Source organism: Panthera leo, chromosome E3, assembly GCF_018350215.1.
Source record: "Panthera leo isolate Ple1 chromosome E3, P.leo_Ple1_pat1.1, whole genome shotgun sequence".
Lineage (NCBI taxonomy): Eukaryota > Metazoa > Chordata > Mammalia > Carnivora > Felidae > Panthera > Panthera leo.
Window position 1 is genome coordinate 26,571,911 of NC_056694.1, and position 288,358 is coordinate 26,860,268.

The window sequence follows — 288,358 nt, forward strand, 5'->3', positions numbered from 1 at the left end:
GATTTATGGAAATTATCAAAATACTGACTTTTTGCTCAGTCATACAAAACAGTACCTCAAATCTGCCTGTGAACTTCCCCCTTTATTTTATTTGTACCTTTTATGTGTGTGCTGAGACTATAATACAAGGCAACTTCTGTATAATGGGCTCTTGCTGCTTGTATATGCCCAGGCCACACCACAGACATTGCATAGCAGGAGACATTGATCTCATGACACTGCCCAATTACAGTGACTGTGTGTATTATACTGACTGACCGAAGGAGCTAAAGTTCCCTGGACTTCAGGATTCTGTTCTTGGGCAGCTACCCTTTCAGGAGCTCAGAGGGTAAGGCTGTTGTGTTAGCGTAAGCTGATTTGCTAAATCAAGAGGGAGCTACAGCCTAGATTTGCCACTTAGTACGGACCAAGACCAGTGGTGTTGGCATGACCCAAGAACAGATTAGAAATGCAGAGTCTCAGGCCTAGCCCCAGACCTAATGACTCAGAATCTAAATGTTAACAAGATCTCTAGGTGAGTCTTTTTTTCCTCGGTTTTGAAAATTGAGATCTAATTTGCATACTGTAAGTTTTCCTTTTTGAAATGTAAAATTCTGTGGTTTTTAGTATATTCAGAAAGATGTGCATCCATGACTAACTATCTAGTTCCAGAATATTTTCATTAGCCCAAAACAAACATCATTCTCATTAACAGTCATACCCCTTTGCTCCCTCCCCCAATTCCTGGCAACCACTAACCTACTTCCTGTCTCGATAGATTTGCCTATTCTGGACATGTCACATACATGGACTCAAATATTCTATGGGGCACTGGGTGTCAGTTGGTTGAGCATCTGACTCTTGATTTCAGTTTAGGTCATGATCCCAAGGTCGTGGATCGAGCCCCATATCAGGCTCTGGGCTGACAGTGTGGAGCCTGCTTGGGATTCTCTCTTTCCCTCTCTCTCCACTCCCCACCCCACATCTTGGTGCAGCCACTCTGGAAAACAGTATGGAGGTTCCTCAAAACTCTAAAAAGAGAACTACCCTACAACCCAGCAATTGCACTACTAGGCATTTATCCACGGGATACAGGTGTGCTGTTTCGAAGGGACACATGCACCCCCATGTTTATAGTAGCACTATCAACAATAGCCAAAGTATGGAAAGAGCCCAAGTGTCCATCGATGGATGAATGGATAAAGAAGATGTGGCATACACACACACACACACACACACACACACACACACACACACACACAATGGAGTATTACTCAGCAACCAAAAAGAATGAAATCTTGCCATTTGCAACTATGTGGATGGAGCTAGAGGGTATTATGCTAAGTGAAAACAGTCAGAGAAAGACAAATATCATATGACTTCACTCATATGAGGAATTTAAGATATAAAACAGATGAACATAAGGGAAGGGAAGCAAAAATAGTATAAAAACAGGGAGAGGGACAAAACAGAAGAGACTCATAAATATGGAAAACAAACAGGGTTGCTGGAGGGGTTGTGGGAGGGGGGGATGGGCTAAATGGATAAGGGGCACTAAGGAATCTACTCCTGAAATCATTGTTGCACTATATGCTAACTAATTTGGATGTAAATTTTTAAAAATGAAAAATAAAAAAAACATCCTATGGCTTTTTGTGTCTTGTTTCTATCACTTAGCCTAATCTTTTCAAAGTTCATCCATATAGTAGCATGTATTAATACTTCATTCTTTTTTATGGATGAGTGTTATTTCATTGTATGGAAGTACCACATTTTGTTTATCCATTCATCACTTGAGAAACATTTGGGTTGTTTTCATATTTTGCCTATTAACTGCAATGAACATGTAAGTACAACTTTTTATGTGGACATATGTTTCCATTTCTCTTGGGTATATACCTAGGCGTTTGCTAAGTCAAATGGTAACTTTATGTTTACTCTCTGTGAAACTGCCAGACTGTTCCTAAACTGGCTACACCATTTTGCACTCCCACCAGCAGTATTTGAGGGTTTCAATTTCTCCACATCCTCATCAACACCTGTTATTGTACTTTTTTGTTGTTGTTAACTGTGGGAAAATACATATCACTATAGAAGTTACCATTTTAATCATCAAAAAGAATTTTTTTTTTTGAACGTTTATTTATTTTTGAGACAGAGAGAGACAGAGCATGAACAGGGGAGGGGCAGAGAGAGAGGGAGTCACAGAATCTGAAACAGGCTCCAGGCTCTGAGCTGTCAGCACAGAGCCCGACGCTGGGCTCGAACTCACGGACCGTGAGATCATGACCTGAGCCAAAGTCGGACGCTTAACCGACCAAGCCACCCAGGCGCCCCCAAAAAGAATTTTTTAATGTTTATTTATTTTTGGGAGAGAGAGAGAGAGAACTCGAGCAGGGGAGGGGCACAGAGAGAGGGAGACAGAGAATCCAAAGCAGGCTTCAGGCTCTGAGCTGTCAGCACAGAGCCCCTGGCAGGGCTTGAATTCATGACCCTTGAGATCATGACCTGAGCTGAAGTCAGACACTTAACTGACTGAGCCACCCAGGTGCCCCTCTTTGTTTCATTTAGCACACTGAATTCCAATTTCACCCATGTTGCAGAATGTGTCAGAATTTCCTTCCTTATTAAGGCTGAATAGCCTGCATACACCACATTGTGTTCATGCATTCGTCTGTGGATGGACGCCTGGGCTGCATCCCTGGTTTAGCTATTGTGAATAATACTGCTTAGAACATGGGTGTAAAACTACCTTTTAGAGACCCTGCTCTCAATTCTTTGAAAGCATTGAAATTCAGAATTTCAGAAGTAGAATTTCTGGATCGTATGATAAATTTATGTTTAATTTTTTTTTTTTTTTTTTTGAGAAACCTCCATACTGTGTTCCATAGTGACAAAACCAATTTACGTTCCCGCCATCAATATGTGGTGTAATAATGTCCCTACATCCTTGCCAACACTTGTTATTTTCCGTTTCCTTTGAGAATAGCCATTCTAATGTGTGGAAGGTGATATCTCATTGTGGTTTTAATTTGCATTTCCCTAACGATAAGTGATATTGAGCATCTTTTTGTGTGCTTAATGGCCATTTGAACATCTTCTTTGAAGAAATGTCTATCCAAGTCCTATGTTCTTTTTTTTTTTTTAAGTTTATTTATTTTTGAGAGAGACAGAGGCAGTGTGAGTGGGGAAAGCGCAGAGAGAGAGAGAGACAGAGAATCCCAAGCAGGTTCCATGCTAACAGCGTGGGGCTGGAACTCACAAACTGTGAGATCATGACCTGACCCAAAACTAGGAGTTGGATGCTTAACCAACTGAGCAACCCAGGCATCCCCAGTTTGTTCAGTTTTTAATTAGGTTGTTTGTTTTGTTGCTGTTGAGTTTCAGGAGTTCTCTGTATATTCTGGATATTAATCCCTTGTCAGATATACGGTTTGCAGGGGCGCCTAGATGGCTCAGTCGGTTCAGCGTCTGACTCTTGATTTCGGCTCGGGTCATGATCTCACGGTTTGTGACATGTAGCCCCGCATCGGATCTGCACTGACAGTGCAGAGCCTGCTTGGGATTCTTCCTCTCCCTCTCTCTCTGCCCTTCCCTGGCGCTTTCTCTGTCTCTCTCAAAATAAATAAACTTAAAAAAAAAAAAAAAGATCTACGGTTTGCACATATTGTGAATTGCCTTCTCGTTCTGTTGACAGTGCCTTTTGATGCACAAATATTTTTAATTTTTATGAAAACAATCCATTTATGTTTTCTTTTGTTGCCTGCACCTTTGGTGTCCTAGCAAAAAAAACATAGCCAGATTCAATGTGGTGAAGGTTTTCCCTATCTTTTCTTCTAAGAGTTTTATTGTGTTAGCTCTTACATTTAAATCTTTCATTCTTTTGTGCTAATTTTGCACATAGTGGTAAATAAGGATCTAGCTCCATTCTTTTACATGTGAATATTCCGTGTTCAGAGCCAGTGTAAAGTGCTCTGTTCTTATCCTTACCCCTTCAGTGGTCTTCCATGTACTACCACTTTTTTTATACTTTATTCATCATAGTTTTGTTTTTTTTTTTTAAGTAAGCTCTAGGCCCAATGTGGGGCTTAAACTCATGACCCCAAGATCAAGAGTCACATGCTCTACCCAGTGGACTAGCCAGGCACCCTTCTTCTTCATACTCTTAAAAACCAAAAGTCAACCAAGCAAGTTGAAAGAGCAAACTGGCTTCATTCAATGAATCATGAATCAGGACACCCCTCAAACAAAGAGAAAGAAGCTCCAATGAGCTGTACAAATGGAAGTCCTTCCTAGGCAGAAAAGGGAAATTTTCCAACCAAGAGTAGATGGTTTCAGGAAGGTCACCTTCTTTAGAGGGAAGGAGGCTTCTATCCTGCAGGTTACCTCACTAACACTGACCCAGGTCATTCCATGTTGACTGGTTCAAGGTTACATTCCTGGGAGAGGCTGAAGCTGCAGTTAAGTTAGATATTAAGTCTTGCTTTGCTGACATGGGATTTAGCACAAGTGGCTCCATTTTGGGTCTGATGTCTCTTTTTTTTCTTTAACAATACTGATGGGATTTTAGAGTGATGGGGGTCTGGAGCCAATGGTCAAGAAAGAATTCTTGAAGACATCTTTGGTGCAAAAAGTGATTTTATTAAAGCACGGGGTCAGGACCCGTGGGCAGAAAGAGCTTCACTGGGGTCGTGAAGAGTGACTGGTTATATATTATGGAGTCGGGGGAGATAAAGTCAAGAGGAAGTTTCTTAAAGGGATTTTCATATACTAAACAAGATTCACAGATTACTGGAGGCCTAGCTCTTGTCGAGCCAAGGCTACCCTTCCCTACAGCAAAGCAGCAACATTAAGACAGTAGGGAGTTCCTGGATCTACCTTTCCCTCTTGTCTTTTCCCCTCACATCACTGTGGAGCGGAGGGTAATGTTGGGGCTATAGGTTTTTGGAGCTTAGTTTATTGATAATATTGTCTTTTTCTTGTAATTTACCAAGATATTTGTAAACTGGTGGAGACTCATTTCTTGTGAGTTCTAGCAGTTCAACCATTTAGTTTCTGTCCTTTCCTTTGTTCTTGGACAGCCAGGAGTGCCTGAGCGATGTCAACACACATCCTACCTGGGAGGTGGAGGGGGCTTTGTTGTTACCTTGTGCTTGGCCTTCAGCTTGAGTTATGTTCCCTCATCAATACCACTAATTACATTGAATTGTAATTGCCTATTTACTTTTCTGTCCCCCCCACTAAACTACAAGCTCAATGAAAGCAGGAACCATGCATTTCTTGTCCCCCCCCTCCCCCCCACTGTATCTCCAGCACTTGACCCAGTCTCTGGAATAGAGTAGATAATCAGAAAATATGTATTAGTGTGATAGAATAAGAAATGTATTTGGGGGGTGCCTGGATGGCTCAATCGGTTAATCATCCAATTTCAGGCTCAGGTCATGATCTTGCAGTTCATGGGTTCAAGCCCTGTGTCAGGCTCTGTGCTGGCAGCTCAGAGCCTGGAGCCTGCTTCAGATTCTGTGTCTCCTTCTCTCTCTGGCCCTCCCCTGCTCACACTCTGTCTCTCGAAAGAAAGAGAAAAAAAAGGAGGAAAGGAAAGGAGGAAAGGAGAGGAAAGGAAAGAAAGGAAAGGAAGAAAGGAAAGGAGAAATGTATCTGATCTTTGTTCCAGGTTCCTTGCACAGAGCTCCAAATACTCTGGAATCTCCAGAGTGATAGGAGCATCCTTTGTTATTCATAACAAGCCCCTTTCATCAAATGTGAGTTTCTACTAATGAGGTGACAATGGATGGGGCCCTTTAATAACCTCAGGATGGCGCTGGTCATTCCAAAGACCAAGCATGTGATTAGAGGGTGGGAACCTCCCCTCCAGGGAGGGGAGAGGAGGGGGAGCTGGAGATCCAGCTGTATAAAAACTCTGGAACACAGAGTTCCAGAATTGGGTGAATTGCCAAGTTGGTGAACACATCAAGCTGCAGGGAGGGCGGTGCACCCAAGGAGGGCATGGACGCTGGCTCCATGCACCCTTCCTTCCATACGTTGCCTGTGCATCTCTTCACTGGTGTGTTCCTGATTTTTATCCTTTGTAATAAATTAATAAAAATAAGTGAAGTATATTCCTGAATTCTGTGAAACATTCTAGCAAATTATTAAACTTCAGGAGGAAGTTGTGAGAACCCCCAAATTTGTAGCCAGCTGGTCACAAGTTGTGGGTGACTCAGAGTTTGTGCCTCACATCTAAGTTGGGGGCAGTCCTCATGAGGGGGCATAAGGCAAGCTAAGAGCAAAGCACGAGCTAACAACACCCTGCCCCGCCCCCCTCTGCCAAATGGGATATGTGTGATATTCCTCAGGCCTGGCTACCCCAGGACTAAGGAAAGAAAAATAAAACCAACAGTTAACTGATAAAGGGTCTCCATCAGTTTACAAATAGCCCAGTAAATTAAAGAAAAAGGCAATCTTATCAACAGCCTGGTCTCCAGGAACTCCCTACTTACTGTCTTAATGATAAAGCTTTGCTAGAGGGGAAAATAACCTTAGCTTGACAAGAGCTAGGCCTCCAGTATCCTGGGAGTCTTTAGCGTCTGAAAATCTCTTTAAGAAACTTCCTCTTGACTTTGCCTCCCCCCACTCCACCGTATATAACCAGTCCCTCTTCACAACCCCAGTGCAGCTCTTTCTGCCCTCGGGTCCTGTCCCTGTGTGCTAATTAAATCACCTTTTTGCACCAAAGACACCTCAAGAATTCTTTCTTGGCCATCAGCTCCTTGACCCCTATCACTCCAACCCCCCACCCCCATCAGTCCTGGGGCACCTGGCTGGCTCAGTCAGTAGAGCGTGCACCTCTTTTTTTAAAATTTATTTTATTTTATTTTTTTTATTTTTGAGAGAAAGTGTGTGAGTGGGGGAGGTGCAGAGAGACAGAGGGACAGAGAATCTGAAGTGGGTGGGCTCTTTGCTGTCACCAGGGAGCCTGACTTGGGGGCTTGAACTCAGGAACTGCGAGATCATGACCTGAACTGAAATCAAGAGTCAGACCAACTGAGCCACCCAGGCACCCTTAGAGCATGCAACTCTTGATCTTAGGGTTGTGGGTTCAAGCCCCACATTGGGTATAAAGATTATTTAAAAATAAAATTTTAGGAGCATCTAGGTAGCTCAGTCTGTTTAGCATCTGAGTTTGCCTCAGGGTGTGATCTCCCAGTTTGTGAGTTTGAGCCCCGCATCGGGCTCTCTACTGTCAGCACAGAGCCTGCTTCAGATCCTCTGTCCCCCTCTCTGCCTGCCCCTCCCCCGCTCACTCTCTCAAAAATAAACATTAAAAAAAAAATAAATCTTAAAAAACAAGTGGGGACAGTCTTGTGGGATACAGCCCTTTAATTTGTGGGATCAGACACTAACTCCAGGTAGCATTAGAATTGAATTGTTGGACAGCCAGTTAGTATTGGAGAATCAGAGACCTGGTGTTGGGAAAAAAAACTCCATGCAGCCAGCTATGTAGGGGGTAACCAGTAAATACTAAGTATTTTTATAATCATTATTGCCAGCCCCTTACTCCAACCAACCTTTGCAAACTGGCACAGAGATATGTGAGTATTTTCCATGTGTGTTTCCTTGTGCACAGATTTTAAGCCAATTTAGACATCCATGTTTCTGATTGATGAGCTAGAGATAATGATTGAACCTGAGGCCAGATCTTAAGATGGCTCTTTGAACTTTTCTGAAATTGTCTACTTTAACACCTTCGGAAGGAAAATGCACCAGGTTGAGAACATCAAGGCAAAGAACTTCCTACCCATTTAGTGATCAAAATGTAAAGGATAAAAACTCATCTTAAGATTAAAGCAGTCTTCTGAATATGGGAGAAGGAAACAGGAGATGGTTGGGGGGGGTGGCATTTGCAGCTGATTTAATTGAATATCTCCTTTTCATCCTTGGCTGCTAAGATTAATGTTGATTTTGAAGGCAGGATACAGTGGCTGGGAGAAAATTCAGCATGAAGTTTGCTGGAAACAACTATAGAAACTGTAGAGAGATCAACTTAGATATCTTGGGACAGGACTAGAGGAGCAGAGATTTCACTCAATTCAAGGCCAGACTAAGTCCTTCAGCCCCTTTAATCCCTTGAAAATATTGCTGCTATAATGTCGTGTATCTTCCTGATGGGATGCACTCTGAGGCACAGGTCACCTATGAAGTGCTCTTGCCCCAAAACAGCCTGAATCGAGTCAAGGCTCTAGAAGTAACTTTCCAGTTTGCCAGAAAGACAGGGGAGAGAGTCAACACCAGGAAGGGGCCAGACACATTTGGAAGGTGGGACATCTTTCATGACAACTGACCTGATTCTCTTAAAGGTAAATGTCATTCATTTCAGCAAGTTCATTGTTAAAGAAACACTACTGATTTTTGTATGTTGATTTTCTATCCTGCAACTTTACTGAATTTGTCTGTTAATTCTAATCACTGTGTGTGTGTGTGTGTGTGTGTGTGTGTGTGTGTGTGTCTGTGGCGTGTTTAGGGCTTTCTTCCCATAGGATCATGTCATCTGGAAACAGATAGTTTTGTTTCTTCCTTTCCAGTTTAGATGCCTTTTATTTCTTTTTTCATGTCTAATTTCTGTGGCCAGGACTTGCAGTACTGTGTTGAACAGAAATAGTAAGAGTAGGGGCACCTGGGTTGCTCAGTCAGTTAAGTGTCTGCCTTCAGCTCAGGCCATGATCTCACCGTTCATGAGTTCGAGCCCCGCGTCAGGCTCTGTGCTGACAGCTTGGATCCTGGAGCCTGCTTTGGATTCTGTGCCTCCCTCTCTCTCTGCCCTTCCCCTGCTCATGCTCTGTCTCTCTGTCTCTCAAAAACAAATACACATTGAAAAAAGAAAGAAATAGTAAGAGTGGGCATCGTCGTCTTGTTCTCAATCTTAGAAGAAAAGCTTCCAGTTTTCTAACATTAAGTACGATGTTACCTTTTCATACATGGTCTTTGTGGTGAGGTAAATTCCTTAAATACCTAATTTTTAAAAATTTTTTCCAATGTTTATTTATTTTTGAGAGACAGAGACAGAGTATGGGCAGGGGAGGGTCAGAGAGAGAGGGAGACACAGAATCGAAGCAGGCTCCAGGCCCTGAGCTGTCAGCACAGAGCCTGACCCGGCGCTTGAACCCACGAACCGTGAAATCATGACCTGTGCTGAAGTCGGACACTTAACCAGCTGAGCCACCCAGGCGCCCCATTAAATACCTACTTTGTTCATAGGAGTTTTATCACGAAAAGGTATATTGTATTTTATCAGATGCTTTTTCTGCATCAGTTGAGATACTCATGAGATTTTTATCTTCATTCTGTGGACATGGTGTAGCTCATCGATTGATTTGGGTATGTTGAACTATCCTTGTATCCCAGGGATAAATCTGTCTTGTCAGGGTGTATGATTCTTATAATGTGTTGTTGAATTTGGTTTGCTAATACCAGATGAGGATTTTTGAATCTATACTCATCAGGGATATTGGCCTGTAGTTTTCTTGTAATGTCTTTGTCCAGCTTTGGTATCAGTGATGCCAGCCTCATAAAATGAGTTTGGGAGTGTTCCTTTTTATTCTATTTTTGGGGAAAGTTTAAAAAGGATTGGTATTAATCGTATCACCTAGATGAACTTGGAGGACATTATGCTAAGTGAAATAAGCAGACACAGAAGAACAACTACTAGGTGTTTTCACTTCTATCAGAAATCCCAAACACTCAAACTCAGAAGCAGAGAGTAGAATGGTGGTTTCCAGGGGCTGGAAAAAAGGGGAATCCAGGAGGGTGTTGGTCTGAGGGAAGAGTTTCAGGTATGCAAGACAGAAAGTCCCAGAGATCTATAATACAGCCTGTATGTGTAGTACAGTTAATGATACTGTATGATATTCTTTTTTTTTTTTAAGGGGATAGCCCTAGTTTTTGAATGTTTTAAAAATTTTTTAATGTTTATTTTTGGGAGAGAGAGACAGAGCATAAGTGGGGGAGGGGCAGAGAGAGAGGGAGACACAGAATCCAAAGCAGGCTGCAGGCTGTTAGCAGAGTCTGACATGGGGCTCAAATCCATGGACAGCGAGATCATGACCTGAACCAAAGTCATGTGCTTAACTGACTGAACCACCCAGGCACCCCTATTTATTTACTTTTGAGAGAGAGAGTGGAGGAGGGGCAGAGAGAGAGGGAAAGAGAGAACCCCAAGGCAGGCTCCACGCTGTCAGCACAGAGCCCAGTGTAGAGCTTGATCTCTGGAACCATGAGATCGTGACCCCAGCCGAAATCTAGAGTCGGAGGCTTAGCTGACTGAGCCACCCAGTTGCCCCTGTATTATATCATTAAAAATTTGTTAAGAGGGTAGATCTTATGTTAAATATTCTTATCACTAAATGAAGGAAGGAGAGAGGAAGCTTCTGGAGGTGATGGTTATGTTTATGGCTCTAGTTATTTACGGGGACAGTTTCACAGATGTAAACTTACCTTCAAACTCGTCGAAATATATACGTTAAATATGTACAGCCTGTTTTGTGTCAAAAAATAAAAGTCCATGTCATTGAGAAAGTAGATCAATGGTTGCCCGAGGCCAGGAGGAGAGAAACAGGAAGTTAATGTGTAACAGGTGCACGGTTTCAGTTCTGCAACATGAAAAAGTTCTGGAGACAGAAGGTTGTGTTAGCTGCACAGTAAAGTAAATGGACTTGCTGCCGTTGAACTGCACAGTTTAAAATGATTAAGGTGGCAAAACTTGTGTGTGTTATACAATTTTTTTACATCAGTGTGAAAGAGGAGATGATGGAAAGAGATGAGAGGAGTTTTCTGGATAAAAAGAGAGTAAAGAGACAACAATACCTGCCACAGGTGAATTTCTCTCTCTCTCTCTCTCTCTCTCTTTCTCTCTCTCTCTCTCTCTCTCTTTTTGTGTTTATTTATTTATTTTTTGAAAGAGAGAAAGTGCAAGCAGTGGAGAGCCAGAGAGGAGAGACAGAATCCCAAGCAGGTTCCACGCTGTCAGCGCAGCCCGATGTGGGGCTCGAACTCACAAGCTATGAGATCATGACCTGAGCTGAGATCAAGAGTCAGACGCTTAACTGACTGAGCCACCCAGATGCCCCTACCACAGATGAATATTTTAAAAAAATTTTTTTAATGTTTATTTATTTTTGAGACAGAGAGAGACAGAGCATGAGCAGAGGAGAGAGAGAGAGGGAGACACAGAATCCGAAGCAGGCTCTAGGCTCTGAGCTGTCAGCACAGAGCCCGACAGGGGGCCTGAACTCACAAGCTGTGAGATCATGACCTGAGCCGAAGTAGGACACCCAACTGACTGAGCCACCCAGGCGCCCCCCACAGGTGACTTTTAATGGCATCCTGGTTTGAGGAAAGGAAACAGTCTTAAAGGCATTTTGAAGACACCCGGGGAGATTTGGAAGTGGATGGATACTGGAGACAGTAGAGAATTGTCGTTAATTCCCTTAGGTGGAATAATGCCCAGAGATAATGTAGGAGAATGTCTCTATTCCTACAACGTGAATGCTGAAGTATTTAGGGATCAAGTGTCCATGATGCCTGCAACTTCCTTTCAAATGGTTCTGGAAAAAAAAAAAAAAAACAAACAAGTTCAGTAAAAACAAAAATAAATAAATGACAGCAAAAATGACAAAACATTAACAATTCAATCACTGCTACTCATTGTATCCTTTTTTGGAACTTCAGGGGTATCTGAAACTTTTCATAGGAGGATGATAGGATAAGATGATAGGATAGGATGATTATAATTCCTCTTCCTCCTTTTTCTCACGTGGTTCAAGATACCAATAAAACCAACAGCAAGGTGGTGGGAGGAGGGACGAATAGCTGAAGCACAGGGGATTTTTTCAGGCAATGAAACTATTCTGCGCGTACGATACCGAAAGGGTGTATGCGTGCTGTTTTGCATTTGTTAAAACCCATAGGGCTGCACACTACAAGGAGTGAACCCTAATGTAAGTTTTGAACTTTTGTTAACAATAACACACTCACGTTGGGTTATCAGTTATAACAAAGGTCCCACACCAATGCAAATTGCTAATAAGAGGAAATGTAAGGGAAGAGAGAATATATGGGAACTCTCTGTACTTTCTGCTCATTTTTTTCTGTAAACCTGCTGTTTGTGTAAAGCTGCTCTAAAAAATAAAGCCTAGGGGGGCGCCTGCGTGGCTCAATTGGTTGAGTGTCCAACTTCAGCTCAGGTCATGATCTCACAGGGTTCATGAGTTCGAGCCCTGTGTCAGGCTCTGTGCTGACAGTTCAGAGCCTGGAGCCTGCCTTGGATTCTGTGTCTCCCTCTCTCTCTCTGCCCCTCCTCTCCTTGCCCTCTGCTTCTGTCTCAAAAATAATAAACATGAAAAAAAATTTTTTTTTTTAAATAGAATCTAGGGGCACCTGGTTGGCTCAGTTGGAAGAGCATGAGACTCTTGATCTTGGTGTTGTGGGTACAAGCCCCATGATGGGTACTTAAATAAATAAGTACTTAAATTACTTATTTAAGTAAATTACTTATTAAATTACTTATTACTTATTGAGATTACTTAAATAAATAAACTTTTAAAAATTTTTTAAAAAATTAAAAGTAAATGGGGCGCCTGGGTGGCTCAGTCTGTTAAGCGTCCGAATTTGGCTCGGGTCATGATCTCGCGGTTTGTGGGTTTGAGCCCCGCGTCGGGCTCTGTGCTGACAGCTGGGAGCCTGGAGCCTACTTCAGATCCTGTGTCTCCTCCTCTCTCTGCCCCTCCCCAGCTTGTGCTCTGTCTCTCTATGTCTCTCAAAAAATAAATAAATGCAAAAAAAATTTAAAAAAATTAAAAGTAAAGTCTTAATTGAAACAAGAAGAAAAATAAAGTTTTTAAATAAATTTTTTTTAATGTTTATTTATTTTTGAGACAGAGAGAGACAGAGCATGAATGGGGGAGGGTCAGAGAGAGAGGGAGACACAATCTGAAGCAGGCTCCAGGCTCCGAGCTGTCAGCACAGAGCCCGACGTGGGGCTCAAACTCATGAACCGTGAGATCATGACCGGAGCCGAAGTTGGCCACTTAACCGACTGAGCCACCCAGGCGCCCCAAAAATAAAGTTTTAATAATAATCCAAGAAGTTAGCAGTCAGAAATGCATGCACTTGGGTACTGTATAATTATAAAATATGGGCCACAAATTTGGCTCTGAGCTTCACAGAAGCTAGGCAAAGAGGGAAACACATGACAAAAACATATTTACTTAATAGAAGGTAAGATGTTTTTTGGAAGGAGGGGAAGAAATAGGAAAGAAATCTCTCCCATGGGTCCTTAAAAAAAAAAAAAAACAAATAAAAGGTTATGTACCTGCTCATCCTTGATATTTTGCTAAAATTGACTCAAAAGCAAGTTTCAGGGCACTGGTTGTTTCAGTCAGTAGAGCATGTGATTCTTGGTCTTGGGGTCATGAGTTTGAGCCCCATTTTGGGTGTAGAGATTACTTAAAATCTTTATGTATTTTTTTAATTTTTAAAAAATGTTTATTTGTTTTTGATACACACACACACACACACACACACACACACACACACACACACACGCACACACACAGAAACTGAAGCAGGCTCCAGGCTCTGAGCTGTCGGCACAGAGCCCGACGCGAGGCTCGAACTCAGAAACCGTGAGATCACCACCTGAGCAGAAGTGGGATGCTCAACCAACTGAGCCACCCAGGTGCCCCAAAAATAAAATCTTAAAAAAAAAAAAAAGTCAGGGGCACTTGGCTGGCTCAGTTTGTAGAGCATGAGATTCTTGATCTCAGGGTTGTAGTTCAAGCCCCGTGTTGGATGGTGGGGATCACTTAAAAAGAAAATCTTTAAAACTGGGAACATAATAATGGGGGGGGGACCCCAGACAGCAAAAGGAATGTAAGAATGTATACAAAGTTCTCCTTTTTTCTGTTTTCTCAGAATGACACCATCGTTGCTTTTATCCACGTATCAAATATCAAATTCTTGTGGGGTGGGGGGGGGAGGGTATTCCCCTCTTTGGCTATTGGCCCTAAACTCTGTTGAGTAATCCAACCCTGATACAGCTTTTTTTTTTTTTTTTTTTTTTTGCAAATATTCATTTGCTCAACAAATATTGACATTTTGGTATCTGTCAAGTACCAGGCATCACGTTTGGTTCTGAGACCACAAAGGTCAAAAGCAAAAATTCCAGCCTTCAAGGAATTTACACACTTGAAGGGAAGGAAGGAGACCGACCGGCACGTCTCATCCTAGTGTAATGAGCCCAGAGTGACCGGGTGTCCGGAGGGGATCGTGGCAACAGCACGGCGGCGGCTTCACGACTGAGGCAGTGAGTCAGTGAAGTTGAAAAAGAGGAGCCACCTGCCAAGGCAAGGGGAGGGGGAGAGAATGCCCAGCAGAGGCAAAAGCGGGGACGGCAGGGAGGGCAGAGTGTATACTCTGAGAACAGAAGCTGCCCTGGAGTTGAAGCCGGAAAGGTGGACCGGGACCGGGTCTGGGGGCTCCAGAAAGCCTCTTTCTAGAGTTTAGACGCTAACGTGATGGTGACGGGAGGCTGCTGGGCAGGGAAGCCTCCCGGTCAGAAATGGGTTGTTTGGGAAAATGTCCCCTGGCTGTTTCCGAGGAGGCCAAGCTGAAGGCAGCTAGACCAGTTCTGAGCTATTGCTGCAACGAAGGAATGAGCCAGGAACGGAGCCAGAGGAAGGGGCGGCTTCGCTGGGCATTCTGGAGTAGAACCAGCAGGACTTACAGAGGGATTATAGGCTGGGGAGAATGAGAGGGAGGAGGTAGGTTGACTCTACGTGCCACACAGGGCCCTGGGGTGATCCTGGGTGTGGAAAGCAGGTGAAGGGCTTCCAGAGGAGGGAGGCGGTAACCAGTAGGTCTGGGAACGTTGAGGCCCAGGGCTTGTGGATGTCCGGGTAGAGGTGGTGGGCTGGCCACTGTGGGGGCAGGGCCGGAGTTCTAGAGAGAGCCTGTGGCGCACAGAGTATGCTGTGGGCCTGGGTGTCCGGCAGGGCGCTGTGAAAGGGACACACTGGCCCTTCCTCAGCACTGTGCATTCACACCATGGTCTGTGTGTCAGGCCCTGCCCGGGGCATGGAGGTTGTGCAAATGGACAAAGACTATCCAAAGGAGAACAAACAGATGCTCCTTACTCAGAGCTGTCTATATAGGCTATAGCAAGCGAGTCAGCCCCCATTATTTGTGTTTTGGCACAGACTCAAAGACAGACAGAAGAGAGGGAAAGCTTTATTGTTAAAAAAAAAAAAAAAAGGTGGGGGCAGGGAGCGCTTTGCTGGCTCAGTGCATAGAGCATGTGACTCTTGATCTCAGGGTTGTCAGTCCAAGCCCCATATTGGGTGTCAAGCTTACTTAAAAAATAATAATTAAAAAAATAAAAATTTCATAAGTAAATGAAGGAAGGAAGGATCCAGCTGTGCCCCCAGTGGAGGCTGTTGGCATGGGGAAGTCAGAAGTGGGCTAACTAGAAGAAGGGCATGCCATGTGATTGGTTAGGGGTACCCATTTGGCTTTCTCTAGCTGGTCCTAAGCTAGAAGCAGAGATAGGAATTAGGGAAGCTGTCAGTTACTAATCAAGCCCTGGCCTTTGGGGGACGGTTGTTCCAGGGGCTGTTGTTTGGCTCCCAGGCTGGTTACTGTAGACAATGGGTTGGTTTCCTGGGCTGCAGATTGAGGGTCATAATTCTGTTTTTATATAAGGTCTGGCCAGCGTCTGTCTATTCAGTCTCTCAAGGTGCCGCAGTGAACCTACCAGCTATAGTCCTGGCCCTCACGGCACTTGCGTTCCCGGAGGTGAGACCTGCATGAAGCAAAAACAAGCAAATCCGTTATCAAGACCCTTCTACCCAGGGCTCAGTCCTTTTACTGTCCTTATCAACTGGTTCGTTTTTTTTTTGAAGACACTCAGCAAGGTCTCAAAGGGTCTTGATACTAGAACTCTGACAGGTTTTCAAACCTGAAACACATTTCAAAACATGTATGTAAATGTTCATCCCAGAGCTATATACAACAGTCCCAAAGGGAAACAGCCCAGATGTCTATCAATAGATGAAGGGATAAACAAAATGTGGGATATCAATACAATGAAATATTATTCAGGGGCGTCTGGTGGCTCAGGCGGTTGGGTGTGTTAGACTTTTGGTTTTGGCCCAGGTCATGATCTCATGGTTCGTGGGGTCGAGCCCCATGTCGGGTTCTGTGCTGACAGCACAGGAGCCTGCTTGGGATTCTCTCTCCCCCTTTCTTGCTCTGCCCCTCCCCTGCTCACATACACACTCTCTCTCAAGATAAATAAACGTTGAAAAAAAAAAGAACTATTATTCAGTCACAAAAAGGAACGAAATGCTGGTCCATGCTACAATACAACCATGGATGAACCTTGAAAACATTCTGCTGAGTGAAAGAAGGCAGACACAAAAAACTACACAATGTATGATTCCACTTAAATGAAATGTCCAGAATTGGCAAATTGATAGGTATAGAAAGTAGATTAGCTGTTGCCAGGGGCTGGGCTGAGGGGAAACATGGGAAGTGACTGCTTAGTGGGTACCAGGTTTCTTTAGGGTGATGAAAAGCTCTGGGACTAGGTAGTAGTTAGGGCTGCACAGCACTGTGAATGTCCTTCATGCCACACAATAGTACACTTTAAGGGTTTTTTTTTTTTTAATGTTTATTTATTCTTTGAGAGAGAGAGAGAGAGAGAGAGAGAGAGAGAGAGGCAGAGAGAGAGGGAGACACAGAATCGGAAGCAGGCTCCAGGCTCTAAGCTGTCAACACAGAGCCTGATGCAGGGCTCGAACTCACGGACCATAATATCATAACCTGAGCCGAAGTTGGTCACTCAAGGAACTGAGACACCCAGGCGCCCCTGTTTTTTTGTTTTTTTGTTTTTTTAAGTTTACTTATATTTGAGAGAGAGCGTGAGCAGGGAAGCAGCAGAGAGAGAGGGAGACAGACAGGTTCTGTGCTGTCAGTGCAGAGCCCTATGCAGGGCTCAAACCCACAAACCATGAGATCATGACCTGAGCCAAACTTGAATGCTCAACCGAGCCAACCAGGCGCCCCTAAAATGGCTAAAATGGTAAATGTAATGTTACGTATATTTTATATGCATGGTCAGTTCTGGAGATTTAATTAGATTAAAAATACTTATAGGCAAGGATTTTATTTGGTCAACTTTGCTCAAACAGAAGAAAATTCATTAAAAATTTTTAAAAATGTTTATTTTTGAGACAGAGAGAGAGTATGTGTGTGGCGGTGGGGGAGGGACAGAGAGAGAGGGAGACACAGAATCTGAAGCAGGCTCCAGGCCTGAGCTGTCAGCATAGAGCCCCACGCAGCTTGAACCCACAAACGATGAGACCATGACCTGAGCCAAAGTCAGATGTTTAACTGACTGACTGAGCCCCCCAGGTGCCCAAAATGCATTTTTTTTAAAGTGAAAATATCAGGGGCGCCTGGGTGACTCAGTTGGTTAAGCGTCCGACTTCAGCTCAGGTCACAATCTCACAGTTAGTGGGTTGAAGCCCCTCATCTGGCTCTGTGCTGACAGCTCAGAGCCTGGAGCCTGCTTCTCATTCTGTGTCTCCCACTCTCTCTGCCCCTCCCCTGTTCATGCTCTGTCTCTCTCTGTCTCAAAAATAAATAAATGTTAAAAAAAATTAAAAAAAAAAATTAAGTGAAAATATCAGCTCCTGGATATGGAATGAATTTCAAAAATGTAAAATATACAATATAGAAAAGACAGCTTTCACTCAGTATGGACAGCTCATTTTCTCAAGAAATCCTATTGTTATTTATGCTAACATAAATATTATTTCTAAGGTTATCTAGGGTTATTATTTCTAAGGCTTTTACATGATGACAAAGCCAATAAGTTAGTAATTATGAGTATAAAGGTGATTTTGTATTTGGTCAATATCACAGTGTTCACATTTAAAAGATATCTAATGCAGAACAATGGCTCAGTTTGAATGATTGCAAAATGACTTTAATGACATAATAATGTAACCGCTTTAAGGTAATAACAATGAACTATTTTTGTTGTTGTTGTTGTTGTTTAGGCCAATGACTCTGGTTCTTTTTCTGTTACTCATTGAAAAACACTATCAATCTCACAAGGTGATGCCCAGTCTCACTTTCCTATGGGCTACAATTTATTCTCCACTTTCTAGGCACTGGGCTGTGGGCTATGCGTAGTGATCTAATCTACATCCTCACAATCCCCTGCTGGGTAGGATTTCTTTTCTGCATTTTACAGAGAGGTGGTATCATTTGCCCAAATTCTCTCACATAGTTAACACTGGATCCTAGCTTTCTTTCATTCTAAATCCTATTCTCTTAATTAACAGTCTTATTCTGTAAAGGGACAGATCGCACATATTTTAAAGCTTTTCAGACCATGCAATCTCTGCTGCAACTATGTACTTACTCTTCATGGTAACACAAAAGCAGCCACAGACACATAAACAAATGAGCACAGCCTTATTCTGTGCTACAATATGGGCGCCGAAATTGTATTGATTTCCTATGTGTCATGCAACATTATTCTTTCGCTTTTTTCCCCAGCAATTTAAAAATGTAAAAGCCCTTCTTGGCTTGCAGGCCATACAAAAATAGACAGCAAGCCAGATCTAGCCTTATGGCTCTAGTTGGCTGACCTCCGCGTCTGATCTCTGCGGGGTCCCCAAATGCAGTGTGTACAGCAGAGGGCTAGATAATAAGGTGAATGGAACAGGCCAGGCAGTACGTTCGCAGTTAGTAGGGACTGTGACTAACAGAAGAGGCTCAGGCTTCCTAAAGGAAGCTCTCAGTCTGTTCTTAACTCTCATTGCCATGTGTGAATGCGGCCCAGTATTGCCAATCCTTGCATGTTTTCAGAGGAAGGAAGCTGGAAATTCATGTTTGTCTTTGCAGTCTCTCTGTTTCAATATTAGCGGTGAATTTAAATTTCTGAAAGAAGATAGTGTCTATCAAAGCACATCTTGGATCAGACATGGCCCACAGGGTCCCTTGTTTGTGACCTCTTCACTCCGGTTGTGTGGGTTCTCAACCCTGGCTATTCTTGGAATCACTTTGGACTAAAAAAAGCTTCAGAGAAATCACTTTGGACTAAAAACAAAAACAAAAACAAAAACTTACCCCCAGAGATCGGATTTACATGGTCTACAGTGGAGCATCTGCATATCTTTAAAGCACACCCAACCCCCTACCTCCCCTCCCCCCACATTGATATTGAAGTGTAGCCACTACTTTCTCCTTCAGCCAATCACACATACAGATCCCTGGAGCCCTGTACATACACACCAAAGGAGGGCAGATTTCCAGCTGCTTTGAGTCCAAAAGCCGGTTCATTTATGGGGTTCCTCGGTGGCTCAGTCGGTCGAGCGTTCGACTTTGGCTTAGATCATGGTCTTGCAGTTCGTGGGTTCAAGCCCCTCATTGAGTTTGCTGCTATCAGCACAGAGCCCACTTTGGATCCTCAGTCTCCTGCTTTCTCTGCCCTTCCTCTGCTTTCTTTCTCTCTCTCAAAAATAAATAAAACATTAAAAAAAAAAAAAAGTCAAATCATTTAACATATTCCTGTGCCTGCCCCAAAGCTATTGCTTATAAACACTGGCCATAAGGGACTGGAGTCTTTCCCTGCTCATTAATCCTTCTACTTGTTAGAGAAAAATACCTCTTCTCGTCAGGGCTGAGGAGCAAAATCATAATGACCACTTGCCAGAATGCAGAGGGAACCGGTCAGGGGGCAGATTTGGGGATAGTCTGATGGCAACTTTTTCTGCACACTGCCCTGCTCTGCTTAGAATCCTGGGGTACTTGAATCCTGGCTGTGGTCAAGGGAGCCCCACGCACAGATGTAGGCCAGCTGCCTGACCCACTGGTCTCTGATAGCTTCTCCTGCTCTTTACGGCGGCCTACATGGTCTGGTCCATTGTATCAGTGAGGGTTCAACCCAGAATCACTATAGGTTATGGGATAAGAGATTCATTCTAGGAAATAGACCTCACAGAGCTGAAGGAGGAGTAAGGGAAGGAATGATTCAGGAGGGAAAGTAGAAGATCAAAGGAAGCACTAGCCAGTCGGTCTGAGCAGCCAAGCACATTTGGCCACCAAAATAGAACAGCCAAGGAAGGCTCTATGGCAGGCTGTGCCTCTGTGTCGCTGTTGCCACCAAGCATCTGGTGGTGGGACAGGGGCTGCTGTTGGTCAGGACAAGAGCTGGATGTAGAGCGGAGGAGAGCAAAGGCCAGTGGAACCTGCAGGCATCTCTGTATCTTACCATCTACCACTGCATCCGACCACGGTGACTTTCAGGGACGGTGCTGCTGCACCTGCTCTTGCCTCTTTCGGCCAAATCGAACAGGGAAGAGGATTCTAGGAGACCTCTTTCCAACGTAACCAAGTTGACCCAGTACAAACCACTCATCCCTGCATTCCTCTCTTGCCTCTTCTGGCCATCACCCTCTGTGATGGTTAATTTTGACCTGGGCCATGAGCTCTCCAGGTGGACATCTAGTTAAACGTTACTCGGCGAATCTGTGAGGGTGTTTTTGGAAGAGATTAGCATTTGAATCGGTAGACTGAGTGAGACAGATTGCCCTCCTCCAGGTTGGCGTTAGCCCAATGGGTTGAAGTCCAGAGTGGAAAAAGCCTTAGGAAGAGAGCATTCTCTACCTCTACCTGAGTGTAGAGCTGGGACGTCTGTCTCCTCTTGAGATGGGGACTTATACCATGAGCATTCCTGATTCACGGGGCTTGCCACTGGCCCCATTTCACACCACTGGTTCCTTTGGTTCTAAGGCCTTCACGTTTGGACTCGAACTACACCACCAGCTCTTCTGGGCTTCCAACAGATTGTGGGATTTAGCCTTCATTATCGTGTGAGCCAATGTCTTTCTCTCTGTCTCTCCTGTTGGTTTTCTTTCCCTGGAGAACCCTAAAAACTCTGTCTCCTACACAGCCCTTCTTTAAGTCCCCAGAAGTTGCCAAGTTCCTTCCTACCTCAAGGACCTTTCATTTCCAGCTGTAATGTTCTTCCCCCACCAGAACTCCTCACCTAGCTCCTTTTTTCTCATCCCCTAGGGCCCAGCTAAAGTCACTTCCCCTGGACTTCCCACGCAAGTTATCTTCCTGTTATTCTCTCATATGTACAACTTGGGGTTGTATCCATACAACAAAGAGACAAGGCTCAACACTCAGCTTGGGGTTATATATTTACTTGTAGTATTTCTTTCTTTTGCCAGCTCTGAAGCTCTTTGAGGGCAAAGGTTGTGTCTACTTTGTTCACCATTATAAACCCAGTGCCTGGTATGGAGTAGTTCCCAAACAAACCTGTGAAATGGACACAGTGGTTTTTTTTTTTTTTAAGTACTCTCTACACCAAACATGGGGCTCAAACTCACCACCCCAAGATCAATAGTCGCATGCTCCACCTACTGAGCCATCCTGGTGCCCCTAAACGTAGTCATTTTCAAAGCCAGTGTTTGATAGTATTTTGGTGGAAAAAAATAAAAAATAAAAAAGATGGTCCCTTGCCTAATATGTGGCTTCATTCTGCTATATAATTTATGGTCTATATATGTCAAAACAAACCAAAACAAAAATTCTTAAAGTCTCTGCCAGAAGGCAAAAATTAACCTTACTGCCCATTAACCCTGTCGGGATCCCCCATTGGTCTGGTAAAAACCATTAGAGGTGATAGCTAAAACTTTGTGATGGAATTAACCAACTAGCTCTCAGCAGGAGTTTTAATGGCCACCAGGCGAGGTCTAGAAAATTTCTATGGCTTAATGGCCCACATACATTCACAGCTCTACATGTTTCTTCAGCGGCTACATTATTTTCTCTGTGAGAATGCTTTATCTGAACAGACTATTTTTCTTGAAAAAATATTTTTCCAAAAAAAATTCCAGATAGTTATAATTCCAGTGCAGAGTTTTCTACCGCAATCCATGAGCTAATGAAGGCAAATAAATTTGTGGAATCCCTGAGACATATAGGCACTTAATAAATGGTAGTTTCTTTCTCCAGGGTTATTTTTCTATAAGGATTAAACAGACTTGCAACAGGTACTAAATAAGTCCTAAAAATCTAATGTATAGTATAGTGAATACAGACCACAATACTGTATCATAATCATCAAACTTGCGAAGAGACTAGATCTTAGTTATTCCCACCACTAAAAGGAAATAATTATAGGTCCTAATTGTCAGTATACAGTGGCAATCATATGACAATACAGGAATGTGTCAAATCAACATATTATACACCTGAAATTTACACAATGTTATGTATAAAATTTATTTCAGTTTAAAAAAATGCTATTTAACTCAAACTACTGGTTATGAAAATGTCCCTGAAAGAAAAGAAAAAGGTAGGGGCGCCTGGGTGGCTCAGTCGGTTAAGTGTCAGACTCTTGATTTTGGCTCAAGTCATGATCTCATGGTTTGTGAGTTCAAGTCCTAAGTCAGGCTTGGTGCTGAAAGAGCAGAGCCTCCTTTGGATTCTCTCTCTGTCCCTCCCCTGCTTGCCTGTGCACTAGTGCTCTCTCTCTCTCTCTCTCAATAAATAAATAAAATAATAAAGTAATTTTAAAAAATAAAAAACACTTTTTTGTTTTAGAAAATGAATAGGTAAGTAAAGGAATGTATTTGGAGAAGATAAAAATGAATGTTTATTTTAAAGTTTATTTATTTATTTTGAGAGCACACGGAGGGAGAGGGAGAGAGAGAAACCCAAGCAGGCTCAGTACCATCAGCACTGAGCGAGACTCAAACTGACAACTGAGAGATCATGACCTGTGTGGAAATCAAGAGTCAGTTGCTCAACCGACTGAGCCACCCAGGTGCCCCCAAAATGAGTATTTTTTAAAAAGCTGCTAGGCCTTACCTGTGCTTTGTCTTGAAGCTTAGTTGTAAATCTCTAGCATGTAATTTAATGTAAAAAAAAAGAATTAAAAACTGGAAAAAAAATTAAAAGCTAGCAAAAACATTACATGGATTTGGAAAAAACTCTGGGGTAAGGAGCTCAACATTTTTAGGAACGGCCCTGGATGTGGAGCTGCCACCGCCTTCCTCCTCCTCCTCCCCCTCCTTCTCCTCCTCCCTCTCCTCCTCCTTCTTCTCTCCTTCCTCCTTCTCCTCCTCCTTCTTCTTCCCCTCCTCCTTCTCTTCCTCTTCCTCCTCCTTCTCCTTCCCCTCCTCCTCCTCTTCCTCCTCCTCATCCTTTTCCTCCTTCTCATCCTTCTCCTCCTCCTCATCCTTCTCCTCCTCCTTCTTCTCCTCCTCCTTCTTCTTCCCCTCCTCCTTCTCTTCCTCCTCCTTCTTCTTCTCCTCCTCCTCCTCCTTCTCCTCCTCCTCCTCCTCCTTCTCTTCCTTCTCCTCCCCTCCTCCTTCTCCTCCTCTTCCTCCCCCTCCTTCTCCTCCTCTTCCTTCTTCTTTTTTAGTTTTTTTATGTATTTTGAAGGGGGTGGGGGAGGACAGAGAGAGAATCCCACCCAGACTCCACGCTGGCAGCAAGGAGCCTGAGCCACCCAGGTGCCCTGGGCACACTTCCATCTTGTTCCCATGAGAGAATTCTTACTGCTTCCACCCCTTCTCAATGTCCCTATGGTCATAGCTGAGCTCTTCCACCCTTTGCCCAAGAAACAGAGCCACAGAGCACCTCTGGAATGGAATCATGGGCTTTTACCAAAACAAGTGAGAATGTTCCACCACCATCCAGACTTGGTGGGAAATCTCCAGTTTGCCCAGGGCCAGGCATTCACCCTCACCATCAGCACCACCTCTCGGGGGATGAGGCCACCAGCGTCTATTCTACAGTGGCTACAACTGGCCTGAACTCTCGTAAAAGGAGCTGTCCACACAGAGTGAACCAGCTGGGGAACTGACGAGCCTTGGGGCATAAAGATGGATCCTAGGCTGGGTGTAACTGGTTGACAGTCCTCTCTGGGTGACAAGAGAAGGACAACCAACATAGCTTCCAAGCACTGGTAATTCTTGCTTATTTAAGTACTTAAGTGAAGATCAGTTCCTCCCCACAGCACCCCTGTGTGTTCTCTCTTTCCCAGCCCACCAGCAGAATCAGCAGCACTTTGTTAGACGTGCAAATTCTCAGGCCCCACCCACCACAACTGAAACCCTGCAGGGTGGAGTCCTGCAATCTGTGTGTCTTAACAAACCCTGGGGGTGACCCTGAGATATACTAAAGCTTGCTCTAGTCTGGGGCAGTGCTTCTCCAACTGGGCATTGTACTAGAATCTCCTGAAGTTTTGAAAACTCCGAATGGCCAGGCTCCACCCATACATTTTAAATCAGAATCTGCCGAGGAGACCGAGATATCAGTAGTTCTCCCGGGGTGACTTGAATGGGCAGGCAGGTTTGAGAACCAGTGGTCAACTCTAGGGCCTGGAGGCCCAAGAGCGTGGTCTCTGTACCTGCAGCTTCAGCACCACCTGGGAGCTTATTAGAAATGCAGAGTCTCAGGCCCCAACCCAGGGCTGCTAAAGCTGTTTGCACTTTCACAAGATCCCGGGTGACTGGGAACCACATAGAAATGTGACAAGCACTGACCTGGAGAACAAAAAACACATCTGAAGTGTTTCTGACTTATAGATCAATGATTTACCCAATTGGGTCCAAAGGTTGTTGCTTTTGTTTTTCTGGTTCTCTGGTGACCCTCCCTCTCCCCCATCAGTGGATGCCCTGGTTGGGGGAGGGGAGAACAACCCAGAGAGAGGAATTAAATTCAATAAGCACCTCATGGGGGCCCTGCAGAATGAGTAAGGAAGGAAGAAACGTTTTAATTAACATTTGGATGTGTTCTGGAGGTATACAGTTCACTAGATTATTAAGCACCACATTATGTAATAACTGCTCCCAGGAGGCCTCCCCATGAGCCAGCTGGTTCTTACTCTCCCACCCTCCAGTTTCTTATTTCATTCATTTCTCACCATCGCACCAGATCACTACACTGAATGATGTAGAAAGTGAAACCATGGCTGGCTCAGAACTGGAATAAATATTAACCCAGATTTATTATTTCTCTTTTTTTTAAGTTTATTCATTTTGAGAGAGAGGAAAAGAATCCTGAGCAGGCTCTGAACTGCCAGTGCAGAGCCTGATATGAAGCTTGAATCCACAAACCGTGAGATCATGACCTGAGCCAAAACCAAGAATTGGACGCTCAACCGACTGAGCCATCCAGGCGCCCCTATTATTTCTTTAAACAATGTGAAAAGAGAGTTTCAGATCGGAATGGGCCAGCTTTGGGGTGCCTGGCTGGCTCAGTCAGAAGAGCATGTGACTCTTGATCTTGGAGTCCTGAATTCGAACCCCACAGTGGGTATAGAGATTACTTAAAAAACATTGTTTTTTTCAGGAGCAAACTTTAAAAACATTTTCTTAAAAAAGGTTGACTTTGTGACCAAGTGCAATAGAAAGTTTACTGCAATTTTTTTAACTGATAAGATTTTTGAAATTAACCCGATTTACATTTTTAGTCTTTTTCCTCGTCTTGAGAATTAGCCTTGGCTGTACACTCATCTCTGTGTGTATGTGTTTATGCACAGTCAGGACAAACACAGATTTTTAGGCTGCCTGTGCTTCCTGGGCAGCAGGGTGTGGAAAGAGGCTGGGAGTGAGGATGCTTGGACCCCCTTCTAGCAAGTCACTTTGCTGTGCAGGACCTGGCTTTCTCACTTCCATAAAGGAGTGTGACAGTTGAGGTTACAAATTCAAATGGCTTCAGAAGCCTAGGTGGAAATCTAAACAGAGTTTAGGGCATCACCTCCTCAGCCCTTTTCTCCTTGTTGACCTGTGGGAACGTGAGTTCAGTATTGTCAATTTCAAGAGAAGCAAAAAAAAAAAAAAATCTGGATTTTTGTCTTCAATTTCCCAATTTTTGAATGTTGGAAGCTCATATAACTTGATTTTGTTTTGTTTCGTGTTTTGCAGAAATTGGAAACCACTCAAAACATTTCTGAGGCCATCGACCACCTGGGGCCAGCCAGGTAATGACCTGTAGACTAAGTGATATCCCAGGACTCTTAGGATTCCATGTTACCCCTTTAATGAATCTGTTGTTTTTGTGTAGTCATAGCCGTGTCTCTAGTTCATTCTGTCAATAAATATTTGAGCACCCATTATAAGCCTGAAACCATAGTTGATTAAAAAAAAAAGAAGAATGACATAGGGTTTCTACCTTTAGGTAAGGAAATGGGAGAGCTCAGTGAGATGCACCGTATAGAGTAAGGCTTCCTGAATAATTACGCTTGTTGAAAAGTCTAAGGAAAGGCAGACCCAGTTCTCCAGCGAGACACGCAATCTCTCTGAGGCTTGATATTTTCATTCTTTCTTTTATGTTTATTTATTTCTGAGACAGAGAGAGACAGAGCATGAGTGGGGGAGGGGCAGAGAGAGTGGGAGACACAGAATGAGAAGCAGGCTCCAGGCTCTGAGCTGTCAGCACAGAGCCAGATGAGGGGCTTCAACCCACGAACTGTGAGATCGTGACCTGAGCTGAAGTCGGACGCTTACCTGACTGAACCACCCAGGTGCCCCCACAATTGCAATTTTTTTTTTTTTAAAAAAGCAGAAAACAGCACTGATGCGATGCAAATGCATCAGAGAAGCTCTTTCAAGTCTTTTCCACCAATGATGACACAAAGCCTTTTGCTCCTTGTGAGTGGTGCTTGAATTCTCAGGCAGGTTTAATTAGAATACCAAGAGCCAGAGTTGCGTACTTGATGATTTTGAAGGGGGCTTATACGGATGTTTAAGGGTCTTTAACAGAGATGATTCTTGGTTTTTTAAATTTGTCTAATTGCACTTGAACATGTACAACTTTCCTTTTTTCCTGAGACAATTATTTCTAGCACTGATTTCACACTTACCCTTAAAGCATCATCTTTAGGCTGATGACTCTCAAAATCGCATTTCAGGCCACATTCTTACATATCCAGCTCCCAGCTTGGCATTTCTCCCCGGAGATCTCATACACATCTTGGATTTAACAGGCTCAAAACAGAACTTTTGACCCAAATTTGCCTCCTCCCAAGCCTTTCCTATACCAATAAATCACACACTGGTTGCTCAGGTCAAACGTTGGGAAATATCTTAATTTTTTTATATCACCCCCCACATCCTATCCCTCATGGAGGCCTATGTGCTTTGGCTCCAATATCCCATAGCATCATATATATTTTAAAGTTTATTTATTTATTTTGTGAGAGAGAGAGAGAGAGAGAGAGAGCGCACGTGCACATGGGTGCAAACAGCGGAGGGGCAGAAGCAGAGAATCCCACGCAGCATGCAGGCTTTGTGCAGCAAGCACAGAGCCCCATGAGGGGCTCCATCCTTCAAACCATGAGATCAGGACCTGAGCCACAATCAAGAGTGGGATGCTTAACCGACTGAGCCATTCAGGCCCCCCAGTATCTCACAGCATTGTAGGCAAAGTGTAATCACTTACCACGTGCACACGATCGGTCAGTTCAAGTCACTATTACCTCTACTCCAACAGCCTGCGAACTGATCTTCCTACTTCTCCCACTTCTATCCTTCCTTACACAGCAGCCAGAGTGATCTGAAAGCACAAATAACCTTTCTCCCTTCCTCACAACCCTCCAAAGGCTTTCCGTCGCAGGTGAATAGAACCCAGACGTATTACAATGCCCCACAAAGCTCTGTGGGATCTTGCGTCTGCCTGTTTTCCCCCAGACTGGCCTTACTTTCATCTGTCAAATATGCCAGGCTTGTAGCAACTGAGGGCCCTAGCCAGAAAGTTCTTCTCATGGCCTCTCTCCTCTCATCACTGTCTCTTCCTCAGAAAGGCCTTCCTTGACCATCTCTGGCGGACACTTCTCCACCCTTGTCCACAGAAATGGAACCACTTATTTTTAGCTGTACCCGTAATGGCCCGGCTTCCCTTGATGATTTATGACCATATGACTAAGTTCTGGCCAATGCAATCCAAGCAGAAATACAATGTGGCAGTTTCCAGGAGCCATCCTTAAAAAAAATCATTGGCACATAGCCTTCCCCCCCCCCCCCCCCCCTTTTATTCATTCTACTGGCTGGAATGTGACATGATGGCTAGAGCTGGAGCAGCTGATGAGCTAACCCTAGAAATGGAGGCTGTATGCAGATCAATAAAATAGAAGAAGTCTGGATCCCTGAGGACTTGTTGGAGCAGGACTGCCTTCACAGAACTGGATAACTTGCTTCTGGACTCCTCCTTGAGAGAGATACAAACTTTTATCTTGTTTAATCCATTGTTATCTCCTTGAGAGAGAAACAGACTTTTATCTTGTTGAATCCGTTGTTATTTTTGGATCCTGTTACCAACTTACTTCCAATTGATGTTGGAGTCTCTGGCCAAGGCAGGCTTCTTTCATATTTATCCATATTCTTTTCTTTAAAGCACTTGACATCTGAAATTGCCCTATATATTTACTTATGCCTCTATTTATGTTTTTATTATCTATCTTCCCCCTTCTGTATTGTAAACTTCTTGAAACCTGCTATATCCCTTCCCCCTTGGAAGAGTGTCACATAGGTTCTTAGTAAATACTTGTGGAATAAAATCAGTGAATGAACACCTACTATGTGCCAGGGAGGAAAGATACAAAGATGATTAACACATGTTTCCTGTGTCCCTTATCTGAGAAACTTCACCATCTAACAGGAAAATAACTCTCTAGTCAGTCATTCTCATTAGATTAATCTAAAACAGTGGTTCTTGGGGCGCCTGGGTGGCTCAGTTGGTTGAGTGTCTGACTTCGGCTCAGGTTATGATCTCACAGTTCATGAGTTCGTGCCCCGTGTCAGGCTCTGTGCTGACAGCTTAGAGCCTGGAGCCCGCTTCCGATTCTGTGTCTCCCTCACTTTGCCCCTCCCCTGCTTACGTTCTGTCTCTCTCTCTCTCAAAAATAAATAAACATTAAAAAAGATTGATATAAAATGAAACGGTGGTTCTCAGCCAGAGGCAATTTTGTCCCCCAAAGGACATTTATCAATATCCGGAAATATTTTTATTACAAAATATTTTATTTATTTATTTACTTATTTTTGTAATCAAAATATTTTGATTACAAGCTGGGGGCTGCTCTGGCATCCAGTAAGTGGACGCACAGGACACTGCTAACCACCCTGTGAGGCACACGACAGCCCTCGCCTAGATAATTAGCTGGCCTCAAATGCCAATAGTGCTGACGTTGATGGACCATGACCTAGCAAAGGTCAATGCCAATTAGATTTTTCAGAAAACAAGTTGTTTGGGCTGCATGAGAGTAGAAGCCATGGGGTGTGGGAAACACATGCCATGTGGCCTCTTTGGTGTTATTAGTGACAGTGTGGAATTAAGCCCCAAGTAGAGGTTGGCTGAGTTGTCACATTCTGCAAATCTCTCCATGGAGAGGCCAACCCCAGCTGTCAACTTTTTTTTTTACTTGTCACAGGGCCCACATTGTGAGGACACTGTAAACTCAGAGCAGGTAAAATTATGTCCAGAATTCTAGAGTTCCACACCAGTGAAGCTCTTTGAACAGTATCATCATTAACATAAAGAACTCCGGCATGGATTTTCACTTCACCTGATTTTCTCTGGAAGGCTGAGAGACCTCTGGGGATCTAGTGCTCTTTGTTGTAATACATCTCTTCTCTCTAATGAGTGAAACAAGTGTATCCACATTCATGGTCTTTCTGCAAAATGTTATTTTCTGATCCAAGTAAACAAATGATAGATGAGAGTAGACTAAAGGGCCGGAGATAATGGAAGTCATAGTTCTGGGCCACTTCATATCTTAACCATATATATCTTTTTTAAGCTTTCCAATTTGTTAGACATCGATACATTCGGTGACCTTGCACAGTGGACTGAATCTCCCTGAGCCCCAGGTTCCTCGTCAGCAGACTCAGGGGTTGGATCAGACCATGACTTAGTTGTCTTCCACTCTAAGTAACCACAACGATATGTCACCTGTTACCGCCAGATAACTGATGGCTACCAATGCCTGGGTTTGAAGAAGTAAATTTTAAAATAAAGGAAAGACTATGGTGATTACTAGCATCAATGTTTACCACCACCCTCACTGCCTCCCCTCACCCTGTTTTCAAAAATAAAACATCACTGAGGCACCTGGGTGGCTCAGTCAGGTAAGCATCTGACTTTGGCTCAGGTCATGATCTCATGGTTCTTGGGTTCACGCTCTACATCGGGCTCCACACTCTTTCCCTCTGTCTCTCTCTCTGCCCCTACCCCACTCACACTTTCTTTCTTTCAAAAATAAATAAACTTTAAATTTTTTTTTTTCAACATTTTTTATTTATTTTTGGGACAGAGAGAGACAGAGCATGAACGGGGGAGGGGCAGAGAGAGAGGGAGACACAGAATCGGAAACAGGCTCCAGGCTCTGAGCCATCAGCCCAGAGCCTGACGCGGGGCTCGAACTCACGGACCGCGAGATGGTGACCTGGCTGAAGTCGGACGCTTAACCGACTGCGCCACCCAGGCGCCCCAAAAATAAATAAACTTTAAAAAAAAAAAAAAGATCAGCATGAGTCCTTAGAACAGTATTTCCTAAAATAAATTTATCAGAACATAGGTCCTGAAAACAGGACCTCTATGTCAAAAAAACTGGGAAGCATACTAGAAGAGTAACAGTGACTCACTTTAATTTTTTTTTTTTAATGTTTACTTACTTTTTGAGAGAGTGAGAGACAGAGCGTGAGCAGGGGAGGGACAGAGAGAGAGGGAGACACAGAACCCGAAGCAGGCTCCAGGCTCTGAGCTGTCAGCACAGAGCCCGACACAGGGCTCGAACTCATGAACTGTGAGATCATGACCTGAGCCGAAGTCGGCCGCTTAACCTAAGACTGAGCCACCAGGCACCCCTCACTTTAATTTTTTTTTAAGTTTATTTATTTATTTTGAGAGAGAGAGAGAGACCGCACAAGCAACAAGCAGGGGAGGGGTAGAGAGAAGAAGAGACAGAATCCCAAGCAGGCTCCTCACCATCATCTCAGAGTCGGATGTGGGCCTCAAACTCATGAACTGTGAGATCATGACCTGATCCGAGATCAAGAGTCATAAGCTTGGGAATCCTAGGTGGCTCTGTCGGTTAGGAGTCTGACTCTTTGTGTCCACTCAGGTCGCGATCGCTTGGTTTGTGCATTGGAGTCCCACGCTGTCAGTGTGGAGCCTGCTTAAGATTCTGTCTCCCCCTCTCTCTCTGCCCCTCCCCCCTCACTCTTTCTGTCTCTTTCTCAAAAATAAATAAACTTAAAAAAAATTATAAAAAGAGTCAGAAGCTTAACTGACCGAGCTACCCAGGCACCCTTTAATTTTTTATAAACCCAGTGTTTTCACTTATTAGACTGGAGAATTCACTTTTTCTTGAATATTTCTTAGCATCCTACAGCACTGGTGTTCCTTGAAACACTTTGGAGACCCTGCCTTTGTATATGATGATCTTACCCTTTGCTCTGTACCCACTTCAGGAGAGAATGATGGTAACCACTAGGAAAAAAATGTCAAGGAAGACAGACAACATGCTTCCCAACATCCCTGGCCTTGAATAAAAACATGAGAATTCCCATATACTTGATATCAGGCAACAATAACATACTCAGACACACTATTAATGAAATTCATGTATTGACCTCATTTTGTTGTTATATAGCCTGTGATACAGAGAGAGAGAAATTTAAACTTGTGCCTCTCTGCTTTATTTACTCAGTCAACCCTATTTCCTAAATGATTCTATTACAGAGGTGACAAATAGTTTTCTCATGACAACTTTGATCAGTGGGAAGTAGCTGCCTAGAGCTCTGTATTGAAAATGATAATAAGACCTTCAGTGGGTTTGGAGGGAGCATATGCTGTGATTGATTCTTAATGTCTGTCTTGGATATAGTCTTGTGATTGATTATTGATGTCTGTTGTTGTTTAGACTAGCAGAATGCATTGGTTTCTTGTGTGTGTTTCCCCACCCCAAATCAGAAACTTCTATTTTTTTTTTAATTTTTAACTTATGTTATTATTTTTTTAAATTAAAGATTTTATTTTAAGTAATCTCTACACCCAGTGTGGGTCTCCAACTCACAACCTTGAGATCAAGAGTCTCATGCCCTGCCAACTGAGCCAGCTAGATACCCACAAAGTCAAAACTTTTACAAACTGCTCATGTTGGTTTGATTGGGAAATTAAGACTTGATGCACTTACGTGACAAAATGAGTGGTATAATTCCATAGGGTCAGAAAACTGAGAAGTTCCTTAAGTTCTTAGGTAAAAATAAATTATATGTAAGAGTTAATATGGGCCTTGAAGGGTAGAAAGGTTAGGTCTTATGAGGATACCTTGGGAGATAATTCTTAGCAGAAACTATAATGAACTAACCAATGACCATGGGATAGCTTGTATCTCTAGAGCTGCCCAGATACCGTATCATCCCTTAGACAGTGCTCAATAAAGGATACATTCTTATCCTTTATCTAGCACAGCAGTGTCCAACAGAAACATGATTTGATCTACATATATAATTTTAAGCTTTCTAGTAGCCACCTTTAAAAAAGGAAAGAGAAATGAAATTAATTTTAATAGTATATTTGATTTAACCCAATATATGTAAAATAGTATCACTTCATATAATCAATATAAAAATTATTAAAAAGATATTTTACACTCTAGTTTTGGCAATAAGTCTTTGAAAGCTGGTAAATATTTTACTTACAGTATATCTCAGTGGGAACCAGCCATATTTCAAGTGCTCAATAGCCACAAGTGGCCAGTGGCTACCATATTGGAAACTATCAATCTAAACTACCACCACCACCACCCCTTTTTTTAAGTAAGCTCTAGGCCCAACATGGGCCTTGAACTCACAACTCAGAGATCAAGAGTCACATGCTCTATAAACTGAGCCAGGCAGGTACCTCTAAGCTACCACTCTTATTTACATGTTCTTTCTTCCAAAGAGTTTGAATATAGTTAATTAGGTTTCAAAAGTTTTCCCAAACTCTCTTCTGATGGATACAACTGGTGCCAGCAATATTTTTTAATCTAAAAATTATTTCTGAAAATAAAGCATAAGAAAAATCTATAGAGGCACCTGGCTGGTTAAGTCAGAAGAACATGCAACTCTTGATCTTGGGGTCATGAATTTGAGACCCACGTTGGGTGTAGAGGTTACTTAAAAATAAATAAATACATACATACATAGGAGAAATGGGCAGGGGGATGCGTTAAATGGGTGATGGAGATTGAGGATGGCACATGTTTTGTTTGTTTTTTTAAATTTTTTTTTCTTAACGTTTTATTTATTTTTGAGACAGGGAGAGACAGAGCATGAACAGTGGAGGGTCAGAGAGAGGGAGACACAGAATCTGAAACAGGCTCCAGGCTCTGAGCTGTCAGCACAGAGCCCAATGCGGGGCTCGAACTCACGGACCACGAGATCATGACCTGAGCCAAAGTCGGCCGCCCAACCGACTGAGCCACCCAGGTGCCCTGAGGAGGGCACATGCTGTGATGAGCATTGGGTGTTGTGTCAAAGTGTTGAATCACTAAATCCTTCACCTGAAACTAATATTACATTGTATGTTAACTAACTGGAATTTAAATAAAAACTTGGAAGAAAAAAATATATAGATAAAATCTGTTAATTCATTACTTTAAAAAATAATTTAAATTACAAATTGATTTTAAAAAATAAAAGAGGGGGTGCCTGGGTAGCTCAGTCAGGTAAGTGTCTGACTTTGACTCAGGTCATGATCTTAAGGTTAATGAGAACAAGCCCCACATCCAGCTCTCTACTGTCAGCATGGAGTCCACTTTGGATCCTGTCTCCCCCTCTCTACTGCCCCTCCCCTGCTGGCTGACTTACTTCCTGTGGCATTATACTCTCTAGATCCGTCCATGTTGTTGCAAATGGCAAGATCTCATTCTTTTTTCTGGCTAGTATTCCATTGTATATATACAGCACATCCTTTTTTAAAAATTATTTATTTTATTTTTTAATGTTTATTTTTGAGAGACAGGGACAGAGCACAAGTGGGGGAGGAGCACAGAGAGAGGGAGACAGAATTCAAAACAGGCTCCAGGCTCTGAGCTGTCAGCACAGAGCCTGATGCGGGGCTTGAACCCAAGGACTGCGAGATCATGACCTGAGTCGAAGTCGGATGCTCAACCGACTGAGCCACCCAGGCGCCCCTGTGGACAATGTCTTTTGATGCACAGAAGTTCTTAATTTTGTAGTAGGTAGTCCAACTTAATCTACTTTTCCTTTCATTGCCTCTACTTTTGGTATTAGATTAAATTGGGAACTTTTGATAAAGAGATCAGGGTCTTCCTAGTCAATGAACTCTGCCACATATTTGAAAAGTTAAACCAACAGAGGGATTCTTAATGTTTTAATCTACTGACCCCTTTCATAAAGTCTAAGTGTTTTTTTCTGGAAAAGACTGTGAAATCTTTCTTTCTTTTCAATTTTTAATGTTTGTTTATTTTTGAGAGAGAGACAGAAAGAGAGAGACAGAGCATGAGCAGGGGAGGGGCAGAGAGAGAGGGAGACAGAATCCGAAGCAGGCTCTAGGCTCTGAGCTGTCAGCACAGAGCCTGCTGCAGGGCTCAAACTCACGAAATGTGAGATCATGACCTGAGCTGAAGTCGGACTCTTAACTGACTGAGCCACCCAGGCGCCCCTCTTTCTCTTTTTCAAGTAGATTTCATGCCCAGCATGGAGCCCAATGTGAGGCGAACTCGAACCCTGAGATCAAGACCTGAGCTGAGATCGAGAGTCTGATGCTTAACTGACTGAGCCACCCAGGCGCCCTTATAAAATCTTTCTAACGCATGTTCTCAATACTGTTTCCAAATAGCTTTCTGAAAGTTTGCTTATTTATGAGGACAACCTCTCCTTCCTGTGCTGAGCCTGGGACTTTGTCCTTGGCCATTCCCCACTCCTCCCCTACTCTGCTCTGCCATGCAAGACACTGATCCCTGAAGGCTGCATTTCCCAGGCTCTCGAGTGAGCTGACTCCTGGCGGGTTCAACCAACGACAGTCACTGGCCCGAGACTGGAGGGCAGGAGGAGGAAAGAGGCCAGGGCGTTTCTCCCCTTCTCTGCCTCTGCCCCTGAATCACCTTTGTGACTCCAGTGCCCAGCAGAAAGACCTGGCCCACATCTTCCATCAGGTGTGACCAGGGCTGTGGGCTCTGGCAGCACCTTTTGTTTTTTCAGCTCCAAGAGTGGTAGTGGCTTGTGCTGAAGTGATTGCCTCACTGTATCAGTCAGGTGCTTTTGGGAAACATATGGTAAAATCAGTCAAGGAAATAGGAAGAAAATTTAATAAAGGAACTATCTACAGAGGGGTGGGAAGAGTTCTGTTGAACTAACAAAGGAGACGCAGTAACCCAGGGCTAGTAACAGCCAGGAGCCTCTCTCACCATTAGGCCCTGGAAAAGACAGGTGGACGAAGACAGCGATGTGTAAGGAACTGTGGCCTTCAGTAGAGGGATGCAGTCACCTCTAGGTGAACTGCAGGGACAAACCTGGAGGAATAAACACACACACGTCACTCTCCTCCCGCTCTCCCATCTGGTGGTGGCTCCTATTGGCAGAAGACAAGGACAAGGATTCTGCCATTGCAGTCCATACAGGTCAACCTCTGGGGCCCAGAGCAGGGTGGAGAAGGATGGAGAGCAGATCTACACAGACAAATGGAAAGAGCAGGTACACCACCCTCACACGTTGTCCCCTATTTAGGCTTCCCAGCAGCCAAGGAACACATTCCTATCATCTGTGTGTGGAAAATGGACTGTGCATGGGGCACCAGTGTGGCTCAGTCAGTTAAGTGTCTGACTTTGGCTCAGGGCATGATCTCACAGTCTGTGAGTTTGAACCCCATGTTGGATGGGCTCTGTGGGGACAGCTCAGAGCCTGGAGCCTGCTTTGGATTCCGTGGCCTCCCTCTCTCTCTGCCCCTGCCCCACTCATACTCTGTCTCTCACTCTCAAAAATAAACATTAAAATTTTTTTAAATAATAAAAGAAGATGGACTATGCTGTGATTATTATTGTTATTACTTTGCCATAATATGTCTTTAAGAAAGAGGGTGCTATACCAGGGATAGGCATGCTGTAGCCTGTGTACCAAATATAGCTAGCTGCCTGTCATTGTAATTAGATTTTTATTGAAGCACGGCTCACTCATTCGTTGACATTATTTGTGGCTGCTTTTCCACTACTATGGCAATGTTGAGTAGTTTCAACAGAGATCACATGGCCTGCCCAGCCTGAAATATTTACTCTCTGGCCTTTTATACAAAAAGTTTGCTGACCCCTGTGCCATGCCCATTGTACCAGGAAGAACTGGTTACATAATTTTTAGGTCTTACTGCAAAATGAAAACGCAGAGCCCCTTCTTCAAAATCCTTGATGTATTTCAAGATGGCGGCAAACTTAAGGCTTCTCTAAGTGTGGGGTCATGTGGTACTGCACAGATGACACGCTTACATGTGTATACATACAGAATGGTTTCTAGCTGAATACGATGGCTATAGTAATCCATTTATCTCATTATTCATGGAGGTTTGAGGAGCAGGAGACATGGAATTTGGACTTTAACTACAGTAGGCACAGGAAGGCATCCTGTGTTCCAGGGATGCAGAGATCTACCAGAAGAAGAGAATTGTTTGAGAAAGAGTTTTTACAATGTAACAGTTTTTCAAATAGAGAAAAGTTAAGAAACTAGAGAATATAACAAAGAGACATTACTTTAACATATAACTGAGGCATCTGGGTGGCTCAGTCGGTTGGGCATCTGACTTTAGCTTAGGTCATGATCTCACGGTTTGTGGGTTCAAGACCTGCATTGGGCTTCGTGCTGACAGCTCAGAGCCTGGAGCCTGCTTTGGAGTCTGTGTCTCCTTCTCAATCTGTCCCTCCCCCACTCATGCTGTGTCTCTCTTCCTCTCAAAAAAGAATAAACATTAAAAAAAATTTTTTTTAACTGCTACTATCCTTCTGGGGTACCTGCCACTAGTTTTTCCAGATGAACATATATCAAGAAAAAAAAAAATTAAAGCCTGGTTCTCCAAAACATACCTCACTGGTAAGAGTGACTAGGTGTTTAGAATTTTATGCATCATGAAATCATCATTTCACGATACATTATAATGTAGTCAGAAAAATGGTCCTCCTTATATGCCCCTTAGGTGGTTTTCAGGTAGGGGTGTTTTTGGCATCAGGTACCCCAGTTTCTGCCACTTATCAAACTGTGTGGCCTGAGGCAGGTAACTCACTGCATTTTTTGAGTGCAGTTTCTTCCTATGAAAAAAAGGATTTGATAATATTTACCTCCTAGCAGGGCACCTGGGTGGCTCAGTTGGTTGGGCACCCTTGATTTCAGCACCAGGGTCGTGGGATCGAGCCCTGTGTCAGGCTTTATGTCGAGTGTGGAACCTGCTTAAGATTCTCTTTCTCTCCCTCTGCCCCTCTCCCACACTCACGTTTTCTCTCTCTAAAATAAAATAAAATAAAATAACCTCAAAGAGCTTGAGAAATAGTGGTGGTTAGAAATAAATATAGGGGCAGCTGGTGGCTCAGTCAGTTAAGTGTCCCACTTTGGCTCAGGTCATGATCTCACCGTTTGTGGGTTCATGCCCCGCATCAGACTCTCTGCTGTCAGCACAGAGCCCACTTCAGATCTTCTGTCCCCCTCTTTCTCTGCCCCTCCCCTGCTTGTTCTCTCTCTCAAAAATAAATATAAGGGGGGGCCTGGGTGGCTCATTCCGTTAAGCACCCGACTCTTGGTTTCAGCTTAGGTCATGGTCTCACAGTTTTGTGGGTTGGAGCCCCATATTGGGCTCTGTGCTTGCAGTATGGAGCCTGTTTGGGATTCTCTCTCTCTCCCTCTCTCTCTGTCCTTCCCTCACTCACCCTGGCTCTGTTTCTCTCAAAATAAATAAAAATTAAAAATATATATACATATAAAAAGAAATAAATATAATTAGGGTGAGTGTTCATTATTATTTTAACAAAATGGCGGAAAAGGTGGGTTCTGTTTTAAAATGGTAGCACAGGGCCAGGCTTTTTCTTTCGCTAGCTCTCTTCTCTCCCTGGTATTTGCTGAGAATAAACACTTCCCAAACACTCAATGATGATTTGGAGATTAAGCTATTATTTTTCTACATCCTATTATTTTCGAATTTGCTTCCTTTACCAAAGGTGATGTAATACTCGGCCATCTGCTTCCCCTTCATCCAAAAGCCACCTGAAATCATGCTTTTTCTGAGAAGCTTCTTCCAGGGCTCAGCAGGAAGGGTCCCCTAAGAGGTGGTATGCTTGGGGGACAGTCCAAACGCCATGCCAGCAGTGTGACCTTCAAATCATCCGAATCATTTTGTGGAAGCACAAAAGACCTTCCAGAACAAGCCTTCATTTGCTTCCTTGGCATAGGACGAAGGGATTGTTTCTGTTATGACACATACAGCTGTCCACTAATGAGGATGAAAAATTCTATTTCAGAGGTACTCTGGAAGGAAATATTTATACCTGTCTTACTTGGTAGGCAATTTAACTCTTACATTTTTTTTTTTTTTAATTAGAGAGAGAGAATGAAAGCTGGGAAGAGGGTCAAAGGGAGAGCGAGCGAGAGCGAGAGAAGAGAGAGAGAATCCCAAGCAGGCTCCACATCCAGTATGGAGCCTGACTAGGGGTTCCATCTCACAATCCCAGGATCATGACTTGAGTCAAAGTGAAGAATTGGATGCCTAACCAGTTGAGCACCCAGGCGCCCCTGCAATTTAACTCTTTAACTTAAATGAATTAAACTTATGAGACCTGGGGCACCTGGCTGGCACAGTCAGTGGAGAACGTGACTCTTGATGTCAAGGTTGTAAGTTCGAGCCCCAGGTTGGGTGTAGAGATTACTTAAAAATAAAATCTCAAAAAAAAAAAAAAAAAAAAGCAAAATGGGGTGCCTGGGTGGCTCGGTCGGTTGAGCATCTGACTTCAGCTCAGGTCATGATCTCACAATTGATGAATTCAAGCTTCGCGTCCAGTTCTGTGCTGAGAGCTCGGAACCTGGAGCCTGCTTTGGATTCTGTGTCTCCCTCGCTCTCTGCCCCTCCCCCACTCGTGCTCTGGCTCTGTCTCTGTCTCAAAAAATAAATAAGTAAACATTAGAAAAAAAATTAAAAAAAAAAAAACGACTGTGATACCTGATTGTTTTTAAGAAAATGGACTCTTCGTACAAGTTGACAGAATGGGTTGATTGTTGGCTGAAGTCAGTCAGAGGGGCAGCATGGAGACAGGCAACCACATGTGGGTTTAAATTTCAACCCTATTCACCAGTGATGTCACCTTTGGCAACTCATGTCCTTTATAGGCCTCTGCTTATAACCAGAGCACCGAGCTAGTTATGTAAAGCCCTCAGCACTGTGACTGGCAAGTAGTTAGAGCCCAACAAATGTTAGTTACTGTTATTATGAATGGTATATCATGACCATCATCATCAGATTTGGGTAACTTCCAAGCAGTGACAAGAAAAACTGCAGGAGCCACTCTCCTTTACCCTGACTTTAACCTCCATCTGCCCACCTCCTCTTCCTGTCCCCAGCCCACATTAATATCCTTTCTCTTTAACTCGATCTCGGTGGGCCCTGACTTTAGGCAAGATATTTAAGAAGGCTTTTGCCGGTGAGGAACTCAGGGAAAGACTCAGGGGTCAAAACACAAGGAAGAAACCCAGGGCTAGACTGCTAGGAACGCCTACTAAAGGCCAGAGAGAGGGCCACCTGGGTGGCTCAGTCGCTTGGACGCTTGGGTGTCCAGTGTTTGATTTCTGCTCAGGTCGTGATCTCATGGGGATTCTCCGTCTCCCGTTCTCGCTGCCCTGCCCTTGCTTTCTCATTCTCATTCTCTCTCTCTCTTTCTAAAATAAACATTTGAAAAAATGCCAGAGAGAAAGGAAGATGCGGTATCTCTGGCCCAACTGCACTTGTCAACGAACATTCAAAATAAAAAGTTTTGCCCCCGTTCAACCCAATTCTTCAGAAAGAAAGACATTGACATACACAGGATAGCCTTTCAAAATGTTAAAGAAAGAAACATACACAGGATAGCCTTTTAAAATGTTAAATGATAACCGTACCGACAATAGATGGCAATGACTTAGAGTTGGAAATTTTTTTACATAATCTGCATTTTATTGACATATATCCCTGATATTGCTGTAATCTTCAGAAGCAAAGGAGCCGGTTCCTTAGTAGTGGCCATGCAAATCCTTGGGCACCTGCAGGGCCACACTGGAGGATCTCACCCTGTGTTTTCTCCACTTTATAAGTCACAAATAGCTTTGGCTGGGCATCATCGTCCTCCCATTTAATTGTTCGGAGAATGCATGAGCCACTGGGCAGCACGGCTTGTGCCCTGATTCATAGAAGCTTGGCCCTTGCCTCAAGCTGAGGCAGCCTGAGTGAAGATTTCAAATGTGTCATGAGTTTCCCAGCCAAATTCCTCCAAGCACCAACTTGAAAACTCAAAAATAGCCCTTAGTGAGGGAGCCTGACCTGTGACAAAGATTTCCTAGCTGGGAGCACGTATAAAAGGGCTGAGGGTTTTCTTTTTTTAAAATCTGCTTTAATGTCTCTATGCTGGGAATTTGCTTTTAAGAGTGTGTTTGAAAAATCACTCTTGTACTTGAGTCTACTGTTTGAGAATGGGGTTCCTCAATTCTTGTGCCTGATTGGGGTTAATCCTCTGCCAGATCTAAGGATCAAAGGAAACAAAAGAGAGAGAGCCTTGTCTTTTATTTACTCAGGATATAAATTGAAGTATCTATCTAGGAAATGTGGAAGATCTATCTAGAAAAATCCCAGTGGTTGAGGACTCTGGGTTTGGCCTATGTTTAAATTCTGATGCCAGGGTCTTTTAGAAGTTAAAGGCTCAGGTCAACTCAGTTTTTGAGGTTCTGATTTAAGAAATATAAGAATGTATAAGAAATAGCAAATAGGGCACAAAACTTATGGTCTATTTTAAGAGTTCTGTTTTTACAACTGAACACTTTTAACACAAGGGGAAAAACAACAATGCAATATAATTACTTATTCACCAGGTAATAATTATCATTTATTAGGAAGGATTCATGCATAAGCCCTACAGGGGTGTGGACTAGCAAGGTGCACTATTTTATTTTATGTATTTATTTTTTCTAAAGGTGCACAATTTTTTTTAAATTAAAAAATTTTTTAATGTTTATTTATTTTTGAGAGAGAGAGAAAGAGAGAGAGAGAGAGAGACAGAGCACGAGTGGGGGAGGGGCAGAGCTCGAGGGAGACACAGACTCCCAAGCAGGCTCTAGGCTCTGAGCTGTCAGTACAGAGCCTGTCGCAGGGCTCAAACCCACAAGCTGTGAGATCATGACCTGAGCCAAAGTCAGACCTGAGCCTCAGCTGACTGAGCCACCCAGGTGCCCCATGGGTGCACAATTTTAAAATCCGGACTTCTTTCCCATCAGTGTTTCTCCAGGACTCTGTGTATAACCTCATTAGGCAATAACATTCAAGATCTAAATCTGAGGCCTATGATGAATGTGAGGTCAGGACCATATGTCTCTTCTGTCCCTGCCTGTCATAGTCCTTGCCTGTTACCAGCTGTGTGACCTTAGGCAGGCTGCTCAGTTCCTGCTGGCATCAGAGATACTGACATCCTAGGGTGGTTCTGGAGAATTCCATGAAGTAACCTACACAGAGCATTCAGCTCAGTGACTGGCATTAGTAAATGCTCAATAAACGTTAACCAGAGTTGGTCACTATTATTAGTGCTAAGACCCTATACCTCGGCCAGAGTTTATTTAATTGGTTTGTGTGGGTCACTGCCACACCCTGAGAGTATCCATTCTTTGTCCATTTGTTCAACACATATTTACTGAATCCCTACTTTTAACCTTGTAAAGAATTTTGTTTTACAACTACCATGTCTGTATTCTAATTAGGAAGCTAGCAATAAGAAAAAAAATCACCCATGATCCCATGATCACAGGACATCGATATTAAGTACATTTGATACATTTTCTTCTTAGGTCTTTTCTCCTTCCTTTTTTCTCTGCATTGGGATCCTTGCTGACAGAGTGGAGCCTGCTTGGATTCTCTCTCTCTCTCTTTCTCTCTCTCTGCCCCTCCCTCATGTGTGTGCTCTCTCTCTCAAAATAAATAACATAAGTAAAAAAAAAAAAAAAAATTCTTGGGGTGCCTGGGTGGCTCAGTTGGTTGGGCGTCCGACTTCGGCTCAGGTCATGACCTCACGGTTTGTGAGTTTGAGCCCCGCGTCGGGCTCTGTGCTGTCAGTTTGGAGCCTGGAGCCTGCTTCAGATTCTGTGTCTCCCTGTCTCTCTGCCCCTCCCCCACTCACGCTCTCTATCAAAAAACGAATAAACGTTTAAAAAAATTAAAAAGAAAGAATTCTTCATATCTAGGGGCTCCTGGGTGACTCAGTCAGTGCAGTGTCTAACTCTTAATTTGGAGGTCATGATCACAGGGTCATGGGATCGAGCCCTGTGTCCAGATCTGCGCTGAGTATGGAGCCTGCTTGGGTTTCTCTCTCTCCTCTCTCTCTGCCCCTCCTCTGCTCCTTTTAACTCTCTCTTTCTCTCTCTCTCTCTCTCAAATAAATAAAACATATAAAAAAAGACAAACGACAACAACCACAACTATTTTTTGAGTGTTTACTGGGCCAGGTGCTGTGCTATGTGCTGAGGATCGAGGGGGAAGAGACGGACAGGTGTGGACTCTGCTTTCACAGACAGAGGTCCTATTCTAAAAGTGAGACAGATAATAAATTGTACAAAGAAACCCAATACTGGCAGATGGTGATGGGTGCTACCAAGAAAAGAAATAGGGTGTGTGACAGAATGTTCCTAAATAGGACATTGGCTAGGTTTTTGGGCAGGGAGGTCAGGGAAAACCTCTCAAGAGAATGGAGATGGACCATGGAAAACAGTGCCAGGACTAAGATGAGGCAAATGAAGTGCCTAGACCCCCCAAATTTAGGGAGGCATTCACTTGCTGGTCTATGCCTGTGCAACGTTAGCGTTTGCATGATCTTAAGAGTGAATGCCTCCTGAAATTTGGTACCCCAGGTGCTTCCCTCACCTTACCCACATCTCAACTCTGATGGGAACAAGTGTAGGAATGGCATTATAGGCAGAGGGAACAGCAAGCACAAAAGCCCAGAGTCTGGAGAGGCTCAGTGTGCTTTGCGAACAGAGAATCAGTCCCGATGACCTGAGTGGAAGGGGAGAAGTGCTAATGGAACCATGAAGCTTAGCCACCGAAAGAAACAAGATGACATTTTTTGAAAGTTTGAGAGTTGATCACATTTGATCTATTTTTTTTTGAAATATCCAAGTAGTTGCCATGAGAAAAACTGGGCTTTCATTTCTTTTTCTCCAGTGGTTTAGAATTGTTTTTATAGCAGCACCTGGCTGGCTCAGGTGGTTAAGTGTCTGACTCTTGATCTCAGCTCAGGTCATGATCTCTCAGTTCATGGGATCGAGCCCAACATAAGGCTCTGTGCTGACAGTAGGGAGCCTGCTTGAAATTCTCCCTCCCCCCCTCAAAATAAATAAATAAACTTAAAAAAAAACCTTGAAATGCTTAAAATTTCCCATAAAAAAAATTGTTTTTTATAGCTCACATATGCTGGGAGGCAAGGTTGGGTGTAGGGGGACACCAATAACTTTGTCAGGGCTCAAAAGTGGTGTTTCTTAGTCTTGGTTGCACATTAGAATCCCCTGCGGAAGCCTCAAAAAAAGAAAAAATACTGATTCCTGGGGACCCTCGGGTGGCTCAGTTGGTAGAGCATACAACTCTTGATCTGAAGGTTGTGAATTTGAGCCCCACATCGGGCACAGAGATTACTTTAAAAAAATACTGATGCCTGGGCTGACACTGAGAGATTCTAATTTAATTGGTCCAGGGTGCAGCCTAGGTGTGGGGAGTTTACTATGAAGACAAAATTGATACCCACCATTAGGATCTTGTTCCAGGTATGAGCTGCCGTAGGGTGTTTGCAATGTAGGAGAAATCAGCTTTTACAGACTCTTGTAGGCTCATAGTTTTTGTCTTAAGAAGTATAGGAAGCCATTAATGGATTTTAAGTAGGATGGTGAAATGATCTGATTTTTATTTAAAAAGAAAATCACTGGAGGGGGCACCTGGATGGCTCAGGTGGTTAAGCATCTGACCCTTGATTTCGGCTCAGGTTGGGATCTCATAGTTTGTGAGATTGAGCCCAGAGTCCAAGCCTGCTTGGGATTCTCTCTTCCTCTGTCTTTGCCCCTCCCTTGCTCTCTCTCGCAAGAGTGTGTTCTCTCTCTCTCTCAAAATAAGTAAACCAAAAAAAAGAAATCACTGGAACACCTGGCTGGCTCAGTTGGTAGAGCATGCGACTCCTGATCTTGGGGTTGTGAGTTCAGGCTCCATGTCGTGTGTAGGGATTACTTAAAAATGAAATCTTAAAAAAAGAAAGAAAGAAAGAAAGAAAAAACCACTTTAGCTGCAGCATGGGAAATTTCCTGAAGATAGATTCCCAGAAGAGGAATTACTAGGGGAAAGGTATTAACAATTTTAAATCTTTGGATACATACTCTTAAATTGCTTTCCAGGAAGTTGCTGCCAAATGACACTTACCCCGACCGTCTGTGTCCTCACACCACCCCTTTGCCAACACTGAGTGCTTTTGAGGGTTAATTATTTCTATAGGAGAAGTACAAAAAAAATGACAAACAAGAAGCAGTTGATGGAGCGACTGGGGACAACCTAGGACAGCTACTTCCTTTTTTCTCCTTCTTCATTGATCAAATATTATCCACACAGCCATGTGCCTCAGAGAAGTTGTAGAAATCAGTAGATCTGATTTCTAGCTAACATTTATTGATTGTTAACTGTGCGGCAGGCACCGTGCCAAGCCCTTTACATGTGAGATCTCAATTAATTTTCTCAATAGTCTTAGGAAGTCAGTACTATTATCTCTATTTTAGAGATGAGACACTGGGGCACTGTGACAGTCAGGACCTTGTTGATACTCCCTCAGTTTCAAGCAGAGGAGTTGGAATCTGAACCCAGAGCCCATCCTCGAATTACTCTGCTGTTGTTCTGTAATTTGAAAAGTTTAAAGGGCCCTGACATTTTTCCTAGGGGTCTAAGGTTCTAGTTATTGTGCTGCAAATCATTTTGGAATCTAACATAATTTGGTTACTGTACCGTTGTTACAATAAACTATTTAAGGAAGTAAAAATGATTAATTGGCCCCATCAGCCATTTGCTCATGGATCGGAGGGGAGGAGAGCACTGACTCACCTGGAGCATAAAAAGTACAAGAACTGGGGGCACGTGGGTGGCTCAATCGGTAAGCGTCCAACTTCAGCTCAGGTCAGGATCTCACGGTTCATGAGTTCGAGCCCCGCATCCGGCTCTGTACTGACAGCTCAGAGCCTGCAGCCTGCTTCAGATTCTGTGTCTCCCTCTCTCTCTGCTCCTCCCCCACTCACACTTTGTCTCTCTCTCAAAAATAAATAAACATTTAAAAAAAATTTTAAAAAAGTACAAGAACTGAGGAAAGCAGGTCCAAGGAATCTCAGAACTTACAATTAAGAAAAGGCTTTGGGAGAGGGGCCTTTCTGGTCAGATTGATAGGTCTGGAGAGAGAGGAAAGTGAGCAAAAATAACTATTTCAGTCATTTCTAAGAACAGATGTATCTTTCTGACTCCTACTCCTGGAGTTCCTTTAGGACAGAGATGGAGTCTTGATTACTGTCCTGACCCCAAATACCTAGTTAGTAGATGCTCAATAAATTTTGCTGAATGTTGAACGAAAGAATAAATCAGAATTAGGCTGTATAATATTCAAAAGTCATATGAGGACAATGTATTCATTATTGCTTATGTAATTAAACAGTAATTACAAACAAATAGAACCCAGATACCTTGTGGCAAGAATAATAGTCTCCCAGAGACGACCATACTGAGTGAGGGGACCCTAATCTTGGGACCTTATTGAAGAGGGACTTTTTCTCTCAGGAGAATAGGAAAGAGGGAAGGATAAACAGGGAAGAAAGGACACCTCTCATTGGGCCTCTTATTCCAAACAGGTAGAACACTGCCTCATATCCTCTTGTCAGCAAGAGGGAGGTAGGCTGGTATGGGCAAATTTTGGGATGGAGTGTGTACCTGAGCTATATCCCTCTTGATGTAGATCTTGTTCATTTTTTTTTTTAACACACTTCATGACCTTGGCTTGGGTCTGACCTAGTGGGAATTTCTGTGTTGAGTCAAATATCAGCCCCAGTTCCGAGGTTCAGAGGTTTCTCCCTCCCTTCCTCCCTTCCTCCCCTCCTTCCTTCCTTCTTCCTCTCTCTCTCTCTCTCTCTCTCTCTTGTCTTTCAAATTTAGTTATTTTGAGAGAGAGAGAGAGAGAGAGAGAGAGAGCACACATGCACGGGGTGGAGGGGGGAGTGGGGGGGCAGAGGCAGAAGGTAAGAGAGAATCCCAATGAATTTTCCATCTTTTAGAGCTGGCAGGATCATACCTTAGTGAGGGGTTGGTGGGCATAAGCAAGGAGCCCAAGGTTGAGGAGGTGTGGGTGTAGAAATACCTAAGTCTTATGATCTTCAAGAACTTTAGGTAACCATTTTTAATTACACAGGTAGTATGTAAAAACTGACTTCTTGCAACATAAAATAGGCTAAGACCCTCTGTGTAAATGTGAAGACCCTTTTGACTATCGTCCCCAAAGGTAATTCCCCTGTAACCTGTTTGATGTGCATCTTGTTCGGCTTTTCTCTATGCATCTGCACCCACAGCATGTATCAGATGCTTTCGTGAAATCTTTCCAGGGGGACTGTGGGCAGGGGAAAGTGCTCGGGTGTGTAACCCTCTCCCTACCAGCCAGGTTTTTCTGGTGGGGAAGGTGGGCAAGTGTTACACAGTGAGAGGATTTGAAAGCACAGTTCACATTGCAGGGGACAGGCATTGCGGGGGGGAAAGGGGATTCCCTTTTCTCCCTCTACTTAGTTTAGTTTTTTACACCGGGAAGAGATGGTCAAGGTGAAAGGACTCCATGGGCACATTTCCGGAGGGGGCTGGGTAGGGGACTATCCACCCGCTCTTTATTTTTACTTTTTACCGAATAGGGTGGGGAAAGTGCGCCCACGTGAGCCTAAGGGCACGCCCGCCAGTGTGTGCGTGTGAGCGCGCGGAGACACCCCGGGTCCTTGATTGGATGCCTGTTTACACCTGACTGCGCAGCCCTCGGGGGGTCTAATGCTTTCTGGAGAGTGTTTGGGAGGGTGTGTGTTTGAGGGTGGTGGCGGAGATTCCCCTCTCCCATGATCCCCCGCGGCGGGGCTGGGACCTTGGCACGGTCCGCAGGGAGTGGAAGCTAGTCCGGAGCGCGGGAGGGCGATCCGCTCGCCGCGCCCGCCCGGCTCCGCCCCCTGTAGCCGGCCCCTCCCCTCTCCCCTGACCCGGCGGGCGCCGACACCGCCCCTCGCTCCCAGCATGCCGTGCGGCAGCGGCGGCGCGGCGGGCGGAGCCGGGAGGCGGGGAAGCAGTGGCTGTGTGAGCGTGAGCAGCCGCCGCCACCGCCTCCTCCTCGTCGTCCTCTTCCTCCTGGGTCCCGGCGTCGCGGGCCGCGCTCGGCCCTGGAAGAAACGTCGCCTCCCCTTCCTCCGCCTCCCCCTCGCGGCGTTGCTCCCGCCTCCTCGTCCTGCGCTGCGGGCTCAGGCGGAACCCGGAACGGCCGTCCGCCTCCCCCGCCCTCCGCCGCCTCCTCCTCCTCCTCCTCCTCCTTCTCTTCGGCTTCCTCCTCAACCCCAGGCGGGAGCGGAGTGTCGGCGGCGGTCGGTTCGGGCGGCGACTCGCGCTTCTTTGGGCGGCGGCGCTTGGCCATGTCGTGTCGGGGAAGGTAATGAGCCGCAGAGCCCCGGGGTCTCGGCTGAGCAGCGGCGGCGGCGGCGGCACCAAGTACCCACGGAGCTGGAATGACTGGCAACCCAGGTGGGTGAGCCGGCGCCTAGCCCGCCGCCCCGACCCCGGGCCCCGCCTCGGGCGGGCCGAGGCCTAGGGCCATCCGGCTGGGAGGCGCGGCCTAGGCCCTCCACCCCCCCAGGAACCGAGCGCGGCTTCCTGGGTCCCCTCCCGCCCCTGCTCGGGGAGGAAGGCCGCTGGGAGGCGAGGCCTAAATGTCTCCCTGCCACTGCATTTCAGCCCCAGGGCTGGAGCTGAGACCAGGGCGCCCAACGAAGGCACTGGCCTAGGAGTTGGGTCAAGGAGGGTGAAGAAAGGGGCATGGTGGTGGTGGGGGACTCTGGTTACCACCTACCAAGTTGGAATTGGAGTTGGGGAATCCTGGGAGTCCAGGACCCTCTGTGTTACCCACTCACTCCCTTGGTCCCTTACACTTTGAGCACCCACGTAAAAGAGCTTCTTAACTGTGATTCTCTTCAATGAGCCCCCCACGTGTTAATATTTCAAAAAACAAAACCCCCAAACACTCCAAGGCTTTATTGTGACTTTAGGCAGGGCAGTTGTGGGGCATGAAATGAGATTGTGACTGTGTTAATGAGGCTGACCCACCCCGGTCCTGGGAAATGAAGTTTTCCCCAAGTGCAGGGGCAGTTACCCTGGTGGAGAGCAATTCATACTTGGACTGTTGAGCAGGCACTAAGAGGAGTAGAGAATTTCCTCTTGCATGGAGGGCATTTGATCTCAGACTGCTTTGGGGCCTTTTTGGAATTGAACATATTAGGAGCATCACCTTTTTACATATATATACAGTTTTTGTGTCTTTCTGGTTAATCATGAGGCACTTGTGCCTAATTTAGGTGTGAGTGCCTAAAAGAACTCCCTAAATGTATATAAGGTTTTAGGGTTAGTTGATTCATGGAGTTTTCATACTTTGAAGCGCACTTGAATTATGATTGTCCCGAAACTGGCGAAATAAGTGTTAAGACACTTGGGATGACTTCCTTCCTCGTGGTTATATGTAACTTCAGTAGTGCTGGAAATAATAATTTGTTCAGATGTTAGAATGTAACATTTTAAGAGGATGGCAAAGTCTTTTGGATGAGGGGTGGTACACCTCTTACTCTGTTTAATATATCTTCCCAAACCCTGTGTCTGTTGAGAACATTTGTGTGTAAGAGTTAATGCCTGACTCTTGAATCGAGATGTTAAATAGTTGTAAAAAATTGAAAAGTACAGCTTTACTTGTCCTTTACCACTTAGGGTTTGTGAGTGCTTTAAGTACTATCAACTGACTAGTTTAAGTAAATTGATAGTAATTAAATTATCTGTAATTGACATTCTTAGTTTTGTACTTTCATTGAAATGTGTGAAGTAGTTTTTTTTTTTCGAATCTAGTAAATTAGATGATTAAATGAGCTTGAATTTGACATTTGACAGCCTTAGATGGTAGATTTTTCAGTATTTTTTTCAGTATTGTGGTCATTATTTTTCAGTATTGTGGCCATTATTTTTCAGTATTGTGGTCAGCATATGTAAAATATAAAAAAGCATCCCTTTAGAGGACTAAATAAAGTGCTCACAAATAGTCCTAGAGCTTTTGGAAAAGAATAACTTGTAACTTTTAATTCTAAATAAATGGAGAAGCAGAGTTGCAGCCACCTGCTGGGGTCACTTGACTGCATTTGACAGATATGAGGCAGAATGGGTTATATATTTATGGACTATGTATGTGGATTATTAATATTGTCCATATCTTCTTTTATGTGTTCTGTTTCATGGCTGTGGTGTGCTTGTTGGGGGGACGGTGTTAGCTTTCTGTGAAGCTGGGCTCTGTAACCAAGTCTCAGAACTTTATGCTTAGATAGAGGATACTGTGAGATGTAGTTGGTGACACAGAGTAACAGTTGGTTAGGATGTTGTAAATACCTAACTTTTTTTGTAGAAGAGGGAACAGAGAAGGACGGACAGTACCCCATAGCAGAACTTGATTTATCTGTGGGGTTGCCATAGTTGTTTTGTTAAAAAGTAAAGAACCTTGTTTGCCAATCATAAATTTTCATAAGTTTGTGGTGGGTTATTCTGTCTCCTCTTCAGAAAGGTGACAGATTCCAGTTAACTGACAAATGGAACCTCATCTTCCTCTTTGTTTAAATGGAGATTTATTTTTCTAAACATCTTCAAATGTAGGCAGATTCCTTATGGTTCATGTGAATTATTTTGTTTTTTTAAAAAATTATTTGTCTTTCTATACCATTACTTGCCTGATTTTGTTTTTCTTAGATTTAGACTTTTGAACAAGTGGGATTTAAAAAAGCAATTCTTGGGGTGCCTGGGTGGCTCAGTTGGTTGAGCGTCTGACTTCGGTTCAGGTCAGGTTCAGGTCGTGATCTCGTGGTCGTGAGTTGGAGCCCCGCGTGGGGCTCTGTGCTGACAGCTCAGAGCCTGGAGCCTGCTTCAGATTCTGTGTCTCCCTCTCTTTCTCCCCTTCCCTGTTCACGCTCTTGTCTGTCTGTCTGTCTGTCTCTGTCTCTCTCAAAAATAAATAAAGGGTAAAAAAAAAAAAAAGCAATTCTTGTTGGTTTCTTTTCGTGTTAGTTTGTCAGTCTGGAAACCGACTGTTGAGTCAGTCATGGCCACACGTGATACTTCACACATACTGACAGGAAGTGTTCCAGGTGGCTGAATAGACTAGTGTCATATGGCAACAGAACAAGCCCATCTTTGCTAGAAGCATACCTTTAGCAGAAAGCATTCATATAGCGCTGGTTGATAGTCTTCCTCTTCATTCACTCTAGTGTCAGTTAAGATTTATGAATGATTAGGCAAATGAGTAGTTTTATCATTGCCACTAGCCAAAGTATGTCCTTTTCTTGACTTTGTTTTGGAATATGATCTTCCAGTTGTACCAATCAAGATAGAGATCAGGATGACTTGTTTTAAAAATTAAATGTATAATTATTATATACTTTAATACTCCAAAATGGCATGACTAATTTGACATTGGAGTCAAAGATCAGTTCAAACAAGAGGAAGCATTCAGGTAAAGAGAAAACAAGATTTTGCTTCTGTACTTTGGAATCTTAGGACTTTATTTAACAGATTTACAATGGGTATCTTACAGTGCCCAAACTTGTCATCTTTCTACAATTCTCTAACGATGAAACTGTATCTTAAAAATAGCTTCCATTTTTGGTATAATGTAGACAGATTAAAGTTCTCAAAAGTACAAATACCTTTATCCTCCATTGTCACAGACCAAAAAATAGGAAGAGTGCTGTGAAGATAGAAAAGTCAGAAACTGGTATGTCTGGCATTGTGAGAAGCTGGATTTTTGAAACCAGAGTTGTCTGTTTGTTGTTGTTGTTTTTAATGTTTATTTGTTAAGAGGTGGCACAAGCAAGGGTCAGAGAGAGAGGGAAACAAGATCCAAAGCAGGTTCTGTGCTGATAGCACAGAGCCCCGTGTGGGGCTTGAGCTCATCAACCAGGAGATCATGAGTTGAAGTCTGATGCTTAACTGACTGAGCCACCCAGGTGGTTCTGTAAACCCAGGTGGTTTAGCTTTTTATGAGCCTGTATACTATTTGATGTCCATAGGTACGTGATATAGTGAAATACATAAAGGAAAAATTAAGTGGAGTTACGTATTTTATAACTAAAAATAGAGCTTTAGTTTAATAGAATGTAACGATTACCAATTCTGTACTGCAGATTTTCGAGTACGCTATGGAGGTTTATCAGATAACCGTGTATGGGTGTTTAATTTGTGGGGAGAGTTTGTTTTTTCCATTATAAAATAAACCATATGCTTTATGAAACATTGGCAGTTATGTCTTTAAATTGAACCTCTTTTACCTCTTCTGTTTTGGTTCCTTTCTAGTTGGGAGTATAACTGGAGCGCACGTTAGTAGCAGGAGATTATGTAATATTCTAATTCAATGAAAATATTTGCTTTTAGGAAATATTGATCCTTTAGGGATTTTTATGACTGATAGAGCCACTATCTTTAAGGAGGTTATAGGTTAATATGGGAGAAAAGACTTTGAAATGGTGAAGTATTATATGATTATGAAATGGTATATAATTTTTGATTTAATTATTTTTATGTGTAATTAATAGGGTTTAAAACCTGGAGAGTCAGGATGTAAAGCTATACAGATGAATAGGGGGCAGTGGGGCCATGAAATTGATTTGTACTGTTTTGACAGTAATTGGGGAGGGGTCTCAAAAAAGAAAGTAAGATAAGCAAGTGGTCCTTGGTAAACTATTTCCAGTTTGATGAGAAGGATGGGGTACTTTTGAGTGATACAGATGAGAGAGCTCAAGAGCTATATTGGAGCTGTATGGTGGGCCTTGAATCAGTACCTTACAGAGACTGCTAAGGACCTGAATATTTTGTTTATAAATCATTATTTAAATTCATACAGAAGTATTCAGCCCAGTATGTGGGAATTTCCATAAGCAAAAGCCCCTCATGTGTTTTCTGGTGTTGATTGAGTATGATCACTACAGTGATACTTTTTATCTACTCACACTTTAGGTTAGGACACTTACATGGAATGTTCATACACAGAAAATGGAGTGTGGTCTGTGGTGTCTTCTGTGAACAGTTAATTCTCACAATCTTTTTTTTTCTCCCCTGTATTCCTTACACTGTTCCTTTTATTCTGGTGACTTACTCATTCTAGAACTACAAACCTGTATCTCCTACTCTCCTTCACCCATTTTGCCTATTTCCCCCACCCTGCTCCCCTTTGGCAACCATCAATTTGTTACCTGTATTTATGGGTCTGTTTCTGCTTTTTGTTTGTTGGTTTATCTGAATTCTCGCAACTTTTAGATTTGAGATTTCTTACCTTCACTGCCTGGCATATAGTAGACACTTGCTTACTTGCCTTTCTTATTCTAATCACCTAAAATAAATCCCTGGGGTTCTTTTCAGTGCCCCTCGCTTTATGGATTCACACAAGTAGTCATTTGTTTGGTGTCTCTTCTTATTTTGGTTACCTGTCTTTGGCTTTTGAAAGTTTTTTCAGAACCCATTTTATTTTGGGGACTACAAAATAAAACATCCCCTTTTGTGTAGAGGCGGAACAGTAAAGATTACAGACATTTTTTGGTTTAATTTCCATGTGAAATACTCAAGCTTATTACATTTTATTTTTTTAATGTAGAGTGTAACCTATTCTTATTGAGACGTTTGTATTTTTGTAGTGTTAGTTTTCCTCCACTTGTATTAGTTGATTGTACTTTTTTTGAATACTTTTTTATACTGGACTGTGTTACTTTTTTTTAGACGAAATTTACTTATGTATAGATCTTAAGTTCAGTGAATTTTGACAAAATGTGTATACCTGGGTAACCATGACCCCACTTAGGATGCAGATAAGCATTGACTTTTCAGATGGATTACACTCCTCCCCGCCCCTCAAAACAAAACAAAACACATACACACAAACAAAAACACCACACTGGCAGAGTGTATGGGTAGATCTTGCCTTAAAATTTGCTGTAGAAAGGAAATCTTTGAATATTCTTAGGACTTATTACCAATTTATAGTTTCTGTGGATTGGTAATCTTGTCATGTTCTTTTCTGTCCTTTTTCTTTTGCTATAAACATATTTTCTTGGGATATCTAAAGATCCTGTGTAAAAACAGGTGGAGGCTCCCTTGTTAACTTTTTTAGGCATTTTAGGACACATGAGAGCTCTTCTTGGTTGAGTTTAGTCCTATCAGCTACAGGTTCATGGACTTTTCTCTACCATCTTGATACCTATTGTTGCTTTCTTTTTCATGCTTTTCCCCAGTCTAAACCTTGTACTTCCTTTAACCCCCCTACCTGGCTACCTCTGCCCTCTGTGATCCCTCTTCTGTTGCAACAGGTCTGCAGTGAAAGCTAACTGCTTATCACTTCAGTGATTGATCTCTTAAGTCCTTGAGGGCTGAGCCTGTCTTTTTCTCCCCTTTCTGTGTCTTACTTGCCCTAAAGCACTCCTGAAGTTCATTTCTGCCTTAGGGCCTTTGCATGTACTGTTCTTGCTGTGTAGCTACTGCATAGATTGCTCTTCTCAGAGTACGGTGACCTGGATGCCCTTCTGTTGTCCCAGCCTAAATGTCACCCCCTCACTGAGAAGAAGCAACTTCTCTTGACATTTCATCTGGGGTTTTCTTCATAGCACTTAACAACTATCTGAAAGTTTCATGTGTGTCTTCCTCCAAAAAACAGCCTTCATATGTGCATGTGTTTTGTATAATGGTTCGACCTCTGCGTCCCTTCTTACCTGCTAGTGCATCAGTTAATAGTATACACTCTAGAGGCGCCTGGCTGGCTCAGTTGGTAGAGCATGCAACTCTTGATCTCAGCATCGTGAGTTCAAGCCCTACGTTGAGTGTAGAGCTTATTTAAAAAAAAAAAAAAGTATACACTCTATATTTGAGTGTTCTTCCTGAAGTAAATACATGAAAATGAAATTCTGCAAGTTTGTTTTTGTGTTTAGAGTTAACTCTAGCTTACAACACAGAAGCTATGAGAGGCATTTTGAAGGGAACTGTTCCTGGTATAGCAGCCTGGTTAGCCTGAGGCAGCAGTAAATTAAGCTGATTGAACGGGTTTAAAGAGACAGTGTTCTAGTAGACTGAGATGGCCAGATCTTTTACAGAAGGAAGAATATGTTCATTTAAGAAAGAATATGAATATCCATCTTGAAAAAATACCTTGCTCACATATTTGAAGTTCTTTTACAGGGCCATCAGGGTGGCTCAGTCAGCTAAGTGTCTGACTTCGACTCAAGGTTTGTGGGTTCGAGCCCGGTGTCTGGCTCTGTGCTGATGACTTCAGATTCTGTGTTTCCCTTTCTTTCTCTGCCCCCCCCCCCCCCCATAGTGGTCGTGTGTGTGTGCGTCTCTCTCTCTCTCTCTCTCTCTCAAAAATAAACATTAAAAAATATTTTTAAAAAAAAGTTCTTTTACACCTTGACATTTTATCCCGTATCTATTGTATCTATTTGGACATTATTTAAACAATCTGATCACTGAAAAGTTAAGCACTGGGTTGTGCCTTCTGGCATTCCAGTAGAATACCTGAGTCCTTGTATGCCTGCTGATTGGGGAATGACTGAAATCAAAATTTTCCAGAATCAGGGGTACCTGGCTGGCTCAGTCAGTAGAGCATATGACTCTTGATCTTGGGGTCCTGAGTTCGACCCCCCACTTTGGTATAGAGCTTACGTAAAAAAATTTTTTTTTCCCCCAGAATCAACAGATTTCCCAACATGGTAAATTACTTCTTTCATATTAATTTTCACACCCTTTCAAAGAAGGGAATTGTATTCTTGCTGGAAATCATTTTTTTGGAGCTTAATTTGCTATTCATATTACATAGTATGTTTAGGATCTCATGTTTATTATTTAAAAACCTCTTAAAGGCTTTTTGTGTTCATTTAAAAGACGTTTCTTCAGAGAGGTTTCTGGTGTCAGAATTAATTATTTTTTTCTTTTTTGGTATGGAACTACCTCAGTTATGTTATTTTTTGTTTACAAGAAGCACTACTTTAAACACATTTTTTTAAATGTTTATTTTGAGAGAGGGAGAGAGCGTTTGGGAACGCAAGCAGGGGAGGGGCAGAGAGAGGGAAAGAGAGAATATCAAGCAGGCTCTGTGCTGTCGGTCAGCACAGTTTGACTGGTCAGATGGAGCTTAACTGATGGAGCCACTCAGCGCCCCCCCCCCCCCCACTACATTTTTCCCTTATACGTTATTTTAGCATCTTAAGGAACCTCAGGAGTGCTCTTATGGTTCACAAGAAAATTGTTAATGGCTCTGCAGTGGCCTGCGATAATTATGTACTCATGTATTTGTCTGCAAGTTTTCAACAAATATTCTTTTGGGGCACCTGGGTGGCTCTGGTAAGTGTCCAACTCTTGATTGCGGCTTAGGTCGTAATCTCGAAGTTTGTGAGTTCGAGGCCCTCTGTTGGGCTCTGTGCTGACAGTGCAGAACCTGCTTGGCATTCTCTCTCTCCTTTTCTGCCCCTCCCCTGTGCAAGCACGTGCTTTCTCACTCTCTCTCAAAATAAATAAACTTAAAAAAAATTTTTTTTAATTAAAAAATGTTGTTTAACTTAGTATTTATTAGATCTTTATTTTTGGTAGCATCCAAAATACTTAATACCTTTCCTGTTGAATAGGGAGAAGCCTCCACTAATATATATACTGACAAATATTCATTTTTTCCTCCATGTATAACAGCATTGGCACCTTTTTTTTTTTTTTTTTTTACTGAAGCTCTTTGAATTTAATTTTTCCTTTTTATTTGACTTTGTTCATTGAAAATTTGTTTTTACTACATTCTCTTTAGCATTTTAATCTTCTATTTATTTATTTATTGAGAGTGAGAGACCATGTGTGCCTGTGGGGGAGGGGCAAATGGAGAGGGAGAGAGAATCCAGTGGGCTCAATGACCAGCTTGGAGCCCAAGCTCGATTTGGGAAACCTTGAGATCATGATCTGAACCCACATCAAGAGTCGGATACTTAACTGACTGAGCCACCCAGTTGTCCCTAATCCTGATTTGAAAAGATGGGTGTGTTTGTGTGTGTGTGTGTGTGTGTGTGTGTGTGTGTGTGTGTGTGTGTTTGAACAAATTTTAAATGCGATCTTGGCATATTTAGTTCTTTGAAGCAACCCATGAACAACTCTTGGTGTTCAGCCTGTTGAAGGTTTCCCTAGTTTATATTCCTGATAATACGACCGCTGGAATTCCTCGTCTGAAGTGTAATGCTTTATTTTCAGACTCTTTGTTTTGATTCTAGCATTGGACATTCAGATTCATTGCCCTAATGACAAGATTCTATGCTGGCTTTCTGAGATTTGCCAGAATTCAGACGGAAAAACCTATTAATTTTAGGAAAGATGTCAAAATTTTCTCCTCTATAGAATGGGACTCTGATTAGGTTAGATTCTGATTAAAAAATCCCAAAGAGGATAACCAGTATCACATTTAGTGCAGTTAAATTAATACATATATTCAGTTGAAAACATCCTGGGTTTTCTGTCCTCAAAAGATTGCTTTTCTTGCCTGTCCTATTCTTTGGGTACACATGAAGAAAAATGAAAATGTAGCAGGTTTCCCAACAACAGGATTATGAAACTTGAGATCCAGTGTTTCTTCTTCAGTCAGGTTTAAAGGACCCTACCTGGGCATCCAGCTGCCTCAATCGGTAGAGCATGAGCCTCTTGATCTCAGGGTTGAGTTTGTGCCACACGTTAAGGGTAGAGTTTACTTTAAAAAAAAAAAAAAAAAAAAGAAAAAAGGAATCTACCGTAAGATACACTTTGTATTGGGGTGCCTGGGTGGCTCAGTGGGTTGAGCATCCGACTTTGGCTCAGGTCATGATCTCACAGTTTGTGTGTTCAAGCAGGCTCTGCGTGGGGCTTGAACTCATGAACTGTGAGATCATGACCTGAGCTGAAATCAAGAGTCAGGAGGCTTTAACCTACTGAGCCACCCAGGTGTCCCAGGAAGCTTTTGTTTAAGTGGCCTGTCTTGTGGAGTTACTGTAATACTAGTATTCCGTTTTTACTGTTCTTATTAGGATATAAAAATTACACCAGTAGTGCTGTTTTCCCCACTTTGAGTTCATTTAAAAATCTGGTTACTGTCTTAGTGTAATTGCATTGGAGAAGTTAGAAATAGAACTAGGGTGTTTTATGTTCCTCTCTCAGGTGTATTTATTTTTAAGAATATGTGCATTTTTAGTATTGATCCTTCACAAATATTTATCTTCTGAGAGGCTGGTGTCATGAAAATAACAGCGGACTAAAAATGGGTAGACAAAAGTCCTTTGTACTGACACTACCCAGCTGTTGCCTGAAGAGGTAATTCTTGCCTTCCCTAAGATGTAGGGTTGTGAAGGTTAAAGTTTGGAAAATTACTTTCAAAATTTTTGAAGTGCTACACAAATGCTGTTTATGTTGCCATGTCTGATTCAAATCTGGAATTTTAAAGATCCTCCTTTTTTACCTCTTCCTCAGAAAGTTTCAGGATTTACTACACACTTGGACACACGCACTAGTTCAGTTTTCTCTTCTAGTACTTTGTATGCATGTGTGTAGTCATTCTAAGAATTTCATAAGGAGTATTTTATGAAATAAAACTTTATTTCATAAAATAAATATGGGATTTATTTTCTATTTACGTGGGAATGGGATGTATGAATGGGAGCACGTCATTGTTAAATATCTATTAGGTGTGGCATATATGATGTTTGATATTATTTATATGAAATATTGTGATATATAACTGATATCTATTAAATTGGTTGTTATGCAGTTAATTGCTCTTCAGTATAATAGTGGTTCTCTTGCTGCATTTTTTAGTATGCTGCCATAATCTAAGCCTATGTCAAGTTGGCTAATGAGGAATTTGACTATGAATCTGCATAATTGTCTGTTTTTTCTCTGTGTCTTACTATTCACACTTTAAGAACTTGATACCTGTTAAAATTATGAGCCAGGGGAAAAAAATCTCCTCTTTGTAACTATTTGCATAAATTAGAGGGCAGGTGCCAATGGAATTAAATAGAGAAAGGTAGATTAAAAGGTAGTTTGTACCTTGCCTAACTTTTATTATACAGCTGGAATTTGAAGAACTAATTCTTTAAGAACACCAGTTGAATGCTGCGTTGTTCTCCCTTTCTCCCACCATCTAGTATTAATTTTTTTTTTTACGTTTTTTTATTTATTTTGGGTGAGCGGTGGGCGGGGTCGGGGATAACAGAGAAAGAGGGAGAATCCCAAGCAGGGATTGAACTCATGAAAATGTGAGATCGTGACCTGAGCCGAAATCAAGAGATGCTTAACTGACTGAGCCATCCAGGCACTGCAGGTATTAATGCTTTATTTATTTATTTATTAAAAACTTTTTTTTATTATTTTTTGAGAGAGAAAGAGACATAGTACGAGCAGGGGAGGGGCAGAGAGAGAGAGAGAGAGAGACAGACAGACGGCATCTGAAACAGGCTCCAGGCTCTGAGCTGTCAGCACAGAGCCAATGCGAAGCTTGAACCCACTAACTGTGAGATAATGACATAATGACCTGAGCCAAAGTCAGAAGCTTACCAAGTGAGCCACCCAGGCGCCCTGGTTAATGTTTTAAAGGGGGTAGGGAGGATGGATCGTGGAATCATGGCAAGGATATATTCTGCCAGTGTAACAGTTTGGAGTACATTAAAAAAATAAATAAACCACATGTATCTTCTAAACAAAGATAGGAATAAATTTTATATCATTGTGAGACATATACATTATTATGCTATCCTGAGTTTTTACTATTTTAAATTATGGTGCGATAAATTTACTTAAAATGAGTAAATGCATCTTCTACAGAACTTCATATTTAGAAACATTGATTTTTCTCCTTTGTTGTAAAAGGGAATTGTGAAAGTTTCTTATTTTAAAAACACTTAAACTGATTAATGTGTGTCTAGTGTAAAATCTAATGAGAAAAAGTCGCTTAATTAAGTGATCATTTTGAACTGTTTCATAGTTTTCTTAAACTTAAGACTAAATAGTTTTCTTTTTTAAGATCTTATATTTTTTTGAGTAATCTCTACACCCTGTGTGGGGCTCAAACCCACAACCCAGAGATCAAGTGGCACATTCCACCAGCTGAGCCATCAGGTGCCCCAAGGCTAAATACTTTTAAATACCTCAATATATTTCTTGCTACTACTGAGCACAGTGGGAGCATTGTTTCCTAGCACTTGATTGCTGCTTCTACTATGTTTCCGTAACTACCACAACTGTCTTCCTTTAATAAGTTTTCCTATAGTTAGAAGAATAGTGTGATTATTCTGAAAAGTATCTTTATTTCCCAGCTACTTGATTTAGGGGACTATATTTTTTGAGATTTGTCTATCGAATCTTTTTATTTATATTCAAGGATAGGAAGTAGTTATTTCAAGATCGCCTCTAAAGCAGAAGTCCCAGTACTTAAGTAGAGAGTTTATCGTACATATTTACCCCTGATTACACGTAGTATGTTTCTTTACTGTTGCACCCCAGGATATCTCAGGAGATCGGTCTTGTAGGTGTTATTGGAGATGTTGAGAGGAATCAGAGTCCATTTAAAATTTGCTACTTGTATTGGGGTGCCTGACTGGCCCAGTCTGTAGAGCTTCCTACTCCTCATCTCAGGGGCATGGGTTCAAGCCCCCACACTGGGCATGGAGCCCTACTAAAAAAATCTACTTGTTGTCTTCGTATAATGTTGGTAAAGCTAGACGTAGAACCAAGGTGTTTTAAATTCTCTTCTAAGGTTTTTTTTTTTTTTTTTTTTTTTTTAATGTACATTTACTTTTTAAGAGGGTTGGGGCAGGGGTCGTGTGTATAATTTGAGAATGCTCTAAAAGTATTTCTGTTAATAACTTCCTCTTTGTTACGAATCACGGGTGTGGAATATGAAACTCAGTAAGTCCCTTTTCCATATTTACCATCATATTTAAGATATGTTACTTACTAAGGGGTACATGGAATATTGCTCTTCTGATACTCTAAAACCTTGACTGTGCCCAAGAATTGTAGGGTGTATCATACCATTAGGCAGTATTGCCTAACTTGGTAATAGTTTTCTTAACTATGTCTAAATTGCATAACATTTTCTTAATGTGTTACAAGTAATTTTTGGCAACCACATAATTTTTCTTGACCAGTGTCACCTGTAAAAAAAAAAAAAAAAAGGTGGTAATGATGTTTATCTTTTACACAGTACATTTATTTTTAAAAGACACCACAGTGCTTTTTAGAATTATCTTTAAAGGGAAAATTTTAAATATGTAGTTGTTGGAGAATCTCACAAGCATGTCAATCCCTTGGTGGGATGTGCTTGAATCTTTTAGCTAGAGGAATTTTATCTGAATAACTCTATAGTCAGTATTTGCCTATTTTCAGGACTTTTTAAAGATGGTCGCACACATTTTTATATTAATAAAACACTGCCTTTTTCTTGATTGTAGAGTCCCATTCTGGTTTCCAGACTCTTCCTTTTAGGATTTCTATAGTATTTAACACTTAGTGATTCTTCTCTAACCTTCTCTGTCTTAATGGGCTATATGTTTGGCATTTAACTGGAGAGCCCTGGGGGTGTGGGTGAAGAGGTGGACATGTTTCTTTGTAGACTTTCAGTTTTTTTGTCCTTCCTCTGCTAGGGAGGTCATGGAGTGAGAGATTTCCTTTCAATGTTGGCAATTTCCCAGGCTGAATGGGATGTTTCTAAAGTACTTCCAGGACTTGCTGACAAAAGGGGAAGATAAGCGATACAAATGGGAGCTGAGGCAGGGTTTCTTTTTAAGGCAGTCAGCCAGCGTTGGTTAAAAATAAAGGCCAAAAGAAAGTGAGTTAAATTACCTTGGTGCGTTAGATTCATGAGCCTTTAGGTGAGCTATTATTTAGCATAAACAAAGTTATTTCTGTTAAATACTGAACCCTAAATTCACATTTGTGTTGGAGGTTAAAAGCATACCGGATTTTATAACTGCCACTATTCTTTAATACCTGGTTAGGTATGAATTTATGCCAGATGAGGTAAAGAACCTTAGAATACTTAAATTAGCAGTGGATTTCTCATGTTTTTGTCTCAGCCGATGATTTTCTGATTTTATCAGCCTTAATGGTTTGACTCTTTAATTTTTTCCTGCTTTCTCAGTGGTCAGTTAATAAGAATTTAGCCACAATTCTGAATGGTATCAAAATGGGTAGACACTAAAATATTAAGAATTTATGGTGCATTTCCTTCCTTCCTTCCTTCCTTCCTTCCTTCCTTCCTTCCTTGTGCATTTCATTCTTAAAAAACTAGAGTGCTATAGGGACTATCTCAGGTATTTCTCAGGCATTGATAAAGAATGAAATTGCTCTTTTGTTAGAAATTTAGAAACTTTTTTTTTTAACTAATGTAGGTAACATGTCTTTTACTGATATAAATGCTGTTGTTTCTTTCTGTACCTTGGCTAGGTTAATCCTTTCTGAGCTCTAAGTTCCTGTTCTTAGACCTGATTAATTAATTCAGACACTAACAGTCTTTGGTTTCTTTGGAAAGCACAGTGACTTAAAGCTGGTGCCATATTTTGCTTTTCCATTTAGATTGGCTAAATATGGGTAGGCAATATAAGACCTGAAATACTAAAGTATTAAGAATAAATCAACAGTCTTTTCCTTATCTTTTGTATCTTCACTGTAAAGAACTGTTGCCTTTAAAGTCAGATTTATTGGGGTGATTGGGTGGCTCAGTCGGTTAAGCATCTGATTCTTGGTTTTCGGCTCAGGTCTTGATCTCATGGGTCATGGGTTGGAGCCTCACATCTGGCTCTGGGCTGACAGCGTGGGTCCTGCTTGGGATTTATCTCTTTCTCTTCCGTGCCCTTCCCCCACTTGTGCACTCGCTCTCTCTCAAACAACAACAAAAAATAATAATAAATCAATGTTAAAATAAAGTCAGATTTGGGGCACCTGGGTGGCTCAGTTGGTTAAGCATCCGACTTTGGCTCAGGTCCTGGTCTCACTGTTCGTGGGTTGGAGCCCTGTGTTGGGCTCTATGCTGACAGAGCCTGGAGACTGCTTTGGATTCTGTGTCTCCCTCTTTCTCTGTCCCTCCTTCCACTTGTGCTCTCTCTCTCTCCCTCTCAAAAATAGAATAACACATTAAAAAAATTTTTTTTAAATAAAAAAATAAAGTCAGATTTATTGAGGTGCCTGGGTGGCTCAGTCGGTTGAACGTCCGAGTCTTGATTTCAGCTCAAGTCATGATCATAGGGTCGTGATATTGAGCCCCACATTAGGCTCTGCGCTGAGTATGGAGCCTGCATAAGATTTTCTCTCTCCCTCTGCCCCATCCCCTGCTTGTGTACTTTCTTTGTTTCAAAAAAAAAAAAAAAAAAAAAAAGATTTATTGAGGTACAATTTACAAGCTGAATAGTTCTTTGAGTTTTGATAAATACATGTAATATTGTAAACGTGTCCACCATAGTTAAGCTATAGAATCGTTCCATCATCCTGCAACATTTCCTTGTGCCCTTGTCAGGCCTGCTTTCTGTCCTTGCTAACTAACCTCTGGTCTGTTTCTTCTTTTAATTTTATCTTTTCAGGAATGCCATATATTTTTTTTTTTAAGATTTTAAAATTATTTTTATTATTCTTAAGTCATCTCTACACACAACGTGGTGCTCAAATTCACAACCCTAAGATCAAGAGTTGCATGGTTCAGTGACTGAGCCAGCCAGGTACCCCAAGAATGTCATAAATTTAAAAAAAAATTGTGGTAAAATGGACATAAAGTTTACCATTTTACAGTCCAGTGTGCTGAGTACAGTTGACCTAACACCCCTACACACACGCACACACACACACACACACACACACACACACACACACACACACGAAAATCTGCATATAACTTCCCTGAAACTTAACTACTAATAGGCAGCTGTTGACTGAAAGCCTCATAATAACATAGTCAATTAACACATACCTTGTGTGTTTTGTGTATTACTGTATTCTTACAATAAAATAAGCTAGGGAAAAGAAAATATTAAGATCATATGGAAGGCATTTATAGTACTGTACTGTATGTATTGAAGAAAAATCCACATGTAAGTGTAAGTGGACTGGTGCAGTTCAAACCCGTGTTGTTCAAGAGCCAACTGTACATTCATGATACTGTGCAACGATCACTACTGTCTAGTTCCAGAACTTTTCATCACCCCAAACAGAACCCCGGTACCCTTTAAGCAGTCACTTCCCATTCTGCCCTCCTCTTAGCTCCTCGCAACCACACATCTACTTTGTGGATTTGCCTAGTCTGGATATTTTATATAAATGTAATCATACAATATGTAGCCTTTTGTTCTGGCCTCTTAGCATAATGTTTCAGGGTTCATCAGTGTTGTGGTAGGTGTCAGTACTTCATTCCTTTTTATGGAATCTTTTCTTTTTTTGTAAGTTTATTTATTTTGAGAGAGAGTGAGCAGGGAAAGGGCAGAGAGAGAGGGAGATAGAGAATCCCAAGCAGGTCAGCATGGAGCTGGATGAAGGCCTCAGTCCTGTGACCCGTGAGATCGTGACCTGAGCTGAAATCAAGAGTCGGATGCTTAACCCTCTGAGCCACCCAGGCACTCCCTTTTTATGGAATCTTATGTGGAATTTATAATCTTCCACTGTCTGCATATACTGTGGGTTGGTTTTTTTTTTTTTTTAATGTTTATTTTTGAAAGAGAGGCAGAGCGCTACTGGGAGAGGGGCGCTTAACCGCTGAGCCACCCAGACACCCCTATACCATGTTTTTTAAATCCATTCGTCCTTTGAAGGACTTTTGGGTTTCCACCTTCCTTTAGGTTATTGTGAATAGTGTTGTGGTGAACATTCATGTACAAGTTTTTGTGAGAAAATCTGTTTTCAGCTCTTAGGGTATATGTCTAAGAGTGGATTTGTTGGGTCAAAAGGTAATTTTTTGTTTAACTTCTTGAGGAATTGCCAAATTGTTTTCTAAAGTGGTTTTTACCATTTTACATTCCCATCATTTATGTATGAGGGTTCCATTTTTTCAATATGTTTGCAACACGACTTATTTATTTTTTTAAATTATGGTTAGCCTAGTGGGTGTGATTTCTTAATTGTGGTTTTGACTTACATTTTCTTAATCACTAATGATGTTGAGCAATTTTTCATGTGCTTTTTGGCTATCTTTATCTTTGGAAAAATGCAGTTACTCAAAATTTTAGCCCATTTAAAAATTGGATTGTTTATGTTTTTGTTTAGTTATAAGAATTTTTTATATATTTTGTTATAGTATATATTTTTTAATGTTTATTCTTAAGAGAGAGACCACGAGCAGGGAAAGGCAGAGAGAGAGAGGGAGACACAGAATCTGAAGCAGGCTTCAGGCTTTGAGCTGTCAGCACAGAGCCCAACACAGGGCTCAAACCCACGAACTGTGATATCGTGACCTGATCTGAAGTTGGATGCTCAACCAACTGAGCCACCGAACCACCCCAAGAATTTTTTATGTATTTTGGATATTAGACTTTGATGAGATACATGATTGCAAACAATTTTGCTAATTTTGTGAGTTGTCTTTTCACTCTCTTGATAGTGTCCTTTGATGTGACAAAAATAAATAAGGTGTTAAAAGTGCATATTAAGTAGGTAAAAAAATTCAGAATTCATTTACATATATGGCTGAAGCAAGCCTGAATCTATTTTTGGTGGCTTTTTGTGTTTATAAGTTTCTCTTAAGATCATATGCATAGATCAGGTTTTAGTTATGGAAGTTTAACTTAAGATATAAATTTTTACTTAATTTAAATAATTGTAATGGAGTTTGAACCAAGGTATTCATCTAGTCTGTACTCCTGTGCCGCAACCACTATATTTTTCTCTTTTCCCTATGAAAGCGTGTGGTATAAGATAGTAGTACCCTCTGCTCACATCTCAAACAAGCGAGCAAATTGAAGCTAGTATATAACTAAAGTGCAAACTAAGGTGGTGCACACTTTGAGAGTTTGAAGAAGGAGTTGAATATTGGGATTGTTTCTGAAATCACAGAGCATTTTATACTCCTAATTGGAACTTCTACTGACTTTACAGTTCTTTTGTTTCTAGATTATAAATTCTTATAGGGTTGGAACCATCTTAGTTTGCCTTTTAGAGTCATTAGCTCTTAGTTAATGCTCTTGTACTAAATGATCAAGAAAAGACTGATTTTAATAGAATGCTCTGGAGAGGAAGTATGGGTTGAAGAAAAGTTAGTGTTGGTTTAGGTTAGGGAACTGTATTCCACGGTTGAGAGAAAGGCCTTAGTTATGACAGTAAGCAATCGTTTAGTCAACAGGTAATTTATATGCCATCTAGGCAGTGGGAATATATGATAAGCAACACGGACAGTCCCCTGCCCTTCTGGTATTTTCAGACTCTGGCAGAATACATTTAAATACACTTCTCAAAAGGAATTATTAGGTTCCCTGGTAGCACTTATATAGCAGGGACTATTAGCCAGACTTAGGGGAGTCAGAAACTTTTCAAAGTAAAGCTGAAGCTTGGAGGATAAAGATAAATTGGCTAGGGTCACCAAGGGGTGAGCACAAAGCTGTTCCAGGCAGACTGGCTGAGCAAGGTGATTTTTTTTTCCTCTGGGTGTGAAAGATTAGGATGGATGGACATGGAGTACAAAAGGGGTGGTTGGTAGAGATATAGCTAAAAAGGGAAGTAAGGTACATAGGATAAGGGCAGTGAGAAGATATCAGATTTGTGTTTTATAACAATAATGTTGGAATGTGGAGGTGGGATGGAGATGAGCATTGGAAGTGGGAGACATACTGTCTGGCTGATCAAATAGTGCCATTTATTAGAAAATAGTTGTTAGATGATGGTACCATTTATTAAAATGGGGATTCCAGGAGGAAAGGAGACAGTTGCATTTGAGGCATTAGAACATTGAGATTGTTTTTTTTTTTAATATATTTTTTAAAATGTTTATTTTATTTTTTGATAGCTCAAGAAAGGGAGGGGGAGAGAGAGAGACAGAGACAGAGGATATGAAGCAGGCTGTCTGCTGACAACAGTGAGCCTGATGCGAGGCATGAACTCACAAACCACAAGATCACAACCTGAGCCTAAGTGACCCTGAGTGCTTAACCGACTGAGCCACCTAGGTGCCCCAAGATTGTTTTTTAAACAGTTGGGTACATGGGGCGCCTGGATGGCTCAGTCACTTGAGCATCCGACTTCGGCTCAGGTCATGATCTCGAGGTCTGTGAGCTCGAGCCCCATGTCCGGTTCTGTGCTGACGGCTCAGAGCCTGGAGCCTGCTTCGGATTCTCTGTCTCCCTCTCTCTCTGCCCCTCCCCTGTTCATGCTCTGTCTCTCTCTCTCTGTCAAAAATAAATATACATTAAAAAAAAATTTTAAACAGTTGGGTACATAGATCTAGATCTCAGTGTGGACATCAGTGATGGAGGCCTAGATTTAAGAGTTCTTGTCAAACACTGGTAAATATTGCCATCGGTATGGATTGAGTGAGAGAACACAAAGTGAGATGAATAGAGGGCCTAAGGTCAGGCTTTGAGAAACCTTAAGATTTAGTGGCTTGGTAGAGAAGGCTGAACAAGCCCTCAGAGGTTCCTAAGAAAGTAGAACCAGGTAGGAAGAAATAGAGAGTATAATGTCCCATAAGCCAAAGGAAGAGAAGAATCTGGTTACTTTGAATTCTCGGGATCTGAGTGCCCAGGGTTATTGTAGGAATTTTAAAAAGAAGTTTTCATTCAGCCCACCTCTTCTCTGCAAGACACCTTTCTGGGGGCCACAACCTGCTTAACTCCACTTAGCAGCCCTGTGAAAGCCTCTGAGGAGTAAGATAAAGCCTGAGCTATCTTGGGTTTAGCATCCTGGAAGTCATAGTTGGTTTGGCCAAAAGTGATGGGGCAGAAATTGAATCATTGTGGGTTGAGGTGCCAGTAGAGGTGAAGAAACAGGGCGGGAAATAGAGACAACTCTTAGTTTGCAGAAAGTGAAGGCAGATTGTTTGGTGGTGTCAGGTGGGATGGATGGAGCTTTTCTGTTTGTTTTGTATTATTTGTTAAACATATTTTTGTATTTTTAAGTGAGAGACATTAGAAAACTTTACATGTGTAGAGAGAAGATTCCATTGTTCAGTGGGAAAGGTAGATTCCACAGGATAAAGGGTATTTGCAAAGTTACGAGAAGGTGGAAGTAGATGGATCCTAATCAAGGCCTAGAATTGGGTGTCGATGTGTTATGGTATCTTTTTTTTCTTGGTGAAGTAAAGTGTGCACGTGGGCGCACGCGCGCGCGCGTGTGTGTGTGTGTGTGTAGGAGGTTTAGGAGAGCAATTTGGAATCCAAAGGGAATGGGGAGGTCTGGAAAGTGCACATAGAGAATGGGAGATGAACATCAGAGGACCTGGGAGTGTGCTGATGACTTAGGGATGATGGGTAATTGATAATTGGGTTATTCAGGGTTGGGGTTTTAACAGATCGGTGTGAGGAAAATATTAAGGGAGGTTAAGGTGACTGGCAAGAGTGTTGTTGAAATGATAGACCGTGTTTGTCCAGTGCCCTTGGAACGTTCTCCAGAATAGACCATATACTGGGACACAAATCAGCCCTAAGTAAGTACAAAAAGATCGAGATCATACCGTGCATATTTTCAGACCACAGCACTATGAAACTTGAAATCACAAGAAAAAATTTGGAAAGGTAACCAATACTTGGAGACTGAAGAACATCCTACTAAAGAATGAATGGACCAACCAAGAAGTGAAAGAGGAAATTAAAAAGTATATAGAAGTCAATGAAAATGGTAACGCCACAACCCAAAACCTCTGGGACACAGCAAAGGTGGTCATAAGAGGAAAGTATATATATAGCAATCCAGACCTTCCTAAAGAAGGAAGAAAGATCTCAGATATACAACCTAACCTTACGCCTTAAGGAGCTGGAAAAAGAACAGCAAATAAAACTCAAAACCAGCAGAAGACAGGAGATAATAAAGATTAGAGCAGAAATTAATGCTATTAAAACCAAAAAAACCAGAACAGATTAATGAAACCAGAAGCTGGTTCTTTGAAAGAATTAACAAAATTGATGAACCACTAGCCAGTTTGATCAAAAAGAAAAAGGAAAGGACCCAAATAAATAAAATCAAGAATGAAAGAAGAGAGATCACAACCAACACAGCAGAAGTAAAAACAATAATAAGTGAAATGATAGACCATGAAATCTAAGGTGAAAGAAGGAAGTGAAGGAGGAAGAAAGTACTTGGACTAGGAGAAAGTAGAAAGTCAGTGGAATTAAAGTTGCGTAAAAAAACTTGAGAGTGGTATTGAGAAAGAGTGTGAATAGACAATTGTCCAAAGTAAGTCATCAGGGGATGTTGAGCAAGATGATCTGAAAAGAGATTATGGCATTTTAGAGACAAATAGGCCACAGGTGGCAGCTCCTACTTTGGTAGGAACGGTTTCATTGGAGTGCTCAGGGGGGAACCCAGGTTACAGTGAATTGAAAGGTGAGTGAAGATAAGGAAGATAAATTTTTCTCAAGAGTTTTAGCTGTGAAGAGTCCAGACAATTAGAAGGAGAAAGGAAATTAAGATTTTTTTTTTTTAATGTAGGCTCCCCGCCCCGATGTGGGATTTGAACATCCCACAAGATCTAGAGTTTAACATCCCTAAGATCTAGAGTTGCATGCTCTACTGAGGGAGCTAGCCAGATGCCCCAAGATTTTGATTTTTGTTGTTGTTAAAAGAAAGACTTGAGGATGCTCATGTGTTGGTGATATGATGAGCAGTAGGGAAGTGGGAGTCCACAGCATACCTCAGAAAATAGGGGGAATGTGTGGATCCAGAAGGTTACTGTAGATATAGGATGTTTACTTGTTCATTATGTGAGGGTGATGGGAAGAAAGGCTGTGTGTGAAGATATGGGTGAATTTGTGGATTTACTGGAAGGAAGTTGGCAAGCACTGATGGAGTGCTGAAGAACTTGAAAGTTTGTACAGAGTTTGAGGTCTTGCTCTGTCTTTTACCAGATGTGCAACTTTCGGTCAGTTATGGAACCTTAGTTACCTCATCTGTAAGAGGGGAACTTACTATCTTTAGTAATGAGTTAATCATAACAATGGTAATAAGATTATGTTAAAGATTAAATGAAATACTAGATACATGCAAACTGCTGATCTAAGTTGCCTACCAGATGTGGTAGGAGCTCAAAACTGTTAGCCCTTACTATTGAGAGTGCTGTAGAATGGCTTGTATTTTGCATGAAGCAGGAATCTGCAAGGTTGTGTATTGGAAGAGCTCTGGGGAAAGGAGGAAGGTGCAGGAAGCTTGAAAACTGTTTGGGGAAGGAGAGAACCCTGATTAGGGAAACATGGGCAGTGTTGAAGACCTAGTTGTAGTCTGGGAACTACCTGGGGGTGCTCTGTTGATCAGTCTTTACACTGAGGACAATTGTGCCCATGAAGCAAAGGATAAAATCTGATGTGGTGCCCTTTTAGAGTTGCTTTGTCCCTTCTGGTTAATTTGGTTAGAGGTCTGTCAATAGAGGGTGTTTGAGATGCCTTGGAAGGGAAATTATGCTGAAGTCAAATCTTTACTATGTTTTCTTAAGATGGTATTAAAAAATAAAATTCACAATCTAGGATTTTGGGTTACAGTATATTCAGTGATTTTAAATACAGATGCAGAATGAGAAGGAGCAATGGCCATAAGACCACTCTTACTTCTGATACCATTTCCAAGTTCATGGGTCCCAAAGGCTACTCTTAGGTTGGTTAAGTCACCAGAAGGACTACTGAACTCGCTGAAAGCTGTTATACTCATGGTTACAGTTTTATTACAGGTGAAAGACTCAGATTAAAATCAGCTACTGGTAAAGGCCTATATACATCAGTCCAGGAAAGTTACGAATGTGGACCTTCCAATTGTCCTTTCCTTGTGGAGTTGTGAGCACAGTATTACTTTCTTGGTGTTGATGTGTGACAGATAGTATGCAGAGTATTACCAACCGTGGAAGCTCACGCCAGCATTGGTGTCTAGAGTTTTTTATTTGGACTCCATACATAATCAGTTGCCCACATGCAGAAACTTAGTTTCCAGACCTTCTGGAGGTTGAGTGATCCATGTGACTCAAAGCCCCCTCACCCTCATAAGTCACATTGTTATACTTTCTCGTGTGTCCCAAAGCCTCCAGGTGAACAAGGACACTTTTACTAGGCACGACATTCCAAGACTTTAGAGATTACCTTCTAGAGGTTGAGGGGAAAGGCCAGACCTATATTGGGCAAAGTGAAATTATTTATAATTTTACAAAAATAAATATATTTTTATATTTTGAGTCTTCAGTGGCTATTTAGTTGAGAGTTTGGTGATTAAAAATGAGTAACAAAGAATTCATTAATAGATAATTAAGATTTGGTGTTATAGATAATATAAGAAATTCTATTAACTGTTAATATTTCAGTGTTGCCAAACTTAAGTCAACTCAGAATTTCGGCATGCTGGTTCAGTTCTGTTTTTACTAAGTTTGAATTATTTTATCTTGTGGGAAGAGTTTCAAAGAATGAAGTCGTGAGCCTCCCAAATGAATTTTGTAGCCATCGACATATTTTAGAGCATAGTTTCACCTTGTCTTGTATCCCTCATGAAAGCATGTCTGAATCCAGGTGAGTAACAGGCATCATAGGGATAACCTTGAATTTATTTGTAAAAGATAAATCATTTTCAAGTGTATTAACTTTCACTAACAATGAACTCCCAGCATATTCTACAGCTACTTTATGACAGTGACACTATCTTTGCGCACCATTGCTTTAGGGAATAAATGCATTCCCACCTCATTGGCTTAAGTGCAAATCTCATTTCCTGGTTGATATCCATTACAAATTAGATCTCACTGTGAGAGCAAAATCCTTCCATAAGCCTACTTAAAAACAACTTGAAGCAATATGATGCTTATTCCAGTGGCACCACTAGGTGTGGTGTTTGCATCAAGTCATTTTGGGGTGCTTTTGGGAAATGCTTCATGATAGGGAATTCCCTGACTTCATACTTTGAGAGTGGTGCTTTTTCCCCCCCTCCCTTTGGTTGCTTTTTAGTGCTTACAAGAACTGGATAAGACCACATGTAGCCAGGAGATACTATCCCCTAGCACATGCTGGATTGTTGATGTGAGGTCTGAGGATGTGCGTCATTCAAAATGAATGACCTCTCAGATTTATTACTTTTTCTGTATGTTGAGAATAGTTGACGAAATGAGCGGTAACGAGATTTGCATGTGATTTGTATGTTATAGTTAACATTTAAATTCTCTTATGTAACTAAAAAGTTTTTGGTATCCACCTTAAGCTTCTCTGTCTTCTAAGGCATAGAGTGGCTTTCCATCTCAGTTTTTGCTTCAGCATATGAACCCTAGAGGGCCATAGTACAACTAAAAGCACCTAACCCATGAGTGATATTTGCTTCATGTTTGAACAACAAATGTTTTAACCCACTGTCTTCACTAATATTGTAACTACTGTCTTACAGATTGACTTGATGCAAAACATCACAAAGGCTCCATATTATACAGTATGCGATTTTTGAGGTATGAGCTTTAGAAACTTACCTCTCATGTGGCATGTACATCAGGCTTTAACTTCAGTTTAATGATTTGGGGGAAATTTATGCATTTCTTTTTTTTTTTTTTTTCTCTCTCTCTCTCTCTCCATAATATTTTTAGAGTATTAAAGGGGCTGTGGAGGTATTTTTGGATCCTTGCTTGTATGATTCTTAGTTTTAACAGATATATTTTCTCTTATCACTAAACTGAGACACTAATGCTGGCAGATGATAGCTTTTTCAGCTCTTATAACTGGCTTAACATTTATGCCTGCCTCTTTGAATTCAAATCTGTATTTTATGCCTTTGATTCCTTCATTTTAAGTGCTCATTTCCGTTCGTTAACAGTTTTCTATTTATTGGACTGGGTGGTCTTGTTGGTGCTAACAGCTGGATACTGACTTTTTTTTTTGAGACCTAAGCAGTCTAGATATTAAAAAATAGACATTTCATATAAATGCTGAGCCATTTTGTGCTTTGGGGTTCAAACTACCTATAACTTGAATTCTGGTTGGAAATGTTTTGATCAGTTTGTATTAAAAGAACTTGGCAACTAGTGAGTTTTTAGACAGTTCTGAGACAGTAGTTCCACCCCAGTGAATTTTTTTGTTCTATTCTGAAAACCCAGACTCCCAGTGGGGGATGGGGGTGGGATACTTGGTGTTCATAACTCATGGGATTTTAAAACTTGTATTTCTAATAAATTGGGAAGTTGTTCCTTTTTTCTTTTTTCTTTTTTCTTTTTCAGTTTAGTTTGAAATAAAATGCTTTGTGGGTAGAAATGGATTTGTTGGTAGCAGATTGCTTAATTTGTTCCATGAAGAATTTAAAATCGGCTGCTATATATTGGATGTGAAAGCTTGTTTAATTGTATTCCTGTGCTCTTGAACTAATGTATGATTTGTTTGTTAGACTGGAAATCTTGAGTTTATTTAGTGTTATGGTCTTAATAACTTTGAGCATTCCCTGCAAGCTAAGCATGTCTTACGAATCCATTATCTTATTTAAGCCTCGCAACAACTTTACACATTAGATAGGTATTATCTCCATTTTATGCAAGAAACAGTTGAGGCTTAGAGACTAAGTACCTTATGCACAGTCCCACTTACCTTTTCAGTGTGGAGCCGGGATTTGAGCCCAGATCTTTTTTTTAATTCATGTTCTCTGCTGCCTTATGTTTACTGCTGTCACCAGAAAAGTGATACACATACTTAACTCTTAATGGTAAAAGTAGTATATGTAATATATAAACATAATTTAAGCAGGAAATTCAGATATTTAAATATTGGTAGATTTTTGTTATCTTGCTAACATCTTACTTTTCCAGATTGTGCTAGGTGCCATGTGTATAGTACGAGTTCAAAATCTGTCCGAAAAGCTCTTAAGCTCTCTTTTATTTTTCAATTCCCTTTCAGAAATTTATGGTATGTAATGGTTTATTATAGGTACGCACTCAGTGTGCTATTTTTAGAAACATGGGGGATGCCATTACATTCGTTTTAAAAAGCTCTCATGCTCCATTTTGTGTTAATGGTATTTGAATGCTTACAGATTTAGTATGCTTAGAAAAAAAATCCTCATACATTTTTTTTCTTGAAATTCCATAGATTTTATTTTTCCACATCTTGGAAGTACTGAGCCTTGTCGACAAGTGAACCCTGAATGTTTGAAGAAGATACTCCATTATGGAGCCTTAGTTATTGTAGTAGGCTAAGGTTACGAAATTTTATCACGTTTCAGATTAACAGACCTTAGGAATAATTTAGATTTGTGTCACTTATCCAAGTTTCATTGGACCTATTGTTTGCATTCTGTATTAACAGTGGTTTAAATATAGATCAGGGTGTTTAAGCTTATTCAGAGTTGCATGATTAGTATTTTTATGGGTGGGGGGTGGAGAAAAGATGATAAATTGAAATATATACACAAACACTGAAGTCACTTTTATATACGAGGGAAGAGCCATGGGGGTTGGGAAATAGGTTAGTTACTGCTCTTGGCCAGTATCCTTAAGTTTCCCAAATAATTGTGGGTTCAGAAGGTGTTTTTAGTACATATCATAAAAGTGATTATTTGTAAGAAGGTTATTCCTTTCAGAAGTAGTATCAATAGGACAGGAGCTTCTTTCTTAGTATTTTCATATGCTGTTGTAGAGTAGTGTGGTCTTATTTCTTGATGCTTTAGGATTGATGGCTGGAGGAATAAGGCTCATGAGAAATCATGAAACACAGCTCCCTACTTTACAGATGAGGACACTGAGGCATAGAGCTGATCCTTACGTAAGGATAAGGACTACTCTTACCCTGGCCTGCACTACTTGTTTATTAATGTCTAAGTATCAGCGATTATTCTAGACAGTACTTGACTTTTAAGTAGATTATGGACTGCAGCCTTCTAATTCAGCTTCATTGGATTACTGATACCTTATTTTTATTTTTCTCACTCTTTATAATTTTAATAGGTAGTCTCTAGAGTTCAGGAGTCTTCAGTGAAGTCTCCAGTATGTTAAAATAATCTTATTTTCTGGGTAATGTTTTCTTATATCCTATCGAGCTTGCTTTCAAATATCATTCTATAATTACTTTCCCACCAAATAATCAAGTTAGGAATTCAGGGGAGAGAGAGAGGGAATGTCACATTGCCCTTGCCTGATATATTGCCTGTGCTTTTTATTTTTACGACTGGGAAGATGGTAATTTTTCCACTGATTAACCATTCCTAGGAGGAGAGCTTAGGAAGAATTCCTTTTATCACATCATGTGAAGAGAATCGTAGACCAGGGTAACCAACTGTCTTAGTTTGCCTTGAACTGAGGGGATTCCTCAGACACGAGATTTCACTGCTAAAATCGTTAACTCTCAAGCACAGCAGGATGAGTTGGTCACTCTAATCCTGGTAGTTATGCGTGTGTCTGAATGGGTCTATAAAATAGAAGGGGCTGAAAGCTAGCATTTCATTCATTGATAATCCTTTCCCCGTTGAAAGATTCATTTGAAATTGGAGTGCTTATTTATAATAGTAATGAAAAAAATTAGAATGGTAGGAGAGGCTTGAATGAAAAGATGTATGATTTGGGCTATTAAAATATTTGTTTAAAGTTTAATCTCATGCTCTTCTCTCTTTACAGAACTGACAGTGCATCAGCCGACCCAGATACATTAAAATATTCTTCATCCAGAGATAGGGGTGGGCCTTCTTCTTATGGACTGCAACCTTCCAATTCAGCTGTGGTGTCTCGGCAAAGGCACGATGATACCAGAGTTCACACTGACATTCAGAATGACGAAAAGGGTATATATGCTTTCTTACTGTTAGAGGCATGTTTTTTTTTGTTTGTTTGGTTTTTAACCTACCAGCCTTCCTCTTGCTCCCTCTTTCCCTCTTTCTTTCTCCCCTACTTTTTTCTTTTAATATGTTTAAAATAAAAATATTGGGGCACCTGAGTGGCTCAGTCAGTTTGGCATGCAACTTCAGCTCAGGTCATGATCTCACAGCTCGTGGGTTCAAGCCCCGTGTCAGGTTCTGTGCTGACAGCTCAGAGCCTGGAGCCTGCTTCTTGGATTCTGTGTCTCCCTCTCTATGCCCCTCCCCCACTCACCGTCAGTCTCTCTCAAAAATGAAACATCAAAAAAAATTTTTTTAAATATAGATATTTTTACAGTGCTCTTTTTGAAACTTCATAATAAATTTACCCCCTTCATTTAGAAAAATTTAAATGTGGGGCACCTGGGTGGCTCAGTCCGTTAAGCGTCTGACTTTGGCTCAGGGCATGATCTCGTGGTTCATGGGTTTGAGCCCTGCATCAGGCTCTGTGCTGACAGCTCAGAGCCTTGAGCCTGCTTCAGATTCTGTGTCTCCTTCTCTCTCTGCCCCTCCTCCACTTGTGCTCTGTCTCTCTCTCTCAAAAATAAACATTTAAAACAAAAAAAAAATTTTAAATGTTCTTTTCGTACATTAAAACAATTTTTTTAAATGGTTTATTTATTTTTGAGAGAGAGAGAGAACAAAGAGAGGAAGGGCAGAAGGAGAGGGAGACACAGAATCCAAGAAGCAGGCTCCAGGCTCTGAGCTGTCAGCACAGAGCCTGACATGAGGCTTGAACTTGTGAACCAAAAGATCATGACCTGAGCTGAAGTCAGATGCTTCACTGACTGAGCCACCAGGGCCACCCCCCCCCCCCTTTTTTAAATTTTTAAAATTCTTTTCATACATTAGAATACACATAATGTGGTTTCCTTGCTGCCCAAAATACAGTATTATCATAAAGGCTGAGGTTTCCTGACTAGTCTGTCCTCTAAACTTCTAAAAGGTTTTTTTGGTAATTTTATAGAGAAAGCACATGCCCATGAGTCAGGAGGGGCGAAGGGAGCGTGAGAGAGAATTTTAAGTAGACTCCATGCCCATTGCTGAGTCTGACACTGGGCTTGATCTCACAACCATGAGATCACGACCTGAGCCAATACCAAGAATCAGACGCTCAGCTGACTAACTCACCCAGGCGCCCCTGAAAAGTTTTTTTTTTTTTTTTAATTTTTAATGTTTATTTTTGAGAAAGAGAATGTGAGCGGGGGAGGGGCAGAGAGAAAGGGAGACACAGAATCTGAAGCAGGCTCCAGGCTCTGAGCTGTCAGTACAGAGCCTGATGTGGGGCTCAAACTCACGAACTGTGAGATCATGACCTCAGCTGAAGTCGGACGCTTAACCAACTGAGCCACCCGGGTGCCCCTAAAAAGTTTTAAAGTGCAAAATCTGACTTTGGTTTTCATTTCTCTTCTTCCTTGGGTGCACAAAATGAAACCAAAAGGACTTCAGGGCAGGCAGCACAGGGGGAGAGTAGGAGAAACAGAGGCTGGTTGAGCTGCTTGCAGAGGGGTTGTAAGATCCTGGACTATCGGAAATTGATTGAGTAAAACAAAGAGCCCTATTAAAATAATGTAAATATTGCTGGTTGTAGGTGGCTACAGTGTCAATGGAGGATCTGGGGAAAATACTTATGGTCGGAAGTCGTTGGGGCAAGAGCTGAGAGTTAACAATGTGACCAGCCCTGAGTTCACCAGTATTCAGCATGGCAGTCGTGCGTTAGCCATCAAAGACATGAGGAAATCACAGGGTAAGATTGGGCAAACTGGGGACCAGTCACAAATGCCTCCACAAATCTCTTTTTCCTGGCCACCTTATTTCTTACTAATGTTTTGCACATACATGAGTTGGTTAGTTTACTTCAAGTTGAAAAACATGTATAGGTGATAATTGTTGGCATTCTTTTGTGAACTGTTTCTTAGACTAAATTCTCATAGGAAAGGTTTTAATACTTTTTAGACTACACTTTCCAGAGAATTCTCTTAAGATTAGAATACTAGCTAAGATCTAAAGAAGGGATTTTCCTGATTATAGTAGATGAGGAATGTATGGTGTGTGATGGGCTCTTACAAGTCCTTGAACTCTAGGGTCTGTAGGCAATATGGTTATAAAAGGAGTGGGCACTTTTCTAAAGTTAAATAAATGGATCCCACCTTCTGCCTTGTAACACAGCCCCGCTGAATAGGTAAAGTGCCTTGAATGATGATTACAGGTAATGATGATCATTATTTTTCTAGAAGAAATTTATTTTGTTGGTAAAGCTAAGCATGAAATTTTTGAAGTTTCTGACGTAAAAACTTTGTTGGATATAGTCACTCTTAGGTCCTTTAGTTATGACCATTTGTTTCCATGGGGTGTGTGTATGTGTGTGTGTTGTGTGTATCTTGGCAAGTATCTTTGTGCATACAGCTTGTGTGTGTGTGTGTATGGCTTTTAAAAAATGATTTATTTTGGATAAACTTTCAGATGTGGACCCACTAGTCAAAGGGTGTGCTGATTTTTAAAAAGTGTTTGATGTCCTTGACCTTGGTATGCTAGAAGCTAGAAGGTGACCCCAAAGCTAATTTAATTTAGTCCAGTTCTTTCTCCTCGCAGGCTCAGAGTTAAGTAACCCGGCCAGTGGCAGAGTTGTAAATAGAGCTTAGTTTTCTTGGCTTTTAACCTAATGACATTTTCAGTGTCCCATTTTTACTGAACTACTCACTGGGCCAGCGGTCTTAAAAAAAATCCTATCCTTCTCTCAAATAATTAGTTTTATTATCGAAAATTTTTCATGCCTTAGAAATGAAACTATCAGAGCCTTTAATTTAGTTTGTTTTGACTGTACATTGGTTAATCAATAACCAATGCACAGCTGAAAATTTAAAAAGAAAAATTTAGTACTTAAATGTATTTTATTGGCAGTAACCAGCATTGTTTGAGCTTTCTTATTTGTTCTGGTCATTAAAAAAGGGAAGAGAAGTTCTGGTTTGCCACTTCCCTAGTAGCAGCATGCCTTGCACATGGTAGCTGGTGATTAGACATTTGTTGAACTGAATGTGTGATTGCAGTTCACAAAAACTTTGTCTTAGGAAAATGATGATAATGTGACCAAGAGAATTCCCTCCACTGGTTACCAAGTGAGAAATGGAAGCATATATCCTCCTTCTGCCCGGTCGAGACTTTATCCGTAATCTGTAGAAGTCTCTTACCTGTACTCATGCTGGATGTTGAAGAGTTTGGAATAGATCTGAAGAAAGTAATTTCTAATCCTCTTTTCTCTCTCAGCTGGTCCTCTGGAATGAGGTGTTTGCTTAGGTTTATCTTTTTTGAGGGTCTGCTTTGTGCCCAGCACTCCGATGGAATTTGGTTTATAGTGACAAAAGTGTGATGGGACCTGCATTCAGTTGAACTTTTATTGTTCAGTGTACTGTGATTTTTGACGTACTTTGAAATATTTGGGCTGGAGGGTTTCTGTTTGTCTCTTGTTCACGTTATCGTTTTTGTGAACCTCAATCACACGTTCAGTTCAAATGTCTGATCACCAGCTACCGTACAAGGCATGCCGCTGCTAGGGAAGTGGCAAACCAGAACTTCTCTTCCCTTTTTTAATGACAAGGGATGCTCACTGAGAAACAAATGCTTATTTTCACAGAGCGATCGATGTCTTATTCCGATGAGTCTCGACTGTCGAATCTTCTTCGGAGGATCACCCGGGAAGACGACAGAGACCGAAGACTGGCTACTGTAAAGCAGTTGAAAGAATTTATTCAGCAACCAGAAAATAAGTTGGTGAGTACAGTATAGAAATGTTGATAACTTTGTGTTTCCATAATAAAGTAGATAATGCTACCTGGAGTGGGTTAAGAAGGGAAAAGATTTGCTTCTAAGGAGAAAATGGCAGGGATTCCTTATTCCTGGTTGACTTGGCCTGTATTGTGATCGAGAACTTAATGAGCCTGCTGTGTAATTTACCTGCCATTGTTGGATCTACATTGGTATCTTCTGCAATAAAGTGCTTTTACGTTTAGTCCATTTATTTTGTTGCCCTCAGAATTGTTTTTCTGTATGCTAGGACAGACTGTCTCTTTGTTTTTCATATGTGAAGTTGGGGTGGAGGTTACATATTATATTCATGGGTAGGTATGCCCTAGTGGCCAGGGCTAAATAAATGGAAAAACTCTTGAAAGAAAAAAGTTCAGGAGCAGTTACAAATACACTCTGAGTAATTCTCCTGATGTGAAATTAAGAACTTGATGTGGAGCAGGACAAAATTAATGAGAATGGCATGGTGAGTCAAATAATATTTGGTTCAAATAAGTTTTCTGCCTCCCCCCCCCATTTTATTATGAGACATTTCAAATATATGGCAATTTGAAATTGAATATCATTATGTCTACCATCTAAATTCTGTCATTATGTGTGTCATATGTGACATGTTGCTTTGTCATTTAACTTTTCACCTCTCCATCCGTCACTTTTTTTTTTTGAGCATAAGTAAAAAAAGCTTTTTGAGTTTATTTTTTTCATTGATGATCACGGTGGTACATAGGAACAGATACATTTCAGAATCTGAAAGGAAATTTGTAACACTCCTGATAATTGGGGACTGGGAATAATAAAAGGAAGGTGTGCTGTTTGATTAGAATTTGGAGGGGAACATGAGTAAAAAGTATACAGTGTTATTGAAAGTATAGGAATTCGAATTTTTTATAAATTTTTTTTTTTTTTAAAGGTACTAGTTAAACAATTGGATAATATCTTGGCTGCTGTACATGATGTGCTTAATGAAAGGTAAGTAACTATGGGTAATTTTAAGTTTTTAAAATGCATTTTTAGAAATTATTTAAAAATATACAAGAAGATAAACTCATTGGCTTCATTTATGAATACCTACTTAATGTTTCATTGTGTTGCCATCTTTATCGGTGTTAAAGCATTTATATGTTAATTGCCATTGAGTATGAATGGAATCCACTTGAAAAGAAATGCCATTCTTTTTTTTTTTTTTCTAATTTGTCAACTTGACTGAGTAATTGAGCGTTGACTTGTGGAATGACGTAGACTCTTAATGCTGGCATGAATGAATGCAATTACCTTTTGTAAACTAGAGAATTTTGAAACTGCTTAGAGAATAGAGGTGAAAGGGAGCTTCCTTCTTTGGGCAACAGTGCATTCACACCATCTGTTCTACGAGGCTACTGGGGTTCTCCACAAAGGTGTGCAGTCTATTCTTCGTATGGTGATTCCCAAAGAATTGCAGTGTTGGAAAGCACCAAAAACTCATCTCAGCAGGTCACGAACCTTACTGCTTTTTGATGGTTTCATTTTATATAGTTATTAATATACTTAAATCAGTGCTGTTATCCTTTTAAGTTTGTTGCGTTTTTTAACTGTTACCATTTCCTATCTTATAGTCCTTACCTACTGAACACTACATTGTATATAGTTATTTGTAGTATGTTTTATCTGATCCTTTGTTGCTGCCCTTTTCTGTGAATCATTTAATGTAGTTTGAGATGGAATTTGAAGGCTGAATTTTAGTATCTCTGGCCCTTTCCTTACTGTTTGTAAATAATTGATCCTGCAAAAGAAAATCTAATGTCTAACAAAGATGCTTTTGGGCACTGGGATAGAATAGAGAACACATTTAAAGATAAAATTTCAACCTTTTATGTAGTTTGAATAGAAAAATTTGAAAAATCATTGAAGACATTCTTTTGTAAAATGTGTCATTCTTGTCATCTTTGAAATGTTAAGCCTTTTGTGTGTTTTGTTTTGTTTGCATTGAAATAAACAGTAGCAAATTGCTTCAGGAGTTGAGACAGGAGGGAGCTTGCTGTCTTGGCCTTCTTTGTGCTTCTCTGAGCTATGAGGCTGAGAAGATCTTCAAATGGATTTTTAGCAAATTTAGCTCATCTACAAAAGATGAAGTTAAACTCCTCTACTTATGTGCCACCTACAAAGCATTAGAGACTGTAGGAGAAAAGAAAGCCTTTTCATCTGTAATGCAGGTAAGAATGAAGGGGAAAACCGATGTACTGGGGAAGAAAATTTTTTAACAACTTCCCAACAATGTTTTTGGAGGGAAGCTTGGAGAAGGGAAACTTAGAAAAGGGGTTATTTACTGGTAGTAAATATGATATGAGTAACATTTCTCTTTCTGAGTTTGAGTGAAGGATACACATTAAAGGTAGATTTAAAATCAGTTAGGGGCACCTGGCTGGCTTGTCGGAAGAGCATATGACTCTTGATCTCGGGGTTGTGAGTTCGAGCCCCATGTTGGGGGTAGAGATTACTGAAATAAAAAACTTAAAAAATAAAATCTTTAAAAAAAAAAAAGTTTTTTTGTTTTTTTTTTTTTTTTTATCTTTTAGCATGTTTGAAGCTTTCCTTTGAATTTGCTTAGTAACAATTATTTGCTGATATGAAAATAGAGACTTGGTGAGGAAGCTGGGTAGGAGGACACTCATTGGTTTTGAGGGAGACAAACTGAACAGCACCACTCATTCTAGGACTTTTTAGGTTTGATAATGGGCCAAAAATTCTTACTCCAGGTGATATATACAATAAATTTGTATAAATGAAAACCAAAACTACTTAGTTTTGTTTCACTTTTGTATATCTGAATATATTAAAAGATCACTCAATTTAATTTTGAGCAAACTTACAAGCAATTAAATTTTTGTTGACTAATCATGTTTTTAAAAATTAGAGTTTGGTATGGTTTTAGAATATCAGTTATCTTTTATTTATATGCGCTCTTTACAATTCATGATATGCTTTATTTTACTAAAGTCACTTTCAAAAATACTTATATTCTGGGGCACCTGGGTGGCTCACTCGGTTAAGTGTCTGACTCTTGATTTTAGCTCAGGTCATGATCTCACAGCACAGAGCTTGATAGCATGGAGCCTGCTTGGGAGTCTCTCGCTCTCTGCCCCTCCCCTATTAATGTGCTGTCTGTCTCTGTCTCTTTCAAAAATAAACTTAAAAAAAAAAAAGATTATAACTATTTTTTAAAATTTATTTATTTATTTTGAGAGAGAGTGTGAGGGTGCACGTATTTTGAGAGAGAGTGTGAAGGTGCGTGGACGAGCGGGAGTGGGATGGACTGAGAGGGAGAGAGAGAATCAATCCCAAGCAGGCTCCAGGCTGTCAGCAAGGAGCCCAACTCAGGGCTTGATCCCACAAACATGAGATTGACCTGAGCCAAAACCAAGAGTTGGACACTCAACCAGCTGAGCGACCCAGGTGCCCCTGTTTTGAAAATTTTCAAATCCATGGGAAAACGTGGACCAGTATAATACCCATATGTCCTTTATCTAGATTTGTTACTTACTATCATTTTGCTACATTTGTTTTATTTCTGCACACACAGGAGCGCATCCTTTTTTGTTGAACCATTTGAAAATAAATTACACGCTTCACGATAGTTCACCCTCAACATGCATCTTATAAGAATAAGGCTTTTCTCTTATGTAACAACAAAATTATTATTATACCTAAGAAAATTTTATTACATAATGCAGTCCAAATTTAAACTTCTGCCATTAAGAAGCTTTTACAGCTTTTGTCTTACCTGACCCAGGATTCCATCAGGACCCCGTGTATTGTTTGGTAGCGTGCCTCTGTACTCTCTCTCAATTAGAATGGTTTACATCTTTCTGTTCTTATTTTTGGAATGTTCTACTTTGTGCGTTTGATTGCTCTTTCCTGACTTTAAACATTTTGGTCATGAGTCCTTCATGGGTTCATCCTTACTCTTGCAACCCACCACCAGCAGGCACATAACTGCAGATTGTCTTACTGTCAGAGGGAAAGAGTGCTCATCTGGTTGAGGTGATGACCACCAGAATCTTCCCATTGTGGAGGCTTGTTTTTCTCCCTTTGTAATTGGTCAGTAATCTGGGCATGATACCTTGAGACCTTCTGAATATCCTTTCTTTTAGTATATTTCACTCCGTGATTTTGGCACCCATTCATATTCTTTACCCATATAGATTCTAACTGCAAAATGTTAGGTGCTTTTCCAATTCTAGCATTTTTTCTATAGTTGCAACCTCATTTTTTTTTTTTTTTTTTGTAAAGAGCTTTTCTTTTTAGGAAAAAAATGGTTTCTGACAGCTGCAAGATAATTGTATCAGTGGTCTGCCTTACATTTGTTTAAAAAATAGAACGGTATATAGTGGTGACATGAGCCCGCATGTCTGTCATTCATGTGTTGGGGCCATGTTAATCTCTGTGTCTTTCAAATTTGAAGCAAGTGCTAATATCTTAAAGCATAAATTACATAAAATTTGCTATGGATTTTGAATTGGAGAGTAATTGTAGTACTTTAAGGAAAAGTTTTCCAAGCACATCTTAGTTTTATACTTGAAATTTAATCAAGTCCATGGTATTAAACAGAGCACTTAGGAATAATGTGAACGGACGTTACTTAGGAAATATTTTAAGAGACATTAAATACGATGAAACAGTACTTATTTTCAGCCTAATCTTAGTGGAATGAAATGCTTTCAACTTTATTTGGAGCTAAAACTGTGCACTTTGTTTTCTTTGGTACTATAGTCAATTTTAGATAAAGTTACTAATAAATAGTGAACCCAGTATGCTTGTTTTCTCTCTGTTTTGAATATTCATGATTTAAAACTTTTATTTTTTAGCTTGTAATGACCAGCCTACAGTCCATTCTTGAAAACGTGGATACACCAGAATTACTTTGCAAATGTGTCAAGTGCATTCTTTTGGTGGCTCGATGTTACCCTCATATTTTCAGCACTAATTTTAGGGTGAGTTCCCTGACCCTCTCTGTTTAGGTGATGATGTGAAGGGTTGGTTGTATGTATAGGGACCTTGGGAATCAGAGAAAACAAAGCTTCTGATTGTTAAAGTGTAATCAGTGATAGTAGAGGGTCTAGGATAGAATGGTCCAGTAATACTATTTTTGTAAATACCATCTGTACTTTCTGACTTTAATGCCTTAAAATATTTAAAGAAAAAAAATACTTCCTCAGGGTCATAAACAAAGTTCCATTATTCTCTTGCCCTGCCCCCCCCCCCCAGTTTATATAATGTCAAATAGGTCGAACACAGACACTTTTGCTAGGATTGCTTACTCTGAAATGGTCCACAGGAGGGATAGCAGTTAGACCTTAAAATGATTAGCCCTTTTCTCTGTGTCTCCACACAGGATACAGTTGATATATTAGTTGGATGGCATATAGATCATACTCAGAAACCTTCGCTTACACAGCAGGTGTCTGGTAAGTTATTCAGCATATACCAATCATTTAAGTATTGTGGGAAGGAGCTCTGGTTCCTCAGAGTCCAGCTGTTAATAGTATTTCTTTCCTAATGTAAGAAGAAGAATTGCTTCCCAGAAATATTTTGGTTATTATAAATGAACATTGCTTGTTAGCAAAATCTATCCTTTCAAAGCAAGATTGTGTACTTAGTAGTTTGTAGGGGAGGGTAGAGACAGGTTGTAATTGCACCTGTGAGAAATTGAAAGGACTTCGCCCTAGTCACTTGGGGTGGGTGCTGGTAGGAGGTGGTGTTGCAGGGGCAGTACTCCTAAGTGTAGAATGAAATCCTGGATATTTGTGACCTGTTTTTCTGGATCCGTTTGGAGAACTCTAAATGATAAAGACAAATTTTTTCATTTGTTTTGAGTTAAATGAATGACTAGCACAATTCATTTGGACATTTTGGCTTGATTCAGGTGCTAATGGTTTCTTTCTCTTAGCTTAATTGGTGCAATAACCTGCTGAACATAGGATATGACACTGAGAGTGGGTCTGACCCATTTCCACTGGGGAGATGAGTGGACACCTTTGGTGGGTGGTTGTGGCTCTGGAGTTGAAAGCCAGGCTGGTGGTAGATTGTGGCATTTTACTCTAAGCCACGTGTATAGTGACAATATGAAAAATAAGGACGCAGATACACATTTTAATTTCTGGAGACTGTTCATTTTTGCAGCATTAAAAGACATTGGTAATCATGATCAGCTTATTTAACAGTTAACATTCCTAATTTTATGAAATAAGGTATGTTTTAAGGATATGCAACGTGAAAATCATAACTTTTAAAACAAGGCTTTTAGATACTAATTTTAACTTGGATTTTTTGTTTTTCTTTACTCTTTTAAAATTTTTGTATGTTTCTTAGGATGGTTGCAGAGTTTAGAGCCGTTTTGGGTGGCTGATCTTGCATTTTCTACCACCCTTCTTGGTCAGTTTCTAGAGGATATGGAGGCATATGCTGAGGTGAGTATATAGAAACCTGAGTTATTTCCTAAGATTTCAGTTAAGAACAAGACAGAAATCTTAAACAGTGCTAGATTGATTGATTTATTGATTGATTTTGAAGTTTTTTTATTTATTTTGAGAGAGAGAGAGAGAGAGAGAGGGAGACAATCCCAAGCACGCTCCACACTGTCAGTACAAAGACTGAGGGGCTCGAATCCACAAGCGGTGAGATCGTGACCTGAGCCAAAATCAGATGTCAGATGCTCAACCGACTGACCCATTCAGACACACGTAGATTTATTTTTAAAATAATTCAGACCACTTGACATTTGAATAGAAATTACAAGACAGTTAAAATATTTTAATTTTTTTTTTTTTTTAGATGTGTGTTTTTTGTTTTTTAATCTTTAAAGAGTGTGAGCCAGGGAGAAGGGCAGAGGGGGAGAGAGAGAGATAGGATCTCAAGCAGGCTTCATACTCAGTGTGGAGCCCAAAGTGGGGCTTGATCCCATAACTCTGGGATCATGACCTGAACCAAAATCAAGAGTCAGATGCTCAACCAACAGAGCCACCCACGTGTCCCTTACATGTTGTTTTTAAGTTACCAGCTGCATCACCGGAAAGACTGAAAGAAAAATAGCAGGACTTATTTTGCAAAACTTGAAATAATTCTGGTTGCTAGTAGTTTTCTGAAGACATTTTCTGTTGTGCTCGCTTCGGCAGCACATATACTAAAATTGAAGACATTTTCTGTAGTTCATTTTTATTTTCTGTTACTAAAAGTATTAAAAGTAAAGTGAATTGATATTGTATACAAGCCTCTAAAGACTTTTCTTTCACATACACTGAGGATCTTGGGTCATGCTTTGGAGGATACGCCTTGGCTTCAGCAGACTCTGCAGTTGTATAAGTGCAGTGCGTCCACTTTAAGGGTCCTGCTCAAGTCTCTGTTATTGGGTCTTGGGTTTCCTGGCCTACTGCTCATGACTTAAATCGGCCATGTCCTGTGTGAACCTCTGTGTTTCTTCTCTACTCAGAACTGCCATGATTCTTGTGTGGTGTTTGAGGCTCCCATAATGATTCAGCTTTGTCTTTGCTATTTTGAGCCTTTCAGAGAAGAATGAAGGGAGTATTTTGCTTGTATGTGTTTCTTTGCCTCCACACTTAGAATATCTTTGTTCCTGGCCTGCCTTTAAAGCTGTATCTGTATCAGTGAACCATTTTTGTTTGTAACAGTTCTCTCCCCCCCAACCCCCCTCTGGTATTTATAAGATCTCATTCCCTTTAATTATTTCGGTGCCTAATTATATGTAGGTGTATGTGGGTTCTAGTATCCTATTTTTTGCCAATCTTTTTCTTTGAGTATATCTTATCTCCTTAACTAGATTTGTAAACCAGATTTTATAATTTTTTAACACTTCCCTTCGCTCTTTGTGTGCATGGTGTTCATGTAGGGATACTTACTGTTGAGTTGAGTGGCTCAAAGAATACCTGGAGTAAGATTTTGGCAGAAACCAATTCCGGCATGGCAAGTTTCTGGCTTCATTTATACCTGTATGTAACAGAGTATATGTACTAGAATTAATTTTTCCTCAATACCTATCTGAGTTGGTATGAGAAGTTATTTCCTCAATCTGTTGAGGTTATTTTGGCTTATTTAAATATTGGCTTGTTAATTCGAGAAGTCAAATTCATTTTTACATTTAGATTCATGTTTCTTTTTCTGATTTCTGATAGGCTAAAATTACTTTATTTGTAAAAATCTATTACAAAATTAATTGACTTAAAAATTGGGAGTTTTTTGGGGCACCTGGGCGGCTCAGTCAGTTGGGTGTCTGACTCTTGATTTTGGCTCACGTCATGATCTCATGGTTTGTGGGATTGAGCCCTACGTCAGGTTCTGAGCTGACATTGCAGAGCCTGCTTGGAATTCTCTCTCTTTCTGTCTCAATGAATAAACCTTTAAAATAAACTTTTAAAAATGGGAGTTTTTTGGGTTTTTTTGAACAATGTCCTACTTTAAACATTTAAAAAAAAATTTTTTTTAATGTTTATTTTTGAGAGAGAGAGAGCCAGAGCATGAACAGGAGAGGGGCCAAGAGAGAGAGAGAGAGAGAGAGAGAGAGACAGAATCCAAAGCAGGCTCCAGGCTCTGAGCTGTCAACACAGAGCCCAACTCAGGGCTCAAACCCACGAACCGTGAGATCACGACCTGAGCCAAAGGTGGATGCTCAACTGACTGAGCCACCAAGGCGCCCTGAACAATGTCCTACTTAAATAAGAGTGCTGTGATTTCACATCTAGGACCTCAGCCATGTGGCCTCTGGGGAGTCGGTGGATGAAGATGTTCCTCCTCCGTCTGTGTCCTTACCAAAGCTGGCAGCTCTTCTCCGGGTGTTCAGTACTGTAGTGAGGAGCATTGGGGAACGCTTCAGCCCAATTAGAGGTCCTCCAATTACTGAGGCATATGTAACAGATGTAAGTGTCTTTAGGACTTTTAAGTATCATTCAAAAATAAAATGGTTGTGTATTGTAAATGTTTCTCTTTACCTTGTGAACTATGTTATTAACTCTTCATTTGTTTAGTATGTAGGTACATATGTGGCTGCTTTCTTAAATCACCAGGAAAGTAGGGAATCCTGTTGTATCCCTCTTCTTTCCCCACCCCCATATGAGACGAAGGCTACACTGCATTTTAAAATGTGCAAAGTTTTATCTCATGAGATCCTTCATAAATGCATTATTCTTGTTCTTTTAATATTCTTTTAAAATCTTTCATGAAATTAATAATTTTGCTTTTCAACTACTGAGTTTAGTTTTTCAGCATAATAAGAATAGTACATTACAGAGAAATCCTCAAAAAGTAATTTTTTCTGAGCATGGCAGGATGAAACAACTTGATAGCCTGACATCAAAGGTTATAAAGTTATAAGAACTTAAATACATAGTAGTGTGAGATCAGTTATAAGAGGCAGTGTGATTGCCCCTCTTCAGCAGCCCCAAACATGAGCTGCACTGTATTAGTCTAGGGAGTGGCTCTGTCTGATAGAAATGAGAAGGGAACCTGTCATTGGCTGTGCTTGAATAAGAAGGGAGAAACATGCATGATGTAGTCATAAAAGGTTAAATGATTAAAATTTTACTGTTAGGATAAAACTCTCATGTTTATTTACTTCTGTTGAATACGTTGCTAGATAAAATAGGATATTAATTGTATATGTAATTTTTGGTAAGTTAATTGTGTATTTGAGCAGAAATGTCAGATCTTGAAGATAATTAAAACCAGCATTTTGATAGTTTAAACCTGAACAAGATGATTTAATATCTTCAGGCTTGATGATTGTTAGTGTTGAAATAAGGGCAATAAACTCAGATACAAAACAAAAGGAAAGAACAGTCCTTTCCCCGGGTAGTTATATATTTAATATATTCTTTTATGAAGGTCTTCTAGGCCTTTTTAACCTATAGGTTGAAGCCTGGATGTAGTGATTGTTGAATATTACAGAAAAACATACTGTGTCAATTTGTTGGCTTTTTCTTAACTAATTTTTTTAGAAATTTAGTACATTAATAGTGATGCTTATTGTTTAGTGGGGTTTTTGGTTGGAAGTTACATGATTTTCATAATCCTCAAATAGGTATTGTATGTTATGAATGAGAGTTATGTTTCCAAAGAGGCCATCAGTACATGAACTTTCATAAGCTAAGGTGACTAGGATATTTAGTTTTAAAAGATTGATTACCAAAAGCCCAAGTGCTTTAATGGAGAAAGATTATTTTCATGGCTGGTTTATTCCCATGTTAATACTGTTACTGTTCTCAGTACTGGTGTATTTCATGAATATAAAAATTCTGAGCTTCAGCCATTTGGTCACTTTAGGTGGGGGAGGGAGGGTGATAGAAATTGGGTATGAAAGAAATAGAGGATGGCAAATTCCATTTTCTGTCACAGTAGTACTTTAGAATTTTTTAGGCAAGATCATTGTGTGTATTTTACTAAAGATACCCTTGTTATTCAGCCACTGAGAGCTAGAATATTAAGAGACTACTGACAAGGCAGGCAGTTAATTTTCAGTTGAAACTGCATTAAATAGAAACTATTTTTTTTACTCTGTGGAAGCATGTGAATTTTTTTAAAAAGCTGCTTGTTCTCCCCATTTGCAGGTTCTGTACAGAGTAATGAGATGTGTGACGGCTGCAAACCAAGTGTTTTTTTCTGAGGCTGTGTTGACAGCTGCTAATGAGTGTGTTGGTGTTTTGCTCGGCAGCTTGGATCCTAGCATGACTATACATTGTGACATGGTCATTACATATGGATTAGATCAACTGGAGAATTGCCAGACATGCGGTACAGATTATATCATCTCAGTCTTGAATTTACTCACATTGGTATGTGAATTCTTGTTTGTTGCTTTTTAATATGTTTGTTCATTCAGGCCCTTAAATCAGTGTAGAAGAAGTGAAGGCCTTGGTTGTTGTTCTTTTAAGAGTGCGTTAATTAGTCGTATTTACATAATCTAGTTTGCTTTTGCTGTTATCTGTTTACTTTTAGTGTTTGATCTTAATATAGCTTTTTTCCTTGTCTCTCTTTTTTTGGATGAAACACTGTCCTTCACATAAGACTATCGAGTACACATGATAAATACTGTATCGGTACTTGATAGCTATTTTGAAAGACCTTTTTCTGTTTTGTTTCCCAAATCAAACTTGTTTTATAGTGTTTATTTTTTCCTTAACCATAAATATTTCCCCTCCTCTCCGTCTTTTATTATGGGCATTTTGAAGGGTATTAAAAAAATAGAATAGCATAATGAATCTTTGTATTATTTCTATAATTAGAAACACATGGTCCATCTGGTTTCCTCTAGGCCTCTGACTCTCTGTCTTCCTTGCTGTGCTTCCATCCCCAACTGAATTGTTTTAAAGCAAATTGTAGCTGATATTCTGCTGAACATTTCTGCCAATTGCCAATGTAAAAAAATGCCCATATTTAAGTGTAGATACAGGTATCCTATTTAAGTGTCTCAACATTTAAATGTTACAATGTTAAGGATTTAAAATATAGTTTAGATATATTACTTTTTTAATTAATATTTTTCAGAACAGTTTTTAAGGTTTTAGAGAAAAATTGAGCTTAAGTACAGAGTTCCCATACTCTCTACCACAATAGTTCCCCTCATTATTAACTAATCTTGTTTAGTGATACATTTATTACAATTGATGAACCAAATTGACAGGTTATTAAGTGAGGTCCATAGTTTACCTTAGGGTTCACTCTCTGGATTGTACATTCTAAGGTTTTGACAAATGAATAATGCCACCATTATAGTATCATACTAAATGGTTTTCCTGCCTATAGATCCCTTGTACTCTACCAATTCATCCCTCCTGAATCCTGGTAACCACTGATATTTTTACTGTATACATAGTTTAGCCTTTTCCACGAGGTCTTATCATTGGAATCAGTGTGTAGCTGTTTCAGATTGGCTTCTTTCTGTTATCATTTTGCATTTAAAAACGGTTTCTTGTCCTTTTGTGTCTTGATAGCTCACTTCTTTTTGTTTTATTCTTTTAGATTGTTGAACAGATAAATACAAAACTGCCATCGTCATTTGTAGAAAAACTGTTTATACCATCATCTAAACTACTATTTTTGCGTTATCATAAAGAAAAGGAGGTAAGTGATGCCCTGATAAGAACTTCTGGTAACTTAGGTCATTGAAGAGTTGACCTAAGTTGCCTATTAGGCTACATAAATGAAACTGAGTGAAATGCTAAATACTGGATTTAAAATACAATGATTACAGTGATGCCTTTAACTTAGTATTTGTTGATTGTCAGACTGATGGGCCGCTATTCTTTTCATATTTCCGTAATTTGTTTTTATCAAGTTTTATTAAAATTTCATAAAACAAGCAGCTATCTTTTTAAAGTTATAAGTTCAGAAGTACTGTGTATGTCATAAATTTAACTATTAGCTTTTCAACTGACTCCCAGTCAGAACCGCGACAGATTTTCCAAGTAGTTGTTGAAAAACCAATTTTAACAAATTGCTCTTTTTGTGTGTGTTTTGATACTTTTATGAACTCTTAATTTAGAGGACCCTTTCTCTCTAATAAGGTTTTGAAAATGTTTAAAATTTATTTACTTTGAGAGAGCATGCATGAGCGCATGCCATGCACGTACGTTTGGGGAAGGGGGGAGAGAGAGAGAGAGAGAGAGAGAGAGAGAGAGAGAGAGAGAGAGAGAGAGAATGAATCAATCCCAAGCTGGCTCTGCACCATCAGCGCAGAGCCCGACACAGGGCGGGAGCCCACCCTCTGAGCCGAAGTCAAGAGTTGGACGCTTAACTGACTAAACCTCCCAGGCGCCTCTGAAAATTTTTATAAACTTTCTGATGTATATAGGTTCCTTAAGGTTGGATTTTTAAAGAAATTAAGGTCTCTGATGTTCTGGACAGTGAATTTCTCGGTCTTCAAATTGATTTGTATCATCACATTAGGCAGCTAGTAATTTTATTTTCCATTTAGTTATCACTCTCCTGCATTCTCTTTTTGAAGGTTGTTGCAGTAGCCCATGCTGTTTATCAAGCAGTGCTCAGCCTGAAGAACATTCCTGTTTTGGAGACTGCCTATAAATTAATTCTGGGGGAAATGACTTGTGCCCTAAACAATCTGCTACATAGTCTACAACTTCCTGATGCCTGTTCTGAAATAAAACACGAGGCTTTTAAAAATCATGTATTCAGTGTAGACAATGCCAAATTTGTAGTTATATTTGACCTCAGTGCCCTGACTACAATTGGAAATGCCAAAAACTCGCTAATTGGGGTGAGTCTTTACTTGTAGTGTCTTTGTTTTAATCTCATTTAAGCCTCTTGTCATTGCATGTTTATTTCATTTACTGTTATCATGTTGGTGTGTCTCTGGAGTCACTGTAGAACAAAGTGCCATATTTAGGACATGCCTGGATAATTAAAATTGACAGGAATATTTTCTTGTCGTTAGATTTTGTTTTCTTCTTCCTTTCCTTGACAGCCTTTGAAAAGATTTTTTTCACATTTGTTTTATTTTTAGGAAAATGTCTTTTATGAATTTCTGTTGACTCTAGCATACCTATAAAAAATTTGTCAACATTTTCTACAGCTCAAATTTGTGTAGTTTTTTTAATACACAGCTCCTTCTTCCCTGCTTTTCTCCTTCTGTTCACTAAAGTTAGTGCTTACAGATGGTTTTACTTTTTGACTGCCTACTTTTCTCTAGGAATACTCATATATTCTTTCTTTTGGGGAAAAGAAGAAAGATAACTTTCCTTTAAGAAATTTGAAGTGACCTTGCTTTTTTGATTTATAATTATTGCTGATATGTATATTTTCCCCTTCTGTTAGACCTTGAAGGATTGAAAAACATTGCTTCTAATAAAAAATAATAGGATATAATTAAGAGATAAAGTTTTCTAAGAGGGAAGGGAGGGAAAAGCCAATATTTGATGTTTATACTTGCATACTCTCGTGATCAGATTGCCTTGTGTCACTCCACGTGTAGCTCCTTTTTTCACTGCTCCTTACGGCAGATGTTGGAAGGAGAGAGTAAACTCTACTCGGACCCTAACCTTTCATTGTTGAGCACTTCTTACTGTATATAGATTTGAGGAGGTTTTTGTCTTGCATTCTGGAAACAGTATTGGGAAGGGACAGTCAGGTGGAATGGAGTATGTTGGCCGTGGAAGGAAAAGGGAAAGATGGAAAAGGCTTAGAGTGGCAGGAGGTACCTTTTTTCTCATTGGACAGGGCACCTTGCCATTTGCAGCAGATGGAAAATTGAGGAGAGGCAGTCTAGTCTAGTACACTAAGGGTACCAAGTGCTTTGTTTAGATCAGGAATTAGTAGACTTTGGCCCGTGAGCCAAGTACAGCTCAATACCTATTTTTGTTTTTCTTTTTAAAAAACAATGTTTATTGTCATTTAATTCACATACCACATAATTCCCATTAAAATCAAGGATTTATAGTATGTATAAAAATAGTATAGTGTTGTATGTATATATATATATATATACTATATTTACTGTAGTAAATATGGTATGTAGTAAATATGGTATGTATAAAAAGTTTCTGTAAGGAAACTTTTCTGGAAACAGCCACTCTGATTTATGTTTTTGTCCATGGCTGTTTTCTCACCACCCTGGCAGAGTTGAAGAGGCGACCATTGCAACAGAGGTATCACCTGACCTGCAAAGTCTAAAATACTTATTTCTTCACAAAAAGTGAATGCTGACCCCAGGTTTAATGCACTAGATTGTTTCTGGATTTAAATCTGTGATTTTAGACTTTAAACATGTGTGCACGTACTTTGAAGGACAAGCGTGTCTTGGAGAAACCAAACATTTACTCTCTTTTTACGTCATCAGATGTGGGCACTGTCTCCAACTGTCTTTGCCCTCCTGAGTAAGAATCTGATGATTGTGCACGGTGACTTGGCTGTTCACTTCCCTGCCATTCAGTATGCAGTGCTCTACACGTTGTATTCTCATTGTACCAGGTACTGTGCTGTACGGATACTTAAAATAATTTCTTTTTAATTTTTATGAGGGAAGATGGGCACTTGAAAGTGTTGACTTTGGAACTGCTTTTTTAAAAAAAATTAGAGATGAAAGATGATTTTTCTTTTCTCTTCCAGGCACGATCACTTTATATCTAGTAGTCTTAGTTCTTCGTCCCCGTCTTTGTTTGATGGAGCTGTGATTAGTACTGTAACTACAGCTACAAAAAAACATTTCTCAATTATATTAAATCTCCTGGGAATATTGCTTAAGAAAGATAATCTTAACCAGGACACAAGGTAACTAAGTGCTAATTTCATAATATGAGGTGTTCTTAACTTTCATTAACTTAGCTACATAATTTGAGGGTAAGAAATCCAGCCTTAAGGCAGTGGGGTAGAGCAGCCTCTTCGTTATGACACACTTGAAAATACAGCTTTATTATTTAATCCAGGATTTCTTGTTCTTTCCCGAAAGAATTGAATGAAACTTCCCTGCCTGCAGTTGTGTAGAAGAATGTACCTATACAGATTTTTTATATTCTGTGCTACACCTTCTGGTTTGGGGAGATTTTCTTAAAAGGCATTCAACTTTTTGACAAAGGAATTTCTATAGTTTGAATTTTTGTTTTCTGTTGCTTGAGATAGTTAAAAAGCCAAAAGCAAACCAATGTAAGAAGAATAGATTATTTTAAAGCTTTTCTTTCTTTCCCTTTCTTTCTTTCTTTCTTTCTTTCTTTCTTTCTTTCTTTCTTTCTCTTTAATGTAAAATCAGTTGTATATTTTGTGTTTCAGGAAACTGTTAATGACGTGGGCTTTGGAAGTGGCTGTTTTAATGAAGAAGTCTGAAACATATGCACCTTTATTCTCTCTTCCATCTTTCCATAAATTTTGTAAAGGCCTTTTAGCCAACAGTAAGATTCTGTGATTTTTAAAGATTTTGTTAATCTACACTTGAAAGGGGTCTTTAGTAAAATAAGAGAAAGATAGTCACTTGAACATTTTCATAACATGAAATGTATAATTCCCATCTCGGGGCAGATGCATAATCTGTCTTAGCTTTTGTTATTTTTTTTAATGTTTGTTTATTTTTGAGAGAGAGGCAGTGTGTGCATGCGCGCATGTGGGCAGGGAGGGACAGAGAGCGAGAGAGACATAGAATTGAAAGGAGACTCTCGGCCCCGAGCTGTCAGCACAGAGCCTGACGCAGGGCTTGAACCCACAAACTGTGAGATCGTGACCTGAGCCAAAGTCAGAACCTTAGCCGACTGAGCCACCCAGGTGCCCCAAATTTTGGTATTCTTAATACATGAAAAATAAATTGTTTTTAAGTGATTGTCACATTTTTATTTTTATTTATTTATTTTTTTTTTTAATTTTTTTTTCAACGTTTTTTATTTATTTTTGGGACAGAGAGAGACAGAGCATGAACGGGGGAGGGGCAGAGAGAGAGGGAGACACAGAATCAGAAACAGGCTCCAGGCTCCGAGCCATCAGCCCAGAGCCTGACGCGGGGCTCGAACTCACAGACCGCGAGATCGTGACCTGGCTGAAGTCGGACGCTTAACCGACTGCGCCACCCAGGCGCCCCAAGTCACATTTTTAATCTTACAAAAATATATATACATTCCATATACTTTTGAAATTTCTTTCAGAAAAAGGTTTGGGTGAAGACTAGTAACTTTAAGTGGGTTTTATTGAACATATCGTTTTCCCAGCTGTTACTGCCAGTGATGGTTCTAGGCAGGAGCAATGCTTAGTCCATAGTGTGGGCGCTCACTATTTGTTGAACGAGTGAGTGTGTTCAGGAAGTTATGTACTGGCATGTGATTTCTTGTGCCAAACTGAAAGTATCTTTTAATTCCTGTTAATAGCTCTTGTTGAAGACGTGAATATCTGTCTGCAAGCCTGCAGCAGTCTACATGCTTTGTCGTCTTCCTTGCCAGATGATCTTCTACAGCGGTATGGACTAAAGCTTCTATCTTCTGACCCTGGGCCTAGTACCTTGGAACTGTTGCTGCACTTCTTTCTGTTACCTGTTTCGTTTTTTTGTAGGTGTGTTGATGTTTGCCGTGTTCAGCTTGTCCACAGTGGAACTCGCATTCGACAAGCATTTGGAAAGCTGTTGAAGTCAATTCCTTTAGATGTTGTCTTGAGGTATAACAGTTGTGTTAGAACAAACACATCCCTCCCACTATGTTTTAACTGCCTAGTAGTCCTTCAGTTTAAGAAAAGACAAATTGCCTATTAGTGAATCAGTGTCACATCTTGTGTGGCACTTCTCAGTGACTGAAGACATGTCAAAGGATCAAATTGTCCAGGTCTAGAAGAAAGTAACAAAGTTTAATATTTTTTATAAACTTAGAAGCTCATGGTAATAAGTACCGAATAATTTATATAATAGGGTGCCAAAATGTGTTTCTTAGTAGTTCAGTTATTTGAAAAACTCAACTGTAATCTTTATTTTTTACTAGGTTGATTTTGAAGCTGTAATAATATTTCAGTGTCTGTTTTGAAGTCTGTTTTATTTTTTTACTTCTGCATTTAGTTGGCAAGGAAATAGCCCATTTACAGTATGAACTAGCCTGTTCACTAAAACATTTTGTGTAACAGTGACTTTATTTTCTGTCTACAGCAATAACAATCACACAGAAATTCAAGAAATTTCTTTAGCATTAAGAAGTCACATGAGTAAAGCACCGAGTAACACATTTCACCCACAAGATTTCTCTGATGTTATTAGTTTTATTTTATATGGGAATTCTCATAGAACAGGGTAAGATTTTCTTTGACTCTTTCATCTGGGAAAAGCAACTTAAATGTACTTGAATGTCTTGACCCTACACCCATTTTTGGAGAGAATATGTCAGGAGTGGCAGAATAGAAAGTGATATCTTCTCAAATGGGTTATTTTAGTTTCCAGCAGTAGGAAGAATTGCTTCGAAGATAGCATCTGAAGAAACAAAAATGGGCTTTAAAATTGAGTGATGAAATATGTTTGACAGTTAACTATTCTGACTTAGTCATTAATGCTTCGAGGAGAGGCCTGGGGACATAGACATTCTGCAGGTGCTGAGTTGCAGTGAATGTTTTATCCTGATAGCCAAATTCTCATGGGCCATTTACCGTAATAATCCTTCCACATCGTACCCCATCCTGTTTTAACTGTAAAAGACCTCCTCAGCATGAAAGGTAGGGATATAATGCTTCTCAGCGTTAAGGGTTTTGCCTTTTGAACTAGGAAAAATTGTAGTCCCCTACGCCTGTTCCCCTTGCAAATTTTTTTATTTTTTATTTTTTTTTTATTTAATGAAGTTGTCATTGTCTGTTAAATATGAAACTACTTTTCCCAGGAAGGACAATTGGTTAGAAAGATTGTTCTATAGCTGCCAGAGACTGGATAAGCGTGACCAATCAACAATTCCCCGAAATCTTCTAAAGACAGATGCCGTCCTTTGGCAGTGGGCTATTTGGGAAGCAGCACAGTTCACTGTGCTTTCTAAGTTGAGAACCCCACTGGGCAGAGCTCAGGATACGTTCCAGACAATTGAAGGTAAGTGGCTTTGTGCTTTTTCAAACTTGGTGATAGAAGTACCTTTAAACCCTATATTAAGAAATGATGGGGGCTCCTGGGTGGCTCAGTCAGTTAAGTGTCATAGGCTTGATAGCGGATCCGGTCATGATCTTATGGTTTGTGGGACCAGGCCCCTCTTTGCGCTCTGTACTTGTAGTGTGGAGCCTACTTTGGATTCTTTCTCTCCCTCTCTTTTTGCCCTTCCCACTTGCATGTGCTGTCTCTCTCTCTTTCTCTCTCTCTCTCAAAATAAATAGGCTTTAAAAACAAATGGGTTTCTTATCTTTGTTCAGAGATTTGAGGTTATATGCTTTTTTTATTCCTCAATAATTGATCAGTCTTTCAGATAATATTTGCTAAAATAACCTTTCATTGAATAATTGTGTTGACAACAGCATGGATGTCTTTTTTTGTTAAAAAAAACTAGGGGATTTGTGTTAAGAAAACATTTTTCCCCCTAAAATAAAAGACCTTTCATGTTGTGAATTTTGTTTTTAAATGGTAGGTTAGAGAGGATGCTTGACAAATAGGAATTTGTGAAATTATCTCTGACTTCTAGAATCTTTAGAGATGTCTTTTAAATATGGAATTCTGTCTTTGCTTTAAGGTATCATTAGAAGTCTTGCGGCTCACACGTTAAACCCCGATCAAGATGTTAGTCAATGGACAACTGCAGACAATGATGAAGGCCACAGTAGCAACCAGCTTAGACTTGTTCTTCTTCTGCAGTATCTGGAAAATCTGGAGAAGTTAATGTATAATGCATATGAGGGGTGCGCTAATGCATTAACGTCACCTCCCAAGGTTGGTTCCAGTGGGTTGAGTGTTGCTTTGTAGCAGTTTCATGGTCAAGCCTGGCAGTGTGTGCAGAGCTGAAATCCCAGTAGTCTTGTGTATTTGAGACGTCTGTACCTAAAATTTTAACCAACCGTGAGCTCTTCTTTTTCTTTATTCTAAAGGTCATTAGGACTTTTTTCTATACCAATCGCCAAACTTGTCAAGACTGGCTGACGCGGATCCGACTCTCCATTATGAGGGTTGGGTTGTTGGCAGGCCAGCCTGCTGTGACAGTGAGGCATGGCTTTGACTTGCTTACAGAAATGAAGACAAATCTATCTCAGGTAAAGTGTATCTGGAGTTAATTTTAAATCTGTTGATTAGAAAAAGTTGAGTTTAATTCCTTGGTTGTGATTTAATCTATGAATGAAATAAGTTAAAATTTCTGTTCCAAGTCACTATTCATATTTTGTGCTTAGAACATGTCAAATGTTTAAGGGCTTGGAACTTTAAAGGTAGTTCTAAGAAACTTGTAGAAGAAATAGTTCTTGTAATCATTTTTAGTAACTATAATGTACAGGAGAGTGCAGGTAGTAGTTTTTTAACGTATGCGGAAGTGTATATAATAATGTTATAATGAATGGGAAGAGTGCTCGTTTATAAATGGGTTCAATAAACAATTGGAATCCAAAAATAACAAATGTTTCTTAATTCGATAATAGCAGTAGGCAATATTCAGGCATAAAATTAATCATCCTTTAGTTCATGGTTATTTATATTTGACTTTTGCTTTATATTTACTGCATATGTTACTCCTACAGATAGCACAGTTTAAATTTTGGATAACTTTTTTTTACTTTGTAAAGCCTGACACCATCTGCTGTTAAGCTTGTGTCAGTTACCTTTTGTAGCCACAGTATATGTAAAATTTCAAGAATTCTAAGCTAATAATGTAATGTTGTTGTAAAAATAATTGTTAAATACACGTGCTTTTAAATGGGCTTCGGTTGTGATCAGTGGTTGTAAATTTAGTAGATGCTTGAATTTTAATGGTATTGAGGTCTGTGGTTAATTGTTGTGAATGAACTTCCAGGGGAATGAATTGGAAGTAACCATCATGATGGTGGTAGAAGCTCTGTGTGAGCTGCATTGTCCTGAAGCCATACAGGGAATTGCTGTCTGGTCATCCTCCATTGCTGGCAAGAATCTTCTCTGGATTAATTCAGTGGCCCAGCAGGCAGAAGGGAGGTAAGTTGGAAGGTAGGAAATAGGTAATGGGATATCTTTACATTTAAACCCTCTGTATTCCTGGATAACATTGTAGTTAAATGTTAAAACAGCTTTGTTCAATTTCAGCAATTGAAACTCGCTGTGAATCACTTTACTAGGAGTCATCTTTAGTCTGTTCTTTAACAGCAAAACTTAGATGCCTTTCTTACTTACAGATTAGTAAGAAATCCTCCTTAAAATAAGATCTGCCAATTGGGGCGCCTGGTTGGCGCAGTCGGTTAAGCGTCCGACTTCAGCCAGGTCACGATCTCGCGGTCCGTGAGTTCGAGCCCCGCGTCAGGCTCTGGGCTGATGGCTCGGAGCCTGGAGCCTGTTTCCGATTCTGTGTCTCCCTCTCTCTCTGCCCCTCCCCCGTTCATGCTCTGTCTCTCTCTGTCCCAAAAATAAATAAAAAACGTTGAAAAAAAAAATTAAAAAAAAAAAAAAAAAAAGATTTGCCAATTACTTGCATTATAATTGATAACCTTTCTTGTCAGAGTCTGGTACAAACTGTCCTTCATGGCTAGAGGGCTTGCTCATTAGCCCTGTGCACTCATTCTCTAGGTAAATGAATATGTATTGCAACAGACTGTGTATATTTATGTCCGTTCTCCCAAGTCTGGAAAATGTGGGAAAAATAGAAGAACTCATAATTACATCTGCTAGTGATAACTTGTTAGTTTTGGTGTACGTGCCTCTGTAGTTCTTTTTTCTTTTATATACAGTCTTCTCCCCATGTTTCTCAGAAATGGCTGTGTTTCTGCTACTCACATCATTTTGTTTTTTCTATTCAGTAACCTTTAAAAAAATATTTTGGCATGTTAAATATTCTACAATGTTATTTTTAATGACGCAGTTGTATTTTTTGTGAGTGCACCATAATTTAACTTTCCTTATTCTTGGACAGTAAGGTTGTTTCTGATGTTTTTTACTAATCTTAATGTACCATGGCACTTAATTCTTCATAGTAAGCTATAGCTTATAATTTTGTTTCTTTTCTTTGAATTCATTCCTGCAAGTTGATTTACTAGAAGAAAGGCTACAGACCTTAAGGCTTATGATACATACTGTTGCAAAGTTATTGTACGGAAAAGAGATTCCATTTTATATCCTTAATGATAGAGTAACCCCTTCCCTTTGCTGTTGTGAATAGTGAGGGTCACTGAGAAACAACCACCCTGCCACCATCATCAGTGAAGATAATTTGTTTTAATTTATATGTTTTTAGTAATGATTAATATAACTTTCCCCTTAAGTTCTATTGACCATATGTGATTTTTAGAAACACAGATTTTGTCTTCGTGGCCTCTCATATTTTCCTATACTGATATGTCAAGTATAGGAAATCCTGCTATACTGATAGAGCAGGATTGTTGATGCGGTCTAATTTCTTGATTTATAATTTGTTTTTAATGTTTATGGTGTTTTTTCATACCTGGAAGTTTTAAATTACGCCATTAGTATGTTACTTTATGAATTCTTTTTTAAAACTTGTTCTTCTACTTAGCCTTGGCATATAATGAGATCAGATACTTAATATTTTCTGTTATTTTATACTGCCTTTAAAAAAACTTTAATAGTGTGTACATTTATTTTCATTTGTTGTGAGGAAAAAATCTAATTTCGTGCACCCCACCCCACACAAAATAATTAATTCGTTATCTCTGCTCAGTTTATTTGAGTGATTAATTTTTTTTTTTAGTTTTTTTGGAAATGAAGTCTGTGGATAATTTAAAAGTAAGGACTGTTTGAATTTGCATTGAAGGTTTGAGAAGGCCTCTGTGGAGTACCAGGAGCACCTGTGTGCCATGACAGGTGTTGATTGCTGCGTCTCCAGCTTTGACAAATCCGTTCTCACGTTGGCCAACGCTGGGCGTAACAGTGCCAGCCCCAAACATTCTCTGAATGGTGAGCGTCCAGGATTTAAATAAAAAGTCGTATACGCTCAGATAGTTTGTATTAATGATCCTGTTGTATCGTTTAGATTTCTCTGCTCATTAAAATATTTATAACTTCCCTGGATCTCTCTGTTTTATAAAATACATTTACTCAGGTGAATCCAGGAAAACTGTGCTATCCAAATCAACGGACTCTTCCCCTGAGGTTATAAATTATTTGGGAAATAAAGCATGTGAGTGTTACATTTCCATTGCGGACTGGGCTGCCGTGCAGGACTGGCAGAATGCTATCCACGACCTGAAAAAGAGTACCAGCAGCACTTCTCTCAACCTAAAGGCTGATTTCAACTACATAAAGTAAGGACTGTTTTTCAGCTCAATAAATTTTCAGCAACCTTAAAGTCTGCCTCTATGGCAGAAAAATATTAAAATTGGTACCATCTACTACTGCAGCATGTTTGAAGTTCTAGTAATACTGCTGTTCAAAAAATGACCACAATGAGAAACCAGCGTTAGATGTGAGGAAGATACTCATACGGTGGAAAACAGACTTGTTAACTGTTGAAACGGTCATTTGATCTTCATTCTCAGAGCTTATGGTTTTAAAATCAAAAGGAGTGAAAGCATATTTGTTACTGCTTTAGGAAGAGTCACATTTGATGACTTTTCACGGTTGGTGGGCTCAAGCCCCACGTCAGGCTCTGTACTGACAGCTTGGAGCCCGGAGCCTGCTCTGGATTCTGTGTCCCCCTCTCTGTCTACCCCTTCCCTGCTCACTCTCTGTCTCAAAAATAAGGAAACATTAGAAAAAAATGAACTTCTCAAAAATATTCTTGAGAGGACAGAGTTTATGAACATTTATAAAATCAGCTCCCTTTCTTTTCATCTCCATATTTCTCTGTGCATTTATTAATCCCTTAATTCAAAATGTAGGTACTGGGAGCCCCTGGCTGGCTGTGTCAGTAGAGCATGCAGTTCTTGATCTCAGGGTCATGAGTTCGAGTCCCATATTGGGTGTAGATATTATTTAAATAAATGTTAAAATTAAAAAACAAAAACCAAAATATATGTACTGAATTTCTTAATTCAAAATTTGTGTACCCCCAAGAGGTTGGGACACAGGAGTCGTTAGCTGTCCTTCCCATTGTGGAGCTCAGCTTCTAGGGAGCAAATGGGTTAATGGGTAATTTTTCCATTGAGCATGTACTATGTGCCAGGCAGTGGGGTGTAGCACCTCATGAAACATGAATTCCGACTCTTGAGGAGTTCCCTTCTAGAGGGACACACAGGCAGATAGACAAGGTTGGGAATGCCATCAGCATGACATTTGGGCGAAGACTTAAGGAAACAGATCTGATGAAAGAATAATGTGCTTTGAGTGTTCTGGAAATGGCCCAGAAAGTGGCCCAGAGGCCACTATTATTGAAGCAGAGTCAATAATAGGAGATCAGGATAGAGGGTAGATGGGGAACTGGGAGAAGGACTTTGACTCCCAGTAATATGGAATATCTTAGGTGAGATTTGAACAGGAGAGGCATGTCGTGATTTGACTTAGTCATTCCCCCTGCTGTTGGGAAGAGACTGGAGGTGGATGGCAGGGGTGGCAGCATGTAGACCATTTATCTGTGGGACAAAGGTGGAGGGAGGACAGACACTGTTAGTTGAAGCAGGAGCACACAGAACCAGGAGGTGTTTTTACGGTGCATATGAAACATGCTGAGGAGAGGAGTAAGCAGTTAAGAATTGGATTTGGAACAAAGGAGAAAAGTCTAAGCTAGAGAGTGATTTGGGGGTTCATTAGCATATAGGTGACAGTAAAAGACATTTTTTTTCTCTTCACACTTTGTACTCCAGAGCCTTTGTAAGCCACGAAATCACAGATTAAGCTCTGGAGAAGGGTGAGTGAAAAGGAAAGAAGGCCAAGGTCAGAATCCTTACGAGCATCTTTGTTCCAGGAAGGGAGAGGAAGCCACTGATAAAAACAGACACTGAGGAGAGAAAAGTCCAAGATGTAGGAGAAGCAGACTGGAATAGTCAGTCTTGTCAGAAGCTCCAGAGATGACAAGCAAGAAGAGCTTTGTAGAGAGAGATCACGAGAAGCAGCTGGGTTGAGTAGTACTATTGAGTGGTGGAGAAAGTTGAAAATCAAAAGCTTTAGTTAGGTTACTTGGGTGGTGAGTTTTTCCTGAAGTCAAGGAGAGGAGGAGGCTGTGGCTGGAGGAGAATGTTGTGTAGTTACCTGAAATATTGGAGAGTTTTAGTGTTCTTTCAAGTTCACGGGAAAGAGTGACAGGAAAGCAGAGGTTTAAGAAACAGGATAAATAACATTGAAGGATCAACTGGGCCCTGCTTTTTTTATGCCTCAAAGAAAGCAGCGGAAGTTGGATATAGACTGTTTTGGGAGTGGATAGATGGTGGACTAGAGGTAAGGGGAGAGGAAATGAAAGGGTAGAGGATAGATGGTTGGGCTTTTTGTTTGTTTTATGTTTTTTTTTTTTTTTTTTTTTTCGAGGAGTCCGTCATTAGCTGACAGTGTGAGGGCATTGTAGAGTATAGTGGGGAGGGACACGGGAACCTGCCCCTGGAGAGGACTCAGATCCAGTAGTGGCCGGAATGATCAGGGTGCTGTCACCAAACCTCGACAGTTCTTCAGTCACAGCTTACGTGAGAAGCTGGCATTTACCTTAATCCAGTCTTGGAGCTTATCCAGTGGAGGCAGGTGCAGTTATTGATGTCATATTTCCAGTGCTGGCTTCAAGCTGAGTTGTAAGGCAGGTGACACAGTGAGAGGGACAGGAAAAGATGAGAGATTAATAGACTAGAAAGAGATGAGAAACTAAGTCATCTTCTTGGTTGGAAATCAGCTGTAGTAGGAATGGGAACAGAGTGAGTGATCTGAAAGTAGCAGGAAGGAGCTAGGAGAGGGCCTCTCCTCATATGGATGCTGCAGGACTAAAGGAGTTTCAGAGGTGCCACCATTTTCAGATAAGGTGAGGAGATGGAAAGGAAGAATTCTCTGAAAGAAGAGAAACAGGTTCCGTGAGACACGTTGGAGAAGGAAGAGAGGGAGGATGGCCAGCAGTGAAAGGAGGCAGGACGAGGATGGAGCCCTGAGATAGTAGGACAGGAGCCCTCCAGGGGCTTAGGCTTTAGGTAGGGAATGGGGTCGCGTAGGGAACGGAGAAGTAGCTTGGGGAGAATCAGATGTTGCCATTGCCCTGCAGTGGTCTGTCAGTTTGTTGGATGGGCCCGGAGGATAACAGACTACAAAAAGAGGACAGGTGAGCGTGCTAAACTGAATGTCTATAGTTGTGGTTTTCCGGTTTGCCACTCCAATTTTAGTGCTAATTAAGTTGGTAGTCCCATCTTCAAAATAGAAATAAAATGATGGCCTACGTAGAAGGAACTTCACCAAAAGAATGCTGTGTAACTGGGCTTTTTCCAGAATTTGTTCTGCCTTTCTTTTGAATGATTGCACGGGCTGGATAGGGTGTGATGTAAGCTAACTGATGTTTTAATTGCAGATCACTAAGCAGTTTTGAATCTGGAGAATTTGTTGAATGTACTGAGCAGTTAGAATTGTTACCAGGAGAAAATGTCAATCTACTTGCTGGAGGATCAAAAGAGAAAATAGGTATTTGAGATAATAATCTTAAAATTAAGTATTTTATGGACAAGTTGCCCAAAATATTTGGCTTAGTATTTCACTGGAAAAATGGGAGGTTTTTGTACATTTATTTTGGGGCAGAGTCCCACGCGAAGAAACGTATGTAGGGCTGTTTTACTTACATTTGATTTGGCAAATGGAAACAGTTTAATTAAAGTTAATCTAACTTAAAAAGACTGTCATAAGACTTGGAGATTTATCTGGCCACGTTTGAAAAAGTTCAGTGTTTAAGCTAAATATTTTTCTTAGCGTCTTAATGTGGTTCGTTAATTTCCTTACCCCAACTGGCACATTCTGTAAAATACTGCACTAAAATTAGTATTGTGAGTACTTTGTGTGTTAGCACCGCTTTGCCAAATTCAGTAAGGTTTGCAAAATAGGTGTAGATTTGCCCCTTTAAAATGTAGCGTATGTTGGTTTATTGATTTTCGAACTTGGGAAATCAGCTGATTTGGGTGGGTGTGAGATATAATTTGAATGCAGACTGTGACTTTTATATAGCTCTCAGAAATGCTTCATCATAGTGTTCAGCTGGCTGAGCTTAAATACGAAAGAATGTATTCATCAGTGATAACTTTTTAATACTGTTAAAATGTCTTCTCATTCTTAACACGTTAAAAACAACTTAGCGGAATTTATTTAACTTCTCTGTAGATATGAAAAAACTGCTTCCTAACATGTTAAGCCCAGATCCAAAGGAACTTCAGAAATCGATTGAGGTTCAGTTGTTGCGAAGTTCTGTTTGTTTGGCAACTGCTTTAAACCATATAGAACAAGACCAGAAGTGGCAGTCCATAACTGAGTAAGTTTAATCCGAAGGAGGTTAATGTGCGCTGTGTGTACCATATGGTGAATGTACGTACTTGGCGATGAATCACTTAACAGTTCGCTACAATGCTAGTTAGTCATGATAGCTTCGTTTTCGTTGTAGAAGTCACGTGAAACGTGAGTGCCCCTTGCCAGCATATATAGAGGTTGAAACTAAATAAACTGTAGAAATCCACAGAAGCATGTCTTGACTTGCTTGTGTCATTTTACTAAAGGGCAGACAGCTCTTCTTCCTTTCCCCTCTTTGGATGCCACTGTGGTAGCATCTTATCAAACTGCCTTATCTCTTCAGTGATTACCGGCTGGAAAATCTCATTTGTTAATTAACAGTATATATTTTGTTTCAGAAATGTGGTAAAGTACTTGAAGCAAACCTCCCGCATAGCTATTGGACCCCTGAGACTTTCTACTTTAACGGTTTCACAGTCTCTGCCAGTTCTAAGTACCTTACAGCTGTATTGCTCTTCTGCTCTGGAGAACACAGTTTCTAACAGACTTTCAACAGAGGTGTGTATGTGTGTATTTTTATCAGGATATTTTTGTGAACATTAATAGGCATTTGTGTAGAAAAAGATTTCTTTGAAAAAAAATTTTTTTTTAATTTTTAAAATAGTATTTGTAGCATTTGTTGGACAAGGTAGTAAATACAGAAATCCAAAATGCCATTTTCAGGTACATTTTCATTTGAGAAGTGTATGAGGTAGATGGAGGAAGTAAAGATAGAGAGTTTTAAGGACGGCTAATTGCTTAATTTTTTCCTTTGCTTTGTTTGTTTGTTTGTTTTTGGAAGAAGAGCTAGTGTATGTAAATATATTTCCGTTTGACAGGTGTTACAAATTTTAGATTTGATTAGCGAAGATACCCGCAAGGTGCCTGGCTGGCTAGGTGGTAGAGCATGCGACTTTTGATCTCCAGATCTTGAGTTCAAGCTCCGTGTTGGATGAAGAACATACTTTAAAAAAACAAAAACAAAAAAAAAAAAAACAACACCCCATCCTTCTCCCAGATAGGGGACAGTTTAACCAAAGATGGGCCCTTCCCAAGGGAATTAGAATCTTTGAGAATCTGCTAATAAAGTAGTAGTTTTATGTTTCTCTGTAATCTAACTTCTGTTTTATAGTTAATATGCTTGTGTTTATTTTTATAAAAATGTGCTTTATTGATAAATTGGACTTGATTTTTTCTTTCTTTTTAAGGCAAAGCAAAGATTTATCTTAGACTGTCTCTTTTCCTCTTGTGATTAGAAGATAAAATGAAGAAAGGGGGGAGTTGAATAGACAAGTAGAGCTGAGTAGCTGGTTTAAGGGGATGCAGGTTAACTCGGTCTACAAACATGCATGGAGTCTGTTTGCATTAAGTAGTTTTGGTTTTTCTCTGGCAGGATTGTCTTATTCCACTCTTCAGTGAAGCTCTGCGTTCATGTAAACAGCATGATGTGAGGCCGTGGATGCAGGCCTTAAGATATACCATGTACCAGAGTCAGTTGTTGGAGAAGATAAAAGGTAATTGGCTTGGATTTTTTTAATAGCTTTGATTGAGATATGATTTACACATTTGGCACGTACAGATCCATGAGTTTTGACAGATCTTTACCACCAGTTCATTCAAGATCTAGAACATTTATATCACCGCAAAAAGTTTTTCTTATGCCTCTACCCATTCGCCTCTCCCATGTGTCCTGTCCTGGGCAAGTGCTGATTTGTTTCCTGTCACTGTAGATTAGACCTGTCGTAACTAAAGTTTTGTATAAATGGGATCATACAACTCTGTTGTGTCTGGGTTCTTTTCGGCATTTTATTTTTAAGTTTCACCTGTGTTGCGTGTATCAGTAGTGTGATCCTTTGTGTTGTTGAGTAGTGTCCATTTGATGGATGCACCATAATTTATCTGGTTCTTTGGATAGATCCTGGAGTTGTTTTAAAATGTGGGCTATTATGTGTAGAGCCACAGTGAAATTCATGTACAGGTCTCTGGGTGGACATATATTTGTGTTTTCTCTTGAGTAAATGCCTGTTAGTGAAATTGTTGGGTCGTAATGGTTCAACGTTAAAAATAAGTTGGCGAGTTCTTAGAACGTGTTTGTACATTTTACATTTCTTCTTGTGTCTCTATCTTTGGTGGTGTTGGTCTTTAATTTTAGTCACCTGGCACCAGTGTATAGTAGTATTTCATTGCGGTTTTGTTTGCATTTTCCTGATGATTAATGAGATTGAGCCTCTTCATTTGCATAGTGACCACTGTGTATCTTACTTTTTAAAGTGTTTAAATCTTGTCCGTTTTTAGTTAAGTCATAAACTTGTTTATTTGTTCTGGATATGAATTCTTTGTCAGATATAATGGACTGTGGATGTTAAGTTTTAAACACTCCAAATGAGTTGACAATTAGTATTTGTATAAATATTAGTAGATCTCATTTTTTTTTTTTTTTAATTTTTTTTTAAGGTTTATTTATTTTTGAGACAGAGACAGAGCATGAACGGGGGAGGGTCAGAGAGAGGGAGACACAGAATCTGAAACAGGCTCCAGGCTCTGAGCTGTCAGCACAGAGCCCGACGCGGGGCTCGAACTCACGGACCGCGAGATCATGACCTGAGCCGAAGTCGGCCGCCCAATGGACCAAGCCACCCAGGCGCCCCAGTAGATCTCATTTTTAAGAAAGAAACGTCTCTTATGTTAAAAGGGTGTTAGCAATTTATTGCTTGAAAATGGAAAAGTTGCCAGAATTCTGTAGAATTGTAGTTGAAAATTGCGGTAGCTAAGATTACTGAATACATTTGAGTATTAAATTTCAGGGGGACCTGGGTGGCTCATTCAGTTAAGCTCCCAACTCTTGATTTTGGCTCAGGCCATGATCTCACGGTTTGTGAGATCAAGCCCTGTGTCAGGGCTCTACACTGACAGCACAAAGCTTGCTTGGGATTCTCTCTCTTCCCTTCTCTCTTTGCCTCCCCCACTGGCACGCCCACGTGCGCTTTCTTTCTCTCCCTCTCTCAAAATAAATAAACATTAAAAAAAAAATAATTTCAAGTAAGGTAATGCTGGGGTGTGGACTCGCATTGCAGAGTGATTACTGGGAACTGTGACTCTCCTGGACTCTCAGTGCTGTATATATTTGGGTTGGATTGTTAGCCCAACTTTTGCAAATGGAAGGACCTTAGGGCAAGTCATTAAACTTCTGAGTCACATTCCCTTTCAGTTCTGGGTATTGCCTTGCTGAGGAGATTCTTGTAAGGATTGTGGGAGATGAGATAAGGCATATAAAAGCCCTGATGCAGAGCATGGCATATAGTAGGACTACAAATACCATCTTCTTTCTCATCCTTCCCATATTGAACAAGTTTTAAAATTGGGAATAAAAAGTCAGTAACTCAGCGGTTATATTTGAGACAAAACTCCACTCCACCTTGCCTTTTTTTCTTCGGCAAGTGCTTATGAAGTGTGTGCTTTGTGCCAGGTATTGTGCTCGAAGTTGGGATGTAATGGTGAACAAGACTGTTTTCTCCATTCCTAAAACCAAAGGGATTCTAGAGTCTAGCAGGGAAAACTGACGTCGTGCAAGGAACAGCAGTGGTGTGCTGAATGGAAGTGCACGTACATGGTGCTGAAAGAACATAAAACAAGAGCACCGATTTAATCCTAAGAATCAGTCGGAAAAGGATTTGGGGAAGAAGTAACATTTAATCTGATACCCGAGAGAGGTAGAGATGAGAAGGAAGGTGGTGGACCATTTGGCTGGAAAAAACATGGGAAGGCCAGTGGCAATAATGAAAGATTCTTAGGTGACTCAGTTTGCCTAAGGGAGAATGGGAAGAGAGGAAGCTGAAGGAGACTGAGATTGGAATGAAATGTAAGGCATCAGTGCCTTTCAAGGCAAATTCAGGAGTTGGGATTTTGGGCAGTGGGAAGCCTTCAGAGGGAAGTTAAGTGTTCAGGTTTATCTTTGTATAAGATGACTTCAGTTGCAGGTTGGAGAATGGACTAGAAGAGGAGAAGACTGGGGGCAGAGGGACCCATTAGGCTAAAGTCCCTGCTAAAGGTAACCAAGGTAGTGTGATAGGGATAGACAAAAAGTAGATGTGATAGGAGGGCTGAAAGTGAAGTCCTGTGACGGCTGCCAGGCATCTGCTCAGGTAGCCAGGTTGATTATGTTCCTCAAGAAAGGAAAAACAGGAGAAGGAAGTAGAGTGTTTGGAGGGTGGCAGAAAATGGATTTAACTTGACACAGTTTGAAGTACCCTTGAAATGCCTGACTGTAGGTGAACTGGTAGGCAGGTGGGACTCAGATGTCAGGTCTGGGCTCAAGATGAAGACTCCACAGTCCTCAGCATTTGCATGGTAATTGAAACTACAGAAGCAAATGATACTGTCCAGGGAGAATATGCAGAGTAAGAATAGTAGAAAGCCTAGGATCGACCCCTAGGAACATCAGTTTTAATGGATGGGTAGTAGAGAGGAAGGAGGCTGAAGGTTCATCAGAAAGGTAGGAGTAAACTCGGAGAGAATGGCGTGATAAAAGGGCAGAGGGTACTTCTACACGAAGGAGGGTGGTCTAGCTTTACCCTCACTTCCCACCCTTTGTCCTGAGCCCTTTACTAAAAAGATCTAGAAACTGAAAAGCCGATCTCTTAGAGTGAATCATTTTTACTTTTGTCAGCTTCATTGTATACATTTATTCCAATAAACATTTATTGTCTGTTGTATGCCAAGCACCATGCTAGCTGCTAGGGATTTAAAGACGGTGAAAAATGAGTTATCTTGATTTAAGGAGGTGGTAGGGAAGGGAAAATAAATAGTTGGGGAAGAATTTTTGGCCATGTTTCCATGCAGTCTGCGACTAGACCCATCAAGGACTAATGAAACGTTTTCTTCTCTCCAGAACAAACAGTTCCAATTAGAAGCCATCTGATGGAATTAGGTCTAACAGCAGCAAAATTTGCTAGAAAACGAGGGAATGTGTCACTTGCAACAAGACTGCTGGCACAGTGTAGTGAGGTTCAGCTGGGAAAGACTACCACTGCTCAGGATTTAGTCCAGCATTTTAAAAAACTATCAACTCAAGGTCAAGTGGATGAAAAATGGGGGCCTGAACTTGACATTGAAAAAACCAAATTGCTGTATACAGCAGGTTAGTAAAATGAACTGTGGTTAGTATATGACAAAATAAAAATCATGTGTATGAATGGTAATGTGTATGATGTAAGGCAATAAAAGTTGGGTTTTTTTCAGCTGTGGCACAACATTTGTGTCCTGAATAATAAATTACCTGTAATTGACTTATCTCTATAATTTGGGGCTTTTATTTTTATTTATTTATTTATTTGTTTGTTTGTTTATTTATTTTAATATATGAAATTTATTGTCAAATTGGTTTCCATACAACACCCAGTGCTCATCCCAAAAGGTGCCCTCCTCAATACCCATCCCCCACCCTCTCCTCCCTCCCACCCCCCATCAACCCTCAGTTTGTTCTCAGTTTTTAACAGTCTCTTATGCTTTGGCTCTCTAATTTGGGGCTTTTAAAAGAGGCAATTTTGGTGTATTCAAGTAAGAAATGTTTCTGGAGATCATTGATTACCACTGAATTTACATTGTCACTTTACCCTGAAATACTGTTAATCGTTTGCATATAAAACTAAGGTCTGATTTTTGGTTTTCTGTAGGCCAGTCAACACACGCAATGGAAATGTTGAGTTCTTGTGCCATATCTTTCTGCAAGTCTGCCAAAGCTGAATATGCGGTTGCCAAGTCCATTCTGACACTAGCCAAATGGATCCAGGCAGAATGGAAAGAAATTTCAGGGCAGCTGAAACAGGTTTATAGAGCTCAGCAACAGCAAAACTTCACAGGTCTTTCTACTTTGTCTAAAAACATACTCGCTTTAATAGAACTGCCATCTGTTAATACGATGGAAGAAGAATATCCTCGGATAGAGAGCGAATCTACAGGTAGGATATCTTTATTTTATTAGCTTTAAAATATTAATTTTAGGGGCGCCTGGGTGGCTCAGTCAGTTAAGCGTCCGACTTTGGCTCAGGTCATGATCTCGTGTTTCATGAGTTCAAGCCCCGCATCGGGCTCTGTGCTGACAGCTCAGAGCCTGGAGCCTGCTTTGGATTCTCCCCTGCTTGTGCTCTCTCTCTGTCCCTCAAAAAATGAATGAGTGTTAAAAAAATTTTTTTTAAATATTAATTTTAGAAGTTATTTCTCCCTGTTTTAAAGTTTACAATGTTATACTGGCTGTAATTTGCCACAGAAATTGTTTCTATGGAAATTTAGCGTATTTTACTGCCTGGAAGTAAGTAAAACACATTTCTTTAGTATCTAATGCTACCGTGCAAGTCACTTAAAACTCTGCCCACCAGGCCTTCCCTAACCACGGTGCTTTTATGCACTTAGATGTTTTTGCTGGCAAGACGGCCCTGCCCCAGAAAGCTAAATGTCACCACACACTAGAAGGAGCAACAAAGACAGATAATAGTAGCCTGTGGTCTCCTTGGGTGATAGAGCACAGAAACTACTGAAAGATGAAAGTTTCACATTTTGACACTAGTGCTAATAATAGGGTACTTGACAAATAGGGTAGTTAATTCAGTGTTGGAGAGCCTGTTATGGTAGGTACCGTTGTCCATGTTTTACAGAGTGGGAGATAATTAACCTTTTTGCCAAAGCATGAGAATATACTTTCATTATTGTTGTTATGAAGCATAGGACTTTGATTTCTTACATTGGTTTTATGAAATCATTCTCATCTGTATATTATATAGTCTTGATATAAGGGATATGTCTGGTGACTGTTATAAATCTTACATTGGCATATGACATTCTAGCAGGTGATTTCTTTACTTCTGAACTGTGGATAAAGACATTTACCTCATGAATTTCTGATTGAATGAGATTGTATACTTAGCACCTATGTATTACTTTTCCCAGAATGCTTCAACTTAATCTAATCACAAGGAAGTAACCAGTCATATCCATAATTCAAGACATTGCACAACACATCTGACACCTGAACTTTTTTTTTTTTCAATATATGAAGTTTATTGTCAAATTGGTTTCCATACAACACCCAATGCTCATCCCAAAAGGTGCCCTCCTCAATACCCATCACCCACTCTCCCCTCCCTCCCACCCCCCATCAACCCTCAGTTTGTTCTCAGTTTTTAAGAGTCTCTTATGCTTTGGCTGTCTTCCACTCTAACCTCTTTTTTTTTTTTCCTTTTCCTTCCCCTCCCCCATGGGTTTCTGTTAAGTTTCTCAGGATCCACATAAGAGTGAAACCATATGGTATCTGTCTTTCTCTCTATGGGTTATTTCACTTAGTATAACACTCTCTAGTTCCATCCATGTTGCTACAAAGGGCCATATTTCATTCTTTCTCATTGCCATGTAGTACTCCATTGTGTATATAAACCACAATTTTTTTATCCATTCGTCAGTTGATGGACATTTAGGCTCTTTGCATAATTTACACCTGAACTGTTTTTATGTAAAGTGTCGTAAAAGATATTTATGTGGTTTACAGGGTGATAATTTAAGCCGACTTGGGAAGCTGAGTGGTTGATTTCAGTTTATTAGCCTTTTCAAAAAGCGTAGTAGGAAATGTGTTCCTTTGTCAAATTTTGCACTGTGATATTCTGGAACTTACTGATAGCTTACAGATAATAAAACCCCAAAATGTTAATGGGAGTGCCGTTAGAAATTTATGAATGTAGCATTGCTGAGTTCTTTCATTATTTTTATTTTTATTTTTTTGTCCATCATGGCAGTGCATATTGGAGTTGGAGAGCCTGACTTCATTTTGGGACAGTTGTATCACCTGTCTTCAGTACAGGCACCTGAAGTAGCCAAATCCTGGGCAGCATTGGCTAGTTGGGCTTATAGGTGGGGCAGAAAGGTAGTTGACAATGCCAGGTACGTATGTCAAAATGTGTAACTTAGCTAATGCATTGCAAAATAGAGACAAAATGTCTGCTGACAGGTTTTGGTAACTTGACATGGCATGTTTTGATAGCTGCAGCTAGTGACTTGTTTATTTTTATAGTCAGGGAGAAGGTGTTCGTCTGCTGCCTAGAGAAAAATCTGAAGTTCAGAATCTGCTTCCAGACACTATAACTGAGGAAGAAAAAGAGAGGATTTATGGTATTCTCGGACAGGCTGTCTGTCGGCCAGCGGGGATTCAGGCAAGGAAAATATGATGTAGTGTTGGGAGAAATGGTGTCAGGATCACGGTTTTAATTCATTGATTTCGAGGAGGTTGATCTTATATATACTTGATTAAATATTGAATAGGGTTTAGGCAGTTTTTGTTACAAATCAGAACTTTGAGTTTTAAAACGAAAGTGAGTTATGATACTTTTCTAAGAAAAATGTAATTTCTTGAGAAATCATTTCTTTAAGGTCCTGTTATTAAAATAGGTGAAGTTTGTTTTATGGGAATGAAATTTCTCTTTTAGGTGTTTTGATCAGAAATTAGGTTCTTAACACTAGCTTGGGACCTTTTTAAACTACACGAGTGCCTGCATACCACCCCAGATAGCTGAGTGGGACATATGCGCACGTATTTAAGCTTACTAGGTGATTGTACTTCACAGCCAGAGTTGAAACCTAGTGAACTAAACGAGCTGTAGGATTTATTCCCTCTCTGCTCAGAGTTCTGTCAATTCTAGAATGTCATAACTACTGAGTAGATACAGACTTTAAAAGTTGGGATTTTATTCGCTGACCTAACCTCGTCTTGCTCTGGACTTCAGCATGTATCGCTGTCTGCCAGAGCTGGTGTTCTGTACATGCCCAGTACTATGAAGAGAGCAGGGTCTGTTGTGAGTGAATTCTGTGAACATTTAGCCTCAACCTTCTGAACAGATTATGTTTAATGTTCTGCCGGCAGAACATCACATTATAATTTGGAAGCGTTTAAGGTGCAAAACACCGGAGTTGTCTTCATTAGCTACGTTAGTAAAACATCATACAGAGGAGTGTATTGATACTGGTTTAGCATGTATAAAATTAAGTGTGAAGTAATTGAATTTTCCATCAACGAGAAAAATGCTTTTGTAGAATAGGAAAATCATATACCTTTTTTCCCCTTTTCAGTTTGTGTTCAATAGCATTTTATGCCCAAATTTTCTTCAGGATGAAGATATAACGCTTCAGATAACAGAAGGTGAAGATAACGAGGAAGACGACATGGTTGATGTTATCTGGCGTCAGTTAATATCCAGCTGCCCGTGGCTTTCAGAACTTGATGAAAGTGCAACAGAAGGAGTTATTAAAGTGTGGAGGAAAGTTGTAGATCGAATCTTCAGCCTCTACAAGCTGTCTTGCAGTGCATATTTTACCTTCCTTAAACTCAACGCTGGGCAGGTAGGTAGCACACTGTTCTGTTCTGAGAAAGTGTATTTGACATCTCTCACCTAGCAGACGAAAACGGTATTCTTGTTTCTGCCTTTCATCTTTTGCCCTTAGATTCCCTTAGATGAAGACGACCCTAGGCTACATTTAAGTCACAGAGCAGAGCAGAGCACTGATGATGTGATTGTGATGGCCACCCTGCGCCTGCTCAGATTGCTCGTGAAACATGCCGGCGAGCTTAGGCAGTATCTGGAACGTGGCTTGGAAACAACACCTACTGCTCCATGGAGAGGTAAGGGTCTAAATAAAATGTTTCAGGAAAATTATTTCTGGGTAGGAGATAGAAGACAATTTAAAAAATGGTAGTTCCTTTATGTTTATTATTTGAATGTGTTACAGAGTAGCTACACTAGTGATAGAATATGTGACCTGTACGTTACATGTTCTTGTCTCCCACCTTTCAGAGAACTAGAAGGCTGAGAAGCAGGAGCTTTATGCATGCAAGATGAATTTTGGAGATACTGGTGAAAATAACTTTTAAAAAAATTTTATATGCCGGGTGTTAAAAAATGATCTGTGTCTGTCTTTTACAGGCATTCTTAGAAAATACATTTGGCCAGAACATTGTTGAATTGCTCTGTACCCTAACCAAACGTGCAAATCAGGAGCTATTGTTAGGGTTCTTTGTTATTAATACAGAGAGGAATTTGAGGCTCTTAGAACTGATGCTGACATATGTCAGGTTTTACGCGTTTGCATCTACTGTGTTGACAGTTTTTAATAACTTTAAAGTATCTTTCTTTCTTCTTATCCTGAAGGAATTATTCCACAGCTTTTCTCACGCTTAAACCATCCTGAAGTATATGTGCGCCAGAGTATTTGTAACCTCCTCTGCCGAGTGGCTCAAGATTCCCCACATCTCATACTGTACCCTGCAATAGTGGGCACCATATCACTTAGTACTGAATCACAGGCTTCAGGTATGGAATATTAAAACACTGCTACTCTGCTCTAAATATAAAGTCTTTTGCAAGGAATGTCTGTTAGGTAAACTTTTTGAGCTTTATGTTACAGCGTTGGGGAGTTCATACTTTTTTCGAGAATAAATAATAATAATAATAATTACGGTTTATTGAGATAGTAACTGCTGAGTCCCACAGTGGGGCATGTTCTTTACATGCGACCTTCAGCCTTAGAGTAACCCATTCAGACTTGGAGAAATCAGATTCCCTGATGAGTTGAGTAAATGGTGGATAAGGAGGAAATGAAGCTCAGAGGGCTCTGGCTGTGAGAAAGCTTTGTGTGCTGAGGCTCATTTATTTATTTTTTCATTTATCTTCTACTTGCTTATAATATTAATAAATACAAGGCAGAAGATCCATGATTTTTGGTCATTTTAATGCACAGAAGGCAAATTAAAGTGAGTGCCCTTGGAGTCAAATAGATTACCGATGTTTTTCTTAACATACGCGCATAGGAGAAACTTCCAAAGTGTACCTTATTCTTGCATTTTCTCATAGGAAATAAGTTTTCCTCTGCAATTCCAACTTTACTTGGCAATATTCAAGGAGAAGAATTGCTGGTTTCTGAATGTGAGGGAGGAAGTCCTCCTGCCTCTCAGGATAGCAACAAGGATGAACCTAAAAGTGGATTAAATGAAGACCAGGCCATGATGCAGGATTGCTACAGCAAAATTGTCGATAAACTGTCCTCTGCAAACCCAACCATGGTGTTACAGGTACAGAAAAGCACAATTCATATGTTTTAAAACAGCTTTTATTATATTCTCCCCCTCCCCATAAAACAACCTAGAACCCATCCATAAACACTGTCATGGAAACCGTATTTGAAGAACAAAAAAACCTTTAGAGTTTTTACTCTAAATGAGCTTTTACAAGTCAGTACCGGTTTTACAAATCAGTATTGATAGAATCACTAATCAAGGTTCTCTGCTCGTAGAATGAATCAAAGATGCACACAGTGAACGTGTAATTCCTAGTGTTTGCAGAACTGTGCTGGGTGTGTGGACTTGTAGCTGAGCGTATTTGGATGTACCATGTGTCGCAGGTTCAGATGCTTGTGGCTGAGCTGCGCAGGGTCACTGTTCTCTGGGATGAGCTCTGGTTGGGAGTTCTGTTACAGCAACATATGTATGTCCTGAGACGAATCCAGCAGCTGGAAGATGAGGTGAAGAGAGTGCAGAACAACAACACCTTACGCAAGTACGTTTTCATACGCTTTTACTCTGAAAACAAAGCCGCTCCCTGCCCCCCTCCCCGCTTGTAACGTAAAATACACAAGACATAAAGTTTGTTACTTTAACCAGTTTTAAGTGTAATTCAGTCACAGTAAGCGTGTGTCCGGTGTTGTGCAACTATCACTCCTGTTCATTTCCAGAACTTATTCATCCCAGACATAAGCTCTGTACTCATTAAACACTAACCTTCCATGGCTCCTTAACCCTAGCCCCTCTTTACCACTACTCTACTTTTTGTCTCTGAATTTGACTCCTCCGAGCACCTCATGTAAGTGCAGTCAGAGGTATTTGTCCTTTTGTGCCTGGCGTGTTTCCCTTCGCATGTTTGGAGGTTCATCCATGTTGTGGCATATGTGAGAATTTCCTTTTATCGCCGAATAATATTCCATTGTATGGATATACCTCATTTAGTTCATGCCATCATCTCTCAGTGGACATTTGGGTTGCTTTTTGGTGAACATCAGTGTGCAAGTATCTGTTGGACTCCGTTTTCAGTTATTTTGTGTATGATCCAATGGATTTGCCTGGGTCATATTGTTACTCTATGTTTGAATTACAGAGGAACCACCAGAGGAACTGGTGCTGTTTTCCTGCATCAGTTTACATTCCTGCCACAAGTGCTCAAGAGTTCCAGTTTCTCCACATACTTGCCAATATTTGTCATTTCTTGTTTTTTTATATAGTAGCCATCCTGATGGGTGTGAAGTGGTATCTGCTTGTGGTTTTGACTCGCATCTCCCTAACGACTAGTGATGTTGAGCCTCTTTTCATGTGCCTTTTGATCATTTGAATAGCTTCTTTGGAGAAATGTCTATTCAAATCTTTTGCTCAGTTTTGAATTTGAGTTGTTGGGAATTTTTTTTGTTATTTTAGGAGTTCTCTCTGTAATTCTCAATATTAACCCCCTTTCACATGTATGATTTGCAAATATTTTCTCCCCTTTTGTGCGTTCTTTTCAGTCTCTTAATAGTATCTTTTGATGCACGAAATTGCTCCTTCTCCTTAATAGATCTTTTGATATAGTAGCCCGGTTTTTCTGTTTTGCCTTTTGTTGAGAAATTGTTGCCAAATCCAGCGGCCAGAAGCCTTTCCTCTACATTTTTTTTCCTAAGAGTTTTAAAGTCTTAGCTCTTAAGGTCTTTGATCCATTTTGAGTTATTTTTTCGCATGTCGTATAAGGAAGGTAAGGGTCTGGCTTCATTCTTTTGCAAGTGGATGTCCAGTTTTCCCAGTACCAGTTGTTGAAAAAAGCTTCCTCTTTCATGTGCTGGATATTTTACAGTGCTGTGTTAGTAAGTTATTTTGCCAGTATTTTATTTATTTAGCTTACTCTCTGATAGTATTTACTTGCACTTGATGCATTTAAACTGTTCCATGTTTGTAAAACTCTTTATGCCTCCCTGGCCAGAGAAGAGAAAATTGCTATCATGCGGGAAAAGCACACGGCTTTGATGAAGCCCATTGTGTTCGCTTTGGAGCATGTGAGGAGCATCACCGCGGCCCCTGCGGAGACACCTCATGAAAAGTGGTTTCAGGATAACTATGGTGAAGCAATTGAAAATGCTCTTGAAAAACTGAAGACACCCTCCAATCCCGCAAAGCCTGGAAGCAGCTGGATTCCCTTTAAAGAGGTACAGAAAAATCTCAAGAATGCTACTAGAATGGGAAATTCCGTATGAGATACAGAATTTAAATATGGGGACTCTCCTTACTTGCAATGTGAGAGAAGACTTTTGTAGGCCCCTAGAAGGCAACCTATGACCAGTTGCTTATAAGAAATGTGGAGAAAGAAAGGTGTTTTCTTTATTTGGAGAATTTGGCGGTGAGTGTGCCTAGGGCAGCAAACTTTTATCTGTAGAGGGTTCACACTAAGGAAGAATATACTGTAAAAAATTAACCAAGGAAGAGGTCTGGCCTCGAACTAAATATTGATTGCTTGCTTTATTGTCTTCATAAAGATTATAAAATTTAACCTTGTACCTATATAGTTTTCTTTGGGGTGGGTATTGAATATTCCTCTCTTTTTTTGTTATTAAATATTTCTAACAGACAAAATGTTCACATGGAACAACATCAATTTTTATAAGTAACTGTTTTGAAATGGGTTTTGCATAGGCTACTTGGGGATGATTAGCGTTTTTAAATATTTGAGAATCCTGTCTTTTATGTTTTGGTCCCCTTAATTGTGTGTTTTCTTTGACCTGGTACAGCAACAGCACCATTATTTTAGGAGAACATTTATCATGTAGCTTTTTCTTTCTTTCATTCTCTCTTTCTCTATCCCTTACCTTACTCCTAATTTCCTTACTTTAGCAGTGAGAAAACTATTAAAAGACAGTGTAGAAAGAAAGTCCACCTGACTTTAATGAGTAAGTGCAATCTAGAGGAAACTAGAGTACATGCTAAATTCATAGGACGTAAACTAGAAGCACAAGGCTAGAGGGCTAACGTGAAGCCTGAAGTTCATTGTGTGTGTGGCCCAGCCAGACTTGTTTGCTTGTGTTCCATTAGCAGTTCCTTGCTTCTGTGTTTCCTTGTCAATAAATTAACCAAGAAAACCAGAGGAAGAGATGGGAAGAATACTTTAAAAAATAGTTTTTATTTACTGATGCATTTCTAAAGGATGTTTTTAACTTAATATAAATGAGGTTATATACAGTATACCAGTATGTATGTATGTATGTATATGTGTGTGTGTGTGTGTATACATGGTGTATGTGTGTGTGTATGCATGTATGTTTTTATTACTTCCATAATTGATAGATTAGCATTGGGTTTTTTTTTCTTTTTTTTTAATGGTCCATCCATATTTTGTATGCAGGTGAACATTGATCTAATATGGGAAAATGACACAGTGTATCCATTGTCCTGTCATGGATACTTGGGGTGTTCCCAGTTGTATTTTTCCCTTTATGGAACAAAGCTCGCTAAGGATTGATTACACATTTTTCACATGAAAGCAGAACCCAGAGTTCATTAATTCAGGTGCACATTATTGAGTTAGCTGCAAGCAGGGATACACCTACATATGCTATTCACTCCCTGCGAATTATTAGAGGGGGTTGTGGTGTTATTCTACATACTTTAAGTGGTCAGAGCTCTAACAGTGTATCTATTTGATAGCCAACAGCTGTCAGTTACATCCGCTCTATTGTGAGGACTTAATTGATTTGTTTTGGCACTGATCAAACATAGCTTAACAGTGGGGGGATTAGCTTGTTAGAAGCTCTGAATTTTGCTTCTGAATTAGTGCTTTCTTTCCATCTGCTGGGATTTCATTGCTTGTTTGGACAGAGAAGTTGGTCTGAACAAAGTAAAAATCACCTAGGTCACATCTGCACACCACTATTTCCCTTCTCAGGATGGCCCAAATACATAACGTCAAATAAGGATAGGCACTACAATAAGAAGTATCTGTGTTGGTATGTTAAGTGCACTTTTATGCCAGTTGAATGTGGAAGAAAATAAGTGCTGTAATGATAACATGAACTTGTTTTTCCCCATCTCCTAAATATAGATAATGCTGAGTTTGCAACAGAGAGCACAGAAACGTGCAAGTTACATCTTGCGTCTTGAAGAAATCAGCCCCTGGCTGGCTGCCATGACTAACACTGAAATTGCTCTTCCTGGAGAGGTGTCAGCTAGAGACACTGTCACAATCCACAGTGTGGGCGGAACCATCACCATCTTACCTACCAAAACCAAGCCAAAGAAACTTCTCTTTCTGGGGTCAGATGGGAAAAGCTATCCTTACCTTTTCAAAGGTGGGATTTAAAAGAAGAGCATTAATCTGATTAATCTGATTTTGTGTGTGAAATGTGATGGGAGAGGATTGTTGCAGGTGAATAGCCTGGCCGTGATTTTGAATAGCAGTGGTTGGAGGCTGTGTAGTAAGATTTTTCCATTTCCTACTGTCTCTTTGCTTAAGAACTTATATAAGCAGAAATGAGGTACAGCTAATAATGCTAGTGTCTTGATACCTTGTGACTAAATGGAATGTTCTCTAATGCTGTCATTGTGCTTCTTTGGCTCTCAGTTTTTGACTGCTTCTGTTAACTGAGAAGAAACACAAAAGTGTATGTTTGTAAGCCCCATGCCCCTCCACCCCATTGCACTTTACACCCATGTGGTCACCACTCTAGCTACTTTTACCTTTTGTTTCCATAGGATTGGAAGATTTACATCTGGATGAGAGAATAATGCAATTCCTGTCTATTGTGAATACCATGTTTGCTACAATCAATCGCCAGGAAACGCCCCGTTTCCATGCCCGACACTATTCTGTAACACCGCTAGGAACACGATCAGGACTAATCCAGTGGGTGGATGGAGCCACACCTTTATTTGGTCTTTACAAACGATGGCAACAACGGGAGGCCGCCTTACAAGCACAGAAGGTTGATTAAAACTCAAATATGCATATACTTTTATTTGAATATATATAAAAAAGCATATTAGTCTCTTGTTCTGTGTGAAATGCTTACAGGCTACTGTTCTTGAGTGTTTTGGAAAGTTTATATGTTACAGAATAGACTTAAGGTATCTGGGAAAGTGTTTCTGAGGCACATTTTATAAAAACTTAAGAGGAAGAAATGGTGACATTTGACAGTCTTGTTCTAGACAAATATAGGGGGGAGCAGGTAGGATGGTAGTATGGTCATTAATCACTCAGTAAGTTGATATTTAACATCTTGATGCTTTTTTTATTGGGCTTAACTAGGGTCTTTTAAGTTAAACTTATAATAAACAGCTTGGAAACCCAGGTTCTTTTAAATTAAGGATGTAAATAATAAACAACTTTATATTTAGGGTTAATTATGTGATTTTGTGACTGGGAAATTTATGATTTTGGTTTAGACTAGGGATTCAATTTAGCATTAATTGTAGCTAAGTACCTGTGTGTTGAGTATATGCCAGGAACAGTACCAAGTGCTAGAGACATACAAGGTAAGTTTTCTAGTCTGAACTTCAGGATTCCATATCTAGCCAAAACAATCTAATTAGGTTAGGTATAGGAAGGAACAAGAGTTTGAAAGGAGTCGAATTTAAAAAATAAGCGTAGAAGACTACAGAACAATTATTGGGGGGGGTAGATTAGTGATGGGAATTAGGGACTACCTAAATATTTGTCTGAATGTTGTTAAATGACTTGATCAGTGAAGAATGAAATTTGTGCATTCATTAATGATAGATTTGAAGTTTATTTTGAGAGAGGGAGCAAGAACGCACACGTGTGGGGGAGGGGCAGAAACAGGGAGAAAGAGAGAATCCCAAGCAGGCTCCAGACTGTCAGCACAGCGTCTCACCTGGGGCTTGAACTCAAAAACCATGAGATCATGACCTGAGCCAAAGAAATCAAAAGTAGGATGCTTAACCTACTGAGTCACTCAGGCATTCCAAATTAACGACTAATTTTAAATAGAATTGTATGTTACAAAGAAGAATGTAAATTGGATGTTGAGTTTGAATTGAACCTCGAGAAAATAGAACAGTAGACCAAGTTTCCAGTAAAGTCATAGTAGTTAATTAAGAGAAAGATGTGTAGATTGTAAGAAAGATGGAACTTCCAGAAGAATTACCTGTTTGGTGTGTATAAATTGGCTAGATAGATGGAGAATGCCACTCAAAAATCAGTTTTTAACATACTACTTTATATTGCAAGTAACCTTTGTTTAAATAAAGTTAATTTTTTTTCTTAAAAAAAATTTTTTTTAAGGCCCAAGATTCCTACCAAACTCCTCAGAATCCGGGAATTGTACCTCGTCCTAGTGAACTTTATTATAGTAAAATTGGCCCTGCTTTAAAAGCAGTTGGACTTAGTTTGGATGTGTCCCGACGAGATTGGCCTCTTCATGTAATGAAGGCGGTATTAGAAGAGTTAATGGAGGCCACCCCCCCAAATCTCCTTGCTAAAGAGCTTTGGTCATCTTGTACCACCCCTGACGAATGGTGGAGAGTCACACAGGTATGTGTTTTGTTTGGGACTGTAATCAATATTGCTGTTTCTTTTGCCTGTTTCCTATCTTGTGTGTGTTGTTCACCGTCCTTCTCTTCCCCCTTGTCTCCCTCCAGACGTGGAAATTCGAGAACTGTATTTGAATCTTAGGTGCACTTATTTTTATGAGGCGTGGCCATAACTGTGTGTGGGCAGAACAGAGGGGATTATGGATGGAATGAAAGAATAAAAACTTGAGAAAAGGAAAAACTAGGGAGACTGAAAATAGTTTGATTTTTAAATCCAGCATTCTGATACTGAGCACGACCAACAGGGACCACAGTGTTGTGTGCTGCTGCTCAGCGCAGAGCCTCCGTGACCGCTCATAGCAGCCCCGAGGAGTGCCAGCTAGTTAGAAATGAGGGAGCGGGGTTATGGTGTTGGGAATTTTGAAGCGTCCAGTCTGTGTTGGAAGGAGATTTGCTGATGGTGTTACAGCCTGCTCTCCCCACCCTTTACCCTCTTGTTTAGTCTTACGCCAGATCTACTGCAGTCATGTCTATGGTCGGATACATAATTGGCCTTGGAGACAGACATCTGGATAACGTTCTCATAGATATGACGACTGGAGAGGTGGTTCACATAGACTACAACGTTTGCTTCGAAAAAGGTAAAATCAAATTGGACTTTTTACATTTACGTGTGGGTCAGATGTTTTTGGTGAAAGGACAAAAACAGAACCATTTGTCTTTTCAAGGTAAAAGCCTTAGAGTTCCTGAGAAGGTCCCTTTCCGAATGACACAGAACATTGAAACGGCACTGGGTGTAACTGGAGTAGAAGGTGTTTTTAGGCTTTCATGCGAGCAGGTACACTGTTTCTCTCCACCTTTTCACGTACCTGTTAAATTAACAGATCTTGTGGAATGAAAGACTGCATTTCAGTGAGGAACCTGGGGGAAAGCCTGATTGAAACTTCTCTAAAAACAGGTTCTACACATTATGCGGCGTGGCAGAGAGACTCTGCTGACTTTGCTGGAGGCCTTTGTGTATGACCCTCTGGTGGACTGGACGGCTGGGGGCGAGGCCGGGTTTGCTGGCGCTGTGTACGGTGGAGGCGGCCAGCAGGCCGAGAGCAAGCAGAGCAAGAGAGAGATGGAGCGAGAGATCACCCGCAGCCTCTTTTCTTCCAGAGTAGCTGAAATTAAGGTGAGGGCAGTGACAGTCACCGCCTTTTATTAGTGTTAACATGTCCATCAAAAAGTGGGTGAAACTCTGTTGATTTAGTTATTTTCATAGGAATAGTATTTTTTTTTAATGTTTATTTTTTCAGCAGGGGGGCAGAGAGCGAGGGAGGCACAGAATCTGAAGCAGGCCCTAGACTCCGAGCTTTTGGCACAGAGCCCGACTTGGGGCTCGAACCCACGAGCCGCGGGATCCTCACCTGAGCTGAAGTCAGATGTGTAGCCAACTGAGCCACCCACGTGCCTCTAAAGCTATCTTTAAAAAAATTTTTTTTGGATGACTGTCATGTACAACATTGAAAGGGCAGCGGAATAGGGCGATTTGATGTCTTATTAGTAGGAAATGCTGCCAACACATTTGTGTTGTGCACAAAGGCACACGACCACACTCCCGTTTGTTGGAGATGGGTTCATGAATTGAAAAAACTTAGACCTTTTTTAATACACTGCAGTGTGTTTACCAGTGACTATTTTAGGTGTTCTTTAATTAGATAGCCTCCCGTCAGTCTTAATCTTAGTATTGTGGTAGCCAGTGATGCCAACACTGTTTTGTGTGCCTTGGTGGTAACTACATGGTATTGTGGGATTTGAGTCCCCGTTTACTACAGCTGTGTGAACTTGAACGCCCTGCTTATCTTTATTTGTAAAATGCAGGTGATACCATCACCCTGTCAGGGTCAGGGTGTTCATCTAACACGTTCCTTCTGGCACGTGTCATGCTGTCTCACAGTTGACCCTGTAAGAATCTTTCTAATCATAATTATCTTTCTACAGGTGAACTGGTTTAAGAACAGGGATGAGATGCTGGTTGTGCTTCCCAAGCTGGACAGCAGCTTAGATGAATACCTAAGTTTGCAGGAGCAACTGACAGATGTGGAAAAACTACAGGGCAAACTGCTAGAAGAAATAGAGTTTCTAGAAGGAGCGGAAGGAGTGGACCATCCTTCTCACACTCTGCAACACAGGTTTAAAAGTGTTGAACTCTTGTTTGTTTAAAAAAAAAAAAAAAAAAGTTTTTTTAATGTTTATGAATTTTAGAGAGAGGGAGGGAGGGAAGGAGAGAGAGGGAGAAACAGAGCATGAGAGAGGGAGGGACAAAGAGAGAGGGAGGCAAAGAATATGAAGTGGGCTCCAGGCTCCAAGCTGTCAGCACAGAACCCGTGAACTGTGAGATCATGACCTGAGAGCCCAAGTCAGATGTTTAACTGACAGCCACCGAGGAGCCCCAAGCTCTTGTTTCTTAATATTTGCCATGAAGGAAAATTTTCACATTTGTGTAAACATTGTCAACCTGATTTAGAATTATTACAGCAGTTTACATAAATGATAAAAATACTCCCAAGGACTGCAGTTTCAAAATGTTAATGCACAAAAATTCATTTAAATTTTCTGCTTTTTTATATTCACATGTTTGAGCATGTAACTATGGGAGATGGGTGGGTATAGTGGTTAGAATATGAACTTGGATTCAGGCAAACCTGGGGTTTCTCTCTACAGTCTGTGTCTGAGTCCTTATTCATTAGTACAGTGGCAGGTATGTTATCCACTTTGCTGAGTTAAGCATTAAACTAGAATGATCTAAGTGAATGAACCTCGTACAGAGTAGGTAGGTGCTCAGTAAGCGGTACATATGCAGATGCAACACATTGCACGGGTCTGTGAGATTCAAAAGATCTGTCAACCTTCTTGTCTTTTATGCTGAAGAGAACTCAAAACCTGGAAGGTATGGTAGAATTTTATTTAGAATGTTGTGAGTATAGTTGAGAGAGTTACGGGAAAAATCAGAGAAGTAAGGTATTATGTTTGAGCACTGCCCTCAAGATTGAAAAGGGAGCTTACTAGGCAGTCCCAAGTTTGAGCAAAATCAAGGTTATGAAAGTACGTAGAAGAAAGAACCAATTAAAAAACGTTTTCCCTTCCTATTAGGTATTCTGAACACACTCAACTACAGACTCAGCAAAGGGCTGTTCAGGAAGCAATCCAGGTGAAGCTCAATGAATTTGAACAGTGGATAACACATTATCAGGCTGCGTTCAGTAATTTAGAAGCAACACAGCTTGCAAGTTTGCTTCAGGAGATCAGCACACAAATGGACCTTGGTATGGGTTTTGATTTATTTTAGATACACACGTGAGCCTGTGAATCTGGGGTTGTTTTGTTATGTGTGGGGTTCTGCTTTGTGCTCCTTGCAGTGACTGCTGGGTGGGAGGGAATAGTTGCACTGGTATTAATAGTCCTCTTTCACCAAAAGGTCCTCCGAGCTATGTGCCAGCGACAGCCTTTCTACAGAATGCCGGCCAGGCCCACTTGATCAGCCAGTGCGAGCAGCTGGAGGGGGAGGTGGGTGCCCTTCTCCAGCAGCGGCGCTCCGTGCTCCGGGGCTGCCTGGAGCAGCTGCATCACTATGCGACCGTGGCTCTGCAGTACCCCAAGGCCATATTTCAGAAACATCGGATTGAACAGTGGAAGACCTGGATGGAAGAGCTCATCTGTAACATCACAGTAGAGCGCTGTCAAGAGCTCTACAGGAAGTGAGTTGGGCATGCTTCATTTGCTTAACTTCTAGTGCGATTGGAAGCAAAGCTGTGTTCAAATGATTATCATTATGTGTGCATGATATTTCATTTTTTCTGCGAGAATGGGTTGATGGATGGGGTTTTAAACGGAGTCACTTTTTTCTTGGTTTGAGGAGAATCTAAGCTCATGCTTTCCCTCCTAAGACAGTGTGGTTTTCCTCATTAAATAAAGTGGATCCCAGTGTCGGAGTCTCTTTAGCCACTGACGGGGATCTGGGTCAAGAGAGCTAAACTCAAACATTGATCTGTCCCTTATTAACAAGTCATCTTGGAAAGTTACTTCAGTTCCTAAGACTTGGCTGTAAAAATGGAAATCACGATTTCTCCTGTTTAAGGTTTGAGGATCATATGCGATACCCCATGTCGCCCTGGGTCCAGTGTGGTTGTGTTGTAAACAAGCGCCTCTCTCTGGTTTTATAGATACGAAATGCAGTATGCCCCCCAGCCCCCCCCAACAGTGTGTCAGTTCATCACTGCCACCGAAATGACTCTGCAGCGGTATGCAGCCGACATCAACAGCAGGCTTATTAGGCAAGTGGAACGCTTGAAACAGGAAGCTGTCACTGTGCCTGTCTGTGAAGATCAGTTGAAAGAAATTGAACGTTGTATTAAAGTTTTTCTTCACGAGAATGGAGAAGAAGGATCTTTGAGTCTAGCGAGTGTTATTATTTCGGCCCTTTGTACCCTCACAAGGTGAGTCAGCCAGCCTCCTGTGGAGACCGTTTCGTTGTCTTGAAAACATTGATGTTTATTTGCGATTTCACTGGTCTTTTGTTTAATCCCCAACTTAAGGTATTCTGTACTGTCCTGGGTCTTGCTTGACGTCACAACTGCTTTACTTCCTTTCCAGTGTTGAGGCATTCGCTTTTGTGAGTGAGGGTAGCTGGGTCGGTTTCACTGTACAAATATTTGAGTTTAGGCGGAACCTGATGATGGAAGGTGCAGCTTCAAGCGCGGGAGAGCAGCTGGTGGATCTGACCTCTCGGGACGGAGCCTGGTTCCTGGAGGAGCTCTGCAGCATGAGCGGGAACGTCACGTGCCTGGTGCAGTTACTGAAGCAGTGCCACCTGGTGCCGCAGGACTTAGACATCCCGAACCCCCTGGAAGCTTCTGAGGCAGTTCACCTGGCCAATGGAGTATACACCTCCCTTCAGGTGAGCACTTTTAAGTTAGCTTAAAGTTGATGAATTTGTTTTAGATCAGTTGAACACCGTACTTCTTACATCTTTGGTTCAGAAAGGCAATTTGACTTCTCCCCTTTTAATCCTGCTTCATTGGTCACTTAAAGATCCCTGAGAGGTTTGTGGCCATATGTTGGTTATAGTTGCATAAGTTCTTAATATATGGCATTAAGCCTGTAAATGTATAACTTATCTGAACTCAGAAAACATTAAAATATATTTCTCACATATTTATAGGAATTAAATTCAAATTTCCGGCAAATCATATTTCCAGAAGCACTGAGATGTTTGATGAAAGGAGAGTACACATTAGAAAGTATGCTTCATGAGCTGGACAGTCTTATTGAGCAGACCACTGATGGCGTTCCCCTGCAGACTCTAGTTGAATCTCTTCAGGCCTACTTAAGAAATGCAGCTATGGGACTCGAGGAAGAAACACATGCTCATTACATCGATGTAGCCAGGCAAGTGAATGCTAGCTGTGCAGTTTTCTTGGGAAAGAGATGGGGAAGCCAGATAAAGGGGTTCTGAGCTCTTATTCTACTCTGAGTTCAGTTTTAATTTTACAGCAGATACAATTACTTGCAAATGTGTACTTATCTTTAAAAAACTTTTATTTGGGAATAACTACAGGTTCTCAGGAAGTTGTAAAAACCGTGTGCAGGGACATCTCGCTCACGCTTCATCCATCCTGCGGCGTTAGCATCTTGCCTACTGATGGGCTGTGGCAGCACCGCGAAAGGGATGTTGCCGCGGTCAGCAGGGCTTCCTGAGGTTTCACCAGTTACTCACGCGCTTGTTTGTGTGTGTGTAGCTCTGTGCCGTTCTAACACATACACGACGCGTGCGTGGGTGGTGTTTCACCATGTGAATACACACGGAGTGGAGTGTAGTATTTTTTAAGCCAGCCCTCAGAACTCCATGAAATCACATGGGCCAGTTTAGTTAGCTAATGGAGTATATGGCTCACTTCAGGTGAAGGCTTTTAAATTTGCTTAAATTTTATTAAGTTTGTTTTAGATACTGAACGCTGTGTTTTTCATCTCATAAATCCAGAAAAACAGTTTGACCTTGGAACCTGTAAAGGTTGGGTGGTTCCTTCAGCCATGCACTATCCCCATGGTTTAAGCCCCTTTATCTCTGGTGACTCAAGACCTCTTTCTTTGGCATTCTCGTGTCCAGTTGACCCCAGAAAGTATAATTGAGAGAGCTGAAATGGATTGACCTGCCGTGCTTCCTCCATGAGAAAATTCAAAGATTAAAGAAAGTAGAATAGTAGAATGAACCTTTGTTTTACCCCTTTGGGTATTATCTGCATCTGTTTAAGTGGTTTAAATTATTTGTTTAAATTGTACCGCCCTGGGACGCCTGGGTGGCTCAGTCGGCTAAGGGTCCAACTTCGGCTCAGGTCATGATCTCGCAGTTCATGGGTTTGAGCTCCGGGTGATGATCTGTGCTGCTGGCTTGGAGCCCAGAGCCTGCTTTGGATTCTGTGTGTCCCTCTTTCTCTGCCCCTCCCCTGCTCTCTCTCTTTCTCAGAACTAAATAAACATTAAAAAAAAATTTTTTTTTTAAATTGTACTACCCCAATTAGTTTGAAGCAGGTATCTTTTCATTCTTAAATACTGTAGGAAGTATATGTATCTAAAATATAAACTTATTTTTCTTAAAAAAAATTTTTTTTTTAATGTTTATTTTGAGAGAGAGGGAGACCCAGAATCTGAAGCAGGCTCCAGGCTCTGAGCTGTCAGCACAGAACCCAATGCAAGGCTTGAACTCACAAACTGTGAGATCATGAACTGAGCTGAAGTTGGACGCTGAACCAACCGACCCACTCAGGAGCCCCTCAACTTATTTTTCTTAATCATGGTGCTGCTACTTGACCTAAAATGTTAACATTAATTTTTAGTGTTTTCTGCAGTCACAGTTTTCCTATTTTATGTTTACTTGTAGTTACTTCACCATACAATAAAAAAGAGTGTAATTATTATAAATGTCAGCTAGACAATGGTTTAGATTATTTGCCTAACATCTTTATCATTTAATTTTTAGCATTATTTCAAATGTGAAATGTAGATCAGTACACCTTTCTTTCTCACTGTATTTCAGCCCTCATTTATCTCCCTTTAATATCTAATTCAGATTTCCCTTACCTCAAATGGATGATTGTCCACTGTTTTGTATGAGTTGGGTGACTATCTTCATGCTTGGTTCTGTTACAGCTTATATTTATTTGTACCTTGTTTTGGAGAAACTTTCATCATCTTAAGGAAAATTTTATAGCATGTTGTAGCTCTTTTTTCCATTAGAAATTGCTCTGGTTAGAGAAAGACAGATACCATATGTTTTCACTCTTATGTGGATCCTGAGAAACTTAACAGAAACCCATGGGGGAGGGAAAGGGAAAAAAAAAAAAAAGAGGTTAGAGTGGGAGAGAGACAAAGCATAAGAGACTCTTAAAAACTGAGAACAAACTGAGGGTTGATGGGGGGTGGGAGGGAAGGGAGGGTAGGTGATGGGTATTGAAGAGGGCATCTTTTGGGATGAGCACTGGGTGTTGTATGGAAACCAGTTTGACAATAAATTTCGTATATTAAAAAAAAAAGAAGAAGAAATTGCTCTGGTTAGCCTAGTTTTTAAATTCTCTTAATAGTTTCGTAGCAGTTTCTGTGTGATAAAGTTGACAATCTAGTTAACGTTAGTGACATAAACTGATGATACTAGTTGTAGGTACTAGGAGTGCTGTTTTTGATTTTTTTTTATATAAAAATTTCAGAATAGTGTCTTGATTCATAAGCCACTTTGTAAGTCTTAACAATGATGAGCAGGGTGAATTTCTGAAAACCTATGCTCAGACTATGCATTATTCAAAACCAAGCTTGCCCAAGATGGCAGGCATCTGAGTTTACTGCGTGTAGTTGGCTCGGTCATGTGACAGTAGTGTGAACATCCTGGACAATTTTTGCTAAGTCCTCCAACTTCAGAATTTTGTGATTCTTGACAGTTATTGGGAGGTTATATTATTTTACATTCTTTGTATAAAATGAGACTGTAATATCTTATATAGTTCTTTTAAAAATTGTTATAATTCAAGTTTGCATTAAATTTAATCACATGATCGATTACTAATACTGAATTGGAATCATTAACTTCACATTATGGTGGACACAACATGCCGTTTTACCGTAACACTCTTCACGCAACAAGATTTGTTTTCTAGATTACATGTTAGCCGGCTCTGACACTTGTTATTCTTACTTACTACTCTTCAGGGAGGATTTTAATTCCCTTTTCTTTTTCTCTAGAATACTTCATGCTCAATATGGTGAATTAATCCAACCAAGAAATGGTTCAGTTGATGAAACACCAAAAATGTCAGCTGGCCAGATGCTGTTGGTAGCATTTGATGGCATGTTTGCCCAAGTGGAAACTGCTTTTGGTTTACTAATTGAAAAGGTAAATATTGATTTTGTGAATAAATAATGCAAGTGTAGTAAAGTAGTTGTTCACAGTACAAAGAGTGGAGAAATGAACTTTTCTTCTTTTTTACATAGTTAAACAAGATGGAAATTCCCATAGCTTGGCGAAAGATTGACATTATAAGGGAAGCTAGGAGCACCCAAGTCAATTTTTTTGATGATGATAATCACCGGCAGGTGCTAGAAGAAATTTTCTTTCTAAAAAGACTACAGACAATTAAGGAGTTCTTCAGGCTCTGTGGTACCTTTTCTAAAACTTTGTCAGGTAATACTTCACAGTTAAACGTGTTGAATTTAGTTGTGTAGAATTTAGTTGTGTAGGATGGGGTAGGCTTAATTTAGTTGTATGTTCATTAAGTCTTTTTTTTTTTAATTTTTTTATGTTTATTTAGTTCTTAGGGAGACAGAGTATGAGCTGGGGGAGGGGCAGAGAGAGAGGGAGACACAGAATCTGAAACAGGCTCAGCTCAGAGTCTGACGGGGGCTCGAACTCACGAGCTGTGAGATCACAACCTGAGCTGAAGTCAGACGCCCGATCGACTGAGCCACCCAGGCTCCCCAAGTCTTGTTTTTAAATAAGCAGTACTGTCACCTTATTTTGCTTTGCATGAAATACTTTAAGAAGATTTTCTTTTTTTAGGATCAAGTTCACTTGAAGATCAGAATACTGTAAATGGGCCTGTACAGATGGTCAATGTGAAAACCCTTTTTAGAAACTCTTGTTTCAGTGAAGACCAGATGGCCAAACCTATAAAGGCATTCACGGCTGACTTCGTGAGGCAGCTCTTGATTGGACTTCCCAACCAAGCCCTAGGACTCACCCTCTGCAGTTTTATCAGTGCTTTAGGTGTAGACATTATTGCTCAAGTAGAGGCGAAGGATTTTGGTGCTGAAAGCAAAGTTTCTGTTGATGATCTTTGTAAGAAAGCAGTGGAGCACAACATCCAGATCGGGAAGTTCTCTCAGTTGGTCATGAACAGGGCAACTGTGTTAGCGAGTTCCTACGACACTGCCTGGAAGAAGCATGATTTGGTGCGCAGGCTGGAAACCAGTATTTCTTCTTGTAAGACAAGCCTGCAGCGTGTTCAGCTGCATATTGCCATGTTTCAAGTGAGTATTTTTCGAGTGTGTTTTTCCCCAATGTAGGAATTTGAAAATCTGGGGAGATTAATATAAAACAATATAAGGGGAAAAAAATATAAACATCCTGAATTGTGCCAGCTTGCAGCAAACCCAGCTTTTTGGAATTTTGGTGTTTCTTTCCTGTTATTCCTTGTCTGTGTTCCATGTAGTGGAGAGTGTTTTGTGGTTACACTTTGTGACCTTTGAATTCATTTCCATCAGCGTTGTATGTTTGGTATTGTCTGTGTCATTAAGTATTGCTTGTAAATATAATTTCTAATGGTTGAATTTATTCGTTATGTGAATGTGCCTCCTATATGATTTAATGTGTAATTAAGATGATTTCTAAGGTGACTTCTGTTTCCCTGATACTCTTGATGTGTTACCAACTTTGTGCATGAATCTGTCATCATTTGGAAATTGTTTTTTTGAGAAGCCGGTTTTTGTCCTTGATTAGTTAGGGGGGCAGTATGATAGCACAGGCTTTGGGGATGAGATGGATTTGGATTCAGGTATATGAATCTGAGTTTAACTTCCCTAAGGTGGGGACAGTACCTCTCACAAAGGTTCAGGGCCATGAGTGTTAAAAATGTTCTAGGGGCACCTGGGTGGCTCAGTTGATCAGGCATTTGACTCTTGGTGTCCGCTCAGGTCACGATCTCGTGTTTTGTGAGTTTAAGCCCCACATTGGGCTCTGCACTGGGGTGGGCTTGGGGAGGTGCGTGGAGCCTGCTTGTGATTCTCGCTCTCAAAAATAAATAAACTTTAAAAAATCCGCCGTTCCCCCTCTCCCCCAAATGATGTTCTATATGGAATGTTGGGTGGCTCAGTCATTTGAGTCTGACTCTTCCTTTCGGTTCAGGTCATGATGTCACGGATCGTGAGATGGAGCCCTGAATAGGCTGTCAGTGCAGAACCTGCTTGGATTTTCTCTCCACCCCGCTCTCAAAATAGATAAATAAACTTAAAAAAAAAAAAAATGATGTTTGGGACAGTTGGGTGGCTCAAGCATCCGATTTGGTTCAGGTCCTGATCTCGTGATTTGTGGGGTTGAGCCCTGTGTTGGGCTCTGTGCTGACAGCTCAGAGCTTGGAGCCTGCCGCAAATTCTGTGTCTCCCTGCCCCTCTCTCTGCCCCTCCACCATTCATGCTCTCTGTTTTTTCTTTTCTTTTTTCTTTTCTTTTCTTTTCTCTTTCTTTTCTTTCCTTTTTCTTTCTCTTTCCTTTTTCTTTCTCTCTCTCTCTCTCTTTCTTTCTCTCTCTCTTTCTCTCTCAAAAATAAACGTTAAAGGGGTACCTGGGTGGTTCAGTCGGTTAAGCATCCGACTTCTGCTTGGGTCATCATCTCACAGCTTGTGGGTTTGAGCCCCGCACTGTGCTCTTTTGGCTTCTGTGTCTTCCTCTCTCTCTGCCCCTTCCCTCTACTCTCATGCGTGCACTTGTGCGCGCTCTCTCTCAAAAAGTAAACATTAAAAGTAAATGTTAAAAGAAAGTTATGTTCTGTTTAAGACACTAAGCACAGTATAAATTGTAGCTATTCCCCCACCCCCACCCCCACCCCCGCCAATACAGGCTTCAATATTATCAGTAGCTTCAAACAGGTTATATAACTCATAGAGTAATATTTGGGGACTGCCATTTTCTTGGGGTCTGTTTTGGTACAGACAGTGGTTTTTTGGTATCGTTTATGTTGAAGCTGCTTCCCAGTGGTGGAATTGGTGGTTATAGCCCAGTGTGAGGAACCAGTGTATTTCCTTCTCTTTGTGGTTTTATCAATAGCTGTTTTTTTTTAGCTCGTGAATTAAGAAAACTAATTTATTCAGATTTTGAAGTTGTTTTCATTATGTATTAATAGTCTTTCTAACACGTTGGAGTTTTTAAAATTTTTTTCTTCTAAAGTTTATTTCCTTAAAAATTGACAGCCGTATGGAAAACATAAAAAAGCCTTTCAGTTTTGTTCATCTGAACAGCTGTCCATCATTTTAATAAAAGCGCAATGTATTACTTTTAAATTATAGCCCAGTTGGCCTTCTGGGGCCACCCTTGAAATGGAAGGCGCCTTGACCCTCTGTCAGCAACTGCCTGCCCCTTTCTTCTCCGGAGAAGTCTTTGTTCTGTGACTCCTGCCATCATTTCTTTTAATCACTTCTGTAGCCTCATGCTGGACAACCCCTCCCCACCCCCCAGTACCCGTTCCGATCTCTTAACTGGAGATGTCTTTTGGGGGAGGTTGTATACTAAACTTTTTTACAGACTTGGAAATATCTTCAGAATTATTACTTAGATGTTGCATTTCACTGATTGAAGAAATTTATCAGCCATTCTCTACATTAGGAAACTTCACCTGGTTGTGATCATTTTGTAATTTTGCACTTACACTTCTCTGCCTGCCTCGCTTTGCTGCAGCTGTTTTTTTTTTTTTTTTTTTTTTCTTTCCCCCGGTCCTAATTCATACCTCCCATCTCTTTATCTAAAGGTTTTTTTTCCTGCTGATTTTATTACATTGCTTTTTCTTTGAACAGTGGCAGCATGAAGACCTCCTTATCAATAGACCACAAGCCGTGTCAGTCACACCTCCCCCTCGGTCTGCCATCCTAACCAGCATGAAAAAGAAACTCCATACTCTGAGCCAAATTGAAACTTCAATTGCAACAGTTCAGGTGTGTTCGGTCAGACCTTACTTGCAGCACATTTACTTTGAGAGAGCACCTGCACCGTGGTGACGTGTCGGTGCTCCGTGGTTCAGTGGATCTGCCCGTCTGTCCTTGGCTTCTGAGCTACAGGGGCACACACTGCTTTTCGCTTTTATGCGTGATTTATCTTTTTTCCTTACCCTCCAAGGTAACCAAATCTGCTATTAAGCTGTGTATTTTGAGCCAGGAATAGAGACATACTAAATATTTCAGGGTTTTAATGGATTTGATGATCACTCTGCCTTTGTGCATTAAGGGAACTCTGGTGATTAGAAAAATGTGTCTTCTGAAATGTACATAAGCAGTTCCATCTGGCTTACTGTTCAGACCTAAAAAACTTAGGCAGTTCTTATCGCTGTTGTATAATTAAAGGTATTTAAAGGCGATAGAATGTTTTCCTTTTATTATTGACTGTATTTCTTTGTCATTTCTGCTTAATATTTAGTCTCACCTCCCTTTTTTAAATAAGAGAAACAGTTCTTGATTATGGTTATGTATGTATCTTTGTATTGTGTATTCTTACATCATGTACGTAGTAGTAACTGATGTCTTCCTGTTCATTTTATAAATTAATGTGAGTACAAAATCAAGTGTAGTCACTTCTATAATTTTTACGTATTTAATGAAACTTTCTGGAGCTCACTTCTTTGAAGATCGACGTACCTTTTCTCTGTAGCATACTAGGCCTAGTTTTCAACTGTGGAGAGCCTTTCTCACTTGAGAGGTGTGTTTGTGTGAGAGAAAGAACGGGAGAGAAGTGCAGGAAAGACAAAGGATGGGAATCCTTTGCCTGAAGTGGTGAATAAATAGTGAAATAATTTTGTTACATAAAACCTTCTTTATCATGGTAATTTGGATACATTTTTACTATCTTCCATAAGCTGCTGAGTTTCTGAGAATTAGATTTTCATCTTTCACAACCAAAAGTGTAAATGGATTTTTTGAATTAAGCTATTTTAATTCTAGGTGGTTACCGTACAGTGTTACATTAGTTTTAGGTGTACAATATAGTGATTCACTAATGCGCTACGTTACTCAGCGCCCATCATAAGTGTACTCTTCAGTCCCCATCATCCATTTCTCCCCTCTTCCCACTGACCTCCCCTCTGGTAGCCACCAGTTCTCTATAGTTAAGAGTCTGTTTCTTAGTTTGTCTCTCTCTCCCTCTCTCTTTTTCTTCACTTGTTTTGTTTCTCAAATTCCATATACGAGTGAAACCTTATACTTGTCTTTTTCTGACTTATTTCACTTAGTATTATACTCTGTGGCTCCATCCATGTTGTTGCAAGCGATAAATGGATTTTCTCCTAGATAGCACATAAAGTGCATTAGGAATTGGATGTAGCAGGTGTTTGATTTTAAAGACTACTTTTTTTAAAAATGAAAAATTTTAAGACAAACTGAAAGCCAGTTCTTCCCAGACATGTTGAACCTGTTCAAAGTGAAATTTTGAACATGTTTGTTAAAAATGTTTTCTGAATGATTCATGTGCTTCTTTTGAATCTCCCTGGTATTGCTATAAGATGCCCAGTAGGAACTGGAGAGTGTCAGATATTCACTGAGATTCTGCTGGCTTTTACAGGAGAAACTAGCAGCACTTGAAGCAAGTATTGAACAGCGACTCAAGTGGGCAGGCGGTGCTAACCCTGCACTGGCACCTGTACTGCAGGATTTTGAAGCAACGATAGCCGAAAGAAGAAATCTTGTCCTTAAAGAGAGCCAAAGAGCAAGCCAGGTATTGTGACCCGTGCGTGCCATCTTTGTTTTCAGTTACATGATGATACAGCTGATTGGAAGTTACGTGTGGGATAACTAGGGGTAGCTTGAGAACCCACCCTCAAGTTGACAGTACTGGGAAGAGGGAGCTGGTAGGCCTTGGTGGGAAGGGCATCCATCCTTCAGGCTGAGCTCACAGCCAGTTATTTTCCTGGACCTTTACTGCCTCCCAGCTAAATATAAAGTAGATTCAGCCTCTGTTGGAAAATATGGAGTTGAATTCCATATTTGTCTAAGGTTCTCTTTATGCAGCTTAGGTGACCCAAAGATTTGATACTATTCTTTCAGCATGGCAATAAAATGTCTTTATGATCTTGAATTCTGCCAGAGGTTGTGGATTAAGTTTGTTACTTTCGGGGGTGGAGAATGGAAACAAACTATTAGGTATGTCCAGTCAGGTAGAAAATTAGACTAAATCAATGACATGTTTCAGTACGTACTTAAAAGAACTATTTGCATAATCACAATAGTATTATCATACCTTAAAAGATGTACGTAATGTCATCAAATAGCCAGTTAGTATTCTGTGATCTTTATTGTGAAGTTAGGCAAGAGGAGAAGCAGAAGGGCAACATTCCAAATTGAAATTTGGACATAGCACAAATAAGCTGCCCCTGAATATGATGATAGTTCTATTACGGAATAAATTTTCTGTGTGAAAGCAGTTGTACAGCAGATACTTTTACCCAATTGTACTTAGGTGCTTTTAACCATCTCAGACCTAATAACATCAGCCAAAAAAAAAGTGCATTTATTCATAGCCTTTCTCAGGCTTACTTCTGTTTTGTCCCAGAAGAGTCAAACATTCATACCATTTTCAGGACCAGTTTGGTCCTGAATTCTGGAAATGAACAGGCAGTATTTTTTCATGTCAATTAAAATTGCGTTCCCCCCTTATTGTGGTGGTTCCATTCCTCTTTTGCCTCTTCACAGGTCACTTTCCTCTGCAGCAATATCATTCATTTTGAAAGTTTACGAACTAGAACTGCAGAAGCCTTAAACCTGGATGCTGCGTTATTTGAACTAATCAAACGATGCCAGCAAATGTGTTCATTTGCATCACAGTTTAACAGCTCGGTCTCTGAGTTAGAGCTTCGTTTATTACAGAGAGTGGTGAGTCTTGAATCTTGGTGTGGGGGTAAAGAGACTTGTTGATGAAAATGATAAGGCCAGTGTCATGTGCTCAAAGTCCATTTAATATATTCACTCGGTTTACATTTATGCAGTGTGTATACTATGTATATGATGTTGTTATGAGGGATATAACAATGGTTAAATCTTGCTCTTAGGGCCCAAGGAACCTATTAATTATAAATACAATGAATTAAAAAGTGAGCCTGGGTGGCTCAGTTTGTTAAGCATCCAACTTCAACTCAGGTCCTGATCTCACAGTTCATGAGTTCAAGCCCTGTGTCAGGTTCTGTGCTGACAGCTCAGAGCCTGGAGCCCACTTCACATTCTGTGTCTCCCTGTTTCTCTTTGTCAAAAATAAATAAAATATTAAAAAATTATTTTAATGTATTTGTATTAAAAAAAAGTGAAAAGGGTTCTCAGAGCCACAGTTGGAAGTTCTGTGGAGTTTCAGAGGGAGGAGAAATACAACGTATAGCAAATGACTTAAATGTACTGAAAATACGGTAGCAGACAGGGGGCTAGTGGAAGGTGAATGCTGGACAGGAGGGCTAAGTCCAAAAATAGCAAATTGATACATTTGATGTTTATATTTTATGAGAAGACTTTAATTAGGAAGCTCTCGTGGCCTTTGAAAGCATGATTTACATTGGGTTTAGCATTCTAGATTCGGATCATCTTTGGTATTCTAGATACATTTGTTATGTCTTAAACTATTTCTATTTCTTAAACTATTGTGTAGGTCATTAGTTCATGACTTGGCAAATGAGTTTGTTTGTGTCACTTTGAGTTACTAGTACCTTTTAATGGTGATGATGAAGGAAAGAATCTTCCATTATTTATTCCATCTAATGCTTAAAATCAAATGTTTATTCTGTTTAGGACACCAGTCTTGAACATCCTATTGGCAGCTCTGAATGGCTTTTGTCAGCACACAAACAACTGACTCAGGATATGTCTACTCAGAGGGCAATTCAGACAGAGAAAGAGCAACAGATAGAAACGGTCTGTGAAACAATTCAGAATCTGGTTGATAATATAAAAACTGTGCTCACTGGTCATAACCGGCAACTTGGAGATGTCAAACACCTCCTAAAAGCAATGGCCAAGGTAAGACTGATACGAGTGACACCCAGTCAGATCTCTCTTTTCATAAAATTACAAGTAGTCTTATTTGGGAAAATAACGATATAAACAAAAACAACTTCTTGGTTCACATCTTCCAATTTGTAATGGAGTTAATTTGTGTTTTTATCAACTTTTTTTTTTTCTAAAGCAGGTAGTCGTATTCTGATTTTGTACCCAGAGAAACTGGGGGTTAAAGAAATGGATTAACCCAGAGTCCTATAACTTAACAACAGAGCTGAAACTTGAATATAGTCTCCAAGTGTTTAGATCTCCAGTGTCTCGTCCTCCTCCCCAGCCTTATCCCTAAGCTCGTTCACCTCAAAATGAATGAAATGTTGTCTCTTCCTTTCAGTATCCTACATAATTTCTATAGTAAGGAAACTCAGCCCCACAAAAAAGCTAAATAACTTCATCATTACAAAACAATGAATCATTTAACTTGGGGATTTAGTTTTAGTTGGACTTTTTGTTTTGTACTGGAAACCAGATTCCTGTAGGAAAGGAGTTAATACTTGCTGGAAAAACACTTATTACTTGTTATTCAAAATGTGACTGTCTTATGAGTTACTACTGAGACCAGTACCATTTCTGTCAGTCACTAACATGTGGATTCCAGGATGAAGAAGCTGCCCTGGCAGACGGCGAGGATGTCCCTTACGAGAGCAGTGTCAGGCAGTTCCTAGGTGAATACAAATCATGGCAAGACAACATTCAGACGGTGCTGTTCACATTAGTCCAAGCTATGGGTCAGGTTCGAAGTCAAGAACACGTTGAAATGCTCCAGGAAATAACTCCCACCTTGAAAGAACTGAAAACACAGAGTCAGAGGTAAGGATGCCTTCTGGCCTAGATTTCAAATGGAAGCAAAAATCTGGTAGAGTAAGTTTTGCTTATTTAATTCATTTAAATTTTTTCAGTTTTGTTCAGATTTATAAGTAGCTACCTGGTGAAGCATTTCATAAATAAGCCATTTTATTTTGTATTTCAGTATCTATAATAATTTAGTGGGTTTTGCATCACCCTTAGTCACCGATGCAACAAATGAATGTTCGAGTCCAACGTCAGCTGCTACTTATCAGCCATCCTTTGCTGCAGGTATGACTTTTGCACTTCAGAAAAGACCTGAAACTTCATCTGTTCCTAATCTTATTTTTTTAATTTATTTTTAAAGTTTATTTATTTATTTAGAGAGAGAGAGAGAACACGAGTGCATTTGAGCGGGGGAGGGACAGAGGGGAGGGAGAGAGAGAATCCCAAGCAGGTTTCCTGCTGTTAGCGCAGAGCCAGACATGGGGCTTGATCCCACAAACCATGAGATAATGACCTGAGCTGATTTCCAGGGTCAGATGCTTAACTAAGTGAGCCACCCAGGTGCTCCCCTCCCCCTTTTAAGTTTTGGCTTAACTTTAAAAGTGCTTCTGTGAGAGAGTAAAAATACCTTGTGTTTAAATCTTCTTCAGATAATTTATGAATGGGGTGCCAGGGTGACTCAGTTGGTTCAACGTCCTGCTTCAGCTCAGGTCATGATCTTGCGGTTCGTGAGTCTGAGCCTTGTATTTGGCTGTCTGCTGTCAGCACAGAGCCTGCTTCAAATCTCTGTCTTCGTCTCTCTCTGCCCCTCCTCGCTCACGCTGTCTCTCTCACAAATATATAAACTTAAAAAAAAATAACACATGAATATAAAATAAATACTTGTCAGGGAAATTATAAAAAGAAAAATTTGTAGTTTCATTCCAATTAGAGGTCACTCCGTTAATATATTTGTTTTTATACTTGTAGTTACGTATGCATAGTACCTGCACAAATTGTGATCATTCTGTGAATGCAATTTTTGTTGTCTTTTCCCACTTAATATTAAATTGGTAATTTCGTCGCCACCAAATGATCTTTTAACAAGTGACTTCATGCCCAAATTTAATATGCCATTCTGTGTCTTTACCATATTAACCTTACATTGTTGGACAGTTCATACGTTTCTAGTATTTTGGTGCCACAACAAGCATCACTGTACAAATTCGTTTTTGAATGTCTAGCTCTTTAGGCTCTATTTTTCAGAGGACAGTATCTATTTGAAGGGATAAGGATTTTAAGGTTCTAAAGTCATACTCACCTTTGTGGCTATATATGTGTAGTTGATGGTTGAGAGAGCCCTGCCCTGCTCTTTGTCTCCCTCCATCTTCTGTTTACATGTGAATTGAGCTACCCTCTCTTTCCCTGTAGCAGTCCGGAGCAACACTGGCCAGAAGACTCAGCCTGATGTGATGTCACAGAACGCTAGAAAGCTGATTCAGAAAAATCTTGCCACATCAGCCGATACTCCACCAAGCACCATTCCAGGAACTGGCAAGAGTGTTGCTTGTAGTCCTAAAAAGGCTGTCAGAGACCCTAAAACTGGGAAGGGTAAGTTAGTAAGAATAAGGGTGCCTTAGATACTTGCACAAAGTTGTGGTTTGACTTCCATGTTTCCGTTGCTTTGTAGCTGTGCAAGAGAGAAACTCATATGCAGTGAGTGTGTGGAAGAGAGTGAAAGCCAAGCTAGAGGGCCGAGATGTTGATCCAAATAGGAGGATGTCAGTTGCTGAACAGGTGACCTTTTAAAAATTATTTATTTATTACTTTAATTATTTTTATTATTTTTTTAAGAGTTTTATTTAAGTAATCTCTGCACCCCATGTGGGGCTCGAACTGGTGACCTCAAGATCAGGAATCACATGCTCTTCTGACTGAGCCAGCCAGGTGCCCCCAGGTGACCATTTTTAAACTTGATCTACACATTTTCATGCTGCTGAAACAGTACAGGTTAAAAGATAAACTCACCCATATTCTTGGAGGTTCATCAGGAAATGAGGAACTGGAATTTATTTTCGGGATTCCGAAGATTTTGAGTAACATAACTCTGGAGTTGTCAAACATTCACCATTTTATTCTGACTACCCTGTTAGCATGTTCCTTTCTCCCCAGTCCCTCTTTTAGCAGAAATTAGAAGTGTGACTTGACCCTCTCTCCTCCACGAGAACACAGTTAATCTGCATTTTAAAGAGGACTATCTGAAGGTTTCCAGTGAAATGAGGGTGATGTTTGGGTGCGGGAATAGTATCTATAAAGTGTTTGGGGGTGTCAGTTTGTCTGAAGTCATTACTCTGAAATTTTCTCATTAGTGTTATTAAAATTATATATTTGAGAATGAATTCCCCTCTAGCTGTTTATTTTGAAAAATTAATTTCCTTAATGTTTATTTTTGAGAGCATGTGCGTGCAAGAGAGAATGCGAGCAGGGGAGGGGCAGAGAGAGAGAGAGGGAGACACAGAATCTGAAGCAGGCTCCAGGCTCTGAGCTGTCAGCACAGAGCCCGATGCGGGCCTCAAACTCATGAACCGCAAGATCATGACCTGAGTCGAAAGCTTAACCAACTTGAGCCTCCCACTTGCCCCATATGTTGAAGTATTTAGGCATGAAGTGTTACTAGGTATTATTATGTATTATTAAAAAATTAATAAATACTTCAGTATATGTCTCCTAGACAAAACATTAACTCAGGAAACTTACCATTGATGTTAACATTGGTTGTTACCTAACATTCAGTCCATACTCGGATTTCTCCAGTTATCCCCAGATGGCCTTTATTGTTTAGCCCTTCTCTCTTGAACCACCTGCTCTGCCCCCAACAAGATCTAGTCAAGGCTCATCTTCATTTCATATACTTGTTCTATTTTTTAGTTGTCTTCAACGTCTAGAACAGTTCCTGATCGTTTTCTTTTCTTTTTTTTCTTTTATGACATTTACCTTTTTGATGTGTCCAGACCAGTCATTTTGTAGAATGTGCCTCACTTTTTATTTGTCTGATATTTTCCTCATAATTAAATTCAGAATCAACATTTTTGTCAGGAATGCTATGTCGCTGATGTGTCTCTCTCAGAATTTTACATTAAGGGATACCGGTCACTGTGCCGTCTTTTGTGTTACTAAGTTAGGTCATTTGGTCAGTGGTAGTGTTCTCCTGAATTCTCCTTTACAAATGTACCTTTTATTCTGTGGGTTGAAAATTTGAGACTATGATTACCCTGTTTTCAATGTTTTGACATCCACAATTCAGTTTTAACATCAGCACTAAAAGTTTTTTTTTATTTTAAATGCTGCTGCACCACTGTGTAGAAACTTAAACTCTTCTTGGTCAAGAGGTACTTCCTTAGAAATTACCAAGTTTGTTAAAAAAAAATCCATGGACAGGGGGTGCCTGGGTGGCTCAGTCTTAGGTTAAGTGTCCGATTCTTGGTTTTGGCTGAGGTCATGATCCTCATTTGTGTTTTGAGCCCTGCATAGGGCTGTGTGCCGACAGTGTGGAGCCTGCTTGGGATTGATTCATCCCCCTGCCCCCTACACATGTTCACTCTCTCTTTCAAAGTAAATAAACTTAAAAAAACCATGGACGATACTGAGTCAGAGGGGTATCTTTGCTTCCAAAGCTTTCTGGTAGGTTAATAGCTTGTGTACTTTCGCGACTGCCTGTCTTCGCTCTCTGTCCATTTGTTTGAAGGATCTTTGGCTATTTTGCTTTTTATTCTGATAGTTACTAAATTTTACATGAAAGAGAGTTAAGGGACTTAGAGGAGTGGGGTAAGTGTAGAGATCTTTGTGCACGGCTTTTGGTATAAGTCATCATTCAGCAGCCCTATATTGAGCATTTAATATACAATTGGATCCTCTGGGTTCTCTGGATACAGAGATAATTATATCTCTTACTATAAAAGAAAATTCAGCTGAGTCAGAATCAAAGTATTTGTTGAGTACCCAACTGTATTGCAGAATGTGCCAGGCACTTTGTTATACGCTGCCTAAGCATTTACCTAGTGACTTCATGTGTTTAACCCCAGGAACACCTGTGCGGTCAGTGGGGGCTCTCTTCATCTAAGGATTGACAAGGCTCAAAGGGATTTTTGACTTTCCCAAGACACACCTCTTGTAAACTCTGGGATTATGAGGGAAGCTCAGGTTATTTAACCTCTCCACCATAGCAACGACATGTCCTATGGGCAATTAATTTGGGTGATTAGAAACTTACTTTTAAACAATTCTTAGAACTCATATATGTCCTTTGAAGTTTTAAATGGTTTAAAATATTATCCTGCCTACTTTTACAGGTTGACTATGTCATTAAGGAAGCAACTAATCTAGATAACTTGGCTCAGCTGTATGAAGGTTGGACAGCCTGGGTATGAATGGCAAGACAGTAGATGAGTCTGGTTAAGCGAGGTCAGACATCCACCAGAATCAACTCAGCCTCAGGCATCCAAAGCCACACCACAGTCGGTGGTGATGCAACTGGGGGCTTACTCTGAGGAAACCTAGGAAATCTCGGGGCGCTAGGAAGTGAATCCTGCAGGACAGCTGCACTCAGGGATACGCCCAACACCATGGCCTGCAACCCCAGGGTCAAGGGTGAAAGAAAGAAAGCTCACCGCCTGAACATGGAGATTGTCTTTCTGCCACAGAACAGCTGCAAACGTGTCAGGAGGTTAGCTGCAGAAAGAAATCGGGATGCCGCGGAGCACAGAGTGATTTGGAACTCCATTCCACCTGACCCTGTGTGTACAATCCAGGAAAAAACAAACCCCGCTCAGAAACAGAGAAGACTGGGGCCGCGAAGAAATCACAGCCAAGGAAGATTTGATGCATTCAGATTCTCGTGTAACACTTGTTGCTTGGCAACAGTACTGGTTGGGTTGACCAGTAGGCACAAAAAGGCTATGCGATAAGAATTTCAGAAATGGACTGGAAATGGAGAGCTATGTAACAGATACACTACATTGGAAGAACTTACTTCTGAAATGAAGGGAAAAAAAAACTACCCATCGTCCTGTCCTCCTCCCCCAACCCCACACCATCTACCCATCCTCCTTTTACCTGATCTAGTAGATTAGCCATCTTTCAAATTTACTTTTATTTCAATCCTTACATTTCATATACTTCCGTCTCGATGCTGTTAACCTATTTGGAGTGATAAACGGGAATTTCTCCAAAACCACTGATAACATGGAAAATTCAAGGATTGTTTAAAGGTCTGATGATCACATACAAAATGTAATCCTGGTTATTTAAGTCATTTCTGTGATTCTATCATGTACAGTTTCCAGAATTGTCACTGTGCATTCAAAAGTAATGAATCTAACAGACATTTGATTTAATGTACACTCCCCTTTGCTTATAGTGTGCATTTTTGGGAGGTCATTCAAATTTTCCCTCTTCTGCGATTGCTGTAGTTTCTTTCATAGAAAGTAGCTAATCCAATGTAATCTTTTACCTTTTTAAAAACCAGGATAGAGTACCTATTAGAGTTTTACATTGTTGATGACAGATTAACAATAAAGTGATGTTCTGGTGGAGGTAGAGTGAAATGTTTTTTAATTCAGTTTTCTCATTTGATACTTTTAATTTACAAAGTGTAAATTAAAAGTGCTTTGGTTTACCTGGCATTTTAGGACATGTACATGAAACATCAGCAAATGAGAACCACCGCCATCGTTTATTAAGTTCAGTTATTAATCTGTGAAGTCCTTTACTTTTTGCACAATTTTAATAGTTTGCTGTGAATTCATGATCAAGGTTTCCTTAAATTTAGTGTTGCATTTCAGTACTGTAAGCTGAATTGTTGATCCACAATAAAAACCAGACTAGGATAGGATTCTTAAAATCACGTATCAACACAAAATAGAACACAAAATCTTGATTGAATGCATTTTTCCTGCATTTTAGAGATGAGGACTGTGATCATTTCTGGTCGCCGGTTTTCACAGACAAACTTGAAGGGTATTAAGGAAAAATTCCACATAGCTCTGGCCTTTTCTGTATTCTGATTGCCACCTTAATCTATAATCCTTAGGTACCCGTGAGAGAATGCATCTCAGGATCAGTGCTTTTTTTAATACTTAGGCAAGTATTGCAAGCAAGGTGGTATTTTCAAATACCCGTGTGTCCAATAGCCAGTTAAGGAACCTAGTGCATCAAATTTTATTTTCTTCATTCATTTGGACCTTATTTTCACATTCGAAACAACCTATCTGGAATAATGATGCCATATTGTGTTTTGCACGCTGCTTTATTTCCTCGAGGCTCTGTGGGAGCTGCCGTGTCCATCACCTGATTACCTCTGCTCTCTCAAAAGTAAAGTCTTTCCGGCGACATTCTTTGTTGTCACAAGGAAAAACTTTTATCACAGTGATAAAACAAGGTCACACTAGTTTGTCCCGACAGAAATTGCTTTTTTTTTAGGTAAGGAAGGTAAAGGAAATAGGTGGGTTTTATTGCCTGAGAATTTCAGGCTTCAGAGGTACCTGGCACCTTATCCGAGCAAAACCAAAACAGCTTTATATCAGAAACATGTGCCTCTGATAAATTATCCATCGCTTTTATTTTAAAATGGTCCCTCTGAGAAGAAATAGCGTGGCATCATACATGTTTGGTTGTGGGGCAGATGTGACCGATGACTTCAAAGCTTGCTCTTTACTGCACTCTGCACAATAAGACCCTGATCTGCACAGTTTGCCTTCGTCTGGGAAGTCTTTCTTTAAGCAGCCTTGGCTTTTTGAACCGTTGGAAGCAAACTCAGCAGATGTAATCCGTGGTGAAAGGCCCTAGTGATGGAGCAGAGTGAGAAGCCAGCGCAATACTGGGGGGATTGTTTTGTAAGATAAAGCTGAGAGTGCTGTAGTTGTGAAGTCACACGTCTTTGCTGATACAGAATACCTGTGGACAACCAGGGATCTGCTCCTCTCTTTTCCTTTCTCTCCAAGATTCAGGGGGTATACAATAACCTACAACCTCTTCTTCCATTCACAGTACCCTTGGAAATTGAAGTTGATCGTAAGTGTTTTGTTGTCTTTGATTTTCTAAAATTGCCTGAATTTTAGTTGATATCTCTACAGAGCTGTGGAGGCTTAGTGGTTTATGGAGCTGTGTGTATTTCTCGTTTAGTCTTTCTTCGCTGTGTCTTGCAGGATCTCATTCTCTCTGGTCATGAGTTAACATAGTTTGCTAGGATTATTAAGATTCTTTTGCGTCTGGCACTTGTGGTGAGTGTTTTTGAGATATGTGAGATTTCTCTGTGTGAACTGATAATCAAGCTCTTGATCTGCTTCCCTAATTTTTTTTTTTTTTAAGAGCCCAAACCCCAAGTTCAGGGTGAGGGTTTGTAATACAAAGAAAAACTTTCGTAACTTCTGCCCTTAACACTTGCCACTATGAAGCTTAGTGTGTAGTTTTTCTTACTACTGTCCGTGTTTGGTGTCTTCTGCATTGTTTTTGTTTTTTAATTGTGGTTGTTCTGACGTGTGAAATTTAAGGAAAGAGCCATTAAAAAATGCCGAGCAGGGCAATGCAAGTACAGCCAAAAATATTAGAGTTGATGTGCAATCTTAGGTCCTTTTAAATCTGGGGTATTATAGGCAGTACTTTAAATTGAAAAGTCTTCCTGGCCTATTATCCTCCACATATTTGTAATTATTCTGGGGGCTTACTTGTTTTGGCAGTACTAAAATCAAAGGGGCTGGTTCTTCTTTTACCTAATTCTTTTCATATGAAAGGAAGCACCTACAATTAGCCTGTTAGACCGATTCATATACATCAAAAATCAGCAAATGCTTTACTGTTAGCGCACATACCTTTGTTTTACATAAGATTAGATGAATGTGAAAAACAGTGACCTTCCATGCTCTATCATCGTGGGCTTGTAAAATGTAATTTAGAGCTAGGACTTTCCCCCCTTAAATCAAGGAGGTAGACTATAGTAATGTAAGGGTCACTTAAAGAAGGTAGATTTTGTTTTCAATGTATGGCTTGTATTAGAAATTGTCCTCCTGTGGGGAAAAGCTAGCTTAGGGTTACAAATTTTTCCAAACATTGCAGAAGGGGGAATCCCCTGTATTATGAACCCCTCAGGATTTGTTGCACTTTTCCTGCTTTTTAGGCCTGAGTAACAACATCACCATCCCTTATTTACAAAAAGGCAAATGGACTCCAATTGAGAAGCTTTACAGGTTAAGGGTTAGTTGTACAACATGGAACCACTTAGAGTCCCTTGCTTTCTACGGGAAATTGGGCTTACTAGGGAAAAGCTGTTTGTTGTGCTAATGTAAAAATGTCATACAATTAGTTTGATTTTTGAAGATGGTAAACTTAAGGAATTGCATGTTCTCCTGAAATGCAGGCTTGTAGAATGTTTTTCTTTCAAAACAGGCTTTTTTTTTTTTTTTTTTTTCTTTTCTTTGCCTGACAGTCCAAGTTTCAGCTCCTGTTTAAAGTTGTTGTGTCAGTTATTTTCCTGTTTTAAATTTCTCTTATATTTCCACCTGTAATGTCAGTGGCAACATCATACTTCATTTGTTAATTTACTTTACCCTTATAAGAGCAAATTGAGTTTAAATGAATCTTCCTTGTCCTAGTAACATTGTATAAATAAAGTGGCTTCTCTGTACAAAAGGTTGTAATGCCTCCTGATGGATATAATTTTGTGATTGTATTTAAGATTAAAAGTTGAATAAATCACACCAGCTTCCTGAAAATGTTCATAATGCATCTTTTGGAAAACAAAAATACATGCCTACTTTGTGCATATTTGCATTAACACAGCAAAGATTGTATGAAATACCTGTTTTTCAGAAAATAAAGTCTTAAAAGACATAGCATTTAAGCTCTGGATTTATTGGTTAAAGTAAGTTTCAGAAAGCTTACTTTTTCAATATGGTTAGAGGTTTTGTTTTTGTTTTTTTAAGATTTTGTTTTTAATTAATCTCTATACCCAGTGGGGCTTGAATTTAACCCTGAGGTCAAGAGTCACATTCTCTACCTGAGCCAGGTGGGTGGCCCTCAAAGTAATTTTTTAATCGTCAAAGTATATTTTTGAGAAGCAGCTAAAATTTTACTTCTATGGGTAAGTTCTAGTATCAAGGTATAATTAGCTTGTCAGTATTTAAAAACAAAACTATAGCACATTATTAATATGTATATTCCCTGGGGTATGAAAGCTCTGTAGGAAAATAGAATGAAAATGTCTGGCTTGTTTTAATATCTGGAAATGAGATTGCATTTTGTTCTTGCCAGTTCATTTTAAGAGGATTTATGTGAACCGTGTCATCATTGGGCACCTTTCAAAAGATCACTTCCTATTTTTGTTGTATAAAAACAAAGGGCAAAAGAAAGCCCTTGAGGGTAGGTGTTTTTTAATGATTAGGCCAATTGGAAGTTTACAGAAAGACCTTACAGCAGGGCTTCTGTGCTGTGAAGTTGCAGATAGGTCTGGGACCTCATTCCTTGAGTAACAAAAACTGGGGACTGGGGCAACCTGTGCTGTTGGAGTTGCTTCAGTTTTTTTCACCTACCTCAATTTCACAAGCTGGTGTTGAAGTTGTACATAGGGAACTTGGCGGAATCAGACGCATTTTGTAGCAGAGGCTGATATCCCAGAGTAGAAATGTCATTTTTAAAGCATAATAATTCTGTGGCTTCTCCTTTGGATGCGGATGTTACCGCGTCTAGATCAAGATTTTGCACACAGTGCTAAATATATTCACTAATTATGTGGCTGCTGATAGGGACCTTTTAATGTCCTTTTGAAGAGGTAGGCAAGGGCCTGCTCCTCAAACTTCATAGCTTAAAATCTCCCCAAATGGGATCTCTATCAGCCGGCTTCAGCTTACCCACAAAACCGATCCCCACTCCAACATTCCGCAAAGTGGCACTTATATTTAAGAGTCCCCCCTTCCTTTGTAAAGGGTTACTTCCCCCCAAGTATTTATACCTCATCCAGATGCTTCCCCCCACCTCTCCCGCCCCAAAGATTTGTGGTAATTCACACCCTTCCATGAAATTCACAATGCTCCTTTCCCCACTGGCTTGTTCTCTCACATCTCTTTATGCCTTCCCTGAACTCTTAGGAACCTGGTAGTTATTTAAGTAATACTTTTAAAATACATTTAAACTTGTGGCATAATACAGGTGATTATAAAAGGATAAAAGGTTGTAAGTTAAAAGCTACGGTAAAGTTTCCTGAAACCTATCTGACCAGGTCCACATCTGGCATGGTTTTGTTCCTATTAATAAAAAATCAAGCACTTAATGCATTTTGCAATCCTGCAGAGAAAAGAGGTGGAAGTTATTCATCTAGTAAGTAGTGTATCTATCTAGTAGTTCATCTAGTTCTTAAATTGCTTATGAATTCCACTGCTTAGCAGAGGGTTTATTTAACATCTTTCCTTGGCATGACCCTTGATGGAAAAGGAGTTCCTGGTTCCCTAAGTAACTGAAACGCCCTGCCCCACAAAGGATATTTTCCTGAAGACCCAGTAAGCCAACTTCGTAAATTGGTGCATTTTTCACAAGTTTGAGAACTAAACCCAGAATCCGCCCCCTCCCCTCGTCCTTCCTCCATCAAGCTACAGGCCTTACTCTTAACTGATGGGAAAAACTGCTACAAATTTACATAAACAGCTCTTTTACTTGTGCTCAAAATCTCCTGGGGCGGGCACGAGTCTCCGAGACTCAGGGGCCTGGGTAGGGCGGCCAGAGCAGGGATTAGAAGACACGGCCGCGCAGGGCCACAGCGAGGGCGACGGGCACCGGGCCTCTAAATCACAGCGAGGTTAGTGTCACGCGCCCGCCTCCGCCCTCCGCCCCCCGCCTGATAAAGCAAGTCCAGCTTCTTCAAGGACTAAAATTCCAGCAAGGCCCTTAGCTGCTTTGAACTCCAGTAGGAGGGGGTCCGAGAGCAACCACGGCAGCCACACCCGCTCCGTCCGCTTACAGACCGAGTAAGAGGATGCGGCAGTTCAACCGCTACCCAAAGGCCTGGGCGGGGCGTCATGCGGCTCCTGGGCGCTGGTTGGTCATTCCTTGTCCCCGCCCCCTCGGCCCTGCGCCGCCTCGGTGTCCTTTGACCTCGATTTCAAGCCATGCGCTGAGCAGCGGTTGGTCCGGCTACCCTTAAACTTGAGTTGAATCCACCCAATGAGGAGCGGGCCTTGCGGGGACTGTCGGGAAAGGCGGCTGGCCTATATAAGTGGCCTGCGGGGCGTACCCTCGCGTTGGGGTCGCCGTGCAGGGCTCTGCGGAAGGCTCGTTGGGAGAGTGGCCTGTGTTCGCTAAGGCAGCGCCTCAGGGACGATGGCGGAGGGAGACAATCGCAGCACCAACCTGCTGGTGAGTCGAGGGGGAGCCGAGCAGGGCCTCCGGACATCGGTTGGCTTCGCCAGGCGGTGCTGCGGCCTCGTTCCTATGCCCCGTAGCGGGCCCTGCCCTCCTCTCCCGGTTCCCGGGCGCAGACGACGACGCCTGCCCCTTGGACCTCTTAGGTAGCTCCAGCGTGGCGATCGCTAGATGTAACGACCCCTAACATCCCGGGGAGGGTACGCGACGGGGTGAGGAGGGCGCGTGATCAGGCACCGCGAGTGATCACCGCGAATAGGGGATGAAGAGGAAGTGGGAGTAGGAGGGCTTTGATAAGCCTGGGGTGCAGCCTGGGACAGAGGGCCGCGAGTGGCCTGTCGAGCGCTTCTCAGTCCCAGGTCCCCAGTCGTATCTGGGTTTCGTTCTTTTCTCCGCCCCCCACCCCCCCCAATACTTGGGCAGGGGTGGAGAGTCAAGGGGCTGCTGGCGAGAATTTATTAGAGCTGGCACCGCTGAAACCGCAAAGAGGCTCTGAGCTCACCGCGGGGAAGCGGGACTAGGGGACCAGCAAGGTGGATAGTGGGAGGACCTGGCTTTCGTCTGGAGTTTGTAAGGGGGGTGTGTGTGTCACAGGACGACCTTAGAATAAGCAGGGGTCCGAAGGAACTGCAGTGACGTTATCACAGGCGGACAGAGTCAACCTCACTACAAGTTGCACGGCATGATCTGGCAAAAACAAACAAACAAAACACGGGAGAAATCTTTGCTTTGTCTCCGTTGCTTTTCCCCAAGGAAAGACCGGACACACACCACGACCACAATGAATAGAGGAACCAAAGAATTTAGTGTTTGACGATTGATTTTTCCAAGAGCCCAGATGCTAACTAATTAAGTGACTTTGCAGAGCAGTTTTGATTGTGCACGATTTTCATCTTGCGTTGGTTTTTAGAAATGCATGACCTACTCCTTTAAACGCACACACTTCTCAATAGTTGGCATAGTTAGCCCCAGCCAGGTTCCATTTAAGAGGATTGATTGAAGCACAAAGAAATTGCCCAGATTCACACAGCTTACTGAAACGACAGATCCTGCTTGACCTGGAGCTTAACTGTTCTTTCCAGCAGAGCAGCGTAACTTGAGAACAAGGCCTTTGGCTTTGCATTTCCTCAATTCAGATCTCTTAACCTCTGCGTATCTGATAGTGTAACAATACCATCCTTTTAGCTTGTTGGGAGGATGAATTAAAGCATAAGTATATAAAATACTTCGAGTCTGTGGCACATAGTAATCCCGTGTTTAACCGTGTTAAGCAGGATATACAAAGTCAGAAATGTGAAAGTCACCTAAGTGATGAGTGTGGCACAGATAGCATCTTTATTATGATTAGGCTGCATTTGCATCTTTCCCTGTGATAACATTTATAAGAACATGTGGGTTTCTTGTTTCATTTATTTTTCCTGTACCAAAACCAGTTTAAGGGCTTTTTACCACATTAGCTTATCCTAAAAGCCTACTTCGCAGAGAAATTTGAAGTCTCACCAGATGTCCTGGTAAGTGTAAGAAGCACTCCGTGTATTGAGATATATTGAGCTTAAGATGCCTCATGCAATTTGGTGAAAGTAGTTTGACTTAATTGTGCAAATGATGCCAGCATCGAAATGATTCCATTACACAAAGCTATTTTAAAAATTGAATGCTGTTCAGGGAGAGGCTTTCCTAATGGCTTTAGAAGTAGGGGTATAAATCAGTGAAATGACAAAACAACAGATCTATTCTAACCACCCGAAAAATGAGTGAACTTAATGTGATTTAATTTTGTATTTTGAGGGCTGCCACTTAGTAGTCCATGACTTTGAGAAAGCTAGTTACCATTCTGAGCCCACTTTCTTTAATTGTTAAATGGGTCTAATTATCCCCACCTTGAGGGGCTTTATAGGAATTATGTCACATTCTTTATGAAAAGAGTAGCCCAGAGCTTGGACTTGGAAGTTGACCACTGAATGATAGGTGGGGTTTGTTTGTTTTTTTACTCGTAATTAATTTCTGTCTTTGGTACCAAAATGGCAGAGTGTTTTAGAAACTGATTGAAGATAATGATTTGGTTAAGAGCTGTTTTACATTCTTGGTGCCTTAAAATAATTTACCTCTCTAGGAAGCACAGAGAGGCCGAGAGCAGTAAAATGATCACTTTACACGTTGATCTTCTCTGCAGGCCGCAGAGACTGCAAGTCTGGAAGAGCAGCTTCAAGGATGGGGAGAAGTGATGCTGATGGCTGATAAAGTCCTCAGATGGGAAAGAGCCTGGTTTCCACCTGCCATCATGGGTGTGGTTTCTTTGGTGTTTCTGTAAGTGAGCTCTTAAATTAATATGGATTGTACTTGTTATTAATAAGGGCTCAGGTAAAACCCGGCCTCCATTTTTGAAAGTGCCTTAAGTCTTTTGTATTGTGTAATCTGTAAAGAATGCCTTTTCTTAAAGCACTTCTAGTTTTCAGAATTTATAGTACTTACGTAAGCTCGGTCACCTAATGCAGTTGAAAAAATCAGTGGCACTCACCCTTGTTGGTCTTAGGATCCTTTACACTCCTAAAAGGTATTGAGGGCCCCAGGGAGCTTTTGTCTCTTGATATTCACATTAACCATTGCAGCTATGATGTCATGTATTCTGAAGCTTCTCGGAAAACCACTTGTGAGAAACTTAGAAGGAAAAGGGCAGATAACATCTTTAAGACTCAAAGGATTAAATGAATAAATGTCTTCAGCTAGGAATAATAATGACTGTTTTTCTAACCTTCATTATTATTATTTTTTAAACAGGACTATCTACTATCTAGATCCATCTGTTCTGTCTGGTGTTTCCTGTTTTGTTATGTTTTTGTGCTTGGCTGACTACCTTGTTCCCATTCTGGCTCCTAGAATTTTTGGCTCCAATAAATGGTAGGTGGCGTAATGACTTGGCAGTCTAATTTCTGTGAAGTTACTGAACCTGGTGGCTGTGATTACTATGCAGCGAGAATTGTCTAATCATCAGATACCTAGAGGTTAGGATTGTTGGCTTTTACGTGAAGAATTTCTTAGGTGATGCATATAAATCATGAATTTTCAGTATTTACAGTTCCATAGTTCCTTTATGGGCTAGCATTTATTTTGGCTTTTTTTTTTTTTTTTCTTTATAGACCTTTTATTAAAGTGATATTTTTTGAGGTAATGTTTTATCAAATACTACAGAACTCATAATGAACTTTCTGTAGAAATTGTTTACATTTTACATTCATTTTCTTTGATATTTAAGATAGTATATTTTGCAAGCTATTTTTGAAAGAATACGGAAATAGTGACAGATTTTTTTGTCCATTTATGTAATGAATGTCTGCTGTTAGGCACTGTTCTAAGTGCTGTGAAATATTTTGACTTTTAAGATTGATCTTGGGTTTAAGGTTGATACTGAGGCAGTGTAGTGGTAGTTAGCTAAATGCATAGCAAGTGATTCAGAACAGATTCGTTCAAATATTCTAACTTCCTTCTGATCCAAAAAATAACAAAACTAGATGGAGTAGATTTTTTGTTTGTTTTTTTGGTCCTAGTTGCTGTTCTTCCTTGGTTGTTTATTTTAATTTGATTAGTAGTCTACATGTGCCTTTAGTTTTTTGTTCAATTATAATAACAAAGTATAATACCAAATTATTTTATAATTTTATAAATTATATAATTTTTATATATAAATATAAATTAAAAATATTTTTTATAATTATATAATTTATAAATTATAATTCTGTAAAATTAAGACTTTTTAAATTAATATGCCTTATGGATCTTTAAGAATCAATTTGGACATTTTAGGGGAATATGCTTAAGTTATGGGATAATTAAGCATGTTTATTTAAAGATGTTTCCCCTATAGCAAAATGGATTAGTGGTAGAAAATGTCCTTTGAATTGTTTTTCACATGTAACAATGCATTGCTGCTGTGTTTTGGGCAAGTTTGTAACCATGTAATGTAACAACTTAACAAAGGACATCATCCTCTGACCTTGAGTTTATTAGTCAGATGACATTCTAATCTGCTAATTCATAACTCTGGGAGAAAATTTTTCAGAAGTAAACAGTGAACGTTTCATGGTAATCAGTATGTGGCTCAGTCCACAGCAATTTTATTTTTTGATCTTAATGGAGAAGGAAGAACACTGTTTCATAGCCACAATTCAGCCTTGACCATGGGCAGCATGTAAGGTCCAGCTGCTGACAAGGAGTCTCAGGGCTCATCAGGAGCCCTTCTGCTGTATCTGTCACTGCAGTTTTACAGGGACAAGAACTAGAGGAGAGAAAGGTACATATCTGCCCAGTGAAGGGTCTACTTCACCATAGCAGCCATCATATCTGTGTAGCAAAGACAATACAAGGGCGAACTTTTTTTTTTTTTAATCATAATTCAAAAAAAACAAAAAAGGGCTTTCTTGGAGGATCTTTTTGTATTTTTACTCTATTTTATTTCTATTTTCCCTCCCTGGGACTAAATTTATAAAGAATTTGGATCTGAGCTGTTGGTTGCTACCTTGGCATCAAGTGGGCATGAAGCCCAGTATTATGCTTGGAATGTAGTTGTTATCATCTTACTGGAATGCTCAGATACAGCTGTTGGGTAGAAACTTAACGTCCTCCTCAAAACAGTGAGACCCTGATGGGCTACAACCCAGGATTCATTAGAATCTGAAAAATAATACAGGAATAGAGAAATTAGTTTATACCGATTATAACATGGCCCATAGTAGCCTTGAGTCTTTTGTTACTATAATTAGTTAAATGTGGCTTTAGAACCAGGGATTACCATGGCTTTGTGCATACACGTGTCTTTTTTTTTTTTTTTTTTTTTTTTTTTTTAACATTTATTTATTTTCGAGAAAGAGAGAGGCCATGAGCAGGGGAGGAGCAGAGATAGAGAGGGAGACAGAGAATCTGAAGTAGGCTCTAGGCTCCAAGCTGTCAGCACAGAGCCCGACGCGGGGCTCGAACTCACAAACTGGGAGATCATGACCTGAGCTGAAGTCAGAGGCTCAACTGACTGAGCCACACAGGCGCCCCTACATGTGCCTTTATGTAAAAACTCATTCCTGTGCTATACAAGGGGTCTTAATAGTACAGAAACTTTTTCACGTTCATAAGAGAATGATGAATTGTTTTTTATTTAGACTTTCTTTAGGGGATAGCTTTTTAAATTTGAGAGGATGATATTTTCTGTTTACTATAAAGATTTGCTTATAGTGAAGGGGAAAATTTTTTTGTAGGACCACTGAGCAACAGCAAAGATTCCATGAAATTTGTAGCAATCTAGTAAAAACTCGACGCAGAGCTGTGGGCTGGTGGAAACGCCTCTTTACACTAAAGGAAGAAAAGCCTAAAATGGTACTTTTTTTGTTTTGACTTATTTAAGTAGAGCAAAATTTTAAGATCGAGTCCATTTTTATTCATTGTAGCCTAATGATGGCCTTTTTGTTTTAATAGTTGTAGTTTGATATTTATTATTCATTGGTTTGACTCCTCCAACTACATTTGTAAATGTTTATCTGTATGAATTAGATTGAATTATTGGAAGTTAAAATTATATTTTGCATTTAACTTTGTACTCTAGCAGAGCAAAATGTTTCTTCTATGCTTACTAATATAAAAGTAAAAGACAAATACTTAAAAAGCATTTATTCTCTTATCTCTTAGCTTCACATGAGGTTACTATGTGAATTATTAATTGTAAAAGTATAATTGAATTTAAACTAATTTATATATAGAATGACAGTAATTCTAGAAGGGAATGTATATAAATTCTATAAAGTAGACCTAATGGAATTTCCTATGGGTTTTTATGTAATACATAAAACATAATATGTAAGATATATAATCCTTAGATACGAAGTCTTTTAAGAAAAGTTGTTAACAAGTACTGGATTATTTTCTAACCTTTGAAACAGCGTCCTACAGTTAGGCTTCTGGGTCTGTTTCTAGGGGTTGATAACTTCTTGTTGTTTTCATTGTTAGTACTTCATGACCATGATCGTTTCTCTTGCTGCGGTTGCGTGGGTGGGACAGCAAGTCCACAACCTGCTGCTCACCTACCTGATAGGTAAGTCTCTGAGGAGGGGCTGTAGACATATTCTGGCCGTAGAAGTCTGAGTGGGACTTTGTAAAGTAGTATCTGTGTGCTTGTCGAGTTGGAAGGTACAGATGGAGGAACTGCCAGTCTAGAAAGAGAATTAAAACCTACAGCCTTGCTTTCTGGGAGTTTGTGGTCTTCGAGTAAGTTAAGACATACTAACCAAGGTAGAAAGTGGTGTGGAAGAGGTAAAAATAAGCAGCGTTCATTATCTGAGGTTGGGGGGTGTGACAGAAGTTTCAAGGGATCAATACCAGTGAAAGTAATGGAGTGCCTGATAGTCTGGGAGACTAACTTCTATAAAATGTAATCACCTGTAGGAAGTTAATTAATGCCTTCTTAATTTTGTTTGTTTATTTTTAAGTGACTTTCTTACTGTTGCTTCCTGGATTGAACCAGCACGGAATCATTTTGAAGTACATTGGAATGGCCAAAAGGGAGATAAATAAGCTTCTCAAACAAAAAGAAAAGAAAAATGAATAATGCGTCTGCTTTACTGAGTGTAATGAATGGCATACACTTTGTCCTTGGGAACAGTTTCTCTTAATGCTGTTTGGATTCTGAAATGTTACAGAAATAGCTCCTTGCTCTCCCTCTTTCTGCCCTTAGTAGAAATTCAGCCTTGCCAAGTAAGGCTTTATGCATAGTGTCTTCATGTGAAGTGTAGCTGAATGCATTCTCATCACTTGGCCTTATGTGGACAATTCATTCGTGAGTAAGACTTGTTTTGATTTTTCTCACCCAGGTTCATTGAATTCTTACTTTTAGGTAACTTCCTTTAAAAATACGTAGTGGTGAACTTCACCTTTTAGTATACTTAACTGTGACGTTGGATAATTGTTCCTGTTGATCTTCGCTTTAGCTAGATACAAGGTAGTGGTCTGTGGCTACAGGAAGCTGGTTCTACTGTCTGCTTCCACAGTCTGCTTAAACTGTCTGGCTCCATGAATACAGAGACCAAGTTTCCCGCTTCTGATGAAGAGACCAATTAAGTAAGATTCATTCCTCACACTGTTTCTGTACTGTGGGAGAAGATCCTTCTGGAATCAAATGAAACCAATTCCACGCCCTAGTATGTGTTGGTTTCTGCCTTGTGCAAAACTTAGCAATTTGTAAGAAACACTGATCCTTCTTCCCAAATGGGGAGTATGACAGGCTTAGAGCTCTTCTCTCCTTGCTCTGAGACTTCGAGTTAGTAGATCCTTAAAGGCTTTTTAACAGCAGGCTTCTAAAAGTTTGTGTTAAGTATTTTTAGCATATTTTTAATTTCAGATTTTCCAGCTGACTGAAACTAAAGTATATAATAGGTTAAGACTCAGGTCTATGACCTTCACTCCGACACCAGCCAATAAAGGACAGAAGTCTTCCTATATGTAGTCAAGATTTCATTTCAGTAGAAAATAAATCTTATCCCTACTAATTTTTCAAGACCAGACTAAGCCTTTTAAAGGTAAGCCTCAAGATTCTCATTTGAAGGTAATTGTGGGCTGCTTTGGTCCCCTTAGATTTGGCATACGAGGTGGTGACTATGCTGGCATCTGACTTTTTCCCTAGTTATTTCTGTGAAGAATGCAGGGGCTGTCGGGGAGAGCAGACTTTTGGCGACGATAGGTGGCCTCTGGTCTACAGAGATTTTGTAACTTTGGAAAGTGTAGAATCATCCTCCCTCTCGGTAGCTAGAAATTTAGAATAGTTGAAAACTGTAGGAATTGAAACTGAGGGCTGAAAATGTGACATTTGGGAACAGTTCTTAAACTCTGATTAAGTAGCTGTAATATAGTTTTGTGAATTTATTGCACTGATGCTGTAAAACCTGGACCTTGTGGTATATCTGTCCCTAAATAAGTGTTGTTTTCTCCCCTTCAATATTACTGTAAACAATGGCACCCATTGTAGCATAATGTTTGATTTTTTTTTTTTTTTTTTTTTATGTTCCATATGAAACCTACAAACTACCTTAATTTTTACATGTGTTTTCCATTGTAGATAAGCCTGTCTTGCTGTCTGGATTTTTTTGTGTATATGTGTTCTACCATTTAACTACTTTTGCAGTTTTAATCTTGTATTATTTCTTCTACTTGGTTTTGTGTAAAAGGGGAACAATAAAGCTGGAATCCCTCCTTGTGTCTTGTTTTCTTTATACCTTAGCCATTAAGGTGTTGACAGAATGTGTGAATCCAGTTACTGAACTACCCTGAGTGATCATTACATGCCTACTCTTGAAGAACAAAATGAAATAAAAGGTGTAAATTAATTGATGCAGCAAACTTCAGGCACCGTGCGAGATGGAAAAGGAGATAGAACGGAAAGCCATGGCCAAAGATGAAGTATGAGAGGGCCATGCTGGAAGAACAGGCAGGAAGCAGTGCAGGCTGGAGAGAAAGTGCCCGTTATGGTTACTTCTGCAGGACCCAGCTCAGAGTTGCATGACGTACTCGCTTATTGGTGGATGACTTCTGTCTGTACTTTGAACTCTAATCATGAAAAGTTTTACTGGCACCTGGGTGGCTCGCTCAGTTAAGCATCTGACTCTTGATTTTGGCTGAGGTCACGATCTCGTGGTTGTGAGATCGAGTCCTGCTCTGTTCTGAGTGTGGAGCCTGCTTAGGATTTGCTCTCTCTCCTGCTTCTGCGCCTTCCCCTTCCCTGCGCTGGCTTTTTTTCTCTCTCAAAATATAGTAAAAAAAAAAAAAAATTTTTTTTTAATTGAGGAAGGAGTGCCTGCCTGGCTCAGTCAGTACAGCATGCAACTCTTGATCTTGGGGTGAGTTTGAGCCCATTGGGCATAAAGTTTACTTAAAAGGATTAAATTGTTTGATCAGTGGGCCTCATTGTCTATACTTAGTGGGTCTTAGGAACAGATTCGATATCAAATTCTGAGCCCTCTAACCATTGCTCCCCACCCCCCACCAAAAAGTTTGGCTCCTTAGAGCCTTCTGTGGGTTTGGTGATCTCCAGAAAAGGAAAATCTTAGTCATGGTGGGTCTGCCCATGGTCACCTGAGTTTTGAAATGCTGGTGTTCTTCCATCCAGCTGTGACTCATTCTCAGGCCAGCTTGGCTACCCCTGTGCCAGCTCGGGCTCCAGCAAAAGTCCTTTTTTGACACTGGCCTTGGCACCATCTCCAGTGGAGTTCCCATCATCCTGGAGTTCACAGGACACCGAGAGGAGGCTGTTTGGAGTTGGTCGGGTGAAGAAGAGTGAAGGGGGGTGCCTGGCTGGCTCAGTGGGTAGAGCATGTGACTTGACCTCAGGGTTGTGAGTTCAAGCCCCACATTGGGCATGGTGCCTGTCTAAAAAAAGGCACTTTTAAGTGCCCTGTTTACAGGACAAAAAAAAAGGGGATTTGTGAGTGTTGAGGAGAGTTGATTTTTACCAGTATTTTATCTTCCACATGTTGACTTTTTTTTTTTTTTTTTTTTCAAAAAGTCGGCCACTTAACCGACTGAGCCACCCAGGCGCCCCCACGTGTTAACATTTTAACAACTCAGATCACAATCCTCTTCAAAGACCTCTCAGCAAGCAGGTTCCAGTTTGCCTACAGCATATATGACAAGCTTGTGAGGCAATTTACACATGGCCCTCGTCCTGTTGCCATATGCCTCCAACTTACTTCTCAGTTTCAGCCCAGGCATATCTGTCTATATGATTCCATTACTTCCTAGTTCTTGGAGCTGTTATAAGCCTAGAATATCTATTGCCCCACAGGTCTTCAAGTTTTGAGATCAGGTAGACCTAGGCTGAAACCACATCAAGTAATTTAATAGCTTAGACAAGTAACCACTTTTTTGTTTTGGCATTTATTTATCGGTTGGTGGATTGATTTGTTTGTGCAAGTGGGGGTGAGGGGGAGAACGGGGCAGAGGGAGAGACAGAGAATCTCAAGCAGGCTCCACCCTCAGCAGGGAGCCCAGTGCAGGGCTCAATCCCACAACCCTGGGAGCATGACCTGAGCCAAAATCAAGAGTTCTGTGCTCAACCAACTGAGCCACCCAGGCGCCCTGCTTTGACTTTTTAATTAAGTCAATTTGGGGACGCCTGGGTAGCTCAGTCTAAGCGTCCGACTGTTGATTTCGGCCCAGGTTGTGATCTCACTGATTGTGAGCTGGAGCCCCACATCAGGCTCTGTGCTGACAGTGCAGAGCCTGCTTCGGATGCTCTCTCTCTCCCTCCCTCTCTGCCCTTCCTCTGCTCTCTCTCTCTCTTTCAAAATAAATAAATAAAAACTTTATTAAAAAAATTAAGTCAATTTCAGATTGAATTTCATTTTCTCATTTGTGAAATGAGGGTAAAAGTACAGATCTCCTAGGGGCATTATACAACTGCATTTGTTTTGAGGATTCCATGAGTTAATTTACTGGAAGCACACAGTGGCCGTCACGAATTGGTAGTGTTGGTACCCTTCATGACACAGGTCAAATGGCACCTCTGTGAAATCTTCAACTTCCCAGGCCACCTCTGCATTCCCACAGCACTTCATTGGCATCCATTAAAGCACACTGCTCACTATTACATTGTTACTTAGAGGTTTGTTTTCCCTCTGAACCTCTGAACCCTGAAAGAGGGATCTGAACCTCTTAAGGTCAGAAACGTATTTTCGTCCTCTCTCCATCTCATACAAGTCCTGGCACACAGAAGACACTCATTATATGTTTGCTGAATGAATGAGTGAAATGTATTAAGAGATAGTGGTGGTACTATTTTTCTGTTTATGGGAAGGTTCTTGAAGGAAAGTGGGTTTGGTTTTTTTTTTAACGTTTATTCATTTTTGAGAGACAGAGAGCGAGCGGGAAGGAGCAGAGAGAGCAGGAGACACAGAATCCGAAGCAGGCTCTGGGGCTCAAACTCAGATTGCGAGATCATGACCTGAGCTGAAGTTGGACACCCAACCGACTGAGCCACCTAGGCGCCCCGAAAGTGGGTTTCTTAACTCCCCACTGTTGTTAATGCCTCAATTAAGGTGAACTGCACATTTTTAGTAAACAAGACATGTAAGTGTATAGAGAACCAGTTCATCAAAGTAATTTTCATTAAGGGAAACCAGGGTGGTTCAGTTGGTTAAGCGTTCAACTCTTGATTTTAGCTCAGGTCGTGATCTCACGGTTGGTGGGTTGGGGGGGGGCCCATCAGGGTGATTCTCTGCCTGGGATTCTCTCTCCCTCTCTCTGCCACTCCCACAGAGAGAGCACACTCTCTCTCAAACTAAAACAAAACAAAAAAACCCAGCTAATGGTCCTTTTGTAATGTAAATTATAACCAGAGAATTCTGTATCCTGGAGCTGTGCAAACTGAGAGTTTTGCTTTCCTCAAGGTTCACTTAGGTCATGTCTACAGCCAGCAGGGGGCTCAAACTCCCAACCCTGAGATCAAGAGTCACATACTCTACTGGCTGAGCCAGCCAGGAGCCCCTCAAGCTTCACTTAGGATTTGAGAAGAATTAGGAGCAAGGTGGGCTGAGAGACTACCGTTGATTGAGCGCTCACTCTGTCAGGTTTTGTGTTTATTCTTCTTACTGAAGTGTAGTTGATACACAATGTTGTAGTGTGAGGTGTACAACATAGTGAACTGAAAATTCTGTACATGATGCAATGCTCACTACAGAAAGTATAGTTACCATCTGTCACCACGTGACATTCCTATAGTGTGTTAATCTCTTTTATATGGATTATTTCATCTATCCTCATAGCAACTTCAAGTGATTAGGAGCATCATTCCCATTTTACACATGGGCAGACTGATTTATTCACCAAATATGTATCAAGAGCCTACTGTGTGCCAGATAATTTTTCTAGGAGCTGTGAGTACAGCAGTGAACACAACTGACCAAATCCCTCCTTTCTTGGAACTTAATGGACACAGTTAAATACACTTTCAATATTCCAAGTGCTATGGAGAAAATTTTAAGCCAGGCAATGGAGTTAGGAGGAACGGGGAGAAGGCTCCATGAGTGTGTGTGTGTGTGTGTGTGTGTGTGTGTGTGTGTGAATAGAGTCTGGGAAAGCCAGCGAGCCAGCTTCCTGGCAAACTGGAAAAACGTTCAAGTTAGAGGGAAAGGCAAATGCAAAGGCCCTGAGGTGGAGTACGCTTGGGGTGTTTCTTTGAAGAAACAAGCTAGGGAAGAATGGTGGGGAATGAGGTCTGTTGTGCCAGGGCCAGAAGGCAGGTGTGCACATCACGGAGGACCTTGTAACCTTTGCAAGGAATTTGCATTTTGCTGAGGGTGATGGGAGCCAGTGTGTGATCTGATTTAGGTTTTAAAGAGGTCATTCTGGCTACCTGTGGGAAAAACAGGGGTGAGTAAAAGGGAGGTCAAGGGTGAAAGCAGCGACCTAAGGAGGCTATTGCAAATACGTGGGACGTTAAGTAACTAGCCTCAGGTCCCTCAGCTTCGGAGAATTCACTCCCTTACAGGGTATCAGATCCCGGCTTCAAGCAATAGCCAAAGCTCCCTGTTGTTCCCATTGTCAAAATACACTGAGTGGGGCACCTGGGGGGCTCATTCTCCATTAAGCGGCTTGCTTCCGCCTAGGTCATGATCTCCCGTTCCCCAGTTCGAGCCCCACATCGGGCTCTGTGCTGACGGCTCCGAGCCTGGAGTCGCCTTCGGATTCTAATCTCCCTCTCTCTCTGCCCCTCCCCCACTAGTGCTCTGTTTCTCTCTCTCAAAAATAAATAAACATTTAAAAAAAATACATTGAGCATTTACTACATGCCAGACACTGTGCAAGCCCTTTGCCCCATTATCTCATCCGACCTTTGCAATAACTTTCTAGAGTTAAGTATTATTATCCCTCCCCGCCCCGCCACCTATTTAGGGAAGGTTCAGAGAAAATACGAAGACTTATCAAAACTAGTTCTTGTCCGGGTGCAGAAATGTTGATAAAAACTACTGGTTCAGAATCCTGAGTACTTTTTTTTTTTTTGAAACGTTTGTGGCTTTCATCCAAACTGTGTATCCTGGAAGTTTTAGAAAGAAACGTTTGGAGCTCCAGTAAATAATTTCTAAGAATTAGGGAGCACTGACTTAAAAATATATTTTTGACTTTGAAAAAGTAATCTAGGGGCACCTGGATGGCTCAGTCGGTTGAGTGCCTGACTTCGGCTCAGGTCATGATCTCACGGTTTGTGGGTTCGGGCCTCGCGTCGGGCTCTGTGCTGAGAGCTCGGAGCCTGGAACCTGCTTCGGATTCTGTCTCCCTCTCTCTACGCCCCTCCCCCACTCTTACTCTGTCTCTCTGTCTCTGTCTCTGTCTCTGTCTCTCTTGAAAATAAATAAATGTTTAAACATTTTTCCAAAAAAAAAAAAGGAAAAATAATCTATACACAGGTGTGGAAAAACAAACCACAATTGTATACAGAGAAAAGCAAGTCTTTCATCCCAGTTCCTCAGGCCCTCGTCAGAGGCAATTATCGATTTGCGTGGGTCCTTTCAGAGATACTGTAAATACACAAATGTAAAAATCTATTCTAAATGGTGAACAGTTATTACAACAAAAATTAGCAAATATCTCAGCCATTTTCAGTTCAGTTTTTTACAGAGTAAGGGCTAGAAAGGTGTCAACGTCGATCCTTCCCACCCCGCCCTCACCTGGAGAGGTCGATTCCATCGATTCTCTGCTTCTCATCCCTGAAGAGGCTCCGCCCCTTCACCCGCCTTCTTCCAGTAGGAAATACTTTTTTTTTTGGCCCTCCTTTAAAAGTCTCGCGATAGGCCGCCCGCTTCCCATAACTCCGTGCGCTCGCCCCTCCCGTCCTCTTTCCGCCATCTTTCCGCGCCGGTGAGTACTTCTCTCTGAAGGATCCAACATCATCCGTTGGCTATCTCTGCCATCCTGCAGTCTGAGCCTCAACTTCGGTGTTCTCTGATGGTGCCAGGGCCTTCTTGGGCGGAGGATGCTGCGCTTGCGAGGGTTTGGGCAGGAGTAGAGGAGAGTCATGCCCGTCCGCTCCACGCTCTGCATTTTGGGGATCCCGGTTTGAGAAACGCAGGCCGCAGCTCTGGCGGGAACGGAGCAATCGGCCGACGGGAGAGGCGGTAGACCCAGCGTGGTCGGCGGCTCCAGGACCTCCCCTTAGTGGCTGGGGTAGCGCCTTGGCTCCGGGCGGCGGGAAGCATCGGGGACGGTGGCCGACGTGGGCCGAGCTGGCGTCCCATTCCTTCAGCCGCGCTGTAAGCTTAGGAGGGTGAGGCCACTCAGCAGGGAAAAATTGCCTTCTGCCTGGGCTGGCAGTTTGCTGGGAGCTAGCTTAGATCTTCTGGGCTCCGAGATTTCCCTTGATACTTTGTGGAACTTGAGGAAGCAGGTTGGATTCCTACTGTTGGAGCTTGAAGCATGCTTTGGGCTCCATCCTCAGTTTTCACAGTATTAGAGTATCGGGCAGTTCGTGCACATTAGGATAGAGTCGTGTCCGGTGCACGTAAAAAGTTCTACTTGTCACTGTGGTACGATTGCTGCCGGGGCACAACTTTGGGTGGCACACGTACCGACGTTTTTAGTTAGTGTTAGTGAAAGCTAAGTATCTTTCGGACAAGGCTAACATCGAATTTGTTGGTTAAAGGGCAGTGTTAATAGTCCAATTGCTGTTGGATTTCAAAAGTTTGGGAAACCTGCCTGGTGATTTGCAGGTCCCGTTCTCAATAGCTGAGCGACCGTAGCTGACATTGCGCGGGGGAACCTGTCTGCTTAGAGATAGGACAGTTTAATGATAGAGGCAGAAGGAAAAGGGTGTGTTTGCAGTGGAATGATTGGGAGCCTTTTGATGTTGAGAATGCCGGTAAAACCCCTGTTTTTCCTTCCCTGAACAGCCATAATGGTGCGCATGAATGTCCTGGCAGATGCTCTCAAGAGCATTAACAATGCTGAAAAGAGAGGCAAACGCCAGGTTCTTATTAGGCCATGCTCCAAAGTCATCGTGCGATTTCTGACTGTGATGATGAAGCATGGTAAGTGTGTTTTATGTTTTCATGTAAGGATACTGAAGGAATCCGTTCTGTAGACATTAGTTGTGCAGGACAGGACTGGGAAGATGGGGGAGCTAGGTGTAGGTTATACTTGGAAACTCATGCAATGCAGTGGGGCTGTGGAAGGGGTAGTTGGGACATAAGCTATTCAGGAAGCGCTGAGTAAGTTAGGACTGTTGAAAAGAGGAGGAAGTTTGTGACTGTTGCTCTGTTAGTAGTTTGGGAGCTAAAATGGCCTTTCTTGGTGTAATAACTGCTGCTGCAACTGGTCGTTGAGCATATCTTGAACTCTTCCAAGAGTTTTGGGATGGAAAGGAAAATCGTTGCGGGTCTTGGGCACAGAGTAGCTTAATGGGAGGCAAGGGGAAAATAATCCCCGTTAGAATTGCAGGGTGGGTTGTTTTGGGGTGTTGGCGGCCGGAAAAGTTTTGATTCAGAGCAGCGGTCTTTTCCTAAACCATGTAGACAATCAGTCACTTGAGGTGATGTGAGAGGAAAGTAGGCAAACAGTGGGAATCCTAGAGCATAAGCATTTAGGTCTGTTAAGTTGATAACTTCTTTTCTGTAGGTTACATTGGCGAATTTGAAATCATCGATGATCATAGAGCTGGGAAAATTGTTGTGAACCTCACAGGCAGGTTAAACAAGGTAAGAGTTGATATCTTCCATGTAGAAGAACTTTAAGAGTTTCCAAACATGGTATTAAATATGTTGTAATTGGCCTTATAAAACTGAATTAGTGGTGTGCTTGTTCCACCTAGTTAGGTTAAAAAAAATTAAGAATTGATTGAAATCATTAATTTTTATGTCACATTTTGATTGATTTTTTTTTTTCTCTAGGGTTGTATTTGCTCTAGAATTGTTAGTTGACCTAATGTTTGTGGAGTATGGGGGCTGTCTGAAGGGAGATGCCACAGGGTGGGGTGCATTGATCTCCTGATGGTACTGGTGTTTGAATATCGGATGGTACGCGCTGCCCACCCAGTGGCTTGAACTTGTGCCGAAGGAAGGTCTAATCCTATCTGTAAATAACTTTGTTCTTCGTCTCTCTTGGTGATAATGTTGTGTTTTTTGAACAGGATTGGGTTCTATAACAATATTAATACCTACATTTTTACTGGCGTGGGCTGTATGGGTGTCTTTGAGTTTCGTGCTCCATTTCAGTTTGCATTGTCAGCATAACCTGTTGGATATATTTGATCTGATGTGGCTTAATTCATTGCATGTGTTAAGGAGCAGGTATCTTTAACAAGTTAGGGTCCCTGAATTGCTACCCTACTTTTTGTGTTCAGGTTTCTGGCTTTCAGATTTGCAAGCAGCTTGACATCCTGTGGTCCAACACAGATGAGGGGAAAACAGGTCGAGAAATGAGTCGTTAGTGGCAGGGGCAGATTGATTGGTAAGGTTATTCCCTGGTCCAACAATTTGTTTTATAAAGTTGCTTCCTTGTCTAGTGAACTTGCTTCATGTGTGGATACCTACCTAATGTTGGACGAAAACTACTGAATGTGAAGCCTTCATGAGAGATTAGAAGAGTTTTCAAGTTAATTTTGAGACTGTTCTAGTTGTTAGCCAGTAGACTCCAGCCAAAATAGAATTTGGATTCACTACTCATTGTCACTCAGACCCTCACAAAGTGTTTTTGAAGTAGAAGAGGGTGTGTTTTCCTACTCTAAGGAATTAGGAAGCTGACTTAGGCCCAAGGTGCCCTCATCTCGCACTGCCCAACAGTGGCAGAGCTGGCTCCAGAACATAGTTGACAGTGCATTATAAAACTGTCCCACAGAATGACTTGAAGTTTAAAAAACAAAGACAAAAACCTCTTAAGTGCTGTGCACCCAATTCCTCTCGAATATTCACTATACATAAAACTGGGTAAGTTTGAACAGTATTTCCCAAGTGGAACTCCTTTGTGGCATTCTTGTTCTGTGGTAGCTTGAAAAATGGTGGCAGTTGAGCTTTCTGACCTTAGCTTTCTAACCTTGGTGGGGCAAAACAAACATCAGTTTTCAGTTTTTCTCAGCTTCAGTTTTCCTCCCTTGTAGGACACCGTTGCCTCAGTTTCCTTCATGCAAGAGATGGATGTACCCTTACTGTGGAAGTTTAATGGGGCTGAGAAGTAAGGTAGTGTTTAGAAATTAGATTGAAATTCCGGTTTTGGTCACATCCTAAGATTTGTGTGGTTTAGGAGAGGTTTAATTCTTTTAGCCGAAAGAGATTTTGCTGCTGGAATAAATAGAAGCCTAGGTGTGGTCGAGTGGAGGCCTCACAAGTCTACCGTTACAGCTTGCTTGGAGGAAGAACTGTTTTGCCCTTTTCCTGTGTCTGTATTCCTATTTTCCATTGTGGGGTTGCTCTTGACAGTTGACACCATAGCTGACAAGGTCTTGATGAAAAGGAAAACCTGAGTGGGTCTCCTGGCTTAGGGCATTTGGGCCTCAGAGGCCCTTTTTCAGTTTCTTTGGGTTCAGATCTGCCTGTGGAAGTGTAACTGTTGTAAAAATTTGAGTAAGTTCTAACCTCATAGTGTCCTTTAGCTTCCTGTTAGGCATTTTGGAGTCGCAAGACTCCTGTGTGGATGTGCACACGGCTGTCTACCTGCTCTCTTAGCCCTCTGGAGTTTTACTTGAATGGTACTAGTCCTGAGTGTTCTCACATGATCATCTCTGGTGTATAAATATCAGAAAACCTTTCTGCATTGATATTTACAAGTGTGTTAGTGATTTGTAGGGTAGAGATGTGAGGGGGGCATATGTAGCTCTAATCAAGGAGATTTTTGATCCCCTCATGTTTTACTTTCTAAACCCAGTTGATCTAGTCAGGGATCTTGAATGAGCCTACAGTAAGCACAAACAGTCTGCTAGTGGATGTTTGAACTTTTGTTGTGTTTTAGGATTTGCATGTAATTGAACCATTAAATGTTTAGTGCTCTTGGTGACCTCTCACACTGGAAGGTGATTGTTGCTGTGTCCCAGTAGCAAACAGGGCAGGTAACTGTAAGGACTCTGTTCTTTCTGGCTTCCACCCATTTTGCTAGATTAGTTGATTGTAAATGTACCCTGGTAGTTCATTGACATGGAACAGCAGTTCTTAGATTTCAGTTTTGTGTCTGAAATTTTTTTGAGTTCTAATATTTTGCACTTTTGGCTCATAGGTGAAGAATTGGTGACCCTGCATCTTCATTTCAGCCTAACTATGTGAAAAAAAAAATTTTTGAGTACAATTTTGTCTAAGTCTTAGTCTCTTATCTCTTTAAAATCTGGTTATTTGTTTTGGGACAACTAGCCCATAGGGATGTACGCAGTTGACCTGATCTTGCCATATATTGCCTTGTGTTCTGCCTCTTCTGTTTACTTTTTAAATAACTTTTTCCAGGCATAGTCGTAGTTCAATGTATTTTTGAAATGACGTGGATGTTAAGATTGCACAGAATAGTTACCCAATAAATGCTGAGTTGGTTGGTTTATATGATTATTTAGATACAGATGCCATTTGTGTTAATTTTTTTCTGGTATTGGTGAGATGTGAACGGTGTTTTCTGTTATGCTTTTACAGTGTGGAGTGATCAGCCCCAGGTTTGATGTACAACTCAAAGATCTAGAAAAATGGCAGAATAATCTGCTCCCATCCCGCCAGTTTGGGTGAGTTGACTTTCCTCATACGAAAGAAATTAATGCTAAGGATTGCTGTGGTGCACTTGGACCACTAGAGTGGAGGTTTTTTTGTTTTTGTTAGAGTAGTAATTGTCTCCATCCCCAATCGTCCTGACTCAAGGATTAGCTCTCTTGCGTTGCCATATTTCATGTGCTAAGCGACAGTGTGTCCCCTTTAATATCTGCTCTTTTGACTCCGTGCATATAGTTCATATTATATTATGTTCACTGTGATCTTGTTCTATGGCTAGAATCACTTCTGAACCCTAGGCCTCTGGGGAAACTCAATCTCTTCATCCTTTTAAAGAGAAGGAGTTCAAATCCTTGCTTTCCTGCTTTAAAGCTGTGAGGCCTCGCATAACTCCTAACCTTGGTTTCGTCATCTGTAAAAATGATAATTCTCTTCATTTACATTATCAACTGATTTGATTCTGGCAAAATACTTTCAGGCTCTGACATGATCCAGTAAGCGCTTAGCTGTTTGTGGTTAAGAATGTAAGCACCCCCAGTCATATGTTTGGTGATGTGGTTGGATTTATTCCCACTTCATGGTTACTGTTTTCCATGTATAGTGTCATGAATTATTTCTGATTATAATTATGGTGCTAATTTTAATGCCTCACAGTTTACTCTGATTCCCATAGTAACCCTTGAGGTAGCCAGGCCGAGTAGGATTTCCATTGTCCAAATGGCTGTCTCTACAATAGGTTGCCTGTGATCATATAGTAAGTGGCAGAAACAACTCAGTCAAGTTTATGTTTACGCTTTATTGCTTTAAACTGTCTCCTTCCCTGAGAACAGAAAATGACAGTTTGAAATTAAAGGAGTTCAGTTTTTGTTTGCAGTTAGGTTTAATAGCATTGTGTCTTGGTGTTAGCTGAGGGCAAGGCTGTAGGAGTGTGTTGTGTAGCTAAGGTTTTTGGATTTGGGTCTTTGGTTCCAGGAGCCATGCTTGCACTTGCTGGCCCAAATAGGCAGCCTTAGTCTCTGCACCCTATTAAGGGAAGGCGTCTTAAGCACTGATGAATGTTGGTCTTTTTCTGTACCACAAAGCGGCTCTATGTTGAACTGTTTTTAGGAAAAACTCACCAACATGTTTTTTTGTTTTTTTTTTGTTTTTTTTTTTTAACTTTCCATAGTTTCATTGTACTGACAACCTCAGCTGGCATCATGGACCATGAAGAAGCAAGACGAAAACACACAGGAGGGAAAATCCTGGGATTCTTTTTCTAGGGATGTAATACGTTCATACAAATAAAATGCCTCACTGGACTCTAGTGCTTCCCTCGGTCGTTTTGAACTTTACAGCAGAGTAGCAAGAGCGTCACTGTGCAGCCTTTGTTAATTGGGGAATGCTGTTTCCCTGAAGTGCATAAGAAAGTCTTGCCTTGTGATAACTCACACCATCATGCTCATGGCTCGTCAGAGGAGGTTGTATCTAGCCCTGGATCGCCGAATCTGGGTTGGGGTCCAGGTGGTGAAGCTTTCCCTTTCTGGAGTCTTACGTTAACCCTCGAAGGAGTGATGCCTTTCCTGATGTTAGCTTGACAACACACATTTCATGCACTGTTCTTAACTGTCCTAAAAATATGAGATGGCTACAGTTAACTGTAAGTGCCTATGAGGAAGCAGGCAGGAAGCAGACCACTAGAGCCCACAGCTCACTAAGATTTATTTCTGAGTAAATTTGGATGGCATGTCAGTAACATATTAGAAGTATGTGTTTGTAAAATGTCAGTCAGAAAAATGAAACCTTTTAAAAACTAGTTTTGTGGTAAACCTGTCACAGATGTATTCCTGGAATTGAGAAAAATTAGTTTGCTGGACCATGTCACATGGGGAATGCTTATAAATAGCTCCACCATCAAAGAGTGTAGGGTGGCTTCTGTGAAGTACACCAGGGCTCCACTCCCCATTTCTAAGCAGTGCTGTCCAGTAACATAACAAAAGCCACATATGTAATTTAACCTTGCAGTAGCTGTATTAAGACAAGTGAAGAGAAACTGAATTTTTTTAATAACCTGTACAAACTTAAAATTTTAACATGCAATTGATATGAAATGGAGTTTTACTGTTTGTAATAAGTCTCTGAAATTATGTATACTGTACATTTATTTACACTTACAGCACATTTTAATTGGGACCAGCCCCCTAACATAGCCACATGTGACTGGTGTTCCCTGTTGGACAGCACAGGCTAGATCTTGATTCTTGGAAGTTCTGTGGGTCTGGCTAAGGAGAAAGGAAGCTTGGAAGAGAGCCCAGATAGATCATTGTGCGCCTGGCTAGCTGCATTTGCCAGGCAGGGGAGTAGAATGAATGGGGCAGATCACAGCCCCAAGAATTAATGGTCTTCTAAGTCCTGTGAGCCAAAGTTGAAAAAAAGTCCAATTGCCAGCCTGATTTCAAGAAGTCTACTAGGTCCGGTAGGATGTAGGGTGCTAAGAGCTGTTGGAAGGGTGTGGGTTTTGGTTTGATTTTTTTTTTTTTTTTTTTCCCCCTTTTCAGAAAAGGGTGCTTTTTCACTGTTTTGATTGTTTTAGTAACTCCTGTAAGACTACTTTCTGACTTCCCGGTAGGTCAAGCAGTTTTCAACACTCAAGTAGTAGGGATGTTGACTTACCACTCCCCTGGTTGTAAGCTGATGTCTGGCAAATGACAACTTCTGTGGGTCTCCCTGTTAGGTAAAAAGAGAAACTACCTCAAGGGATGCTAACAGCGCACTTGAAACAGCTTGGGGCCAGGGCATGGCCAGCATTCAGGAATGTAACTTTTTTTTTTAATGTTTATTTCTGAGAGAGACAGCATGAGTGGGGGAGGGGCAGAGAGGGAGACACAGGATCTGAAGCAGGCTCCAGGCTCTGAGCTGTCAGTACAGAGCCCGACACGGGGCTTGAACTCACAGACTGTGAGATCATGACCTGAGCCGAAGTCCGACCTGAGACGCTCAACTGACCAAGCCACCCAGGCGCCCCAGTAATGTAACTTTCTGAAAGGAGGAGATCCTGTAAGATGTGGGAACTAGCTACGAATGCCAAGACTGGCCCTGATTAGTAGGCCCCACTTAATCTTAGAAGAAAGCAAGATGACAGGCATGTCTGGATTTCGGCCCTGTGATGTGCTTAGGGGTTTAGCAAACCAGAATTGAAGTGTGCTTTTCCACTAAGCCATGATGTCTTCATCTGCATAATGGGAATAGTGGAAAACCTACTTGAAAGTTGGGGGAAAGATGACGTTATGTAAAACAGCTAATTAGCGCTTGGCAGTCATATATGTAGTTGTATTTCTCAGCGAGGTGAAGTGAGTCCAGAAGAATCTTAAAAGAGCTGATTATTTCTCTTAATGCCAAGATTGTGAGCTCTATGAAGACCTGTCGTGTTTTGTTTACTGTTGTATCTCCCCCTAGACTGATGGCTTTGGCACAGTGGATGCCTCTGTAAGTACATCTTGATTGAATGAATCATCCTCTTGGGCACTAATTCTAAGTACTAAAATAGGACAAAATGGTTCCATTTGTTGTCAACATGTAGTGGGGATCTTCTGTCCTCTGAAGTGGTCATGGGTAGAAAGAAATAGGTGCTAAGGTAGGGAAAATTGAGTGGCCAGTTGATGGGTTTAATGGCAACAGTTCCCTTGTGTTGATGAGGAAGCAGATGGTTTTAGCCCATATTTCTGAGATCCAGTAAATAGAGTAATAACATGATCTGAGAGCTGGTTGCCCTGAACTAGACTCCGAGGTTTGAGGATCTGGAGACCACTTAGGCTCCTGCTGACAGGATAGCTTACCTCAGAGGTGTGGTGTGAACCCAGCCTTTCCTTCCAACCTGCCGCTCCCACACGCAGGCAGGAACCAGGAGGTGAGTGTGGGGCTGCCAGCATTTTGATCATCTGAGCCTACCAGATGCATTTTGAGTCCGTGTTTTTTAAAAGGGGCCTCAGCACCTATCCAGATCCTGGATTTTTAACCTAAAACCTATAGACACATGACAGACGACCTTTATGAAAACAACATGCAAAATTGATACTCATGCATTTCTTTTTGGAGAGACATTCCATAGAGCCTTTGATCAGAGGCTGAAAGAAATTTAGGAAGGTTAAAGAATCACACTACCAAAGACCTCATCTTAGGACATCTGTGTCCATGGTTAGTGTGTGCAGTGTTCTCATTTACAGGCTGTTTGACTTTACCTTTGGGTAATGTGGGTTCACTCTGGCAACGGTGCCAGATAGAGGAGCTCTAAGTTCTTAGGGTAAGAATGTCTTTCTTGGTCAAGTCAGCATCTGAGAGATGGCTTCACTGCAGGCTAAGAAGTTTGCTTCCCACTCCTGACCCCAAAGAAAGCAAGCTCTGGGAGATCCCAAATTTGGTTCTCACTTGATTCCTAATTCCTAAATTACCACCCCAAATGGCCCTCACCTCTGAACCTTGGTTAAGGCTCACCCCACCTGGAATGGCTTTTTCCTGTTCTCCGGAGATGTTCCTAGGAGCCAGGTTAAATGTCTCTTCTGCCATAAGTCTTCCTCCAGAAGAATATGTGCTGTTACACTTTTCTCCTAAAGATAAGAATGCATTAATAAGTAGTTTCTTTGCTCCTAAAAATAAGAATGCCTGTTGAATGTTTACTATGTGCCAGGCACAGAATTTAGCTTTACATCTACCATCTCATTTAATTTCAGCAATTCTACCAAATGACTACTAGTAATTACTGGCTCTAGTTTTTCAGCTGCAAAATGAAGCGCAAGAGTTGTGAAGCCGTGTGTTCAAGATGCTATGAAATGGCAAAGTCAGGATTTAAATGTACAGACTTTCCTGGCCCTTAACCATGTTCTGTCATGCTTTCTTGTCTTCACCGTACCTAGGGCTTATGAGATACTTAACATGTCTAGGTGTTTAGGGTACAAGGGCACAAGCATCTGGTCCCCACCCTCATTGCTCATTGGACCCTTTTCATCTGTAATAGACTGACCTCTCCATGGGGGTGGGGTGGGGGGGGGGGAAGCCTGTTACTCATCTCTATAACCAGCAGCTAGACTATCAAAGGGGATATTGACATGTTTAAAAAAAGTCCTTTCTGACTCTTCATGGCTGTGTGGGACAGCATGCTTTTTTTTTTTCTTTGAAGTTTGAGAGAGAGTGTGCAAGTGGGAGAGGGGCAGAGGGAGAGAGAATCCTAAGCAGGCTCTACTGTCAGTGCAGAGCTTGGTGTGAGCTCAGTCTCAGCCATGAGATCATGACCTGAGCTGATGTTAAGAGTTGGGCGCTTAACCAGCTGAGCCACCCAGGCACCCTGGAGTGCATGCTTTTTTTTTTTTTTTTCATTATATGAAATTTATTGTCAAATTGGTTTCCATACAACACCCAGTGCTCATCCCAAAAGGTGCCCTCCTCAATACCCATCACCTACCCTCCCCTCCCTCCCACCCCCCATTCAACCCTTAGTTCTCAGTTTTTAAGAGTCTCTTGAAAGCATGCTTTTTAAAGTGGAATCCTGTCCAGCACCCGTGCTGTGCTGTGTTGACTCCACAGATTTCCATTGAGCCAAGAATTGGGAGTAGAGTGGGATGTGGGCGGGATTCAGTGTAGGGTTGTTGTCCTGGCGTTCAGGTCCCCCCTTTTATGTTTAAGTGATTTAACGGGCAATGGGATTGCTGAAGACCATACAGAAGGTAAACCAAAGGAGGCAATTAAAAAAACCATGCTTAAACAAATGGACTTTGGAATCAAATGCCTCCCTCAGTGTGTGACCTTGGGCTGTTTGCCTTGCCTATGTATTAGTTTCCACATCTTTAATATAGGGATAATAGTAATACTTCTGTGATGGTTGTGAAGATTAAATATAATGCTTGTGAAATGCTGGAGTGATAATTAGAGCTATTTGCAAAATACCCTGGTTCTTCCCCTGCCAGGCACATGCACTTTCCATGTGACCATTTCTGGCCAGTGAATTTGCTGTGAGTAGAAGTGCTGTCTGTACCTTCCAAACTGGAGCATTTAGTGGCTGGTGTGAGACCTTTGTGCCTGTTTTTCTGCCATGGTGATGGGTGCTATGCAAGAAGTAGCTGCTTCATTACTCCAGGCCTCAGTGATGGTGACGGTCCAGAAGCTCCAACCATCTACCAGTGGGAGCATAGGAAGAACAAGAAATCATCTGATGATTTGGTTTGTTACATATCTACTGATATAAGTGTTTAGACCAATCTCTGAGATTTATTAAGGGTTTATGTACTAAATTACAAAAAGGAGTAGGATGGAATGTAGAATAACAAAAGCGATTCTTTGGGTGGGTGTATGGAGACTATAGCACTCTCGGTTCTGAATGTAGTTTTTTTTTTCATCAACTACCTCTGTCCCCCTCCAGGTGTCCATGTGGGTCTTAAATACCCCACTCCCCAGCCCTCTGACACAGATATTCAGTCCCTGGAGGGAGCACCTACCGCAAATCAGGTTGAAGATACATTAAGATATTTTGAACTTGGGAGATGTGAAGTTTGTCTCTCTAAAATGGTGGAAATTATAAGATGAAAACATTGAGTGCTCCTGGTTCTCATTATTTCCGCCACGTGAAAAAGGTTACTTTGGGCAAAAAGGATGGTCTATGAATGAGCAGCACAGATAAGCTAGATCAAGTCTTCATGTGGTTGAGTCTGGGCTCTCCCTGAGATGCTGCTACATCCCTTCCCACGTTTGTATTTTGTGAGCACCGAATAACATTCTCCTCTTAAAAAGAAGTACTAGTTTGAGCTGAAAGTTACTAGTTTGGGCTAAATTTTAGTCATTCATTTGCATACTAATACAGTCCTACTTCCAGCTCTTTCCCTGTTGTGTTCTGGGACTTTATGGGGTTCGATCTTGCCCTTCCTCAAATGAGGGATGGGAAATTGGTTCTCCCTCCTTTATCAGTTAGTGTTCCTCAGTTGCAAAAAATCTCTCAAGCTAGTCTAATTTATTGAAGGATATAAAATAACTCGTGGAATCTCTGGAAGGGCCAGAGAATTCGTTTGGCCTTTGCATCTAGGCATGGATTTTCCATTTTACCTCTGGCCCATTCTTTGGAGAACTGTAGCTGCTTCTGGACACACAGCTCCCTCTGTGACCCTGTGTTCCTAACATGCTCCTGAGTTCTTTGCTGTTTCTAGAAGCTTGAGGTTTCTCTGTTACCTTTACTAGAATAACCTTGGTACCATGGACATTTTGGGTTGAATAATTCTTTGTTGGGGTGGGGAAATCCTGTCTTGTGCATTGTAGGATGTTTAGCAACATACTTGGCCTCTCCACACTGGATGCCACTTGAGACAACCAGAAATGTCTCCAGGCATTGTCACATCCCCCAGGTTGAGAAGCGGTGCTCTATAGGTCAAAAGTTAACAACCCAAATGCAAACAGACAGCGCCAGAGCAAAGTTCAGAAGTAGGCCTGTGTGCCATTCATCTATATAAAAGTTGTAGTTCAGGCTATCAAGCTGTTTAATAAAATAGGTTCTGTCCTCTTACCTTGACAACTTCATAACACCAAACCCCCAAACAAATCTTTTTATGTGATAAAGTTGACAAAATATCAAAACAATTTGATTGTTGGATATATTTAAGTTGATGGGCCAGCAATATTTGGGTGAGAAATAAAATGAAGACCTTCGTGACTTACAAACTCTTATATATTTATTTCTTAAAGTTTATTTCTCTTGCCTTCATTTCCATAAAATCACTAAATAGGTTGTTATAATAATTTTTTTTGTGTAATTTGTGTTCTATTGGCAGTAATGACTCAAAGGACAAAATATAATTTTCCAAAATTTACAATTTCAGAATATAAAAAAAGTTTGAATTTATTTTCAGAGAAAATGTAAATGAAGGTTAATGTAAAAAAAAAATTAAAAATTTAAATGTTCAGAAACGTCAGTAAGGTTTTCTAAAATATTCAAAAGTATTTATTAAAATTATAGGGCAAGGGCACCTGGGTGGCTCAGTTGGTTAACCATCTGACTCTTGTCGGCTCAGGTCATGATTTCATGGTTGTGTGAGATCGAACCCCGTTTCGGGCTCTGTACTGATGGTGTGGAGCCTACTTGTGTGGTTCTCTCTCTTCCTCTATCCCTCCCCTGCTCGCGTTCTCTGTCTCTCTCTCTGTGTCTGCCCCTCCCCTGCTTGTGTACTGTCTCCCAAATGAAATAAATAAACATTGAAAAAAATTTTTTATTACAGGGCAAAATACAAAGTATTATATAAGTAATAGGTATCAAAGTTTTAAAGGAAAGTTGTATAAAGCTGAAATTTTTAAATAATATTTTCAAAATTTAATCTTATGTAATTTTGTTACACAAGTTTTTGTAGTTCTAGTATTCAGTGTCAATGTAGTTGCTAATGTAAAGAACTGGTGTCACTTCACACATCTTGTGTCTAGATCTCATACATACAAATTAGTGATATAAATTGTTTAAATTGCAGAATGTTCCTTGGCTACAGTAAGCTGAGGACAGCTGAGAACATGAAGAGAAACAGAAAAATGGATGCTCAGCATTGCTGTTATGTTAGAATCTAATGCATGCATGCCACTCGAGAAGTTAATTAATTAATCTGTCATTTCTCTTACCTAAGTGCATTTTCAGTACTTCCTTCTCATCCTCTGAAGCACTTTGTGTCTACGACATTGGCAGAGGCTGGAACCCACGAACCTTTGTGACCTTTAGATACAGTTGCCTTTTGTTGAGAGATTTTAGGGCAAGAGGTGAAGCGATCATTCCTTGGGGCCTGAACAGTGGTAGTTATGCAATGGGATGTTGAGGATTACAGATCATGCAGAGCCAGTGCCAAGCACATGATCCTGAGTGACAAGAGCACCCTCTGTTCCTTCATATGTTTATTTTTTTTAATGTATTTCTGAGATACGGGGCCAATCTTGGTAGGATCTAAGTGCACTACTGGCTGGAAGGAACCTGGGGAAACAAGTCCCTGGCCTCCACCCTGGGGATCTTTAGACTCCATACAGGAATTTTCTCCAAACACAGAGTGCTCAAAAGGTGCTGGGGAACCGAAAATGTAGAATAGAGAAATCCAGGGCTGCATCCCTCTCCCAGTACAACTAATGAACTGGCAAAAACTGTCAGAATCAGCTTTTGAAGAACTCGGAAATCTAGTCAAAAACTGAAAACAAGGGAAAGCTTGAAGAGGGAAACTGCTGCTTTATGGTGAGAGTGCTGTGGCATTTTAAAATGGCCATAGGAATGGTGCCCAAATGTCAGGTGCTGGTTGCTAGTGCCAGAAGAAGCAATATAGAACTTATTCTCAAGGAGTGTGGCTGTGGGTGTCCAGCTGTCTGGATGGTGCCTCTCTCAAGGACAGGTGGAAAGGCTTCCTATTTCTTTACTCAGGGCATCCCCAGGGCTGTCATGGCTTTCCAGGTGGCTTTTGCTGAAAGCATTTGAAGGCACAGGTACTGGCCTCAGTGGCCTGGAACAACACCTGGGACAAGTAATAGACCAAGAAGCCTGGGAAAGAAGAGATTGGGACAGACCTATGTGGGAATAGAGCTTTTGGAAGCTTCTGTGTATGCCTGGGAATCAAGAAAGCCATGTGCAGACTAAGAGTGAGACACACATACTTGGCAAAGGCCTAAGAAGACTCGAAGCTTTCATGTCTTGCTGGGCTTTGGGCTCTGTGTGAGGAGGGAGTGAAGCTAAGGCAGAGTTGTAAGCAGCCAGAATAAACGTTCAAGGAGTTAGCCCTGACATGGTTCCATTTTGCAAAGATACAGGAGAGTATTTTTTTCTTTCCTTAAAAAAATTCTTTCTTTTGTTTGCTGCAGGCATTTAAGGTAACTAAGATACCAGCTATCTTATCCTAATAAGCTAAAGGAACGCAGAGTTCAGTGGTAAAGAGCACAGACCTCAATACAAATAGTTGAGAAAGTCTGTAAGCAAGCTAACACCAGCAACTCACAATAGGCAATGGTAAACCCTGGGAGGAAGGAAAATCTGACTTCTAGAGTTGCTACATAAAATAGAAACTGTCCATGAGGCAGCCTAGATATTGGACTTACTAGACAAAGACTTTAAACTGTCTTAAATATGCTCAAAGAGCTCGGGGAAACCAGGAGAACAATGTCTGAGCATATAGAGAATATCAATAAAGAGGCAGGAATTTTAAAAAGGCACCAAATACGAATTTTGGAGCTGAAGAGTATAACTGAAAGGAAAAACTCATTCACTAGGGAGGCTCAGTAGCAGATTTGTGCAGGCAGGAGAAGGAATCCGTGAACTTAAAGGTAGGTCAATTGAGATTATTCAGTCTGAGAAGCAGAAGGAGAAAAGAATGAAGAAAAATGGCCAGAGCTTGAGACCTGTGGTACACCATCAAGAATACTAACATCTGTGTGAATGGGAGTCCCAGAAGGAGTAAAGACAATCAGATCAGTAGAATAGAATGAGAGTCTAGAGACACACACACAGATACCATACATCTATGGCCAATTAATTTTGACAAGGGTACTAAAGCCATTTAATGGAGAAAGAATAGTCTCTTCAAAAAGTTATGCCGGACAACTGGGTATTCATGTGCAAAGAAAGTCAGACCTTGAGGAACGCCTGGGTGGCTCAGTCAGTTAAGTGTCTGACTTCAGCTCAGGTCATGATCTCGCGGTTTGAGTTTGAGCCCCACATCGGGGCTTGGACCTTGAACTCACATCATATACAAAAATGAATTCAAAATGAATCAAAGATCTAAAGGTAAGAGCTAAAATGAAAGAAAACTCTTGGAAGAAAATATGGTAAGTTTTCATGACTTTGACTTTGGCAATGGATTTTTAGATATGACCCCAAAAGCACAGGCAGCAGTAACAACAACAAAATAGATACATGGGACAATATCACAATTTAAAACTTTTATGCATCAAAGGACATTGTCAAGAAAGTGAAAAGACCTCTTACAGAATGGGAAAAAATACTGCAGACTCATGTATCTGATTAGCACGTAGTATCCAGAATATATAATGGACTCTTATAGCTCAACAACAAAAAGACTAGGTGATTAAAAAATGGGCAGAGGATTTGAATACACATTTCTGTGAAAGAGATATACAAATGGCCAACAAGCACATGAAACAAGATGCTCAGCATCGTTAACTGTGAGGGAAATGCCAGTCCAAACACAACAAGATACCACTTCACAATAGGATGGCTATAAAGAAAGAAAAAAAGCAACAGGTGTCGGTGAGAATCTGAGGAAATTGGAACCCTCAGACAATGCGGGTGGGAATATGCAATGGTGCAGCCACTGTGGGAAGCAGTTTGGTAATTGCTCAACAAGTTAAAACCAGAATTACTGTATGCCCCAGCAATCACTCTAATGTACATATTCTAAGGTATATTTTTTGTATATATACAAAGGATTGGAAACACGTATTTAAACAAATGCTTGTATAAAATGTTCATACACTGTTGACAATAGAGCCAACTTGTGGGAACAACTCAAATGTCCATGGCATGATAAACAATCTGAAGTGATAGCAGACTATCACTTCTGCCATAAGAAGGAAGGAAGTGCTGATACATGCTGTAATGTGGATGAACCTCAAAAACATGCCAAGTGAAAGAAGCCAGACACAAAAGGTCATATATTGTATTGGTGCACGTATACGAATCATCCAGAATAGGTAAATCTGGGAAGAGGGGGGAACGGGATGCCTGCTTAATGGGTATGGTATTTCATTCGTGGATACGAATATGTTTTGGAACATGGAAGGGGTGATGGTTTTACAACTTTGTGAATGTGCTAAATGCCACTGAATTGTACACTTTAAAATGGTTAATTTTATGTTCTGTGAATTTTACCTCAATGAAAAAATAAAAGGAGGTGCTACACAGCCTGAAAATGTGATGGATGTCTACCACCCTGCCTCGAACACCAGTGAGGTCTGTGCTGTTTTTGGAAGTGGCGTTTTTTACAGGTATATTTGGGGTTCCCTCTTAGTGGGATTTAAACGTGTCTTCATATGTCTGATAAGTGGGGGTGGGGCGGTGAGACCGTCAGAGGCCTAGGAAAGAACCCCATGGCCCTGTTAATCCAAGAAAAGGGGTGTTTCTGAGTTTGGCCTTGTCATTCGGTGCAGTCCGTGTTGGGGACATTCCCAGATCTGTTCCTGGACAGAAGGGTTGAATGTAAACTTTGCAAGTCTGTTATTCTAAAATTCATAAGCCCCATTTGGGAGCCGTCTCACAGAGTATAAGACACAGAAGAGGAGACAGTCATTCTCTCCCAGGTTGCTGTGGAACTTACCCATGAAGGTCCTCAGGACATTGGAGGCAGCCCCTCGTGGAACAGATGCTTCCTCATGGAGCAGGGCTCCTTTGTGACCCCACGTAAGGCAGCACCTGGGGACTCCCAGAAATACTTCAGAGCACTTTGCAGAAAGTGTAGACCCCCGGGAGCCAGTAAGGCACTGGGCCAGTGAAATGATGAGTTATTATTGTTATTTCAAGGTACATGGACAGTACATCCTGAGGTGACAAGAAGTGTTTGTTGTATTACAGGGATTATTTTAAATGGGGCAGAAACCGCTCCTGTCAGCACACATGGAATCTTTAACTTGGTACAGTGCCTTGCACAGTGAAGGCCCTCAAGAAACCTATTTTTTTGGCTGTCCTGAATTGTCTATTAGGTCATTATTTTACAAACATTACTTATATTAGCAGGGATGGTGGAGCTGGAGAGTACTGCGTCTTCTCCATGGCCTCTGCGAGAAACCAGTAGTGTGGTGGGACTTGTGACCTTTTCCAAGGCCACGGCTCTTGAGGCCTGCGGCTTGCTGTCAGTCCTCCCAGCTCCCTGTGCTTGTGGGCTGGTTTGGTTATCCACTGGGCGTCAGGATTTCCTCTGATCACTTTACGGAACAGATCAGTGACGATAACAATTTCATGGAATCTTCACCAACCCGGTAAAAGGACTCCGGACTCTCAGAGCCCCACGTTGGCATCCGGCTTGTACCTCTGCAACAGAATGAAGGCTTCAGGCAAACTTGAGCTGGTTAACCCCATGATGGATGGGCTTGCCATAGGTCACACTCTTAGGAACTGGGCCATCATGCTGCACAGAGATCCGATACATGACATGACCTTGCTTGGCCTTGTACCCCAGTCTGCGCGCTTTTACCGGGTTGTGTTGTGGTGGGGAGGGGGGCGGGGGCGGTGGGCAAGGAGAGCAGAGCTGGCAATACTGCCTGCAGCACAGCCTGAGAAGAAAGCGCATTACGCCCGACTGCTTCTTCCTCTGTATCTCCTGGATGTGCTTCTAAGCACCCATTTTGGGCTTATCCTGGAGCTGATGGCTTATCCTTCCGCCAGAAGGAAAGCAAGAAATATTTTTTGAGGGGCGCCTGGGTGGCTCAGTTGGTTAAGTGACTTCGGCTCAGGTCATGATCTCACGATTCGTGCGTTCAAGCCCCGCATCGCTAGCAGCACGGCGACTGGGACTCTCACTCTAGACTCTCTCTCTGCCCCTTACCCACTTGTGCTTTCTCTCTCTCAAAATAAATGAATAAACTTAAAATTTTTTAAATATATATTTTTTATTTTTTTAATTTTAGTTTTTATTTATATTTTAAAATATAATTTACTGTCCAAGTTAGCTACCATGCAGTGTATACAGTGTGCTCTTGGTTTCGGGGGTGGAGTCCCGTGATTCATCGCTTACGTACAATACCCAGTGCTCATCCCAATAGGTGCCCTCAATGCCCGTCACCCATTTTCCCCTCTCCCCTGCACCTACCCCCCTTCAACCCTCAGTTTGTTCTCTGTATTTAAGAGTCTCTTATGGGGGCGCCTGGGTGGCGCAGTCGGTTAAGCGTCCGACTTCAGCCAGGTCACGATCTCGCGGTCCGTGAGTTCGAGCCCCGCGTCGGGCTCTGGGCTGATGGCTCGGAGCCTGGAGCCTGTTTCCGATTCTGTGTCTCCCTCTCTCTCTGCCCCTCCCCTGTTCATGCTCTGTCTCTCTCTGTCCCAAAAATAAATAAAAAACGTTGAAAAAAAAATTAAAAAAAAAAAAAAAAGAGTCTCTTATGAGTTTTCCTCCCTCTCTGTTTGAAACTATTTTTTCCCCTTCCCTTCCCCCATGGTCTTCTGTTAGGTTTCTCAGGTTCCACATATGAGTGAAAACATGATGTCTGTCTTTCTCTGACTGACTTATTTCAGTTAGCATAATACCCTCCAGTTCCATCCACATTGTTGCAAATGGCAGGATTTCATTCTTTCTCATCGCCAACTAATATTCTCTTGTATACATAAAACACATCTTTATCCATATATCCGTTGATGGACTTTTGGGCTCTTTCTGTGATTTGCCTGTTGTTGAAAGCACTGCTATAAACTTTGGGCTACATGTGCCCCTATGCATCAGCGCTCCTGTATCCCTTGGGTAAATTCCTAGCAGGACTATCGCTGCGTCATAGGTAGTTCTATTTTTAATTTTTTGAGGAACCTCCACACTGTTTTCCAGAGTGGCGGCACCAGTTTGCATTCCCACCAACAGTGCAAAAGAGTTCCCCTTTCTCCACATCCTCACCAACATCTGTTGTTTCCTGAGTTGTTAATTTTAGCCACTCTGACCGGTGTGAGGTGGTATCTCAGTGTGGCCTAATGATGAGTGATGTTGATCATCTTTTCCTGTGTCTGTTGACTATCTGGATGTCTTCTTTGGAAAAATGTCTTCTCATGTCTTCTGCCCATTTCTTCACTGGTTATTTGTTTTTCGGGTGTTGAGTTTGGTAAGTTCTTTATAGATTTTGGATACTAACCCTTTATCTGATATGTCGTTTGCAAATATCTTCTCCATTCCACCGGTTGCCTTTTGGTTTTGTTGTTTCCTTTGCAGTACAGAAGGTTTTTATCTTGATGAGGTCTCAATAGTTGATTTTTGCTTTTATTTCCCTTGCCGTCAGAGACGTGTCAAGGAAGAAGTCGCTGCAGCTGAGGTCAAAGAGGTTATTGCTTGTTTTCTCCTCTAGGGTTTTGATGGCTTCCTGTCTCACATTTAGGTCTTTCATCTATTTTGAGTTTATTTTTGTGTATGGTGTAAGGAAGTGGTCCAGGTTCATTTTTCTGCCTGTTGTTGTCCAAGTCTCCCAGCACCGTTTGCTAAAAAGACTGTCTTTTTTTCCATTAAATATTCTTTCCTGCTTTGTGAAAGATTAGTTGGCCATATATTTGTGGGTCCAATTCTGGGTTCTCTGTTCTATTCCATTGACCTATGTGTCTGTTTTTGTGCCAACACCATACTGTCTTAATGATTACAGCTTTGTAGTAGAGGCTAACGTCTGGGATTGTGATCCCTCCCGCTTTGGTTTTCTTTTTCAACATTACTTTGGCTATTCAGGGTCTTTTGTGGTTCCATATAAATTTTAGGATTGTTTGTTCTAGCTTGGAGAAGAATGCTGGTGCAATTTTGATTGGGATTGCATTGAATGTGTAGATAGCTTTGGGTAGTATTGACATTTTAACAATATTTGTTCTTCTAACCCATGAGCATGAAATGTTTTACCATATTTTTGTGTCTTCTTCAATTTCTTTCATAAGTTTTCAGCATACAGATCTTTTACATTTTTGGTTAGGTTTATTCCTAGGTATTTTATGGTTCTCCATGCAATTGTAAATGGGATCTATTTCTTGATTTCTCTTTCCGTTGCTTCATTATTGGTGTATAGAAATGGAACTGATAAGGACTATTTTTCTGAATAAGCAAATTCTATTATATTGTGTAAGATCTTTTTAACAGCCAGCGTTTCTTTTTTTCTCCTTTGTGGAGGGGAACATGAGCAATGGCATAGAAGAAAAATGAACCCAAAGTCTTGAATCACCAGCCAACATTTTCTTCTTTCCTTCCTGCACTAAAGAGAAAGGCCTCTTTTGGGGCTGTGAGGATGGGAATGTGTTTAGAACAAGTGTATACATGTGTGGTGACACTGAGGAGTGGTGCCTGATGTGTTCTGTCTGGCTGTTAAAGTAACAACATGGGCCAGTTTGAATGGGGCTGCACGTCGGTATCCTCTTAGCAAAGAGTACAGTATGGCACAGGGAGAACTACGGAGAGCCCCCGGGGGCGCGCAGCATCAGCCAAGCAGGTGGTGGTGTGGGCAGGGGTGTGGGTGCCCAGGGAGAGGAAGTCCGTGCCCACCTGTGCTTCCAGCAGATTGCTCTCAAAGCAGAGAGAAGATGTAGTGTCCCCACTTCCTGAGGCATCCAAAGGGCAGGCTTGTAGAATGTAATTAGCTGCTATGTGAGTGGGAATGTTGGGGAGGGCAGGACTTGACAGCCTGACAGTGGGACAGACCTGTGGGGGAACAGCTTAGCCTTTTTACCTTCAAGCTTTGGTTCTCTTGTCTGTGAAAAGGCATGACGATGATGATAGCCATACTTGTACTCTACGTACTCTGTTCCAGACACTGTTTGTGTAGTAACTCATCTAATTTTCATGTCGTATTATGGGGTAGGTACTATTATTATACACAGTTTTTTTCTTTCAAGTTTTAAAAAAATGATTATTTATTTTGAGAGAGAGAGAGAAAGCGTGTGTGCATGTGAGCCGTGGAGGGGCAGAGAGGGAGAGAGAGAACCCCAAGCAGATCCAAGATGTCAGCATAGAACCCAACGGGGGGCTCGATCCTGTAAACCTTGAGACCATGACCTGAGCCGAAATCCTGATGCTTAACCGACTGAACCACTCAGGCACCCCTTGTTTCAAGTTTGTATTTAAATTCCAGTCTGTTAACATATAGGATAATATTTGTTTCAGGTATTACACACATTTTATAGGTGGAGGCACAGAAAAGGCAAGACACTTGGTCATCCAGTTAGTATTTGGTGGAGGCTGATACAGAGCTTGGCAACTATCTTCACCACCACACTGGCTTCATGGGCTCATTGTAAGGGTAAAACGAGTGGACATAGGAAGTGCTTAGTATAGGGTCTGGAACAGATGAGTGTTCAGAAAATCCTAACAGTTGTTAGTATCAGAATCAGAACCCAAACATACACGTGAGGCTTTCTCCAGCTCTCATGCCCACCACTTCTAAAGGAGAGTGGGGAAAGCCATGTTTTGCAACTACCTGTTGAACTGGAGGATCTTAGAACAAACACGAACATCTTTGTTCTTGTGAAGGGAGCATTTGCTCAAGCCTTTCCTCATTCCACCCCAGCCCCAATTGGGCGAGTTGACCTTACCCTCTGCCCCTCAGTCCCTGTGTTTCGTCCCCACTGGAGCACTGATTATACATTTGTGTAAGTGCCTGGTCAAGAGCCAGGCTCTTCTGTTAGCCCTTAAAGGATCTGAGAGGTTCACAGGAGAACACACAGGATATGTAGCTGGTTCTCTGCACATGATTCCAAGGGGCTCTCCAGTAGAGACTGGGAAATGTGGGCAGCCCCCTCCTCAACCCACTCTGGAAGTCTGCTTGTTAGAGCAAAATCCAGATGTCAGAGATTTTGATTTTCTTTGTTTCTTTCCCATGAAATAGAATGTGGGTCTGCCGTTGGAGGAAAGAATCTAGTGATTCATATTTTCTGCTTATTTGGATCCTGGCTGAGTGGGAATTTGCATTACTGAATGTCTGGCTTTTTCCCTGGGAATCAAAATAAGTTTCCTATTCACTTATTAAGCAAATTTCACAGCTAAATAATCCTCTTATTTTTACAAGTGGGATTTTCCTTGGTGGAGGGTGTCTGGATTCTCTCAGTAGTTGATCCCTGTCACGTCTTCCCTTTCCACTGTCCTTGTTTGTGCAGGCCGTTAAGTTTTCATTCTTGGATTAGGAGCCTCTAAATGGCAGTTTGGGAGCCTTTGACCTTGCAAACCAGGGGTGAATTCTTGAATTCTATCCACCAACTGTGGGATGAGAGTTTAGGCCTCCTCTTTGTTCTTCCATTTATCAGCTTTGGACAAGGTCAGATAAGCCACATCTTTAGCAGAGCTTAGTTGGGCCTGGAGTCAGTGAACAAAAAATATGAAGGGAACAGAGCAGTGTGTATAGTCCAGTGTGCTCTGCCTGGGCTAATCAGGAAAAACAAGCAAACAAACAAGAAACCTCTGCTGCCTTTGAGATGGAGTTTAAACCAGGCTCGTTGAAAGGCCATGTCTGGGAAGCCCACAGATTAGGTTCATTTAATTCTCTTTCCATTCTGTCCCATCAGAAGGTAGGCTTCTTGAGGGCAACTCAGCCAGCTATCCTTCTTTTCCTTCATTTCTCCTCTTATGCCATCATCTATGCAACGTGATCATTTGATATATGCTCCTGAGGCCCTGACAGTCACTGTTCTCTTCTGCTCTTTGTTTCCATGAGTTTGACTTTTTTTTTTTTTTTTGGTTTCACATATAAGTGATACCATACAGAGTTTATCTTTCTCTGTCTGGCTTACCACAATGCTCTCCAGGTTCATGCGTACTCTTGCGTATGATAGCATTTTCTTCTTTTTAATGGCTAAATTGTATTCCATTATTTATACATACATATTGCATTTTTAAAATCCATTCATCCGTTGATGGACACTTATGTTGTTTCCGTATCTTGGCTATTGTGAATAATGGTGCAGTGAATGTGGGAGAGTAGATACCTTTTCCAGATAATGATTTCCGTTCCTTTGGATATATAGCCAGAAGTGGGATTGCTAGATCATATGAGTTCTACTTTTAATTTTTTGAGAAACCTCCATACCATTTTCCATAATGATTGTACTAGTTTAAGTCTTGCTAATAGTGTACAAGGTTACACTTTCTTCCATGTCCTCACCAACATTTGTCCTCTTTTCTGTTTTTTTTTAACTTGTTTTATTTTTTATTTTTTAAAATTTACATCCAAATTAGTTAGCATTAGTGCAACAATGATTTCAGGAGTAGATTCCTTAGTGCCCCTGACCCATTTAGCCCATTCCTCCTCCCAAAACCCCTCCCATAACCCTCAATTTTGTCTCCATATTTATGAGTCTCTTCTGTTTTGTCCCCCTCCCTGTTTTTATATTATTTTTGTTTCCCTTCCCTTACGTTCATCTCTTTTGTCTCTTAAAGTCCTCATATGAGTGAAGTCATACGATTTTTGTCTTTCTCTGACTCATTTCACTTAGCATAATACCCTCCAGTTCCATCCACATAGCTGCAAATGGCAAGATTTCATTCTTTTTGATTGCTGAATAATACTCCATTGTATATATATACCACATCTTCTTTATCCATTCATCCATCGAAGGACATTTAGGCTCTTTCCATACTTTGGCTATTGTTGATAGTGCTGCTATAAACATGGGGGTGTATGTGTCCTTTTGAAACAGCGTACCTGTATTCCGTGGATAAATGCCTAGTAGTGCCATTGCTGGGTCGTAGGGTAGTTCTATTTTTAGTTTTTTGAGGAAGCTCCATACTGTTTTCTAGAGTGGCTGCACCAGCTTGCATTCCCATTCTTTTCTCTTTTTGATAACAGCAGCCATTCTGACAGGTGTGAGGTGATATCTCAGTGTGATTTTGATTTGCATTTCCCTGGTGATGAGTGAATGTGTGATATTGAACACATTTTCGCATACCTGTTGGCTATTTGTATGTCTCCTTTGAAAACTGTCTATGTAGAAAAAAATGTCTATATAGATCCTTTGCCCATTTTAAAATTAGATTGTTTTTTTTCTATTGAGTTTATGAGCTCCTTATATATTTTAGATGTTAACCCCTTATCAGATAGAATAGTTTGTGAATTTTTCTCCCATTCTTTAGATTGCCTTTTCATTTGTTGATTGTTTCCTTTGCTGTGCAGAAGCTGTTTAGTTAGATGTAGTCCTGCTTGTTTGTTTTGCTTTTTTTGCTTATGTCTTTGGTGTCATAGCCAAGAAAATCACTGCCAAGACTAATGTCAAGGAGATTTTTTGGTATGTTTTCATCAAGGAGTTTAACAGTTTTAGGGCTTACATTTAAGTCTTTAAATCATTTCAAGTTAATTTTTGTGAGTAAAGAGTCCAGTTTCATTCTTCTGCATGTAGCTACCCAGTTTTCCCCAAACCCTCTCCCATTGTGTGTTCTTGGGCACCATTGTCAAAGATTAGTTGACTGCATATGTGGACTCTTTATTCTTTTCCATTGATCTTGTGTTTGTTTTAATGCCAGTACCATTCTATTTTGATAGTTTTGCATTAGAGTTTGAAATTGGGAAGTGTGATGCCTCCAGCTTTGTTATTTTTCAAGATTGCTTTAGCTATTCAGGATCTTCTGTGGTTCTCTACACATTTTTGAATTCTTTTTTTTTTTTTTTTTTTTTTTTTCTGTGAAAAGCATCTTTGGAGTTTTGATAGAGATTTCATCAAATGTTTAGACTGCTTTGGGTAGTATGGACATTTTTTTTTTTTTTTTTGATATTTTGACAATATTAAATCTTCCAATCCATGAGCATGGGATACCTTTCCATTTATTTGTGACTTCTTCACTTTCTTTCATTATTGTCTTATAATTTTCCGTGTCACTGGTCTTTCACCTCCTTGGTGGAATATATTCCTGAGTATGTTATTATTTTGCTGCTATTGTAAATGAGATTGCTTTCTTAATTTCTCTTTCAAATAGTTTGTTGTTAGGGTATAGAATGCAATTGATTTTTGTATATTGATTTTGTATCCTGTAATTTTTACTGAATTCATTTATTCTAACAGGTTTTTGGTGAGTTTTTAGGGTTATCTATATATTATATCATGTTATCTGCAGACAGAGACAATTTTTTTTGTTTCTGATTTGGATGACTTTTATTTCTTCTTGTCTAATTGCTCTGGCTGCAACTTCCAGTACTATATTGAATAGGAGTCATGAGAGTGGCATCCTTGTTTCATTCCTAACCTTAGAGGAAAAGCTTTTGAGTATGATACTAGCTGTAGACTTGTCATATATAGCCTTTATTATGTTGAGGTACATTTCTTCTATACCCAATCTGTTGAGAGTTTTTATCCTGAAAGAATGCTGAATGCTTTTAATACATCTATTGACGTGATCATATGATTTTTTTTCTTCATTCTGTTAATGTGGTATATCTCATTTATTAACCTGTGTGTGTTGAACCATCCTTGCAGGCTAGGGATGCATCTACTTGATCGTAGTGTATGATCCTTGTAATGTGCTGTTGAATTTGATTTGCTTATATTTCAATGAAGATTTTTGCATCTATTCTTATCAGGGATATTGGTGTGTGATTTTCTTTTCTTGTGGTGTCCTTGTCTGGTTTTGGTATCAGGGTCATGCTGGCCTTGAAAATAATTTTGAAAGTATTTCCTTCTCTTCAACTTTTTGGAAGAGTTTAAGGAGAATTGGTGTTAATTCTCTAAGTTCCTGGTAGAATTTGCTATTGAAGCCATCTGGTCCTGGACTTTTCTTTGGTGAGAGATTTTTGATTACTGGTCAGTCTTCTTACTACTGACAGATCTGTTCAGATTTTCTATTTCTTCATGGTTCAGTTGTGGTAAATTGTGTATTTCTAGGAATGTATCTATTTCTTCTAGTTTACCCAGTTTTTTGGCATATAAATGTTCATAGTAGTCTCTTTGATCCCTTCTATTTCTGTGTTACCGTCTCTTTCATTTATGACTTTATTTATTTGATTTATCTTTTGCTTTTTCTTAATCTTCTTTTTCTAGTTGTTTGAGTTGTAAACTTGTTTGAGGTTGTTCCTTTTTCTTAATGTAGGCGTTTAATCGGAACTGCTTTTGTTGAATCCCGTAAGTTTTGGTATGTTGCATTTCCATTTTTGTTACACGACTTTTTTTCTTTTCTTTTTTTTAAGTTTGTTTGATTGATTTATTGATTGATTGATTGATTGATTTATATAATCTCTACATCCAACTCACAACCCCAAGATCAGGATCAACATGCTCCTCTGGCTGAGCCAGCCAGGCACCCCATAAGTTTAGTTTTTTTAATTTCTTTTTTTAATTTAAAAACTTTTAAAAAGTAATCTCTATATCCAATGTGGGACTTGAACTCATGACTGCATGAGTTACACTCATGATCAAGAGTCACCTACTTGGGGCACCTGGGTGGCTCAGTTGGTTAAGCATCCGACTTCAGCTCACGTCATGATCTCACAGTCTGTGAGTTTGAGCCTCCCATCAGGCTCTGTGCTGACAGCTCAGGCCCTGGAGCCTGCTTCAGATTCTGTGTGTGTCTCTCTCTCTCTGCCCCTTCCCTGCTCATGCTCTGTCACTCTCTGTCTCAAAAATGAATAAAAACATTAAAAAAAAAAAAAAAAAAGAGAGCCACCTACTCTCCTGACTGAGCCAGCTAGGCATCCTATTTCAAGATGTTTCTTGACTTTCCTTTTAGTTTCTTTTTTGACCCATTGATTGTTTAGGAGTGTTTTTTAATTCCACATATTTGTTAATTTTCCAGCTTTCCCACTTTTATTGATTTCTGTTTTCATACCATTATGGTTGGAAGAGATACTTGATTTGATTTCAGTCTTCTTAAATATGTTAAGACTTGTTTTGTGACCTAACATTTGATCTCTCCAGGAGAGATCTGCCCTTGAGAAGAATGTGTATTCTGTTGATGTTGGATGGAATGCTCCGTAGATGTCCATTACATCCATTTGGCCTAAAATGTAGTTGAAGTCCAATATTTCTTTTTTGATTTTCTGTCTAGATGATCTATTCGTTGTTGCAAATGGAGAATTGATACCCTCTACTACTATTATTGCATTGCTGTCTATTTCTGTCTTCAGATATGTTGCTATTTGCTTAATATATTTAGGTGCTGTGATGTTAAATGCATCTGTTTATACTTGTTATATCTTCTTAATGAACTGACCCCTTTGTAATTATACAATGACCTATTTTTTACTTAAAAGTCTCCTTTGTCTGATATAACTACCTTTGCTCTCTTTTAGTTTCCATTTGCATGGAATATCTTTTTCCATTTCTTTTATTTCAACTTACATGTGTCCTTGAGGCTAAAGTAAGTTCCTTGTAGGCAGCATATTTTGGGTCTTTTTTTTTTTTAATCCATTTAGCTACTCTATTCCTTTTGATTGGATAATCTAGCCCATTTACATTTAGTTTTTAAAAGTTTTTTTAAATGTTTGTTTATTTTTGAGAGAGAGCAGCACGAAAGGGGGCGGGGAGAGAGAGAGAGAGGGAGATACAGAATCTGAAGCAGTCTCCAGGCTCTGAGCTGTCAGCACAGAGCCTGGTGTGGGGCTCAAACCCACAAGACACAAGATTATGACCTGAACAGAAGTTGTACACTTAACACAGTGAGCCACCCAGACACCCCAATTTACATTTAAAGTAATTGTTGATATACAAGGACTTACTATTGCAATCTTATTTTCTTTTTCATTATTATTATTGTCATCGTTATTATTTTTGTTCTTCTGTTGTTCCTTTCTTCCTCTCCTGCTTGTCTTTCTTTGTGAATTGATGATTTTAGCATAGTGGTATGGTTTGATTCCTTTCTCTTTTTCTTTTTTGTACCTATTATAGGTTTTTTCCTTTGTGATTACCGTAAGGTTTATATGATACACTTGTAACCATCTTATACTTATAACTGCCTATTTTAAGCTAGTAACAACTTAAACTTTGATTGCATATGAAAACTATCCTTTCACTCTTCCACTTTTATTTTTTAATTTAATTTTTTTTAACGTTTATTCATTTTCGAGAGAGACAGAGCGCGAATGGGGGAGGGGCAGAGAGAGAGAGAGAGAGAGAGAGAGAGAAAGAAAGACACAGAATCTGAAGCAGGCTCCAGGCTCTAAGCTGTCAGCATAGAGCCCGACACAGGGCTCCAACTCATGGAGTAGACCGCGAGATCATGACCTGCACCAAAGTCAGATGTTTAACCGACTGAGCCCACCGCTTTTATTTTTTGATGTCACAAGTTACTTCTTTCTATATTGTGTACCTATTAACCAATTATTGTAACTATAGTTATTTTTAACTGGATACCAAGGAATCTAGGCCACCCAGAAATTCAAGCTACTCACTCTTGGTGCTTCATGGGGAAATTGGTGCACATGAAGTAGAGAGCCTGACCACTTTTCATAGGCAAATTATCTCGGAATGTATTTTGTTTGTTAGATAGCCAGTATTTTGTAATGGAAGGTTGCCCATTATTAACCACCTCAAGTGCCTCTGTTGCTCACATTGAGCTTGCAGAACTGAGTTATTGTTGGGTCCCTGAAATTGGGATTGTTGAGAGGCCCCCACCTGATGGAAGCTGCCTCAGTACTTTGCTAGCCCTCTGTTAAGCTGGGAACCACCTAGCTTTGGTGGGCAGGGCTGAGGTCAGAGCCAGCAGGCAGGGCTGCTGTGGTGGAGCATTTATGTTGTCTGTGTATTTCAACATTTGTCAGAACCAGGGTGAGAGATCAGAGTCTGTGCTCTTCAGTAGACATATAATGCCAGCCTTATATGTAGATTAAAATCTTCTGATCACTCTGTTTAGAAAAGTAAAAAGACCAAGAGAAATGAAAACATGTCTCCACAAAATCTTGTGCATCACTGTTCATAGCAGGATTACTCAAAATAGCCAAAATATGGAGGGAACTCAAATGTTTATCAACTGATAAAGATGTGGTCTATCCACACATTGGAACATTATTTGGCAATAAAAAGAAGCCAAGCACTGACACCTAGTATAAATTGTGCAAACATGCTAAGTGAAAGGAGCCAGACACAAAAGACCGTATATTATATGATTCCATTTCTATGAAATATCTAGAACAGGCAAATCCATAGAGACAGGAAGTAGAATAGTTAAGGCCAAGGGCTGAGGGAAATAGGAAATGGGGGGTGACTGCTAATGAGTAACTGGTTTCTTTTTAAGGTGATGAAAATGTTCTAAGAGGGGCAGGTGGGTGGCTCAGTGGGTTAAGTGGTTAAGTATCTGACTCTTGGTTTCCACTCAGACCATGATCTCACCATTTGTGAGTTTGAGCCCCGCATCAGGCTCCTCACTGACAGTGTGGAACCTGCTTGGGATTCTCTCTCTCTCCCTCTCTCCCTCTCTCTCTCCCTCTCCCCCACTCATGCTCTGTCTCTCTCTCAAAATAAATAAATAAATAAAACTTAAAAATAATTTTTAAAAATTAAAAAAAAAGAAAATGTTCTAAGATCGATTGTGGTGATGGTTGCACAACTTTGTGAATATAGTAAAAATGAGTGAGTTACACAATTTAAATGGGTGAATTATATGGTATGTGAAGTATATATCAACAAAACTGTTTAAAAAGAAAAAAAAACAGGTAAAGTTAACTTTACTGGTATGTTTTCTGTAACTCAAAATGTTCAAAATAGTATCATTTGAATATGTAATCAATGTAAAACATTAATGAGAGATTTCACATTCTATTTGGTGAAAAAATCTTTGAAATCTGGTGTGTATTTTACAGTTATGGCCCACCACTTTGGATTAGCCACATATCAAGGGCTCAGTAGCCACATTCAGTCAGTGGCTTCCATGCTGGATGGACTTCTAGGTAGTTCTTAGCTTTCTACCTGCAAAAGTCTCTCTCCGTCTTCCTTCCCCTCCTCCTTTACAAACCCAAACAGGCCTGGGTTCACATCACTTTTTGGCACTTACTAGGAGTATAAGTTTGAGGCTATTATTTAATCTTTCTGAATGAGTTTTCCTTTGGTGAAAGGGGCATAATTAAAGAGGGGTTGTGTTAAGGGTTAATCGAGATACTCAGTATAAATTTAGAATGGTGGTTGGCATACAGTGCTCAATCTGTTGGTTGTTATTTTTTCCTTAACTTCGCAAGGCAGGACAGCCTATATACTTAGGTGGGAAAGACTTGGAACCAGAGAACTTGGGCTGAAACCCTGGTCTTGTCACATACAAGCTGGCTCGTGGGGGAGCCTGTTACATCGGCAGACCTGTCACACCCACAGCTCCTTCATGGAGTTCTTTACTCTGAGTCACCACACTCTGCAGCTTAGGACCCAGGATACAGCTGATTGGACCGGAGTGGACACCCACCCTGAGGGCAGACAACATCTAGGCTGGTTGGAGGACTGGGAAATCCAACCCACAGGGATACTAGGGACCAACTGAACGGTTCAGATTCTTTCTTTTGCAGAATTTGAATATGAGGCATAGAGGAAAGACCAGTGTCAATATTGGAGGCGGAAGCACAAGACACGCACAAGGACGGTTCTAAGTAGAAGCCTTAAGTCAACCTAAGCTATGGTGGGGAGAAGCCATGGATTAGCAGGAATTCTGAGTCAGCAGAAATTGCGACGGAGGGCACAGTGGGGACAGCAGAAGAATAGGCCAAGACCCAGAGGTGCTGAGTCACCATGATATTAGGGCCCCAGAGTACTGGCCTAGGATGCCCCTGATGAGGGGCATCCAAACGTTCTGCCAGTTACAGAGCTGCCGTCAGGTGACTTGTGCTCCTGCTGTAACCCAAAGCTTTGCCACCCTCTAGGAGCCCTGGTTGGGTGGCTAAGACTTTGGTCTTCCCAGTCTCCTAATGAAACCCAAGAATGTTTTTCTTCCTTGCAACCTACAAGAACCTGACATGACAACACCAGCAACATCACAACTCCTCTGAGACTGTTTCCTCACCTGTGAAGTGGGGACAGCTGTGGCCTTTGGGTTCAGCATTCCTTCCTTGGGGGCAGTGACTTCTATCTGACACTTTGCAGTTCTCGGCTTGCTAGTCATGGGACTCCACCTTCAAGGTGGCCACATAATCCAGGCTGATCCGGACAGACTCTGCATTGCAGGGATGTGTCTCTCTTTCTTTCTTCCTTTCTTCCTTCCTTCCTTTCTTACTTTCTCTCTTCCTTTTCTTTCTTCCTTCCTTCCTTCCTTTGTTTCTTTCCTTTCTTTCAATATTTATTTATTTTTGCGAGAGAGAGAGAGAGACATAGAGAGTGCAAGTGGTGGAGTAGAGAGAGGGAGACCCAGAATCTGAAACAGGCTTCAGGCTCTGAGCTCTCAGCACACAGCCTGATGTGGGGCTCGAACCCATGAACCATGAGGTCATGACCTGAGCTGAAGTTGGATGCTTAACTGACTGAGCCACCCAGGCACCCCTCCCCTTTTCTTTTTAAAGTAATAATGGTAACTGGACACCCATCTTTCCGGGTTGTTTTTAAGTGAAATAAGTGACTCCTAGGGACACAGGCCTTCCTGCCCCTGGTTGTTCATCTCTCCTGCCCTTTCCTGTTCTATCTGACCTGTCTGCACTCCCTACCTAACATCTCTGGGCCCAGTGTGCCTGAAATAGTCCAGTGTTTTTCTTCTTTGAAGGAGGATTCTAAGCCTAAGCCAGCTCCCAGTTTACCAGAGGCTTTACCAAGTCCTTGCCAAGTGCCTTTTCAGGCTTCAGTTTCTCTTCATAATTTAAGAATATGTGATGACTCCTTGAGATTTAAATCAAACGGGGCTCCTCTCTGCAGTTCCACACAGTCCCCGTAGGTGGCAGCATGTCATCGCAGATGTCCCGGAACGTCGGTTCTGGCGCTGGAGAGGAGACTGGAGGGGGCGCGTGAGATGCTGGCATAGAGCACTTGCTGGCAGTAGGGGAGAGGAGGGTGCAGGAGGCGGGAGGAAGGAAAGTGGACTTTTACTGGCCTCGAGGCAGAAGAGAGCTGCTTGAAGTTTGGAGGGCCGGAGTAGTTGGTGGACGCAGTCCCTCCACCCATCTGCCCATCCATCTTCCAACACTTATTTTTGGGCACCTCTGCCAGGCTCTGGAGACGCTGCCATGAACAAAACAGACACAGGCAGTCCCTCTCCTCACTGCCTTGGAAACATCCTCCCCCCGCCCCTGCCTCCGCCAAAGCCTTTATGTAGCACGCCCCTTTGTCTTCTGGGCTTGTTTTCTCATCTGCAAAACGGGATAATAAACCACGTACCTCACAGGGTGAGCCCCACCTCACCCTTCACAGGAACTGAAAAGACTGCCGACCTTTGCAGTCATGGGCTGAGGGCTCAGTGTCCTTCTGTATCGAGGGAAACACCTGCAAAGTCTCCACTACTTCTGCAAAGTCTAGTTAAGCCTTGAACTTGAAGGAATTGGCCAGGCCTGTGAGAAACCCCAGAAAATGCAGATTTGAATTTGATGGTTTGCGTCTATTTTAGGTTTCAATGAAGAAATATTTCCTTTCTTTTTTTAAGCTTATTTATTTATTCTGAAAGACAGAGAGAGAGAGCCAGGGAGGGACAGAGGGAAAGGGGAGAAAGAATGCCAACGAGGTTCTGTGCTGTCAGCACAGAGACTGATGTGGGGCTTAAACTCATGAACTGTGAGACCATGATCTGAGCCAAAATCAAGAGTTGGATGCTTAACTAACAGCCATGCAGGAGTCCTCAGTGAAGAAATATTTCTAAGGAAAGAAGTTGGAAACATTATTCTACTGATATAGATCATCTATGCATATACATATATACATACCCACATATATATATACACACTGATCTATACACACAATTTATCATATGTGCTGGTACACATATGTGTACATATCCATATATACACACACACTGATATATATCACATATGCTGACATCCATGTATACATATACATACACATGCACACACATATGCTCTGTGTATACATGCTAATGTGCTGGTATTCATATACACATATGTGTATACACACATTGATATATAATATACACACTATATACATATAGATGCTGATCTGTATACACACATATATGCTGATATATACATACATATATGTGTATACACATGTACACATACTGATTTATATCATGCAGACATATATGCACCCTGGTATGTATCATATACACATATATACACACTGATATGTATCTTATATTCTGATATACATGTATATGCATACATACGTAAACATACTGATATATGTATACTGATACACATGCGCACACATATTCACGCTGATGTATAACATATATACACACACATCCACATGAGAACAATTGGTAGGACCTTTTACTGAGTGTCAAGGTTGCTTTTAGATGCTTGTAACCCTTTGGACCTGTTTGTAGTGCTCCTATTACTAGCATTTCCAATATTATTACCCTATTTCTGTTATTATATCTTGCTCTTTCACTTCTTAATGTAAACCAGATATCATCTGGGGACCTTTTTGTGCCTGTGATCTCAATAAGATTCCCCAGAATGTCCCTTCTTCCGCCCCCCACCTCTGTCCCATTTCTGACAAGGTCTCCAGGGCCTTTCTGGGATTTCTGCTAACTCCTGGCTTTTTGTGTCCCTGAGACTTTGTTTCCTAGTGGATGCCTCTGACTTGCAGCACATAACATTCTTTTGTATTTTTATTTTTTTGAACAGCAATAACCACCACCAAAACTTTATTAACACAACTCACACTAGGCCTCTGTGAGTTTAGCAGACTTTGAGGAAGCTCATGGAAGGTGTCCTGGGAGGGATCACATGTCAGCCACCTGACTCCCTCATACTTCTCATTGTTCGGAGCTTTGCCCACCATCTCGCACTTCCTCCCGTTTGCTGATTTGCCCCCAGCCACCACATCCTTCTCCATCCGGTATGCCAGCCCTAGCCCTGGAGGACTGGGGGTTCTTTGAAGCTGGGGTGTCATCCGGCAGCATGCTCCTTGGAAACTCATGTGGGTGATTAAATGTACATACTGTGTAGTCAGATGTTTGACCTGAGAAAGTAGGAAAATGGGGGAGAAAAACGTTAAGAGTGGCTTTGATCGCTTTTGAGTTTGTGATACCAAGTCAAACGTCCACAGACCTAGGGCTGGAATTTAGGGAGAGGACAGGCTGTGTGTGGGGGTGCAGGTTCAGGAGTCTGTCATCATGGTTAGCAGACATCTGGAGACTTGAGAATAGATTCGTCTCTTAGAAAGCCAGTGCCCTCTGACACCCAGGCCCTGGCACATGGCTTGTCTGCCTGTCCCTTCCTCCCATTGCTTGGCCAGCACCTATCCTCCTATGGAGGGCTTTCTGCAGGCCCTTGGGCTGGATTAGATGATGATGCACAGGAGGTCCAAGACCTCAGGCAAATGTGCTTTCTTTTCTTAGACATGTCTGAGGCAGGATGGCTTGAGGACCAAGCATCTCAATGACAATATCATTTTGCTTCTCTTCTCAGTGAATTGAGTTACAGCTTGTGCTAAGAGACCCTGCCTGCAGGTGCTGGAGCCTGTTAGGAACAAGGCAGAGTAGGGCAGGTAAAGACTGTTTCTCTTCGCTTGGCCTGAAATCTAGGGAATCTAGGAATTGTGTGGTCTGACTAGGGGCACTCAAGGGGGTCTTTCATGGCCTGTTGGAGTATCGAGACCCAGCTGTGAATGCAGATCAGTGGCTTGAAAGGACAGGCTCGGGGCGCCTGGGTAGCTCAGTCGTTAAGTGTCTGACTTTGGTGCGGGTCATGATCTCGTGGTTCATGAGTTCGAGCCCCACATCAGGTGAGCTCAAGTTCTGCTTTGGGTGAGCTCGAGATCTGCATTGGGTGAGCATGAGCCCCGCTTTGGGTGAGCCCTGCTTCTCTCTCTCTCTCTCTCTCTCTCTCTCTCTCTCTTATTCTCTCTTTGTCCCCCACTCACATATGCCCCTGTTCTCTCTCCTTGAAAAAAAAAAGGAAAGGACAGACTTAGAGAGGTGAAGTGACTTGCCTGAGGCCACACAATTTATTGGGTCAGAACTGAGATTTGATCCTGGGCGTGTCTGACTTGGTGCTGGGCTCTTTTCAGTATAGGATTCATCCAGTCTCACACACCTATTCTAGAAGGAAGAAGGTGGTGAAGCGTGTGCCACAGGAGAGGGGCTTGTTGGCTAGGACTCCAAGCTGGTGCTGTATCCCATGGGGCCTTGGGGTGAGGAAGTGGCAGGGGACATCCTGAAATTGAAATGCAGGCTGCAGCCTCAAGGAGAGAGGAGCTGACAGTAAGAAGGCCCTGGTCAAGGGCACTCAGCTGTTGGGCTATATGAAAGGGCTGAAGGGGTAGGTGGGAGAAGGGGAGGGGCACTCAGCCAGGACCACAGGAAGTTCTAGATTTTGGTTTGAAGTTGGAAAATACCAGCAATTCCTACTTGCACTAAAACCAGGAAGAGATGGGTTTTTCTTCATAAAATAGAGCTGAGTGGAGAGTTTGCAAAGGAAGCAGTGATCTGCAGACTGGGGCCAGAAGTCACCAAACTAATGTGGTAATCTGCAGAGCAGCGTCTCAAAGCTCATTTGGAGTAGATCACAGCCCAAAGCTACTCCAAATGGGGACCTCCCAGAGGAGCCACCAGGATGCAAGAGGAAGAGTTAGATGCTGGGCAAAACCTAAAAGAAAGAGAGAAAAGCAGAACTCCAGTGTGACAATAGGAAAGCCCATCATAGCCATCATTACTGTTGTCATGATTACCAACAGCAACAGCAGCCACTAGAGTGATTTTCTAAGCATCCAGTGACTTCGCACCTCCTTCAGGGTCAAAGCCATATCTTCTCACTGGCCTAAAAGGCCCCCTGCCCTTTGGCTTGGCATTGCTTCTCTGACCTCTCACAACCTATTATTCTCCCCTCCTTCCGTCTTCCTGGCCGCCAGTGTTGCTCCAACACACCAGGCTCCCTCCTGCCTTAGGACATTTGCCTGTGCTCTCTCCCCTCTGCCTGGAATGTTCTTCCCAGGCGTCCTAATGACATCCTCCCTCACTTTCTGCAGGCTTTCTCAAAGATCCCCCTCTCAACAAGACTGTCCTTGATGACATGTCTAAATTTGCAAAGCTCCTTCTCCCTCCTCCACTCCTCTCCATGAATGGGTAGGGAATCCCTATCCACTTCTGCATCTAAAAGTTTCCCCACAGGACTTCTTGCGGTATTCATGCCATGTGTTTCTGTTTCTTGTGTATTTCTTTTTTTTTTTTTTTTTTAACGTTTATTTGTTATTGAAAGAGAGAGTCAGAGCATGATCAGTGGAGGGGCAGAGGGAGACACAGAATCCAAAGCAGGCTCCAGACTCAGAGCTGCCAGCACAGAGCCCAACGTGGGGCTCGAACTCACAAACTGTGAGATCATGACCTGAGCTGAAGTCAGATGCTTAACTGACTGAGCCACCCAGGCGCCCCTGTGTTTTGTGTATTTCTATCCACATGAATGTAAGCTCTCTGAGGGCATGGGATTCTGGAACAGTGCCTGGCACAGAGCAGGCACTCAGTGTTTGTTCCTTTTTTTTTATTAAAAAAATTTTTTTTAATGTTTAGTTATTTTTGAAAGAGAGAGAGAGAGAGAGAACATGATTGGAGGAGGGCAGAGAGAAGAGGGAGACACTGAATCCAAAGCAGAATCCAGGGTCTGAGCTGTCAGCACAGAGCCCAACACGGGGCTTGAACCCATGAACTGTGAGGTCATGATCCTGAGCCAAAGTCACATGCTCAACCAACGGAGCCATCCAGGCACCCCACTCAGTATTTGTTCTTGAACGAGGGAGTCACAGATGAAGGTTCATGCTTTGGAGCTGTGGGCTAAAGCAACATGTCTAACATGGCTGATGCTTGAGAGTTCTCTTCCCGAGGGGTCTGGCTTTGAGGGTCCCCAGGACCCAGAGTGTGAAACTCTACTCCTTGGACAACATCTGGGACCAATACCTGATTGACAGGGGGTGGGGGAGGTTGGGACTCAGCTTCAAACTAATTCTAGCCCTGTGGAAATCACCTATGACTCACCACTAACAGGGTAAACAGAACTTCTTTTTTAAATTTTTTTAATTTCTAAATTTTATTGGAGAAAGAGAGCATGTGAGCAGGGGAGAGGAACAGAGAGAGAGAGGCAGAGGGAGAGAGAGAGAATCTTAAGCAGCCTCCATGACACATGGCTCAGTCCCTCAGCCCTGGGATCATGACCTGAGCTGAAATCAGGAGTTAAACACTCAACTCACTGAGCCACCCAGGACCCCCCAGAACTGCTGCTTTAATCACTAATGAGAATATCCTAGTCCCTACAAACAAACAGCTCACAATTTATTCACTGGGAAGAAAGAAAGGTATGTGGAAAGAAGGAGGCACTGTCAGAGGGAGGAGTGTCAAGATGTTAAAGTTGAGTTACTCAGAATAATTGATTTACAATGCTCCACTGCAAGGAAATTGCATCCAATCAGGAGCTGTCTATACAATTTCCCACTAATTGTCACCAGGTGCCATGGTCGGGTAATGAGTTTTGGGACACAGGGGACTCAGATGTGGTGAGCCAAGAAGATCATTTTGGTCTTTGATCTGAGATAGGTGGAAATTTAGGATCCTTCTTCTTCCTAGAAGGCTGCTTCTTTACTCAACATTTTATTGATCCAGAGGGTGCTGGACCAGGGGAAATGTGGAAGGATGCACACCTGGGATTAGGTCACTAAGCCTGGACCCCCAGGGGCTAGAAGCTGCCTAGTTGAGGGACATATTCTTGGACTCCTTACTCCTCAGATAGAATCTGTCACCACGTTCATTCATCAATTTTGCCTCCAGACCATCTCTCCTCTCTGTCTACTTCTCTCCATCTCCACAGCCACTGTCACCTCTCACCTGCTGATCACTGACCTCTCTCCTTCCTCCTTTCTTCCCCTCCTTCATCCCCCAACCTGAGAGGATACACTGCTCTACACACTTTAGTGGCTCCCAATATCTAGAGGATAAAGACCAAAATCTTTAACCTCGTCCTCATCATCTGGCCCCTGCCCACTTGTCTGCTTCACTTTTCACCATTTCCTCCAGCACAAATGAATGAATGACCCAGCTTCCATGCAGTTCATGCCCTCATTTTTTTACTCTAGAACTTTGACCTTGTTTGCTTTGCACAGAATGACCTTTCTTGTCCTTTGCCAGGCCAGCTGCTTATCTTTTAGGTCTCAGCTCAGGTGTCACTTTTCAGGAAGCCCTGTCTTTTAGCCCCCGGGAGGCGTTGGTGTGGCAGATTGCATTTTCCAAAGATGGGGCAACACTGTCTCTTGTCCCACATGCTTTTCTTACAAGGTGACCTTGAAATTCTTCCCACTGAGGCAGGGGGTGGGGTGGGGACTTATATCCTGTCCTCTTGAATTTGGGCACACCTTAGTGACTGCTTCCATCCAGAGAGTCCAGCAGAAGTGATACTATGTGACCCCTGAGCCTGGAGCATAAAATTACCACACAGTTCTGTCTCTCTTTGGGGCCCAATCCCAGCATGTGAGGAAGCCCAAACTAACCGCATGGAAAGACTTCTTGGTGGGGCTCCTGTAGGTGTTCTGGACACTAGGTCATTGGAGATCTTAGCCAACAGCTAGGCATCAACTAGCAAATGTGCCTGAGGATGCCTCCAGATGATTCCATATGGTTAGCCTAGCACCCCCAACCCTTTAGATTTCTCAGCTGAAACTCCAGACCTCATGTAACATCCTCACTGTGACCATGTCTGAGTTCCTGACCCAAAGTGTCCACAAGCATAATAACATGGCTATTTTATGCCATTAGTGTTGGGATGATTTATTATGCAGCAGTCACTAAATGGGACAGTGAGGAGCTTTTCACATCTTCCATAGCTCTTCCCTGATCACAGGATGAAAACACAGTGTTCTAGTTGCTTGATCTTTCCTTCTGGACTGTATCTTTTGTGAAGCCTTCTATTTGGGTTCATTTCAACTGCATCTAGATCAGAGATGGCACTGGAATATTTTGTTTATTTTTTTATTATTTTATTTTATTTTTAAAGATCAAAACAATTTTTTTTTCAGTAATCTCTACACCCAACGTGGGGCTCGAACTCACAACCCTGAGATCAAGAGTCGCATGCTCTACCGACTGAGCCAACCACTTATTTTCAGAATCAGTTTTAATTGCTTGTGTAAAATATACATTCTCCTCCTCAAAGAAGAATACAAAACTAAAGTCCCTTTAGCCACCATCCCTCATTCCCACCCCTCACTATTATGAATGTCATTTGTATCCTTAAGGACTTTAACACACTTTTACATACATCTGTACGCACCTTTAGTATTGTTTTAAAAACCCAATGATACACCATGCTGTAATGCGTATTTTGCAATTTGATTTTTTTTTTTTACCTGACAGCGTGTTTCTGAGACTAGTCCTTGCTGATATAGATCTAGTTAATTTCTCTTAGCTTCTGTATAGCGTTTTATTATTGCTTATCTTTTTTCAAACTATTCCTGTGTTGACAGACACTTAAGTTACATGTACATCTCTGCTTCTAGAAACAGCACTAGTGAGAGGCCTACCTACACAGATTCTCGACCTGACTGCAGATAAAATGACTCAGAAGCTTTACCATCGCACCAATGTCTCACCCTCAAAGATTCTTTTTTTTTTTCAGTATATGAAATTTATTGTCAAATTGGTTTCCATACAACACCCAGTGCTCATCCCAAAAGGTGCCCTCCTCAATACCCATCACCCACCCTCCCCTCTCTCCCACCCCCCATCAACCCTCAGTTTGTTCTCAGTTTTTAAGAGTCTCTTATGCTTTGGCTCTCTCCCACTCTAACCTCTTTTTTTTTTTTTTTTCCCCTTCCCCTCCTCCATGGGTTTCTGTTAAGTTTCTCAGGATCCACATAAGAGTGAAACCATATGGTATCTGTCTTTCTCTGCATGGCTTATTTCACTTAGCATCACACTCTCCAGTTCCATCCATGTTGCTACAAAGGGCCATATTTCGTTCTTTCTCATTGCCATGTAGTACTCCATTGTGTATATAAACCACAATTTCTTTATCCATTTATCAGTTGATGGACATTTAGGCTCTTTCCATCATTTGGCTCTTGTTGAGAGTGATGCTATAAACATTGGGGTACAAGTGCCCCTATGCATCAGTACTCCTGTATCCCTTGGGTCAATTCCTAGCAGTGCTATTGCTGTCACCCTCAAAGATTCTTAATTCATTTCTTAAGAGTTTAAGATTTTCTGAAATCTTGAAAGATTTCAATTGATTGGTCTGGAGGGAAGCACCAGTGGTTTTAGAAGCTTCCAAGTGGTTTGAATATGCATCCAGGAGTGAACAGTGGTGGTGAAGGTGATAGAGTCACTCTGTCAAATGGGATGTACATCATTACTAGGCACCCCATTGCTTTTCACAGGGGGGTGGCCTGATTTGCATCCTCGCTGGCAGTGTGTGAGCAAATAGTGATTGTTTTTACACCGACAGATGTATACAAGTCACTGCAGCCCAGTGAGCCAGAGCTCCTGACCACAGTACAGGCGGGTTTCTGAGTGGCCCCCAAACTTCTGGGCTGCAGCAGGTTTGAGATGCTTTGTGTCCTTAGGTGGCAGTGTGGTACAGCTGCCAGGGCGTTGAGCTGGGGAAGAAAGCCTGGATTCTAGTTCAGACCCGACTCTGCCTCTCTGGCTGTGCTCTCTGGGTCACTTTCCCCAGCTGGCCCTCAGTGTCCCCTCCCTTGCAGGAGGAAAGCCACCACACCGCCATGCATGGGGTTGCTCCCTGCCCCCGGCTGTCCAGGCTGAGAGCTATTTCTAGCCAGCTGGTCAGAGCGTGGGCTCCAGAGCCTGCTTCTTTATTTTTTAAAATTTTTAAATGCTTATTTATTTTTGAGAGAATGTGAGTGGGGGAGGGGCAGAGAAAGAGGGGAGCAGAGGATCTGAAGCAGGCTCTGTGCTAACAGCAGGGAGCCTGATGTGGCGCTCAAACTCACAAACTGTGAGATCATGACCTGAGACGAAATCAGACTTTCGACTGACTAAGCCAACCAGGCGCCCCCAGAGCCTGCTTCTTAATCTTCCCTGTACCTGGGCCCCTTCTCAGAGTAATGTTTTTAATATAGGATCCAGAGGATTACAAAGGCAATCAGGTGTGTGTGTGTGTGTGTGTGTGTGTGTGTGTGTGTGTGTATAAATACACATAAATTGTACACACACACACTTTTAAGTTTTATTGAAGTTTAATTAATAAAATTCTAAGGTACTTAAAGTACACAATGTGATGATCTGATATTTGTATACCTTGTGGAAGGATTTCCACCATCAAGTATTGAAGACATCCACTACCTCACATATTTACCCCCCTTTCTGGGGGGAGAACATTCAAGTTCTCTCTAAGCAAATTTCAGCGATATAATGCCATGTGTTACCATGTCATACATTAGATCAGCAGAACTTACTCATCTTATGACTGTAAGTAAATCTGTACCTTCTCCCTCTTTTCCTCACCCTTCAGCCCCTGGAAACTACTTTTCTCCTCTCTGTTGCTATGAGTTCAACTTTTTTTCTTCCTTCCTTCCTTCTTCCCTCCTTTCCCCCCTCCTTCCTTCCTTCTTTCCTTCCTTTCTTTCTTTCTTTCTTTCTTTCTTTCTTTCTCTCTCTCTCTCTCTCTCTCTCTCTCTCTTCTTTCTTTCTCTCTTTCTCTCTTTCTCTTTTGTTTTGTTTTGTTTCTTTTTAGATTCTGCATGTAAGTAGACCATACAGTATTTGTCTTTCTCCATCTGGCTTATTTCAGGCAACCAATTGTGTCGAAATACATTTATCAAAATATACTGTGATATAGCCATGCTGCGCCTATTTATTTATTTATTTAGCATGTGCCTTTTTATTAACAGAGCACAAAGCAACACCTGCTGGTGGGTGGGCCATGTTATTATGATGGTAATTGCAAGGCAGGGATAAGTGTAAATGATCATTCAAGATGTATGCTACAAATGTAATCGGACATGAAAATATCTTTGGTTCCAACTGGGGACAGAGTCGTGGGGGCTGGGGACATTATTGCCGCTTGCTACCGATATCCATAATGGAAGGAAATGCAACTTTTCATTTCGATGTTAAGAAAATTAAGTGGCAATATATGTATTTTTTTCATCTAGGTTCACCCATCCCAGGTTAAGAGCGCTTGCTGGAGTTAAGTAGATGAGAGGTGTCAACACCTTGCCCTACAGCTCCCGGTGCGGGACATTTCTGTGAACTGTTCTTCCTCTCTGTGCCTCAGTTTCCTCATCTTTAAAATGGGTGTAAGACTGGTGAGCTCATAGAGCTGCCAGGAAGAGTAAGGGCGAGTAAGCCAAATTCAGCGCACACTTATTTCTTTAAAATTTTATTTTATTGTGGTAAGGACGTATAGCATCAGAACCACCCTCTTGACACACAAGAAGATGACAGATCTTGACCAAGGACGTGGAGAGATTGGAACCCTTGCACACCACCGGTGAGAATGCAAGACAGTGCAGCTGCTGTGGAAAACAGAATGGAATTCATTGAACAATGAAGAACAACTACTGTACAATCCGATGCTTCCATTTGTGGGTAGTTATCCAAAAGAATCAAAACCCGGATGTCGAGGCGATACTGGTGCTTTCGTGTTCACTGCAGCACCATCCACAGCAGCCAAGACGTGGAAACAACCCAAGTGTCGGCTGACAGATGAGTGGATGAAGGAATATCTACAACGGAATACTATTCAGCATTAAAGAAGAAGGAAATTCTGCACTATGTGACCACATGGATGCACGTGCTCAGCCTTTACTGAGAACCGTTACGTGCTTGGGCTGGTTTTGGGGACTGGGGCTCAGTACTGAAGGAGAAAGGCCACACCGCCCTGCCCTCCTGGGACTCACATTGTAGGGGCAGAGACAGTGCACGAGCAGGCAGCTACGTATGGCTTCAGATCATAATGAGGGCTGGGAAGAAAAGAGAAAACAGGTGATATGACAGAGAACAAATGCCCGGTGCAGGTAACATTAAATCACACAATCAGGGGACCATCATGCGCGGAGAAACTAATGATATTCACGCATCAGGGGAGAGACTGTATTTGGAGCGCTTGGCTCAGTGCCTGGCAAGCACCGAATGCTCGATGCGTGTTGGCCGTGGTGATGCTGCTGCTGCTGCCCTCTCCCCTTCCCACGGTTCCCCAGGGACACCGACCTCCTTGGGACTTGGGGCTGGCGGAGCATTGGGTGACGTGGTTGGGGAGAAGGCAACATCGCTGTCAAAACGGGATCCAAGGGAAGCAGGTCTGATTAAAGGAAGATAAAGTCTTCTCTCCGCTGTGTCTTGCGGGGAGAGCTAAGCAATCAATAGGTCTCGCAGATCAGTGGAGGGTGCTTGGAGTCTGGCAGCACGGGGCTTTTTAATTAAACCTATAACTGCGAGAAAAGGTAACTGCCTTATTTCTGCAGCTTGTGTTTCAGTCTGCCTGCCAGACATTGAACAAGTCATTGCACTTCCAGAGGCTCCAAGGATCTTGATGAGGTGGCCTCCGGTTTGGGGAGGCCAGGGTGAACATCTGGATGGCCGGGGTGACAGGTACCCATTCTGCAGGCATAGGTGTTGTCTTTGGCATTTAGATACCCACGGCAGCTGTGATGAATCAGTTCCACTTCCTGGAAGGTGACAGCCCTTCCCAGCCAGCAGCGCTTTGTCTCCCAAATCACTGGGTCTTTCCAAAGATATCAATGTTACTTAAAAAATAAATAAATTTTCCAGGGCCCCTGGGTGGCTTAGTCAGTTGAACATCCTATTTCGGCTCAGGTCATAATGTCTCGGTCAGTGAGACGGAGCCCACATCGGGCTCTGTGCTGACAGCTTAGAACCTGGATCCTGCTTTGGAGTCTGTGTGTCCCTCTCTCTATGCCCCTCCCTCTCCCCTCCCCCTCAAAAATAAACATTAAAAAAATAAAAAAAATTTCCTTTTATTATGAAATAGAGCCTTGCTACTTAAGGTGTGGTCCATGGGCCAGCAGCATCAGCAGCAGCTGCTGGAGTGATATCAAAAATGAGAATCTCAGACCCTGCCTGCAAACCTACCGTCAGAATCTGCATTTTAGCAAGATCCTTAGGAAATTCAAGGCACGGTAAACGTGTGAGAAGCACTGAGGTATGAGACCTGAAGGCAAATCAGCTCCTCGCCAAGGTGCAGACCTTATTTAAATCCTGAAAAGAAAGTGAAAAAAAAAAAAAAAAAGAAGTATGACATTCATGAGACAATTTGAACACTTACTGGGTATTTGAGGACAATAAGGAATGATTAATTTGTCAGCTGTGATAATGGTAGGGTGGTTGTATTAAAAAACAGCTCTTATCTTTCAGAGTTACCCTTTGATGATTGATTTTTTTGTTTTTTTGTTTTTTTGGTCTGGCGTTTGTCTCAGACTTCTGGTGGAAGTGGAGCCTGGGGTGCAGATGGGGTAGCACTGGCCATGGGTTGATGGTTCAGAGCCTTGGGTGTGGCATATGAAAGATGCATTATACCAGTGTGTTTACTTAGCATATGTTCAAAACTCTCCATAAGAAAAGGTTAAGATGATGAAATACAACATTCTCATCAAAAGCGCATAAAGCATGAAGGTGTTGTGAATGAATAATTATCCACGCACCTACTACCCGGTCATTTTCAGCCACGCCCCCCTCCCACAAGAACCCCTTCCCCACAGTAACCCCTTCCCTGCCACTCTCTTGGTGGGTGTCACCCCTCCCACCAATGGAATCACGTGGGAAGACTTTAGAAAACGTAACAAAGCTGAGACCCTCCAGACCAGCGAAAACCAAATCCCTGTGCAGTGGAGCACAGGTGATTCTAAGACGCATCCCAGTTGAGAATTAATGAGTTTTTCTCACTTGTCATGTAAAAATCATGATGTCTTCGTGCTTGAGGTTTTCAATGAGCTTACCTCTCTGTTGTGCCAAACAGGCCATTTTGCAGATTGTCTCTCATGGAAGACTGAGGTGCCGGAGAGTTTTGGAGACATAGGTTGCCTTTGGCGGTGGACATTGCACCCCAGCTTTGAAAATCATGGCAGTAATACAGAGAAAGACAGATACCATATGTTTTCACTCTTATGTGGATCCTGAGAAACTTAACAGAAACCCATGGGGGAGGGGAAGGAAAAAAAAAAAAGAGGTTAGAGTGGGAGAGAGCCAAAGCATAAGAGACTCTTAAAAACTGAGAACAAACTGAGGGTTGATGGGGGGTGGGAGGGAGGGGTGGGTGGGTGATGGGTATTGAAGAGGACACCTTTTGGGATGAGCACTGGGTGTTGTATGGAAACCAATTTGACAATAAATTTCATATATTGAAAACAAAACAAAACAAAAAAAAACTGAGAACAAGCTGAGGGTTGATGGGGGGTGGGACGGAGGGGAGGGTGGGTGATGGGCATTGAGGAAGGCACCTGTTGGGATGAGCACTGGGTGTTGTATGGAAACCAATTTGACAATAAACTTCATATATGGAAAAAAAAAATCATGACAGTAGTTACCACTTGCTAAGCACTTTCTACATGCCTGGCACTGTGCTAGGTACTTTGTACATATATTGGTTTCTCTTAATCCCCACAACTGTGGGGTTGGCATCACTATCCCCATTTTATTGATGGAGAAACTGAGGCTTAGGGAGACCGTGTGGCTTTCCAAGGTCACCTGGTTTGGAAAGTGCAGAGCGTCTGACTCACTGCTCTTCACCCTCACATCACGCTGCTCATGACGGATCTGGAGGGAAGAATGTAGGGTCATTTGATAACCCATGAAGAACTGACACTATACACGGAGTGGCCTTTCCTGCGTAAGTTATGTGCCTTTGGTAAAAATCACTGTGACCTGAGTTTCTGTGTATGTCAAACGGGGACATTGCCGCTCTGTGTTCTCCAGGTGACAACCTCTTGCTCATCTGTCAAAGGTGCGTCACTTGCTGCAGGACAGGGAGACAGGAAATGCCTCTGCGTTTCAAGTGACCTCCTGGCTAAAACCGAATGAGTCATGCCCTCCTCCAGCCTCAGGGAGTGCTTGTCCAGGCCTCTAAGAACAGTTGGGATGAGCCCTGCACTCACCCTTGTAAGGACAGGCACTGTTCTGTAGTTATTTCAGCGTCTGCAGAGCCCAGCCCAGGGGCAGTGCAAGTCTGTGACTGGAATGACAGTCTGCTCAACCACCAAAGCTTTGGCCAGAGCGTGTGATCTAATGATATAACACCCAGCGGGCAGAGCTGCGTCAGGGCGGCCACAGACAGGATAGTGCGCACCTGGGTCCCTCAATTCAGACTGCCTGGGTTCAAGTCCCGGCTTTGCCACTTCAGAGCTGAATGACCCGGGGCAGGCTAGTTAACTTCCCTGGGCCGCCTTTTCCTCCTCTGAAAATGGAGGGTGACAATAGTCCTCGCCTCTCAGGGTTATCATAAGGGTGGAATGTGTTCGTGTGGACAGCGTGTAGACCATGCCTGGCGGTGCCATTGTAGAAGTGGAGGCAAAAGGAAAACTGGGTAGGGGCTCCTGGGTGGCTCAGTCGGTTAAGCGTCCGACTTCGGCTCAGGTCATGATCTCGCGGTCCGTGGGTTCGAGCCCCGCGTCGGGCTCTGTGCTGACAGCTCAGAGCCTGGAGCCTGTTTCAGATTCTGTGTCTCCCTCTTTCTCTGACCCTCCACTGTTCATGCTCTCTCTTTCTCTCAAAAATAAATAAATGTTAAAAAAAAATTAAAAAAAAAAAAAGGAAAACTGGGTAATCGTGGCCCTGTCTTTATTTAAAACTTTGATTTTATTGTCATCAGGGATAGTTCTGCATTCCTTTTTATTGTTTTCTTTTTTTTTTTTTGGAATATTGCACCAAAATATTCTTTATCTTGATGACTGGGTTTTTTGGTGCCCTCTTAAATCTTGCACCCATAGGAGAGGGCCTCATTTGCCTCACCCTCATCCTGGCCCTGACCCTTAGGAAGCAACATGCAAGTTTTCATGGGTCTGAAAGGGGCTCAGTGTCATTACATTTAAAGAAATGTAGATACAAGGCGCCTGGGTGGCTCAGTCAGTTAAGCTCAGGTCACGATCGTGACTTCAGCTCAGGTCACGATCTCGCGGTCCATGAGTTTGAGCCCTGAATTGGGCTCTGTGTTGACAGCTCAGAGCCTGGAGTCTGCTTCAGATTCTGTGTCTCTCTCTCTCTCTCTCTGTCTCTCTCTGCCCCTCCCCAGCTTGCACTCTGTTTATCTCTCTCTGAAAAATAAATAAACATTAAAAAAACTTTTAAAAATGTATATACATATACACTACTTGTGCAGCACCTACTATGGTGTTCTGGTATTGGGGACGGAGCTGTGAATGGATAGTCACAGTTTTGGTTCTTGCTCTCGAGTTGACAGCTGACTGATGATAAGAGCACCATGTTGAAAAATCTCTGAGGCTAGGCTTTGGTGGGGTCTAAACGGACTGGATAAACAGCTCCAGAGTCTTCTGGCAAAGGGGGAGAGGGAGGAAGGGAGGCATAGCTGGATGAAGGGAGACATGACGGACAGAGGGCAAAGGAGCAGGAAGGCCAGCAGATAGCCTCCCAGGCAGAGGGCTTTGAAGGTTAACTGAAATGCAGAGCCACATTTCCCGAGAGGGTTTCTGTTAGACAGCCATCTTCCCACCCCCAGAGGGAGCCTGGCTCCTTCCATCAGCCTGGGAGAGGCGGGTCAGGGGTGTGGGCCTGGTGGAGGTGATGGCTCCCACCTCGAAGGCTTGTGAAGTTTGAGATGAACTGCTGAAGTTCAGGGCAGGCACGTAGTAGGTCAGCCTCTTTCTTTTTAAGCAGGGGCTCCTCCCTTGGAAAGATAAGACATTGCCCCAGAGTCAAAATAGCTAAGTTTATTAAGTGTTTACTGTGTACCATGTACTTCCCACCCATAACTTCATTTAACCCTTAAAAATAACTACTGTTTTCATCACCTGTTCTGTAGGTGATGGAAGGAGTTTCAGAGAGCATCTAAATAAAAGGTGTACAAGGCCACATTGCCTGCATGTGTTTGTCCTGTGGGGCCATTGCTGTCCAAGATGGCAGCCACTGGTTGCATGTGGTCCTTGAACACAGCAAATGTGTCTAGTGTGAAGACGGGAGGGAATTTAAAATTTTACTTAACCCTAACTAACATATCTAACCCTAACATTTCATTGAAAAACTGAAGCAGTGTATTTTTCTGTGAAAACGACTTGATTGTTTTAGTGGGATTCCATTTCACTTCAATTGTTGGAAATTTAACATCCAAATTAAAACTGTTGTAAAATACACATGGGCATTAGAAGACTTAGCATATATGAAAAAAAGAATATAAAATATCTCATTAATAATTTTTTAAAAGTTTACTTATTTTTGTCACAGTTGCTATACCCAATGTGGGGCTCGAACTTACAACCCCGAGATAAGGAGTTATATCCTCTTCTGACTGAACCAGCCAGGCGGTCCTCATTAATAATTTTTTTAATGTTGATTACATGTTGAAATTATAATATGTTGGATCTATTAAGCCAAACAAAACATATTATTAAAAATTAATTTCACCTCTTAACAAACTTTTAAAATGTAGCTACTGGAACATTTAAAACAATGTAACTCATTTGCAATACAATTGTATTGGACAGAACTGAGCTGGAATATGAACCCAGGAAGTCCTTGTCTGGAATTCAGGCTTTGTCTGTGTCCCGTGGCTCACATGTTTGGAAGGTGAAGGATGGAGTGACCCTGAGTTCTCTAGAATATCAGATTTATCTTCCTTCAGTGCCTGCTATCTCCTTCAAGACCTAGTTCTCCCCAGAGTGGCCTTTTGACTCTGATGACTTTCCAGCAACCTCAGCTAACCAAGAGTTTCTATTAGACGGGGACAGAAGCTTTCTGCATCTGCTTTCCTGCTATTGAATTTCTGATGTGTGCCAGGCACTGTGAACAAAACAGACAACAACCCCTGTCCTCAAGGAATTTATATTCTGTTGGGGAAGGCAAAAGTAAAAAAGAGAAATATGTAAAATTATAGGAGCTTAGTGACAAATGCCAAGAAGAAATAAGGAAAGCAGGAGGTGGATGGGAGTTATTGGGGACTGTATCAGTTCGTTATGGCTGCTGTGATAACTTACTACAAATGTGACAGCTTAAAAGAACCCTTATGTTTTGTTTATTTATTTATTATTTTTAATGCTTATTTATTCTGAGAGAGAGAGAGAGAGGGAGAGAGAGAATCCCAAGCAGGCTCTAAGCTGTCAGCACAGAGCCCCATGCAGGGCTTGATCCCACAAACCCTTGAGATCATGAGCAAAAACCAAGAGTCAGAGGCTTAACTGACTGAACCACCCAGGAGCCCAACAACCCATATCTATTATCTCACAGTTTTGGAGGTCTGAAGTCTGCAGTGGGTCTGCAGGACTGAGTTCCTCCTGGAGGCTCCAGGGGAGAATCCATTTCCTTCCTTGCCCAGCTTCTAAAGGATACTCGCATGCCTTGGTTCTTGGCCGTGCATCACTTCAACCCCTGCTTCCTTGTCATATATCCTTCTCTGACGTTGGCTCTTCTGCCTGCCTCTTATAAGTACCCTTGTGTTTCTATTTGGCTCACCCAGGCCATCTCCTTATCTCAGAATCCTTATTTAATCACATCTGCAACATTTGCAATCTCTCCTTTTGCTATGGAAGGAAGGTAACATATTCACAGGTTCCTGGGAACAGGATGTGGACATCTTCTAAGGAAGGCATTATTCTGTCTACTACAGGGACTGAAATTTGAGATAAGGTGATCAGGAAAGGACTAATTGAGATGACAGTGGAGTAAAGACCTGAGGGAGTTAGGGAGTACGCAGATACCTGGTGAAAGAGTCTTCTGGGCAGAAGAAAGAGCATGTGCAAAGGTCCTGAGGTGGGAGTATGGCTGGTATGTTTGAAGTTGTCTGGAGCGGAGAGATCTAGGGGCAGAATGGTAGGAACTGAGGTCAGAGAAGTGATAGCAGGGAGGGCAAGGGAAAGGGAGAGGCAGGTCATGAAGGGCCTTGTAGATGATTTTAAGAAATGTATCTTATTCTCTGAGTGAGATGGGAAGACTTAAGAGACTTCCCCTAAGTAGATATTCAATAGTTAGCTATGAAAAATGCCTAAAACCAAGTGAAATGAGAAATGCAAACTGAGGTATGAACAGGTAAAAGGAGAGTAAAGAAATGTGAAGGGATATGACAGAGCACAGGGATCAGCAAATGCAAAGAAGTAAGCCTTCAGTGTATGAGGGGAAAGGGCTAATATCTTTATTTTTCAGAGAACTCAGGTCCGTGAGACAAGTCCTGAAACCGGGTAGAAAGACAAGCAAAGGGGTGTGGACAGATAACTGGAAAAAGATGAAATGAACTTACCTGAGCACATGGGGGAAGGATCAGCCTAACTAGCAAACAAAGAAATGCAAACCACAAACAGCTACATTTGCCACATAACGGTTTTAGCAATGATAATGCTGGCTTTGGCCAGCATGGAGCAAGGTAGACTCAGGAACACTGGATGCAGGGGGTCTGACCCTTTTAGAAAACAGTTTGGCACTGGCTTTCAAAACCTTAAACATGGGCGTTCTCATTGGCCCAATAAAACCATGGCTGGTAATCTAGCCCAAGGGCATAATTCTAAATCTGAAGAAAGCCTCGTTCATTGCAGCCAAACAGTAGAGACAGCTGAACTGTAAGCAATAGGTGAAATAGGCCAGGACGGTCATTCCTCCGATGTTTTTGTCAAGTAGTATTAATTAAATGCCAGTTGTGTGCCAGGCAATGTTCTAGGTGCCAGGAATACAGCCGTGAACAAATATCCCAAGCTCCCTGACCTCGTGGGCCTTATAGTCTAGTGAAGGAGAAAGACATGGACAGACTATATGATGAAGAACAAAGTGTGGTTAAGCGGCAGGGAGTGATGGATATTTGCAGGGTGAATAACTGTCCCAATTTGCTGGGGATGGAGGGAGGTTCCCAGCACATAGGATTTTCAGTTTTAATATTTTTTTTAATGTTTATTTTATTTGAGAGAGAGAGAGAGAGTAGGGGAGGGGCAGAGAGAGAGGGAGACACAGAATCTGAAGCAGGCTCCAGGCTCTGAGCTGTCAGCACAGAGCCCAACGTGGGGTTCAAATTCATGAAGTTGGGTGCTTAACCAACTGAGCCACCCAGGTGCTCCAGATTTTCAGTTTTAAAACTGGGACAGTCCTGGGCCAACTGGGATAAGTTGGTCACCAGATAAATTATCCCAGTTGGTCACCCTAAGACGGGCAGCCTTTTGATGGGCTGGTCTGGGGCTTCCTGAGGAGGTAGCATTTGATTAAGGACTGAATGAAGCAAGGGAGTGAACCATGGGAATGCTAGCAAAGTGGCTTTCTAGGCAGAGAGAATAATATGTGCAAAGGTCTTGAGCCAGGAGTGTTCTTGGGGACATTTGAAGGACTTAAAGAAGGTCAGAGTGTCTGAAGCATAGCTCCAGGAAAGAGAGTAGTAAGAGATAGGTTTTAGAGAGGGAAGTAGGGGTTAGCCTCTGACCCTTGCAGGAAAAGGAAGAACTTTGGATTTTATTTTAAGCCCAGTGGAAATCTTTGGAGAGTTTAAGCAGGGAAATGAGATGGTATAATTTATGATTTTAGAAAGATCACTTTGGTGGTTGTGCGGAGAAGGGAATGTTGGTGGGTGTGGGGTGGGGGACAGAGTGGACTCAGGTAGACCCAATGGGAGGTGGTTGTAATCTAGGGCAGTGGTCTCGAACTCAAGCCTGCGTTGGAATCACCTACCTGCAGGGCTTGTTAAACATGGCCTCTGGGCCTTGACCCTGGAGCCTGCATTTCTTCCATCCAAGTACTAACCAGGCCTGACCCTACTCAGCTTCCAAGATCAGAAGAGACGGAGCGCGTTCAAGGTGGTATGGCCGTAGAGTGGAGCCTGCGTTTCTAACAAGCTCCCAGGTGGTGCCAAGGCTGCTGGTCCTGGATCACTTTGAGTTAGGGGGCAATGGTGGCTTGCACTAAGGCCGTACCAGTGCTCAAGTCAAGTCTCATCTGGGACGCATCAGCCCCGTTTTGGTTCTCTTGTAACTTGGTTGCACCAAGGAGAATATCTCAATTTGATAGCAGTGTGGCTGTAACACTGTTCTGTCCTTCTCCCTTTTATTTTAGTAAAGAGACAGCAGGCCTCTCAGAGCTCTCAGCAGAGAACTCTGCTTAAAATTTCAGTTTTTGGGGAGGTCTTCACTGTATTTATTTTTTATGATTGCTTACAACTTATGACAAATGATATTGGTTTTCCTTTTACAAGAGTGTTACAAAGCTTCCATTTTTCAATAAACGTATTTAGTTTTTTAGAAGTGAGAGTTGCTTTTTTATAAATCTGTGAAGCAAATAATGGTGTGGGTAAAACTCAGATATGACACATCTATAGATGGCGGTTCTTGAGTGACCACAGTTGGGGAAATGGGACCCTGAGCCTTAGTTTGCTTGGGTCCTGCAAACCCAACACTTGATGTCATTGGGTACTTCATAAAGGCAGCAATTCCTCACCGTATCTAGGCCACAGTCTGGTAGCCCACTGTACCCCACTATCTCCCATTTTCTGCTGTTCATGCCTTTATTTATTCAACCCACATTTACTGAGCACCTACTAGCTTCTGGGTCCAAGTCTTAAAGTCAGTTTGCAGCATCCCCTTGGGAAGCATTTTATGGGTGATAATGGTTCTTGGAAAGAACCTTCTCAACAATTTACTAAGTGGAAACATAAAATGAATGTGGACATATGTCCCTGGTAATGTTTCTCTCCTGTCCTTCTGTGAAGAGAGAGAAAGAAAGAGATGGGGCTGGTAGGTATGCTGGGAATTAGAATCCCGCCTCCTCCATTGTACGCCCAAAGAGTGTATTGCTCACATGAATGTCACCTGTCATGTGTGTCCTACTGGGGAAAACAAAGGACTGGAACAGGCATAGGTTACGGGGCATCATTGTCAGATTTTAAACAGAAGATTGTAAGCTCAGATTTGGGCATTAGAATGTTTGTCTTGGCAGTTGAGAGAATGGAGGGAAGACTGTGGATGGCAGGTTAAGAGATCTCTTTGGGCAAGTTATATCAACTTTCTGGGCCTAAATATCTGTAGGTTCAAGAAGGTAGATCATGTTTTCTCTTGTAATATGCAAGAGTTCACAAAATAAAGTGACACCAAATCATGGGACCATTGAAGGATGGATTCTTACCAAATGGGAAGCGTGTGTCTGAGAACAGTCTGAGCTAGGACCCAGACCCTGAGGCAGGTGTGGAGGACTGTGAGGGACACTCAAGGCTGGAGGCAGTCGCTCTCCCAAGCTGCTGGTCTGGAGGAGCAAGGAGAGGATGTGTGATTGCCGGGGAAGATTTACTCTGGGCAGAGCAGTCCAAGGATGGTGTTGAAGAGGACCGCACAAGTAAAGCTGTAAGGACACTCCCACCAGGCGGGTGTAACACCAAGCTGTGTAGGGTGGAGTAGCTGCAGGGGTTTATTTAGTGATGATTAATAAAGTGAATTTCGCCTCGGTTCGCAAGGGTGCAATTAAACATGCAAATGATTTAACAAAGTGAAAAGATTTTACACATATAATGATGACACCTAAGGATCAAATGTCATAATGGTAGACACGAACATGCTCCATGGGCTCCAGAGCCCTGCGTCACAACTCCCGCCTGCTGCTGACGCATCTCTGTAGGGTAGGCTGGGTGCACTCCCAGAGTTTCAGTCCAGGGCTTGCTCTTGTATTGCGGGACCATGTCTCCCACAGGGCCGTGGGAAAAGAGCAGCGTAGAACTATGTCCCTTTTCCAGTCGCCTGTGCCTCCTTCCTTGAGCTCTGAGTAGCCGACGCTCTTTCCTAGTACTCGACGGCAACCCTGGGGTCTGAAACTCTCCCTCTTGCCCCTGGCCACTTTGGGGTCCGGATTGTGATTTCTGGTTACTTTGAACCAAGAAGTTTGAGAAAATAGGAGCCATGGCCAAGTTGGGTCTGAGATGATGGTTCAGAACTCTGGCTCGTGGCGTTGGGTAGACCTGGTTGAAATCCCGGCTCTGTCACTTGCTAGTTGTGTGATCTTGGGAGAGCCCCGGTGTCACTCTGGGTCCTCTAAGAGGCTCTGGGAAGCAACGTGCAAGGACTTCATTAGGTGGAACATTTATGTGACAGAAGTCAGACTGCGATGAAAGTCTGACCCTGAGGGAAGGAGAGAGGGTTGGGTGGAAACGTCTGAACGGCATAGTATGAAAAAGGTCGAGGTGTCCCAAGTTGGCTGTCAGAGGAGTCCTGTGTTTTCTAGGACTGGGCCTGCCTTAGTTTCCCTGCTATGCTCTATCACTGATGAGGTGGGTAGATTTCAGGTCTAGCGGGTGCCCTCTCGTGGTTACCACACCCATAACCTCTCACAAGACTGGTTATGATCAAATGAAGCAAGGCACTTCATATGAGATCTGGCATAGAGTAAGGACTCCACACATTTTAGCTATTATTATTATTACCCAAATACTCTTTTGAAGTCAACAAAAGAGTTTTCTTTTTGTTACCAAGCATTCCCTAGACCAGACGCTGCTAATTCAGATTCCCTCCCTGTAAGCGAGTGGACCAAGTCTAATACCTTAGGCAGTGGTGGGGACTGTGATAAACTCAAGAGTACGTGCTCTATTTAAAACATTTTGAAAAATGGCTGGATCCAGCGAAAGCAAACACATCTGTGGGCTGAATTTGGTTTACTGCCCTCCAGTTTGAAATCTCTGCCTTATACGCACAAGGTTGTCTGTAACAGTTCCTGATATTCTGGGTTTGCAACAGCCAGGGAGTCAATTTAATTAAAAGAAAACAAAAATAGTTTGGGTGGGTTTTTTCCCCCTTCTTGCTGACAAATTTATGGTGTGTTTGACCAAACTGAGAGATCTGACTGGTTGATTTTGGTTTTGTACAGAGCTTCAATGTTGACTTATCTGAGAGGTTTAGAAGGTGGATGTGGGGTATGAACGGCATGGGTTGGAGTCTTGGCTCCCCCATTTTCCAGCTACGGGATCTTGGGAAAGTTGGGACATCTCTGTAGCTCAGTCTGCCTGTCTATAAAATGGGGACAGTTCCCCTCATGGGGTTGCTATGAGGATTTAGTATATGGAAGGTGCTTAGAACACTGCCCAGACCAAGTAAGGCTGAATAAGTGTTGATGTTATTCTGGGGTTGGGCAAAGGAGAGAGAACATGGCTTTTCTTCATCATTTTATTTCACATAAGCCTAAAACTTAATGGTGGGTATGACACCCAAATATGAATGAGTTTCTCCTACCCTGGTGATATAATCACATATAATAATGTCACTTACATAAGCTTTCCTACCTCCCTGTTAAAGCCACCCACACTCTGCTCCACTTCATGCCGTGATAGAATTTTTCTCCCACAGGGAAAGAGACACCCAACTTTATACTGATTATCACTGTAAAGCAGGGACCAACGGGGAATGCTGGAAAAGGTGGATTTTTCAGTAATTTGTTGGTTAGGGGGAAAGAGCTGCTTCTAAACAAGAAGCAGTGAATCAGGCCTGGAGACCTCAGAAGAGCCAGTGGGGGTCATGGGCCAGAAGCAAGCCATGGCCTCCTCCAAATTAGGTGGGCTTGGCCTACACCTTAGAGGGAAAGTGTCTGTGAGCAAGTCCTCTGCAGATAAACACTGATGTGCTGTTTCTTTCCTTCCTTCCTTCCTTTCCTCCTCCTCCTCCTCCTCCTCCTCCTCCTCCTCCTCCTCCTCCTCCTCCTCCTCCTTCCTCCTCCTCCTCCTCCTCCTCCTCCTCCTCTTCTTCTTCTTCTTCTTCTTCAATTCTGAAACATGTTCTACATGTGATGCATGCTCATTGTGGAAATTGTAGAAAATAGAGGGGAACAAAATAGAAGTGTAAAAGTCAGAACATGTTCAGCTTCAAGTGTCAGAAATCAATCCCAACCTGGTGTAGGTGATTCAAGAGAATGTATCAATACAAGGATGTTGTTCCAGGGATGAGTCAGGCAGGGCTACATCCAGGGCTCAATCCTGGCAAGGTGCTGTCTTGCTCACTCTATTCATTTCTCCATTTCTTCTGCCTATTCCAGGCAGAAGAGGTCTAAAAGTAAACACGACTAACTCTAGACTAATTCCCATCATTTGAAGAACCCTACTGGAAAGAAGAGTCTCAGGGAGGGATATGATTGGCTGGGCATGTATCACATGTGCATCCTTGAGCCAATCAGCCAATCCCTGTGGCTACAAATGAAATGTTCTGATTAGACATGTTAGTGAGCCAGAGGCCAGGAAGGTGGAAACAAGTCCCCTTTGAAATACAAGGAATAGGTTTCCCATAAGAAGGAGGGTTTTTGTTCCAGACGAAAGAAGAGAAAGGGATGAGTTGATGAAAACATGAGGAGTCACTTTAAGATGCAAATACAAATTTCTAATACTCCCACCAGAAATAAGGGCTGCTGACTTCTTGATGTAGATCCTCCCAGAATTCCCTACTCACCATCTAATGTGTCTATACTTACAAGTATGTGTTAGACATATAGAACATTGAAATGCCCAAGAAACTTTTGTAAATGATTTTGACTGCCCCCATCAAAAATATCAATTACATATCTCGAAATCCAAATGGTTTATTTCCTTGGTCAGAAAATCAAAGAATATAGACAAGCAAAAATGAAATCTAATTTATGACTGGTTGCAGCTGACAGTAAGACTTTCAAGAAGGCAAGTAAAAATCAAGGTTGAAATAAAGGGATTTGTTATGTCTCCTCTTATGACAGCCTGTCGTCTCTTCATGGTGCTTTCCACATTTATAATTATTTACTAACTACTTGCAGTGGCTTATGTAAAATTATTCCATTATGAGCTATTCCAGGTACACACAAAAAAACTGTGGGCTGATTTAGTGAACAACCATTTATGCTTCACTCAGCTTAAGAAATGTAGCATAACAAATACAATCTCATCCCGCTGGACCCCATCTCAGTCCTGTGCCTTTTCTTCTGTCTCTCTCTCCCTTCCCAGTGATGATCTTTATCCTCAGAATGCATTTTTTATTCCATGTACATTAAATTTTTTTAAAGTTTATTTCTTATTTTTAGTAATCTCCACACCCAACCTAGGGCTCGAACTCATGACCCTAGGATCAAGAGTTATAGGCTCCATTGACTGAACAAGCCAGGTGCCCCTCCATGCATATTTTTATACTTTTCATTGTGTATGAATGATCTGTTATCAACATGTAGTATTGTGTTGCATGTTTTAAAACTTTGAGTAGAATCCTGCTGTACATATCATTTCATGATTTAGCTTTTTTCCCCACTATTATGATTTTTTTCAATTTATCAAAATTATGTTTCACTTATTCCATTTATTCACTTATTTCACTACTGCTGTTACTACTACTGGTTACGATGGCATTCTACTGGACAACCGTATCACGATTTACTTACCCATTCTCCTGTAAGTGGGCATTCAGCTTTCTTCTGTCATAAACAGTGCTGCTATACACACTCCTGGACATCTCTCCTCGTGAAAAGTGATGGAGCTTCTCCTGTCCTACGGTATATACTCAGGAACGGAACTGGTAGGCTGTAGAGTTGGCACATCTCCAGCTCAACTAGGTGTCACCAAACTGCTCTGCAGAGTGGATGTGCCAATGTACACTCTTACCATCCACCCACGAGGCTTCCTGTTTCTCCAGAATTTGGTTTTGTCAGATTTTCCATCTTTGCCGGTGTGATGCGTGTGAGCTTCTGGTCCTTCTCACCCATTGTTTGATCCTGGATAGCTGGAATCATACATCTTTTTCACCATGGTTTTCCTGGCACTTAGCACAGCTCCTGGGGCATAGTAGATGTTCAGGATTGGGGGTTGACTGAGCAAGAGTTTTCTGGTTCTTCCCCTTTGCTACAGAAGACACCTGTTCTCCAGCAAACCTGCTTCTGCCTACTCCTCTCCTTTGAAGATCAGAGACCTGCCACACACTAAATGGAGAGGACAGTTTGGGGCTCCCCTAATTGCCTTTCATTTGGGCAGCAGTTCTGAAAACCTATGCACGGACATCAGGATCACCTGGATGGCTTGTGGAAACACGGATGGCTGGGCGTCACCCTCAGAGCTTCCCATTCAGGATGTCCAGGGTGCTCTAAGAATTCACATTTCTGATGAGTTCCTACCTGGTGTTGATGCTGCTGGTTTGCGAAGCATACGTTGAGAACCAGTATATCAGAGAAACATCCAATCCAGACATTTTGGATATGTTCTGTGTGGCATGCCTGTAAAGAGACTCACACCGGTCAGAGTGGTGTGACCAGAGTGGTGTGAAAATGAACAAATCAAGAAACTATAGATGCTGGTGAGATGTGGAGAAACGGGAACCCTCTTGCACTGTTGGTGGGAATACAAACGGGTGCAGCTGCTCTGGAAAACAGTGTGGAGGTTCCTAAAAAAATTAAAAATAGACCTACCCTATGACCCAGCAATAACACTACTAGGAATTTACCCAAGGGATACAGGAGTGCTGATGCGTAGGGGCACTTGTGCCCCAATGTTTATAGCAGCACTTTCAACGATAGCCAAATTATGGAAAGAGCCTAAATGTCCATCAACTGATGAATGGATACAGAAGATGTGGTTTATATATACAATGGAATACTACCTGAATGAGAAAGAATGAAATCCTGCTATTTGCAGCAACATGGATGGAACTGAAGGGTATTATGCTAAGTGAAGTAAGTCAGTCAGAGAAAGACAGAGATCATGTTTTCACTCATATGTGGATCTTGAGAACCCTAACAGAAGACCAAGGGGGAAGGGAAAAACAGTTACAAACCGAGAGGGAAGGAGGCAAACCATAAGAGCCTCTTAAGTACAGAGAACAAACTAAGGATTGATGGGTGGGGGTGGGGGAGAGGGGAAAGTGGGTGATGGGCATTGAGGAGGGCATTTGGTGGGATGAGCACTGGGTGTTGTATGTAAGCCATTTGACAATAAATTACATTAAAAAATAAAATACAACAAAAAAAAAAAAAAAAAGAGAGAGACCAAATGCAAACTTTCAAAAGTCATTCCCAACGTGGATAGAGGAAGGAATAAATGTTTCATCCAACTGCACTTGGCTGGAATAGGGAAAGGAGGAGCCAGAATTCTGAATTCTGGGTCCCTTGAAAGTTCAAGACAGGTGGCAGCCCTTACAGAGACTGATCTAATTCAAAAAGAATATATTGGGCGGCCGCTGGCAAGTTTTCACATCTTCTACAAGATTTCAAGGCAGGATCTTTTTTTCCACTGATACTTCTGAGACCATCCCTATCTTCTCTTCTTTCCCCTCCTCCTCCTCCTCCTCCTCCTCCTCCTCCTCCTCCTCCTCCTCCTCCTCCTCCTCCTCCTCCTCCTCTTTCTTCTTCATCATCATCAAACATTAATTTAATTCAAGTGTAGATTTGATTGTCATGATACCACAATAAAGACAGCTACCATTTATAGAGGGCTTGATTACAAGTACTTTATAACCTCATCTAATCAGCATTATTGCATCTAATCCTGCCTTAGGCCTCTCCAACTCCAATGTTGTGTTCTTTATTTTTCCTATACACTATATTTCCGTAAGTGTTGGTCTATTCATTCATTTGTTTACCCATTCATTCATTCCTTCACCAAATATTTACTGAGCACCTGCTATGCAATGGGCATCCTGCTGCTGATGTGGGCACAAAAGACAGACAAAATCCCTGCTGTTATAGTGCTTACAAACACTTATATTTCCAATCCCCAAAAAGGGGTGATACTATCCCTCACTTAGGGTTGCTATAGGGATTAGGGAAATGTGCCCTGGTACACAGTAAGGGCTCAATAAATGTTGGCTCCTGGCCTCCTTTACCCCCCAGAGCTGGTAGCTTTCTATTCACATATGTCGGGGAGAACTGTTGGAACCATTTCTGAGACTATGTTCTTCTAGAAAGCGACATTTCCCTGTTCTTAAAATTCATGCAACCCACATGTTATTAACCTATCTGAGCAAAAGCCCATTTTCCTGGGCTCTCTGGGCTAGACTCAGGCTCTTGCTCCCCGCTGCCTCCTCTCCTTCTCATGTTCCTCTCAATTCTAGCTAGGATCTCAGACTATACATGAGTTTCGACAGACCAATGCTTTGGGAAAGCTTTGTGCAATTTTGAGCGATGAAAAAAATGGAGAAATAAGGGCTCCAGGCAACTGGTGTGATAGAGAAGAGAGGAAAAAGATAAGAGAAATGTGCAGCTTAGGAGGATGTTTGCACAGGCAACGAGAGAAAAATAAGTAACAAATGTCTACTTAGAGGTATTTTCCTTCAAGCGTCTGGAGCTTTTGAAGAACTGGGATAGGAGAAATCTACATTTTAGGAATCTAGGCTGCTGTTTATGTAATTTCCACCTTTGAGGGCTTCAACTCCATCCTCGCTGACTGCGTGCTAGTCATTTCTTTGTCAGGCTCAGTTTTAGTGATTTTCATCCCCCCCGCCCCCAACAAGGGGGTTTAGCTGTGCAACATAGTCAGTGCACTGAAGCCCAAATTGGAGATCTCTCTCACTACAGATGACATAGTTCAGAAGGGAAAAGTCACATGAAAACTGTACATTTCTTTCCACAGGCTTAGCAGAAGCTACACCCGGATTCCTGCAGCTGAACGGATGTAACCGGCATTTGGGCTTTTCTATTCAGTTACCTCCTTGTGGTGAGTGAAGAGCTCGGGTGTGTGTGGGGGGGTTTATTCCTCATCAACCTTGTGACCTTGGGCAAGGTCCCCGATCTATTAGAATCTCAGTTTTCTCATCTGTGGAAAGATAACCATGACAAAATATATCCTCAGAGGTAGTTTCAGTGGGAGGGTTAAATGAGATACAATTTAGGAGTTCTTGGCATAGTATCTGGAGCATATTTACATTCTATAAACAAGGGCAAAACTTTCTTACCATCAAGACTTTTCTCGTGAAAAGGTCTGAAGCTTATACAGCAATCAATGTAGGCAAAGTGGAATTCTATGGGCCCCAGCTTCTCGTCCTGCCACCTCTGAGACTTTGGGAAAGTCATTTCCTCTTCTGAGACTGTTTTCTCCCAGTTTGGTGGGGGAGAGAAATTAGGGGGAAGGTTAGAGGCTTTAAAGGCCTAAAAAGATAATAAATAATAACCTATACATAATGTACTATATGTATAATATACTCTGTAATAGCTAGCATATTATATATATATATAAAATATACCATAGCATACTGCATATTATATATTACAGTTTATATAATATACACTATAGCATATAAGCACTAGTTTATATGATACGTGCTCTCTTTATCATATATACTATGTAACATGAATAGCACATATATCATACATGCTATATATTATTTATATGCTATAATATATACTATATATGCTATAATATATACTGTATATAATGTAATATATAATATATATGATATATTACACCATACAACACACACTATAATAGAGATACTACATGCTATACTGAGCATAATATATTATTGGTATAATAAATAATACACCATGTGTTACATAGATTTGTATAATATAGATACTATACTATTATAATATTATATACTATGTAATATATGCACTTTATTTAATAAGGTATGGTATGTAATGTATGCTGTATTTAAGCAACTTTTATCTGTATAATATACCATACCCACTATATATGCTATTTACTATGTAATATGTCATGTACAATATAGTAAAAATGAAAGTTTCTTGTGAACTGAAAAGCCCCAATTAATAGGAGATGTTATTAATTAGTTCCATCGAGGTGTAAATGACTGATATGGGTTATTTTATTTTTTTATTTATAATTTTTTAATGACTGACATGGCTTAAAGTGTGACCCAGACTCAGAACATTTCCCATTTCACCACTGGCCCCCCACCCCCTCCAGCCCAAATATTTCTCTTGTGTCTTTACTGTTCAGTGAATGGCTCTATCCTCCTCCCAGGGTGCTCACCAAAGAGCCAGGAGTCACCTTTGCTCCCTTTCCCTTCCTCCCACTTGCACACCCTGCCACCCAGTCCTCCGACTGCCTCTGCTCGTTCTGTCTGCTCTACCTCCAAAGTGGGGCCCAGATCCACCCACCATTGCCCCAGTTCAGGGCCGCATTGTCACCAGCCTAGACAACTCCAGTAGCCTCTTAGCCATTCTTTCCTGCTCCCTCCCTTGCCTCTTCATCATCTACCCTTCACATGGTAGCCTCACTGGTCCTTCGAGGGAGTAAATCCAATCACGATACTCCTCAGGTGAAAATGCTTGATTGCCTTTTCCATCACGTTTAGGGTAAAACCCAAACTCTTTGCCCTGTAGGCCCTAGCTCCTGACATTTGGCTTTGTCTGGTATTACTCCCTTGACCTACTTTGCTCACTCTACTCCTGCACATCGATGACTGTTCAACTCTCAAATATATTGTGATAGATCCCACCCCAGGGCCTTTGCACTTGCTGCTCCCATTACCTAGAATGCCCTTTGCCCAGATATCCACATGGCCCACTCCGTCACTTCACTCAGGACTCTACTCAAATGTCACTTTAACAGGGAGGACTTTCCTGACCACCCTCTAGCATATCATGCCTGTCCCCTCACTGTATACTATCTGGCTCTCTCTATATAGAATCTACATCTATATAATCTACATCTATATAGCAGCCACATCTACAAAGTGGATATAAAGTATCCCAAAGTGTGTGTGTGTGTGTGTGTGTGTGTGTGTGTGTATGTGTGTGTGTGTGTATCTAGTACATCTTACATCCTCCACATGAGAGAAAGGCTCCATAACACTGCTGTGTGAGTTTTAAATCTTTTCATGGAAAAGTGTTTGGATAGTGAGAAATTCCACAGCCGCACGTTCTGGAGGATTGCTATGTGCCAGGCATGTGCTGAGAAGCTTGTTTCTTTATTTATTTTTCACTCTATCTCATGTGGCCCTCACCATCACAACAATGACTTGATGTCCGTATTATTTCAGGAGGGGAAGTCAGCTCAGAATCAATTTTATTGACATCAGCAATAATAGTAATAAGGGTTATTATATGAGTGAATGGAAGTACAACAGGTGGCCTGTTCTGAAGCTATTCTGTGTTGTATGTGAACACAAAGCATTTGGTTTTCAAGAGCGGATTGAATGGACAGTCAGGCAGTCTGGGGAGGTGAGACATCCAGTTGTTCATTCCTAGAAGAATCCTTAAAGAGGGTCAAGCTTGGAGGCACCAGGGTTTATTTTATTAGGGAAGGCGGCCTTTCCTCACCTCCCTATCCGCAGATCCACAGCCCGAGGAATCTGAGAAATGGCTCCCCTAGTCCTTAGGCACAATCTGTTTCCATCGGGCGACAAGCATGGCTGGCATACGGGGTCTGTACCTTTCATTGCGTCGGTGATAAACCTTGAGCCAAATCAGAGTTACTGGCCTTGTGTTCTGTCGTCTGGGACCTCCCGACTTCGTGTGGTGCAGTCACATCCACATGCCCTTTTATTTATGACTTTTATTGAGTCTTCTGTGAAGTCATAAATTGACCAACCCTCCAGCTGGTTCGAGCCCTCATCAGGAAGCTGTCATCAAAGTGAATCACATTCTCAGTGGCTGTTCCTTCCCCAAAGGTTCATTGCAAAGGCTGGGATGTTTCCTGCAACTTGCTTAGAATATCTGTCAGCTCCTGGCAGCCCAGACTTGCTAAGCCAAGGTTCTTCTTTTTTTTTTTTTTTTTCCATTAAACAAAAAAAAAGTGAAATAAAAGGTGAAGAAGAGGTGTCTATATTTGGTCAGGGGTTCTCTCATGTCAGTATAACATTCTGGAAAAGCTTCAATTTCTGGAGCAGTGTAGTAGGTGAAGTTGACATACTTTTATTTCTGGCCCAGAAATATTCTGAGTAATTCTTGTACCAGGGACTTGGGACAAGGCAGAGATCGACATATTCCTGGGGGGATCTGGGAACCAGCAACTTAAACAGAAAGTGAGATTGGGCCTTGGACTTGGGATGGATCTGATCTGAGTGGAAGTGATTTCCCTAAAAGCAAAAGGTGCTAGAAACTCCATGACAGCTCCTCAGACACCTGTCAGGCCCTGTGTTGAGGGTACCACATGCATTATCTCATCGAGCTCTCAACAATCCTCGGTTAAGTCCCCATTTTACAGAAATGGAGACTCACAGAGGTTATAGGACTATTCAACTCACTCTCGGTCACATGGATAGTAAGTGGTAGGGCCAGCATTTGAACCCAGGTCTTATTTTAACTTTGTCAAAATTCATCCATTTTAATGTACAGCTCAGTGATTTGTAGTAAATTTTACAATGTGTGCAACCATCACTACAATCCAGTTTTAGAAATTTCCATTTGCCCTCCACAAGATCCCTTTGTGCTCATTTGAATGCAATCTGCATTTTCATCTGTAGCTCCAGGCAACCCACTAATCTTCAGTATGTCTCTGCGAATTGACTTTTTTCTGGACGTCTTATATAAATGGAATCATATAATATGTGGTCTTTTCATCTGGCTTCTTTTATTTATCCAGCGGTACGTCCATGTGGTTGCAAGTATTAGTAGCTCATTCATTTTTAATACCGAATAGTATTCTACTGGATGGATATACTGCATTTGTTTATCTACTTACCAACTGATAGACATTTGGATTATTCCCATTTCCTAGCTGTTATGAATGATTCTGCTATGACCATTCACATGCATGTTCTTGTGTGGCTGTATGCCTTCATTTAAAAAAAAAAAACATTTTTTTTGATGGTTATTTGTGAGAAAGAGAGACAGAGCACGAGTGGGGGAGGGGCAGAGAGAGGGAGACACAGATCTGAAGCAGGCTCCAGGCTCCCAGCTGTCAGCACAAAGGCCAATATGGGGCTGGAACCCATGAACTGCCAGATGGTGACCTGAGCTGAAGTCAGATGCTTAACCGACGGTGCCACCCAGGTGCCCCTGCCTTCATTTTTTTAAAGGTAGATTCCTAAGAGTAGTGTTGCTGGGTTTAATGGTTTATGTTTAACTTTACAGAAAAACTACCAAGTTGGTTGTTTTTTAATGTTTATTTATTTATTTTTGAGACAGAGAGAGAGAGAGAGAACTCACACACAAGCAGGGGAGGGGCAGAGAGAGGGAGACACAGAATCCGAAGCAGGCTCCAGGCTCCCAGCTGTCAGCACAGAGCCCGATGTGAGACTCAAACCCACAAACCGTGACATCATGACCTGAGCTGAACTCAAACGCCCAACTGACTGAGCCACCCAGGCACCCCCAAGCTATTTTTATTTAAAGTTGTTTTTTTTTTAAAGTTTGGTGTGCCTAGGTGACTCTTGGTTTTGGTTTCGGTTATGATCTTATGGTTTGTGGGATTAAGCCCCACATTGGGCTCTGTGCTGACAGCGTGGAGCCTGCTTTGGATTCTCTCCTCTCTCTTCCCTCTCCCCATTCATGCTCTCTCTCTCTCTTAAATAAATAAGCATTAAAAAAAAGGTCCAATAATTTTTTTTTTTTTTTAAACGTAGGCTCCATGCCCAATGTGGGACTTGAACACATACTGGGTCAAGAGTCACACCCTTGTGCCTGGGTGGCTCAGTCATTTAAGGGTCCGACTTCAGCTCAGGTCATGATTTCACGGGTTCATGAGTTCAAGCCCAGCAGGGGGTTTGCAGCTGTCACTTCAGATCCTCTGTCCACCCACCCCTCAGTCCCTCCCTCCCTCTCAAAAATAAATAAAAATATTTAAAAAAAAAAAGAGAAAAGAATCACATGCTCCACAGACTGAGCCAGCCAGGTACCCCCAAACTTTTTTTGAAATCACTGTGTCATTTTACACTGAAATCAGGTCCTGTGATGTTTAAGTTCATGTTCCTAATCACTGTGTTATATACACACCTCACATTACTCCATGCCATTTATAATCTATTAATTTCAACAACCATTGCTTGATGTCTGTTCTATGCTGGACCTTGTACTAGAAGGTAGGAATAGAGGGGTCAAAGACAGGATTTTTTCCTGCCTTCTGTGGTGTATTGGATTATTAATCACAATTCTTTTACCATATGACCTTGCGGGTACACTAGGTGAGTGGAGTGGATTTCCCTACTCAAGGACTTGAGCTGTTGGGAAAGGCAGTCTCCTGTGTGTGGTCATTTGGCCCCAGCTTGGCCTTATGAGTGGGTTTGAGCCTGGAACGTTTCCTTACTGCGAGAGTCAGAGTTCTCACAGTCTATGCTGGGCTTAGGGCCTTGTGAAGAAAGATCTTTCTCTGTTCCCAGATTGATATGTAGTCTTGTTCTCCTTAAGCACGTGAGCCAGTGGCTCTCATGCACGCCCATGGCTTTCTGTATTTCAGACCCCAGTGGGAAGGTTTGGGTTCCTTCCGCTGCAGCATGAAATGGGGGTAAGTGCTGTGTTGGTGTGGAACAGATCCACTGGCCATGGCGGACTGACACATTGCACAGGCCTGGCGCTTGTGCACTAGATCTCCATTCTTGCTGCAAGTAAATGCTGGACCATGCTGAGCCTTGTATGCATGCAGTCTGTTTTCAGCAAACCATGCACCGGTCTCTCCCTTGGGTGCACTTCTCTGCCTTTGAACTTTAGTTGCACTCATGTTTATATTCTATCCTGCAGCACAGTCTGACTACCCAGTGAAATGGTAAAATACTGGTTTTGGCTATGTGACCTGCTGTGGCCAATGGCACTTTGGCAGATATGATGCAAACAGACACCTCAAATATGCCTGTGTGTTTTGCTCACCTTCTTGCACTCTTATGACCCACCATAGAAAAGCATACCCTGGGTAGCTGCTGTTCCTTCGGCCTGAGGCTCTGAACAAACATATGTGGAGCTGACCTGATTCAGCTCACAGTTTAAAGTTACGTGCAGGTCACCTGTCTCTCCTTTTCCTTGAGAAGGAAAAAGGTATTGGGTCATGTCGATTCCAGGGCTGGCCATTGGGTGGCGCTGTCAACCTAGGACAGCTTGGTTGCTGTGCTGGTTATAAATACTAGCCCTTCCATAATCTACACATAATCTGTACTTCTGGGGCTGGAAATTTGCATGCTATATGTCCTATGCTTCTCTGACAGCTTGCTTCCTTTTGGGGTGCACTGGCTGGAAATCAGAGGGTGGAAAAGGAGGGAAATTTCTGTAGTTGTAGCCACAGGAGAGGTGGATTACTTCCAGACTCCAACATCCAAGGCAGAGACAGCACTTTTTGTGCAGTGTTAGCCCTGGAGGAGGTGGCCCCCCTTTGAAAACTCCAGAAGAGATTCCTCAGTATCTCCAACACTACACTGGGTGCAGGCTCACAGATCCAACCTGTTTTTATTTTTTCTTCCAAAAAAATTTTTTTCTTTTACAGTAGGCTCCACACTCAGCATGGAGACCAATGTGGGGCTTGAATGCATGAACCTGAGATCAAGACCTGAGCTGAGATCAAGGGTCAGACACTTAACCAACTGAGCCACCCAGGCACCCAGCATTAACAGCTTCTGATGTCTGATTATCATCCTTCTTCTTTCTGCTTATCAAACCCTCCCTTTCTAATTGTTTTCCCATCCACCCCCAAACCTTTGTAATCAATTCTTTTGTTTGGAACACCTAGAGTGGTTTCTGCTTTGCTGATATTGCTTTCTGAAGCACAAGCATAGGAAACCATTGATCTTGAGTTGGGTGGAAGGAGGGGAATGATGAGAAACTGTCCACTTCTGTGTATGAGAAAAACATTGGCCAACCTTAATTCTACAGGCCAAGGAGGGCTTCCAAATTATATTCGTGAATTCTTTTTCTTCTTACTGTTTTATATCATGATGCATTGAACAAAGATAGTCCATGATTGGATACTGCTAATCGATACTATGCCCTCTCTTGTGACTTTTCTTTCTTGTTTGTCCTGAAGATAGGCTGAAATGAGCCAGTGATACACTGAGTTAGTTTAATTGAACATCATTCCTGGAACTCTGCTTCTTTCTCTTCTGCCTTGACCTCCCACAGGAATTTAGTGACTCCAAGAGGCAGGCCAGCTAAGTGCGAAGGTTCTCTGCTCACAAAATGGTGATCTTCCTACCTTTAGTTCTCCAGCCTGCCCCAGCTTACCTCTTTCTCAGAATCCATGTGGTCCCTTTTATTGAAGCCCATCAGGGTCCAGTTTTACAGACAATGTCAGGAGGAGTGATTGGGACTGGAGGAAAAGGTACCCAGGCACAGTTGCTAAAATGTCTCCTGAGGCCTGCAACAGCCCCCAAGTTCTCTGTTGATTACTTTAAGCAAAGCTCTTCAGTTTCTCTGTGGGGAACTTCTCTCTAAGTGACTACAATCAGGTTAGGCAGGTGACTGAGGAAACAAGGCTGAACAATGGGTTTTCCGTTCAAATTAGTTCATATCAGCAAGAAGCTCTAAATCTGGGTCTTTTTCAGCCTCACTTGGAGATGAAGGAAAGAGTTTAGTCACCCTGCTGTGGAAAAAATAGGCCATTATTGTCAAAAGAAGGGACCTGTCCTAGATTTGAGAGATGCATGTTGTCCTGGATGGTTTCTAGGTCTCAGTGGGATGGCCTGTTGATATCAGCTCCCCCTTGTACCTAAGAAGGATATGAACGTGAAGGTGAATTCTTTGTGGAGCCAGACACCCGGGATCTGATATCTGAAGCTGTCGGCATCATGTCAGCTTATCTACTTTTCCCAACTCCCCACTAGAGAAATCCTGTTTCCTTTCAAGCATACGTCACGCTGATTTCATTTCAGTCACACAACCAGCCTGGTCCTTATCACACTGGCTCAGAAGCATCTGTAGAAGGACTCCTTCCTGGAACCAGGCAATCAGCGTTCAAGTGCCAGCTGGACCTCACCAGAGTCATGTGCCTTTGGGAAAGTTGTCCTACCTCTGAGAACCTCAGTTACTCCACCTGCAAGATGGGGGTGGTGCGAGAGTCTGTACTACTTACATCGCAGAGTTGTGGTGACAGAGTGGATGATGTAATGTCAGTGTAGGGAAAAATGTAGTCCTCAGCTGTCTGGGTTTGTGCCTGTTCTCTCACACATCAGAAATTGCATCCGCACTCAAGATACAGGTGACATTTTATGTACCACTATTCATTTGTAGCTCCTGACCATTTGGTTGATGCTTGGATATCAGCTGGCTTGTTAATGCCCTGACCGAAGTCTCATCTGTTGGTATGACAAAGATCTTCCATGTTCTAAGCTACTGCTTCTCAAACTTTTCATGTACATGAGTCACCAGAGATATTGTTAAAATGCAGATTCTGATTCAGTGGGTCTGAGGGGGAGGGGCAGAGATATTGCATTTCCCACAGACTGCTGGGTGATACCCACACTGCTGGTGTAAAGATCACATTTGGAGTAGCAAGAGTCTGAGAAATGTCTCTCCTTTGCACTTGCTTGATGTGATGCCACACCTGTATTTACCTGTTTCAAGTTCAAATCCACCTTCTACAATCTTGGATAAGCTAACACCTCAACAGAAATCATACAGAAATTACGGTAACCACAAGTACCCCAGCTGTAGGGAAGAAACAATAATGTCTGCCTAAGGACCGAAACTTGGTAGTGAAGGGTTTGTGGTGCACCATTGGCTGTAAGCTGCCCGGCACTAAGGGAAGCTCTTGTGTTGGTCAGAGCAGAGTTGGCCATTTCCCTTGTCCCTTTATGAGCAAAAGCTTGAGTGCCTGCACATTTTTGCCTTCCTGGATGTTGCCAACCCCCAATACATGTCTGATGAGCTAAAAGGGTTTTGAGTGAGTAGGAAATTAAGCAGTCTTCCCCCTCCGCCAGTTGGAGGTCTGTCTATTGCTCCAAACCTCAGAAAAACCAATGATACCTTCATCAGAACCTCTTCGCCCCCACACTGTTTCATTTCTTTCCACATATAGCCAAACTGGCCATCCAACAGTGAACATCCACCCCTCTTGTCCTGTAAGTTCAGATTTATAAGGGCAGGGCAGAGAGATGCCTCAGGCTCTGGCAGTTGGTATTTCCTGTAGCCCTGAAATAACCACTTTTATTCTCATGGCCCATATTGAAATACAAATCTCCCGCTATTCATTTAGAGGAAACAAGTGGCACCCATCAATTTTGCACACTTGCACCTGTGCTTCCCCCATCCCCCAGAGCAATGGTCTTCCACAATGACCGAGTCCTTTTGACATGAATAAGTCTAGTGTCAAAGCATGGTGTGGCTCAAAAAACCCATGCACCAAAAGATATAAAATATTTTATTGTGTTTTTACATTATGAAGCACTGGGGGGTATAAGAATCTTTCTTCCTTTGATCTTTTTTTCGCTTTCCTCTCCTCTTTTCTCCCTCCCTCCTTTCCTTCTTTTCACCTATATCTACCATTCTGTGTAACATCTATGTGTTGGAGATTAGAAGAATAACCAGAAAGAGAGAGGGGGGAAAAAGGATTCAAATAAGGGAAAATGGAAGGTAAATGGATTTCATAATTTTTGAAGGTTATGAGTGTCAAGATTTCAGGCTTTTCTTTTGCTCCCCACAAAACAAGCAAGCAGGCAAATAAAGAAACCCTGCAGGGACTGACACAAGATGAACAAAGTTTTAGAAGCTTTTCCTCAGAAAAAAAAGCCATGCTGATTTACAAGCAGAGTATCTGTTGCGAGGATTTGGAAGGAGATGAAAATGTATCACTAGCCATCTAGACGTTTGTCAAAACAACTGAATTCTATGAAGTGGAAAGGATGCACGAAAGAACCAATATTAGGGAAGGAAGTTTGAAATGGACTCTATTGTGTCAGAATTTTTCTACAAAGACAGGGAAGCTTTCAACTGTGTGGGACAAAGGCTCTCACTAAATGAGAAACCAACAGACCTTGTAGAGGGGTGTTTAATTTCACCTTGAAGGTCACTTGGCTTTGTCAACTCCGGACGTGTGGTCAAACCCGCTTCTGCTCAAACATGTCAGTATTTTTCTTCAGCATCCTCCCTGGGTCCCGGGGCATATGTCTACCCTAGGGATTTAGTGCCCACCTCTTGGATATGGGGAGAGGTGCACGGCACCTTGATCTACAGTCCTGCCATGACTGTTTACAAATGGGAGAGGTAATTCCCCAAAAAGAGAAAGGGGTACTGTTATCAGAAGAATGAGGAATGGATGCTGCTCATCTGAAAACAACAAATACTTCCTGTACTTGGGAGGTGATACTTAATTCCAATTTTGCATTCAGCCTCTGTTGATGGCACAGGTTCCCAGATGACTCTGGGCCTGACTTCCCATGCTGTGCCTTTGTCCTACTGAAGCATTACATCCCAGTAGCAATGAGCGCTTCTAATGCTCAGATCTTGGTTCCTAAATAGCATTGTCCACAAAAAGTTACCAGAGCTCCTTGGAGAAATGGATGATCGTAGGGTCATGGCAGGAAAGGTGCGAGGTATACCTGAAACATCTTCTGTTCATCAGAAAATATGGAGTGCTAAAAAAAATGATGGAGGCATGTCACAATAATCCAGGAGCCAGCCCAAAGCCAGATCCCACTGGCCAAATCTGGGATAATCTGAGCATCAAAATCACTAATGGTAGTTATGGAGTGTATATAACACATGGGATTAAAGAAGAATCCATGAGTTCATGTTGATATTAAGAAAGAAAAAGATGAGGGAGGGAGAGGGGAAAGTGCTGAAGGACATCAGGTAATTAATGTAGAAGAAATGATGAGTTTACCAACTCACATTTTGCAACCACCCTGGAAATACTCGATTCAGGCAGGAATCAGCAACCTAGGCAGAAACCATTAGGTGAATTATTCTGGAGAAGAGTGTAATACCAGTCTCAAGATATCTCCCCACGGATTACTGATTAATTCACAGTAAAGGCACCCTGGGAATGGAGAACTGTGCAGGCACCACCTTAGCTGAGTCATCAAACTTATCATCATGTGCCTCCTGATATGAGCACTGAGCATGTCACAGAAATACCTATGTAGTATTCTTGCCCAAATTATCACCATGAGGAGACAATCCAATAAATCCAAGTTGAGGGACATTGTGCAAAACAACTGGCCTGGACTTCTCAAAAATATTAACGTCCTAAAAATAAGCAAGTGAACAAACAAACACATTTGAGAGCTGTTTAGATGAAAGGAGAATAAAAGGGAAAGCACAATGAATGTGATATGCGAACTTTGATTGGGTCCTGGCCTGCCCGCCACCCCCCAAAAAATCCCACTCTAAAGGACATAACAGGGACAATTGGGAAAATTTGAATATGGACGGATTATTAGATAATAGTATTACATTGATAGTAGATCTCCAGAGTGTGGTAATTAAGCTATAATTTTATAGCTCAACGTCCTTACTCTTAGGAAATACATGACAAGCTCTGTAGGATTGAACTACCTGCAGTTTACTCTCAAACGGTTCAGCACTATATATATCTATATCTATATCTATATCTATATCTATATCTATATATATATATATCTATATCTATATCTATATATCTCAAAATGTTAACAACTCATCACATCTAAATTTTGGATGCATGTTTTCTTCTTGTTGGACCTTTCTTACAACTCTATCATAGATATGAAGCTTTTTTTTTAAAAAAGGTATTTTTTAAAATATTTATTTTGAGAGAGAGGGAGAGACAGAGCGTGAGCAGGGGAGGGGCAGAGAAAGAGGGAGACAGAGAATCCAAAGAAGTCTCCATGCTCTGAGCTGTTAGCAGAGCCCAAAATGGGCCTCGGACCCACAAACGGTGAGATCATAACCTGAGTCCAAGTCAGACGCTTAAGTGACTGAGCCACCCAGGTGCCCTCATAAATGTGAAGTTTTTAAATGTTAAAAGTTGGGTATGAGTGCATCTGTGGGGTCCCAGTCTTGGCAAGGATGTTGGGTTCACTCTCAGCCTTCTGGGCCCTCCTCTTTGTCTGCACAGCACAGCACTGGTGACAGTTGCTTTTTCAGATTCACGGTAAAAGGTGTTGGCATCCTCAGCCATTGACCAAACTGTGTTCCAAGGATGTATTTCCAAGTCCAGCTGGAGAGAGAAATGGACATATCGGGAAGATGGGTCTTGAAATGGCTGGCAGTAAATTTATGGGCTTGTGCCCTAAGGGCTGTCTTCAGGGCTTGCCAAGTGAGCTCTCTGAATAGTGAAGATTAGTCCCAGAATTGCAAGTCAATTTATGTCAGTTAAGTGGGGACCCCAGAAACCTCAAAAGAAAAAACTGACAGATTTGACCATATACCAATTAAAATTTCTGAGGCATTAGGCAGGGTGAACTCTAAATAATGAGAACTCATGGCAGAGTTACTATCCCTAATACTCATAGTTACTGCCAGCTGATTTAAAACAAAAACACCCCAATAGGAAATTAGGCAAGAGGAGGTAAACAGGCAAGTCACAATGCAGGATGTGCAAATGACCAATAAAAATCTGAAGCTATATGCAACTTTCCTGTGTTTAAAGATTTTTCATTTGACTTTTAAATGAAATACAATTATATATTCATCAGATTGGAAAAAGTTATTAAAACAGTTGATGTTATCTACAGTGGGAAAGGAAATAATGTTTTATATACTGCTGGTGTGACAGTAAATCACAACATTTTTAGGAAAGGCATTTTCTGTTAAAATTTTAATTTTTTTTTTAATGTTTATTTATTTTGGAGACAGAGAGAGACAGAGCATGAACGGGGGAGGGTCAGAGAGAGGGACACACAGAATCTGAAACAGGCTTCAGGCTCTGAGCTGTCAGCACAGAGCCCAACGCGGGGCTTGAACTCCTGGACTGCGAGATCATGACCCGAGCCGAAGTCAGATGCTTAATGGACTGAACCACCCAGGCACCCATCTGTTAAAATTTTAAAAAGAGCACATGCTTTGATACAGAAGTTACACTTTGAGGAATCCATACTATAAGGAACAAAGGCATCGGTAGCTAAGGATATGTGTTAGTAGCTAAGGATATGTTGTATATGAGTTCTCCTAATAGCTCTAGAAGGCAACAATAGGATCAACCTGAATTGGAGACCACCTGAATGTCTATTAACAGAGGAATGGTTGATGAATGAATGGCTCATTCATTTACTTGCTGTATATATTTTAAGCATCTACTATATGCTAGGCATAATTCTAGATACTGGGGATAGGGCAGGGCATAATACAGATTTTGTCCCTTTATCATGAAGCTTAGTGTGTGTGTGTGTGTGTGCATGTGTGTGTGTAGCAAGGGAAAGACAATAAATAAGAGAAAAAATAAGGAAGATAATCTCAAATAGTGATACATGTTACAAACAAAATAAAAGGAGGATAATGAGTTAGAGAGTGGCTGGATGGGGGTCACATTTGAATAAGGTGGTCACGGATGCCTCTCTGAGGAGGTGATATCTGAACAGAGACCTGAATGATGGCAGGGAGCCAGGTCTGGGAACATCTTGATGAAAAGTGTGCCAGGCAGAGGGAATAGTAAATGTAGATGGGCAGGAATAAGTGATCAAGGAGTAAAAAACACCAGTGTGGCTGGAGCCTCGTGGGAGAGGAGGAGAGTGATATGATGTGAGATAAGAGAAGGTGGGGCGATCACATAGGGCTTTGAGGCCATGAAAGGAGTTTCATTTTCGTTTTAGTACATGTAATAGTTCAGATTTTAACACACCACACTCAAAATTATGTACCTGTATCTGTATAACTATTTTACCTTTATCTACCCATCTATATCTCTATGTATCTGTATCCGTCTATACCTGTAGCCATGGCTATAGCTATATCCACTTTACTGTCTAATGCTATTTAAATTCACTTATTGGAAAACTTGTGTTTTTGCAACAACTTGGCTATGTTTACTTATTTTATTTTTATTTTTTTAAAGTTTATTTATTTGTTTTGAGAGAGAGACAGAGAGAGTGAGTGGGGGAGGCGCAGAGAGAGAGAGGGAGAGAGAAAATTCCAAGCAGGCTCCGCACTCTCAGTGCAGAGCCTGATGCGGGGCTCAAAGTCACAAACTGTGAGATCATGACCTGAGCCGAAACCAAGAGTTGAACGCTTAACCACCTGAGCCACCTAGGTGCCCCTACATTTAATTTTTAACTTGCAAGTTTTATGAAACCTAAAAATGCATCAAGTATTTCCAATGAAAATTTAACATCTGAATTGAGATGTGTTGCCTATGTAAAGTACACACTGGGTTAAGAAAAAAATGAATATAAAATATCTCAATAGTAATTATAAAATATTGATTACATGTTAAAATGATAATTAAAATAATTAATAATAATAATTAAAAATATACTTCTTATCTTATGTATCTTTTTAGAATAACAGCTTGATTGATATATAATTCATACATAATTCACCATTTGGAGTGTACAATCTGATTTTTAGTATATTCACCGTTGTGTAACCATCACTACAATCAACTCTAGAACAGTTCCATCCCTAAAATGAAACCCCCAAGCCCATTAATAATCGCTCATCGTTGTCCCCAACCCTCCTGGCCCTAGGAGACCACTAACTCACTTTCTATCTTTATGGATTGGTCTTTTCTGGATATGTCATATAAATGGCATCATATACTATGTAGTCTTTGTGTGTGGTTTCTTTCACTTAACATAATGTTTTCAAGGTTCTTCTGCATTGTAGCATGGATCAGTACTCCATTCCTTTTTGTTGTGGAATAATATTCTATTATGTACTACAGTTTGTTGATGGACATTTGGTTTGTTTTCACTTTTTGGCTCTAGTGAATGATGCTGATAGAACATTTGTATACATGTTTTGTGTGGACCATGATTTGATTTCTCCTGGGTATATATGAAGGAGCGGAATTGCTGAGTTGCCTTTTTTTTTTTTTTTTTTTTTTTTTACTGTATTGGTTGCAAGACAATTTAAAATTACAATTGTGGCTTGCATTATTTCTTTTGCACAGTGCTGGTCTAACCACATCAAATTTCCTCAGGAGACCCCATTCTGCTGAGTAAAGGGAAAATATTTAAATTTGTCAATTAGAAGTATCTGTCTCTTCCAGTTTCAAAAGGTTTTTTTTTTTTTTCCCTATGTAAAACAATCTTTTTCAGGTAAATATCCAGCTGGTTTAAAAATCCATTTCCCTTTTGGGACCATTTCTCTTTCTTGTCCTACCTGCTTCCAGAGAGAGCTTAGGGAGAGGCCAGTGTTCCCACTTTCTCCTTGGGGTCTTCATTAGTGCTGGGAAGTATGGTTGATTTGGTCTTGGCCCTGGGGATCTGGCAGGCTTGTCCATGAGGAGTGGTGGAAGAAGCCCCCAGGAGGAGAAGTGTCCGGCCTCTGCTTAACTCAGTGTGTCTCTCGCCATTTACCCTTAGCTCTGGTGCCTCCATGTTGACTCAGGGACAAGTCACAAGGTTTCTGCAGCCAACGCCCTGCCTACATGCCTCCCTTAGACCTTTCCAAACTCATGCAACTCTAGCACCATGCTAAAATGGAAAACTGTTCTAGGGGATGAGAATGTTCTCAAAATAATGTACCTGAGAGGTCAGAAGCAAGTCTTCCTGTGCTGGTGATTCCCCAGAATTATCTGGACATTTCCATCTCTTCTTCCTTTCCATTCCAAGGAAGAAGCCAGGTGATTTCACTGGATTTGGCAAGATTCTTGGAGACCTGGATTTTAAAAATTATAAATAATGTGTTTTTAGTTATCCAGGTATATACATTGTTGCATATGTAATAAGCATAATCAGCAAACTGTACACTTAATATGGGTGCATTTTATTCTATACAAATTGTGTCTCACTAAAATTGAGTTAAGGAGAGAACAAGTCAGATTTATATACGTTACACTAGGAAGATATTTATGATACAGCCTTGAGATATATTTTATTTATTTATTTTTAATGTTTATTTTTGAGTGAGAAAGAGACAGAGAGTGAGTGGGGGAGGGGCAGAGAGAGAAACACAGAATCCAAAGCAGGCTCCAGGCTCTAAGCCGTCAGCACAGAGCCTGATGCGGGACTCGAACCCATAAACCGTCAGATCATGAACTGAGCTGAAGTCTGATGCTTAACTGACTGAGCCACACAGGCACCCTGATTTTTGCATGAAAAGAGCCAGTTGCAGAGCAGTGAGTAAAGATAACATTTTTGTGAGGGTCCTGGGTGGCTCAGTTGGTTCAGTTGGATCATGGTTCAGGTCATGATCTCACGGTTCGTGGCTTCAAGCCCCGCATCAGGCTCTATGCTGACAGCTCAGAGCCTGGAGCCTGCTTAGGATTGTGTCTCCTTCTCTCTCTGCCCTTCCCCCACTCATGCTCTGTATGTCTCTCTGTCAAAAACAATAAATAAACATTAAAAAATATTTAAAGTAAAAAAAGATAACACTTCTGTAGTTAAAAAAAGGGGGAAAGCCACATATACTTTTTGTATTTCTAATATAAACACAGAAAGATTGTGGAAAATAACACAATCTGCTTCCTCAGGAAGGGATTGGCTGGAGGGCGGAGGTGGGAGAAGGGTATTATGTTTTTCTTTGTGCTTTTCTCTACTGTTTGACTAGTCCTAAGGAGGATACCGGATAAATGTTATTTTTTGATTAAAAAACACAATGGAGAGAAAATAATAACCATGATGATAGCAACAACAAGAAAATACTCCAGTTAACCTTGATAATTGTTGCTTGGTTCTAGACAAAATAACCACAGGGTGTTTCATTGAAAAAAATCCTGTCCAAATTTTTATTCTGCTTTGAAATCTTTGTGTTTTGACTAGTTACTTCTGGTGTGTCCTCTCACTGCACCTTGAACACTCATTTTTTAATAGCATTTATCCAGCTGTCTGTTTTTAAAGGAAACTTCAGACTTTATCTGGATTTCCCGAGTTTTTCCACTAATGTCCAGGATCCCATGCAGGATGCCACATTGCATTTCTTTTATTTTTTTTCCCCAGATTTATTGAGATAACATTGGTATATAATATTATAAAAGTTTAAGGTGTACAACGAATGACTTGAAATGCATATATATTGTGAAATGTTTACCACAATAATGTTAGTTAATAGCTCCCTCACCTCACGTAATTACCAGGCAAGAACATTAAAACCCTACTCTGAAATTTCAATTACACAATACAGTATTGTCAGCTGTAGTAAGTTAGATCCCCAGAACTCATGCCTCTTATAACAGAAAGTTTAGGTCCATAGGGGCGCCTGGGTGGCTCAGTTGGTTAAGCGTCCAACTTCAGCCCAGGTCATGATCTCACGGTTTGTGGGATTGAGTCCCACGTTGGGCTCTGTGCTGACAGCTCAGAGCCTGCAGCCTGCTTTGGATTCTGTGTCTCCCTCTCTCTCTGCCCCTCCCCTACTTGCACTCTGTCTCTCTCTCTCTCAAAAATAAAACATTAAAAAAATTTTTATTTTATTTATTTATTTATTTATTTATTTATTTATTTATTTATTTATTTATTTTTAAATGTTTATCTTTATTTTTGAGACAGAGAGAAACAGAGCATGAGCAGGGGAGGGGCAGAGAGAGAGGGAGACACACTCCAAAGCAGGCTCCAGGCTCTGAGCTGTCAGCACAGAGCCCGATGTGGGGCTCAAACTTGTCAACTTCGAGATCATGACCTGAGCTAAAGTTGGATACTCAACCGACTGAGCCACCCAGGCGCCCCCAATTTTTTTTTAAAGGAAAGTTTATGTCCTTTGACCAACATCTCCCCCTCTCCCTCCTTCCCCGGCTCCTGGCAACCACCATTCTACTCTCTGTTTTTATTAGTTCAATGTTTTTATATCCCATGTGTGAGATCATACAGTATTTGTCTTTGTCTGACTTATTTTACCTAGCCACTCATGCTCAAGTTCCATCCATGCTGTCACAAATGGTAGGATTTTCTCCTTTTTAGTGGCTGAATAATATTCCACACTATGTCGGTACCATATTTTCTATGTCCATTCATCCACTGATGGACACTGAGGTTATTCCCACCACATTGCATTTAGTCCTCATACATCCTTAGTTTCCTCCAGATTGTGACGGTTTCTCATTCTTTCCTTGGTTTTTAATGAACTTGATGGTTTTGAGGAGGACTGATTAGGTATTTTGTCAATGTGTCTCACTTTGGGTTTATCTGAACCTTACCTCACACATTTTAGACTAAGTAATGGATTTATGGGAAGAACAGCCCGGAGGTATATGTCACCAATATGATTTATCAAGAGCGATGCTTCTCTTGATCATGTAGTTAAGGTGGAGCCTCCCAGGTTCTGCACTGCATGGTTACCATGCTCTCTGTTTATACTCAAGCTGTTCTCCATGATTGTTAGAAGCCAGTTACTAAGTCCAGCCACACTCCAGGGAGTGAAATTGGAGGTTGGGAGGGTGGGGATCTATAGATATTAGTTGGAATTCTTCTGTACAGAAGATTTGAACCTTTTTCCTCCATGTGTTAATTTATTCAGCCATTTGTTTACACAAGCATGGACTCCTATATATTTATTTTGTACTTTGGGTTATAATCCAATCCTGCATTATTTATTTTGTCACTCACATTGTTCCAGCTTTGGCCACCGGGGGGCTCTTAAGGATGGGCTTCCCTTGAGCTGCCCCCTCCTTTTTGTGAGTACTTCCTTACTTTTTGTCACTATTAAGATGCTCCAGGCTCATCTTGTATTTTCCCCACCCAGCCTCAGAATCAGCCACTTCTCTGAGGAGCTCTGGTTCCTTGTATAGGAAAATAGTATTAAGAAAGAAAGACCTGCTGGGCGCCTGGGTGGCTCAGTCGGTTGAGCATCCATCTTTGGCTCAGTTCATGGTCTCATGGTTTGTGGGTTTGAGCCCCTTGTTGGGCTCTGTGCTGACAGCTCAGAGACTGGAGCTTGCTTCAGATTCTGTCTCTCTCTCTCTTTCTCTCTCTCTCTCAAAAATAAATAAACATTAAAAAAATTAACAAAGAAAAAAACAGAATAAAGAAAATAATAAGACCAGTAGCTAGATGACAGACTTTATTTTTAGTGCTTTACTTGCCCATCCATTCTTCCCATTAGGCTCTAAGCCTCCCATTGGGTGGCAGTTTTGCTGACTTTCTCACCATATTATCTCCTATATCTAAAGTCTGTTACTTGTTGAATGAATGAAGTTTATCAGAATACATCTTCACTTTCTCTTTCATTCTTTCTCTATTGTCACTAAACTTACTTCCCTGCAATGCTGTCATACAGCTAGATCAAGAAAACATGTAATGTCTTAACTTTCTGTCACCAATTGACTGATATCCCATAGAATAAAGACATGTGTATGTAATGCATTCATTGAGTATGGACCACCACGCCTGCATTTTGCCAGCAGTCACCCAAAGTCGATGCATATTTGCAATTCAAGGTCACTTCTTTTTATTCCTGGCCAAGGATTTGAAGAGGAAAGATACATTGTTTCTCTCTTTTGCAGCTCTTTTCTTTCCACTCATTTCCATATATCAAAATTGGACTGGTGCCTCACATTGCCTTTCTGTCTCACTGTCTAAACCAAACTGTCTCTGAGTCCCCAGAGTGCCACATTTATACTCACGCCGTGCTATTTGCATTTTATTAGTTGTACTTACTCATATAGGTCATGATGCTCCTAGAAGACTGTAAGTTGATTGCAGGCAGGGTCCATATCAGATTCAACTTCTTGCCTACAAACAACAACAAGGAATCAGCTATTCAGAGGGAATTGGAAATTTTAAAAATCAGTGCAATTTTTAACCTGTGTTATCTATCATACTGTCTAATTGCTAAACTCCAGGAGGAAAAACAAAAGCAAATAAATTAGTTGATTAAAAGGAATGGGAAACTATAAAAATTAAATTCTAGCTATAAAATTACAAGTGATCTCTATGCGGAAGGTAGCTAAAAACAAATCTAACATTACAATGAAATTCCTTTCTCATTCTTAACCCCTCAGATTTTGTCAATAATAGTCAATAGCGTCTGGCACTGAAGAGGGTATGGTAAAAAAGTTTATATACATATATATATATATATATATATATATATATATATATATGTGTGTGTGTGTGTGTGTGTATGTGTATACTTATACACATACACACACACACACACACATACAGTCTGACCTAGAGTTAGAAAAGATAGACATGTAAGAAAATTTATGACACTGTTGTTTGTAACAAGGAAAAATAAAATAAATTGGAAGTAACCTGAAAGTAACAGCAAATGACCAGATAAAGTTTGGTATATCTATACTACGGAATGTTGTACAGCTGTTAAAAACAGATGAGATCTTAGCTGTTTTCCTGGAGAGATGTCCATGGTGTGCTGTAAAGTGAGAAAAGGAAGGCATAGAGTGATGAGGAGCAGAGCTCTCGCATGAACAGCACCCACTGTGGGCCAGGATGGACAAGGAGACAAGTGCAGGAAGGGACCAGCCAGCTGACTGGGGGCAGAGGTTCCAATTGCCCCACGGGGAGGCCAGGTAGCCTCTCATGCAGGAAAGGACACACTCACCTTGTATCTCAGCTTATTCGAGCTGCTAAAAGAGAATGCCATAAACTGGGTAGCTTGTAAACAATAGAAATTTATTTCTCAAAGTTCTGGAGTCTGGGATGTGTAAGATCAAAGTGCCGGCAGATTTGGGGTCTGGTGAGCCTTCTTCCTGATTCATAGGTTGTAGTCCTCTTGTGTGTCCTGCCATGGTAGAATAGGGAAGGGAGCTCTCTGGGGTCTCTTTTATAAGGGCGCTAATCCTGTTTATGAGGGCTCCACCTTCATTTCATCATCACTTTCCAAAGGCCCCACTTCCAAATACCATCACCCTTGGAGGTTATGATTTCAACATTTGAATTTGGGTGGGGACATAATCATTCAGCCTAGTGCACCTTGCAGTGGCCATGATCCGTTAGTCTCATCAGTTCCCATATGAAGGTAACATTTATATCTGGTGTTTCAGAGGTCTTGGGTGTCATTTGGGGATTTCCCGGTGGGTTGCTGATGTCATCACGGCATCTGGAATTTAGATGAGGGAGAACCAATTTATGTTGATTAACTTTTTGTTTGTGGTATTTGAAGATTCTGAGCTTTGTCTTTTAGAGAGGGGGGATTAAAAGGATGAGCATCAGCCTTCCCCTTTTTACTTAATGAGAAAGTGTTTTTAGAGCATTTAAATGCCATTTATATCCATTCAAATGGACAACACATGTCAGAAAAGGTGCTCACACCCACCAGTGTCATTATGTAAATGTAAATGTACATTAAAGTAACAATTAAAGTTACTTTAATGTAAATTAAAGTAACAATAAGATGAATCTCTGGGGGGGGGGGGGGGAGAACCTGGATAAGATTTCTTTTATCTACTACCGATGGGGAAGCAGGGAAAGGATTCCTGTCTTATACCTTTGGCAAAGACAAGAATTCCTTCAGCTGTCTTGGCCACGTTTGTTCCAATTAAAATATGCGATTATTTAAAATCATTATATAACATTTGATACACATAAAATAATATAGGTAATAACGCATGCAAATTATTTAAACAAAAAAGATAAAATAAGCATATGTGAGCCCAAGAATTGGATCAGTCAGATCATCACCAATACCACCAAAGCTCCCTGCAAGTCCTCCCTCCCCCACATAACCACAATCTTATCCTCTTGCTTTGTTCTATTAAAAGCAGTTAAAAAGAAATATAGATATTCTTTGATCCAGCAGTCTCTCTCTTGGGACTTCATCTCATAGAAATAAAAAGCCCTAGTCCATGAGGACATTTGTAGAGAGGATATTTATTGCAGCATTGTTTGTAGTTGGAAAAGAGGGGACACATGCGAATGCTCATTAATGATTGAATAAATTACAGGACATCCACACCATAGAATTTTGTGCAGCCATTAAAAAACGATGAATTAGAGTAATACCAGATGCCTTGGAGGGATTTCCATGGCACATTGTACAAAGAGAAAACAGGAACCAGGAAAGTGTGTATGAAATAACAAATGCCTGTGGATTATACAGAGTGTGTAAATACACATATTTGTGTGCGACTCTGAATATAGAGACAAATTTGGAAGAATGTGCCAGATTGTCAAAAGGGATTACCAGAGAGAGGGAGAGTGGACTGGGGAGGTGAACCAAAGGGAAAGAAAAAAGAAAAACTTCTATGGGCCTCAGTTGCTTCATCAGAGAAAAGGGATAAAAATTCTCATCTTCTTTTTGTTCCATGGTTTATGTGAGGGCTTTGTGGGGTGACACAAATATGGGATGAACATTGGAAAATGCTTAAGGCTCCACCTAAATGTGTGATGGTGGGATTTATTATAAGGTGCAGATGAGGCGCGCCTGGGTGGCTCAGTCGGTTGAGCATCTGACTCTTGATTTTGGCTCAGGTCATGATCTCACAGTTTGTGAGATTGAGCCCTTCTGGGGGGTTCTGTGCTGAAAGCATGAAGCCTGCTCAGGAGTCTCTCTCTACCTCTCTCTCTCTGCCCCTTCCCTGTTTCTCTCTTTCTCCAAATAAATAAATAAATAGAAACTTTAAAAAATGCAGATGATATTTACAATGGTGATGTGATTTTGAGCAAATAATTTTCTTGTTCGAGGCCTGATATGGTTTCATCTATCGGTCAGGGGTAATAACAACTAACCTAATTAATTGCTGGTGTCTTTCCAGGTGAACTATTAACATCATGCTGCCTGGATGCCTCTACCTGTGTATATTCGTGAATTCACAGTCATCAACCATGATCAAGTTCAGAGAATGTTTGCTAAATCATTCCCCTCTTTTGCATTTCACTCACACCACCTTTAATTTTTTTTTTTTTACATTTATTTATTTTTGAGAGACAGAGAGACAGAGCACAAATCAGTGGGGTGGGGGGGGGGGTGGGTGGGCAGAGAGAGAATGAGACACAGAATCCAAAGCAGGCTCCAGGCTCTGAGCTGTCAGTACAGAGCCTCATGTGGGGCTTGAACTCACAAACCGTGAGATCATGACCCAAGCCAAAGTCGGTTGCCCAACCAACTGAGCCATTTAGGCGCCCCACTCACACCATCTTTAAAACAATGCACTGGGGTCTACCAACATTGGAGATGTATACTCTCTCAGGGCCACACCACCTTGGATTCTTTTATTTTTTATGTTTTTATTTATTTTTGAGACACAGAGAGACAGAGCATGAGCAAGGGAGGAGCAGAGAGAGAGAGGGAGACACAGAATCTGTAACAGGCTCCAGGCTCCGAGCTGTCAGCACAGAGCCTGACGCAGGGCTCAAACTCACGGTCTGTGAGATCATGACCTGAGCTGAAGTCGGACGCTTAACCTACTGAGCCACCCAGGTGCCCCGGCTTTTTTTGATCATAATGAAATGGAGGTCCCCAGGCTGCATGGACTATATGCACTGTATTTGTTTGCTGCTATAACAAACTACTACAAACTGGTGGCCTAAAAACAATAGAAACTCATTCTCTCCTAGCTCTGGAGGCCAGAAGTCCAAAGTCAAGGTGTTGGCAGGGCCATGCTCCCTCTGAAGGCTTTAGGTGAGGATCCTTTCTCTTCTGAGCTTGAGGTGGTTGCTGGCAGCCCTTGACTTGGATGCATCACTTCAGTCTCTACCTCCACTGTCACATGGCTTTGTTTTCCCTCTGTGTCTCTGTGTCCAAATCTCCTACAAGGACACCAGCCATTGGATTTAGGTCCCACCATCCTCCATAATGACTTCATCTTAATTTAACCAATTACACGGGCAAAGACCCTAGTTCCAAACAGGGTCATGTTGTCCATTTCTGGGAGGAGATGAATTTGGGGGGACACTATTCAACCCAGTACAGACACAAGATGGGGTTTCACTCTCTCTTTATCCCCTGCTTCCTGTCTTCTGCCTGAAGGTGAGGTTCTCATGGAGTCCTAGAGATGGCATTGCCCCCTCTGAGATAAATCTCAGTGGGTTTTACCGGAGATCTGTAGCTAGGCCCTTGAGCATGACCAATTGTGTGGGGGTGGGGTGGAATGTTCTGGAAACTTTTACTCTTGCCCTTTGGACCTTTGGCAACCTCTAGTCACCCTTTATGTTGACCTTATTTGGTACTCTGATGAGCAAGATTTTCCTTAATGTTTACAGAAATGTGAAAGACAAACAGGCATGAATTCCAAAACTATAAGAGACTTTGGGCGCAAAGAACCTTTAGGCACAGCACAGTTATTAAGCAAATTCAAATTTTCAGCCAGTGACCTGCAGACAGTGCACATTCTTTGGTCACCATTTGTTTCATGGAATGGCTTAAATACCACAATGGTCTGGCCCAGAACCAGTGTCTGTTGGTCTTGTTTCCTTCCCACCAGATGGAGGACAGTTACCTGTTAAGACCTTTGGAGATACGCTCAAGGCTCTTCTCTAAGAAAGTGAGGCTTCACAATGAAAAACTCAAGGAAAGGCCTTTAAAATTGTGCCAAACATATCAATAATTATGACAGAACTATTTAAAAAAAATTTTTGTGGTAGAATGTACATAACATAAAATTTACCACTTGAACCATTCCAAAGTATATAATCCTATGACATTAGTACACTCACGATGTCATGCAACAATCACCTCTATCTTGTTCCAGAATGTTCTCATCGCCCCAAAGAAAACCTAGTGCCTATTAAGCAGTCCTTCCCTATTTTCCTCCTCCCCAACTCTTGGCAACTACTAATATTCTCTGTGTATCTATGGATTTGTTTATTCTGGACATTTTGTATAAATGGAATTGAACATGTGACGTTTTGTGTCTGGCTTCTTTCTCCTTAGCACGTTTTCAAGGTTCATCCACATTGTAGTATGTAACAGCATATCATTCCTTTTTATGGCTGAAAAACATTCCATTGTATGAGTATACTACATTTTATTTATCCATTTGTCAGTTGGACAAGCCTGTTTTTAAGCTCCTCTTATCCAATGGGTAAGCAGTATTTAACACATTTTTATTTTGGAATAATTTTTGATTTACAGAAATTTATAAAGTTAGTATAGTGAGTTCCCATATACTGTCCACCTCCCTACACTGACATCACCAAAATACATTTGTTAAAACTCAGAAACAGACACTGGCACATTGCTGTTAACTAAATTCCAAATTTGATTTGGATTTTACTGATTTTTTCTGTTAAAGCTCTCTTTCTGTCCAGGATCTGATCCAGGGTACCACATTGCATTTAACTGTCATGAATCCTGTCACCTATGGTCTGTGACAGTTTTTCACTCTTTCTTTTTTATGACAGTGACAGTCTTGAGTCTATAGGCCAGGTATCCTGTAGAAAGTTCCCCAGCCTGACTTTACCAGATGATTTTTTTCATGATGACATTGGGGGGTTTGTTTTTTGTGCACATTATGCAGATATCTCCCCTGGGAATAATTTTGCCTATAAAGATGTCATCCCATAGGACTTGAAAGAGGGCATTCACTTGTCTTTTTCTTCTTTATATAAGTAATTGCAAGCGCTGTACAATCTACTCCCCATAGGCTCTGCAGGGAATTAGGTCCCCATTTTATAGGTGAGGCAGCAGGAGTCTTGTGCGTGGCAGAGAGGAGATTCCAATCCAGATGCCAATGCCATGATCTGTCCAGAACTCCATGTTGCACGTTGCTGACGGGCTGCTAACTAATTGGTTTGTCCAAGGGCATGTTCAACTGTGCCCTCAGTTCCCCTTTGGAGGAATTTCAATATCACCTAATTAGGTAACATGGTAACTGGGCAACCATTACTTATAATAGACGTGGGGTTGTAAATTATTCTATTTAATTAAGAACTGCACGTTTCCTATTAAAGAAAAGCTTATCATAGGTTAGTAAATTTATTGGAAACACTTAACTTTAGCTAATTAAGCTGTTTGAACTCAAGGCAAGGGCATTCATTAATAATCAAGCCCAAGCAGTTAAGGGCAATTAGTGAAACAGCTGGTCTTTATCTCACTGATAAAGGACGGTTAATAGAGATCTTTACAGCTGTTATAAACTCCCCCAAAGCAATATCCTCTTCAAAAGTTTGCATTAGTAGAGAATACAGAAGAGGAAACTCAATTTAAAAGAACCGAATTGGTGGCAATCTTAATCTCTAGCCCCAAATTGAGGGCGAAAGGAAAGTGGAAGCCACCAACCTTGGCCTCATTCCCAACCTCTCCATTTTCTGGGCAGAGTCTGACCCTTCAGTCAGCATCATTGTTCTAGTTCCCAGTGAAAAATCGTGGCTGCTGAGGAGCAAATAACAAGGATTGGTCATCTAGAGATGCAGGGATTATATTTTCTGACAGAAAATGGAGGAATGTGGTCTGAAGAAGTGTTTTTTTCTGATCTGTGGATGTCTTCATGTGGAAGGTCTCACAGAGTTCTCTCTTTAAAATGATATTGGCTTTTAGAGGCTATATTGTCTGGGTGGCCCAGTTGGTTGAGTGTCCAACTCTTAATTTTGGCTCAAGTCATGATCTCAAGGTTTGTGAGATTGAGCCCCACGTTGGGCTCAGCGGTGCTGGTAGTGCAGAGTTGGCTTGGGATTCTCTCTCTCTTCTCTCTGCCCCTCCCCCAAGTGTGCATTCATGTTGTCGTTCTCTCTCTCTCTCTCTCTCTCTCTCTCTCTCTCAAAATATTTTAAAAAAATGATATTGGCTTAAAATTCTTTTATTTTTATTGTTTTTTAATGTTTATTTTTGAGAGAGAGAGAGAGAGAGAGAGAGAGAGAAAGACAGAGCATGAGTAAGGGAGGGACAGAGAAAGAGGGAGACATGGAATCCAAAGCAGGTTCCAGGTGCTGAGCTGTCAGCATAGAGTCCAATGCAAGGCTTGAACCCATGAACTGTGAGACCATGACCTGAGCTGAAGTCAGACACTTAACTGAGCCACCCAGGTGCTTGGCTTAAAATTCTTTTAAAATTGAAGTATAAAGCTTTGACTTTTTGAAAAATCTTGGCCAGGTGTCTTATAGAATGTTCCACATCAGGATTTCTCTGACATTTCTTCTTGGTGTTGTTTGACTTGTTCCTCTGTCCCTTGTATCTCCCTGTACACTGGAAGTTCACTTCAGAGCCTTGATTAGATTGAGGTGAAACATTTTGGCAAGAATCCTTCCAGGTGATGCCATGTGTTTCACATCGCGTTGTGCTAGGAGGTACATAAACATCTTTGTCTCCCTCCTCGTGATGCCAAGCTTGAGCCCTGGGTTAAAGAGTTAACACCAGTTCTTCCATAGTAAAGGCACATTTCCTGCTCTAGAATCGGTACATAATATGTGGGCTGCTCCATTTATCTGCAGTGCAGCCTTCCTGTGCTTGGCTCTTCCCATCATTCTGGCCCATACTTAAGTGTCATCTTATTTCACTGGACATTAGGCACCTGCTCTAAGGTGGCCTGGAAGGTCCTGTGTGCTCTGGCCTTGACTGACTCCTGAAATCACCTTGAACAATGTCCCCTTCCCCATTGCAGCTCCACCATGCTAGCCATTTCAGTGCCTGAAGTGTACCATGCTCCCTTCTGTCACTACCATGCCTGGAACACATCACTCTCCTCCTCACCCAGCTACTCCTTCTCAGGCTTCCGGGGTGAACCAGGGTCAGTTCCTGAGGGACATCTTCCTGGATGAAACACCCTACCCCAGTCTGGGTAAAATTTCACGGTTGAATATTCTCAAAGCACCATGGAAGTCTCCATTGTAGCGCCCATCCCCCTTGGGATTTTCCATTTTATTTATGTAATTATTGTACTAATTTCTATCTTCTCCCCAGCAGCTAAGCTCCAAAGGGGCAGGGAACCTGCCTAGTTTCATTTATCCTTGTAAACTCAAAACACCTAGCAAAGAGCCTGGCTCACAGTAGGTGCTCAATAAATATTTGTTGAATGAATGAATTAATGGTCACTGGTAGTTGAATGGCTCTAGGGGGACCCTATGTTAATACATCCTGAAGGATCCTGGTTCTGTTTGGTCCTGGGAAATTTCTAGCCTAAGGGTTAGCAAATTCTTTTCTGGAAAGGACAAGATGGTAAATATTTTCAGCTTTGTGGGCCAGTTAACTGGGTTGGAGGCTCGGGGTTTAATTTCCTCATCTGTAAAAAGGGATAATAATAGTTCCTAACTCCTACGATTATCATGAAGGTTCAATAAGCTAATATATGTGAAGTGCTTAACATGGCTGCTACATAATTCTCGCTTGGGTTTTAGGTATTATTGTTGGGCTTGTATATGGTGGGGACACAGGCAACACACGTGTACTTCAGTAAAGAAACACACATTAGCATCAGCTAGAAGGAAGCGTGGCCAATAATAACCCTACTGGATTTACACGTGCGTGTCAGTGACAGGCAGCCTGGATTAAAGAGCCGAGATATCACAGCAGGGAGAGCTGCCTTGTTCCCAGAGGGAAACAACAACCTGCAGAAAGAAGTAGCACAAAGCTTAGGGAGGGGGAGACAGTGGCTCGAGGAAAGAGAGGAGCAGCAAAGGAGGCTGCGAATCACTGTAATATTTTCCCTTGGAAAGTCTCAGGGGTTCTGGCGGAGGCCTTAATCGCCTATTCTAGGCGTCTGGAAGCCTCGTTCCTTGCTCTTTGAGAGCTGTGCTCCCTCTTGCCTCTCTCTGTCTCTGTTAGAGCCTAATCATATTTGAAAGTAGTTTTTATCTGTGATTATTCATCCGTATGCAAGGAGCTTAAGGGTCTAAGCCGCCACTACCACCAGATCCAGGCACGTGGCCCCGTTAATACACACAGCCCTAGAGCTGGCTAGCAAAGCCCCACCCCCATCCATCCACGCACGGAGATTTTAGGGAATTAGAAGGGAACTGCTTTGAGGGTGGGGAGAGGGAGAGCAAAACAAACCTGCGACCTAATAGCAGGAAGTCCAGCCGGGCCCGTAAATCGATAAGGTGGGCTCGTCCGAAAGGCACAGCTCCTCAAACTGTAATAAGATGGTGTCTATGAGGATTACTCATTAGCCTAGAGAACAATACTTCATCTTCGCTGGCTCTTTCTAATCTGCAGGAAATGATGTGCGGGGCTAGATTTAATGCCTACACACTTGGTTCAGGTTAATCCTCTGTTAAACAGCGGTGAGGGTCAGAGGGGGATTTCAACCACTCTTTCTAGGGTGGCGGGGTGTGGACATGAAGGAAGGGAGCCAGCCAGGCCAAGGGCAAAGTCGGAGGGCAGCAGGCAGGCTATAACAAAGACAAAGCCATTGAATTGCCCTTGTTTCTTGTACTGATGTTTCTCTTTTTGTGTCGTTTTATAGTGTTGTGATAGAATTCACATACCACGCGGCTTACTCACTTACAGTATACACTCCAGGGGTTTAGTCTATTCACAGCGTTGTGCAACCCTCACCACAATCAATTTTAGAACCATTTCTTCCCCCAAGAGAAACCCATACCTATTTACTCCCAGTTACTCCCCATTTCTCTAGGACCTCCCAGCCCTAGGCAACCAGTAATCTAATTCCCGTCCCTGTAGATTCAACGGCTCTGCACATCACGTGTAATTGAAATCCTACAATATATGGTCTTTTGTTTCTTTCACTTAGCATAATGTTTTCAAGATTCGTACAAGTTGGAGCATGCATCAACACTTGATTCCTTTTTATTGCCAGATGGTATTCCATTGGATGGACATACCACATTTTATTCATCTATTCATCTGTTGATGGACATTTGAATTGTTTCCACCTTTTGGCTATTGTGAACCTTCATGTACACATGTGTAGACATATGTTTTCATTTGTGTGGATGTATGTTTTCATTTCTCTTGGGTATGTGCCTAGGAGTGGAATTGCTGGGTCATATGGTATTCCTCTGTTTAAACTTTTGAAGAACTGACAGACTGTTTTTCAAGGTGAAACTGTATCGCTCTACATTCTTAGCAACATTAGTTATTATCTCTTTTTTTGATTATGACCGTCCTAGTAGGTGCAAAGTGGTATCTCACTGTGGTTTTGACTTGTATTCCCCTAATGGCTAATGATGTTGAGCATCTTTCCATGTGCTTATTGGCCATTTTATATCATCTACAGAGAAATGTTGATTCATATTCTTAGCTCATTTTGTTGTTGGGTTGTCTTTTTTTTTTTTAATTGAGTTATAAGGATTCTTTACATGTTCTGGACGTACGTCTCTTATAAGGTATATGGTTTGCAAATATTTTTTCCCATTCTGTGTGTTGTCTTCACTTTCTTCATGGTATCATTTGCAGCACAGAAGTTTTAAATTTTGTTGAAGTCCAATACATCTGTTTTTGTTTTTGTTTTATTGTCACTTGTGTTTTGGGGGTCATATCTAGTAAGACTTTGCCTAATAACAATGTACTTCTATACTTTTTTCTAAGAGTTTTAATAGTTTAGCCCATTTAGATCGATGGTACTTTTGAGTTGATTTTTATGGATAATGTGAGAAAGGGGTCAAAGTTTATTCTGCTGCCTGTAGGGTTCGACTTGTTACCACACCATTTTTCCAAAATGGTGTGTCAGTCTTTTGTGACCATCTCAGTTAACGGTCAGTCCCTTGTCTACTTGTTTAAGACAAATCCATTCTTGATTCTTTCCTCTCCCACTCCAAGATGTTGTTAGAATCTATTTTCAAAAGACATGTCAAATCTGATTGGCTTTCTACCACCTCCACTGCTCTCACCCTGGTTTCAGTAACCATCAGCTTTGTCTGGATAATTGCAGAGATTTCCTAACTGGTCTGTCTGCTTCTGCCCTGATATCTCTGCAATCTGTTCTCTACACACATCAGCTATAGAGAGATGTGCTTACATTTTATTTTATTTTGGTTTAGTTTATTTATTTTTAGAGAGTGAAAGAGCAAGAGCGCACACACAAGCAGGGATGGGACAGAAACAGGGGGAGAGAGAGAGAGAGAGAGAGAGAGAGAGAGAGAGAGAGAGAGAATGCCAAACAGGCTCTACTGTCAGTGTGGAGCCTGATGAGGGGCTTGAACTCACGAACCATGAGATCATGACCTGAGCAGAAATCAAGAGTCGGACACTTAACTGACTGAGCCACCCAGGCTCCCCAGATATGCCTACATTCTAAGCAGATCATTCCATTACTGTACTCAAACCCTTTGGTGGCTTCCTCCCTCACTCAGAGCAAGTCCAAAGTCCTTTCTATGACCTGTAGACCTTGTGGAATACACCCTGTATCCCTGCCAATTTCCCTCTTTGTTCTCATCACCTACCATTCTTCCCTCATGCACACTGCCACACTGGACTCGTTGGTGGTCCTCAAACATATCAAGCAAGCACACTCATACCTGAGGGACTTTGCACTTGTTTTTCCCTTTGCCCTGGAATCTCATTCTCCCACGGATATCCTCATGACTCCCTTCCTCATTTCCTTCTAGTCTTTACTCCAAAGTCATCTTATCCATGTGGAAATCTTTGCGCATCTTATCTACAATTTCACCTCACCAACTCTTCCTCTACCCTTTCCCTGCTTTATTTTTCTCCTAAGCCTTTTTCATTATCCAACGTAATATGTATTTTCCTTATTTATCTTTGTTTTTCACCTTCTCAACTCAAATGCCTTCCATGAGGGCATTTACGTCGTTGATGTATCCCCAGAATCGAAATCAGTGCCTAGCACATAGTAAATGGTCAATAAATAGATGTCAAACAAAATAAGCAGGTTGGTTCTTGCCTTCCCACTGCTTCCCATAATAGCTTTTTATCATAGTCTTAATAACCATTCCATCAACACTTTACCTAAAAGGAGCACTTTTGGCAAATGTGCCCAGGGATACAACTGGTGCTCTGTCTTTCCCAGATGTAGTACAGATCCAGATAAGTGGGTCCTTACCTCCTATTTTCAGGGTCTAGGTTAAGAGTACAAATAGAGGCTCTACATAATGTATGTCTACATATTTAAATATAAATTAATATATGTTCTTTTTTCCTAGCTTGATAAATAAACCTTGATGATGACAAAATTTAAAATTCAAATAAGACTAAGGTTTTTATATGAGCCAAAGTTGGCAAAATATCAAACTATCAAATGTTGGCAAAATATCAAAACATAATCAAATTCTTGGGTACTTTCTAGATATTCTGTTGGTGCCCTGGCTGGCAATGTTTAGATGGTAAAAAAAAGATATATATAATTCATAAAATATGCAATCCATCAATTTTCTTTTTCTTGCCTTAATTTTAGCAAAATCACTTGTTTTTATAAACATGTTTGGATGATAAAAAAAACATATATACTATTCATAAAATACATAATCCATCACTTTTTTTTTCTTGCCTTAACTTTAGCAAAATCACTTGTTTTTATAACCAAGATTATCACTAATTTATATCTGTTGACAGTCATGATTTAGTATTAAAATTAAATATAATTGGACTCAAGATACTCAACATTTGGATACAATTTCAACCACAAAGTATATTATAGTAAAGGTAAAAATTAAAAAATTAAAGTTAATTTTTATATGTTTTCAAAAAAAGTTATTTTTTCCTAAGGTATTCAAAATTACTTACTAAAATTAAAAGGTAAAATACAAACTATGAGTAAATGTGAACACTTGAAATATTTAAATATTTTAAAAATTTAGGTAAAGTTGTAATCTAATTTTTGAAAATTTAATTACATTAAAAAATAATTTTTAAATTCATTTTTACAGGTTAGTTTATATCCAGTGCAATATTGGTTTCAGAAATAGAATTCAGTGATTCATCACATCCGTACAACACCCAGTGCTTGTTACAACAAGTGCTCTCCTTAGTATCTATTCCCCGTCTAGCCCATCCTTCACCCACCTCTCTCCATCAACCTTCAGTTTGTTCTCTATTGTTAAGAGTGTCTTGTGGTCTGTTTCCCTTTCTTCTCTCCCCCTGCTCCCGTATGTTCATCTGTTTTGTTTCTTAAATTCTACATATGAGTGAAATCATATATTTATCTTTCTCTGATTGACTTATTTTGCTTAGCATATTACATTCTAGCTCCATCCATGTCATTGCAAATGGTAAGATTTCATTTTTGGTGGCTGAATAATATTCCATTGTATTTATATACCACATCTCCTTTATCCATTCATCAGTTGATGGACATTTGGATTTCATTACGTATTTTTATTTAAAAACTATTCATAATTCTGGGGTGCCTGGATGGTTCAGCTGGTTGAGCGTCAGGCTCTTGGTTTTGGCTCAGGTCATGATCTCACAATTCATGAGTTCGAGTCCTGCATCAGGCTCTGTGCTGACAGTGCGGAGCCTGCTTGGGATTCTCTGTCACCCTCTCTCTGCGTCTCTCCCATTCATGTTCTATCTCTCTCTCAAAATAAATAAACATTTAAAAAATTAAAAAAACACTGTTTATAATTCTAATTTTCTATGCCCAGTCAGTTGTCAATGAAAAGAGTCAGTATTATGGGTCCTGTGTTATGCACAGACTTCTGCGTATACAAAACCGAGAATAATATGAATTGTTTGATACCACATTTTCCTCAGCCACTATATGCTAGTATTGCAAATTCCCTCCTGATTCTCGCAAAGGCCCAGAGCCACAAATTGGAACACAAAGAGAAGCAAAACTGGGCAGTTAGCACTACGGGGAAATGGTACTATGCTATTCAAGAATCTTTTGCATTCACTCCACCTGAGAGGGTGTCTTTGGCAAGTTAATTTGTCCTTTCTCTTACTTAAGTGCTCCTGCCACTCAGATCTTTTGGGCACTCTGCAACTGTGCCCATCCCTGTCTTTGGCCTCCATACCACACACAAGCCTTTAAACCCTTTGGATACAGTTGCCTTCTGTTTTGGGGATAGAGGTCAAGATCTGGGAGAAGTGTCTCTCTGGGGCCTGAATGGTGTTACTCATGAGAGTGGATGTTTTGGGTGATGGGTCATGCTTTGGCAGTGCTAATGCAGAGCCCAAGTGACACGGGTGCCCAGCACAGGGCCCCTTGTTGCTCAGGTTTGAGGGTGGTCCTGCAGATGTGTGTGGGTGAAGGGCTTTGAGGCTTTGAGGAAGGGCTTCAGGGCCTAACCACCAGGATGGCATCTTAGAGTGCAGAAACTATCTTTTGGTGCTTTTGGAAACTTCCCTCCATATTCCTTATCTGGGAGGTATTTTCTCACTTCTGATGTGACTGTTGTGTGAATAATCCTAAGAGCTGAGACTCTTATGGGTCAAGGAGTCTTAGGCTTTTCTGTTTTACTTAAGGATGCAAGTGTTATTTTCCTAGTAATGGTGGCTTTTGCTTTTGTAGACCAAAAGCATTGCCACAGATACATATTCTCAGATATTCTTAACTACAGATAAAGAACTAGGCAAATGCTGTAGTGTTTGGATAAAAAAAAGTCAACAACCACCCAACCTCACTTGATCAATTTTATTTGAGCTATTAACTTAGAATATTTTGCACTAGAGACTGCTTACATCAAGTAATAACTGAACGTTAAGCAAACAGATCATCAATTATTAACACGTAGCTGCTATTAATGTAATCCTTTACATATCAGTAACACTAACATTTGGAAGAGGATATAAGCTAGTTAAAAGCATCTGGTGTACAAAATAGGACTATAACCACATTCTCTTTGCTAAAAATTTTAAATGATCAATCTCTAAATTTTCCACTTGGGAATGGGTGTCGTAATTGGGACAGAGAGATGTACAATCCAGTCTGATGTTGAAATACCTGATCAAGATGCCAGCAAAAGCAGTGTTTGGAAGGCTCAGACCTCTTGCAAATCCAAAATGTACCTTTAATATTGGATCCAGATACTTTATTAGCCAAACTCAGGACATCTTTTTGGGAATACATTTTCTTTTGCATATTTTTTTTTGGAATATAGATCATACATTTGCATGGTTAAAAAACAGTAAAATTCTTCTTCCTACATTGCCCTCTACACCAACGAGAAATCAGCTTCTTTCGTATTTATGTATCTGTCATTTGCATATATCCGTAAAAACTAATTTTGAGTCTTACTTTACACAGCTCTGCATCTTGAGTTTTTTTGTTTTTGTTGTTCCTTGTTCACTTAAATATCCTGAAGTTCCTTCCATATCAACACATGGAGAGCTTTCTTCTTTTGATTTCCAACCACATAGTACCCTGGTAGAGGTTGCCTATACTTTATATAACCAGTCTATTCCAGATAGACACTGGGTTGTCCCAAACTATTACTTGGCTAAACACACTGCAGTGGATGACCTTGTACGTGCATGATTTCACATGTATTTGGGATAAATTTCCAGAAGTGGAAATCTGCTGGGTCAGATTGTGCGTGCATTTGTGATTCTGCATAGATATGGCCACCTTGTCTTTCCATGAGGACACTAGCAATGAAGGAGAGTATCTGCCTCCCCAGGGCTCATTCGTGTTTTGAAGAACTGCTTGAGGGGAGACTGTCCTGCTCAGCACAAACATCGTAGGAGAGAATAGCACCATTTTACTTATTTCCCTATCATTCTGCAACCTTTCCCTCTTTGCCACTTGCTTGCTGTGGGACCGTAGCTGAGTTATTTAAGTGCTTGTGCCTTAGTTTCTTCATCTGTAAAATGGGGCTGTAAGAGTCCCCACAGCCTATGGTAGTTGGGAGAGTTCCATGAGCTAATGCACACAAAGAACTAAGCACAGTGCAGACATGGTAAGTGCTTTAAAAAATTTCATCTGGGTCAAATAAATAACGCCACTTGGGGATTGTCCCATCTCTGCCTCTATTTAGCCACAGTGTGTTCACATCTGTGTCATAAAACTAGAAACACACTGACCGTTTTCTTGGAGGAAAAGGAATCTTGGTTCTAGGTAGACAAACGTGAACTCCCTCTTTGAGTGTAAATGGAGAAGAGGACCCTGGAAGTTGCTAGTGGAGAAGGAGGTAATGCGGATGGTAGAGCAGGAGCAGAAATTCTGCAGTGAGCCTCAGAGAAGGAATGCCAACCGGTCCTTAAGAGTGCTTTGGTACCAAAACCCCTGTCTCCAGGAGGAGGTTCTGAACCATGTGTAGCAGGTGCCGAGTGCCCCAGGGCTGTCTGGCCTGGGGTTCTGCCAGCACAGGCAAGGTTCTAGAATCCTGAGTACTGGGAAGGGGTTGGAGAAGGAGCTACTCCCTTGAGCCAAGCAGAGTTGGAAGCTCTTGCTTTGGACTCAGACAGCCCTGGGTTCAAATCCTGACTCTGCTACTTGCTAGCAGCATTCCTATTTCTGATTCTCTCCTCATCTGTCATTTGAGGATAAATGCCACAGGAGAGGTATTCTCAGACTGCTTGTATATCCACAGGGAGGCTGTGAGGATTGCATGATATAATAGTTCTTAGGCATGGAGCACCTTGCGTGGCACATATTAAGCACTTGATAAATGTCAGCAACTATTAGGACATCAGATGAATAGGTCTTTACAAACTCCATGTCTCCAAAACACAAGAGGGACCTTCGGGGTGGGGCGGGGCAAGGTTTACGTTAAAAAATTCAAGTCATAAAATCAGAAAAGACCCGTTTGGATGGATGCACAGTTATAGAGGAAATGTGCCTGTTAGCATACATGTTATTTGCAACAAAACAAAACGAATTTGTAAGCATCTTATTGCAGATGCAGGGGAGGGAGATCCTGAAAATTTTCCTGCGGTCTTGAGGCAGCAAATGGAAAATGAGTTGTATAGTACTGATTGCTGCTAATTTAAGACATATAAAAACCACTGATAAATCTCTTTGGTGTTCTCGGCTTTTTTTTTTTTTTTTTTGATGTTATTTACTAAAGGTAAAATAGTCCTACTTTTCAATAGGTTATCTTTATCCCTTTATGTCATTTCAACGTTAAGGACATATGTTCCTAAACACTTCTACTTATTATCTTTTTTCAACCCATCACTCTCTGTAAGATCTGAATCCTTGTGCCTGGGAATCATCAACGGCGCTGCTCTCCTTGCCTGGAATGCCCTGTGACCTGTCCGCTGTGCTTGGCAAGCTCCTGCTCCTGCACCAGCCATCACACTTTTTGTGAAGTATTTCCCAATACCACCATCAGCCATCAATGGCTCTTTCTTCTTTGGTTCCATGGGACTCTGTTTAATGTTTCTTTTCTAACATTTTACATATTGGGCTCTCATTCTTTGTGTACACGTCTATCTCTTCCTTTACACTGGGAAATCTTTGAGTCAAGGATTGCCTCCCTCTCCCTTTCTTTCTTCCAGGTTCATCAAACATGTATTAAGTGTCAGGTCCTGTGATAGGGCTTGTGAATACAGGAATGAATTAGACACACTTCCTGATCTGGAGGGGAGATTTCAACATAATTTGGGAATAATTAAAGAATGAGGCCCTGAACTCATTGTCTTTTTTCATCCTCTCGGTAACCCTGCATGTGGCCATTATTATTCCCATTTTATTGTTGAAAAGCCTGAGCCAGAGAGGAAATAAAACTTGCCAAAGAACATAGATAGGGCTTGCAAGAGGCTGCAAACTGGTGTCAGGGTAGGGTCAGGAGACCCCCTGGAGGAGGCTATGCCCAGCACCATCATGACTATGAAAAGGATTTGGCCAGGTGACTAAGTGCAGGAAAGGTGGAGGAGGAAGGATCAGGCTATGCGAAGGCTTGGAGGTAAGGGAGCATTGCTCTTTGGGAGGTGCAAGAGTCTTAGCCATCTCCATTTGGCCAGTATTTGCACAGAGTGCAGCACATAGTAGGTGCTTGCTAAATATTTGCTGTAAGAATGAATTCCTACTGCTGAAATCCCCATGATTGGCAGTTTAATTCTGGGTTTGAGTTCATGGCATTCCTAAGGATCTTTTCAGTAATTTTTTTTCCTGAGGTCCTGGGGATCCAACAACCACTGTCCCATCTTGGATGAGTGTGTCGCCAAATTGTTTCCATTCAGCTCCCCAGAAATCTCTGCAGAGGCCTCCCCACTACCTCAACTCTTCATATGTCCAGGGAGTGTTTCCACATTTAGGTTAGTCAGCTTAAGCAAAGCTTTGGGCGGAGATGGGCAATTGCTGGGTGGACAGCTGGTGCGGTCCCTTGCCTGAGACTGTCTATAGGCCACACAGCTCTGGAGTACTCAAAAACTGCCTCTTACAGGTGGGAGACCACACTCAGGAAACAAGGATCTCCGGGAGGCTGCTTATGTCCTGGCCACTCTGCCTAAGTCTCCGGTCTCTTTCCCATCGTCTCTCCTCCCCATATCTTCTAGTCTGAATGGGGGTGAGACGGATGGGGAATTTCTTCTCTTCCGGGTGCTTTCACTCAAGCTGCTCTATCAAGGACAGGAGTGTTCTTTCATTTGTTCCTTGGCAATTAATAAGAAAAGGTCTGGAGCCAGACTGCTTGGGGCTTGCATCCTGGGTGTGCTACTTACCAGCTTTGTGACTTTGGGCAAGATGTTAGTGTCTGTACCTCATTTTCCCTACCTGTAAAATGCGCTTAATAATGATACCGATTTCATAGGATGTTTGGAAGAACTTAAAGGAATTAAAACATTTAAAGCACTTAGGACAGTACCTGGCACATTGTAGGTGCAAGGTATATGCTGCTGCTGCTGCTGCTGCTAACAGTGGTGATTAAAATTACTCCACACAAGGGGTGCCTGGGTGGCTCCATCAGTTAAGCATCCAGCTTCGGCTCAGGTAATGATCTCATGGTTTGTGGGTTCGAGCCCCGCATTGGGCTCTGTGCTGTGAGCCTGCAGCCTGCTTTAAATCCTCTGTCCCCCCTCTCTTGCCCCTCTCCCACTCATGCACACATGCTCTCTCTCTCTTTCTCAAAAGTAAATAAACATTAAAAAAATTACTCTACAAAACCTCCTCCTCTATTCTGATTCTTTTGTACTAAATGTTAGTGGCCTAAAGCCATAACCAAATGGAAAATAGTTCTTCTTTTCCTCAGAGACAAGGCAAGCTTAGACTTAAGTTTATTATTTGTTTTGTAATGCAATAAACAAAGGCAAGAACAACAAAACCATTACATTTTACGTTAAAATAGTAGGACTGTTCACATGCATATTATACCCAAAGTTGTTTGAGCTGATATATTGCTCAAAACTGGAATAAACCTAACCCAGTCTAGTAACTGAAGTTATGCTGGATAAACTGAGGCTCAGAGAAAGGAGCTGACAAAGGCCTGGTCACACGAATACGAGGCTGGAACCAGAGCACGTGTCTCCTGCTTCCTGTTAATGTTTCTTGTGATGCCCTACAGCCAAGTGAAGAAATATAGCCATTCTCTATTCTATGACAGTGGCCAAACATATTGTGTGTGTGTGTGTGTGTGTGTGTGTGTGTGTGTGTGTGTGCGCATGCGCGTGTGTGTGTGAAGAGCCTGATAGTAAGTATTTTAGGCTTTTGGGGCCATATGTCTCTGTCACAACAATTTAGCTCTGATATTGTGGTGCAGAAGCCTCTGTAGACAGTATGCAAATGGATGGATGTGGTTGTGTTTCAATAGAACTTTGTTTATAAAAAAGGTGGTGGGCCAGATTTGACCCATGGGCCATGGTTGCAGATCCTTGCTCTGTGGCATCCCCAGCTGGAGTGTTAGAGGTGAATACCAGAGCAATAAATGCTTTTCTAACATGAAACAGAAGCTGGCAGTCAAATGCTAAGCATGAAGAAATGGGAAGAGTGTGTGAATAAGGATAATTAGGCAAAAACCAATTTTACTTTTCCAACCCAGCGACCCCTGTTTCTTTCAATTTCTATTTTCTTTTTTCAGAGAGAGAAAAAGGAGATGGCAATTTTTCTACATTAACAAATGAGATTAAGGGAGAGATTTAGCAAAATGGTGTCAGTTACCATGGCATTCCTGGTACAACTTGCCAGAAACTCCAGCTAAAAAGGGCAAATTTTATCTTTGTGACTCAGGTAATTTTAATCTATAGCATGAGAATTATCCACTTAGCTCCCAGAGCTTAGCTTGCTTTATTAGGATATCAAAAAAATAAGTAGAAAGAAGAGAGAACGTGTTTAGAGATGATTTGCTTTCGTTTGCGAAATCAGTCCACAGTTAATTAGGGCGAACCTCAGAGGCCACAGGCAGGTTAGCAGAATGAGGTTGAATCAGTATCAGATAAGGGTACAATTAATAAAATATCACGGAGCATTCTTCCTGTGAGGTGCATAGTTATGTGTATCTTTTGAAATTGTTCATAATGGGGGAGTATATTAATTATCTATTGCTACATGGCAATTACACCCAGATTTAGCAGCTTAAAACAACATACTCTTGTCATCTCACCGTTTCCATCATCAGGAACCTGGGGGCCGCTTGGCCGCCTCCCCTGCTTCCCCCCCGGCATGCCACATCCAAAGTGTCAGCCAGGCTGGGGTTTCATCTCAAGGTTCAAGTAGGGGAAGGATCCACAGCTCTTGTAGTTGTTGGCAGGATTCAATTCCTCAAGGGTCATTGGACTGAGGGCTTCAGTTCTTTGCTGGCTTTTGACTAGAGGCCCACTTGCCATGTGGGCATCTCCACTGTGGCAACTCACTTCTTCAAAGCACAAAGACCAAGAAGGCAATAGAGTCTGCTAGCAACGTGGCCGACACAGTCTCCTGTAACGAATTACGGAAGTGACATCCCATCACTGTTTTGCCATATTCTGTTGCTTAGAAATAAGTCACAGGTCTTGCCCATACCAAAAGAGAGGGGATTCCACAAGGACATGAAAACCAAGAGGTGGGGATGACTGGGGGACATTTCAGAGTCTGCCTACTAGAAGGAGGGAGCAATAGTGATGTCAGCCTGCAGCAAGAGGAAGACCTTTCATGTCAGGAAGTTCTCTGAAGCTGTATTTACTGTAACGGATGAGTGATGGTGAGAGTATAGCAACTGGGAATCAGTAAATCTACCTGGGTGTTCTGGGTGGACTTTGCAGATTGGGTCTCTGAAAGGGGTTTTATTTTATTCATTTATTTTTTTTAATATATGAAGTTTATTGTCAAATTGGTTTCCATACAACACCCAGTGCTCATCCCAAAAGGTGCCCTCCTCAATACCCATCACCCACCCTCCCCTCCCGCCCACCCCCCATCAACCCTCAGTTTGTTCTCAGTTTTTAATAGTCTCTTATGCTTTGGCTCTCTCCCACTCTAACCTCTTTTTTTTTTCCTTCCCCTCCCCCATGGGTTTCTGTTAAGTTTCTCAGGATTCACATAAGAGTGAAACCATATGGTATCTGTCTTTCTCTGTATGGCTTATTTCACTTAGCATAACACTCTCCAGTTCCATTCGTGTTGCTACAAAGGGCCATATTTCGTTCTTTCTCATTGCTACGTAGTACCCCATTGTGTATATAAACCACAATTTCTTTATCCATTCATCAGTTGATGGACATTTAGGCTCTGAAAGGGGTTTTAAAAATGGATAAGGAAGATGTGAGGTATATATATATATATATATATATATATATATATATATATATGATGGAATATTACTCAGCCATAAAAAAGAATGATATCTGGCCATTTGTAATGACATGGATGGAGCTAGAGAATATTATGCTAAGTGGAATAGGTCAGAGAAAGACAAATACCCTATGATTTCACTCGTATGTGGAATATAAAAAACAAAACAAACAAGGAAAGAGGGAAAAAGAGAACGGCAAACCAAGAAACAGACTCTTTCTTAGAAATTTTTAATGTTTATTTATTTTTGAGAGCGAGAGAAAGAGAGAGATAGAGAGAGAAAGAGAGAGATAGAGATAGAGAGAGAGAGAGAAAGAGAGAGAGAGAGAGAGAGACAGCATGAGCAGGAGAGGGGCAGAGAGAGAGAGACACACACACACAGAATCCAAAGCAGGCTCCAGGCTCTGAGCTGTCAGCACAGAGCCTGACGTGGGGCTTGAACTCACAAGCTGTGAGATCATGACCTGAGAGGGCATCAGATGCTTAACTGACTGAGCCACCCAGGTGTCCTAAGAAATAGACTCTTACCTATAGAGACCAAACTGATAGTTATGAGAGGAGAGGTGGTTGGGGGGATGGGTGAAGTAGGTAATGGGGATTAAAAGTACACTTACCATGATTAATCGCTGAGCAATGTTTGGAAGTGTTGAATCACTGCACTGCACCCCTGAAACTAATATTCCACAGTCTGTTAACTAACTAGAATTTAAATAAACACTTAAAAAAGAAAATCACTAGTCTCCATAAGCAAGTGCAAATAAAATGTTTTTTTATTTAACTTTATTTTTTATTTTTAAAAATTTACATCCAAATAGTTAGTATATAGTGAAGCAATGATTTCAGGAGATTCCTTAGTGCCCCTTACCCATTTAGCCCATCCCCCCTCCCACAACCCCTCCAGCAACCCTCAGTTTGTTCTCCATATTTAGGAGTCTCTTTTGTTTTGTCCCCCTCCCTGTTTTTATATTATTTTTGTTTCCCTTCCCTTAGGTTCATCTGTTTTGTCTCTTAAAGTCCTCATATGAAATATAACATATTGAAAGAAAAATACACGACCCATAAGTGTTTAGCTCAATATATTTTCACAATGTGAACACACTTGAATAGCCAACAACCCCAAAGCACTGTTGTGTCCCCTTCTCTCCAAAAGTAATTTCCATACTGAGTTCTAATACCACAGATGAGTTTTTGCCACTTAAAAAGATATAAATGGAATCAAGCAATGTGAGATTCATTTAAGTAATTGCATGGAGCTATAGTTGGTTGATTTTTATTGCTGAATAGTATTCCATCATGAGAATATACCACCATTTTATTTATTCATTTTATTATTGTTGGGCATTTGTGGTTATTTCCGGGTTTTGACATTAAAAACAGTGTTGCCATGAACATCTTTGAGCTTGATTTTTGGTTTACATGTGTAGCCAGTTCTGTCGGGTATCATAGCTAGCAGGAAAATCGCTGGGTCATAAAATAAACATTGTTCAAATTTAGTAGATTCTGCTAAACAGTTTTCTGAAGTGCTTCTATGAATGTGAACTTCCACTAGCAGTGGATGGGAATTCTAGTTGCTCTGAATTGTCAACAACACTTGATACTGTTTGTCTCTTTTCATGCCCTCATTACTGTCTTAATTTCTACCATTACAATAAGTCTTAATATCTAGTATAGTATGCCCTTCTACCTCATTGCTCTTTAAGATTGTCTTGGCTAGTCTTTTACATATACATTTCAAAATTAGCTGCTCAATTTCCATAAAAACTTCAACTGGAGATTCGATGGAGATTGTGTTAAAGAACTATAGATCAGTTTGCAGAGAATTGACTTTATTACAGTATAGAGCCCTCCAATCCGTGACCATTGTTTATCCCTCCATGTAGCTGTTTTAGGTATTTTAAAATTATTATCAGTGATATTTTAGAGACTTCCATTATCAGTTTTACACATCTTTTGCTAGGTTTATTCCTAGGTTTTTGATATTTTAAAATTTTATTGTAAATAGACTGTTTTATTGTCTAAATGTTTGCTGGTATATAAAAACATATTAGATGATTTTCTATTTATCTTGATGGGCCAGGTTTTTAGAAAAAATACTTTCTAAAATGTTTATTTATTTAGGGGCGCCTGGATGGCTTAGTCTGTTAAACATCTGACTTTGGCTCAGATCATGATCTTGCAGTTCGTGAGTTCGAGCCCCGCGTCAGTCTCTGTGTTGACAGCTCGGAGCCTGGATCCTGCTTCAGATTCTGTGTGTCTCTCTCTCTGCCCCTCCCCAACTCGTGCTCTGTTTCTCTTTCTGTCCCAAAAATAAATAAACATTAAAAAAATTGTAAATGTTTATTTATTTATTTTGAAAGAGAGAGAGAGAGAGAGGGGGGGAGAGAGAGAGAGAGAGAGGAGGGGCAGAGACAGAGGGGAGAGGGAATCCTAAGTAGGCTCCACATATTAGTGCAGAGCCCAGCGTGGGACTCAAACCCACAAACCATGAGATCATGACCTGAGCTGAAGTCAAGAGTCAGATGCTTAACTGACTGAGCTGCCCAGACATCCCTTGATGGATGAGGTTTTTGAAGCTTGCTTTTCTCTCGGGAGGCAGGTCAAAGTATGTATGCCAGTGTGCTCCCTGAGCCTCCCAGATGCACTGCACATGGGATGCAGGGTTGCTATATTGTACAACTCCAGGGGGCAGTATCCACACTGCAGTCCAGGGAGGCAACAATTACATAAAGCAGTGTGTGATTTCTGCCCTATGCATTGTAGAACCTTGACTACCCTGTCTGAAGTATCTGAAAGGTGGCAGACATTGATAGAATTACCCTTCTCTGGGCTGGAAAATGCCTGCCTTTAATGACTAGTCTATTTCTCACTAAAAGGAAAGACTTTCCCTCCTTTGAGAAATGAAACAGCATCACCATATGAGTGAGATTCCCCCCTCCCCTTCTCCATAGTCTAACTCTTCACATTAAGTTTTATAGCCAATTACACTTCTCTCACCTCTGGGATCCAAAGCTAACAAGTTGATTCTTGACTTAGCGGGGAAGAATGGGAAACCAATATTATGAAGGATGAGGAAGTGGGACGTGATCTGGATAGGGCTGCTACATGCAGCTGTACAGTTTGTGCACTGCACAAAGGCACAAACTTTGTGCTATGGGGATGAGTTTGGAGGCAGAGGGCTGAAATGCAGTTCTTCTCTGGTCATCAAGCTGTGTGCCCTGGTGTGGGGCTGAATCCATTCTCAAGGGATATTTTCTCCTGATTTACCTGCCCTCTTGAGGCATCTCTTTCTGTTTGTACAAAACCATCTTCTAGGCTAATGGGTACCCTAGTCTAGGCCTTGAAGGTTGGCCCATCTCTAAGTTGACCATCAGTGGCTACATTTATCAGCTTCTCTTGGCACAGATTAGCGGTGTTGGCCAGCATGCTGACAAAATGTTTCTGGAGAACTCCATGCCCTCTTCTACCCTTTCTGTTTGCCTTTTATTGATTCTTCTCTCCTGCCTTTCTAAGTCTGAGCCAGAAACCCTCCTGTTATTAAAAGCAGTCCCAGTTGCCCATACCTTTCATTTCCTTTGAATTACATTAATTGCCTGACAGCTAAAAAGTGAGCTGGTATTTTCAGATTTCAGCTGCTGGTCGGCAAGAAATATTTACCAGCTCCTGAAGATTTATAAAGATGCCACAGAGATGCCTGGAGACTAACAATCAGAAAATACAGCAGCAAAACAACACTATTTTTCAAGGTTAAACGCTCAGAATGCTAAAAAGAAATTGTCCATAAAGCAAAATAGGGATTCAGAAGCAGGCAGCCTGTACCCTGGACAAAAGAAAGGAGCCGGAGGTTTAAAATAAGATTTCACAGCTTCACAATAATTATGAATTTAATAAGGGGAGCTTTATTTTTAATTTAGTTCCAGTCTGGCAGCCCATCTCCTCCCTCCCTCCGCCTCTCCATGGCATTAATGCTCTTTAATGTGGCCCTAAGGCTGAGGTCACAGTGAGAGTGAGGAAAGGCCTCCAGCTGTAAGACTTTCTGACGAAGAAGTATTTAGACAGATGATGTTCCTGCCCCTCTGTAGGCAGATGGGACTAACTCCCACTGGCTTTATTCCCTCCTGGCAGTCAGAAATGTCTCTAGCTATGTAGGAACAGGAGGTTCTGAAAATTCCGACACAGGAAGATTTTTTTCCCCTGATAGGACCCCAGGCTTTGTCTCCTGTTCTTCACGAGCAGAGTAATAAAACTCAGCTCAGGCCACCAAAAATGGTCATGGACCCCCAGGGCAATACTGCTTCAATGCTTACTTACACCCCAAATGGGGTGATTTACATGTGGCTGATGAAAGGGCCACAGACTTCCAAAAAATGCTTTTTGATAGACTACCTTTTAGTGTTATCTATTTTCAGGGCCAGACATACTGATTTGTTTCCTGTTCATTCATTCATTCATTCGGCAAATATTTATTGAGCTCCTTTTTTTTTGAGCTGCTCTTTTTTATACAGGTTAAATTGAATGAATTTAACACACAATGAATCAATCTAAAGTGAACATATCAGTGGCATTTGGTGCATTCACAGTGTTGTGCAACCATCCCTTCTGTCTATTTCCAAGACATTTCATTATCCCCAATAAAAATCCATATCCATTAAATAATTACTACCTCCAGCCTCTGGTAACTACCAATTTGCTTCCTGTCTCTATGGATATATCTATTCTGGATATTTCATATAAATGAGATCATACGATATGAGACCTTTGTGTCTGGTTTCTCATACTTAGCATAAAATTTTTGAGGTTCATCTACTGTGTAACATGTATCAATTCTCCATTGTTTTTCATGGCCCAGTAGTATTCCATTTAATGTATTTCCGCAATTTGTTTATTCACTCATCTGTTGATGGACATTTGAGTTGTTTTCACCTTTGGGGCTATTTTGAATATTGCTGCTATGAACATTCATGTACCATTTGTTTGAGTGTCCATTTTCAGTTCTTTGGGGAATGGAATTGCTGGATCATTGGGTCATTCTATGTTTAGTTTGTTAAGAAACTGTTAAAGAGCTTTCCACAGGGTCACACCATTTTGCATTCTCATTTCAAATGCTCTTTTACATGCTTGGATACATCAATGGATAGAATTGGCCCTTACATTCTAGTGAGGGGAGGTAGACAATAAAGCATAAACATAATAAATAAATATGTACAATGTAGAAGGTAATCTGTTCCAGGCATAAAAGAAAAAGTAAAGCAGGGTAAGGGGGACTGGGAGTGTCATGGAGCAGTGGACAGTGGGTTATAATTTTATTTTATTTTATTTATTTATTTATTTATTTATTTATTTATTTAATGTTTTGGATAGTGTTTATTTCTTCAAATTTATTTATCAGGAGTGACTGAAATAAAAAATATAATTGAGTCCCGTCATCGTGGAAATAGCTTTAAGAGAAAACTGGTCAGATGAACATTATTGCTTCCCATTTTCAACCAGTCAATAGTTGCCGTTGATAAATAGACAGCCAACAGTCTGTCAAGAATGCTCAAGATGTGTTATATAATACAACATGCCTGTTCACAGGGGAAGAAACTAGGAAATAACTTATGTGAACTTCTTGACTTCATCATACAAGACAAGCACGAAGGCACCACCCTTGCCTCTGAGAACATTGGACCACGCCCCCTTGAAAAAAGCTTTGGCCCCTTCGTTACGAGCAATCTTCCTCCTGCAGTCAAGCGTGCGTGTGTACATGATGTCGGTTCCTTTGCGCCCCGACTGCGTCATCATTCGGCGACGGACAGTGTCAAAGGGATAGGAAGTCAACCCGGCAACCACTGTGACGGACTGTGCGATCATCCAGCTGATGAAGATGTGAGTGTTCTTGGGATCCGGAAGCATGCCCTTTGCAGTATCATAGATACCGAAGTAGGCAACTTGGTAGATGATAATGCCCTGCACAGACACATTAAAGCCTTGGTACAGGCCCTTAATGCCATCAGATTTGTAGATCTTAACCAGGCAGTCACCAAGGCCTCGGAATTCCCTTTCCGCTCCAGCTTTGCCCACATCGGCCGCTAGACGGGTACGGGCAAAATCCAGAGGAAACACAAAACACAAGGATGTGGCCCCAGCGGCGCCACCCGATGCCAGATTCTCTGCAAAGTAGCGCCAAAACTGGGTTCTCTTGTCCACGCCACCCAGGAAGATCTTGTATTTATCTTTGAAGGCGAAGTTGAGGGCTTGGGTGGGGAAGTATCTGATGACATTGGCCAGGTTACCGCGCCAGAAGGACAGGACTCCCTGCTCCCTGGGGATACGAACCACACAGTCTATATGCCCTTGTATTGCTTATCTGCGGTGATTTGCTTGCTGGCATGCTGCACCTGCAGCAGCAGCTTGACCCGCTCGATGGGCGCTACCGCGGTCTTGGAGATGGCTGCCACTCCACCCGCCAGGGAGTCCTTGGCGAAGGACACAACGGCATCTGTCATTTTGAAAGGAAAGAGGAGCCGGGCGACTGCGGGACTGCGGTAGGAACCGGCTGGGACTCAGGGACTGCCTATTTTATTTATTTTTTAAGTAGGCTTCACGCCCAGCATGGAGACCAATGTAGGGTTTGAACTCACAACCTTGAGATCAAGACCTGAGCTGAGATCAAGAGTTGGACACTTAACAGACTGAGACAACCAGGCACCCCATGGGTTATTACTTTAAATAGGATGCTCATGACAGCCTTCCCTGAGAAGGGGAGAATGGAACAAAGACTTGAAGGAAGTGAAAGAACGAGTCAAGTGGATATGTGAGGGAAGAATATCACAGGCAGAGGGAACAGTTAATACAGAGACCCTGGAGTACCTGGCTTGTTTGAGTAGGAACAAGGATGCCAGTGTGGCTGGAACAGAGTAGGCAGGGCCTGAGAAGAGGGGTAAGAGAAGAGGTCAGAAAGGTAATGGGTGACAAGATCGTGTGGAAGCTCACAGGCCATTTTAAGGACTTTGATTCTGAACTGAATGCAATAAGAAGCCATGGGAGGGTTTTAACCAGAGCACTAATGTTTGAAGAGGAGGCATTGAAATAGTCCAGGTGAGAGATGTTGGTGGATCATATACCAGAATGAGAACAGTGGGGGTGGAAAGAAGTGGTCCAGTTTGGGATATGTTTTTAAGATGGAGCCAATGACATTTCTTTATGAATTGGATGAAGGTTGTGTGTGGGAGTGACAAGAGTCATGGATAACTGAAATGTTTGGCATCAGAACTGAAGGAAGGGATTGTTGTCATCTGGAATGGGACAGGCTATGGATGGAATAGGGTTAGGGGGGAGAAGATCAGTTTTGGACATACTGTGTTTGAGATGCTTCATCAACACTAGATGTCTACTAAATTTTAGGATTTGGAGTTTGTATTAGAAGACAGAGCTGAAAGAGAAGGGTTGGAATGGCCGAAATTTAGCATGGAAGCACCTCTAGATAGAGGTAGTAGCTTGCTCCACTGTGATTTCAGGGAGAGCCCTTTATAAGGGGTCCAGAGAAATTTCTGCAACAGCTAGTTATGCCTGATGAAAATAATGAGTGGTAGAGATGGTGACAAAATGAACATAGGTCATATCTAAAGGGGATTCAGTTTCAGCTAATTTTTTCCATGTGAGAATCCAGGCTTAGTGTTTTTAGGGCTTATTTTTCAAGGAAAACTGAAAGTTTGGATTCTTTTTTTTTTAATTTTTAAAAATATTTATTTTTGAGACAGAGAAAGACAGAGCATGAACAGGGGAGGGTCAGAGAAAAGGCGACGCAGAATCTGAAGCAGGCTCCAGGCTCAGAGCTGTCAGCACAGAGCCCAATGCAGGGCTCAAACTCACGGACTGTGAGGTCATGACCTGAGCCAAAGTTGGATGCTCAACCGACTGAGCCACCCAGGTGCCCCTGAAAGTTTGGATTCTTATGTTAAATCGCCAAATTTAAAAAAAAAACACTAGGCAACAGCTACATAAGACATTGTTTTTGTCTGTTAAAGATACTTGAATATGAACTACATGTTATATGATATTATGGAATTATTATTTATTTTCTTGAGTGTGATAATGGTATCATGGATAAATTGGAGAATGTTCTTATTAGTATATGTGCTGCCGAAGCGAGCACGAGAATGTTCTTATTATTAAGAAATTCACACTGAAGTATTCCTGAATGAAGTATTCTGTTGTCTGCAATTTATTTCCAAGTAGTTCAGAAAAAAAATGTGTATGTATGTGTTAGGTATATCTGAATAGTAATTATACTATTATTTGAACTTTTCTTTAGACTTGAGAATTTTCAAAATAAGAAGTTAGGTGTGGTGGAATGGGGGAAAACATAGCCAAATAAGAATGTCTATAGGCAGGAACTGACCTATAGGTGTTGCCAGTTTTCAACCTATGTCCTAATAAAATATTGTTTTATTGTATTATTTCTGTTATGGAAATAACCTTATTATATATCTGCATTTTATACATCCACAGGACTGTTAGTGTCCCCAAGGTAGGGAAAGTATCTTCTTCCTTGAATAACCTTGGCCTCACTTAGGTAGGAGGTGTTCAAAAGCAAAATGGTTGTTCCTTGCAATATATGTACAAATTATGCCCAACCAGAAGAAGAGGAGCTTAGTCACTGTGGATTCCTACAAAATGGTCGGAAAGAGATTCATAATACTGGCTCACAGGAAAGACAGCATCTTGAAAGTTTGCTGGGAAGAATTTGTTAGATGACACAAAACAAATATAAGACACATGCCTTCCTCTGTCTCCTTTACCATCCTCTGTCTGCATAAATGACTCCTGAAGTCACTTGTAGATCTATGATTTAATTATTCTGAGTTTGGGATCCACCTAATGGGTAAATCCTCCTTGACGTATTTCTTTTCAGGACCTGGGACAGCACTCAGCATATGGCTGTCGCTCTGGAAATAACTTGAAAGAATGGACAACTTCATCTACTTATGTCCATTGCTAGACAAAGGAGTCTGCATTTTATATCCCATCTATTATTTATTGGGGAGGGGCTTGTGTGAGATTTCCTGTATGAGTTTGGGAAATGCTGAGAGATTTTATTTTTGGTGTTCAATCTTAGGCGCTTATTCCCCCATGGCCACAGGACTGGTCCATCGTAAGGAATATAAAAAAGCAGTGTTCAGATTTCAAGTTGCTCATAAATCTGCTTCCTGCATTATCATTTTTTATCTGCCTACTTTTGTTTCCCCTGAGTTCAAAGGAAGTGCTTTACCTTAGAAATGATTCACTACTTCTGGGCCACCGAGGGCTTTGAAAGCCACACAATAGAAGTTCCATTTCAAATCCCCCCATTTATAATCATGGGGGAAAGCTGGGTGTTGTCTTGGGGGTTATCAATGATTTCACAAAACTCAACCTTTGTTCCTCATGTGTCCATTTTTCAAAAACTTACTACTCAAATCTCTGAGAATTGGTGCCCCTGAGGAAACATTTATCTTTGCTTTGACATCTTTTGCACTGTATCCCTTTTCAGTTCTCCTTTCTAACATGGGATAAATGGCTCTGTGGGTTTTGGAATGAAGAGTTACATCTTGCAGTATGTTTGGGAGTGTGTAGAAATCCTGTTTCCCTCCCCCATGCCCTGGATCAGAAGATGGAGGAATAACCAGTTAAGACAGATGGGATTGAATAATATTACAGGTTGAATCGTGCCCCTCTCATTTATATGAACCCCTAACCCCCAGCACTTCAGAAGGTGGTCTTATTTGGAGGTAGGGTCTTTGTATGTGTAATTAGTTAAGATGAGGTCATACTGGAGTAGAGTGGAATAATCCAGCATAACTGATGTCCTTATAAAGAGGGGATATTTGGAGACAGACATGCACACAGAGAGAATGCTGTGTAAAGATGAAGGTGGAGATCCACTATCAAGGAATGCCAAAGATTGCCAGCAAACTATCAGAAGCTAGGAGAGAGTCATAGAACAGATTTCAGTGTCAAAGGGAATCTGGCTTGCCTTGCCGACACCTGGATCTCAGGCTTCCAGCCTCCAGAACAGTGAGACAACATATTTCTGTTGCTTAGGTCACCCAATTTGTGGTCTTGTGTCTCAGCAACCACACAAAACTAAAGTGGGTGATATGCTTATGACATTTGTCTAAGGGTCTCTGTGTTTGCTTGGAAGGTATAGCATAGCAGCCAAATACTTGGGTTTTTAGGACCAAACACCTTATGAATTCTTAGTTGGGTAACGTGGGAGAATTATTTAACATTTCTGCACTTCCACTTTCCCAAAAATAAAATGCCAAATAATTTTAGATTTAGACCTGATAGAACTGTCATGTGGATTAAATGAGATCATGTATTTAGAGCTGTAGGCTAAATATCTGTCACTTAGTAAGCATTTTTATTTTTATGGTTATATTAGTAATAATTGGCAACATACACGCAGTCCAAAAGAGACCTGTACTACCTGGATTTTAAAAAGTTTTCCTTGGACCACACTTCGCCAATGGCTGCACCTTCCCCTATTTGACCCCTGCTGTAAAGGCTAATGGTCTGGGGCCCTATGGTATCTCCATCCCCTTTCAGGGATGTAATCTCACTCCATCAAAGAGGGCTTGTTATAACTGACACACAAGACACACCTGCCATTTAAACAAGTGAAAGTAAGATGGTTCTAGAAACTGGGTGAAAATTTGGAGTGGCTGGTTACCAGCATCATGTATTCATTCACATTCAGGCAAGACATATATATTGAAAGCCAGTGGCCTTGGTGCAGAATCAGACTCACAATGGGTTGTTTTGTTGGTCTCCTGTGAATGGGGGAAGGGATGCAGCATAATAATCATTCCAGAACAACTGCCACTTATTGATACATATGCCAGGTGCTAGACGTTGCCCTAGAACAATTACCCTTTAAACTTCTTTAAGGTTGGATAAAATTATTATCCCCATTTTACAGATAAGGATACTGAGGCAGAGAGATTAAGTAACTTGCTCAAGGCCACATGTAGTTCATAACAGAATCAGGATATGAACCCATATCTTCATACTACAAAGCCTGTGTTCTTATCAGCTGCTGCCTCACCAGTACCAGGAATCCAGTGCCCCCAGGTGTATATTTGAAATAGATTGTGAACGAGACATAAAGGAAACTCAATTTTTGAATCAAATGCTGGCACATTAAAAAAAAAAAAAAAAAAAAAAGACAAACCAAAACCAAAAACCTGCCATGAATTGATGGCTGGAGCAAAATGAGTATTTTCCCAATGTCTAAATTCAGTGACTGAACCTGAGACTTGTTTTAATTTTACAATTGTCTTGAAGCCATTAATCTTACCAGGCATTATGGTGCAAGTGCATTTTGCCAAGTGGTTCTTCAGGAGCATTTTATTATGATAAAAATCGCAAGTGTGACCCTAGTCTTTTTATTTTGTGTACTCTCCATCATTTCCTATGATAAGCGATATTTCTGTAGTTCACCAACCTCCTCAATCTTTGTTTGTTTAGGGAGAGAATATTAATTAGTGGTGCTAAGGAGACCATGAGCCACAAGTGAAATTTTGATAATGGAATTCCTTAGACTGTCTTTGCTCCCCAAGGCATCCTCTGCTTAAGTAATCCAATTGAATGTAATTATTAACATAAGAATAATGATATTAGTGTTGTTTCCTACTTCAGTTGTTACTCATGGAAAACTGCAAGTTCCCATAAATTTATTGGCCTCTGTTCAAAGTGGAAAATAGTCTCATTTTATGTTTTATTTCTCTATCATTTTTGCTTTGCTCAACTCATTCTAAACCTGGCAGCTGGATCCTTCTGATGGTCCTTATTGGACTTGGGGGGAAAATTAAGAAGTTTCTTGTTCTTGTTTGAAAGAGAAGCCTGTCCCAGGTGGAAATCCTCAAATAGGCTGTCTTCCATTTTCCACAAGAAGTTGTCTTGAAGTTCTATTTGGGCGCTGTAAACCATTCAAGCCTTTTGCAAACCTCTCCTGGTTTCCAGTATCTCTCTCCCAGTCCATCATCTGGACACACTGAGCATCATGTTTTCCAAAAAACATATCTGGTTTTTCAACTTCTTTGCTGAAAACCCCTGATAGGCTTCCCCCTGCTCTTAGGATAAAATTCAGATTTCTTCTCATGCCGTAATGTTGTGACTCTTGTCTGCCTGCCCGGCCGTCTCCATCTTCACTCTGTCTCCCTCTTTCATCCAGTCGTGTTAAGTGTCTTTGGTTTACAGAGAGACTAAACCATCTTTGGCCTTAGCATGTGCTGTGAGCAGAGCACTCTTTCCTCCCTAATTCAGGACTTGATTTAGGCACGAGGTCCTCCTAGAAGGTTTCTTGTCTTCACAGGTCAAGTGTGGTGCTTGGTGTTAATTTTAAGTAAGTATAAGACTGAACACTTGCAGATACAGATAGACCTTGATGGGACATTGTCTAAGCCTCATGGAACCCCATGAGTTTTGTTTTTTTTTTTAATTAAAAAAATTTTTTTAATGTTTACTTATTTTTGAGAGAGAGAGAGAGAGAGAGAGAGAGAGACAGAGCATGACCGGGGAAGGGGCAGAGAGAGAGAGGGAGACATAGAATCGGAAACAGGCTCCAGGCTCCGAGCTGTCAGCACAGAGCCTGACGTGGGTCTCGAACTCACAAACTGTGAGATCATGACCTGAGCCAAAGTTGGTCACTTAACCGACTGAGCCACCCAAACACCCCGAACCCCATGAATTTTGTAACATTGCCTAAGATTCTCCACACCAACCATCCTTTTTAGTTTCCATTATCCTAGAATCATACTGTCCACTAATATAAGGGGTGCTGTACCCTTTATAGAGGGCCCAACCCTTCTTGATGCACCCATTATAATGTTTCATGTTGTACTATCATGATTTCACATATGTGGCCCCTTGACTACACACAGCAAGACCAGGGTATGCTTTCTGCAGTGTTACATTCTCAGCCCTAAGCCCAGTGTTTGGTGCACTACAGGCACTTAAGATTTGTTTACTTGAGAGGCGCCTGGGTGGCTCAGTTGGTTGGGCATCCAACTTCGGCTCAGGTCATGATCTCGTGGTTCGTGAGTTCAAGCCCCGCGTCGGGCTCTGTTCTGACACTTCAGAGCCTGGAGCCTGCTTCAGATTCTGTGTCTCCTTCTCTCTGCTCCTCTCTCTCTCTCTCTCTCTCTCTCTCTCAAAAATAAATAAACCTTAAAAAAATTTTTTAAAAAGATGTGTTTACTTGAATGAGCCTGTTACAAAATTAGATAGAATGCAGTTTTATTTAATATTTATATAACACACAGTGGATGTCATAGCATATGGGGAAAAAAATCATGTCAAGTAACTGTGTGGATAGTATACTTGAATTCAGAATCTTGATCTAGAGCTAAGGATTACAAACTACACTCCATGGGCCAAATCCAGGCCGCTGCCTGATTTTATAAATGAAGTGTTATTGGAATAATGCCATGCCCACTTAATTACATATTGTCATTGACTCTTTTGTGCTGCAATGGCAGAATTGAATAGTTGTGACCAAGACCATATGGCCCACTAAGCCTCAAATATTTACTATCTGGATCTTTACAGAAAAAGTTTGCTGACTCTTAGTGTTGGATGCCACTCTCAACACATTCATGCCTTTAAAAATACTTACTGAGCACCTACTATGTGTCAGGGACTATTCTAGGGATACACAGTGCAGGCAGAGTTCTTTCCTGCAGGGACTTATGGCCCAGGGGAGGGCAGGGAGAGGAGGAAGTATGCACAGAAACAAGCCAACATAAGTGCAGATTGCCCGGGTGCCCAAGTGCTACAGTGGTATTGAAACAGACTGAGGTGATGGGGGGGGGTGGGCATTGGGGCTGCTTTAAAAGAGCACACCAGGGACAAAGATCTAGATAAGGAGGAACACGTGCAGGCAGGAGAAGCAAAACTACTAAGACCCTGGGGGACAACGCATTCCTCCTGTTGTAGGAACACAGACAGGCTGTGTGTGGCTGGAGTGGAGTGACTGAGGAGGAGGATGGCCCAGGACGTGCTGGGGAGAGGATGGATGGGCTTGGACCATGCTGGACCTGGTGCAGCCCTGGGAGAGGAGTTTGGACTTCATTCCTAGCGTGATGGGAACCCAGGGGAGGGTTTTCAGTAGAGGAGTGACAAGATCAGCCATTGGAAAGACAGTTCTGCTGTATGGCCACTGGCTTTGTAAAGTGGCATTCAAGACCCAGCCACTGCTTGTATTGTTATATTAAAGAAGATTTGATAGCGGCCAACCTGGTAACAGATGTTCTATTTCAGGTGCCATAAATGGCACCATACATCAAACCTGTTGACTTTCTACTTCTGAGACCCCAAACGCAGCACAGCCCTAACCCTCAATGGCCCCACATTAGGTTGGCCAGACACTGTTTATTGGGGTTACAAGCAATGGAGCAGCTGTTGAAATTCTGCTTGAATTCTTGTCTACAAGCAGCAAGCTGCAGTCACTCCTCGCTTCTGTTAGGGTTTCAGAACCAGGAGGGACTTCCTGGGGATGAGGGATGCACAGACTTCTTGGCACCTGCAGTCTGGTTTTTGTTTTGATGGTTAGAATGATGGCTGGTGGAGAAGGGGGAAGGAGGCAGGTCTGTTGGCATTCCCCTCTCAGTTTCTACCCCAGTGCCCTGAGAGGATTTCTGGAGCTCTTCATTTTTCTGGCCTTGGAAGGAAGGAAGGAAACTAATATCCATTGAGCAGCAACTCAGGGCTGGGTAGTTGTTGTTGGTAGTGACCATATTCCTTTCTTCCTCCCTTCCTCCCTTCCTCCCTCCTTCCCTCCCTCCTTACCTTTCCTCTTCTCTTCTCTTCTCTTCTCTTCTCTTCTCTTCTCTTCTCTTCTCTTCTCTTCTCTTCTCTTCCTTCCTTCCTTCCTTCCTTCCTTCCTTCCTTCCTTCTTTTCTTCTCTTTCTTTTTCTTTGTTTCTTTGTTTCTTTGTTTCTTTCTTATTCACTTATTCATTCTTCCATCCATCCATCCATCTTACAAGAAATGTATTGAGCATTTTGACATACGAGACACTGTTCTTGGCCCAGGGGAGAGGCAGTGAACACAATAGACAAAGTCCCTAACTCCCTTGGTACTGATCTCTTGTAGAGAAGACAGACACTAAACAAATGACTATAAATTGGGTGGATAGCTCCTAGGATGAAAAATAAAACATAATGGGATGGAGAGAGAGTGTGGGCTATTTTATATAGGAAGAGGACTGGCCGGGGAAGGCTTTTTTGAAAAGGGGATATTTGAACAGGAAACGAAAGGAAATAAAAGAGGGAGGCATCAAACTTTCCGTCGGTTATTGTTACTCCTTCTTAGAGAAGAGGCTCCTGAGGGTCGGAAGAATTCATTGGCTCTCCTAAGGTCAGAAGACAGTGGCCACTGTAGCAGCAGCAGTAACTGAGAAAATTTCCTAGGTGTTTGTTTCCTGTCAGGCACTGGATTAAACATTTTATTTCTATTATCTTATTTAATCTTCACAACAAACCTGCGAGGAGGTTATAATTATTTTTAATCCCATTTCAGAGATGATACTGAGGGTCAGAGAGGTTATGTAACTCAGCCAAGGCCACAAAATAAATAAGTGAGAAGCTGAGATTCAAATCTAGGTTCACTGGTCTCCAGGATCCTAAATCGCTTCCCAAACCACAGCTGATGAAGCCGGAATTTAGAGTAAAGTCTCTGAAAACCCCTCTTTTCCAATAGGTCAGTGCTACTGCAGACTTTCAATGGAAAGCTCAGTCCTTTGATTAGCCTCCTGGAATGGGGCTGGTTGGATGGGTATTGAAATATTCCTAGGTGATGGGGGATCTGTGACCATAGGCATCACATGTCGTATCATCTCTGATTTGCATAGAGACCGCCCTGTGACCAAGTGTTATGAGCCAAGAGCTTGGGTGTCCAATGAAAGTTGACTGGGACCTAAATTTCTCTTTGAAAGGAATGGGCAATGCAGCTCCATTAGTTTGAAAAAAAACATTTACTCAGTGCTTCAGTCAACTCTCTGATTTGGTGAGAAAGACTACAGACATGTGATACAGTTGTATGAATGTGTATAACCCCTACACCACAAATGTTTTAAATGCAACCTGTTCAAAACTAAAATATTTGGGGCACCTGGGTGGCTCAGTCTGTTAAGCGTCTGACTTCGGCTCAGGTCATGATCTTGCAGTCTGTGGGTTCGAGCCCTGCATCAGGCTCTGTGCTGACCAGGCAGAGCCTGGAGCCTGCTTCCGATTCTGTGTCTCCCTCTCTCTCTCTGTCCCTCCCCCACTCATGCTCTGTCTCTCTCTCAAATAAATAAACATTAAATTTTTTTTTAATTATAAAAAATTAAAAAACTAAAATAATTAACTTCATCAAATTATTTCCTCTGCTGCATTTCTGATCTTTGATAATGACTCCATCTCTCTACCAGTTCACCCAAATGTAAAACTATGTAATCGTTGGTGTATCTTTTAATCTGTAGGTTTCCCCTTCAATTCTTTTATTACTAGAAAAAATGGATTATATATCTTGCAGAGCCTGGAAACTCAAAATATGGTCCATGGGTCGCGAGCATCAGCATCACGTGACAGCTTGGTAGAAATGTAAGGTCAGGCCCTACCCTATACCTACTGGCTTAGAATCTGCATTTTACCAAGATCCGCAGGTGTTTTACATGCACTTTAAAGTTTGAGAAGCATTGCTGTAGACTTTCCCAGAGTCTAGATATTGCTGATTATGTCTCTATGGTGTCATTTGACATGTTCTTCTATCTTCTGTGTTTCCTGTACATTGGTAGTTGAATCCATAAGTTTCATCAGGTTTCTGTCTGATTTTTCCCCCCCATTTTTGGCAAGACTGCTTCATTAGTGGCCATGTGTTTGTCCATCAGGAGGCACCTAATGTCTGTTTATGTCTTGTTTTGTGATGTTAGCTGCTGTATGATTAATGCCTGGATCCATGAGTTCATTATTAGTCCATGATTAAAAAATTTTTTTTATATTTTATTTTAATTGTTGAGAGAGAGAGAACAAACAGAGGAGAGGCAGAGAGAGAGGGAGACACAGAATCCAAAGCAGACTCTAGGCTCTGAGCTATCAGCACAGAGCCCAGCGTGGGGCTCAAACTCATGAATGGCGAGATCATGACCTGAGCCAAAGTTGGACTCTTGCCTGACTGAGCCACCCAGGTGCCCATATTAGTTCATGATTTTAAAACAGAGCAAGGGGTTGATTTGAACAGACCTGGTTTGTTTTGGAAGTGATTAATTTCTTTCACTTTTAGTTGTCATTTCGATAACACTAATAATATGTAACACCAATTGTGTTTTAGGGACTGTTCTAAGGGCTTTATATAAATTAACTCATTTGTTAATCCTCACAAACCCCTTTGCATAGTATGTTAGTTTCCTATTGATGCTGTAACAATTTGCCACAAGCTTCATGGCTTAAAACAACACAAATTTATTATCTTACAGTTCTGTAGGCCAGATGTCCAAATTGGGTCTCACTTGGCTAACATCAAGGTGTTGGCAAGGCTGCACTTTTTCTGGAGCCTCTAAAAGAGAATCTTGCCTTTTCCAAATTTTAGAGACCATTTGCCATTCCTCAGCTTGTGGCCCCTTCTTCTCTCTTCACATCTGGCAGTGTCACATCTTCAAATCTCTGACTCTCTTCTTCCTCCTGCTTCCATATTTAAGGTTATATTGTGGTTATATTGGGTCCACCTGGATAATCCAGAATAATCTTTCCATTTTAAGGTTAGCTGACCTGAACTCCATCTGTGGCCTTAGTTCCTCTTTGCCATAGAAACTTACAGATTCACAGGGTCCAGGAATTAGAACCTGGACATCTTCAAAGGACCATTTCCTGCCGACCACAATCAGGCTCTGTGGTTCCTGCTTTATAAATGAGCAAAGTGAGATCCATCCAGGTGAAATAACTTACCCAAGCTCACACAGATCCTAACTGTTGGGACTGGGATACAAACATGGGGAGTCTAGCTCCAGAGTCCGTGTTTTGAATCCTACAGGTGTGAGGTCAGTTTGTTTTTGCTCAACACCAAATTTTCTGAGTCCTCGACCTTGCCAGCCAGGGACATTGAACCTGATGGTTATCAGGGGGTTCCTCTATACAACTGTTAACTGGTGAATTCACTGCCCTCTGGCATGGTGAGTTGGTGTTTGCCTCCCAAAAGGTGGCAGAAATGGGCTGCTTCCCTGTTCAGTTTGTTTCAGCTACACTGAAACCCAGTGCGTTGTCAGCTACACTGGGAAGATTGAGTCAATCCAACAGCAGGTCTTAATCTTCTGTGTGTGTGTGTGTGTGTGTGTGTGTGTGTGTGCGTGCACGCGTGCTGCGGACACCTCTGGCATCTAGTGAGGTCTATAGAGTCCTTGAGAGAACAACACAGAAAGTAAACGCAGAAATAAAGGTGTGTAAAATTACAAAAGATTTCTTTTGTAATTATCCTAAAATATGGTTATCAAAATTTCTAAAGAAACCACCAAATTTTTGTGATAGTAATATATGCCTCTTTACTAATGCATTAAATAACAAGATGTAGTGGTGGGTCTAATAACTATTTAATTTCAATTAGTGATGCATGTAGACAATATATTGAGATGTCTACAACAACTGTAATGAGATATTAAAATATCCGTGATTTATATTGGTGACAGATACTATGAATATTACTGTGATTTGTTGCCTACACTTATAATGGAAGCAAATACTGACAATCAGAGGTTACACAAAATGGGGGATTTTCCCATTCAAGTTCATGGACCCTCTGAAGTCCGTCTACAAACCCCAGGTTAGCAACCCTGTCTAGTACCTCACTGATTTCTGCTACTTAGTCGCTGTTTATTGTAATTTAATAGAACCCAACAAGTATTAGTTGAGACTCCACTATGGGCAAGACACGTGCCAGCTACTTGGTATAGAACATTGAACAAAACAGATCTGGTCTTGCACTGAATTTTTTTTTTTTTTTTGCACTGAATCTTTGTTTTTTTTATGTTTATTTATTTTGAGAGAGAGAGAGAGCATGAGTGGGGAAGCGGCGTATAGAGAGGGAGAGAGAGAATCCTGAGCTGACAGCACAGAGCCTGATGCAAGGCTCAATCTCACGAACTGTGAGATCATGACCTGAGCCGAAAGCAAGAGTTGGACACTCAACCGACTGATCCACACAGGTGCCCTTTGAAATGAATCCTTAGATGGCTTTGGGCAATATGGTCTTGGGCATTCTTTTAAGATTTCTTTTAAGC

At 41.4% G+C, this 288,358-nt stretch overlaps 4 protein-coding genes and 1 pseudogene across 11 annotated transcripts; 3 read left to right on the forward strand and 2 right to left on the reverse strand.

Annotated features, from left to right (window-relative positions):
- Positions 1-47,643: 47,643 nt before the first annotated feature.
- On the forward strand, positions 47,644-146,616 carry SMG1 (SMG1 nonsense mediated mRNA decay associated PI3K related kinase). Of its 7 annotated transcripts, none has more exons than XM_042922075.1 (63): positions 47,647-48,093; positions 75,350-75,513; positions 77,177-77,332; positions 79,217-79,353; positions 80,297-80,355; positions 81,362-81,575; positions 84,228-84,353; positions 84,755-84,827; positions 85,732-85,829; positions 88,116-88,289; positions 89,976-90,200; positions 91,387-91,488; positions 92,372-92,641; positions 94,220-94,350; positions 94,489-94,650; positions 95,146-95,264; positions 96,225-96,312; positions 96,406-96,507; positions 96,986-97,126; positions 97,704-97,903; positions 98,532-98,728; positions 98,884-99,045; positions 99,795-99,949; positions 101,736-101,878; positions 102,024-102,225; positions 105,393-105,502; positions 106,190-106,337; positions 106,711-106,870; positions 107,745-107,865; positions 111,240-111,488; positions 112,024-112,308; positions 114,133-114,277; positions 114,408-114,546; positions 115,499-115,729; positions 115,832-116,009; positions 116,536-116,697; positions 117,238-117,455; positions 117,785-117,939; positions 119,383-119,605; positions 121,492-121,738; positions 122,142-122,371; positions 123,691-123,939; positions 124,441-124,579; positions 124,667-124,776; positions 124,897-125,115; positions 125,925-126,115; positions 127,077-127,249; positions 127,402-127,681; positions 128,147-128,419; positions 128,646-128,880; positions 129,145-129,371; positions 132,213-132,363; positions 132,462-132,651; positions 133,027-133,496; positions 136,031-136,168; positions 137,784-137,936; positions 138,911-139,090; positions 139,991-140,218; positions 140,853-141,064; positions 141,225-141,331; positions 142,457-142,636; positions 142,716-142,822; positions 145,375-146,616. In XM_042922075.1, the coding sequence occupies exons 1-63, from the start codon at positions 48,005-48,007 to the stop codon at positions 145,450-145,452; spliced, it is 10,980 nt and encodes a 3,659-aa protein (XP_042778009.1). In that variant the 5' UTR covers positions 47,647-48,004; the 3' UTR covers positions 145,453-146,616. The 7 variants fall into 7 exon arrangements, with proteins under 7 accessions (XP_042778011.1, XP_042778004.1, XP_042778007.1 ...); XM_042922074.1 differs by adding an exon at positions 72,151-72,208 and having other exon boundaries at positions 48,010-48,093; positions 96,225-96,507; XM_042922070.1 differs by having other exon boundaries at positions 47,646-48,093; positions 96,225-96,507.
- On the forward strand, positions 145,478-160,651 carry ARL6IP1 (ADP ribosylation factor like GTPase 6 interacting protein 1). 2 transcript variants are annotated; one of them, XM_042922079.1, is made up of 6 exons: positions 145,478-148,093; positions 154,602-154,735; positions 155,207-155,326; positions 157,672-157,789; positions 158,417-158,501; positions 158,896-160,651. In XM_042922079.1, exons 2-6 carry the CDS (start codon positions 154,653-154,655, stop codon positions 159,012-159,014), a joined length of 525 nt encoding a protein of 174 aa, XP_042778013.1. In that variant the 5' UTR covers positions 145,478-148,093; positions 154,602-154,652; the 3' UTR covers positions 159,015-160,651. The 2 variants fall into 2 exon arrangements, with proteins under 2 accessions (XP_042778013.1, XP_042778012.1); XM_042922078.1 differs by lacking the exon at positions 145,478-148,093 and adding an exon at positions 152,227-152,422.
- Positions 160,652-166,218: 5,567 nt separating this feature from the next.
- Positions 166,219-172,423, forward strand: RPS15A (ribosomal protein S15a). The gene is made up of 5 exons (XM_042922261.1): positions 166,219-166,309; positions 167,338-167,475; positions 168,062-168,141; positions 171,049-171,134; positions 172,286-172,423. The coding sequence occupies exons 2-5, from the start codon at positions 167,343-167,345 to the stop codon at positions 172,377-172,379; spliced, it is 393 nt and encodes a 130-aa protein (XP_042778195.1). The 5' UTR covers positions 166,219-166,309; positions 167,338-167,342; the 3' UTR covers positions 172,380-172,423.
- Positions 172,424-183,822: 11,399 nt separating this feature from the next.
- LOC122209461 lies at positions 183,823-184,628 on the reverse strand (annotated as a pseudogene).
- Positions 184,629-274,437: 89,809 nt separating this feature from the next.
- On the reverse strand, positions 274,438-275,632 carry LOC122209631 (ADP/ATP translocase 2-like). Its single transcript, XM_042921671.1, is given in 2 exon segments — positions 274,438-275,414; positions 275,417-275,632. Coding segments are annotated over 2 exon segments (888 nt in total). The 5' UTR covers positions 275,571-275,632; the 3' UTR covers positions 274,438-274,680.
- Positions 275,633-288,358: the final 12,726 nt, after the last annotated feature.

Bases quoted from the DNA above. Each gene is read 5' to 3' on its own strand.
- RPS15A (XM_042922261.1), top strand. From the start codon at position 167,343: ATGGTGCGCATGAATGTCCTGGCAGATGCTCTCAAGAGCATTAACAAT. The intron at 167,476-168,061 runs GTAAGTGTGTTT...TCTTTTCTGTAG, and splicing joins GACTGTGATGATGAAGCATG to GTTACATTGGCGAATTTGAA. The intron at 171,135-172,285 runs GTGAGTTGACTT...AACTTTCCATAG, and splicing joins CTCCCATCCCGCCAGTTTGG to TTTCATTGTACTGACAACCT.
- ARL6IP1 (XM_042922078.1), top strand. From the start codon at position 152,387: ATGGCGGAGGGAGACAATCGCAGCACCAACCTGCTG. The intron at 155,327-157,671 runs GTAGGTGGCGTA...ATTTTTTTGTAG, and splicing joins ATTTTTGGCTCCAATAAATG to GACCACTGAGCAACAGCAAA. The intron at 158,502-158,895 runs GTAAGTCTCTGA...TTTATTTTTAAG, and splicing joins GCTGCTCACCTACCTGATAG to TGACTTTCTTACTGTTGCTT.
- SMG1 (XM_042922070.1), top strand. From the start codon at position 48,005: ATGAGCCGCAGAGCCCCGGGGTCTCGGCTGAGCAGCGGCGGCGGCGGC. The intron at 88,290-89,975 runs GTAAGTGTCTTT...CCCCATTTGCAG, and splicing joins CTGAGGCATATGTAACAGAT to GTTCTGTACAGAGTAATGAG. The intron at 124,580-124,666 runs GTAAAATCAAAT...TGTCTTTTCAAG, and splicing joins CAACGTTTGCTTCGAAAAAG to GTAAAAGCCTTAGAGTTCCT.